This window comes from Phoenix dactylifera, chromosome 13 (assembly GCF_051530095.1).
Source record: "Phoenix dactylifera cultivar Ajwa chromosome 13, Ajwa_hap1_PhDact_Kaust_v1.1, whole genome shotgun sequence".
In the NCBI taxonomy this organism is placed as follows: Eukaryota; Viridiplantae; Streptophyta; class Magnoliopsida; order Arecales; family Arecaceae; genus Phoenix; species Phoenix dactylifera.
In genome coordinates this window covers 25,412,759-25,697,760 of record NC_143202.1, presented here as the reverse complement: position 1 = coordinate 25,697,760, position 285,002 = coordinate 25,412,759, and the positions used below count along the sequence as shown (strand labels likewise).

Genomic DNA, 285,002 nt, shown 5'->3' with positions numbered 1-285,002 from the left:
GAAAACTTAGGGGTGGGGACTCTTTGGTGAAAAACACCATCCGAGGCACCACATGAGCAAAGGAAGAGCCCTAGGTGCCCCGAGCTATCAAAGATCCATACGACGGGTCTACATGAGTAATCTTTGCTACCTATACCCGGGCACGCTCTACAACAAATCTTAATGAAGGGCTACTCTAGCCAAAGGTCCAGGCATTAATGGCCAACCAGATCTAGTAAGCAGTATAAGTTGCCTTAACAGCCACCTGTCACGTCTGGGGTGGCACCGGCCCATCGACGAATTGCCTGCAAGAAGGAACCGAGGTGGCTCCATATATCCGATGGGATCTTGATGAGCCTCCAGACCCTCCTAGCTCACTCACACTAGAGCAAAGCATGGTCCATGGTCTCATCCACTTGGCAGTTAGAGCACTGGGGTTGGATGCCCAGTCCCTTCCTACTCAGCACCAATCTCGTCGGCAACCGATCCTAGGCCACCTTCCACAAAAATAATGCCACCCTCGAGGGAAGACCAAACCGAGCAGCAATGCTCACTTTGGAAGATGTGGTAGATGCCTCCCACTTTAACATTGGGTCTACAGGACATACACCAAATCTTCACATATGGACTAGCACACCCTAGAGCCGAAAGCGACCAGACTCTCTCTGCGAGATGTTCTCCAAACAATTGACCGATCTTGTTCGTATACCACTTCATCCCCTCCAGCCGAAGTAGATCACAAACCCAAAGTTCGTTCATAACCTCGATATTGACCACGGTCGACCGGAGTCTCATTGGGAGAGAGTCAACCCATGGGTCTTTCACCATATTCATACTCCGCCCATCGTCGATCAGCCATATGGAGTTTACCAAGGCAGTGGACACATACTTGCAAATCTCCCACCACAGATAGGAGCACCTCCGGCTGCTTAGAGCCACCTCACCAGTCCACACCCGACCGTACCGAGCCGTCCTAACCTGAATCTAGAAGCATTGTGGCTCAAGCACAAGCCCTCACTGTATGCCGAGCAATCAATACCTCTAACAAATGCACCCCATGGCCGCCACCATACAAGCCCTAAAAAAAGTTCCAAAAGAGCCGCTCAATTCCCGTCAGTACAGTCTTTGCAACAACGATATTTGACATGAGGTAAACTGATATGGAGCTCAAGACCGACCTAAGTAGCGTCAGCCTGTCTATTATAGACAATAAGGACACCTTCCAGCCGGTTCTGGACACGCTGCACCAACGACATCTCTTTCGCTGCGATGGGGACACCGAGCAAGCGAATCTTATCCATCCCGAGACGCATCACGAGACTCACATGACAACTTGGGCACGATGGAAATGTACCATAGGCCCACTGGGCTCCCAAGTGACAGCGAGACTTGGGTGACAGCGTGAGTCTCACCCGTACTCCCTACATCGCCTGCGGCATCCGAGCCCATTACTGTAGCATCGCCAAACCGCACCCTCCTTGCACCGCCAGGTGAATCAACGGGGGAATCCGTGGGGGGAGCAGCAGCATCATTGGTGGGGGCAGCTGTGCCTCCAGCCATGACAGGCGACCGCTCTACATCATCCTTCCTTACTGTGATCGATCGGCAGATACATGTGATGATCCAGAACAAACCAAGGAATGATGGGAACCAGATGGGGATATCTCGTTCGTTCGCCGGGTGGGTATTGCAGAGTACAAGGAACGTTTCCATCTGTGAACAAGATGCAGGAGATGAGCCAGAAGCGTTCTCTGCTAATCTTTTCTTTCGATGAGTTCACCTTCTCACATCAATCTATATGGCCGTCGCCGCTTATTCTTCTCCTGCACTCTTTCCGGATATCGGTCTCTTGGAGTTTGTCGTCGCTTTCTTTGTTTCTGGGTGGTCAGGGTGGTGGAAGAAAGGAGTACTTCATGAGGGAGGGGGGTCAGTTGGGCTTCCTTGCGAGGAGGCATGCCAAGGATATGGGTGTGCTTTCAAAGGCATGCAAATGAGGCTTACGTAAAACTAATGGTTGTGAGGGTAGGAAGTAGGAACCTAGGTTTTGAGGGTTGGGCATAGAGGGAGAGAGAAAAGGTTAGGCCTCTAAATGTATCGGCCCCCCTGGAGACATGCATTTCCTTTTAGGGATAGAATAAGAAGACCCATCTAAGATAATTTATCTTTATTTAGAGAAGTGGTAAGCAGGACTCAAACCCAAAATGTCCTCTTAAGAAAAAGAAAGGTGTGACTGTTGCAAATATTACCCTGGTTGATAAGACTACATGTATTCTCAATACCTTATTTTTCAACTCGAAATCAAGGTGAGGACACGACTTGAACCTAAAAACTTACCAACTACGTTAACTAGCATTCTCGTTCTCAATACCTACTCATTGTTGAGAATTGGCTACTCACCATAATTTATGCCTTTTTCATTGTATAATACTTGCATTTGATATTTCTAGAATGAGCACCAGTTATAATATCATACGCACCATTTCATATATTTCTAGATATATGATACATATACATATGATACTTGTACATATGATATATATACGTATATTGAAACGCACGTCTCAGCATCAATCTACTTCATATATATATATATATATAATATTTTATTAACATTTAAGCAATCAACATATGTACATGGAACCCTATTGGTAAAACTAAAAGAAAAATATAAAGATGGATATATGGAAATATTCAAAGATACTTTTTCCAAGGAGAAAGTATTTGTATATACATTAAAATTGACGTGTAGTAACGTAGCATGGACAAATATATATGCAACAACTTTTTGCACCAAATTATATAGCTAAAACATGTTTATCTCCTAGTTATTAGCACTCATGTTTTTCTTATGGTTGATCTTCAATTTGTTTTATAACTCTCTAAATATGAGGACGCATAAATGATCTCAAACATTACTTTTCACATGATGAATGGAACGATGACAAGCTATATCCTGAATTAGAAAGATGCTAAAAGTCAAATAGCAAGTGATCTACCATGGCAGTCTTCAATTAATAGGAAAGAAAAGAAAAATCCCAACATAAAATTACCTGATACAAAATTACACAATTAATCTCACACTTGTGAAACGGAACTTGATCTCATTTCGAACCCGAACCCGAACCCAAACCCCATCGAGCCCTCATGAGTCCACCGGCCCTGGCTCCAAGGCCGTCGAGGCCTCCGCCCTCACTTCGATACTACCGAGGCCGTCGAGGCCTCCGCCCTCACTTCGATACTACCGAGGCGATCGTGGCTCCTGAGACTCCCCCCACCCCCTCCTTGAGGCCAAGAATCCATGGCGGGCGTCGGCCAGCTCCATCTCGGCACCCCCTTCCTCCCTTCCGCCTCCATCCGCGGGCGGTCCTCTGGCGGCGGGGGATCCCGAAGGCTGACCACGCGGATTCAGGCCAAGATCCGCGAGATCTTCATGCCGGCGCTGAGCTCGACGATGACCGAGGGAAAGATCGTTTCTTGGGTGAGGGCCGAGGGCGACAAGCTCTCCAAAGGTGAGAGCGTCGTCGTCGTCGAGTCTGATAAGGCCGACATGGACGTCGAGACATTCTACGATGGATATCTCGCGGCGATCATGGTCGAGGAGGGCGACGTCGCCGCAGTCGGCTCCGCTATCGCCCTCCTCGCCGAGACTGAGGACGAGATCCCCCTTGCCAAATCCCAGGCCTCCTCCTCCTCCTCCCCCGCCGCTTCTCCTCGGGCCGCCGAAACCCCAGTCCCACCATCTCCTTCAGAGACCGCCCCAGAAGCCGTATCCTCTCCTCCGCCTTCTCCGAAATCCTCCCAGGCCGCTGTTTCTTCTACCCATCCGGCATCTGAGAGCGGGCGCAGGATCGTGGCCACGCCCTATGCGAAGAAGCTCGCCAAGGATCTGAAGGTGGAGCTGGGATCCGTGGCCGGGAGTGGGCCGATGGGAAGAATTGTGGCCAAGGATGTGGAAGCTGCGGCTGCGGTGGCGGCTGCTGCTGCCCCTGTGTCGAGTGTTCCACCGAAATCCATCTCCGATTCTGCTGCGGTGAAGGCTCCAGCTTCTCCAGCCATCCAATTGGGCACTGTGGTTCCATTCACCACAATGCAGGGTGCCGTCAGCAAGAACATGGTGGAGAGCCTCTCGGTGCCTACGTTCCGGGTTGGTTATACCATCACCACGGATGCACTTGATAGCCTCTACAAGAAAGTGAGGATTCCCCCCCTTTGCTTTGATCAAAGGAGCAATTTTTATGTTAAAATTTGCAGTTTTTCAAGTTTCTGTGATGTGTTGTTGAGATCAGATAAAGTCGAAAGGAGTGACCATGACTGCACTGCTAGCAAAGGCGACTGCTTTGGCATTGACAAAGCACCCTGTTGTTAATTCCAGCTGTAGGGATGGTAAGAGCTTCACATACAACAGCAGCATCAACATTGCTGTTGCCGTGGCTATCGATGGAGGGTTGATTACTCCGGTTCTGCAGGATGCTGACAAGGTTATGTTGTTTCTACTGCTACTAATGTTTATTTATTCTGTGGCTGTTACTGGGAAATCTTTGAATTATGTGTTTCCATAACAAGTGTATATCATGGTTGGTATTTGTAGGTTGACATCTATTCATTGTCAAGGAAATGGAAGGAGTTGGTTGATAAGGCTCGAGCTAAGCAGCTGCAACCTCATGAGTACAACAATGGTACTCTTTACATCCCAAGATAATGCATCTAGCATTCAATCATTTTGTAATTGTAATTTCATAATTTTTTCATTGCATAAAGGATTTGTAATTGCGTAGATTTTTAGAAGTGGTCCTTTAGATTGTTAAATAACTGGAAAAATATCCTTACATATGCAACTTTTCATCCTCGATATTTCTTTTTACTAGAGGTTTAAAAGTATCATTATTGTGCTTGTGTTAGTCGAGGCATGTTCTATGCAGTTCTGTCTTCACAATGGGCATATATTGTCATAGAATGTTTTACAACTTTATTAATGTTTAATTAAAACATTAATAGATGATATGTCCATTGAATGATGAAAACAAACTAGCATTAAATGCTATTATTATTGGTAGAAATCTTGGAGGATAAGGTCCTAAAAATTAATCAGTAAAACAGAAATAGAATATCTGGAATATAGTTTTGGTGAGAATAGAATAGATGATGCTCCAATCAAGATTGATGGACAAGAGATATTACAAAATTTTTGGTGTATAGAATTTATAATAGAAAGTCATGGATAGGTAAATGAAAACGTATGTAATAGAAATAAAGCTGGCTAGATGAAATAGAGAGGTGCTTTTGAGGTGTTATGTGATCGATGCATAACATGGCAATGTAAAAGGAAACTTTATAGAATAATAATAAGGTTTGCTATGTTGTATGACTTAGAATATTGGGCCATAAAGAGGGTTCATGAAATAAGTTGGATGTAATGAGAATGTTGAGATGAATCTTCGGTAAAACTAGAAAAGATGGACTCTGGAACTTCTTTTCTTTTCTTGGGTATAGGAGCTATAGGAGTTGTACCCACACACACAAAGAAAATGTAACTGATTGAGATATGAAGGGAGTGCAGTAAGGAGGAGTATTTTTCATCTTTGTCAATGCTTTTTGAAGTAGACTGGGAGATTTAAAATAACATAAATGAAAGTTGTCAAAAAGGGTATAGATTAGCCTTGAGATAACTTTAGAAGTCGCCGTAAATGGGAATGCTTGGAGAATGTGAATCTTAAAGCTAGCCCCAAATAGTTGAGGCAAGGCTTGATGGTTGTGGTTATATGCATGTTTTGAATCCTTAGAATACATGTTTGATTCTTCTAAATATATCAAACACTATATATCCCCTTGGATGTTCTGATGTTTCTAGTAAGTATCACAAAATACAATGTACTATGTTATATTTGAAAACTTCAAGTCACCTGTTTGAATTGCATAAACATATACATATACCTAACTCACGCCAAAAATACATATTATATATGTGTGAAAAACACATACATATATATGTTTGTAAGCATACATGCGAGTACACATATGTATATGCACTCATATGAGGAACACAGATACATACACATTTTTCTGTGTTTGTACATAATATTTCAAACAACACACTGTAATGTAGAACAATAGAAAACCACATCAGGTCAATGCTTATTCCTTAAGATACAGAGAGTATGTCTTTTTTAGTAAGACAGTGAGGTGTGAATTGTCTTCAGGGGTCACTACCTTACTACTAAAATAAAGTAATAGGCTTTTTATTTGCTTGCCAAATAAAATACTAGTCAGTGTTTAGAAATAAGAACTCATGCGCATAACTATGAGACATAAATCTATTGAGAGAAAGAGAATATTTACTTAAATTTGTCGATCATGCACCCCTGATAGTAATCTATGAGACCTTTAGTTTTAAAGTATTAGGATGAGAAAGAAAACTAAGACAGCTGCCACTTCAAAGAGAAAGCAACATATTTCCATGTAAGATTTGAGGAAGCTTAGAAGATTCCTCATGTTTCCAGGTTCAGACTAGTTCAAAGAGAAAGCAACATACTTTTACAACTGATCTTGTTTTATATTGTCGCAGATCACCTTTTGCACTCTTGTAAGATGGTGAAGGAGAGGGGCAGGGGACAGTTAGATTAAGGAGACTAACATACCTTTTGTTTTCTCCATTGGGGACATGCAGGGTGGGGGAGAGGATGGTAGGGTATAACTATAACTAGTGTAGGAATTGAGAGAAGATGAATTTGACAGTAGCTGTACATTGGAGAGAGGAAAAACCAAAGAAGAAAACAAAAAATGGAGGGAAAGAGAGTATGAAGAAGAAATGAAAAAAGGGGCGGAAGAAGGTAACAGAGGAGCTAGGTGGTGTGTGATTGACATGATGTGGAATATGAAGTCTTGCTGAGTATGTTTTGCAGTATGAAACCTGGTTTAGAAGTAAAGGACTTTTTATACCTCAAATTACATTTTAATCTACTAATAGGGCAAGAATCAATTCCCTCTCCTGTCACAATACACTAAGTACATCATAGAAAAGAGTCATATTCAGGGATTATTCAGTCTTCTTGATTGAAATAGGTCTCCACTGCTGGGCTGAGGTCAATCCTTGACGTGCATTGCGATTTTTTATTTCTTTGTTGAAGTACTTGATGTGTACAGCCTATGTAACTCCTTGTAGAATTATCTCTCTCTCAAAATCATATCAAGTTGAAAAAAAAACATTCTTATTCCTCTTCACTAAAGATATCTAGTATACCTTTAAAAGCCATTTGTTAATTAGTTTCTACTTTCTTTAACCTTTAATTTTAATTTTCACAGTTGAGAAGTCTGTAGCTTGAATGTACGGTGGCCCATCTTCTGTTGGGTGGCATTCAAGCTATTATAGTTAACATTGGCAAAGTTGCTTTATCAAACTGGTAGATCTACTATTGTCATCAATTACTGGAAACTCATTTTTCTATCACTTTATCCTCTTCTTTTGTTCAATCTGCAGGTACATTCACTCTTTCGAACCTTGGAATGTTTGGTGTTGACCGTTTTGATGCAATTTTGCCTCCTGGAACTGTGAGTGCTAATACTGAATCAATTCCAACTCCGATATTCTTAAACAAGTGCAGTTAACAATTGATACTAATTCCATATGTCTCACTGTCAATTTTACTCTGAACTGTGATGCAGGGCGCAATCATGGCTGTTGGTGCCTCCCAGCCATCTGTTGTTGCCACAAAGGATGGTAGGATTGGTGTGAAGAGTCAGATGCAGGTAATTTCCTACTACTGCACTAACCTTTGCTCAGTGGATCCAGGATCCTGAAAGTTAGCTTTCAAGCGCCCTAGGTTGGCTTAATTTTCAACCATGGAACTGCAAATTCTTGCAGGTGAATGTAACTGCAGATCACCGGGTAATTTATGGAGCGGATCTTGCTGCCTTCTTGCAAACTCTGGCCAAAATTATTGAGGATCCCAAAGAGCTGACATTGTAGTTGCTGCAACAGACTAGATATTCCTTTACGGTCTGTTTCTTCTATTAACTGAATTTTGTAAACTTCGTCAGGGAAATAGTTTTACAAGTAGAGCTTCAGGATAGGTGCTTGTTGTAATATGAGCTAGCTATTTTATGTTCAACCCGGCTCATAGCCTCTTGTAGGTCTTGAGGGAACTGGATCTTCTTTTGATTTGTTGACTGCATAATTCACTCTTGAATCTGTCCCCTTGCTATTTTCAAATAAAGTTTTTTGCTTTTTGCGAGACAGATTTTGTAAGGTGTGACTGCTATTCTAATAGAAGCTGAGAATGTTTAAGTTCTCACCTAACTGCACTTATCCGCAACCAGATTCAAGTGGTGAAAGAAAAGAGAATAGTACATTGGCAGGTATAATTGCCATGTCTTCGTTCCATTCAGAACGTCATGCACTTAGAAAAAGTTTGATCACACATTCAGAATCCCCTCTTGGTGTAGAAGTTTCAGCAGGCTTTTAAGTAAATGCATAGCCTAGAAATCAGGTCACACGTCACGTCTTAAACAGATCAGTGATGCAGAGGATCCTATTCTGGATTAACAAAAATAAGCCTGGCATTGACCTAGAAACTATCCCTGCATGAACTGTTACGGTTAAGAGATATTTTAAGGAACCAATGCGCAAGTGTCACAAATACCGGTAGCTTTGGTTGCTCTCGGAAGAACAGCTTTCAATACAGGTCAGGGAAAATTCAGAAAGCAGTGGTGCTCTATTTTTTGTCTCAGTAATACTGAAAAGATTTGGCACCTGTGCTGTGGATGGTTCTGGAGCCTGAATAATAGCATTGATCCCTTAGCTACGTTAAAATTTTCCTAGCTTTAAGCAGAAGCAACTGTTCCCTATGCTTTGCGAACTTGATGCTTTCATCTTTTCTTTGGCATATCTTGTGTTCAAGGTTGGTATATGAATCAAATCTGCTATCAAGTGGGAGTATGGAGGTCTCGGTAAGGTAAAGAAGGATCGTGGGGGCTCTGATACTATGCTAACAAGCCTAACATCCTATTTAAAAATCCGAGCATTTAGATGGATGGGCCCAAGAGTTTTTTATAGACACTACAACAACCCATAACTTATCCCATATGGGATTGTTATTCCTCAGTAATGTGCATCTACAAATAAGATTGCATTGCATGAAGCAGTCCCGAAAATGAAATCTATTGTATAGAGAGGAGATAATTGCCCAAACATCACCTTACAACAACCCAGTCTGAGAATTTAATAGTAGCTATAAAGATACAGCATTTGGTTCAGGAATTAACCATGCATAAAGCTTGGAATATATTTTATATTTGCCGAGCAACTTCTAAAATTAGATACAAGTAAGAAAATATTATTCCTATCAAATTAGCTTGATATAAGTTATTTTAAAATGAAAACTATTATAAACTATTTTTATCATAAAGTTCTAATTTGCGTCTGCCTCCCTTTTCTTTTGTATATCGACAGAAATTTCTTAAGAGTTATTTTAGAAACAATAACCAAAGAAAACAGGAATAGTTTGAGAAAGAACTACTCCTACAGTTGCAACTACTCCTGCAGTCCTGCTCCCAAACCTTAGCTGCCCAATCCTCCCTTAGCCACTTTATATCTCTTTTTTAGTCATTCTTTACATATAATTAGCTTTCGATTGCAGCCTAAGTGGGGCACAAATATACGTTTAGCACACTGCTAACCTTTCTTCCGTGAGACCAGACGCCATGTTCCTGCATGAGATATGGGCCACTAAAGTGTTAATGCTTAGTTGTAATTCCACCAAACATTTAAAGCAAAGCTACCGAGGAATTAAAGTTCTTACTCCAAGTTTACAGTGCTGCCTGACCCCTGCTTTCTACTGGAATTCATAAGCACTGAGGTTTGGACCTCATTAAATTAATGGAGTAAACAAGCTTACAAGACCAAAACATTTAAGCACCCTTTTCCTCCACTACCGGCTGCTCCCTTTTGGGTTGGGTGGATTCACCGGCCAACGGTCACTTCCTTACCCACGGGTCCCGCCAAAACCAGACGCACTCAAGAAGAGAACAGAGAGAGAGAGAGACTCCAAGCTCCTCAGAGCCTACAAATCTCTCTTTATCAATCACGCGGTGGATGAGACGTCTCAACCTTGTGAAAAGGATCGCATCGACAACAAATAGACTTTTTGACGCCCACAAGTTAGAGCTAATGATACTCCTCAATAGAGATTCAGTGCAATTCCTGAGGAGAACACGGGCTTAGAAGGAGAAGAGAAACATGGATGAATTCAGCTTCCCTGCCGTTCCAGTAGAACAGGAGCCCCTCCGCCAGCTCCCTTTTCCTCTTTGGTTCATGTCCTCCGCCGCCAACCAAAAGAGCGACCATCATCATCACCGGAGAAGCTTCTCTTCATCTGAAGAGGCTGCAGAGATTGCCGACGCACTGGCGATGGCCTCGCCGGCGCTCAGCGAGGATGGCGGCGACCGGTTTCTCACTGATGAAGAGAGGATGGACATGCTCTGGGAGGATTTCAATGAAGAGCTACGCCGGATGTCATGCGATCGAAAGAGGGATGCAGCGAACGGGGAGGCGAGTTCTAACTCGTCATTGACGAATGGAAGCGAAACGGATTCGAGGAGTGGCCGCATAATTCACCATACAAGGCCAAGCTTGCTTTTGATGCTGAAGGTATTGAAGAAGCTGTTCTTGATTCAGAAGGCTGGTTCTTCCAAGAGGGAATCACTTCATTGAAGATGATAAGCTCTCATCCTCTAAGAATTCCACTATGGTTTGTAGCTTTCTCTCTCGTCCTTATTCGACGTCAAGCAAGCCATAGGAGCTGAATCCAGAGGTTAGAAGAAGCATGAGCCACCACAGATCGAGAAAAAATAAAAAATAAAAAAGTTTGTAATCTCTTTGTTCTGGAGGTAAATACTATAGAGAGGCAGTCATCATGTTTCCATATAGCTATATATCAATAGCAATAACAAATTTGTAATATAATACAAGCTTCCTCTTCTTTTGCTCCTCCTTGCTTTTGGTTTGCTAAAATTATAAATTTAGTTGATAATTTGATATCTAACTGCATATTGCCTGCCTTCATTAATGAAATATCCTCTCATCATAAATTAGACACACCAAGCATGCAAGAAACTCAGTCGATTTGATTTGTAACTGTTTATTGCTTGGCCTGCCTTCATCAATGGAATGACTTGTATCATGAACTAGACACAGCAAGCATGCTTGCATTTTAATTCCAGTTGTTGCAAACTTTGGCCTTTCTTCCTGCAACAAGGATGGGAAGAACACATTCAGCCATGGGGTGCTCGCAGTGCAGCCCTTTTTCTCTGTTCTTGATTCTAAGACAGAGGATTTCTTTGTGTACGACGCTATGAGGACACAGCCATGAGAAGGGCTTCCAACCACCTTACTGATAGCGGCAGCAAAAATTAGCTGTGTGGTGGTTCTAGATGCTAGGCTGGTCTTGTACCATTCTTGTCCATTTCGATAACATTCTTCATCCATAATAATAAAACTGGGGGAATTGATGTCTCTGTATATTTAATTGGCTTGTTTATTTGGTAAGCAACATTCGTGCTTACCAGTTGGATGATGAGATCACTCTCATGTAATGGTGAAATCATGTAAGATGGATGGAAGTAATAGATAGAACCTAGCCTTTAACTTTTTGAATCACTTTCTCCTCCTAAGGAGTGTGGTGATTTGAGGCTCGAGAGAGACAATATGTGGAGATTTAGGGTGGAAAAATTTGGTATTAGCCAAAGCGGTCCCTCTATGGGGCATGGTGTACCTTTCTTTGTTTGTATAGCTCAATAAGACTCAATAACAAAAACAAGGGGAAGAGAGAGGGAAAAAAAAAAAGTGTACCTCTTGGCAACAAGAAGTGGTATTTAGTTATAATTCTACTGCTCGTCGATCGTAAATCCATCTTCATTGAACCAACAAAATTAGACAGGTAAGTGCGATCCTAAATCATCCTTCATTAACCTGTGGAGCTCCTTTACAAGTCTAGATTGGTAGGGTCCTTGCTTCCTCCAGATTTAAGAAATAAAATATCTTCAAAAGCATCCCACATTCATCAAGATTGTCTTTGTTCCTCAGCTAACATGGAATTCAATCTTATTATTATGGTACCTATTTCACAACATCCAGCCATATATACTATGTACATTCGATCTCCAACTAAAACAATTGATCTCAATTAAATGAAATCTAATTACAGACACACTAGAAACCGAGGTGCCTGTTGTTATTGCCGTATTGCACTTCTATTCTACATGAAACATCACAATGACCACATGAGCCCTACTTGAACAGCTACCATCTTGTTTGGCCATTTTCATGGCGAGAGACCCGAAGATACCAAATAAACAATTTTTTGTGATAAAAGCATGTACAGAATATATACTTACTTACATCTCAAAGTAATCATGTACATAGCATTGATTAAAAATTTCCAGAAGGCAACCTGTGGTGTTGGTTGATCTTTGAAATGTGACAAAACCAATTCAGGGTATGGAAGATACAAAGATGGGCACGCTAGAAAAGCTAAAAGTTTCCACAGGACATTGTGGCTGCCCCAAAGGATGTGGAAATAAATGTCGTGCCATGTAGGATTTTGTGCACTGCACTTGACATAGTATTTTAGCTCATCAATTTCAAATGGCCAAGAAGTCATGGAACGCTGCCATTCACCACTTCCACATTTTACATCCTCAATATAATCCCTGCAGAAAGAAGGGTAATGTTATAATTTAGTTGTTTAAGAGACCGACCATAAGGTTCAGTATTGTATGAACAAAATCAGCAGCCAACTTGTCACATTTAAGTGTACCAAAGAAAGACACTGTATTAAAGAACAAAAAAATGGTTGGATAATTTAACAACTTCATCAGATATAATACTCAGTTGCAAATTAAGGTCTCCAGTTGGAAAAGAAGGAAAAGGTTTTCAAACTTCAAAATTGCAGAACAAATGTGATTGTAATAGATTCATATGATGTGGTTTGGTAAAATTACATAACATCAACAAACTTGCGCGTCAATATGAATTTACAAAGGCAAAACAAAAATTAGTTTTCACCATACTGAACAAGAATTGCAACAATGATAAGATGAACCACAGTACCTAGGCAAATTTACCATACAGCACTTTACTGAAGAAGATCACTTAAAGTCCAAAAGCCAGGTTGCTCTTTGAGATAAGAGCCTGGCAAGAGTTACTCTTATCATGATCCAATTAATACATATCTTAAAAACACATGCCCAGGCAGCACAGCAGGGCTACAGAGAATCCCTGTTAAGGTTTTTCCACTCCCAAGGGAGATTTAGATATTAATCCAGAAACAATCAGGAAGAACAAATTTTCTGCTGAGCTTATTTACCACCTCTTTGAAATGACCCAAATATTTACCACATTGACCATATGGACATCATGACACCTTTTAACCAAATTACATAGTAATTTCAAGGTATTGCCAATGCTAATTTCTTCTTCATCTATGATGGAATGATATTGTTGCTTGTCAGTTAATCATATCTGAACTACAATATGAAGCTCCATACAACTAGGATATTGAACAGAATAGTATTCAGACGGCCAAATCATCCAATCTTCTTAAACCCTTCCGAAACAAGATGAACTACCATACACTAGGATATTGAACAGAATAGTATTCAGACAGCCAACTCGTCCAATCTTCTTAAACCCTTCCAAAACATGAGCACTCATAGGTACTCTATATCCTGATTGCTTATAATTTGCAGTTAATATATCTACTAGTTTGATGTCAGAAGACAGTGGCTATACATATAACAATAGGAGAAAAAACATTCTGCATTGCCCGGTCAAGAATCAATCCACAACTGGGGTCAAAAAAAAAGGAAATTAATGAGAAGATCTAGAAAGATCCTACAGATTTAGGATATTTCTAGGGAAATATGTTGACCCAGGTCGGTGTCATTAGAAAACAAAATCCATGTTGTATCTACAAATGCATTCGCATGCAATGCTTGTTGTGCCTTACTATACCTGGAGAAAGAAATCTGATCCTCCCCACTTCCCACCCTCCTACACAAGCACTGACATATTAGTGGTGCTAAGGATCTCTCTCATGCTGACTAAACATGGATTTGTAAATATGGCCCTTTATACAAACATTGGGTGGTCATTTACTCCCTTAGAATACCCACAACTGCCAATTCCATGATCACTAGCATTCTAAATACATGCTTTTTAAAAAAATCTAAGACCAAACCAGATCAGTGTCCCAAACTACATTTCTCTGTGTCCTAGAGAGATGTGAACATGTCTGCACAGTTCCTCAAAAAAAGAAAAGAAAAATTCAGTCTCTCTTCCAGTGAATATATGGCAAATAAATGCCCAAACTAACATGCTTTTTAACTTATTTGACTCTGCAAAACTGCAAATCATGACATAAGCTTTATTAATATAATATTTCATCATGGCTTAAACTTTACTAATATAAGATTTATTTTACTTGCATGGAAAGTTGTTGCCAAGAGATGATCAACTTCTACAAGCATATACTTCCATGCTGTCACTTTGAATTTGTTTTCAGAAGTTATAGTTGCATTTCTCTCAGCATGCTTGCAACAATTCAATGACTTTGAGACATCTGAAACAGGAATGAAACATGTCAAACTCTAGTAATTTTAGAATAAATAATATTCTAATTTAAAGTTATATGATATGAAAGCCCATAAATTCACTGAGAGAATAAATAAGCGTACATTACAATCGTATTTAGTCAAAGGAGAAACTTATGTAGATGCCATTGTTCAGAATCTCATCATTAGCAAAATGAGCTTTTACATCATTAGTGCAGTGCAGTTCTCAATTTCTCCCTAGAGAAGATGATCTAAGCCCTGAATGTAGCAAAGACATAGTCTGAGGTTTCCTGCCTTAAGAAAATCCTATCCAACAATCATGGAGCAACCACTAAAACCAGATATGTCACTTTTGACAAACTTGTATTTGACTCTTGCTATATTCCCATTCCTATCTTGTCCGTCCAAGTCTCTGCTTAAAATTTCTTGACGAAATAAACTGTCTAGGGATTTGACCATTTGCAAGTTTCAGTCCATTTTGACCATAAAGTTTGAACAGATGAGTCAGGTGAGATGATATTTACAATAGCCACATCATTTTATGTAAACTCTTGGCAATTTTAGATAAAGTTGTCTACTGTACCAGTTCATCTAAGAAGCATCAATTGTGAGCCGCAGAACAAGTGATTCACCATGCCCCTATGATTACTTACAACTCACATGTAAAACCCATTTAAAGTGCTACAAACTCAGATTTTTTGAGTGTCAGAATATCTGACTCTTTTAACCACCTTGAAACTTAACCCATGTCATAAGGTAATTGATCTCATAAGGTACACACCCAAGACCCAAGAATAATCTTGCAATCCTTGTTTAAAATCATAACCATCAAGCTTTGTCCCAACTACTTTGTGCCAGCCTTTAAGAATCCTGCCCTAGCATTCATAATATCAAGTAGGGATACAACTTAAAATCGCTTTTTATGACTGGCTACCAACCTAACATCAGACTGGCATTGATGGGCTTCTTTTATTCACTGTTTAGTTGGAAAAACAAAAAAGAAACCCATAGGATGTGGTTTATACTTTACATTCTTCAACTCATCATTGAGAATAACAGTATAGCACCAGGGATATCTCAAAAAGGGCAATGTTGCTACTTTATGTTTTTTGTGAACATGCATGATGAAACCCTTTAGTCTTTTGTTTTTTGTTTTTGTTTTTTTGAATTTGTGTAAAATCTTTAGAGATTTTAGTAGCAAAGATCTATTGCTTCCAACAAAGAGTGAAACTAAAAGCAAGGAATACCAGATGTCTTCAACATCAATCTCCATTTGGCATTTGACTGATTTATAGGGCAACAAAAACACATGAACAACAACAATGCCAAACAGGCCCCAAGGTATCTCCAAATCATTCTCCTACACCAACCCAAAGGCCATTCCCAATGTCTACAGCTTCGTCTCCGCTAATCTCTACCGCAATGGCTGCATCGAGTGCAGATGAGAACGGGGACGGAGGGCACAGAATCCATACCACTGGGGGATGAAGTTGTTCTTGGTAAGGCAGGATTGGATGTCGCAGGCCTCTTTCTTGCACGGTTCTTTGCTCGACTGCAGCATATTTAGTTCTATATTGATTATTCGCTGAGTAGATCTTAGGTACTTATACAGATCAAGAAATCCAAATCATATCTTCTGGTTAGCCATTTTGGGTAAAATCTTAAATTGTTACAAATGTTATTAGAGCGGATCGGGTCCATAATCCATGTGAACTAGGGGACACTGTATGACGAGGACGTGTGTAATCAAACAAGCGAACAAAGTAGATTTAAAGCGAGTTTGACTTATGTTTAAGCTAGGACTAGACTAGACCCAGCTAACTTGCACCCATAGGTTTAGATGTGCTGTTCTGTTTCCTAATGGTACCATGCAAAAAGCTGTAGCTGAAATAGTAGTTAGGGCAGTTGGATGACTAAGCTGCATTATGGTGATCACTTTGTTCGGCAACCATTGAACATTTGAACATGACATTGTGGAGATTAGGTGAATTACCAACCAATAAAACAAATTGGCAATACTGGCTGATATTGGAGAAGAGACAATTACTGAAAGACCTGCCATTGGCCATCCACCACAGCATTGGCCGCAGAATAACACTTGAAATGAACAAAATTAGCAACATCAAGCAAACATTAACCCTGCATTATGGTTTGTTAACTAAAGCTCGATCAACTTGTATAAAAATTGTATACAAGTTTCGTATAGTCGAGTAATAAAATTGTAGGATATCATTTAATGAAAAATATAATTTTTGAATATTAGCCTCTGAGAGTGACTTTCCAAATTAATTGGACCTAAAATTGGATTACGCTTGCAAGGTAAGTAATATTTTTTTTTTCTAGATTTATCGGCAAATTTATAAATATTTTCTGAATCGAATTATTCTTGATTTATGAACTTGATGCATAGTATTTTATTAATATATACGCCTCTTTCTAAAATATTATATGATTCTTGATTGAACATATTGATTTTGATATAAATTTTGTTCGATTGATTTCGATGTCGTATGAATTTATACATGTTACGATTTGGAACACTGAATATGCTTGAAAAAATAAATTTTGCTTCGAAATAGATTTGGACTTGTAGTCAGACTATGTGTCAACACTCTGCTAGTAGAATTTATACGTTGGCATATTGATACCTTGCTAGTGGAGGTTATACGCTGGTATATTGACACTTTGCTAGTAGAAGTTATACGTTGGCATATCGATACCTTGCTAGTGGAGGTTATACGCCAGCATATTGACATCCTACTAGTGGGGGTTATACGCCGATACTTTGATGAAAACATATTCTGGCCCAGCCACAGAGTATAAATATGGTCATAGTTTATGGCTGCGAGATGAACTTGATAATTTGAAAGAATTTGATTTATAATAAAATTTAAAATTTAAAATGATTGTATTATTATTTTATTACTTGATTTATGTAGCTAAAGTGTTCATTACTTATTGGATTGTCTAGCTTATTATACGATTTCTTATTGTTTTTACAGATATGAAGAATTAGCTTAACTCGGAGATTTATCATGAGAGAGTGATTAAAAATAAGATTTTGACTTTTTTTATTTAGATTAGATTTTATTTTAGAGTTGATGCAAGATTTTAAAATATTATTAGTTTTGTAAGACTTTTACTTTTATTATATAATTAGAAATTAAATGTTATTATTTAAATTATCTATGCCGTCTGATTATGATATCATGATAAAATGCCTTGCATGCTCATGGGGAGAGTTTCTTATGAGTGTGCGGCGGTTGCCATAACCCTCGGCTCGCAATCTCGGGTCGGGTGCTGACAGATATATATTAATGCCAATATTTCTAATAAATAGAAGAACAAACTATTGACAGAAAATATAACAATAGGATTGCCTGATCCAACTAACTGGCCATGACAATTTCTTCTAAACTCTTTAACAGAATAGCATGTCCACATACCTGCATCGTAGTTTACTCCTGACAATATGATTAGTTCTATAATACTGATACTTTAGTTCCGAAAAACAAGCATATTTGGATAACAAAAAGTTTATAGCTTCAAGCACTAATGTTGAAGAAACAGTTCAAGCTTTCGGCAGATGAGGTAAGGCTCCTGGATTCAATCCAAGCAATTAGCAACATATATGGGTTATACAGCAACTTTAAAATTTACAGAAAATGCCTTCAAGTTTCAAGACCTTGAAGAATGCATTTGCGATCGATCCATGGACAAACTGCAAGAAAAGGTTCTCACAATTTGCTAGATACAGCAAGATACTTTGTATGACGTGCCTGAGCTATTATCTTTCCGGTCCCCTTTTTCCTGAACTCTACAGAGGAGACCCCAACTGCCTTTCCTGCATGCAAGAGCTTGGCCTCGATCTCAATTTCTTCCTAAATCATCAAGCAATAATAGATCGAATTAAACTTGCTCAAAGATACAGAGTGCAGAGTATCACAGCAAGAGATAAGATATCTCGGATAGTTATTTACTATGCAATTACTAAACAAAAGAAACAGGAAAGAGCTCCACACGTAGCTTTTACTGACTGAAACCATAAGTCACCCATGTCTACAAAAAGAATCAGTGAGTGAAGACTTATCTTTTAAGACAAATAAGAATTATATAGTTAAAACAAATGATAAGGCATTTATTTCTATTATTCAGCACACCAGACGGGAAGCCTAAAGATCACACAAGCTTAATCATAAATCACGTCTTTTAGTTTTATATTGATGAATAAGAAATTTAAGTAATTATTATTAATCTTATGGATGATAGTCTATAGAGTTGCATGGGGTACAATGCTAGAACTAATTTTTGTCACATTGGATCCTTTCACACACACAAAAAAAAAACATTAAGGAAGCCCTAAATACTGCTGGTAAAACTGAAACTCTGAAGTCACTAAACTCCTGCACAAATCAAATTATACACCATAACACTAAAAGTTTTAAATATATAGTACACTTCTGTCAACTTGTATCACAATTATGAGTTAGCCGATGATTTGAGACCTAAAAAGGTGCTAGGAGAAATCAGCTCCCTCATGGATAAGGTTGGCAGACCTAAAAAGGCCTCCAGCACATTTAGCTTAGTGTATGACATTGCTCATATCCACTAACTCATAGGTGGTAAAATTTCCTGGAAATTTTCTTTCTTTTCTTTGTAGGTCTTTCTAGCAACTTGCAAGGCAAAAGTAAGTGGGTTGAATTAATGATTTGTCTACCCAACAAGAATCACAAGCAAATAACAACTTACTACCTTATACTTTCAAATAACCTCCCAAGCCAAAGATCCATGTTTGCACTGAATCTAAAATAAAGTTCATCATAAATTTACCTATAAGGAGGAGGGACCAAAACAAGACTTGCTCATTCATTTTCGGATTGAGGTCTCAACGTAAGGCTGCAGAACCTTCTTTGCAAACTTGGATACCTTGCACAAGTCTGACCCTAAACAAATTCTGGTATTTTGCATTCTCAAGTTCAATATAAGTCGATAATTATATTATACAGATTTAGGTTGTTCAAAAACATGGGGTAACAATTGGTTACTGATTCCTATCTTCCTTAAAAACCCACCCCTCTCAATGCAACCGAAACTCGATAGTAAGAAGTATCCTTCTCTCCTCCTCCAACTTCTTATTTTTATTCTCTCTTCTTTGCAGATTGACATCATATCGACTAATGGCCTTTTACCTTACACTCCTCTTTTACCATACCTTCTGCATTGGCATACTGTCAACCCATATCTCTCAACCACTTCTCGAACAAAATAGTGCTAGGCAAATATCATCATCGTTCTTCTGTCCCTTTATTTTTTTGTCAATTTCAAGGTTCAAAAAGATTTGGAAATTTTGTCCCCATACCTTCCTTAGCAGTTTGATAAAGTTAGTTTGTCTTGTAAAAAAACTGGGCCAGATACATGACTTAAGTCATATCATTGTGATGGCAACATTATTGAATAAACGAAAGTCAGCTCCTACTACATGGGGCACTTCAGAAAGTCTTTGAATTGTCCTTTTGAAGTCAGAGAATCCCTTCCACATAGTATGATAATATTAAACTAGAGAATTCCGAAAAAAAAGGGATCTATGATGCATATAAATTTTGTGGTTTCAATTCCAGTCATAGCTTTCAAACAAGTAAATCATAGAATGCCTATAGAACATAGCTTTTTCATAGAAGCATGATTTTTATCTCTCTTACTACAAACAAAGTTTGGTTTTTCATGTTCATATACTTCAGTTTAGTTATTCATCAAGCACTTTAAGCTTCTAAACTTGATAACCACATATGACTCGCATGTCCTAAATATTTAATTTCAAACACATCAAAATAGCTTCTAAGTTGCAAATATTTTAATAATCAAATGAAAAACATCGCGCAAGAAAAGATGTAGTATCCCAAACTAGAAATCATGACCTTCACATTAGCATAGAAATCATGACCTTCGCACCAGCGTAATTATGATCCAGATTTCATCTTTCTCTCTTGAACTAAACGGTGGAAAATTTAACTTTCATATACATCAAATTAGTTAAACGGCGAGCAATCTAAGCTTCTAAACTTAACAACCACAAATGACCCACAAGCCTTATACAGTCAATTGGAGAACGCATCGAAGTAGCTCCAAAGTTTGTATTCTCAAAATAGCTTCAAAGTTGCATTCCTTTTGCCAATAATCAAATGAAAACGTAGCATTAAGAACCAAACTAGCACCCCAAATTAGAAATCATGATCTTCGCAGTAGCATAATTCGAACCAAGCAAGCAAAACAATTGTAATTCTGAAGAGGGTTACCCACTTTAATAAAAGCGGCATCCATGTAGGAGACAGTAATCTCAAGAGAGACGCCACAAGTCGGGAGTCCGATGCTATAAAACACCGCGGATCCGATCAAATCCACCAGCGTCGCCGTCACGCCGCCGTGTAGGAAGCTTCCGCCGCTCTATGAATAGAAAGGGAATGAGATCGATCAAATCGAGAGAGAGAGAGAGAGAGAGAGAGAGAGAGAGAGAGAAGGAGTTACGGTGAGGCGGGGAGGGACGGGCATGGAGCACAGGACGCGGCCGGGCTCGACGAGGTCGATGCGGAGGCCATGGAGGACGAATTCATCGAAGAATCTCGGCGGGAGGGCGTCGGTGTCGCCGCCGGACGCCTCCAAAGAACTCCGCACTGCCTCCAAATCCATGCGATCTCGCAACCACCCACTTGAAGCCGGCGACCGCGAGGGTGAACAAGAGAACCCCGCAGGATAAAAGAATCCATATTCCGGATGTGCGCATAGAAATTTTCATGCGGGAACTTTTTTTTTTAATCTGGAAAAAAGGAACGTCGTGGATTCTTTTCATTCCACTGCAGCCGTCGGAGCTTTTTTTTAATTTAAGAATAATATCTTTTAAGAAAAAAAATTATTAGCCAAATAATCCTACTCCAGAATTAATTAGAGCAGTAATTTTCTCTTACAAAAATAAAAATTTGAGATAATTCCGATCCTCTCCATCGCCACAACGGGTTGGTAGATGGACTTGGGTTTCCCTTTTTTTTTTGCTAGAAGTCCTCAGGCTGATTTGGTTCCTCTTCTTTTCAACAAATAGAAGCCAAAGAAATTGGACAGGAGAGACCATGAAGACATTTCCCAATTAACATGCTTCCCATCCACTTATTATATATGATCATATAAAAGAAAAATAGATAACATAAAAATATAAAACTACGCTGCTCCGAAAAGGTTGACTTTCAACTAATACGTCACAGACTTTTGGTAATCAAGGACAATAGAATCCCGACAGCAAAACAAACTTTAAAGGCCAAAAAATAAAAATACATATACGAAAATATGAATTTATAAAAATTAGTTTAACTTAATAAAAAATCTTAGTGTTTTCCTGTTTTCAGAAAAAAATTGTACCTCCATTTGAGTGGAAATTTTGAATTTATGTGAAAGAACATCTTAACTACTAATAGAAGATGCATGTGCATCGAATATGTCAAGCTAGATCTAATACACTGAAATGAAAATGATTGAAAGTTTAGAATGAATTGAGGAACCTTTTAATGAAAGGCATGATTTTTTTTTTTCTGAAGAAATCTGTAATTTTTATTCTCTACCATCCTTCATCATTTTTTTTGCTGTTTTTATGTTCTCATAAGCAACACCTGTGCATCTCCTTAAAATTTGTCATCACCCTTAGCATCGTGGGACATTGCATTAGTTGATTATGCAAGCAAGCATAATCTTAAGATGTTCTAATCATGGTATGCTGTAGTATACCAAACTAGATAGTACATAGCGTATTGTATCATATTGGTTCGATACTAGTATACAGCACGAGAGATGTACCGACAACTCGGGATGCCTTTCATTTCAGAAGTATCTTTAACATAGACTCGAGCTGACGAGAGGAAACGAAGAATGGTAGGAGCTTGTTGGACAAATGTGTCCCCAAGAAACCCAATAGTGAGACTGACAGAAATTTAGGATTCCTGCAGAATTTGATAGTTGTGCTGATGAGTCTTTGACATAGTTTAATTTCAATTTATTTCACTGGAAAAATCTGCAACTACATCTTACCTGCCTATATCGGTTATTGGTGTTTTAGGGTTTGGTAAAACCCATTACCTTTCCATAAAAAAAAAAGGGTAGTGATAGTCACTTGCCAATGGTAAGAGAACTAATTTAAGACTTGCTGCCGACTATGAGCCATGACATGAGCGTTTGGCACCCCATGAAATATAACATGCTGATATAACCCAAATGTGCTCATAGTAGAAATCAAGGCAATTATCCAGAAAAATAAGTCCAATTTGATATGAGAATAAATTCTGACCAGCTTGAAGGTTATTTTGTGATGCAAATCCAGCATATGAATTTTTTCCAATGACTTTAATTTGTAGATACAACTCCTATTTGGTGCAAACAGGTTGGAAAAAATTAAAAGACCAAATTTGTTGTTCCTTTAACGCGTAAGGATTGAAGCAATCTAAGATAAGTCTTTAAACAAGCTCTATATTTTACCTTGTTTCTTGATGCATGATATATCTTCTAGAAATACATGAGGGAAAAATTGTAATGCATCTTACAAAACCCAACTTTGCTTCAAAAAGCCTTAGATAAAAGTCCTTATCTTATGTTGTTTAGATGTGCTTTCATTTTTTATCCATATCAGAGTGTTCCTTCAGGCCATGCTTTGATTATAAGTAACCTCATTTTCCGAGGGTAGTCCAACCTTTGAGAATCTCTGATATGAATTTGAGATTTTTCCAATGACAAATTTTTCTTGTCCTTGGAAAAGCAATTAGCTTTTTCTGTAACATCTGCTTCTCATTTCTTTCCCTTCTCTATTTTTTTTTTTTTGAAAGAAAAAGATGAAAATTATGCTTTCTTGTCCTTCACCTACTCGTAGTAAAGAAACAAGATATGGATACCTCATCCATTCCTTAATCCACAATTTTTAGTTCAGTTTGTATTAAAGACCCACTTGCAGCCTTAAATTTCAAAAATCATAAAGCTACAAATTGAACAACATAAGATTTAGCACAATTTAACAAGTTCAACTTGTGCCCTAAGGGACGTCGACATTCAACTGACATTTCACATCCCAAACTTTGAGCAAAACCACAACAAATTAAAAGAATAAGACCACCTCCTCCATTAATGAAATCAAGCAGGTCTCACAACCCAGATTCAACCCAACTAAAAAATGCTGCTTTGAGGATGAAAAGGGCCTCAATTGCTTTACTTTTGCCATGGTTTACTTCTTGTTTCTTTTTGGCTCCGGCTTCTCAGTGGCCTTCTAATTGCACCAAGACTAGTACCAAAAACAAATTGCAATTTGCACACAAAATCAATATAAAATTCAACTACATATTTCATTACGTACACATTTTATGCAAACTATGAATTCTCTATTGCAGAAAGTTGAACGCCTTCTAATTACACTGCCCAGTTTTTAATACCTAAGATCTAGAATTTCGGTTTCCTTATCTATGTTTGATCGCTAAATTACTATTGAACTCAATCTAAAATTTATGTGACATTAACCAACTGAACTGAGGCCAGAACGTTTTTGTGTACTTATGTGATACGTTAAGTACATAGAGGATGTCAATTACATATCACAGAGGAAATTAGTTGATGATGTAGCCTCTGGGGCACGCACAAACACAACATAATGGTAGGAAAGTCATTGCTAAGATGTCGAATGGAAGTATAGTGATGATTTTCTTGTGATTACCAAAACAGACAGTATCATGTACTTGACTGGTTCAGATAAGTTTTGGGTGGATGGCAGCAGGATGAGGTTTACTAATGTTTAAGTAATGGTGGATTGGGAGGGATTGTGAATTTAAAATAGAAAATAAAAGAGAGTAGTTGAGAAATTTTAGCTTTAGGTTCACCATCTAATTAATTTTCTTTGTATTTCTCAGATCATTGATTGAGGAAAATTTCACAAACATTCTGAAAACTATTAGTTGGTGACTTGGTGTGAAGGTATTCAAACTATGGATTACACATTTCACCAGTTAGTAATAAAACATTGGAAGGAAAGAGTACTTTCAGGACTCTTTGGTCAAGCAGTTATTTGTTAGATTGAGTAAGTTCTAGAGTCACTAGGATTCTACCATCGTATTTATAATTTTTTATGAGTAGAGCTTGATAAAGGTCTAAATTTTGTAATGAAAGAACTTATTATTCAATAAAATATGGATTGAAAACTATATCCCCCTCTTTCTTTGTACATTTCTTTCTCTTCCCCTCTTCTTTTCATGCCTCTTCTTTTCACCTCCCCTATAAACTGATGTTCAGCCTCTGACGGCCCAAACTATCTCGTCTTCCTGGTTCTAACAGCAATCAGATGATATGAGGTTGAGGTACTTCAATGCATCCAATAGGGTGTGTTTCTTAACAGCTCAATCTTGCTTCCTGCACCTTTCTTTCTTCCTCATTGACAGACTCTTTAATTTAAGTTGTATCATTTTAGTAACAAAGAAAATTGGTGTCAAAGTACATTCTTAGCAATTCAGATAAATTTTGACCGTTAAATTTCCACAGACACAAGAAGCTTTGAGACTCATGACTACCAAAAACAAGCTTAAGGGACCCAAACCTACATAGAAGAAATTAAATTGCCATTTTAGACTTTCCGGTTTCTACCTTCATTTATATTTTATTTATTTCAAAAATTATAGGAACTGGGAAATTTATGAAGGTTAAGAAAAGTTGTAGGAGTACATGTCCACAATAAATGAACACTATTGACCTTTTGTGGAAATAGCATTAAAAAGTGCCAGTTTCGTTTCCTTTTAACTCAATCAAAATGTGTTGTAGTGATGCAGTGGATTCCATTATAGGATTCCCTATGACATCCCAGATTTAGTAATTTCTGAACATATAATTGATGAAATGTTGTTTGCAAAGATGCCCCCATGCACTAGCCCTTCCCTGTCCTCATCCTCTTTTCTTTTTTATCTCCTTGTTCTTCTTCATGCTTTTCTTTCCCTCTTAACTATATTAATAATCTATCTATTTCCCTTGTTAACATTAATCAATATAGAACAAAAGAAAATTGGAGGTATAGGGGCTCTAGGATGCCTTCTCATCACACCTCTTGGGCATGGACTTCTATGACCTCTTCCCCAACTTCTGCAAACTACTGCTTTCAGCTGTAAATAAGATCAAATAAATGAGAAAAGAGAAATAAATAATGAACTGCATACCATCTTTTTTTTCCATTCTATTTTGGAAGTGTCAAGTATTTGTGGTGAGAAAGTGGAGTTATCATTAGGGAATTAAAAGGAAGAAGATAGATTTTCATAATCCGAAAGATTGCACAAATAGAGCCGAATTCTTGGAGGAACATGGAGCTGAGGACACAAAAATTCCCTAGACGTAAAGGTTACCATTGATATGAACATGGATTCTTTTTCTTAAAAAATAAAGATTACAATTTGAATCTCTTTCAGAGTTTGATTCAAATGTCAACTCCAACACCAGGGGTTTCATATTCAAGAGCGTCAATGATTTAATCAAGCAATCTGTCATGGAGGCTTGCTTTTGACGGACTCTACAAGGATATTCAATTATTTAGTAGCATACATTCCTGTGCGCCTCTTGGAAATGCAATGCAGTTTATGGAATCTAATTCAAAGTTATTCATATAAGCAGGGAATGCATCATCAACATAACTTCTAAATAATTCTAAACCATAGATGTTACACTCAATCATTTGTTTCAGAAATGTCAGCAGAAAGTGGTGGGCTTATAAACTAGAAGCCAACAGTGCTGGATGAGAGTCCATCATGACAACCTTGAATGTAGCCCATTTTATGAGAAGGCTGATAATTATTTCCATACAACAGCTAGAAACTTCTTAAGCAGAGAAACTAAGGGCTAAAGATTCTGTGAAAATTGTATTAATGGAAGCTTCTATTAACAAATTGAAATACACAACAACAGGTAAATGATACAGGAAAGCAGGGGTAGAAATTGGGACCATGACATTGGAAGTCTTGAAAAGACTGTGGAATGAAATTAAAATATCTAGAGCTGCAAATAGGAGTGAACAAACTAATACATCAAAAATCTAAGATATATTTTAGTAAACAAAATAAGGGAGAGGCGACATCTCCTTCAAAACACAACAAAATGCTTAGCACCATGACTCTCGTTAACAGGAAATACACAGAAAAGAGAGAGAGAGAGAGAGAGAGAGAGAGAGAGAAATCGGGATTTGCACGAGAATAAAATTTGCAATATGGCTAGTATTAGAATAGTAAGTGGAAAGAAGCTCCATGTGATATATCTCATTTGGAAACAACCATATCTTTGAAATGATCTCAGGCAAAAGACTCAATTATTTGATGCTGATGAAGATGTACATATTGGATCTCTGGTAGATGTCTAGGTTATCTGTTCATTCGAAGTAAAAGGGATACTGTGGCTCCTAGGGCTGCTAGATACTATTTATTCCTCTCTCATTATTTTTTTTTCTTTTTTGGTTTGAGTTTTAGCTAAGTCTAGTTATAAAGCAGTTGAATGGCTTGCACACTTTCAAAAGTGCATCACTAACACCATCTGTCTACAGCTGACAGAATGCATAAGTATGTGATGCAGACCCTGATATGCCTCTAGATACTGCAGTAACATACTGGTTGCTTAACTGAGGAAGTAAATGATATCAAAGGAACAGATAAAATATAAGGAATGCTTGCCAGGGTAATATTACATCTAGATTATTAAGATATCAACACACGATTACATAATAACAGAATGAGATAATCAATTTTCTGGATGCCAAACACTGAATGCTGTTCCAATATTATGAGACTGTGGAAGAATGTTTGGGATGATTCATACTTTCAGAGCCCTTTTGTTTCTTAAATAAGCAAAAAGAATCAAATTAATGCAATGAAGGGTAAAACACTGGGGCAGATTAAAGTAGTATTCGCAGGTAAACCATGGTAATCAGCAAAAAAGAAACACATATTTAAGTTACCATAAGGTATGCAAGCATGAAAGGCTTCACTTTCAACAAGAAAATACAAAATAATTGTGCATCTGTCACTGCTCTCTTTCAAACAGAAGTCTCCAATAGAGTTTCTTCATCCTTAGAATATATGAATAAACAATAATTCCAAAAACTGTAGAAGTTCCATATTGAAATAATAATTATCCGGGATATACTGGAAAATCCATCTCTGAAGTTATCCTCAAGAAAAGACAGAAATGGTTTATTCTCCTGATCTAACTAGTAAGCCTAAGACTCACCAGGCCGCAGACTCCTGAAGATCGCGACAGCAATTGGAAGGATTCCAGCCAGCGCAATCTGAAGCTGTTCTGAGGTGCTTGTCTTGATTGTGATCTGCCCACTCAGCTTGTTGTTCAGACCAACACGAACTGCCATCTTTGAATTCCTTCCAATGGGGAATTGAGACTGCAAATTTGCTCCCAAAGCCAAGTCATGGTGCCATCTCATGAGGGACAATCCCAAGGTTGAAAGTGATTGGCCGATTGGATGATCCTTGTCACGGAGACGTGCCTCGAAATTGGCTCCGAATGCTGTATCACCTTGTGCTCGGATAGCACCAGTGCTTGCAACCAGACTCATCCTCTTTCCAATAGAAAATTGGTCCTCAATCTTCACTCCAGTTGCTACAGTTTCCCCCAAGAAAGTAACGGACATTCCTGCAGCAGTCTTATTCTTTTTCAAGTTCTTGAATTTGGTCTCACCACAAAGGATGTATGCAAGTTGCTTCCCAACGGTCTGGATGTCAAAGCCAGCAAGTGTCGAACCACTCTCCCCATGCTTGGCTGCAACTGAGGAATCCAAATGGATGCTGAATTCCTTTTTATCCTTGGTAACTTGAACAGATATGGCAGCAGGGAATTTGCCAGCAAACGCGAGGCTCTCTTCAAGGCTGACACCATCATAGCCACAGTCATGATCCCAACCATGTGTATCCAAAACAGGCCGAGCCAAAAGCTGTGATGTGGGCTCTAGGAAGCGATATCGATAAGTAGGACTATCGCAGTCAAATGAAGGTGGCAATGCCATGTCAGGAAGCGGGACAGGCACAGTTGCAGGAACATTATCCTGATCATAATCTTCGGTCAAGTCACCGTAACTAAAATTATTCTGACCATCCTTCCCTCTCTTCTTCAACTCCTTTAGTCTTCTAAGCTCCTCCTTCCACTGTTTCTTTTGAAGAAGTTTGACTCGGTAATCATATTCATCAAAATAGGCCCTCTTTTGCTCCTTAGTGAGCTTCGCAATCTGAGATTTCCTCAGAGGTTTAAAGGGTGGAAGCTGATCATATTCATCTTCTTCTTCATCTTGATCACCATCTGAGAAGTCTTCCAAGTCAATATCAGAATCTCCATTATCAGCACCCTGATCAGTGGATAGCTTTGGGTGTGCTCTAGACTGCAAGAGTGAAGATAACAAGTAGGGAAGTGGTGGTGAACGAAACCGGAATCCAAATAACTTTCCAGGAGAAGGATCTTGAAGCTTCAAAAGAGAATTAGCTTCAGATAATATCTTCGAAGAGTAACACAGCAGTAGCATCTGAGGTCTCCAACTTACGCCATTGGGAAGCACCCTTTGCCCCTCCCTATTTCTTCTGCAAGATGGGTGATTCTCTACAAGAGCCACTGGATTCATCAGACGCATATCCCCTGCTGCTTGCCGGATGGACTGCTGAACAACATGCGATCTCTGAGATATGAACACATCATAGCTCAAGGGAGAACCATTGGGCCCATCTGGAGGAGCAGAAGCTGCATGTGTGAGAGCTACAATTGCATTAAACCATATGGACGAGCCCAAAGTGCTGGTAATGGTTCTCAACAGGGGCAAATCATTAAGATCGCGTGTTTGGGTATCAAGGCGATCTATATATAAAACAATATCGGGTGGACATTTCTTTGTGTACTTCTTAATGGATGAAAGGATCCTCCTGTTTGATGATTGGTCCATGACACAAGCTCTGAGACCTGGAGTGTCTATAACACGAATTTTAACCCCATCAACAATTCCAACAATCTCCTTCACAAAAGATGTTGCTGGTTCAAATGCATTGGTTTGGGTTTTCTCTTCACCAAATATAGTATTTATGGTTGCACTCTTGCCCACTCCAGTCTTGCCGAGGACCAGAATGTTACAAGAGAAGTCCAGATCCTCTTTTCCCTCGGCTTCAAGCTGCAAGGCCCTCTTTCTTGCATTCTCATGGCTAAAGGCTTGATTTCTTTTCCTTCCATGTCTGATACCCTCAGCAAGGTCTAGACGATAAAGCACTTGGGCAGCCACTGTGTCCTCAGGTGAGTGTCCCAACCTATGCACGAGGCGGAGGAACTTCACCTTTATCAGCTCAACCTTCTCATGCAATTTCTTTTCTTCTTCAGTCATGTCATTCTCAGGCTGAGGTGCTACTGTCAGTTCAGAATTACTGAAAAGATTTGGTTGGGAATAGTGGGGAGGAGCAGGTCTGAGTGATGCAACTGAGGACCCCAAACCTGCTGGTCTGTCAACTGAGAAGATTCTACCAGCATCTTGAGAAGTAATGGTGATGCTTCCATCTGGTGAAGAACTAGTAGCTGCTTTGAGAAGTGCAGCTAAAGCAGCAGAGTCAAAAATTTCCTTCCCATCATCCTCCTCATCAGAATCTGAGGCAACCTGCCCATCTATGTTACCTTGGTAATTCCTTGAACCGTCAAAACCAGAGTAGCTACTACTGCTTGAAGAACCATCCTTCAATCCTTTTATAATTTGTTTGGCAGTTTCAGAGCTTTCCAGGATTGCAACCCTTGCAGGTCCACCGGAAACCATGCCTTCCTCTTCTTCCTCAGCTTCATTCTGTTCCACATCATCATTGTCCTCTGTCACTTGAAAGCCATCAGTGTTAGGTTTCACTTCTTGGTCCAAAACAGAACTTGGCAATAGACTTTCGCCAGTTATTTCATTGCCATTCCCATCTTCCATCACACCTAAAGTTTTCAGGATTTCTCCATCTGATCCCCTGCTGGTAGAACCCTCAGCAAGGATAGGCAATGATTTCACCTCCTGAGCTGATACCAAATCACCACTATCTGCAGCCAACTCTGGCCCAAGCTCATCGGGTTTTGATTCTGGATCATTTGCAGCTTGTTTTGATTCAGCAATCACCTTCTCCTCCCCAGTCTGTTCATTCAGATAAGAACTTCCATCAAAAAACCCACCATCATGCTCAGCTTTATGCGCAGCATCAGAGTCCTCAGCTACCTTAGGATCCACAAGTTCTGATCTTTTAACCAAAGCCTCACCTTTCTCAACCTCACCAAAAGCAGCAATAGCAATGCTACCATGTGCATCAGAGCCCTCAGCTACCTGAGGACCGACAATTTCAGAGTTTTTATTCAGAGCCACACCTTTTTCAACCTCTGGCCCAACCTTGTTGGGTTTCGACTCTGGATCATTTGCAGCTTGTCTTGATTCAACAATCGCCTTCTCCTCCAAAGTTTGCTGATTCAGATAAGAACTTTTATCAACAAACCCACTACCATGCTCAGCAGCATCAGAGTCCTCAGCTACCGTAGGATCCACAGGTCCAGAGCTTTTAATCAAAGCCTCACCTTTTTCAATCTCGCTAACATTAGCAGTAGCATCGCTACCATGCCCATCATCAAGCATCTCCACCGAACATTGAGCTATCTCAAAATTCACAGCAAAAGAGCCCCCATTGAGATTCTCAGTCTTCCCCTCCCCATCAACACTAACACTGGATTCAGATGACACATTCTCTAGGAGTTTGGCGGGAGCTACACTTACCAATTGAAGGTTCTGATCAGAATCAACACTACCAGGAATGCCAGGTTTGGCATCCTTGACAGCATCCAGTTCGGCTGCTTCATGCTTCAATTCCTCCGCCCCTACAAGGATTTCAGTCATACCGTCAGCAGCGATCGCTCCATCTTTCTCTACCACAGCAGCATCCGGTTCAGCCTCCACAGGCTTCAAGTCCACTACTTCCCCGATAGCTGGGATTGAGACTTGTCCCAACCCAGCAATCAAGTGTTCATCTTTTCCATCACGAACTCCATTCTCCTCGACTCCATCCACAGTGGATTCAGCTGCCACGTCTTCATCCTTCACAGGATTCTGCTCCACACCAAAAAACCCACCACCAGAACTCCCCTCTGGATTAGGGTTTTCAACAGAAACCTCCTTCACTCTCTCAGACTGAATCCCACCTTCCTCGACCCCCGAAACCTCAGTCTTCAACAACCGCACACCCCCGTCTCCATCCAAGGTCTCGCCTTGATCCACCAATCTAGGGTTTTGATCCGAAGCAAGAACCCTGGCGGCGCCGGCGGACTTATCCCCGCCTACCTCACCGCCGAACCCCTCCTCCAACGCCTCGCCCTCGTTGCTCGGCAAGGGCGCTCCTTTTTCCGCCCCCAGGGACGAATCCAAGCGCACATCGTCGGGTTCGGAGGCGGTCTCAAAGCCGTCATCCCCCATGGCATCGTCGGCGTTGTTCTCCTCAGAGGAGAGGGGGCCGCCGGCGCCGATGGGGAAGGTATCCAAGGGAAAGGTTTGCGCCGAAGGGGGCGGCGATGGAGTCCCCTGCGGGGTGGAAAGAGAAGGAGATGCCGTAGAGTCCATGGCGTAAAGCTTCTATGGATTCTTTCCTGGTATTAAAAGGGAAGAAGGGAATGAACTGTTCCTCCGGTAATGGAATTGCGAGAGGAATAAACTGTTGGGAATGGAAGAAGAGACTACTCAAGCATCAGAGTAGGATAATACGAAGGGGGAAGAAGGGGTTGGGAGATCAGGGAAGGGTGAGAGCACCACAAGACAACGGGGGTACAGGAAATGGAGATAAGGCATGGAGCTGGGTTTTATTCATTGAACACTGGGATTTATTTTCGGATATTATTAATTTATTACCACAGGAGACTCCTGCACGTGCTATGCACGTGGCATAAGATAGATTGGTTTAAAACAAAAAAGGGTTTTTTTTTTTTTTTTGATGAATACCCTCTTAAAATTTATATTTATTTCTATACTCTCATAAATCACTGCTTTTACACAAATACCCTTAATATAATAGTTCTCTAACACCGTGAATAAAAATCATTTTAATTTAATTGTGGGTACATATGCAAAAATAAAAATTAAAAAAAAGGATAAAATAATAAAATAAGTATTTTACGAAGATATATATGCAAATATCAATTTTGAAAAGATGTTCTTACAATTTTTGATATTTAGGAGGATATTCATATAAAAAATCCTAGAAAAATTTCAACGATTCACACAATATAGTTTAGTTTTTCAAGATAATGTTATCCATTAAAATATTCAGCTAAATAGGTTTATCTCAAATTTATTCTTACTCTCAAATTATATGAAAGCAGTCTAATTTTTCAATTTTTAACTCTAAGAACAACCCTAACTGGATTACTCCTTCAAAAATTAAAAATACCTCTACTACCATTTTGATTAAATTTCTCTTTTTTTATATATAGAAAAGGGGCTTCAGCATTGATTGACTTGAAAGAAAATCAGGTTAAGTAAAAAAGATAGAATTTAATTCTTTCAGAAAAAATATCTTAATATATCTAAATCCTTAAAATACTTTCAGAAGAAAAGGAGAAGGAATACTTTTAAATTTAGAAACAAAGGTATGGTACAATGTATTAGAAGAAAAATTCAATTATATTTTTTATATGTTTATTTTTCAATTCCAAGAATCATTTGAATTCGAATTCTACCAATGTCAAACAAGCTACAACCATACCATCATTGATCAACAGTTCGAATTCTACCAATGTCAAACTTGTTCTCTGCCTGGGGTTCAACAAGGTCGATCACTTCACTCCCTGTGACCAGCTGAGTTTTGCTTACACTTATCTGAAGTTGAGAAGGATGAATCCTGGGAAACCTTTTCACCTTAATATGTTCAAGGTTCATGGCAACCACTACACTGACTCAGAGAATATCAATTTTGTTCATTTTCAGTAAGCTTGTCATCTAATTTTTCTAATTCTAAGGATTTTCTGTCCTCTTTGAGGCCTTTTCTGCAGTGGGCCGGCTTAAAGCGAACTTATAGGAAAGCTTTTTTTCTTTCCATTTTATTTTTGAGGCATTTACTACAATGAGCCTTCTTTAGACCGGGGTTTTTAGGCGACTGCCTAAGTTGCCCAAGGGTTGGGCCGGCCTTGGTGCTGCTCAAGAGCTTGATGGTGAAGTAAGGAGGAGGGAAAGAAAAGAAGTCAAGCAAGAGGCCAGAGGCCAGAGGCCAGAGGCAGGAGGCAACCTGCTATTTTCTGTCTTTCTTGGGTGGTAACAGTATCCAGAATAAGTGGCTCTTAAACTTTAACCACCATGCTAAAGCAATCTCCAACCTATTTGAGTATAAAGAGTAGTACCTTCTAATTATTGACTGACCACACTTGGCAGGTGAGAAGGAAAACTAATGAGGTGATCAAGTAAACAGAGTTTGAAGTGATCTCAAATACGATATATGGCGGATTGATTCCTTTTGGGAATTTTATATCCACTCCCTCCTTTGTCATGTACCTTACTTTGGGTCAAGGAACCTTCTATTATCTGTGATTCAAAGTGTAGCCACAATCATAGCAATCAAGTCTTTGTCAAGATAAAGATTTGTGGAAATCTAGCGCCTAAGCACCAGAATGCAGATTAAACAGCACATGCTTTTACTCAAACCCGGATGACTTTGTAGAATTTGTAGTCATAATTTCCAAAGGCATCAAAGCAAGATTGCACGGCATGTATTTTGTTTAGAGCCTAGGCTTCATCGAAGACTTCTCTTTGTTTGCAAGGATAGGCTGAGTTCTTTATGCTTACCAGTCTGACCAGCTCTTTTTGAGATCAAAAAGCGAACAAATTAAAGAAACAAACAAAAGAAAACAAGTACTTTCATATAGTATGACAGCTCCACCTCCTTAAGAGAAGCAGAGCTAATGCGAAACTGATTACTAATAGATAAATTGGACCATTTGTTAATTTTTTATAAAAACTTGGATCATGTGTTTCTTCCATCGAGAAGGAACAAATGGAAACTGTAATGCCCCCTACCCAAGATCGCAGGCCAGGGATTGCATAAACTCCCACATACTCATAGTAGGAAACTCTCCCTACAAGCATGGAAGGCATCTCAATATGATATTATTAATATGCAGCCGAATAATTTAACTAATAATATATAAACTTTATTTTATTAACTAACTCAACTTACAATGTCTCACAATTCTAACATTATTCTGAGGTAACACATAAAGTTAAATAAATTTTAATCTAAAATAATCCGTGCTACAGTTCTGCTAGTCGTTCTCTTAAATTGAAAAACCTCGATCTGGCTAGTTCTCTAAATTTGAAAAAAAATAAGAAATCATATAATGAGTTAGACAACCCAGTAAGCAATGATCACTTTAGCTAAACCAATCAGACAATCAAATAGATAATAATTTGCAGAAAATAAGCATATATGTTGTACTAATATATGAATCAATTTTTTTAAAAAAATATTAAATTCTTTTCATGAATTTAATTTTTTTCAAATATTCAATTTATCTTATCGATCCTGACCACATCTTTCTAGTGGCAGGGTCATAATACCGACTAATCTTTTTGCAAGGAGCTGCGCATTATCTTGCAACAAAATCTTTCATGACCGTGTATCTGCTTGCAATAGTATGTCGCTCATTACCTTGGACACAACCTTTAGGATAAATCATGTGCCAACGTATTAGCTTCTATTGGCGGGGTCCTCAACATAGCCAAGTCTAAATTCACATAGATCTAGGTTTCATATTTCAGCTCTAAAATCATGTAGTGCCAAAATCAATCAATTATATCCATAATAAGATCATATATCGTCATAATATTCCAAAATAACATATTTTGTAATAATATACTATTCATCAAATTCATACATAATAAATGATACCACTCAAAAAGCATAAATATAATAATTTAATAATTGCTGATAAATTTAAGTTATAGATGGTTCAATTAAGGCACCTCGGTTGGTCTAATCAAGGCAAAACTCATCTAATCATATTCAAATTAGGTTACAGATGGTTCAATAGAGATTGGGGATAACCAAATCTAATAGTGTCTGAGAAAGGCCAAGATTGGGGCTGGCATGTCGCCCGTCAAACATGGATCAGAACTCTTCACCATGGTTGATCCAGAATCACGAAGAGAAGTATCTTACTAGATCTATCATCTCTAAAGAGAGTAGAGAGAAAAAAATAAAGAGAGAGAAAATCGAAACAGAAAGGAGAGAGAAAGAAGACGAGAGAAATTATCTTCTTCCCCAAAATAGGGGAGAGTCTGTCTCTCCCTTTCCACTTCAATCAGAGAGGTGGGCAACCCATGGTGGCTTAGCCTCCGGCGATGGTAGCTACGGTGGCTCTCAACTGCAGTCATCGCCGATAGCGGTGGTCGGCCGGTGTAAAGAAGAAGAAGAAAAGAAGGTCAATCCACACGAATCTCAGCCAAGATCACGGCCGATCACCTAGGCCAATAGCTACACAATCTCAGGGGTCCCAACAGGCGCCAAAACCTGGCCAAACTCGGTGGCCGGTGGCAGCAAAATCCAAAAGAAAAAGGGGCTGAAACAGGGCACCCTGTTTTGGATTAAAGTTCTGGGGACTCATCGGCCCAAATCCACAGCAAATCATGCTAAAATATCAAGAGAGGAAGAGAAGAAGAATACCTACCTCAATCCAGAAAGGTAGTTCGACGGCTCCTTTCGAAAATAAATCGAGAAAGAAGATAGGAGGAGGAGCTTGGAATCAATGGCTCGGTCTCGAGCGAACTTAAAGAAGAAAAAAAGGGGCCTTTAAATAAGCAATTCTGGCCTTATCTGACCGGTCTTCGGATTGCGATGGGATTTCGATCACCATCGCGATCAGAGAGGAAGAAGACTCCCAGCCGGAGTCTTCCTCCCGATCGGCCCTCTTGTGCGTCGCATGTGAAGCCCAAGGCCAAAAAATAGCTGGCCAGTCAAGTGGACCGAGCCCAACCCCTGGAGCAAAAACCAACAAGATCCTTCAACTCGTAGGCAAGAGAAAGAACACAACGTGGAAGGACTCAAGTTTGATGGCCATGCTTTATGGGAATTGCTAACGGAGTCAACCATGCCTTTTTTCCTTCTTTTAGGCAAATCCACAAAGGGAGAAAAAAAATAATAATAAAAAAAAGCAAAAGACAAAATACAAACCGAATCCATTTGAAGTAGAAGCACCAAATCATGAGGCACCGCAGCGCTGTCCATGAGTAGACTACCATGCCTTCAGAACCATCTTGATAGTCCAACAAAATCTTGACTTGCAATCACACGTTGAGACACATAGATGCGTGAGAAAGACGGCCATATGCATCTCATGTAGGCAAAGCGCCAAACAACTGCACCTACCATGCATCTCAATGCATAATCAATGGCTGGAGCTGCGTCCCACCACCAAATGGTCCTCATATCGAACACTGAATCAAAACTAGCTCATGGGCATTTTTTGCACAAGAATTATACCACAAACGATCAAAGAGCAACTGTCAACCACAGATGCTGACACAAAGAATTCACTTGTTCCCTCAGAAGTTTGGAATAACGTGTGCAAAAAGAGCTCATAATAGTGCTTCAGCGATATGGTATTTGCTGCGCGAAAATTTCTTTGTAGATAATGATCCCATGCAAAGTTGGATCAACCAATCACACTTCAATGGGTCAAGAAGTCTTCTAAGAGAATAGAGTTAATTTGACCATTAGCTAATACAATTGCACCTGCTATATTCTGTAGCTGAAATTAGAGCTATGCAGCCTGCATGTCGGATGCCACTGATTTATGAGATTTGACGAAGCTTTACAATAGACATTTGTGGATTAACTAGGAAAGGGAACATATTAATAGAGGCTTAATATAAGTAATAGGTTCCACGAAGGGCTCCCACCTAATATAAAGATAGATTTGAAGAACGAATATTTTCGACAACTAGCATAGCTCTGAATCAATAATGTTAGACCGTGGTGTTTATTTTCTTGCTAATGCAACTAATGAGATAATTTTTTGAGACAGAACCACTTACAGCATCAGAACAAGAGGCCATCTGGTCAGAGCAAACAGGAGGAGTACCAAGGTAAACTAAGATCATCAAATATGTGTGAGTAGATGATAGAAAATGCATTAACTATGACAAGTAGTGTTTCTAGCAGGCATGCCTAAATTAACGGTCAGACTGAAGACCTATCATTAAACGCTTCACATGAATGTGCTGATACACTGTTACAGGAAAATGTTTTGGTGTGTTTTTTGAGAAGTAATGCCTTTGCATCTTAGTTTCATATCATAGTGCCTATCAGCCAACATGTACTCTTTGAATTAAATTTGAATAACACAGGAAATTTGTATCAGAATACCGTCATAATGCTAGAAGAGATAAAGTGTGTAGTCCTGCAGACAACGGTTCAGATTGAAGAGAGAAAAACAATCGATAGCAGTCACTAAATTGAATTCAAAAACCTCATTAACGAATTCACCCTTGATAGGAAGAGCTCGCTAAGAATGAAGCATAACTGGCTGACAGATAAGTTAGCTTATAGCCAGCAAAACCAAGTCCGAACTCCAAGATTTAACCATAATGTATTAGTACCTGAATTGCTCATGCATACAATCTCACAGACATGTATATCCAGAATTTTAAATATTAGAAACAAGACATCTTCGTTGCAATATATATGCAAGTGATTTTTCCTTTTGTGCGATGGAGAAAGTTAAAAAAACAAAAGGAAAAATAAATGTCCACTAATGTTGGTTGACCTGCCAAACCTTTTATTTGAATTTGTCCCGGGGGGCCAAGGACACATGTATTAGATGGCCCAGTCAACATCATAGAGTATGAACAATGTTAAATAAAAGCGGTAAAGCTTAAAGCATCAAAATTTGAGACAAGATGGAAAAACAAAACTAAGGTTCGCAACTATTAGATTACCATCAGAAACTCAAGTCAGTTGTCAAGATAAAACAAGAACATGGAAGGAACATCTGATATCCAAACCCTAAATCTGAATTACAAGATGAAATCTTCCTTGTACCGGTAGACTCGAGAAAATTTGGATAGAAAGTTCTCAGCATAATTCATGATGTTTGTCTACCCCTTCACTAGGGCATCCACATTTTCTTCCCTCCATGTGATAGTCATATTTCTTCTGGAGAAAAAAAAAATTGGTCCAGTTTTAATATTTGAGTCCAGTATTCTGCATAAATTAAATGTCCTATGCAGGTATCAAATATCTGGCAAATCTATATCAACAGCAACCACATGATTTGCATGCCAGCAAAAGCCACCAGCTTGTGGAAATTCAGCATGCCAGTGTATTTCAAAGAAATGGTTCTGTGAACTGATATTCAGAAAGATTTTTTGAGATTTTTATTTTCAAAGAAAAACATTATCATCACATATTTTCTAACCTGAAATTGGAAGTTGGTAAATAAAAAAATCAGGATAAAACGAGGACAAAACAATCCAGTTATCGCCCCTTCAAATGACATAATTACTCCCCAGCTGTTTGTGCAATTTTACAGAATCAATAACTCAAGTAAAACCATGAAGGGGATTTGTGATATTGAATAAAAATAAGTCTAGTGGCAAAGATGGCTTTTGAAGGTGCATAGCTTCTTCAATTATTGAAAGTCTAGTGGCAAAGATTTCATCATGCAGACTGTATTGAATCTCATTCTATAGTTTTTTTATCTCAAATTTCTACTTCAATAAAGCAGGTAAGAAATGGTTAAAGCAAAAGATATAAAATGCATATACAAATCTTTTTTAATGAATCCAAATAAATGACATGCTGGCAGAATTATATAGCTAATGGGAAACTGCAAGAAGAAATATCCAGGAATTATGCACCAAACAATCTGATCACAGATCCCAAATACCCTTACAAAACAATCCAACCAAAAGTTTATGAAGACAATTTGGTGTTTATTTAAATTCTAATCTCAATGAACCCTAGCACGTTCAGGCAATAAAGACAAGAAGCCAGCTTACAAGTATCCAGATTACATTTCCTTCTTGACAGGGCAAATAATTTTTAGAAATTCAAATCAGATCTCTCCTGGGTGCCAAAGTGACCCTCCTCTGTCATGTTTCTTGATCTTTGTCTCTTGTGGAGATCTGTACCCAGCCACAACCCCCTTCAGGAGTGGAGTCACCCCCCTAGAATAGTGTAATAACAACAAAATTATCATGCCACTCTCAGTTATTAAAAACCATACGCCTCTTGATCTGGAATTGCAGGTTTCCAATAATTTTTGGAAGTTATGTGAAGAATTTAGCAACTGTCTGCACATATTACCAGTAAATTAAACTATTATAACATCTCAATGCAGTTCAACAGAGAGGATTATCACAAAATAAGAATGCCATTGAAAATTTGATAAATGATAAGTTGGAAAAAGAAGCATACTGAACTATAATATAGGTAGGAATGTGGCATACCCCCAGTAACTGAGGGAAAGTTCAAGTAAAAAATTATGGTACGCACATATAACCAATTAGTACAAAATATCATACGAAACGAACCTTGATCATAGCTCATCTTTTAGAGACTCAGATTGGACAGTTGTATCCTTTTGAATAGTCGCATCCTGAATAGTTGCATCCCTGTTTTTCTGTATGAAATCAATGATGTCCTCTTTTGTCCTACCCCCATCATACTGCACAAGCTTGCCACTTGCTGAAGAGAAATACATAGTTGGATACCCCTGAACATTAAACTCCTTCGGGACATCATTTGCAGTAGCATCCTAAAAAATAAAGATTAGGGAAACATGTCAGGATTTAGAAAACACTAAAAGGCCCCAATTTTACACCATTAAAGCACAAAAGCGAATGCAACATCATAACAGAAAAATAGAAGAAAAGGTATCCCTGTTAAAAATTAGGTAACTAAAGCAAGTAAAATAATGAAAAAATCGTCCCATTTTCTGAGAAATAGCAAAGGCACGACAAAGTGAATATTTTAAAGAAATAGTCTAATAATTCAAATTTCCCAGCTTGACTAAATTTAACTCAATTTTCCACATTAGTTGCTCATTTTAACATGCTCTCTCAAGTCTCAAGCTGGTGCAAAAAAGCTGCCGATGAAAAGACTTCTAGACAAGGGGCCTATCTTGTTACATCCTAAAGCCTATAGGTCTAGAGCATGCTTCATTTGACCAAGTTGAATCAAACAAAATGGGAAACAGGTTGATACAAAAGGTGGTGTCACTCATTATATATAAATACGAAACACACAGTTCAAACTTGACTGACGACCTGTATATTAGATCTATCCATATAAATAATCTCTCTCTCTGTGATAAAACAAACACAGACACTCAACCATTGACAACATATTAGCCGATTAACGAATAGGCGATTCATCAAAAAGGAAAAAAATCTCAAAAGTAATTAGTATAAATAGATTATATTCAATGTACCAAAGGCGCATGTCATGTCATGCTAATGCACAGTGTGTCCTGAAGACTTCAAAGAGCATTAAGATAAGGGACATTGCTTACATGCATAAGCTGTTTCATAGCACACCATATTTTTTAAAACTCAATTGCACAAAGTCAGGCCTTTGGCATTCAGCAATTCGTCTACCATATATCAACAATCATGTTCCTCAAGCAACATTTTAAAGCACAATATAAATCATTTTTCCAGATTTAAAGTCAATTTTGAACCAATAGAACACCACTCCACAGTGACAACCTCTTTCAAGAATAAAGTAATAGGAAACTTCTATCTGGGGTGCCGCACTTGCCTAAGAATCTCAAAAGAAACTCACGCCCACACCTTCCCACGCTACCTATCTAGACCACCCACTTCCCCACATGAGTGCCTGCTGTCACTTCAACTGTCCAGGGAATGAACGTCCCAACTTTATCACTTGAATCAAATCCAGCAACCAAAAAAACCATACTCATCAATCTATGATCATGCCTATCATCCTAACAAAAATTCCACGTCAAGATAACCTGTTTAGATTCTCACACTGATCATCCACGTAACCTCAGGCATGTTTTCTAACTTATCCACTTGAAACCATACCGAAAGATTCTTAATGAAGATTGATATGATCTTCAATGAACATAAGCTGACTAGTATGTCAATTTTGACCATATCGTACAAATAATGTCCATCAATGTGTGGTATTTTCCAACTAAAATGCTACAGGAAATATCCATTCAGATGCCACATATTGCAAGACATTTTTAGGTCAAGATTGGGTCAAGTTCAAAGCACTACCAGGTTATGTACAATAAGGTAAACCTTTGATTGGCCTATTCCAGCTCGTTAGAACTCCACTGGCAACATTGCAGGAGTGACAAGATGAAAACGGACAAGATGATCAGCTTTCCAATTGGCAGCTTCTTGTTTTGCAAGGTCATAAGAGAAAACCCATTAAGTGTCAAACACTTGGAAGCAAACCAGTGGATCGGTCTGAATTCATCATTCTGAAAGTCTTGGGATTAATGAATCGAAATATCAAGACAACAGATCCAGCTCAAATGCGTCAATGCATGCATGCATACACAAGCCCAGCATATCGTAAATATTGCTAAACTAAAACATAATAAGAAAAGAGTAGGGAAACAAAGTCCCTATTAAAACAGCCTATCATGGATGAAAGGAAGGTTACCATCTTTGCGATAACAACATCATCATCATTTTGGAATGAGACAGCAACTTCCTCTAATATAGGCGCTAGATTCTTGCAATGACCACACCAAGGAGCATAAAATTCAAGCAGAACTGCATCACAACACTTGTGAATATCAGACCAGTGGATTCGCAGAGGATAGCAGGAAGCAACTTCAAAAAGACAAAAAAAAAAAAGAAAAGCACAACCTGGATTAAAATTTCATATGAGTGGAACAATGCATGCTTTCTTTGGCTGTCTTAAAGTGGAATACAATACCATGAATGATCACTATTTATACTGTAATACTACATACAATAGATTGTCTCCATAAAAGTCCCACTCAACTCTTCAATGAAAATGCCACAATTGTAAAGCATTACATATGTATTCTAGCATGATGAAATTCTACTTTTAGATTGCTAATTAACTAGAAATTTGGAAGCCAATTTTAATTAGAAAATGAAAATTCAATTTTGATCAAAGCACTAAAAAAGACCACCTTGGGACAACACTAGTCTGAATAATGAGAAATGTTATGACAATTTAATTTGGTAGGGACTAGGATGGAAAATATAGAAGGGCATTCAAGAAAGTGTTTGTTATGGAAAGGCAGTTTGGGGCCTAGAGGTTCAGAACACCATGTATGAGGGTTCATAGTCTGGTTTCAGCATTCTAAGGGTTAATGTATCTTTTATCTCTTACACCTCTTTAAGTTTTTTACATAATTAAAATCTTTTATTTGGTTGTTTTCGGCTCCCTGCTGCATCACCAACTTGATGATGATATAAGGAGGCCAATTTCTTCCCCATAGAGTATGCAAGCCTAGGATGAGGGATTTTTTTTTTGAAGGGTGGTGGTGGGGAGGGGGAATACTGTGAGATGCAATTTCAAGAAGCAAAGAAACCAGATGAGAAGATTAAAAAACCAAAAAAAATCAGACCATAGAATACAACTAATCATACGTGCAACTGACAAAAGAACTGCTAGTTCAGATTTGACTAATAACCGAAGGATGTATATGAAAAAATGAAATAGAATTACACTTTCTACTATTCATCTTTGCTTAAATGATCGATTTCTTAAGAACACCAAAAGTTAAAATTAAGCAGCTCCAGAACTACGAATGAAAAAGAAACAAGAACAAGGATGTCTTCGGAAAATCAAATGGATGTAAAGAGCCAACCATTTTTCCTGGACTTGAAAACCACATCATGAAGGCTGTCAGCCACAACCACCTTGACAGGTTCATTGTTAACCTCGGGAATGGGTTCTGACTTCTTGAACGGCGTCAAGCTGCCACTCTGCATGCACACAGTCAACTGAGTAAATCCAGAAATTGATTGCATAAGTTCAAGTTCATCAATGTGTTCATAGTCCAAGCACAGAGGAAGAAATCATCGAGTAAGACATCATCACAGTTACAGAATGTCATGGACATTATTATAAGACAAGCAATGAAACAATTACCAGGTAATCCTCCACCCATGTTGCAATTTGATCAGGTTCTAAATTTGGTTTGAGATATTTCTGGCCGCCAGTCTCTTGTAAGATGATGAGGGGCACTTGTTCTTCTTTGAGCCCAAAGAACTAATAATCCAACCAAATTGCACATAAAATTATCAGAAAACAATCAAACTGCATTTGTGAAAGAAGGAAAAAGATGGGGATAACGAATATAACCTGGAAGGCACCCTGACTGGCATCAAGATCACCAATCAGAAAGCTTATGTTCTTTCCTTTGTGGTGCTCGGCAACCTCATAGTACTTGGACTTAAAAGCGTCAAAATACTCATTGCTGAAATTCAGAAAGAGCATAGCCTACCCACCACCAGATGCCAACAGAAAGAACATGTCACATGTGAGGGGGAAAAAAGGAAGCAACATGAAAGATTACAGCACTAGATCATATAGATTTGATGGAAGGTAACTATCAAGCATTTGCAGATGATTGGAGCCAAACATGCACCAGAGTGATAAGGTCTCTGAACTATATCGTCAATCAAACCTTCCAGATAATTAATAGCCTGCTGATCCCAATCACATTTCAACCAAACAGATACAGTGCAAAATCTAATATAACTATCTAAAATATCTGATTGAATCCAATGAAGAAGAAGAGATACACATGAAGTTAATTTTCCAAGCAATAAGAAACAGCGGTGGATAGTATGATAGTCTTTGAAATATGGCCGAATATTGATGAAATGATTCAAGCAGACCCATCCAGATAAAGACAAATACTGCCAACATTATTTACAGAATGTATTAATGTATAAAGAAAGAGGTCATGATGAGTAAAATCCCTCTCATAAGTAAGGAGAAAAGTAAGCATTCGGAACATCAAAGAGCAAAATAAACACAAAAAGAAAGTTTTACTTTAAATTCCCACAACAACAAGAGGAAATATTCACTAATTCAATGATTTAACATGATTCAGTACTAGGGAACAAAATATAAATGCCAAAAAGAAATACAAAGGCCACATACAGAAGCTGTGCTGCCTTTTGGAAATTTACCACAGAACCTAACCAAGAAAAATTATGTCTCAAGCTTGATAATGAAACATTTCCAGAGCATTCGGAAAACTTGAACTTTCCAACAGAATAATACAACATATGGGGACTCGTTTGAGGAAGGATATCTAACATACTAAATACTATCAGATGGACCTAGCTAACAAGTTTGAAGAATAAGAACTCTGTAATTTTGACATCTCATGGTGAAAGGATTTAGGAAATTCCAAGGTTATCTTTTAATATCTTAATAGAATAAAATCATAAAATTAAGACTACATCAATGCTATGTCTAAAATTTTCAACTATACCGAACAACATCAAATATGACCTTGTTCATATGGTTCTTGAAATGGGATGTTTTCTCTTGTATAGAACATCTATATTTTGTATAATGTCCATAATTAGATTTAGAATGTATAAAGCATAGAAGTTTCATATTACAGATGCCCACTGCTGCTATAATGCTTCAATGACCTTAAAAAGCAAGTAGCAATTTAACTTCCGAGTCAGTGTGCTTAGGCCAAAAATTATAAAGGAATATCAGAAATACTACAAAATCCTGGAATAGCTGGTTATTAGGGTGGATTATAAATAAAGAGTGGATATAGGATATGCCAACATTCATCCAGTACAAGAAGTTTGGTCGTGTCAATAAAAGTTCAACTTTTGGGGTATTGACTACAGTAGAGCTTCACAAAAAATGCACCAAATTTGTGGCTTACTTCAGGTTTCTACTAAACAAATTTTTCAGAGAAGAAAAAAAATTCTTACTTTGGTATTAGGATTGTTGAAGAATTTCATGAGAAATGGACGGTTGCTGGGATCTTTGTCAAATGTGGTGACTTTAGGCACACTGGCAGTTTCAATGAAATTCTCTAAAGCATCCCCATGAAAATCCTGCATAAGATAATGATCGGTAGTTTATCAGCAAAACGGTGAACAATAGAGAGATGCTTTGCTTTTAGCAATGAGATGAATCAAAATATAAACATGCATGCCTATGTACTCTTTGTGTCCATATGTTTAATTTTGTCCAATAATTATTCATGTATATGCCTGTCACCATATGCATAATAACTGAATATTAAAACTAAAATTAACAACAAATTGTCATAGATACCTGGAAGTCAACAAAAAGTTCATCGAATGGTTTGAATAGCCTAACTACAGGACCACTGACTGTCAAATCCCCACGTGGAAGGAGCTTAGCATCCAAAGTATGACCAAAATCATAGTCTGATCGCAGTTTCTCGGCTACTGCCATAAAGTTTTTAAATTCCTCGCAAGAATAATCAGGGAACACTGCCACCTATGATAAATTTTTAGGTAGATTGAGATTCAGCATGAAGCACCATGAACCATCAAAGAGGGTAGTGGGGGAAACTTCAACAAGGATGTGGAGAACTTACAATAAAGATTTTCTTGTCCTTGATGAGAGAGCTGACATCCTCTGAGGATTTTATCTCAACTGAAGCAGGACCTACTTGTTTCTTCAGATATTCAACTATACCTTCAGCCTCCCTTGGACCTTTGTACTCTTGGATGTTATTTCCTTGATTTCTTAGAATCTTAAGTGTGGGGTAACCCCTCACCTCATACTTAGAGGCAAGCTCTTTGTTCATCTCATCATTGGCATCAACTTTTGCGAGAACAACTGGAGGGTCATCCTTGCTCAGTATCGCAGCAGCCTTCTCATACTGCAAGTCAACACATCATTAAGGAATTAGGTTGCACAGTCCCAAATACAAATAGTTAGTTCACATGGGTGATTCTGATATAAGCCATTACCTCTGGAGCAAGTCTTTGGCAATGTCCGCACCTGTCAAGATAAGAGGGTTGAGTATATCACAGTGAGTAGCATCTATAGAGAATATCACCTTATTCTTACATATAAAAACCACATATCCTAACAAAATAGAGTGTAATTTACAACTTTGGAAAATCAGTTGAAGTTGTGATCACATCAGCATTAAATTTAACAATAACAAACTATACTCAGTGAAGATTGATTCCACTATAACATTTTTTTGATTATTTTCTCTATCAATATGCTACCTTAAGGCAATCCTTAAAATTGCACTAATTTCTCAAATAAAAGAGACAGAGGAGATTCTATAACATAAAATATTTGGTCTAAAAATTATGATGCACGGCCCAACCATAAATGATAGGAGCGTGAGAGTCTATCTCTACCATGCGATATGTGAAACTCATCCTCAATCTCCTCCTACAGACAAATTGGTGAATCAAAGATAACCATAATGAAGGTGGAAGTAGAATAGTTTGAACTGCATCATCTTTCAAGTTTGCAGTTATGACATTGATAGGGGTTGTTATGCGACACACGGCTCACAGAAGGTTCATGGACCAAAGAGTGACACTCTAAAGTGGAGAAAATGATATTTTTTAATAGAGGGAGATGCATCCATATCTAAGGCATAAATGAGCCAGTGGCCCAAAATGGAAGAAGGTCAATGCATGACAACCTTTATTTCAAGATCCAAATGAAATCTATTGCCACGAGCCAATAGCAAATTTGGTGCTTACAACAATGAACCCCCTCCCCCCCCCCCCCCCCCCCCCCCCCCCCCCCCCCACCCAAACAAAAAAAAAATCAAACAAAAAAAGAACAGTGCTTTAACTACTCATGAAATTGGCACCAAAAACTTATTCCCAAGGATCTATTCAAAGATCGAACACCAGTTTGAGCACAATAAAGTGTAATGGAGCATATGGAGACGTAGATCATTTTAGAAGTGGGTCTTGCTTTGGCACCTTTCATCTTTTCTCAGGCGTTCGTATATTCTGATTGGAAGGTTGGGATCCACTGGAAAAACCAGTTGCTACCTCGCATATTACCGGAGGTGCATATGTGAAAAAGGAAGTACTCAAACGTAAATACAAATATCAAGATGATGATGGCCCATTGTTCTTCCCTCCTGAAAGAAACGAGCTGTAACAGAGACGGGGAAGATGAGGTGACACAAGGTGCAATGAGGAAGCGGAGGAAGAGAGAAGAAGGGCTTATGTTGGTCGAAACAGGGAAATGGGAAGGTCTTCTTGACGGAGTAAAATTAAGTTACGATGAGAACGGCTCCCTCTCGGCATCCCCGCTAACCTGGGCTCCTCCCTGGCCTCCGGTTGCATCCCCCGATGTCAACCTCCTCCGTGAATGGACGAGGACGAGAGACAAGGAAGAGTTCGTGGAATTTAAAACATATTAAAATCATCAACGGCCCGAGCCGGTGCCTAAATAAATTCTAATTTCCAACTATATGATCAAAATAGACACCCAAAAAACACAAAATTTTGAGATGAGAGTTCGCCAGATATCCAAAAAAATCAAAAAAATAAAAAAGAAATTGGGAGGAAACGAGTAGAAAACGAAAGATTGTGAACTTCAGCAAGAAAAAAAAAAGACAATACATTCAAAAAAAAACTAAAAGAGAAACTTGAAATCAAAATCTACATGATAGAGGCGAAAAATATGTGCCAACAAAAGAGTATCCATTCCTATACTCCCAGAGGAAAAAAAATTTCTGCTCCGAGGCCAATCCATACAGAGATCTACCATCCCAAACCATAAGAATAGGCTAACCTGAGCACAAATTAGCAGATGAAACTAGAGAAAGAGAGGATCGCGTTACCATGGGGCATAGAACTCGACGACGATCAAGGGGTATTTGGCGACGGTCTCGGAGAAGTTCGAGGCGTCGAGGGTGAGCACCGCCGTCTCCTGCACGCCTTCGGCTCCGCCCTCCTCCGATCGCGCCGGCGAGAGGGACGAGAACACGAGGAGCGCCAAGAAGGCACTGCAGATTGGCACCCTGTAAATCGCCATGGGAGCAAGAAACGAACTCAGAGGAAGAGTACTTTCCTACTCTCTCCCCTTCTTCCTCTGACGCGATCGAATTGGGGAAGAGGCGCGAGCGACCAAAGATACAGTGCTTTTTTAACCGAATAAAAAGATATAGTGCTCCTATTTTTCGGTAAATAGATATAGCGCTTTCGGGAAGGCGATAAAAAAGAAAAAGAAAAGAAGGCGATAAAAGCGCCGTAACGCGAAACATATTTTTTGTCGAATAGCAAAATTACACGTGCCCATGTAGTTCTAAAGTTGCGATACGCGTCGGTTGCTGGTTTGGTGTACAGGGATTCTGTATTTTGCTCTTGCGACGGATGGTGTGGACTTTTATGGGCTGAGATTACGAAGTTAATTGGACCCACATAAAACGTAATCGCAACCGTACTCACAGTTAAACAAGTCAAACCATCGCTGCTTTGTCCACGTGGAAGGATGAAAAACGAGTTAGTTCGACCTCGGGTGTTTCTTTTGAGTCGTCCTAATTCCTCGTGACGTTTTCGGCAGTCTAGCTAAAGCGGTGGCGGCTCTTTGGTTTGGGATCCACTACGCGGCCCAAGAAAGTGTGCGCCCTTCTGACATGGCGCAATACGATTGGATTGATGACCTGGCCAAGGAATCACGGTTATGTTAAATTTGAATTGCCACGTTGTTTGAAACATGCAGGCGACTCCGTTGGGCCGCGTAGTGTACCATCATGTACGGGAGGGCCTTCGGTGTCTGGACCGCATGAGAGGAGGATTTCTCATGTGACGTGTGGATCCCGCGAGAAAAAGGCAGGAGTAATCCGGTGATCGGAGGTGTTCCCATATAAAATATTTTATATAATTAATAAATATATTTTTATGAAATATATCATAAATAATTTCAGCCTTATATGATGAATAACCTTGAAATTCTATAGAATATGTCACTATGCTCACCACTAAACATGGTAACCTTAAATCATCGAGGTCAAATTACCTAGGATAAGAAGTACATTCATATGAAGCAGTATTTTCAGGTTAACCATTCATCTAATTGTTTACAAATTAGTGATCAAAGATGATCTAAAATAAGTCATCATTTTGTTCCTCGTATGCAGTAATGCAAGAATCTTCAACCATAATTGTAAAATTTAGAGTCCAAGATCTACTCAGCGAATAACCGATGTGGGTGTGGGTACTCATATATTTCTCTGTTTAAGTCCTGACATTCTCATCAAGCTAAGAAGACCTTAGCTAAAATAGCTAGTCAGAAGATATTATTTAGATTCTTTGATCCTCTATAAATATTCAAGATCTATCCAGTAAATAACCGATGTATAACTAAACACACGTCCGTATGGATCTTCGCATTATCACTAGCCATCTGATCAAGAATTGATCCCCAGTAGTACTAAAAAAGTCACTCAAAAATTCGAGGCCGAGAGTCTAAACAAGATATCTGTTTAGCTTGATATAAAGGCGCCTACCGCCCGGTGTTCTGCTAGTAATAATAATGCCGGTAACTCGATCTGATATCAAATTGAAGCCTACAAATCTCTAGGGGAAGAATCGAGTCACTACGATTGCCTATTGATTAAACAGCCAGTTGCGAAGCTTGAATAGACCTCATCATCAACCACAACAATCATGACATCTAAAAGTCCTACCACTCGATCAGTGAACCAGTGAATGAATGCTGTACATCTTACTGACCTGAAGATGCTTCCTGTTGAAACAGTAACCCTAAGGCTTCTGCAGGAACCCACACTTAGAATGGTCCTCTAAGGCCTCTCATGGGTGATGGCGAGCGGGGCTATTGGTCCAGACTCCAGAGTAAGGATGGAGTCATTACGTACACCTCTTTCGCTGTCCCAAAAGGGTTTTGCTTGGTTGAGAGTCTGAGACCCAATAAAAGTTGGCTATAATAACTCATCTGTTTGTGTGCTTATGACACTTTCCTATGGGAATCTAAGCCCCTCATAAGTTTTCAGTGTCTCTGAGCTAAAAGTTCCCAAGGCTTCAAATATAGGAATCAAACCAGTTGTGAAAAACTGGAAGCCACATCTTGGATCTCCTCATGTTTGGCTTTCAATTCTTCCGAACTTTTGGTTGGTTATCGAGTCCAATTCTGTCATGCGATCATCATGGTGTTCCTCACCATTCTCAGTGACTGACACTATATGCATGCACTCATTCATCCCACTATCCTGCTGCAGAGATTTCCGCCTTCTATCATAATCTCTGAATGGATATTCCGCCATTAGTCTTAGGCGCTGTTCCTCATTTCGCCTCTCCCATAGTTCATGTGCAACCGCAGCAGAATCATACATTGCTTCAGTTGCTTTGTCTTCGGAAATCCTTTCAATCATTGGAGATGATAAATACAGCAGGAGCTGTAATTCGACCAGGGGAGAAAGGTGCAACGCCATCAGGTGTTTGTTCCTGCTCTTCTGGAAGCCATTTCATTAACCATTCATTCAATGCTTCAGTATAAGTTTTCTGGGTGCTGATCGATTCCTTAAAATAATGGCACCAGTGAAAGAGATCCAGCTCTAGTTCCTTGGCAGCCTCTGCAATTGATTGGCGTTGGCTTCCGATCTTTGCCATGAGATTATGGCTTTTACTATCAAACTTCCACGTTCTTATCAATCTGCAAACAAAAACAACGACCATGTCAGCTCGTTGTTCTATTTCTGTCCATATAGGATGAGGTAGACTTGTAAAAATTACAATCAATAAAAAAGATCATCGCAAGAAGCACTAAATTCACAATCCAATAAGTTGCACATACAAAAGATGAAGAAAGTTGAATCTTCATACCCTTGAATCAATCCAATAAGTTGGGGTGGCAACTCTTCATCTCTTATCTTGTGCATTCTGTTTTAAATGGCATCTATTGATTTAAATTACAATGAAGGTTTTAAATCCTGTGAGATGAGGATGTCCAGGTTTCTCCCTAAAATGGGACACCCCATTGTCCCACCCCATCTCGATGGTTGTCCCTGTCATGTGTCTCGATAGATATCCTCCATCTCTATTCCTTTTTTCTTCTTCCTTTTTTTTTTCTTCTTTCTTTCTTTTCTTTTTCTTTCTATTTCTTGCCCCTTCCTTTATTTCTTTTTTCCTTTTTTTATTCTTTCTCTTTCTTTTCTTCCTTCTTTCCTTTCTTTTTTTACTCCCTTTCTTTCTTTCCTTTTTCTTCCTATTCTTTCTTTTGACTTTTTCCTTTTCTTCATTTTTTTCTCTCTTTTTTTCTTCTTTCTTCTTCTCTCCCGCAAGGATAGGTTTCGGAGTCCCAACCCCATTCCCATTTTCTCACATAAACAGGATGGGACGACCCACATCTCATTGAGACTTAAAACCTGCTTATTTTGTTGCATAGCTTTCTTATTGATGATCAAGCATAGTCAATGTTAGAGAACTCTGCTCCTCCATTATCCAGAGCTTTCAAGTGTGTGTACTTAGTGGCAAAAATGATCTGCAGTTTTTGTTCAACCTAGCACATCTGTTTTGACCACAAAATAGATTTAATACTATGAACCATCAATGTTTTTTTACCGTTATCTGTTCTAAGAATTGCCATTGAGAAAGATCAAGCACTATCATGTTCACATTTTTTATTCTGCTTAACCTTTTTGCAAGGACTGCCACAGTTTCAAAGAACTAAGACCTCAACAATTTTTTTTTTCTCCACCAATGGATTCGAGCCAACCCACTACAAAGCTACTCCTAGGTATTTATGAATATAGATCTAACCTAGCTAATAATTGTATGATTTTGCTGGTTGTATTGGCCCAACCCATGAATATCTTAGGGATTTCAGCCAATCATCCAAACAGGCCTTTAATTGGTTTACACTGACAGGTTAAAATTATTAATTTCACAATTTTAAAGGAATTCTTATCAAAATTTACAGAATTTTTGAAATTCTAAATGTTACGGGTATAGAAAACCTCATCAGCATAGACACACTTAAGGTCACCATCTTGCTCAGGAAAGTAAATCATGTTGTTTTCAATATGTATTAAACTGAGCTCTTCAGCTGAGTAGGCCATAATAATGAATATTTCATATTAGCATTGCATATCGAAACCACAAGCATACAACAGTTATCTGCTTTAAAAGATTATGGTGACTTGACTGTAAATATCAAAGCATGCTCCTAGTCACTTTCATAAGTTTCTACTCTGACTATTATCTGAGTTAATTTTAGAAATTAAAGGACCATTTTGGATGCTCAAATGCAAAATCCATGGTTATAATCTGCTGTGGTGGAAAAGTCTCGAGGAATATTGAGGAGAAAGATCACTTGGAAGAGAGGTTTTCATGGATCCGGAGTGGCGACCCGACAACTGAGTCCTGAGAATTTAAATAACCAAAAGTGATAAAATGATGATTTATTTTATTCCTGAAAAATAGGGATAATGAAAAACCCGAAGATCGTCAGATTGTTCAACATGTTAGCTATTGTAATCTTTTTCTCGGAACCTGTTTTGCGTGGCAGATAGTATTCTTGGATTATGAATTTGACATCCAAATAGGCCCCTAATAATCCATACTTCTCGGATTAGAGATTATTAGACATTACTTGTTTAGTAATCCAATCTTTTGTAATATCAAATATAAGACAATATATAGAACTAATCAAATTATTGCTTGGGCCCTCATTCCATTTTTTATGACCCAGGCAGGTTCCTAAATCTTGGTCTAGAAGTCAATTTTTTTTTTCTCCCTACATCACATAATTGCCATGTTTGTTGGAGAAAATTTTGAAGTAACTCCTCTGTCCTAACCCCATTCCTCTCCTTGCTCTCCTTCTTCTGCTACCACACACAAATTGTACAAGTGTTCAGGGTGCAAATGACAATACTAGTACAAAGGACTGAGTTCTTGTTTTCTAAGCACCTAAAGTTGATTGCAATGTAAGTAGATAAGTCATTTTCTAATGTTAAAAGCTAAGGACTATCAGAACTGAAGATGCCTTCAATAACTTCACTTCAAAACAATCAATACGAAAAGTTTTGGGTCTTAGAATTGCTTGAAAATCAAATTCATTCTACTCAGAGAGAAAAGGATTTTCCCTAGTATTTTACAGGTTATCCAACATGGGTTATTCCATGTTTATTCAAGTGATGCTAACACCAGTGCATGTAGTTAAACTTTCATATAGGTTCTCCATTTCAATTAATAGTTCTGAGCCTTAATATCCAGGATATGCATCCACCTAACAACACAGTCATTCACTTGGACATCGATATGTTTCGAATTTTATGGTCATTCAGATTCACTATGTAATTTAAAAATATTTACCAAGTGAAAGTATATGAAATAATGTGATTTTCTTTCGTTTGAAAAATTTATTCCCCTTGAACTTTTGCAACAGCTCAAAATCTTCTAATGATGTACATTACCAAAATATAGTTGCTTACATTTCCAAGAGCCTGACATTATTGTTACAAATTTTAACAATATCATGGGGTTTTTTACAACTCAATTACCAATGGGATGTTTTTAACTATTTGAAGCTTCATGCTTGTAATCTTAAAACATTTAATATTACATTAATATCATATACAAAGGTCAAGAAAACTTCAACTTCTCTAAGATGTTTCATCCTTCAATGACAACAATATATTTGAGCATCAAAATTCAGTCAAACAAATGTTTCGTAGGTCATTACACTGTATTAATTATATCATGGGACTATTCATAAATGAAATATTATATGTCTATCTACATGATGTTGGTCATGTTCTGGTCATTGATCTTTTAAATGGTCTTGTAATTAAAAGACAGCTTGATGATGCTCATACTTTGTTGCTGAGATTGCCTTGACAACATATTCAAGCAATTGAGCTTTGGTATGGCTATAAATTATAATATTTTGTAGCCGTCGATCCTCACTATGTAATATAACATGTTAATCAAGCAAAAGCCAGCGAACTTTATGTTTTACATTGATAAGTTTAATGGAAAAATATTAAAAATGTACTTCTTTAAATTTCCCCTCATAATGTATCGACTGACAAGTCTGCAAATATTAGGTCTTACTTTGATAAGTCACATGAATGACGATGACATCGTATATATTTTGTTCTCTTATATGATAGAAAGCATTTGAGTCTGGCCTTGTGTGGTGTCCAACAGAGTCTTATTTTTTTAAATGTAATCTGATCTTTAAGGGAGACAAAATGTCTGCACATTCCCACCACCACAGCTATTCTAAATTTAAAAAAGAACCAAGTAACTTAGTTCAGCAGCTGTCCTGAGGTAGAGAAAAAAGGGAAATGCACCTCCCAGAAGTTCAACATATTTTTAAAATTACATAAATTATTTAATCAGATCAGGATTCACAGCCATCACATGTATTCCACATGCTAACCAAAATTCCTATTTTCTGCCCAGAAATTACAATTAAACTCTCATGACCGCAAAAGTTAAATATCCTTATTGATTGAATATCTTTAATGCAAGATAAGTACATAGATTCACTAATCCTATAGTAGTGTGGTAAATTTGTCAGCGTCTCCAAACGAGAGAACATAATAAAATCTATTGTTGTTCAATAAAGCTAAAGTAACAGAAATTCAAATTTATCGACTTTTTAATTTGATTATATAATAATACAAGAACACATGGAAAACAAGAAAAGATTATCAAGGCTGTTGCACACATGCCATAGAAAACATGATTGTATTACGAGCATATCATGATGAGATATAACTGAAGGAGCTAGTTTCATCATAGCATGGATGGCCTCATCCAAATTTCTAAGACATCGCTGACTTTGCTTCTCCAACAGCTCCCACCTACCAAAATTCGAATGTTTCCACCATTGGCTTGGCTTCGTCCGTCAAGCAACTGCTTCCGCCTTTCTAGGCTTCCCTATCGCTCATGACTGGTAGTTTTCTAGGCTTCACTATCGCTCATGACTGGTAGTTGCCTCTATGTAATGGTCGGCCTACCGACTAGTCGTTTTTCGAATGTCTCTTGTACTTTTGTGCATGGTGTGGCCTTTCCAATGCCTCCTTCCTTGCCAACGCACTTTAGACGGAGGTTGGGACGAATCGGACAGCCAATGAAAAGGACTTCTTTGACAATAAGGGGACTAAACGACTGGTCCAATGCTGCTTGTATGAGCTGTAGGTCACGTTTGGTAGGGAGCAAGGAATGGATCTAATATATGAAGTGATCGGCTCCTAAGAAATAGTACTGCCATTTAAGATTCGGATGGAATTTTCTGGCTTTCTTTCGCTTTTGCAGACTAATTGTCTCTGATCACTTTCAACACAGTTTGAGGCTGGTTGTATGAGAATTATTTCCATCTTGGAACGCGATGGATGTGACGACCGGCTAATATGGTGGGAACACTCCAACATCCAAACTGTTTCCTATTTCAAATAGCTGACCTGTTTTCCTTCGGAAAGGTACACTCAATTAAGCCTTGCTTAGAGATTTAAGGTCACGGGTTCCCTGCAACTGCAATCGAAGTAGCAACATGATTCAGGAGTGCGCCGGTAATGATCCTGCTGACCCTGGCGACAAATGAGGCAGATATATCATTTCATGCAGGGATAGATATCGAACAACTGAATGCCAGGTGACAATAAACCCTGCCAACCCTGCAGCCGTTGTCCATCAGAAACATATTGCTTATAATACCGCCATAAAGCTTGACATCAATATTAAACTCTGCATATTACATTTGGCCTCAACCCTGATACCCAAAATAGCTTCATCGATTGGGTACTACTCTTGTAAGTTGTCACAATATAACGGTGCCATTTGGCATAGTGGCATTTTTTTCAGTAATGATCCCTAAAATACCATAAAGAGCAACTGGCTCATTAAAAAGACTTCAGATGAGACCAGGCAACAAGAAGGGCGACACTCGAAACACAATCTTCAAAGTGACGGATGGGTAAAGGATGGTTACCAGAATCACCAATCCAAAAGCATAATCAACTGCATTCTCTTTTCAGAGAGAAATCACAAAGAAAGTAACTTGCTGAACTATACCAAACCATTATACTACGTGGGATTTTATACTTTCAAAAATTGAATCCAACAATTTATTGAGGCATGGATCCCTTGCATAATCTATAAACTTCCCAGAATTTTTCAACTTATCATACGTCCAAATCACATGACAGCTGGGCTGGAAAGAATGCTTAAGCATGTCAAAATTCAGTTCAGATCCTCCATCCAAATAACAGTGCTTACACAGCTCCAATATGTGCAGCTAAACTTAAAAGCTTGACACGAGATGTAATCAACAAGATGCCAAATAGTATGATATAAATTTTTTGTACAGCTACTGATCAAGAAAGAACATGGAGGCATGAAGCCCCTATTAACTCAGACAAGGATTTAAGAAACCATGACTCATCAGTCATCACACATTGTAACCAAAATGCATGACACCAACGCTATTCTGATCATGCTATACACAACTCACAGAATAACCAACTAGAACAATATTTAAACCATAGACAAAGTCCTGTCTTTATTTCACTAGCAACTTAGTCCTGTCCTCTCATTCTGCATGATAAACCCACTATGAATATTACACAAGCCACCACACATGCATGAAAAGATCATTTAACGCGTTCTACGGCTGTTGGGCGGCCTGGTGGAAGGAGATGATTTGGCTTTTGCAAAATCAACCAGTTCTTTGAATAGGGAATCCTCAGGTTGAGCCTGTCTGTTCTGTAGCAGAGAGTCCTGACCTTCAAAATTTTGTGGAACCTCCTGCTGGCTCAGGTCGTCATTTCGCTGATTAAGAGATAAGTTCTGGGTCTGAGCTACCAATCCGTCGTGTGCTCCTCCTGAATTCCCACCAGTGAAAGTTTGCTGGTGCTGCTCAAAGAACTGCTGCCTTTCACCATACTTTGACGGAGGTGGTGGTAAGAAACCAGCAGGTTGGACTTCCCAAGGAGCCTTTGGAAGATTCTCTGTAGTGGATTTCGTGGTTTGAGCAGGCTCATCGTATCTGGGTAGGCCAGAGAATACTGATGGTGGAGTTGAGTCCAATCCTGAAGTGGGAGGGGAAGACACAGATGAGTTGGGTGGTGAAGGCAGATTCACATGAGCATCTGATGGCGTTTCTGATCTGTAAGTTTCTCCACTAAGATAGTCAACCGGGCTTGCATCTGTGCTGACTGGCCTCTTTGATGATGGTGGTGGAGGAAGAAGTGGACTTGGGTTCTTGGCAATAGAAGACTTCCTACTCCGGCCTGATGCACCATCCCTTGAGCTCCTGAACCATCAGCAGACGATATGAGCTGGTTAAATATGGTTACAATGGATTATCATGAGCAATTTTGACTAACTTAAATTTCTACCAGCAAAGTCAGGCTAAAATTAGCTACTTTATAGCATGCAGTCCCTAAAGTGCCATGAGCTTGCTGCATGGTTCCAGAATACAAGTTGTATTATAGTTCCCAAACATTTCATTTATGCTACCAGGAGTAACTCAGCACCACTTGAGAGGCGCTCCTAACTTACCAAATGTGATGGTGTTAAACATCAATTCATGCATATGCAAAATTTGAATAGCATCCAAAAGAAGGAAAATTTCTTCATTGATCTAATGGTGAAGATTTATATTTCTTGCTCGCTGAGTAGGCTCAACTCCAAAGAAGGTAACTTTACATAACAGAACCAAAGGAGGGGGGGTACAATAGCATCTTGTATGTCAGGGTTACAAGCCAAATAACAGGAATTCACGGCTCCAGCAAATATCTGGTTAGACTATTAAAGGGTTCTTTTGGACGACAGTCAGGCAGATCATTAGATAGAAATTTACATGAGAAAGACTGACAAAATAAATGACCGAAGGCCTCTTTTTCTTTCTCTACTGCTGCTTCTCCCTATTCTTCTCTACTTGATTCTTCTTCCCATCTCTCTTTATCTTAGTCATCTTCTTCTTTGTTGTGTTAATTCTCTGATTTTGATGGCATCTTTCTGCTAATTACAAGTTCAGAATCAGGTCTGGAGTTATTATGCTGTCAAATCATTTCTATTATTCAGATACGATTCTCAGTTTTGAAATTGTTTTATCCTATCAATTGAAAGGGCTTGAAGAATGCTCATTATTCAGATCCAATTCAGATATGAATTTAAACTGGAGAGACCTATTCACAAGTAATCTCTAATTGACCAGAGATTACATCAGACGAAGCGCAATAGACCATGGATTGTTCCTTTCAGGGAAAGACAACAGGCTTCCAATATTGCATCCTTAAGAAAAGGAGCTCATGGCATATCAAGAGTACAATAAAGATGATATGCTTGTTAAAAAAATGAAACTAATTAATTTTTTATATAATGAAAATCATAGCCGCATAGACTTCTATTTCAAAGACCAAAGGAGAAATAAGTTCGAAAACACATACTATCCCCATATCAACATGACATTCCTATCACCTTTAAGATTATCTATGTGTGGTTGTACAAGCCATTCTCTATATTCAGAGCTCAAGCACCAAATGTTATCGAAACACAAAACAAGGCTTAATTCAAAAATATAGAAACCATGCATATTACCTGTGAGAAAGCTGAGAAAAATCATCCTCTAACTCATCATCCTCGTGATTTACATTGACAAGAGGTGCAGCTGAAGTTAGTGTAGTTGAGGCCACTGTTGTTCCACCAACAGGAGGAGTTCCCTTCAGAATGTCATCATGCCGTTGAAGCACACGCTGCAATTCGTCATTTAGTGCTAGACCCTGACATAGAAGTTCCTCATCTCTGTAAAGTTATGCAACAACAATGTCAGTATCAAATGATTCCAAATGATGATATTTTTTGCAACATGATAAACACCATACCCAGTATCATTCACAAGTTGCATGACACGCTTATGATTAGTACGGCATTGCTCGACAAGGTCAACAATAACTTCTTGCTTTACATCCTGTCATGAGAAGCATAATTCAGTGGCATGAAAAATTGGTCAGAGACAAATTAGTCGGAGAATTATCCAGTTAATAACAAAAGAGTTGGGTACAATTCTTGCTGTTGGATTTAACTAGTCCATGCAAAAGCATTTTGCTTACCATCATATCTCTCCATCCCAATAGCACACTAGTAGTGTTAGGCAAATGTTCCAGAGCAACCATTAAAATACACTAACAGATTAACTACACAGATGGCAGGAGCAGGAGCATTGACTAATTGACTAACATTAGTAGTTTTGAACATTATCTGATGCTTTGTTGTTTAAATATATAAATTATCAAGGAGAATAAGTTCATACTAAACTAATTAGGGTCATGCACACAATCTTTTAAAATTAATAATGTTCGCTTTCTTCAAAATAACAGAAGAACTTACATGGAATTTCATGTTCCAAGATTATACACATTTTTTTCTAAATATCTATGTTCTACCTATTATATCTAGACATCTATTTATATATCCATGCAATCACCCACTTGAAAGGAAGGAGAGCATAGTGATTAAGAATGGTTCTGCATATAAAATAACCATGCATACACACATGTATCAGCACAGAAGAATATGGAAACGAACCTCTAATGAGTTCAGAGAAAAATAATTAAAAAATCATCTTATATTCTTAACACTGATTTTATCTTGTATGCATGGAGACAGGAACAATGTAGTGAGCTAATCATTTATCAATGCCAACAATGGTCAACCAACTCAACAATTAATTTCCGTAAAGCCTTGAATTGAATATCATGCCTCTTTTTAACATGTCAGAATTAAAATCCTTAAAGCGCAATTATGTCTAGCGCCCAAACACCCATAATGAGACAAAAGAAGTTAACTATTTCTGACCTGGTCAATCCTAGTTTTACAGGCAGATACACAACCAGCAATCTCATTTTAGTCATGCATGTTTTCTGGGCATGCACTCCTTCTGAAGGAACTTAACCACGATATTTGGAACATCTCATCCATGTTTTATGTTTGAATGTCCGACATCTTCATCATTAACTTATTCATCCTAAAGCAGAATATATAGTCCAACTTTTTCTTATGATGGATTTTAAGTTATATCTGTGACTATAGTGTTAAGAACATGTTTGAATTATGTAAATTAGAATATTCAGTATAACTTTAGTAGATTTCAGTTGCTGTATCTTTCACTCGAGTGCTACTAACATTTTAACATTGACAGATACAGGTATAATATATGACACAATAAACTCCACAGAGTACATCAAAAGAAGTCAAAAGAATTTATTCAGTGCCTTAAACAACTATGAAATCAAAACACAATGTATTATGCTAGCAAAAGTAAAAGCTACTATTGTCACTCAGAATGAACTTGACTCATTTATTTAACATGAGTTCAGAATATTATGATGGCGAATAAAAAGTGCAATTCAATTTTTTGTATCTCTTGGGATTTTCGTTTAGGTAATTTTCAGAATTGGTTTTAGAGTACCATTTTAAGTGAAATTGGTGTAAAAGAGTCATATATTATGTATATGTTGGGTTGAACAAGTCATAAAATCATCAGGATTTGATTTTTGATTGTTTTAGGTGTCTTTCTACACAGGGTTATGTGCTATTCCGTATTTTATTTTTTCAGGATTTGGGAATCACTTGCTTGCTTATCAAGAGTCCTGATTTACTTGGAAAACAAGTCATGTGGAGTTTATAAAAGGGTCTATTAGGACTAAATGAAAATGCATTGCACATGATTTATTTTGAACGAATGAAATGATTTCTTTAGGCCATATTTGGACTTTCTTATCTTTCTCTGTTTCTATCCCTATTTGCTTCTCTATTTCTTTCTTCTTCTTTTATTACTTCACTTTATTTCTTCCCTACTTTCTAATACTTTCTACTATTCTCTCTTATTTCTGCTGCTATTCTTCTTCTTCACTGGATTGTTGGCACTGCAGATTGATTCTCTGCATGATATTAAATCTAATCTATGCTGGAATTAGCTTTAAACTGCTTTAGCCTCTTGCTGTTCTCAATCAAATATTATACCTTTTACAGGACAAGATGTTGTTATAGTTTTACTAGTGACTATCAAGACCCCATGCTTTAGGATGTGAAGAGACAAACCAAATAAAATGTAACATCATAACAAGAAGTTCTTCAAAAGTGAAAGATGAAATATCCAGAACTGTACAAAAATCATTGAAAACAGCAAAGTTTCCTGTATTTTGTTTTTTTCCTTAAGACTCCACAGGTGGTGACTTTAAAAAAAAAAAGTCTAGAAGACAATTCCACCTCGGAATTACGAGGATCCAATGCATTCAGCATCTCTGCCAACACATCTGCTATTCCTCGAGCATTTTGAATGTCATGCAAGCTGCATTACAACAATGAAACAGTATTAAAATGCATTTTTTTCCAAAATATTTCAAAAATAAAATGCATAAAAATGGAAGTAACATAAAATAGTGGCATTAACAATCAAAACAACCAATTCAACAATGTGTGCAATCATGTTCCATGCACAGAAGTGAAAATAATAGTATCACCCTAAATGTACATTCGCTTGCTAATTTGTAACAGACATATTTATCAACTCTAGTTTGTGCTGACCAGAAGTACTCTATCTACACATGCACAAACTCAACTTGTATGCTGAACAAAATCATTGCAAACATTCAACATATGCAGGCCCTATTATTACCTCCTCTCGTAACTGCTAATAAAATCACTATAACACGCATTCAACAAAGAGACTTCCATTACAATATAAGCAAATACATTAGAGTTAGAAGGAACAATACCTCTTGGAGGAATTGTTTAATATGAGAGCTTGCCACCTCATTGACAATGACCAAAAAACAAGTACACCATACCTAGACACCTTTTGGAGAACTTGTCCAACATGAATCATTTTAAATTGAATCTTGCAATCTGGACCAAAATGTCCCTAAAGAATTTGGATCTCATCCTTAAGTTGGAACCAATCAGGATCATGAGATAAAGATCATAGCAAGGATCATACAATTCTTGGATCATAAGATCCAAATTGGCCATGTTGTTTACATATCCAAACAAGTCATTTCCAACAATTAATTTGACTGTAGGCTTTTAGGATTACATATTTAACATAAGACCCTTCAAGCGCATAAAATTAGAAAGATGACTAGTGTTTCTAACTTCTAAAAGGAAGGAAAAAGAAACTTGGGAGTTCATGGAGTTTAAAAGAAGAGGTAAACATTTGTACTTTTCCAACCATTTGCTGAAACCTGATTTCTTTTTTCCCCTTAAAACTAAAAGACAACTGAGTTGATGGATAGTACATAAATATCTTGAATACTTGGCTATGGTATTTATCTCATTAAATATGGCATATATGGGCTCATGATGGTGAATATAGACTTTTTATGTGTATGGTCTTTTACCCTCCATTCATCTATTTTATCATTGACTCATTTTTCAATTTTCATGTTTTGTTTCTATTCTTAACTTTTTTAAAAAAAAATGGAAAAGAATATTAAGATTTGTGGTTTGATCCACCATCTGTTTCGAATTAAGCCCCAGATTGAATTACAACCCGATCCACTGTCATATCCTATTATACAATTTCATGCCACATCTTTTTTCTAGCTACTCAATCCTCAAAATTATTTGTATGCAATTTCTCATATATAAAGAGAACAGCATAAAATACTAAAGTAGAATAAGTACCTAAAAGCAGGACCATCGTCAGACTGAAGAGAAGCCTGTATAGCTGCATCCTCATATGCTGATGCAGCAGGTTGATACGTCACAGGGCGAGTTTGGGGAGGCGTAAACAATGGTGCACTGTTTTCTGTACGTGGTGGAAATTCTACTCCATAAGCCTGCCACAACAATAAGGGGGGAAAATCTTCCAATATCATTGTTGATGACCCATTACAAACCACAAGACAATTTTAGTCATCAAATAACGAAACTGCTGCAGCATATCCAAGATATGAAGTGGGGAAAAAATTATTGACATGAACCAAAACACAAGAATGGAAGATAAAAAAATGGAATTCTCAGAAAAATCACAGAACAGTCAAGTAATATGCTCCTCTATCCTAGTTTTAAGTTCAGTTTTCTTCAGTTTGATCTTAGTTCATATCACAGCTTCAAAATGAGTTGCCAAGAGAGAACTCAAAATTAATTCATGATTAAGCACAATTTAAGAGAAATTCAGATTCCTAACACATGCATACACAGAGAGAGAGAGAGAGAGAAAGATTTAGGAAATTTTTGGTTACTAGAAAATTTATCGGAGAAATAGTTTGGATTTTGGAGGCACTGAAGACATCTCAAAGGGTAGTCAGGATTCAAAAAAAATCAGAGCATCTCAGGCGTCCCCAGTGAAATATGTATTATTTGCAGGATTTTATAGAGTTTTATATAAGCATAGTTTTTTTTATTCAGCTAATAAAATCAGGAAAAACATTCAAGCATGAAGATGAGAATAGTAGTATATTTTTTTCAAAAAAAAAAAAAGAGTTTCTTGTCATCAGGAGTAAAAGTCATTAATACTATGGTAACATGCTCGTATGATCATAACCAACAAAAACCTTTGTAGCTGTCAAAGTTTATAGAATAAATGTAATTGGGGATGTTAAGGTTGCATATTCACCGGTAGGCTTTGAAGTGCCACTTTGCAAAATGACTCATGTCATCGTAGGAAGATGCTGAAGTAACTGAACTAACTATAGCATTGATGGAAAAGTTCTTGAAAACTATTCATAGATGAGGTTGTATAAAAGCTCACCTACGCTATATTTTAGGTTGTTTGAGATGATATGTAGATGCATAACTTTCAATAGATAGAAACAAATAGATAGCAAATTTTCCATACATACAAGTTTTTTACGCAAATAGCACCACTCTAATAACATCTCTATTGAAAAGCAATTACTAAATGTTGTCTTTTCATCTTGAGGATGGTTGGTTTAGGAAGTCAAGCTTCTTTTCTTTCCAATACCCTTTCTGCAATAACCCAGAATTTTGGGGCCCGTGGGCCGGCCCAGAGTGGCCAAGCCCAGCCCGATCCTGCACGCCTAGCCCAGCCTATGAGCTTGTGAGCCAGCCCGAATAGGCCTGGCCGAACTCATCACGTGCTTGGCACATGTGGCAGAGGAGGGAGACTCCTGATTGAAGTCTTCCTCTTCCCCTGTTCTGTTTACCTCCCTCCGATTCCACCGAAAGGGGGAGCCTAGAGCGACCGGATCTTACCTAATTTGAGTCGATCCTTGTCTATAAAAGAACCTCTCCCCCCTTCTTTGGCATCAACCTTGGGAGCTCTTTCATTAGAGGCTTTGATCGCTAGGTGTTCCATGGGGCGAGATTGGAGTGTTCGTCGCTGATCCGGCCAAAGGAGCTTGTTGGAGGCAAGGTGAGCTACCTCTTTTCCTTTCCGGTCTTTGGGCCACCGTTCTATCTTGAATCTAGGTTATCGGATACCTCGGATAATTTTTTATGTTGATTTGGTTCTATAGAAGAACAATCCTTCGGACAAGAGGACGTTAAGCAGGGTTCTGCGCACCCCAGTTCATATATCGCGGTATAGGCAAGTGATTAGTCTGTCTAGGTTGTCAGCAAAAAGATAAGAATTCTTGTACACCGACTTGCATGATATAGACATTTTTGTACCTATATATATATATATATATATATATATATATATATATATATATATATAATATGCCAATGATCTAGATAAGTAAGAAGCAAGAATAGTTTTATGATGGTTTCTTCATGTATGCTTGTGATTGATAGTATGATGGATGCCTATATGAGTATAACTTACACTTGCATAATCGGAATAATAGATGGGGTGCTCTACAATAACCAATGTTATATAGATCACCCCGTCACGAGAAGAAAACATGATCGTGGTTAGTCTAAAGCCGGAAATAAAAAGAAATTGATATGTGAATTTGAACTAGATTAAATAAACAAGAACTTTGGGCTTATCTCGTTATTATTAGTTGCCCCATCACAGGCTTGAAATATGATATTATTGATTACCCCATCACAGGTTGGACCCCTTTAGTGGATCAATAGAGGGTTCTGGGTTATCAGATACCTGAGGTAAGTTTTGATTTTGACTTAGTTATATAGGAGAACAACCTTTTGGACAAGAGGACATTAAGCAAGGTTCTATACACCCCAGTTCGTAGATCGCAGTGTAGACAGATAATTAGTCTATCTGGATTGTCAGCAAAGAAGTAAGAATTCTTGTACACCGACCTGCATGATATAAATATTTTTGTACCTGTATATGTATGATATGCTAATGATCTAGATAAGTCAGAAGCAAAAATAGTTTTATGATGGTTTCTTCATGTGAGCTTGTGATTGATGCTATGATTGATGCATATATGAGCATAACTTACACTTGCATAATTGGACTAATGGATGTGGTTCTCTAAACTAACGATGTTATATTGATTGCCCCCTCACGGGCGAAAAACATGACTGTGGTTAGTCTAAAGCCAGAAATAAAAAGAAATTGAGATCACAACTCCTTTTTTCTCTTTTTCAGAGTTGTAGGTTGCATAGTACATAGCTATGGTTGAGATCACAAGTAGAGGGGATTATTAAATTGAGCATCAATGATACTGCTTGGATTATCAAATTTTGTAATTAGACCAACTTTGTTGTTTGGTATGAATTGAGATCATTGTTGAATATGAATATTAAGGTTGTATTATATTTTTAGTCCTTGCATATTCTCTAGGGCTTTGCCCTAGGGAGTATGCGGCCGTGTTGCGTGCCGGACCCAGGTGATGGGTTCGTGGCGCGACACTTTCTCTATCCAAAAAGCAAAAAAATGCAAGATATTTATACAAGTATTCTCGGAAAGGCATCTTGTTATTTTTAGGCCTTACATATTCTCTAGGGCTTTGCCCTAGGGAGTATGCGGTCGTGTCGCGTGACGGACCCCGGTGCTGGATTCGTGGCGTGACACTTGCTCTATCCAAAAAGCAAAAAAATGCAAGATATTTATACAAGTATTCTCGGAAAGGCATCCTGTTATTTTCTTAACCAAATTAACTTGTATTAACATACAAGTAGCAATGTGACTGCTTAGATGAACACCAGAGAAGTGGACTTGGAATGAGATCCACACTCTCTCTCTCTTGAAGGCTAACGTCTAGGATCCCAAAACACAAATCGCCCTTTATAACATTCCCTGTCTCTAGACTTTAATTTTATTTCTCTCTATCAAATCCAACCTATTATCAAGTCCATGTGAATCTGGAATGCCAAGTTGATCTTTCTCTCCTATGTGATGATTTCTCTCCTATGTGTTGATTAGAACGAAACAAACTTCTAATGCACAACATCACTACTATGGCTGAGATAGTAAGTTCATAACGAGGCAGGTGAAGACTGAAACCAATATCTAATTGCACGGACAAGATCTAAGCACAGACTGATATAGCAAACTACAAATTAAATGTTCTATAAATGATGAAAGCAAAAACTATATGCACATATCACATGTTGATCATAATTTGTAGGTGTGAGTTTGTGTCAAAAAAGGAAGTGGTTATTGATAAATTCAAAGCTAAAACTCCTACCATTCATTGGTTAAATATAAAATAAACCAGAAAGCGGGTAGGGCTGGGCATGCAACATGAAACAGGAGACTTGGCAGAAAAGAAAAGACAAGGAAAAAAAAGGAGGTCAAAGGATAACAGTTTAAAAGGATACCCTGAGTTCTTGGTATGCAGCATGATATTGGGGATATCTTCCTCCTGCTCCTCCAAAAGCATCTTGCCATGTATCTATTAGAATCAATATTTTCTCCCTCACATTCAAGTCTGGCTGCAAACATAAATTGAAGAAGCCGCTATATCAAAATCACATTCCAATGTGCATGCAATGATGTAAACAAAGCATAAAAGGTGTTTGGTGAGATGCAATACTTACCTTTTTCTTCACTACCTTCACCATTTCATGCAAGATATCCCGCTCAGCAATTTGTTGGTGAATATAGTCACCACAATTTTTGCTTACAGTCTCTAACACCTGAATATACCACATGAGAAATTATCTATTACTAGAGAACAAATATCTATTACAAGGGAAACAGAATAAACCATATGAGAAAACCCTACTGAAGTAAACTTGTCAAGAAAACCCTAAAAGAACCTAAGTCATTATTCAACCTATTTGGAAAAGTTTACTTTTGAATTCATAAGTAGCAAGACTTGTTTCTATGAGATCAGTTTTTTGGATCTGTTTTCTCATTTGTTCGGACAAGGACTAAATTCTCAGCGAAAGCACATTGTTATCCTCTAAAGATGCCAAAGAAAGCAAAGCTATTGAATACTTATGTTTTACATTATGCACATATGTGGAGGTAATATTTAACCTTTCCCTCAGCTGCTTGATGAGATTTCGGCATAAAGACATACATGCATAACATGGATTGAAATTATTTGCTGTAAAAGAATTTTCATAATGCTATTTGCTGTCCCCAACAACTTCCAATTTTAAATGCACAGGATGCAATGGGTAAGTGATATATGGATGTAGGGCCTTTTGCATAAGAAAAATTAAAAACAAAAAAAGCTGAATTCAAGAAAACCATCCTACTGGAAAATTGTGTTCCCTGCCAATAGTATCGCTAGAAACAAAACTCAAAGAAACGTAGTAGGAAAAATTATGACAAGCAATTGTAATATTATATATTTCTAACAGTATTAGTTTGCAAAATGAAAATTTCTTAGTTGCAGGAGAACAGAGCTTCATGTACTCACAAAAAGTGCCAGAAGTTGTATTTTGGGGTTCTTGCTTCCTAGGCGCTTCTTAAGTATCTTAAGGGCATCCTTTGCCTGCCTGCACTTCATTAAAGAGATAAAAATAGATAAAAGCTGAGAATTCCAACAATAGATTGAAAGTGGTCTTACAATAGTATGATCCAATGGCATTATACAAGAACAAGCAGCATGAAACACAACTGAAATTAAATTCAAAATATAGAAACGAAATTTCTCTGGAATGCTGGTTTACCAATAATGAAACTGCCTTTCTGACGTGCAGGGCTCACTTCAAGGTTTAGTGTGAAAAGGTGAACTGTCGAGTACTATACAAAAAATCAGATGTTGGTGTTTACAGGCTAGACACATAGAGGAATGCATGTTCTGCATTGTCTCGTTGAAGAATCAACTTGATGTCAGCATATAGTCCAACCTAAATAACTAGCTTGCAGGCACATGAACCTCCCCTACTGACATAACATTTAGTATAATACTATATTCTAAATGAGGTCCGTACGCAACAATGGTGCCCCATGGAACTGATTCAAGATAATTGCTACAGCATCTAAATAACCTCCATTGGAGGGGAAAAAAAATCCAATTATGTTTTTGCAACATGAAATAGTGGAAAGTTGATATTCTTGACAACATATGTACAGGAAGTGAACAGAAGACATACTTGTCCTTTTCCCCTGATGTGATAAAGAAATAAGCCGACAAAATCTAGTTTTTGAAATACTTTAAAAAAGATTGCTACAGAAACAACAAAAATGGCTGTACCAACTGGAGAAAGGTTAGAATTAGTAACAGAATAACAAACTACCACTTGAGAGACTTCTCATGGTCTTTATTGCAGCCAAAGGCATTTCATAGTAATAGAATAACACATTACAGCAAATAGAAGAAATAGCAGATTCTATACTAGGATGGCCTTGCAACACCATGTCAAAAGAACAGGAAGCAAACCTAGCAAAGAAAGCAAGCCTCTACATTCACCAGTTCACCCCTCAGAAAAAGAAAGAAAAAAACACTCCTAGCAGACAACAAAAAAGTACGTAATCATTCAATAATAAGCTAAACATAGATAAATTTATGCGGGAAGAGAATTGGCAGATTAAACTATGATATATTGAGGTAGCATAACCAAGAAAAGGGACGCATCTCACTTTCTCGGCATATTGCTCGCTTATCCATAGGTAATACATCAGTTGTGGGCCAAAAAATCAGAATAATGCAGAACAATTTGGCATGAAATCAACTATCAACCTTTCTCAGAGATCAGTGTTTATAGTTTCACTAAGATCGCAATGCCTGTCTGTCACAACCAATTACACAAGCAGACAGCTCCATTAGAACAAGGCACCCGACTAGTATTATCTATGACATAGTCCAGCGAAGGCGAATCAAAGCTTTCATCAAATCAATCGCATAAAACATAGAGGCAAGAAACGAACAGAATCACAAACACAAGAAAAGGGCAAGAAGAGGCGAAGAACCATACCCAGGGTCCATGTTGAGAATGTCGCACAACTCGATGTTGACCGCCCAATCCGGACCAATCAACATGTCGCTCGTTGCCCTCTCAGCGCAAGCCGCCGCGTTCGCCATGGGAACCCACCTGCGCACCAAACTCTCCATGAATTCCCCACCCAAGAACCCCAATTCCCACGCAAAAACAAAACCCTAGAATTCCCGATTCTCGCTTTTTCTCGCTGCACCTCCTTCAACCAAAAACCCCAAAAATAGCAACAACAACAGATCTTTTCTCAGGGATAACAGAAAATAAAGATCCCCAACCGCAATCGCAACAAAAACCGTCAGAATTCACAGCCCAAAACAGCATCGCCTCAAAAGCATTCAGATCAGTGGGGGGAAAAAATTGAAAATCCAAGACCTCTGAGGCGAAATCAAGAGGGTTTCGAGATTTTCCAATTCCGAGGTCAAATTGAAGACCAGAATTAGCACGAGGATCTACCTGTCACCAACAAAAGCGAAGAATTCCAGATACTTTTCTTCAACGCTGGCACGCCTGGATTTGGGGGAAGAGAGTGAGAGAGAGAGAGAGAGAGAGAGAGAGACAGAGGTGGGGGGCAGCTGGGCGCCGACTTTATAGGGAAGGAAATCGTCTGGGTTCGAGACGGTTCAAAGATGAGGAACGCCGGAGGCTGGATCTTGGAAGGACGACAGCAAATGTGGACTTTTAATTCCTACTTTCCATTCCTTCCCACTGCTATTATTATAGTTTTTGTGTCCACAACAACCAGGTATACAAGGGTCTCTGGCCAACCAATTCAATGCACGGGTCGGTGACCTTAGGCCCTAAGGTTTCTCTCCTTCCATTAGGTGTGAAACTAAAACGAGTCTCCCTCTTTCGTCCAAGCTTTCCCTGTTTGACCTACATCCATGTGTATCATGTCATGATTGTGATTAGGGATGTACATGATTGTGATTAGGGATGTAAATGAATTGTTGGCCCTATTGAAAATTCTAAACATGCTAGCATCGGCATAGATAGCTTTATTAGATCATATCGAAGGAGAATGGAGTAATTTCCTTTGATCTATCTTAGCGGTACAGGTGGTGGATGTTTATTCTCTTAATTGCGAGATATATTAGTCATTTTCTCCATGTTTTCATCCTATTATGGTTGAATTTTTCATCCTATTGAAAATTCTAAACATGCTAGCACTAGCATAGATAGCTTTATTAGAATATATCAAAGGAGAACAGAGTAATTTTCTCTGATCTATCTTAGTGATATAGGTAGTGGATGTTTATTCTCTTAATTGTGAGATATATGTCTCATTTTCTCCAAATTTTCATTTTATTATGGTTGAATTTTTCATCCTATTGAAAATTATAAACATGCTAGCACTGGCATAGATAGCTTTATTAGAACATATCGAAGGAGAACGGAGTAATTTCCTCTGATCTATCTTAGTGATATAGGTGGTGGATATTTATTCTCTTAATTGCGAGATATATGAGTCATTTTCTCCATGTATTTATCCTATTATGTGTTGAATTGTTCATCCTATTATGCTTGAATCATGCTTCTTATCATTATTAGTTTTATCCTTGGTCAAAGATATGTGTAGAGAGGGCATCCTTAGACAAAGTAAATTGCCATAGGACATCAATAGCATATGTCATATTCCTAGCTATCTACAATTTATTTTAAACAAGAATGAGGACATTCATCTATGATCAAGATGGCTGCATTTGTCATGGGCGATATGAATGCATTAAATGTGAGATGTGATGGTTAGGTTCCATTGGATAACCCATCTTCTTGGCTTGTCTTTTTACATCAAAATCATAGAAAACAAAATAATGATAAAAAATAATCCACTTATTCATATTCATACTAAATCAGAATTTTTGCTTTGATGAGGGTCACATCATCTTGCATGCTGAGATGGGTGCACTATGATGAAAAAGGTTATTACAATCATGTCCTCAAGTTAAGTAATGGATTCATCACCAATTTATGTGATAGGATGGAATGTTTAGTTAGAAGAGAAAATGTTGGTGTTCTCATCATATGTTTACCTGACATTAGTAACATGTGAAGTGTAAAGTCTATGCAAAATGTAAAGACTCAATCTAAAGCAGTGCCTAATGGGATCATATTCATTATTTCTTGCTTATTTTATATGTAATAGTTCCAACTATTTGATCAATAATTTCTCCACATTCTCAAGCCAGTGACACTGGCATTTGTTATGATGGATGGCTAATGATTCACGGAGAACAGCTATTATGTTTTTATAGGTATTCTCTGTGAATCATTAGCCATCCATCACAACAAATTTATTTGATCGAATAAATGGGACTATTGCATATGAAATAAGTAACGAATATAATGAATATAAAATACCCAAGTTGGTATATGTTCCGAACGCTGTATCTTCTCGTGTTCCACCTTCCGTTGCACAACGCACGCTCTCGGTTCCACACCCAAACCGCACCCAATTAAAATATGAGGATATGGGCCAATGGGCCGCATGTTGACGTGAGCGTACGAGCGGGTGTTTTTGTCACATTTCCCACAGCACCACCGTCTCGTACGGACCTTCTCGGACCCGACATGCGTTTCCCTTCCGCTCAGCCAACAGCAATTTCTATATACATTTGCGTGGCACGTACCCATTTCAAGTGAAGCCTGTTAATTATAAATAATAACATGTTAATATTTAAAATCACAATAATACTATATTCAAATTTAAGAAATATATCTGCGAAAAACATATTGAATACGTTTTTCAATCACCTGAAATAATAGTAGCTGCAAAAGATATCCATCAATGGAGCAAGCTATCAACCATATGAAGATGAGAGAGGGACCTAGCCTTTATATAGAAAACATAAAGGAGCCTTTCCATTAAAAGCTCCAAAACTTGAATTAGTTTTCTGGCCAATATACCAAAATTACCACAATAAATAAGAATCGATCCTATACATCCACAGTGTACCAAAGCGTATAAAACAAAATGATCATACATCATACCATCATGAGCCATACGTCTAACCCATTTTATAAAACAAAAATATGCAATTCATGAAAGCCCATATTTTGAAAATATTCTAATAGAGCCCACACTATATTCTGGTTTCTCACGAACCGAAAAAACTCGCTACCCTCTTTCCAAATCCGTAACAAATCCAGCCACCGCGTCTCATCATCACCATCAAATGGCAGGGGTCGCCAGATCGTGAAACAGAAATAGAAAATCAAATCTGACTGCCCGATCACGATCAAACGGCAGCAGTCGCACGCCAGTTAGCATATCTTAGTGTTTTTATCTCTTAGCTCTTGTTTTTTCAATAAGGCAATGGCAAGTGCATAAAATACTGAACATATGCATTCAAGTTTAAAGCCAAACAGGATTCTGCTAAATAAACTTCATCTGTTCAGTTATGGGAATTCAGGTTACATTCGTTCAAAGTTAATAGCCTGTGAGTCCAAGGGAATGCCTTGCATTTCTCTCTCTCTTAATAGGCTCATCAGGTGTTCAGCTCTTGAGGCAATACCAAATTTTCTGTAACACTCATCAGAGCTTTCAAGAACAATCATGAAGATGTGGTCAAAGACTAGCATTTTTCGCTTACATATGTAACTTTTTCTTTTTTTATTTTTGGCTTACTATGTACTTCTTTATCATGAGCTTAGCTTCACCTGCAAGAGCTATGTACAATGTCCAGGATCAATGCTTCACCTTTACACAGAGTGCTTCTGTGATTTGAAATATTCTTATACACATGATCCTCATTCCCGTGTGCTGTACAAGATGGTATTTCCATCCAAAAAAACCTATGATGGATGCCTTTAAAACCTTTAGTTAAAAAATATGAAAAGATCAAAAATATGGAAAGAAATATTTAGCCTCGTATTATCAAGTTGACACAATTGATCAAGAAATATGGAAGCCTAATCACTTTCATTAAGATAATACTGGAAAAGGAGAACAGGTAAAGACAAGAGGAAAAAGAGAGTGAAAAAAAGAAAGGGAACAAGGTGGGAACAAGTGGGAGACACAAAAGGAGCAAAAAACCAAGAGCAGAAGGGCGTCTCTCCCCCAAGTCTCAGCACTGCGGTGAAGTTGTTAACCAGCTAAACACATTGAAGTAAGGTCATAGTCTATTGGCAGCTGCTAGAGAAACCAATTTTGTCCAATCTCTAAGAAGGAAGCAGACGGATTCAAGAACAACACTGGAACTCTGTTTTTCGGAAAAGATTCTTCTATTATTTTCTAACCATTATGACCAACACCCTCTAGCTTCAATGGTGGACCATGCAAAACTCCGATCGGCTTTTTATCTTAGAATCATTATGTGGACCATACAAGCATATATGTAGTCCCACATTAGTTATACATTGGATCAATTTTAGATACTTATACAAAGCCAATAATCCCAAATAATAACTTTTGACTAGCCTTTTTAGATGAGGCCGTAGGTTATTATAAATAGTATCAGAATGAACCCAGTCCATAGCCTATATACACTAAAGAATACTGTAGCATGGGTCCAGATTAGATTTATGGCACTTGTAATTAGATTTGAATGGATTTGGACTTTTAGCCTGGCGAGAATATTAGGGCTTAAATGAGGGGAGGCCAACGAACCTAGATAATACCATCCGACTAGTCTTTTTGGGTAAAACCGTAGATTGTTACAATACAGACCTAGCCCATGGCCTATGTGGAGTAGAAGACACTGCAACACGGCCCATTATAACTAACCACGGGCCAATCATGGTACTTGTGATTGGATTTATGGTACTTCTAAATAGATTTGCATGGATTGAGACCCTTAGCCTGGTGAGAATACCAGAATAAATGGAAGGAGTATATGAAAACCCATGCAGGCCTGTGTTTAGTCCCGCATCGGCTATATACCGAATAGATCTTGAGTATTTATACAAAACCGATAAATTCAAATAATACTTTTTGGCTAGCCTTTTGGGCGAGGTCCTAAATTATAACAATGCAGACCCGGCCCATGGTCTATGTAGATTTGGAGACATTGCAACACGGGCTCATTAGGGTTAACCATAGGCCTTTCATGATGTTTGTGATTGGATTTATGGTACTCATGAATAACTTTGTATAGATTTAGACTCTTAGTTTGTCAAGGACATTAGTGTTTAAATGGAAGGAGCATGTAAGGATCCATGGGGCATATGTATAGTTCCATATCGGCTATGCATTAGGTAGATTTTGAATATTTATACAAGACCAATGAACCTAAATAATACCTTCCAGCTAGCTTTTTTAGGTGACAGCCCGGATCGTTACAATCAGGTAAAGAAATAACATCAATTTATCCCAAAAAATTTCTGTTGATATATATAGAGTACAATGCTGGTGCAGGAAAAGAAATAACATCAATTTACCCCGAAAATTTTCTGTTGATATATATAGAGTACAATGCTGGTGCTTCCAAACCACATTACTTGATCAAAAGCATATTTTAATTACCGAACCAAGTTTGCATAACGAACCAAAAGAGCGAAGATAGGTACCCCTATACGAGTCATTCTGGCAACTTTCAGCTGATCTCATCATCAAACAATCCCAGAATTAAAACAGGGGCTGTCAAAGGTACATGTATTATGGTTTCCCTTACAGAACAGAGGCGCCTCAGTTTTCTCCGTCTTTGTGTTTATTTGTGCGGAAGAAGGAATAGCAGCCAATCACTTTCCTGCAACAACAAAGGAACGTGTGAAGTATTTATGCAGTAAGTGAAATTATTTAGTGGTTTCTTGATTAATTTTATCCTAACTAGTAGCCATTCCAATCTAATTTTATACTACTGTGATCTAACTTTTTACCTATCTAATTCCTGGGATATTTTTGTTGCATTACTTCCACTTATTGAACTATAAATTATAAGTTTATACTGATTTAAAGGAAATGGTTAACTGATCACAAGAAATTTCATTCTAGTAAAGGCTTGCCTGGTTCTGCTTCTGCTGCTGCTGCTACTGCTGCTGCTGCTTCCCTTTTCATCTGATGTGTTCTTCTTCCAACAATCTTGTGGTGAAACCTTTGCACAAGCAGAAGAGCCTCCAAAGCTCTTCTTCCTCCTCCCAGTGAGTGGATTTGGAAGGAACATCTTTAGAAGGAAGCCTCCAGGGTCCATGCTCTCACTCCTCGACATCCTTCTTATTCCCTTCTTCCTTTTCTCCTTCTCGGTCTTATCCTTCGAAAATTCTCCACCTTTCCCCAAGGTTTGCTGCACCGGTGGCTTCGCTATCCTTGGTGACTCCACAAGATCTCTTAAAGAGAGCTCGTAAGCTGTCTCCGGCATATCCCGGACTATCTCCAGCATCTCCTGCCGGTATCCGGCAATGGCCTGCGCTAATTGTTCGGCCATTGGCGACCCTGGCTTCTTCCACAACGGCGGGGATGGAACATCTGAGTCATAACCCTCTTGTTTTGCTTGCCGTCCGAATTCATCCTCGCCAACTTGGTCGCCATGATGATTCAGGGGAGCTCTTCGTTGCCATGCACCGAAGTTACGATCATCCGATTTGCCGAAGTATCCATACTTTCCTTTAATTCTCTCAGCCCACGTCCCATACTCGATTCCATCCGAAGCATTCCGATCGTTGCCCGCCCTGTGGATAGGATTGGAGAAGGTGAATTGGTTTCTGGCTTGGAATTCTCGCCCTCGGTACTGAGGGATCATAGTGGGGAGAGAGAGGAATGGTGTGGTTTGCAGAGAGGAAGGGCCAAAGTCTGCTTTTAATAGCTGGGGACGGTGTCATATTTTGCGTCTTTTTCCCTCCTCAAGTTGGCTTGCTTTTGTGTGGGCCTGAGAGGGTGAGTTGGAAAGTCTTCGTTTCTAGATGAATGCTCACGTAATCTTTTGTTTTCTCTCCCCAAAAGAGGCCATGCAAGGTAACCTTCTTGAAGTTTTGTTTCTAAGATTTGGTGATGATAACTTTACATCACCTGGGTTGCGTAATCTTAAAAGATGCAATGATGGTCAGCCTAGATCTAACCTGAACTTATGGGATGAGTTATCTTGGAGCGAAACTCGACCCAAATCACGAACCATTTCGGTTTTGATTCAGTCCTGGTCCGGTAGATTTTTTTACCAGCCAAGAAGACCCAAACCAAATTGGAGTAGGACCCAAGACACAATATGAGAAGTCTTGTATAGTTTTGGGTCAAGGTAGACGGCTCATGTACTGGACCCACTTATAGGGCGTGTAGAATGGGCTGATAGGTTATTTGTTAAATGACTACAAAACGAAGGAGAAGAAAGTGATGAATGGTATCATATGATCTCAATTTTCAGAATGATAAAGAATTAGATGCTTCGGATCCAAGTCTCCGACGCAGACTTATTGTATACAGTAGAAAAGGTCGGGTATGGAATCACAGGGAGTGAAACAAGGACGTTGCTCCCCACTTCAAATGGACGTAAAGAACACTTCTGTTAAATGTTTTGTCCCATGCAAATACCTAGAAGAATCCAGCATTAGATGTTGGACCTGGGTCCAGTCCTCACGGCGCATGCCGGTCCCACCACCTCGTGTTATGAATTAGTGCAATGAAAAAATGAGACCTAAGTTTGAGTGAAAATTAATCTGTCCACTTTGCGAACCGAACCGACTGATTAAAGGAAAGATCATATGAAGCCCCTAACTCCCTAGTTTAAGGTCAATGGATGAGCTGGTTTTGTAGTACTCATTCTATACTTAAGAAACCCTAACTATTATAATGGAATCCGACTGGTTCTGAACTTGATAAATAAGCGAAAATATGGATGGAGGAGTAGAACCGTGCGCAAGATATATTCTTGTTGTTATTGTTTTTCTCCTTTTCTTCTAAGAATTATGAGGGAGATGCTGTCATGAAGGTTATGGAAAGGAATGCCAATCAGCTAAACTAAGATCGATTAATCTAATCAATTAAATTCGTAAATTTTACATGAAATTTCTCCACCAATTACACAAATAGTCAACTTCATAGTCTACTTCTAGAAAATGGTAGACACCAGTAATAATACATGGAATTTTGGGTGTGCGTGTGCATGTACATATCAACTAATTGCTTGAATCATGATGGTTCCACATGTGCATTGCAAGATCGAGTCGGTCAGCAAGCCATGAGTTTTGCTTCGAGAAACAAGAATCTTCTTAGCCGTCCTTGAGATTAGTCTTCTATTTGCAGTGCACTTTGAGGAATGAATGGTTCACACCGGCGAGTAACGCGGCAAGAGAGAGAACATAAATCTGCTTTGATGATATATCTTAATCCAAACTCCTCTTAAAAAGGTGAATAAAATGGCTTCATTAGCCAAATGCAAAATCATTATCTACACTTGCACCATGGGTTTTTGTCAAACAATGGCTAATCATGTGAAAAACGAGATTATAAAATAAGATCTCAGAGTAGACTTGGCAGTTGGATTAGATTATAAATGTGAAACATGCGAAATGATGTTCCGTGTTGCATGCCAGTTTAATTTGGACAGTATATGGAGGCTGACAACAAGGAATTCTAAGCCAACTTATTCATAAAATTTGATTTCGATCACAGAAATTTCATATCAGAAGTGTCATCTGGTTGGATGCTGGATCCTCATCTAGGAATCAAAATCAGAATCTCGTTGAATTTGAACCCACTTGCTAAATATTATTCGATATTGTTCATGGTAATGCGAATTTTATAAAAGCTCATTCTGAAGAAGAGCAATTTAGCTGATTTTTATGAAAAAAGAGGCCAATAGCTTGCTCTTTATGTTTATTTATGAATAAAGAAATAAATAAATATGGCATATAATCAAGCATTAAATAAATCAAATAAAATGAGAAAACATCATTCTGGAGCCATTTTAAAACCTTAGTGCTTCTTATTTTCTCACTTTCTGATAATTTTGAGACATGGGATACAGAGTCAAGAATTGCTGTTCCATCTGGCTTCAATCTATTAAGGTTTTAATTCATATGTGAGCCTGCTATAATATTTAGCACTACCAGAGCTTGTTGAGGTAGAATACTAGTTCAGAGTTTATGAGTGACTTTCATTATACACTGGAAATGTTCTCAACCTCCCAATACAGTAGACAAGGCCTGAAGACCATGAAGCACTTCTAGGTAGTAATGGTTTAAAATGGAAGTTGAATGGGAGAGGTCCAATTCCACAATCATGGCCATCCGTATATTTTGCGACATCCCATATACTGCATGGGGTCTATGTAATCATATAATCATGGCCATCATGCAATACATGGATGACTGTGATTGCAGAGATGGACCTCTCCAATTTAACTTCAAATTGGAGAGGAATCCAACACTTGAAAGTGACCATGCTGCAGTTATATGTCAGGCCTGTCAAAAAACCTAAATATAAAAGAGGTGATTTGTACGCATGAGAACATCACTTCATGTAACATTAGCAGATTCTCAAATCATGTGTTTTTTTTTGACATTTTTCCTATCAAAAGTGATTGAAGATGACTTCATCAATCTTGAGAAAGTTAGAGCAGATGCATCTGCCAAAAAATTATTGGCTCAATGTATTTTCATGCCCATGATACAGTTTTACTTGTTTGTCGAAATGTACTAAGGAGAAAATAATAACCTTGAAAGAGATCAAAGCTAAGCATGATAGATGAAACCTTCCAACCATCCAAATGTAACATAATTTTCCAAGGCTGTCTCTGTCTAACAAATAATGTAGACCCATACAACGAAATGTTTTTTTTCTAATGTCAGTCAGAATCATCATGACTGGCGGAGTGTTTTGGTCCTCCACACATAACTTGGTAGAAAAGGTACGAATATCTGGTTTCATTTAAAATTCTATTTAGTATTTATAAATTTTTTTTTAAAAATAATTAACTACAGAAAAATAAATAGATAATTATTCAGTTCGTATTTGAATATCTGATTCTATTTATAACTCTATTTAATTTTATTTATCACTCATGAACTTCTAAAAAACAATAAATAACTATATTAATATACTATTAACTTAATTTATCATTCACTTAGTAATATTTATGATTCTGTAGTCGTAAAGTTTAATCATTCTATTTATATTTGTATTTATATTTATGCTTTTGGTATCCGATTTATATCCGTATCTCTATGAACATAAACTTTTGCATCTGACTAACATAAGTATTCATATTTGTATTCATTAAACAAAATAAATATAAAAATAGATATGTTAGTATCTTATCCGATTTCAACCTAGGAAAGAAGAGTTTATACACAGATCGTCCTTGATTTGAAATTAGATGGTGTCCTATTAGGTGGTGCCCATTAGCTTTGATTAGGTGGCACATTCAGTAACTGGATGAGATGTGAGATTCTTCTTTGGTAGGTGACAGCAAGGACTTAGAATACTAATAGAATTTAGAATTTGTCTAACTACAAATGGAAGGCTAGCTGAAGTTGAGAACAGGTCCTTTTCTGCCGCTAGTGGTCTTTTTCCAACATTAATATCAAGAGCTGGACTAGGTTTTGAACCTAGACCACAAAGCTTTCTTTCCTTCTAGATGTGAAGGGTTCTAGAAGAGAAAACTTTTATTCAGGAAAAGGGAATCTCTGTATTAGTAGGAAGATCTCAATATGCCGATAAATTCAGGACAATAACATGTTTTAGTTCTCAGGCCTCTTATTCTTAATGATCAGAGCTGGATTATAACATAGACAAGAGAACATAAAAGGAAACAAGACAAAAAAGAAGGAAAACTATGGAGAAAAAGAGAGGTCTCTGTTTTCTTGAAGCTTCAGGCAAAATATTTCATTTCAATGCTTTATAAGAACATGATAGTCAATATGGCCCAACTCTGATGATGTTCCAGCTCACCCGATTATTATTTTGTAAAAATATTCCGCAATATCTTACAGTGATATTATATTTGGCACAAGTAATACTAGTTGTGTCAATAATGTGGTGAAGTTTTCACATATTATTATCATCAGGAAATCCTATGAAAAGAACAGATGTGCATGGCATACTTAGAACCCAAGCTTCAGTTACTGAATTAAGCTACGAGAACTCAGTGGTGCCATATGTTTGGAGGTAGAATGATGACTTGATGACAGTAATAGTTGGAACAAGATAATGTGTGGTTCATTACTTAATGCATGTAAAGTAAGCTAATAACAAACCAAGGAAGTTGAAACTAAGGATTTTATGTCTCAATCAAAAATAAAAAAATACAGTTGTATTATGTTTACTCATCATATGCATGAAGAAATTTGTGGAGAAGGTTAAATAAGGATGAAGAAAAAAAATTGTGGTTTCTGCCTCTGTTTTTGTTCCCATTACCATCATAGATGGGTAGCATATCCTTTAACCATCAAATTTCTTCAAATTAACCTTAGTTTTTAATGACATACCTTAAATCTCTCCATTCAATTTAATTTTTGAATTTAAATTATTTTTGTAATCTTCTTATTATTTTTCTCCTACTTTCTTTTTATTCAAATTCAAATTTTGAATTCAAATTGCTGCTGTAATTTTCTCCTATAATCACTCTTGTATATGCTATATATATTCAATACAAACTTAAAAAAGATTCCGACCAATCTTTTTGTTTTTACGGATCCCTTCAAGTTTTTCGCTAGCTGATGGAATAATAATACAGCAAGCATCAGACAGTATTTCTATTCGTAACATGCCATTGTATTCTTATCTATGTAGTCTTGCATAACATCCTTGTTAAATTGGAGTATCACAAAAAGGAAAAAAGAAAATTGGAAACATTCAAAAACAATAAAACTTACCTCTTGTATGTAGCTTCCAAGACATTAAACTTCAATTCTACTCCTTGCTTGGCATGACCAATCTCCATCTGTACACAGTCAGCATTCACCAATGAGGTATAATGAGTGTACAAAGCTCAAATCTTTCTAAGGGTTTTGTTTTGTGCTATTAAAAGCTTTACATGCTGTGAGCTTTCTCTTGTTCTCCTTGAGAAGCTATAAGATATCCATTTATTGCGCTCCAAAATTCCTTCTTGTCGATAAATGGTGTGATGTGTGAGACATCAAAACCGAATCACCACGATGCTTCTTTGTTCCTCCGACCACCACCAGCATGTGCCTCAACACCACCACCTCCGCCGCCGCCGCCGCTGCTGCCACCACCGTCGCTCGCTTCCTCTCCTTAATAGAGAGATGCATCGCCGCCAAAGACCTCCGGCTCGGCCGCCACCTCCACTCCCACCTCCTCAAGACCGCCCTCAACCACCACACCGTCCTCGCCAACCGCCTCGTCCACCTCTACTCCCTCTCCGGCTCCCTCCCCTCTGCCGTCTCCGCCTTCACCGACCTCCCCTTCAAAAACCACCACTCCTACAACACCCTCCTCGCGGCCCTCTGCCGCTCCGGCCACCTCCCCGCCGCTCGCCAACTGTTCGACCAGATGTCCCACCGAGATCTTGTCTCCCATAACACCATGATCTCGACCCTCACCCACCATGGCCACCACAGAGAAGCGATGAACCTCTTCACCCGAATGCGGAAGGACCACTCCTTCGACAAATTCACCGTCGTTGGTGTTGCGACCGCATGTGCCAACCTTGGGGCCCTAAATTCTCTTCGCCAGCTCCATGGCGCTGCTATCGGCGCTGGGTTGGACTTTAATGTCATAATGTCGAATGTGATGATCGACGCTTACGGGAAGTGCGGTGATGCTGAGGTCTCCCGCGAGCTCTTCGATCGGATGGAGACGAGAGATGTCATTTCTTGGACATCGCTGGTTGCGACGTATGCCTCTGCTCACAGGCTCGAAGAGGCCTGGCTGGCGTTCGATCGGATGCCGGAGCGGAATGCAGTCTCATGGACGGCGCTTGTTTCCGGGTATGAGCAGAATGGGGAGGGGGAGGCAGCATTGGAGCTCTTCAGGCGGATGATAGAAGAGGGAGTTGGTCCAACACCATTTACTTTGGTCTCGGTTTTGAGTGCTTGCGCGGGCTTAGGACTTATTGCTCGGGGGAAGCAGGTGCATGGCTTCATGGTCAGGAAGTGCATTGGATTGGATTCTTTCAACATCTTCACCTCGAATGCTTTGATCGATATGTACGCTAAGTGTGGGGATATGGCCTCGGCCGCGAATGTGTTTGACGCAATGCCCGAGCGAGACGTTGTCTCTTGGAACTCGATGGTTACTGGCTTCGCTCGGAATGGGCATGGCAAGCGATCTCTTGCTGTCTTCGAACAAATGATGAAAGCCGGGGTTACACCAAACCATACCACATTCCTTGGCGTGCTCTCAGCTTGCAGCCATGCTGGCCTAGTCTCAGAGGGTCGTCAATTCCTTGACTCGATGGAGAGGAAGTATGGACTAAAGCCAAGGCCAGAGCACTATGCCGCTTTCGTCGATGCACTTGGGCGCAATTGCCAACTAGAGGAAGCCATGGAACTCAACAAGGATTTGCATTCCAAACATGAATTGAGCAGTGTTGGGACATGGGGAGCTCTCCTTGGGGCATGCCGAGTGCATGGAAATTTAGAGCTTGCGGAAAGAGCTTCTGAGTACCTCTTTGAGTTGGAGCCTGAGAATGGAGCAAGATATCTGATGTTGTCTAATATATATGCTGCAGCAGGTCAATGGGATGATGTTCGACAGGTTAGGCTGCTCATGAAGGGGAAGGGATTTAGAAAGGATCCAGGTTTCAGTTGGATAGATCTGAGGAGCGGCAAGCATATGTTTGTAGCTGATGATAAGTCTCATAAACGAACAGGGGAAATTTATGAGTTGCTTGCCACTTTGGTCGATCAGATGAAGGAAACAAGATGTCATCTAAATTATGAGCAGAGTCTGTTTGGTCATGAAGAAGGGGACTGCTTGTTGCAATGTGTTTAGTAAGATAGGCAGCTGCATCAAATCATTGGTTACATTGGTAGGCCAGTTGGTGATTCTGTTCCTATGGAGGAGAAGTGCTATATGAATTCAGCCTTAACCCTCTAAAGCTGTACTGAGAGTCTCTGAGGATTTAATCTTTGCAGATCAGATGCCTTGAGGAATTATAGGGGAAGCTCGGGCAGCAGGTCTTCATTATGGTCATTAAAAGAATGTGTGCATTTCGCTGGATGGAGGTTTACTTGACAAAACATAATTTTGTGGACTACCAGATGAAGTTGTTAACATTGTTTGAACAGACACAAGCAGCAAGAGTTTTAGGATGCCAAAGAGATGTGGCATCATCCTTTTGGAGGCTATGATACTACTTCCAAGTTTCAGCACTTCTTGTTTAACACATTATTTTGGGTGAATTATTCTTTGCTTCGTAACGTGGTGCTGGGCGTGTTGAGGTTTTCTTTTAATCTTGCATGGGACAGACCTCTTTGTGGCAGTGTTGTCTCTTTTTGCTTCATTTCCTCAATAAAATGCTGTTGGTGGTTCTCTGGACCTAGCATTTCTTAACGTTTCTCAGAGAGAGATCAAATGAATTTCTGATTTAGCTGTTGCTAGGAACTTGTACAGTTCTTTCCCCATAATCGTGCATTCTCTGTCCATGCATGATTCATCCTCGAGCAGATGTCTCTTGCTTCTTGTTGGTGGTGCAAATGCTTGCAAGGAGCTGAATGTTATGGGTTAATCTACGTAACCTTAATATCTATCTCAATTTGTATAACGAATCCAAGCTTGCTAAATTATCATACTCGGTGTGCCATTAACTGGTGCAGGATTGGTGAAAAACTTTCCACAACGAACACAAATATATAAACCCAAAAGACAGGTGTTGAAATGCAACAGTATTAGCCAGTATAATGTTTGGTAAATAACTCATGATCGAGAATTGCTACATATTTTTGAGAAAAAGAAGCATAAGGAAAAAAATACATATCCGGACCCAAGAGGGGCCAAAGAGTTTTACAAAACTCCATCAACTCCAGGACTGATTAGCCACTAAGAATTTAATGAGATCTCTTCTTCATATTTGAAATCTTGTCAGCAATTTATCATGATACATTTCATAGATGCTGCGTTGCTACAAATTTGACGCATCACCCATGTTTGTGGTGGTGTAATTCTTGTTTTCTTCACTAATTTGAGCTCCAACGGTCAAATGTAAAAGCACGAGTACCATAGTATGGATAGTGCTTATTCACACTAGCCTCCTCGTTGCAATTGTAAAGCAAGAACCAAAATTTCATGCTTTACCATTGATCACCTTTCTCCGAATAATAACGCAGAGCCTCCCCATGGGCAACACAAGCAGATAATGCTGCTTGCAATTGTATTTGCTCGATTTGTGAACCCCTTCCAACCTTGTGAAGCCACAGCTTGATTCATCAGTCACCAAACAGCCATTGCCATGCCGGGCTAGTTTGCAAAAGGATCCCTATGATCCCATCATTCATCCACATTTGAGACCTTTTGACGCCTACACTCTGTAATTGATGTAAACTAGCTTCATCACTTGTTAAGTGCAGTCAGAAGACTCTGGAGAAAGGACCTCAAACTGAACTGGATTCAAGGGGTTTGATTCATTGATGCATCTTGCAGCCCTTTCTCCTAGTTTTCTGTTCCCGTGTTCTCGGCAACAGTCAAAGATTCTTGTCCACATTGGGATGGTCGGCTCGAATGGCATGTGTTCGACGAAATCCTCGAGTTCAACCATGAAGCCATGCTTGCCTAATAGTTCAATCATACATTCGTAATGCTCAACCCGAGGTATGATACCATACTCTTCAGTCATCGAATCAAAATACCGTCGACCCAAATTGACGTAGCCCTCACTGATACAAGCAAGTAGAATGCCAATGAGAGTGACATTGTCTGCCCTAATCCCATCTTTCCGCATCGCTTCAAATAGTTCAAGACCATACTCACCCCTCCCATTATAAGCACATCCTAAAATCATCGAATTCCAGAGGACTATATCCCGTGAACTCTCCATTTCAAAAACTTTGATGCCATACTCTATCAACCGGCATTTGGAGTACATGTCAACCAATGCCCCTCTGATAATGACATCCATCTCGAAGCCATTTCTGATCATGTAGCCATGGATTTCCTTCCCGTGTTCGAGCATGAAGATATTCGCACAAGCAGCCAATATCGTGCTGAATGTGAACTCATCTGCACATGTCTCCCATTGCATCTCGCTGAAAGCATGCAAGGCCTCTTCACTTCGGCCGTGCCGCCCATACCCTGAGATCAATGAATTCCATGATATCCTATCCCTCTGAGATGCCATACTAAGAAACCAAAGCTCAGCGCTTCTCAGGCACCCGCATTTCGCGTACATATCTAGAAGAGCATTGCCGAAAAAGAGATTTGAGCAGAGGCCATGTCTGTAAGCAAACCCATGAATCTGTTTCCCCCAATCAAGATCCGAAAGCCCGGCGCACACATTCAGTACTAAACCAAGAGTGACAAGGTTGGTCTCTTCAGTTTCTCCTCTCATCCGGTGAAAGAAATCCATGGCCTTGTCCCAGTGAAGGGACCGCACGTAACCCACCAGCATTGCATTCCAGGAGACAACATTCCTTTCAGGCATCTCCTCAAAGAGTGCCTCTGCCTCACTGATTCTCCCACATGCTGCGTAACCCGACACCATGGAAGTCCATGAGACCACATCCTTTGAGGTGGACTGATCAAAGAGCCTACGAGCGTCCTCAAGAACACCACACTTTGCATATGTCTCCATGAGCGAATTCCTTACAACATTATCCCCTTCAAAACCAATCTTCAGGACCATTCCGTGGACCTGGCATCCCTCCTTGAGCGCTGAAATATCCGAACATGCCATAAGAGCATTCGAAACGGTAAAATTCAATGGCTTTATGCCGCGTTTAATCATGCGAAAGAACATAGCGACTGCATCCTTTCCTCTACCCACCTCCAAGTAGCGGCGGACAATGACATTCCAGGAAACAGCATTCGGGGTCGCAATGGAATCAAACATCCTCCTTGCATCATCGATCACCCAGCACTTCCCGTAGACGTCGACGAGTGAGGTGCCCAGAATCACGTTCAAACAGAACCCAAGCTTCAGAATTAGGCCGTGGATTTGCTTTGCAAGGAAGAGGGCCAAGAGGTCGGCGCAGCAACCGAGCACGGAGGCGAAGGTGACATCTTTCGGGCGAATGCCGGACCTATTCATGCGGGAGAACAAGGATAGCGCCTCCTCGGGCTGGTCGGCGCGGGAGCACGCGGCGATGATGGCGTTCCAGGTGCCCCCGTCCCGCTTGGGCATCTCGTCGAACAGCTCGCGGGCGTCCCTCAGGCTGCCGCAGTTGGCGTAAGTCTCGATGGCGCGGTTGAGGAGGAAGGTGGAGGGGGAAGGGGAGAAGGCGACGAGGTGGGACTCGATGCGGCGGGCCTCGACGAGGGCGCGGCGGGAGGAGCAAAGCTGGAGGAGGCGAGCGTAGACGGAGGCGGGGAAAGGGACGGCGGAGGCGGCGAGGGCGGCGATGGCGCGGGGGAGGTCGCCGGAGTCGAGGTGGGGCAGGATGGAGGCGGTGGGGGATTGGTTGGTGGGTTTGAAAGGCTTTCTGGGTCGGGCGGCGTTTTGGATCAGACGGTTGAGAACCGAGGCGGCGTTCGCCGCCATGTAAGCTGTTACGGGGACATGGGCTTTCAAGGAAACAGGGGGGGCGACGCTGAGGTTTTCAAGGAAACAGGGGGGGCGACGCTGAGGTTTTAGTAGGGAGGGCAAGTAGCTGCCCAAAGTGCCAAGCCAGTCTGCCTTTCAGTTTCATTTTAGCACTCGTTTGGTTAAAGAAGATATTTTTTTTCTAAAAATAATTTAAATTTTTAGATAGAATAAGGTAATTTTTTTAATTAAAAATTATATATGCTAAATTAAATATGAGCTTTTTTTGAAATGTGTTATTTTTCTATCGCCAATCAAATATGCAAAAAATTACTTTTTCAGGTATCATATACGTAGGCATCAGTTTCTTAGACAAATATTTATGAGGATCATGCGAGCGTGTCTTTAGTTCCACGTCAGTTATTCGCCGAAAAGCTTTTAAATATTTATACAGAACTAAAGAACCCCAAAAATACGTTTTGGCTAGCCATTTTGGATGAGTTTCTGGTTTGTTACAATGTTTCAGTAAAAAAAATTTCTTCTTGCGAACTACTTCAAAGAACCACTTCCCTAAACCCATGAAAAATTCACAAGTTATCTAATAATTTATTAAAATAAAAATTAATATTTTTTTTATGAAAGCCTAAGAATGTGGGGACGAAAATTTCTGTGCAAGCATCCTATAGGAAATTTTATATGCATGCACACACACATATATATTTATATACAAACATACATATATAGATAGATAAATAAGGGGCAGATGTCGCCAAATGGATTAAGTCGATGAAAAATAAAACTATCACTCTATTTTTTTCTACCAAAAAGTTATATATATATATATATATATATATATATATATATATATATATATATATATATATATATGCTAAATTAAATATGAGCTTTTTTTGAAATGTGTTATTTTTCTATCGCCAATCAAATATGTAAAAAATTACTTTTTCAGGTATCATATACGTAGGCATCAGTTTCTTAGACAAATATTTATGAGGATCATGCGAGCGTGTCTTTAGTTCCATATCAGTTATTCGCCAGAAAGGTCTTAAATTCTTATACAGAACTAAAGAACCCTAAAAGTACGTTTTGGCTAGCCATTTTGGGTGAGTTCCTGGTTTGCTACAATATTCCAGTAAAAAAAAAATTCTTCTTGCGAACTACTTCAAAGAACCACTCCCCTAAACCCACGAAAGATTCATAAGTTATCCAATAATTTATTAAAATAAAGAATTAATATTTTTTTAATGAATGCTTAAGAATGTGCATGCGAAAATTTCTGTACAAGCATTATATATATACATGCATACATACATACATATATAGATAGATAAATAAGGGGCAGATATTGCCAAATGGATTAAGCCGATGAAAAATAAAACTATCACTATATTTTTTATTTTTCCACCAAAAAGTTGTTAATATATATATGTATACACACATACACACACTAGCAGAAGTTCACTAAAAAAAAAAAAACCTAGTACCAGCGGAATGCCTTTGATGCCTCAAAATTATGCCACCTCCTATCATGCAGGATATATTTTTCCTGCAATCAGACAACACTATCACAAGCAGAAGAATATATAGTTGTGGGTTCAAATTAGCAAACAATTTGACAGTTGGAAGAAAATTTCATCAATGTACGAAATCAAGTGTGAATGCTATGCAAAAAATGACAGGGCTTCTATTTCTTATCCTGGTAGCCTTGAAAAGCATTCAAATGTAGCTTCCTGTAATATTTCACTTTATGATGCTCATGTCCTCCATTGGGGTAGCTCCAGCCAGGGGTTACAATATGATATCCATTTTACCTCCTTGTATTATGTTTATTTGATCTTGCTAGTGTTCTTCATTTCCAGCAACTTGGATGGATATATGCTTGATTTGTTGATAAAAAATGATCTCTGAGATATTGAATCCTTTTGTTTCTCTTTGTGCTTTTTTACTTCACTCTCTTGTTCTGGCATGTATCTTTACAGATACAGACTATATAAGAAGAATATATTACTTACCCTACGAAATAATGGCTTGCATCACTGTGCCCACTCTTTCTTGTCTTCAGAAATCTAGACTGGCTTTGATGAAAAAGTATGAAGTTAGTAGAATAAGAACCCCTTCAAAACCAAATAAATAATTCTCCCATAGCACTTGACACTGGTTTTTGCTAAAAAAACGTCACTTATCACCCTAATAGTCTATTTGCATGATCATCAGAAAAGAAAAAAAAAAATCTATTTGCATGGACATTCTGTGTTTACAAGGAGGGAAGCAGTGTCGCAGAAGTAGCATAAGTGGGCTCAGATGTTACACAATTTATTTCAGTATAAGCTCAAACAGTACGCTCGGAGTGCAACACCTCTCTCCAAGCTTCCACCATATGGTCCTAATGGGATGGCGCGCAGTTCCACCCATAGACTCTGCCATACTTGGGTGTGATAAACACCAGAAAATTAACGTCCCAAGAGAGCTTGAGCCTGGGAAAGTGGATGTCTCGCAAACCCCTCCAATGGGCGCACAACAACAGCACTTCTGCACCACAGCCTCTATCCCATCCTCCTCTCCCAGAAAGCAGTGTCTGGAAGTCCACAACGAAGCACGCTTCTCTCAAGAATTTTGTCACCATCCCACCATTAGGGCTCATGTACATGAGAGGTGGCACCTTGGGATGATAAGGTTGCATCACTTCTACGTCACAAGACAGCAGAAAAGCTCATGAAACTTCTCCCTAAGGGGTAGGGGTGCCCTGGGTTGGGATCTTGGTGATCCACGTGTATTGGCACCAGGTATCCCAAAGTGGTGGACTTGGCCTTTCTTTCTTAGGGGAATCCTTTGTTACTTGATGCCTAGTTACAACGGAACAATGTGATCACCTGTGGGAGTGAAGGAAGGGAAGAGGTGGGCTTGGCAATGATTGCTGTGTTTGAGACGCATAGCAGTGAAACACAAATATGGGCTCTATCTATATAATATAATGGTTTCTTCTCCAAGTGATGTTCTTGTACCTTGTCACCATGTCGACTGTGCTATTGGAGGCTTGGTATTATTGTTTGTTTTATTGAGGGGGAGGGGGGCAATAAGGTAGTGGAAAAGAGTGACGTACTTATTGGGATGGCATGACATGAGCATGGATGCGAGCATGATCAAAGGTTCTACATGAATGCTGGTTTTGGGTCCAGGTGGGATTGAGCCAATTTGTAAGCCTTAATGCATGGATGCATCTTCAATGGGAAGAGAGAGCAGTGTTTATGTGACTCAAAACTCAAGAGTGTCACTCATCCATGTGTCGCAATTTTAGTGGTTTTCTCCACCCTGTTGTGTACGGTTTTTTTCATTGGAGTTGTTTTGGATACACTAACATTCTAAGTAATGGGTGACTGCGATGGTTTAAGATTCAGTTTGCTATGTTATATTTCATGGTTTAGATGATTCTTACAAATATTTGAACTTCATAGTTAAGTATGCTTGGGCGAGAGCAGCATTTGATGGACAACCCTCTAAAGAGTCCTCTTACTGCACAAATTAAAAATCTTGCCATTATATTACTAATTATTTAATTTATATTTTCTTATTGTAGTCATCTTTGAGGCTTCTAGGCAGCGAGGATCTAGGGCAATTTTATCCAAAAGTAGCTCATCTCTAGGATCAACCAGGACTAGAGTTGGATCCTTTGAGCTTGTTAATACTATTTTTTGCTACCAAAAAAGCATGGCAAAAGAATACTTTGAGATATTGTATAACAATCTCCAAATAATCTAGAGAGAGAGGGAGAGAGAGAGAGAGAGAGCACCTATGTGAAAAAGGTGGAGGGTATTAATCAATTGCCAATTTGAAAGTTTCTACTTGGAATTCTTTTCTCCGGCCCATTAATCATAAGATGGGATGGTTCACGACAGAACGGCCCAACTTGATAAACTCTATGCTATGCTGTCATCTCCTTTTCTTTCCAATCATGACCAGGTTCCAATTATGTGCGATGAAGTCGTAATTTCAAATTGGTTAACGAAGGGTACACGGATTGCACCCTTACCAACCGGAAAACAAAGAAAGAAGAGATAAAATATTGACGAGACTAGTGACAAATGTCTTTGGCTTTATAGTATTGACTTGGGGGAAAGCACCTTTACATGACATTTATAAAGACGCAACATGCATCATCAACATCATTTTTTAATATACTTTTCGTTTCCTTCAATTTTTTTAATACCGACCTAGTAACCAAAGATGCTCAAAAATTTGGACTTAAAGACAATTATGGTATAGATACATTAAGCTCCCTTTCTCACAAAAAAAAAAAAGTACTTCGGACACAATATCTAAGTAACCTAGGACATTATTTTTGGATTATGCTTGAAAAAATTCTCCTTTCAAACAAGCAAAATTGAATAATTAATGATTAATCTATAAGTAGCAAGCAATCTTGGCATCTAGAGAAGAAATAAGGTTACTGAATTTTCGTCGCCAATCGATAGCATTTGACTTAGAAAGAAATGTCGATCTATTGTGAGCTGCCACAAAGAATTATACGAGAAATATACATGATATTACCGCTTTGGGTCGACCCTAATCGATACAATGCTGGTGACTGCCTTGTTCTAAGGAATTCTTACGTATTGTTACGCGAACAGTGTGCTCTTCTCTCGCTCTACTACCAGCTTCAGATAAAAAGAGTAACTTTCTATAGTATAAAAGGGAGCGTGTGTATCATCTCCTTGCATGTATACATCCTTTCATGTTTTCGAAGCACTTCCACTTTAAGTTGGCAGCCGCCTCAACTTTCTGTATACATCCTCTCTCTCTTTCTCTTACGCACATTCACACGCACACTCGCACACGCGCACACGCGCACACGCACACATACACATACCATTTAAACCACTAAAGGACCACCAACCACTCTAGTACTTTTTTTTTTTTGGGTAAACCACCCTATTGTCTTTAAAACCATTCCTCCATCTCTTTCTTTTCATCACTAGCTCTCATCTTCACCTCTTCTTCTCATCTTAGTTTCTACATCATTATGGGAGAAGGAACCACCAGCCTCCCACCTGGTTTCCACTTCTTCCCTTCCGAACAAGAGCTCGTCGTCCATTTCCTCCAACGCAAAGCGGCTCGCCTTCCATGCAGGCCTGACATCGTTCCTACCATTGATCTGCACTACTGTGATCCATGGGATCTCAACGGTTAGCATATTGCCCTACTCTTAAGTATATTTCGTTCCTTCAGCTTATCCTTTTCTCCTGTTTAGCAAAAGATAATAGGATTCCTATGGAATACATTGTATGAAGGTAAAGCTCTTCAAGGAGGCAGATATTGGTATTTCTTCACCCATAGGGCCCAAAACACGGAGACTGCCAATGGCTACTGGAAACCCATCGGCATCGAGGAGTCCATAACAAGCGGTGATATTAGTGTTGGCTTGAAAAGAACTCTCATATTTTACGTTGGAGAACCTCCCGAGGGGATGAAAACCAATTGGGTAATGCATGAATATCATTTACTGGATGGCGTTCTTAGTAGTTCCAGCAGTCGTGGTAGTAGCAGAAGGTCTCTCAAGAAGAGAAGCATCACAAGAATAGTAAGTCTTTTTGCCACCTTATATAGTCATTCTCTCTCATATTTCTGTAATTATTTTCTGGTAGTCGCTTCTTCCTCCATGGGTTTCTTTCAATTCTTCTAATGAGCCTGACAACTACTTGATTCTTTCCATGATCATTAGGAACCCAACAAGTGGGTCATATGTCGAGTCTACGAGTCGAGCTGTGCTTCACAGAACTTCCATGATGATGGGATGGAGCTTTCATGCTTGGATGAAGTTTTCTTATCATTGGATGATCTTGATGAAGTAAGCTTGCCAAACTAGACCGGAATGCCTGCTTGGGCAAAGGCTGATAGCTAGGAAACAAACCTCGCCAATGTATAATTGCAATCCTCTAGTTTGGCGTTAGCACTCTTTCATATTGTTGTCTCCAATAACACTGGTATTAATGTGAAAGTACTTGGTTTCTTGAGATCATTCTAAGCGATTCAAATGGGCTCCTCTCTTTTTTGGGCTATTGGGACTGTGTTTGGAGCACGTATTATAGGCTATTCGATGGGGAGGGCCCCTAAGAACTTGGTGGGCATTCCTCATAGCCTCTTTTCCTTGAATTCTTCTCCAATTCATCTCTTTTTCTATGCACGTTGTGATGGTTTGGTGGCTTTGTTGTGCCACAAAGCAAAAGACTTGCTTTTGTCTAATTTTTCTTGAGGGGATGGGTGGCGCTTACGCAAGCCTTTCGCTATCTCTGTCGTCAATGGGATAAGCTCATACATGCACGAAGGCACGCGCGGCGAGGGAGGATTTTGGTGCAAATGAGTGGAAGTGGAGCTCCCTTCCAAACCGGTGCTTGGACCCACCAAGACTTTGTAGGCTTTGAGTTAAAAGTAGTTAAACTGCCCAACCAATGACAAAGAACATTAAAGTTGAGACATTTTAGGCGATATCAATTTGAAGTCTCTGTACAATAGTTTTGATGGAAAAGCATTAATTCAGTGGCATATCTAGTTTGAGATGTATGATGTGGTTACCAAATTGCAGCATTTTCTGCTTAATGGGAAACCTTATAACATTTAAACATTCATTTACTACGGGTTTCAAGGTTGATCCAAACCTTTGTATTGAACTATGGTACTTTTTTCCATCATCTACCCTCTTAATTTTGTTGGAGCGTGCCTATCAACTATCAGACTTTTTGGATGTTTATAGATTTTCATAAAAGGAGTTGCAACAAATTAATATGTTCTTTTTTTATATAGAACATGTCTTATGGTACACATGAGGGAAAGTTGTTTTTCATAAAATTCATTTTTAGATTTTATAGCCTAATCATTTTGCAAACAAATTTTATGAGAAGCATCCAAACATGCATGCGCTCTCATAAAACTCAAATATCTTATGTTACTCAAATTCACCGGTCCGGATTCATATACAATATTTAGATACTAGATGTCGATTATAATACTTGGCTCCAACTATTCTTAATTGGACGCATCATTTATCAATATCTATAAAATTAATCATTGGATTGTGTATTAATTCTTGGATTCATTAAATGAGAAGAAGCATAAGCATTGCTAAGAAGAATCCGTGCAGGCATATGTTTAGTCCCCACATCGGTTATTCTCCAGATATATCTTGGGTAATTATATAGAATCAAGAAACCCAAATAATACCTTCCAGCTAGTTATTTTGGATAATATTTTAGGTTGTTATAAATAATATCAGAGTGGTCCTAGCCCATAACTTATCTGTACTAGAGGACACTGCAGCACAGATCCATTGGAGTTGACCACAGACTGATCGTGGTACTTGTGATTAGATTTGAATGGATTTGAACCATGAGTCTGACTAGGATGTCAAGGCTTAAATAAAAAGAGTATGTGAGGATCCATGCAGGCATTTAGTCCCGCATCGATTATTCTCTAAATAGATATAGAGTACTTATACAAGATTTAGAAACCCAATTGTTACATAATATGGATGATTGATGAAATTTTATTAATAGTAATAATTTTATATCTCTAAAAATTTTATTCATGAAGACATATCTGGTTGCTAGAAATGAAACCAAGTGTACACTCAAAGAGCGAGAGAGGTGGTTGACCAACTGCCTCGCGAGGTTACACCTATCAATTCCAAAACCTGACATCCCTCTCATGAACTGCCCATATAAAATAAAGCCACCATCTTTTGCTTAATGAGCTCGTAACCCCATTGAACTCCTAATCATCTCCACCTCCCCTAAACAAGGAATTAGTGCCAATAAACAAACATATAGTTCTTTAAAGTGTCAAGTTTTCTCATGCTCCAAATCGAATAAAGCATGCATAAGAAGGAATGCTCATGTAGCCATGTGCATGCTGTGGGTGAGGGCTCCATGTAAGCTTCCATCCAACCACTTAGGTTGGATGCCATGGCCTCGGGTTCTCTCGCCTCTATCACGGAAAAGCCCAAACAAGACCTTTTGGGGTGTGGTTAGGCTTTTGTTCTTTCCGACCAAACCCGGGTTCATGGCCGTGATGATTGCACAAAGAGGTGCCTTTGGGCTCAAATGCATAAGCTTTTTGATTGACATTGACACCAAAAGACGCCTACTTGAATAGATTAAGCATCTTATTTTTGTCTTGTGGCTAATCATGGTTATGATGTGGATTAAGTGGGAACTAAGAGCAATGTTCCAATGCAATTATGCTGATGGCATCAGAGCAACACATGGTTGACTCTAGGTTATTATATTTGGACTTCATACTCAAGGAAATTAAGACTTATTGGCTGGTTATGGTCCCCAGAGTAAGACATGAGCTCCAGTTGAGGTTAGTCATGCTTTTAAACAAATGTCTAATGGAGTAGGTTAAACTAAACATATATTATTTCATGAAGCACCTAAAACTTAATCTAAAAGGAAGGCAAATTGACTCAATTTGATAAGTGAATGGGGTTGCGTAGAATTGCACCAAGTCCGTAGTCCAAAACATCAAAAATAATTAGGTTGGATATGATTGGAAGCCAACTAAACTGGCCTAATTTGTATCCTTTCTCCAGGACCGGCCAAACAATGAGGATAGACTGGAGGAGAGCTTTAGAATTAGACAATTAAACCACTGATCATTCAGTGGGCATGGTTTGGTGTTTATCATACCAGATATGGCCAAATGTGCTGAGAGAAGGCTGCTCTCGTGAATCGTTGCCATGTCCATAAATCATGGCTCCTATACCTAACAGGTGAATCATGCAGCTCAACAAGATAAAATTTGGTAGCAAGCTTGCATCCAGACATGAAAATTTGGTAGTAAGCTTGCATCCAGACACATGGTCGTGCCATTTGCACCTCAAAATTTTGTACATTGTATGTTGTAAACCACGCCCAAAAGCTCTTAGAAATTAGACTTAGCTTAGACCAATGATACCTCCAATTGAGAATGTCTTGAGTTTATAAGTTCTAGAGACACCAATTCGAGTCTAAATCGACTTATTGGCGTAACCTGATTATTGGAGAAACATTAGTTCGAGTATAAATCGACTATATCATATACATCTCTTATAACCCCAAGAGAAGAGAGCAATCAAGCATTTTGTGAGGAAATCTTGTAGTTTATAATCTCTACCTGTAGATGTAGGTCAATAGATGAAACCATATAAATATTGTATGCACTTGTTCTTTTTCTGTTCTTCTTTTTCTTCTTGTTTCATTATTTTCTCTGCCTGCCGCAACACCCACTTATGCTATGGTTAATTTTTTTGATTGCATCTGATGTGGCAGGAGATTTCCATGCTGCAATGGAGGTGCTAGTTATTTTACGGTTGGGTCATCAGTAGTCCTACAACTAGCAATGGGAATGGTGCTCGTGCTGTCTACAGTGCAGTGCATGCAGCCACTGAGATGGACGTAAAGGAAAAAAAGTCCTATTTTAGTTGAGGTGCAGATTTTTCTTATCTAAGGCATCATGCGGACTAACAATATGAGCTCTAGGCGAAGCACATGTTTAGAGAGGCCAATGGAGCTGCAGATTAGATTGCCTCTTTTGTTGCCAACCATTCAGAAGACCACCTTTGGGTAGGAGAGGTGGAGTTGCCCTGACTTTTTTGGTTGTATCTGTATATATTATGTATGATGCTCTCGTTTTTAGTTAAAAAAAATAACAATACAAGCTAATCTCGGCATTTTGCTCATTTGAAATTAATGCCGAGGCACTTAAATACAGAGTAGGTCATCATCGCCCACCTATCTATGGATGAGATTGAACACTGGAGAACAGCACGATATCCTGTCTACATATATCGAAAATGGATCGAAAGACATGACTGATGCTGCAGAATCTGAATCTAGAAACAATGTTAGAAAAGGTGGTAGTTTTACAACATTTTTGTATTCAAACACATTTCAAGCATCTCCTTTCCTAGGATATTTTTTGCTTGCAATTCAGGTTGCAGAAACAGAGGAGAAACCACCTCTTACTGATCTATTCATAGATGTTTATGATCAACTTCCTTCCAACCTTTCGCAAGCAAGAAACGTCAATCAAGAAGCACCCTGGAAACTACCCACCTGAAGTACCTGTTTAGCCTAGCTACTGATCACCTGATAAACAACTCCTGTCACAATTACCTATTGCATCAATATAATTTGTACCGTATCCATACAAGTAGTCATATAAGATCCTTGCAATTAACTCAAGTCGTATTGATGAACCAAACTTGTGTCTCTGAATAGAGAATCAATCCCATGGAAGTGTAAATATGCCAGTCATAGCTTTATTTAGAAGGATTTTACGCACACAATACATGGACAGGTGGCTTCCTTGGACTATGGATGGAGGTTCAGAAACCATGGATAAAGGCTCAGGGTGGTTCACATCAATACTAGAGATGAGCCTTGATGATAATAAACCAAGACATAAGAGAACCAAATCCACCATTCACTTGGGAGTCCACATGCCCAGTTAGCCGGAGGGGAAAAACCGAGAACTCAGCATGTTTCAGATATCAAGGTTGTTGTGGCTAATGATATTACATCAAATTGTTGGAGTAAACTTCCATCCATGTGTTGTTGTTTCCGATTCACTGATGTGATAACACATATCAGCAAGCTTCAACGAAGGATAGCAATGCTTCATATGCTGGAAGTAAAGAATACATTTAAGCAAGGAATAGTTCTTGAAACACAATAAAGAGAGGAATGCTTTCGAATTTTCAAGTAACAAAACTAACAATATACAAATCCAACTTCTGCTGAGATGAAATTATTGTCGATACTGGTGGATATGCAGGTCAGTTGACTGCCGTGCCATGTCTGACCAAAGCTTTCAATCCAAATTTCAGAAAATTACAGGCATGAACTGACAGACATAACAGCTAGTCGAAACTACATGTATTAGTTATAAGAGGCAAGCAGATTGAGATCTCTCTCACAGCATCTTGTATGGCTTTCAACAGTGCTGGCATTAGCTTCTTATTTGTGACAATGATGCCACTGTCAAGATCAAGGTACCTCCCCTTGGAAAAATCCAAATTATTTCCTGCTGCGCCAGTCACTACGCCACCAGCTTCTGTAAACCACCAGGAAACACAGTCATGAGATCTGACAACATAATACGTAATTCATTTCCAAATATATATGGCCCTGTAGCATTAGGCCTCCAAAATTCCATATCAGTTGAATAAGCATGAGAACAAAAGGTCTGACCCCTAATTTAATCGACGCCCGCGCGTTTCGAACCCGGGCAACTTGGGCGGAATTATCGCCCCCTTACCACCAGGCTACTACCTTGGTGGCGCTGGGGTGACGTACCCACACGTGAGGCGGTGAACCCAGTGGGGTGAGCCCACGGGTCGGGGAAGGCACGCGAAACCTGCGACCTGTATCGAACATTCCCTAGTGGAAGGGGGGCCCAGTAATGGGGCTGCTACGCGGGTGGGCTGGTCCCTCCCCCTCCCCTCCTATCTTTTTACCAAAAAAAAAAAGGTCTGACAGTTTTTACCAATGACGACAATAGAACCAGCTGCATGGTCCCATATCTCCTCACGATAGCCTTTATGTGGGAAACGTAAATGTATAGCAGCATCTCCTCAGGCCAGAGCACCGTATTTTGCCTGGCTATCAATTCTAATTGGAAGGTTTTTGGACGCCAAGTTTCTACAAGGAACATCAGAATAAGATTGTACTAGATCTCTCTGAATTTGGATACAAAAGAGTCCTAGCCTGTAATACCTTTGCTATTACACTAGATAAATCATGCATGGAATGTGCTGCTTCAAATGACTCAAAGAATAACCCATCCTCTTAATTTTCAATGGCACTGACACGTATCTAAAGGGAAGTCAATAAAAGTCAGACAGCGATTAAATGCTCGCAGCAAGTGACAAAGTCAATACAGAGAATTTTAATCATTGTCGGTGAAGAGCCATCAAGTGACTGCACGAAAGCTCCATCCCCAATTTTAGAAGAGAGAAGACAACCAATTTGCTTTTGCAAAGAATAATTGTCTGGATTTAGAGGAAGATTTGGACATGCCAAAACACCCAACACTATTCTTCCTTCATCAAGCAGTGCCAAAGCAATTGCAAATTGATCTCCTCTTAGGAACCTGATTTAGAATTCATATGCATGAGAGTGGGAAAAGAAAATGTCAAATGGCATGAAAGAACTAGAACAGAAACTTCCAAGTCATCCTATGTATCCAAGACACATATTATAAAATAGCAGTCAACTTTGACAAGAATTAAGGTGGCTTTCAATTCCTCTTTTTGCTGAACAGACAGATACCAACAGAAATTGACATAGAATTTTGTATTTAGACTGTATATCACAAGAACATGATTCAATTGCATTATAGCTTGTATTAGTTCCATATTCTGTGGTCTGAGAATAAATATTTAGAATTACAATGTATTAGAACTTTCACGCCTACATGTACCTAATCAATTGTTGTTTGATCCTATCAGCATATTCTCATAGCAATATTCTAGCACCTCAAATGCCAGTTCACCAGCAATCTCTTAATCATTCAATATTGCTATTGCCGTAATGTGCAGGTTTTCTTATGTTACTTGGCATGATGTTTGTTTCAGAAACACAGAGAACATAATATCAGTTAAATTAAATGATAATTCAATAAACTCCTATGCTGCCATATTCACAAAGGCAATTGATGAGAATGAAGGCGGGAGCCTAAATAATTGATTTCACTTAAGTTTGAAGATAACATTTCCAGAAATTACAGTTTCATTCCCATTAAATTGGGGTCTGACTAAAGCCTTCTCCATATGTTTTGGTCTAAAGGATAAACCCTTTGTTGGTGCACATAATATTTCCAACCCTTTCAAGCTATTTGATCTATGACCTTTTGACAAATATTAAAACCTCTCTCACTGCTATGATATGAATATCTAAACTATCACTGCTGTTTTGTCAATTATTAAGCTTTCTCTTAGATCACCAATTAACAACTCCATCCTTCATGTTTTAATGCACATCCATCACAACAAGGAAGAGTCTTTTCTTTCTAATGTCTATAATTATATGTTTGAACCTTTTCCTCAGCCTCATTTGACCATGCAATGTTATATGATTCATTTACGTTTTTTTGACGCATTTCCTCAAGCGTCAAAAGCATTGGATAAGCACGTAATGCTCTGAAAATACCAATGCCTATTTTACTAATTTTATATCACATATAACAATCATTGTAGTGTATCTCTTAACCATTTTATCCAGTAGGATTAGCAATAATAGATTTATCTATAAGAAGTTTAAGAAATTGGACTCATCATATCCTAAGTCAAAATCTAGCCACAGCTGCTTGTCATACTAGTCACGGCTCCCTCATAATGTACATAATGATCTCTAAATAAAGCCTTAATACACTTTTTCCGTGCATGGCAAGTTTTTTTCATGCTCCCCTATCAAGCTGCGTTGTTGTTTCTCATGTACCCTCACAGCATATCACTTTGTATCGTTCTTTCCTTTTGGGATGGGGGAGAGAGAGAGAGAGAGGCGACCATCTATCAAGTCCTCACATTAGGGAGGAATTGAACTTACACTCAACCTCATATGGAAACATTTTTTTCATACTATTGAAAACTCCTCTTTTATATGTGTGTATTCTTCTTAACCTGTCAAAAAACAAAATAATCATGAAATCATAGTTTAACAATTAATTCATTGCCCATGCAGAATAATGTCGAAGCTAGGCTATTGTAATGTTCATTGGGAAGCTAGCACATTTGTATACATATAAAAGAAAGGATTAAGTAACAGCATTACAGAACAAGAAGCATAGAATGTGTTGTACATGCTAATGTGGTACTTAGCCCCCTAGGAGTGCATATATTGGTAACAGCACAACAATCAAATTAATACAACGTGCAGTTATTTTAAACTACATTCAATACTTCCATCTAATATATATAGATAATGATAACACATACAAATGTGTAGATTATTAAACCACTAATTCAAACATCAATACATCCAAATATGTGCTTGCAAGTGTGCAGGTACATTGTTAAACAACCAAGAAATTGTAAAGCCAAAGAGGAAAAATCATTAGCCATGTAGCAATACACAATGGAACCACAAATAGATGTATGCACAAAGCCAGTTCTAAAGTCAGCCCACATCAGAGCAATCATAACTCTAAAAGATTGACATACAAAGATTTGAATGTCAACTAAGGTCAAATTTTTACTGTCAAAATAATGTCACCATACCTTTAGTTATTCACAGCAGCCAGTCACAACTTTTTTATTAATTCTATAGAGGTATTAGATTAATCCTTATCAATCAATGCATCAACTCAAAAAAAGAAAAATAAATTGCATCTTCCTTTTGGAGTCAAACATTATTATATATGATCAGAACTCAAACTTTCAAGCTTAAATTACCATGCTCACCCTTCTGTGCCATTTATAGGGCCCAAAACCCAATGTTGGCCAATAGGGACCCCTTCAGATTGGCCACTATCAATGGCAGCAAGCACATCTTCCTCAGACAAAGTAATATTATATCTACCATCAGTAGAGTGTTGTTAACAAGCTTAGTGATGCGTCTTAGTGTTTCTTGAGCACCGTCCATACATAGGTCACCGGAATCCTACAGGAGAATATCATTATAGCTCTCAGGTAACTGTCATAATTAATTCACAACAAACTTTGGAATCTAAAGTCAAGTTCATGCACCTCCTCAGCCACTAAAGAAAAGGATTCAGATGGAAGTTCCATCTTCAAAACAAGGCTGACTAATGCTTGTGAACCTGCAAATTAGGAGAAGTATGTTGCTAGAGAATTGTAGTAAGTTGAACATTTCATGTGCTAAGAAGCTATAGAGTTACTAAAGCAACTCTTGATCCTCCACTTCCCAGCTCATCTACCTAGTGGACATACCCATTTCTGTCATATCATAAATAAATACAAGACTCACATGCCAAAAGAGAAGAAAGAAAGTAAAGGAAAAGGAAAAAGATAGAGGCCATAGTTACACTATTATCATAAGATCATTTGTGGGCATTATAGGATCTCTAGTCTCTTGATTGCGACATATTTTTTTACAAAATCAACATCATTTTATTGTTTACCGACTTTACCAAGAACAGAAAAGCTTACTTAATGACTAACAAGCATTAATCCATCATATATTTTTAATTAGTATTTTCTGGACATCTTAAAATAATACCAGATTGTACTACATCTATGCTATATATCTAGAATTCCTTTGTTAGGCATGCTATGCTCCTCTTTCATAGATACACCCTGCTGTGATCTATCTCCCTCTAACACATGGTCTGGAGAGCATGCCCACATTGTGAATTTTTTCCTTATTCTACCTTTGTTTACGTTATTTAATGAAAATGAGAACCATATTTAAGTAAGGAAATGAAGAAGATGCATTCAATTTATTTGAAAGAGCTTCCTGGAAATTTCAAATGAAGAAATGGATCAACTTAATTAATTTGCTCCAACTTGTAAATGATTTATCATTTGTAGAACAACTGTCCTACTATTTGAATGGATATGGAAGTAAACTTTTTAAGCTATGCATATTGAAGACCATTAATCAGAAGCAACAAACGATTATGTGGTGTCAGAAATAAAACATAAGCAACAGAATAATTAAAATGTGGTAATATACCATAATCTGCTACCGTACCAGGACTCTTATCAGATTTTGATAGGACATCTGAATGCACAAGTGCCCGTTGTACCGTCTGCAAAAGAAACAAAAGCAAACATCCATAATTTTGAACTATAATGAAGGAAAAGGAAAGAGCAAAAAGGAAAAAAAAGACGTGTTTACATGTGTTAACTAGGGTTGAAAATGGATCGGATACGGATTGCGTATTGGTATATCCATATTTGTATCCATATTTTTCAACGAATATGAATACAGATACGGATATTAAATGGATATCAAAATTAATATCCATATTTGTTCTAAACAAATACAGATACGAATCGGATATTAAGCATATCTATATTTGTCATAAATGGATACAGATATGAATCACATATTAAACATATCCAATTTTTTTATCCAAATATGGATATAAATGGGATACTTTTTTGGATATTAATCAAATTTTGAGCAAAATTCAATGATGAAAACTAGCAATAGAGACATAATCATAAAGGAAAGATTCGATTAAAAAATATAATTTTAACAATAATTCATCAATAATAAAACTAATAATTTTATAAAGGATATACCACTCAAGATTACTTATCACTGAAGTAGACAAAATCTATGGCGCCTCCAAGGCATCTCACAACTGTTGCCAGTTGCAAATGGCAACCTAGAAAAGTTCTCAAAGGGCCGTCTTGCTATCCTAGACATACCCAGTTCCCTTCAAAAGCTCAGATACAATAACTAAAGCTAGGCATAAAGTATCAAAAGACATATCAGAAAAATAAAAAATGGCAACCTAGAAAAGTCACAGGAGACGAATTAAAGAACAAATCAACAAAAACCATATCCCAGTTCAGAAAAAATGCGATTTTTAACAGATAAAACAGTCCAAACAAGAGCAATTGAAAGACAGGAAAAGAATCTCAACAGAAAAAAAAAGACACGAAAAAAAGGCACATATTTATTCCAGATCTCGATACCAGAATCAAAAGAACCGCTTTCCAGTGCAAACCTCTCCAAATCACCATAGAAAAGAGACCAGAGAACTCTCATTCGCCACAGTACGTGGCAGAGGCGAGCGGCGAGAGAGGAGACCTCCTTCGCAGCGGCGAGCTCCTTCTCGTAGCAGGCGGAGGAGGCCACGGAAGCCACGAGAGATCGAGGTCGAGCTCTCCTCCGGAAATGGAGATTAACGGAGAGACGGGGAGACAAGAAGCGAGGAGGAGGGAAGAAGAGGAGGCGATCAGTGGGGTTGGGGACCGAAGAAGAGGTGGGGGAGAGACAAGGAACGAAGGAGGAGTTTATCGAGGACAGAGGCTATGCCATCTTCTTCATTTATTTTTATTTTTATTTATTATTATTATTATTATTTTTTTCCAACTACAACTTACACACGCCGAACGTGATACAACCAACAAAATTAGAAAAAAAAATAACAAAAAAAAGGGGCACTGATGCACCATCGCCCAACCAACAAAATTATAAAAAAAATAACAAAAAAATGGGGCACTGATGCACCATCGCCCCAGGTGAACCTTTCCGAGTGGTAGACCGCAAATGAGGCCACCCAATCAGTCACACTATTCGCCTTCTTGTAGATGTGATTAGCCTATGAGAGGCCATCCTCGTCTAAGAGTCTACGAACATCACAAAGTAGCATACTCGAACTCTCATCGCGACCCCGGCCTCATATCCACTCTATCACCATGGCCGAGTCTCCCTCAAGCAAAATGCGGTCCGCACCCAGCACCCGCCTCGCATAGGTGACTCCTTCCCATGCAGCCCTAAGCTCCGTGCAGACCACAGACGTGTCAAAAATCCACCGACCTCCCGCCGCAATCAGTCGAGCCTCGTGGTCCCTGATAATGAAGCTGTTGCCTCCGGTACACCCTTCCTCTCCGACATTTCCGTCAAAATTAACCTTGAGGAAACAAGAGGGTGGGGGCTCCCCAGAGACCTGTATGGTTCTCGACGCTATCGGAGCAAGAGAGGAACCCCATATTTCCCCAGCCGTCCCAAGGGACGACAGTGTGCTGGCGCAGGAGATCTCCTTCGCATGACGAAGGGTCCTGTCCGTAACCACCCTCGGTTGAACTCTGTTGTCGTCGAAAATCTGGGCATTCCTATCCAGCCGACAGTGGTAGGCTAGATAGGCAGCTCTGGTCCCCAGTCCCTCCAGACCCGACCTCCTCACTGAAGTCTCCAAGAAGAGCAGGAAGCCCTCCGTCGATGACCACCCCAGGTGTGGATCATGGGGGACCCAAGCATATCCCCAGATTTAGGTGGCCCTCGGGCATCCAAAGATAGCATGGAAGATGGACTCCTCCATCTCCAGACACGTCGGACACTCGGAGGGGACATGCACACCACGCCAAACCAGTGTACCTCTGGTGGGTAAGCATCCTCAAGCCACCTAGCAGACAAACATGGCCGATTGTGGATGGGCATGCAGCCTCCAGATCCAGCTCTCCTCAATCTGCCTGCTCGGAACCCTCTCAACCATCCGGGCTAAGTCTCGGGCGCTCACCTCCGACCTCCCTGTCATGCTCCACACCCTCCTATCCGCCGCCCCATAGATGGAATCGATATAGAGAGGATGCACTCGGCTAGCTGCTCCCCAAAGGCCTGTCGAACAAGATCTGTGTCCCATGCCTGCCCCCCCGGGGTAAGTAAATCATGAACTTTGCGCCCCTCAAGACAGTCTACATCAATCATAGTAGGCTAGTTTCGGAGTGGGACCTCAGAGAACCAGCTATCCTCCAAAATGTCAATACCCCAGCCATCTTCAATCTCCCATCTGATCTCTGGTAGGACCATCGGGGCATGGGCACAAATCTTCCTCCAGACAAAAGAGCTACGACAGCTAGTACGGAATACAGATATGTCAGCTGGATCCCCATACTTCGCCCACATCAAGGCACCCCAGATGCTACTCAGCTCCAAAAGAAATCTGGTTGCTACTTTGGTCGGGAGAAGCTCCCGTTTCTCAATTAGGGAGTGAATTTCCAAACCTCCACCTCCACTCCTGATCGGCTGATAGACCGTCTCCTAAGCCAAAAGATGAACTCCACTCCTGCCCCTCTAAGAAGCTCTGGAACTGCCTCTCCATACCCCGCAATGCAGCCAACAACCCCATGGTATGGGACTACAAATAAACATGGATCGACCTCAGGGCTAACCGTACTAAGATGACTCTCCCCATCATGGAGAGAGCGTTGGTCTGCCATCCCTCTAGTCTATGCCTGATGCCTTGCTCCATCTGAATGCACTCCGCCCTACGCAGGCGTCTGCCCGTGATCGAGACCCCCAAATAGCTCAGAGTGCCATCCTGCTCCCCAATCCCTAGAATGCCCATGATCTCCATCTTCACCCCAGGGTTAGCTTTCAAGCTATGCCATCCTTCGGTGTTGTTGGTTTGATAGGTTTTTTTTCTGGTCCATCTGCTGCTCATACTGCTTTCATACGAGTACAACCAGCTACATCGCTAACAAAAAGGCTACGCAAAGTAAAAAAAATAGAAGACTGCTGGGTCCACTAAAATTTTCCCAAATGATGAGCCACAAATGAAGTGCCCAGTCAGACTTATAGGTCTTTTAACTCTCGTTTCATTTGTCTTTAACTTTGCACCACACTTTTTTGGGCCACGAAAATTGATGCTGCTATGGGGACTATCGCACGACCACAATTAGCTCGTGGGCTCCACCATAGCTGGGGAAGAACAAGCAGCATTTTTTTTAGACTTATATATATATATATATATATAAACATATAAAATTATATAAATATTTTTATAAAATTAATATTTGTTCGTACCATCTAATAATGTTAAAAAATAAATAGCTTAAAACTAAAATAACTGAAATACCTTTATGGATAGTATGCAAAAAAAAAAGTTATAAGAGTATACACGCAAATAGCAACTTTACAAGAATATTCAAGCAATTTTTTATATTTAGAAGTATATACAGTCGAAAAATCTATTAAGAAAAAGATCAAAACTCTGCTGGAATTTACCCTTTTTTTATGATTCAAATGGGTCTACAAGTCAAAAAAAAGATTGTGCCACATTGTCGAAATTTTTTTTAGATCATAACTTGATCAAGTTGAAATATTAGATGATTATTTTGGTAATGCTATTTTTCATTTGATTTTGATATAATTATTATTATTGAATCTATGACATCTATATATTCTTCATTATTTTTTAAAAAATAAATCATATCAAATTTAAATTAATTATAGATGCTTAGATTAGTAAAATATTTTTTAGTGATTTGTAAATGTTGAGTTATTATTTATTTTTTAGGCGAGCATGTTGTAAAAGCAACATGTTTTTATAAAAGAATGTTTACATGTTGCCTTCATCTTGATTCATCTTTTTTGGGACATTATTACCCAATCCTTGTATTTTTTTGACAAAAACGAGGTAGAATTTCCTACCTGATAGGTGACCCCTAGCTACAAACCCAGCATTTTTTGTGTCACAATAGCTCCCTTTACGCTGTTTCCTCTCCCCCACCCCCTCCCCCTCCCCATCCAAAAGTGTCATATGCCATATTTCTAAAACGTATAGTTGTAGTTTCTTTCCATATTTATCTTATTAATTTGTTTTATGATAAATGCAGATCCAATATCATACAAGATAGGATTCTTTGAAGATAAAGATCAGTGTGTGTGTTTTTTTTTTTTTTTTGAGGATAAAGATCAGTGTACCCAAGGATGAGTTCATCCGGTAATTGGATATCTATTGAGCACATTTCAAGCTGAGCCTTGTTTACGGCACTATTGCTGATTCTGCTAATTATGATAAATATAATGAAATTTGGTAATTCACAAGCATATCTCAAGGTTTTGCAACAACGGTTTATTTCAATCATCCATTTGCTTAGCAACCTGAGATTCGAATTCAATTAAGTGTGCATAATTATAGTGCATGCGTGTCCCCCTACCTTTTTTAAAAAGGGATTTGGTCATTACAAAGGTTGAAAATTAGAAAGTTCCACTTTTGCTAGTTTTGGTGGAATTATTGCAAATCTTATCCACATACAAAATAGAGATGGATATTGACCCGTCATACCAAGTGCATGTATATAAGCAGAAGGCCATGATAGGGAAGCAAGCTCAAAATAAGGATCCATTAGAGTTATATTCGGGAGATCATTACTAGATTTAGTGAAATAATAGCAAATATTAAACTATTTCAAAAACAAAAAGGGATATTGGTGCATGTATATAAGCAGGAGGATGTAATGGGGTCGGCAAGTGGGATAATTGGAGGTAAAAGTCCTTTAGGGTGACATTCGCGATACCATACTTGTAGCCAATTTGAAGCCTTTGATCTCATCAAGGTTACAATGAAGAAGGAGGTGCTGATCGTGGGAGCTGGTCCATCAGGCCTTGCCACTGCTGCATGTCTAAACATGTTCTCCATTCCAAACATCATACTAGAGAAAGAGGATTGCAGTGCTTCTCTTTGGAGAAAGAGGGCATATGATCGTCTGAAGCTTCACCTTGCCAAGCAATTTTGTGAGCTGCCGCACATGCCTTACCCTAGCACGTTCCCAACCTTCATACCCAAGGATCAATTCATCCAGTACCTAGATAACTATCAAGCACGTTTCAAGCCGAATATTGTATATTGCACTGTTGTTGATTCTGCTAATTATGACAAATACAAAGGAACATGGAGCATAATGGCTTGTGACAAGGTCACAGGGGAGGTCAAAGAGTACACGGCAAAGTTCCTGGTCGTGGCCACCGGAGAGAATGATGAAGGGATGATACCGGATATCCCGGGTTTGAAGACCTTCTCTGGGGAGGTCGTCCACTCTTCTTTTTACAAGTCGGGGGCTGCTTACACTGGCAAGAATGTTCTAGTTGTTGGAAGCGGTAACTCAGGCATGGAGATTGCTTATGATCTCTCAAACTTTGGAGCAAAAACCGCCATCACCATCCAAAGCCCGGTAACTAGATTTATCTTGAAACATGCTCTACATTAGTATTACAATTAGCTTTATAGGGGTTTGTATGTTTTATAAAAGTAGTTGTATCCAATATTTCATACTTGCAAATATAATCAATATCATGCTAGAAATACACAACAGGTTGGATTTGCTGTATTTTTAAACACCATATGCCCCTTATAAAAGTACGGTGCAACTAAGGATAATCCATAGGTGTTGTATTTTATTAGTTAGAACATATTTGTCTAGTAGATGTAATTTTGCTTTTGGGCTCTTGTAACAGTTCCATGTGATGACCAAGGAGTTGATATACATGGGGATGGTTTTAGTAAAATACCTCAATGTTCGTTTGGTGGACACCTTACTTCTTATGCTTAGCAATCTTAAATATGGAGATTTGTCTAAATATGGGATTACAAGGCCAAAACTAGGCCCTCTCTCTCTTAAGATTGCGACCGGTAGATCATCAGTTATTGATGTTGGTACTGTAGCAAAGATCAAAAGTGGTGAGATTCAGGTAACTATTTTATTTTTCTTGACTAGCCAAAATCCCAAATTATTTATGCTATTTTACTTTCAATTAATTTCTTCATAATATCATGCAAGGGATAGGCCAAGTAATTTGCATGTGTCTGATTTTGATAACGTTTGTTTTGCATGTGTTTATTGAATAGGTTGTCAAAGGGCTATCAAGCATACAAGGCAATGAGGTACTTTTTACCGATGACAAGTCATATCAGTTCGATGCAATAGTTTTTGCAACCGGCTATCAAAGCAAAGTAAAAAGTTGGTTAAAGGTATAAGGAAATTATCAATTGATTTTTAATCCTTGGATGTAATTCTTTTCATTTAACTTACTTGGGCTGTAGTTCACAAAACTAATATATGGATGTAGGATGATTTTGGTCTCCTTGGCCAAGATGGGTTTCCTGTAGCAAAATTTCCAAACCATTGGAAAGGAGAAAATGGGCTATACTTTGCAGGGTTTGCCAGAAGCGGATTGGCCGGAATCTCCATGGATGCAGAAAACATTGCCGATGATATAAAGATGGCTCATGATTGCTGTGAATCAGCTTAGTCCCTTCAACATAGAACCGAATTGACGTACCCACAACTTGTGTCTCATATGATGATGATGATTATCAGTATCGCCATAATCATTATTATCATCATCATTGTTATTATTGTTGCTATTGTTTCAATTCTTACTGCTATCATATATAGCTTGAAGAACCTATATAAAAATAATTTGGGATTTGCTTCGATGCACTTTTTTTGTTTCAAATTCCTTCATTCATATAAAGAGGGGTAAAGAAGAGAATTTATACGTTAATTGGTTTAGTAGGTTACCAATTAAGAATTTTTCAAACCAAAAAATCCTTCAATATATGATCTACCCATTGTTCTAGAGCTATAGGATGTTGTTGATGATTGAGCACTATCATCATCGTCGTTGTTTTAGTTGTTGTTGCTGCTATAGCTGTTGTATATAGCTTGAATGGCATCTATAAATATAAATTAGAATTTGCTTCATTTTTTATTTCAATTTCCCCATTCATTTAAAGAAGGGTAAAAAAGAGAATTTATATTAACCCATCTAATAGGTTACCAATTTTAAGAATTTTTAAATAAAAAAACCTTAGATATCAGAGAAAGAGAGGAGAGAGAGAAAGAGATTAATATGTGTTTTTATGTAAGAAAGATAATGAGAGAGAGAGAGAGATTGTGTACATAGAAAGGGGGTAATGGAGACAGAGAGGAGGTGAATCAGGCAAACATATGCTAGAGTGCTATGAGAAGTTCTAATCAGTACTTATAGGGACAAAAAGAGTTTAATCGACCACATTATATAAGAGTTAGAATTTGAATCCTACATATATATATATATATTGATCCGGGGAGATAGAAAATTAGTTAGAAAGAATGACTTGATGTGGATAAACCCTTTGTTGGTGCACATAATATTTCCAACCCTTTCATGCTATTTGATCTATGACCTTTTGACAAATATTAAAGCCTCTCTCACTGCTATGATATGAATATCTAAACTATCACTGCTGTTTTGTCAATTGTTAAGCTTTCTCTTAGATCACCAATTAACAACTCCATCCTTCATGTTTTAATGCACATCCATCACAACAAGGAAGAGTCTTTTCTTTCAAATGTCTATAATTATATGTTTGAACCTCTTCCTCAGCCTCATTTGACCACGCAATGTTATATGATTCATTTACATTTTTTTGAGGCATTTCCTCGAGCGTCAACAGCATTGGATAAGCACGTAACGCTCTGAAAATACCAATGCCTATTAAACTAATTTTATATCACATATAATAATCATTGTGTATCTCTTAACCATTTTATCAAGTAGGATTAGCAATAATAGATTTATCCATAAGAAGTTTAAAAAATTGGACTCATCATAACCTAAGTCAAAATCTAGCCACAGCTGCTTGTCATGCTAGTCACGGCTCCCTCACAATGTACATAATGATCTCTAAATAAAGCCTTAATAAACTTTTTCCGTGCATGGCAAGTTTTTTTCATGCTCCCCTATTAAGCTGCGTTGTTGTTTCTTGTGTACCCTCACAGCATATCACTTTGTATCGTTCTTTCCTTTTGGGATGGGGAGGAGAGAGAGAGAGAGAGAGAAGACCATCTATCAAGTCTGCACATTAGGCAGGAATTGAACTTACACTCAACCTCATATGGAAACATTTTTTTTCATACTATTGAAAACTCCTCTTTTATGTGTGTGTATTCTTCTTAACCTGTCAAAAAACAAAATAATCATGAAATCATAGTTTAACAATTAATTCATATATTGTACATGCTAATGTGGTACTTAGCCCCCTAGGAGTGCATATATTGGTAACAGCACAAGTGAACAATCAAATTAATACAACGTGCAGTTATTTTAAACTACATTCAATACTTCCATCTAATATATATAGATGATGATAACACATACAAATGTGTAGATTATTAAACCACCATTTCAAACATCAATACATCCAAATATGTGCTTGCAAGTGTGCAGGTACATTGTTAAACAACCAAGAAATTGTAAAGCCAAAGAGGAAAAATCATTAGCCATGTAGCAATACACAATGCAACCACAAATAGATGTATGCACAAAGCCAGTTCTAAAGTCAGCCCACATCAGAGCAATCATAACTCTAAAAGATTGACATACAAAGATTTGAATGTCAACTAAGGTCAAATTTTTACTGTCAAAATAATGTCACCATACCTTTAGTTATTCACAGCAGCCAGTCACAACTTTTTTATTAATTCTATAGAGGTATTAGATTAATCCTTATCAATCAATGCATCAACTCAAAAAAAGAAAAATAATTAATTGCATCTTCCTTTTGAAGTCAAACATTATTATATATGATCAGAACTCAAACTTTCAAGCTTAAATTACCATGCTCACCCTTCTGTGCCATTTATAGGGCCCAAAACCCAATGTTGGCCAATAGGGACCCCTTCAGATTGGCCACTATCAATGGCAGCAAGCACATCTTCCTCAGACAAAGTAATATTATATCTACCATCAGTAGAGTGTTGTTAACAAGCTTAGTGATGCGTCTTAGTGTTTCTTGAGCACCGTCCATACATAGGTCACCGGAATCCTACAGGAGAATATCATTATAGCTCTCAGGTAACTGTCATAATTAATTCACAACAAACTTTGGAATCTAAAGTCAAGTTCATGCACCTCCTCAGCCACTAAAGAAAAGGATTCAGATGGAAGTTCCATCTTCAAAACAAGGCTGACTAATGCTTGTGAACCTGCAAATTAGGAGAAGTATGTTGCTAGAGAATTGTAGTAAGTTGAACATTTCATGTGCTAAGAAGCTATAGAGTTACTAAAGCAACTCTTGATCCTCCACTTCCCAGCTCATCTACCTAGTGGACATACCCATTTCTGTCATATCATAAATAAATACAAGACTCACATGCCCAAAGAGAAGAAAGAAAGTAAAGGAAAAGGAAAAAGATAGAGGCCATAGTTACACTATTATCATAAGATCATTTGTGGGCATTATAGGATCTCTAGTCTCTTGATTGCGACATATTTTTTTACAAAATCAACATCATTTTATTGTTTACCGACTTTACCAAGAACAGAAAAGCTTACTTAATGACTAACAAGCATTAATCCATCATATATTTTTAATTAGTATTTTCTGGACATCTTAATATAATACCAGATTGTACTACATCTATGCTATATATCTAGAATTCCTTTGTTAGGCATGCTATGCTCCTCTTTCATAGATACACCCTGCTGTGATCTATCTCCCTCTAACACATGGTCTGGAGATCATGCCCACATTGTGAATTTTTTCCTTATTCTACCTTTGTTTACTTTATTTAATGAAAATGAGAACCATATTTAAGTGAGGAAATGAAGAAGATGCATTCAATTTATTTGAAAGAGCTTCCTGGAAATTTCAAATGAAGAAATGGATCAACTTAATTAATTTGCTCCAACTTGTAAATGATTTATCATTTGTAGAACAACTGTCCTACTATTTGAATGGATATGGAAGTAAACTTTTTAAGCTATGCATATTGAAGACCATTAATCAGAAGCAACAAACGATTATGTGGTGTCAGAAATAAAACATAAGCAACAGAAATAATTAAAATGTGGTAATATACCATAATCTGCTACTGTACCAGGACTCTTATCAGATTTTGATTGGACATCTGAATGCACAAGTGCCCGTTGTACCGTCTGCAAAAGAAACAAAAGCAAACATCCATAATTTTGAACTATAATGAAGGAAAAGAAAAGAGCAAAAAGGAAAAAAAAGACGTGTTTACATGTGTTAACTAGGGTTGAAAATGGATCGGATACGGATTGCGTATTGGTATATCCATATTTGTATCCATATTTTTCAACGAATATGAAAACAGATACGGATATTAAATGGATATCAAAATTAATATCCATATTTGTTCTAAACAAATACAGATACGAATCGGATATTAAGCATATCTATATTTGTCATAAATGGATACAGATATGAATCACATATTAAACATATCCAATTTTTTTTATCCAAATATGGATATAAATGGGATACTTTTTTTGGATATGAATCAAATTTTGAGCAAAATTCAATGATAAAAACTAGCAATAGAGACATAATCATAAAGGAAAGATTCGATTAAAAAATATAATTTTAACAATAATTCATCAATAATAAAACTAATAATTTTATAAAGGATATACCACTCAAGATTACTTATCACTGAAGTAGACAAAATCTATGGCGCCTCCAAGGCATCTCACAACTGTTGCCAGTTGCAAATGGCAACCTAGAAAAGTTCTCAAAGGGCCGTCTTGCTATCCTAGACATACCCAGTTCCCTTCAAAAGCTCAGATACAATAACTAAAGCTAGGCATAAAGTATCAAAAGACATATCAGAAAAATAAAAAATGGCAACCTAGAAAAGTCACAGGAGACGAATTAAAGAACAAATCAACAAAAACCATATCCCAGTTCAGAAAAAATGCGATTTTTAACAGATAAAACAGTCCAAACAAGAGCAATTGAAAGACAGGAAAAGAATCTCAACAGAAAAAAAAAGACACGAAAAAAAGGCACATATTTATTCCAGATCTCGATACCAGAATCAAAAGAACCGCTTTCCAGTGCAAACCTCTCCAAATCACCATAGAAAAGAGACCAGAGAACTCTCATTCGCCACAGTACGTGGCAGAGGCGAGCGGCGAGAGAGGAGACCTCCTTCGCAGCGGCGAGCTCCTTCTCGTAGCAGGCGGAGGAGGCCACGGAAGCCACGAGAGATCGAGGTCGAGCTCTCCTCCGGAAATGGAGATTAAAGGAGAGACGGGGAGACAAGAAGCGAGGAGGAGGGAAGAAGAGGAGGCGATCAGTGGGGTTGGGGACCGAAGAAGAGGTGGGGGAGAGACAAGGAACGAAGGAGGAGTTTATCGAGGACAGAGGCTATGCCATCTTCTTCATTTATTTTTATTTTATTTATTATTATTATTATTTTTTTTTGCAACTACAACTTACACACGCCGAACGTGATACAACCAACTAAATTAGAAAAAAAAATAACAAAAAAAAGGGGCACTGATGCACCATCGCCCAACCAACAAAATTATAAAAAAAAATAACAAAAAAATGGGGCACTGATGCACCATCGCCCCAGGTGAACCTTTTCGAGTGGTAGACCGCAAATGAGGCCACCCAATCAGTCACACTATTCGCCTTCTTGTAGATGTGATTAGCCTATGAGAGATCATCCTCGTCTAAGAGTCTACGAACATCACAAAGTAGCATACTCGAACTCTCATCGCGACCTCGGCCTCATATCCACTCTATCACCATGGCCGAGTCTCCCTCAAGCAAAATGCGGTCCGCACCCAGCACCTGTCTCGCATAGGTGACTCCTTCCCATGCAGCCCTAAGCTCCGTGCAGACCACAGACGTGTCAAAAATCCACCGACCTCCCGCCGCAATTAGTCGAGCCTCGTGGTCCCTGATAATGAAGCTGTTGCCTCCGGTACACCCTTCCTCTCCGACATTTCCGTCAAAATTAACCTTGAGGAAACAAGAGGGTGGGGGCTCCCCAGAGACCTGTATGGTCCTGGACGCTATCGGAGCAAGAGAGGAACCCCATATTTCCCCAGCCGTCCCAAGGGACGACAGTGTGCTGGCGCAGGAGATCTCCTTCGCATGACGAAGGGTCCTGTCCGTAACCACCCTCGGTTGAACTCTGTTGTCGTCGAAAACCCGGGCATTCCTATCCAGCCGACAGTGGTAGGCTAGATAGGCAGCTCTGGTCCCCAGTCCCTCCAGACCCGACCTCCTCACTGAAGTCTCCAAGAAGAGCAGGAAGCCCTCCGTCGATGACCACCCCAGGTGTGGATCATGGGGGACCCAAGCATATCCCCAGATTTAGGTGGCCCTCGGGCATCCAAAGATAGCATGGAAGATGGACTCCTCCATCTCCGGACATGTCGGACACTCGGAGGGGACATGCACACCACGCCAAACCAGTGTACCTCTGGTGGGTAAGCATCCTCAAGCCACCTAGCAGACAAACATGGCCGATTGTGGATGGGCGTGCAGCCTCCAGATCCAGCTCTCCTCAATCTGCCTGCTCGGAACCCTCTCAACCATCCGGGCTAAGTCTCGGGCGCTCACCTCCGACCTCCCTGTCATGCTCCACACCCTCCTATCCGCCGCCCCCATAGATGGAATCGATATAGAGAGGATGCACTCGGCTAGCTGCTCCCCAAAGGCCTGTCGAACAAGATCTGTGTCCCATGCCTGCCCCCCCGGGGTAAGTAAATCATGAACTTTGCGCCCCTCAAGACAGTCTACATCAATCATAGTAGGCTAGTTTCGGAGTGGGACCTCAGAGAACCAGCTATCCTCCAAAATGTCAATACCCCAGCCATCTTCAATCTCCCATCTGATCTCTGGTAGGACCATCGGGGCATGGGCACAAATCTTCCTCCAGACAAAAGAGCTACGACGGCTAGTACGGAATACAGATATGTCAGCTGGATCCCCATACTTCGCCCACATCAAGGCACCCCAGATGCTACTCAGCTCCAAAAGAAATATGGTTGCTACTTTGGTCGGGAGAAGCTCCCGTTTCTCAATTAGGGAGTGAATTTCCAAACCTCCACCTCCACTCCTGATCGGCTGATAGACAGTCTCCTAAGCCAAAAGATGAACTCCACTCCTGCTCCTCTAACGCCCCGTAAGAAGCTCTGAAACTGCCTCTCCATACCCCACAACGTAGCCAACAACACTATGGTATGGGATTACAAATAAACATGGATCGAACTCAAGGCTAACTATACCAAGATGACTCTCCCCATCATGGAGAGAGCGCTGGTCTGCCATTCCTCTAGTCTGCGCCTGATGCCCTGCTCCATTTGAATGCACTCCGCCCTACGTAGGCGTTTGCCTGTGATCGGGACCCCCAAATAGCTCAGTGTGCCATCCTGCTCCCCAATCCCTAGAATGCCCATGATCTCCATCTTCACCCCAGGGTTAGCTTTCAGGCTATGCCATCCTTCGGTGTTGTTGGTTTGATAGGTTTTTTTTTTGGTCCATCTGCTGCTCATACTGCTTTCATACAAGTACAGCCAGCTACATCGTTAACAAAAAGGCTACACAAAGTAAAAAAAATAGAAGACTACTAGGTCCATTAAAATTTTCCTAAATGATGAGCCACAAATAAAGTGCCCAGTCAGACTTATAGGTCTTTTAACTCTCGTTTCATTTGTCTTAACTTTGCACCACACTTTTTTGGGCCACGACAATTGATGCTGCTATGGGGACTATCGCATGACCACAATTAGCTCATGGGCTCCACCATAGCTGGGGAAGAACAAGCAGCATTTTTTTAGACTTATATATATATATATATATATATATATATATATATATATATATATATATATATATCTATCTAAACATATAAAATTATATAAATATTTTTATAAAATTAATATTTGTTCGTACCATCTAATGATGTTAAAAAATAAATGGCTTAAAACTAAAATAACTGAAATACCTTTATGGGTAGTATGCAAAAAAAAAAAGTTATAAAAGTATACATGCAAATAGCAACTTTATAAGGATATTCAAACAATTTCTTATTTAGAAGTGTAGACATTCGAAAAATCTATTAAGAAAAAGATCAAACCTCTACTGGAACTTACTATTTTTTTATGATTCAAATGGGTCTACAAGTCAAAAAAAGATTGAGCCACATTGTTGAATTTTTTTTTTTAGATCATAACTTGGTCAAGTTGAAATATTAGATAATTATTTTGGTAATGCTATTTTTCATTTGATTTTGATATAATTATTATTATTAAATCTATAACATCTATATATTCTTCATTATTTTTTAAAAAAATAAATCATATCAAATTTAAATTAATTATAGATTGTTAGATTAGTAAAATATTTTTTAGTGATTTGTAAATGTTGAGTAAGTGTTTGTTTTTTAGGCGATAATGTTGTAAAAGCAATATGTTTTTATAAAAGAATGTTTACATGTTGCCTTCATCTTGATTCATCTTTTTTGGGACATCATTACCCAATCCTTGTGTTTTTTGACAAAACGAGGTAGAATTTCCTACCGGATAGGTGATCCCTAGCTACAAACCCAGCATTTTTTGTGTCACAATAGCTCCCTTTACGCTGTTTCCTCTCCCCCACCCCCTCCCCCTCCAAAAAGTGTCATATGCCATATTTCTAAAACGTATAGTTGTAGTTTCTTTCCATATTTATCTTATTAATTTGTTTTATGATAAATGCAGATCCAATATCATACAAGATAGGATTCTTTGAAGATAAAGATCAGTGTGTGTGTGTTTTTTTTTTTTTTGAGGATAAAGATCAGTGTACCCAAGGATGAGTTCATCCGGTAATTGGATATCTATTGAGCACATTTCAAGCTGAGCCTTGTTTACGGCACTATTGCTAATTCTGCTAATTATGATAAATATAATGAAATTTGGTAATTCACAAGCATATCTCAAGGTTTTGCAACAACGGTTTATTTCAATCATCCATTTGCTTAGCAACCTGAGATTCGAATTCAATTAAGTATGCATAATTATAGTGCATGCGTGTCCCCCTACCTTTTTTAAAAAGGGATTTGGTCATTACAAAGGTTGAAAATTAGAAAGTTCCACTTTTGCTAGTTTTGGTGGAATTATTGCAAATCTTATCCACATACAAAATAGAGATGGATATTGACCCGTCATACCAAGTGCATGTATATAAGCAGAAGGCCATGATAGGGAAGCAAGCTCAAAATAAGGATCCATTAGAGTTATATTCGGGAGATCATTACTAGATTTAGTGAAATAATAGCAAATATTAAACTATTTCAAAAACAAAAAGGGATATTGGTGCATGTATATAAGCAGGAGGATGTAATGGGGTCGGCAAGTGGGATAATTGGAGGTAAAAGTCCTTTAGGGTGACATTCGCGATACCATACTTGTAGCCAATTTGAAGCCTTTGATCTCATCAAGGTTACAATGAAGAAGGAGGTGCTGATCGTGGGAGCTGGTCCATCAGGCCTTGCCACTGCTGCATGTCTAAACATGTTCTCCATTCCAAACATCATACTAGAGAAAGAGGATTGCAGTGCTTCTCTTTGGAGAAAGAGGGCATATGATCGTCTGAAGCTTCACCTTGCCAAGCAATTTTGTGAGCTGCCGCACATGCCTTACCCTAGCACGTTCCCAACCTTCATACCCAAGGATCAATTCATCCAGTACCTAGATAACTATCAAGCACGTTTCAAGCCGAATATTGTATATTGCACTGTTGTTGATTCTGCTAATTATGACAAATACAAAGGAACATGGAGCATAATGGCTTGTGACAAGGTCACAGGGGAGGTCAAAGAGTACACGGCAAAGTTCCTGGTCGTGGCCACCGGAGAGAATGATGAAGGGATGATACCGGATATCCCGGGTTTGAAGACCTTCTCTGGGGAGGTCGTCCACTCTTCTTTTTACAAGTCGGGGGCTGCTTACACTGGCAAGAATGTTCTAGTTGTTGGAAGCGGTAACTCAGGCATGGAGATTGCTTATGATCTCTCAAACTTTGGAGCAAAAACCGCCATCACCATCCAAAGCCCGGTAACTAGATTTACCTTGAAACATGCTCTACATTAGTATTACAATTAGCTTTATAGGGGTTTGTATGTTTTATAAAAGTAGTTGTATCCAATATTTCATACTTGCAAATATAATCAATATCATGCTAGAAATACACAACAGGTTGGATTTGTTGTATTTTTAAACACCATATGCCTCTTATAAAAGTACGGTGCAACTAAGGATAATCCATAGGTGTTGTATTTTATTAGTTAGAACATATTTGTCTAGTAGATGTAATTTTGCTTTTGGGCTCTTGTAACAGTTCCATGTGATGACCAAGGAGTTGATATACATGGGGATGGTTTTAGTAAAATACCTCAATGTTCGTTTGGTGGACACCTTACTTCTTATGCTTAGCAATCTTAAATACGGAGATTTGTCTAAATATGGGATTACAAGGCCAAAACTAGGCCCTCTCTCTCTTAAGATTGCGACCGGTAGATCATCAGTTATTGATGTTGGTACTGTAGCAAAGATCAAAAGTGGTGAGATTCAGGTAACTATTTTATTTTTCTTGACTAGCCAAAATCCCAAATTATTTATGCTATTTTACTTTCAATTAATTTCTTCATAATATCATGCAAGGGATAGGCCAAGTAATTTGTATGTGTCTGATTTTGATAACGTTTGTTTTGCATGTGTTTATTGAATAGGTTGTCAAAGGGCTATCAAGCATACAAGGCAATGAGGTACTTTTTACCGATGACAAGTCATATCAGTTCGATGCAATAGTTTTTGCAACCGGCTATCAAAGCAAAGTAAAAAGTTGGTTAAAGGTATAAGGAAGTTTTCAATTGATTTTTAATCCTTGGATGTAATTCTTTTCATTTAACTTACTTGGGCTATAGTTCACAAAACTAATATATGGATGTAGGATGATTTTGGTCTCCTTGGCCAAGATGGGTTTCCTGTAGCAAAATTTCCAAACCATTGGAAGGGAGAAAATGGGCTATACTTTGCAGGGTTTGCCAGAAGCGGATTGGCCGGAATCTCCATGGATGCAGAAAACATTGCTAATGATATAAAGATGGCTTACGATTGTTGTGAATCAGCTTAGTCCCTTCAACATAGAAGCGAAATGACGTACCCACAACTTGTGTCTCATATGATGATGATGATTATCAGTATCTCCATAATTATTATTATCATCATCATTGTTATTATTGTTGCTGTTGTTTCAATTGTTACTGCTATCATATATAGCTTGAAGGACCTATATAAAAATAATTTGGGATTTGCTTCGATGCACTTTTTTTGTTTCAAATTCCTTCATTCATATAAAGAGGGGTAAAGAAGAGAATTTATACGTTAATTGGTTTAGTAGGTTACCAATTAAGAATTTTTCAAACCAAAAAATCCTTCAATATATGATCTACCCATTGTTCTAGAGCTATAGGATGATGTTGATGATTGAGCACTATCATCATCATCATTGTTTTAGTTGTTGTTGCTGCTATTGCTGTTGTATATAGCTTGAATGGCATCTATAAATATAAATTAGAATTTGCTTCATTTTTTATTTCAATTTCCCCATTCATTTAAAGAAGGGTAAAAAAGAAAATTTATATTAACCCATTTAATAGGTTACCAATTTTAAGAATTTTTAAATAAAAAAACTTTAGATATCAGAGAACGAGAGGAGAGAGAGAGATTAATATTTGTTTTTATGTAAGAAAGAGAAAGAGAGAGATTGTGTACATAGAAATGGGGTAATGGAGACAGAGAGGCGGTGAATCAGGCAAATGTATGCCAGAGTGCTATGAGGAGTTCTAACCAGTACTTATAGGGACAAAAAGAGTTTAATCGACCACATTATATAAGATTTAGAATTTGAATCCTACATATATATATATATATATATATATATATATATATATTGATCCAGGGAGATAGAAAATTAATTAGAAAGAATGACTTGATGTGTTTTATTGTATTTATGCTGTATATATATAATGTATAATCTAATATAATTCAAATTTCATAATTTTTGGGATAGCAAGATATACAAGTTTCTTGATATTGAGAATATTCATATAGTATGTATAATAATGAAAGTCAATAATAAGGAATTTTATGATTATATTGAGTATAATATGGAATTGGATTCCAATAATAGTCCAGATAGTCTAAAAATAAAAATGTATCTCAATGATTGTCCATGACTGTCGGGTGCATTGACATGGTAATTGATCCTGCATTGACATGGCTTTGCCAAAGGCCAATACAATTTACTTAGGCTTGGGCACAAAACCTGAAAAGACATACTAGAAAAATAAAAAAGGGCAACCGAGAAAAGTCACACAAGACGAATTAAAGAACAAATCGACAAAAACCATATCCCAGTTAAAAAAAAAGGCGATTTTTAACAGATATAACAGTCCAAAGAAGAACAATTGAAAGACAGGAAAAGAATCTCAACAGACAAAAAAGACACAAAAAAGGCACATTTTTATTCCAGATCTCGATACCAGAATCAAAAGAACCGCTTTCCCAGTGCAAACCTCTCCAAATCACCATAAAAAAGAGACCAGAGAACTCCCATTCTCCACAGTACATGGCAGAGGCGAGCGGCGAGAGAGGCGACCTTCTCCGCAGTGGCGAGCTCCTTCTCGTAGCAGGCGGAGGAGGCCACGGAAGCCACGAGAGATCGAGGTCGAGCTCTCCTCCGGAAATGGAGATTAAAGGAGAGGAGGAGAGAAGAAGCGAAGAGCAGGAGGGAAGAAGATGAGGTGATCAGTGGGGTTGGGGACCGAAGGGGAGGTGGGGGAGAGACAAGGAGCGGAGGAGGGGTTTATCGAGGACAGAGGCTATGCCATCCTCTGGTATTGTTGGTTTCATAGGTCTTTTAACTCTTGTTTTTTTTTTTTTTTTTAGGCTAGACTCTGCAAAAACTCTTGTTCCATTTATCTTAATTTTGCATGACACTTTTTTAGGCCACGACGATTGATGCTGCTGTGGGGACTGTCGCACGGACACAATTAGCTCGTGGCTCTGCCATAGTTTCGGACGGACAAGTAGTATTTTTTTTACTTTATATATATATATTTGTAAATATATAAAGTTATATAAATATTTTTATAAAATTAATATTTGTACATTTGTTAAAAAAATAAATGGTTTAAAACTAAAAGGACTGAAATATCCTTATGGATAGATATGCAATAAAACGTTATAAGAGTATATACGGAAATAGCAACTTTACAAAGATATTCATATAATTTCTTATATATAGAAGGGTATATATTTGAAAAATCTATTAAGAAAAGATTAAAATTTTGCTGGAACTTACTAATTTTTTTATGATTCAGTTGAATCAACAAATTAAAAAAGAAGATTGAGCCACATTATCGATTTTTTTTATAGATCATAACTCGGTCAAGTTGAAATATTAGATGATTATTTTGGTAATACTATTTTTCATTTAATTTTGATATAATTATCATTATTAAATTTACGACATCTATATATTCTTTTTTTTTAAAATTAAATCATATTAAATTTAAATTAATTATAAATGCTTAGATTAGTAAATATTTTTTAGTGATTTATAAATGTTGAATTATTATTATTTTTAGGCGAAAATTTCATCAAAGCAATATGATTCATTCCATAAGAGTTGAAATTAATATGAGATCATGTGACACGAGAATATTAATCTTTTCTTGCCATCTTTTTTTATTAAGAAAAACTAAATTATCTTTACTGAATTTTGATCATTTTTATTGAGTTTTTTAAATGTATACCCTTCTAAATATGCGTAATTACATGAATATCCTTCTAAAGTTGCTATTTGCACATATATCATTTTAAAGCTTTTTTTTGCGCCTCTATGTGTAAAGGTATTTCATTTTTTCAAATTTAAATTGGTTATTTTTTAACGATGTTAGATGATATGCGTACGCGGCCAATCATGCAGGAAGTATGCTGTGGATAATTGAGAGAGAGTTGTAGAGAGCATTTCGGAACATTTTATTTTTTGATTTTATTAAATGTGTTCGTACATGTGTAATATGAACTGTTCGCTTAAAAAAAAAAAAAAAAAAAAAAACCAGTAGGCAGCATGAACCACCACCGGATCATTATCCTTCTCCCCATCCGTAAATTATGCCACGTTACGTTCGCCACACTGTACCCCAATTCCTTAAAATTTCTGATCCGCACACCCTCCGTATCCCACGTTAAGAGAGCTCATGATGAAGGCACACCACATGGACGGTGATCCCTAAGGGCTTACACAAGTCCTACAGCCTATATCAAACTCACACGCTAGCGAGTCTTTTATTGCCCCTCGCAAGCTCGCCCCGCCCATTCGCCGCGTATCATATAAATCATCCCACCCCCCTTCCCCACTCCGTTCAAATCTTCTCTCGTATGTATCCCCTCCGAAACCCCTCATTCCCCTCCCACTCCATTCAAATCTTCTCTCCTCCTTTATTTCTATATATAAATCCTCTCCGCTCTCCCTTCTCTTCTCCGTCGGGAGCTCCCTCTAGAGAAAGATAAGGAGAAGGCAAAGAGGAGGAGGCCAAGAAGCGGAGGAGAAAGAAGTAGGCCTCTCCCTTTCTTTCTATTTTCGGTATGAAAGCTTGGATTTCAAGAACTTTCCTTTTTTTTCTTCTTCTAAGTTCGAGTCCGATAATTTCTCACCTGGTTGATGGTTAATTTCGGAATCAAGAGTCTTTTTTTGCTTAGTGGTTTAATCCGAATCGAAGTTTTGTTATGATTGATGGTTTTCTTGAGATAAGGAGTTTTCTTGGTGTATTTCATGCATTCTAGTCTCTTTCTTGAAAGAATTCTCCATATCCACTGTTTCATGATGGATATTCTTGTTTTTTATAGAAAATTACAGATATTTTTTTCTTCGCCGGACCGCCCTACTTCTCTTTCTTTCTCGGATTCTATTTCCTTTTTTCTCTTATTTTTTTCGGTTTTTGACATTGATAGCCGTCGTCTTCTGGGTGATTGGAGAGACGATCATGGCCGCTAGATTAGATCGCCGTTATATCTCGTTCGTCCGATCTTGATCGGATGGCTGTCGTTAGTCAGTCCATAGCTCTCGCCCTGTTATTATCTCGTTCTGTTTTTTTTTTTTTTTGATCTTTTTGCTCTTCGGGAACAGAATAATCTAACGTGGGGCCCGTCCCCTCGACGTCAAACGCATAAAAATTTCTATACGGACTCGCCTCTACCGTCCATGGCGTCCGACGTGGAAAACAGAACGGCGGATCGGAGACCGCACGGAAATTTAATACGCGCATTTAGAAATTGTTTATCGGCGAGCGCCTCAGGTTAATCCCTCAACAATTACAACTTTTTCCTGTTTAGGGATTAAGAAAGAATTCTGGTGTTATCCATCTGCTTGTTTTGGTGTTAAATCGGGTTAAATTTTACAGAGCAGGCCCATTCCACTGTCTGCATGGCCCACTACCACCTCAACCATTTTTTTTTTTAAAAAAAAGAAACTTGAAAATGAACCAATTCTTTGTTGTTTTAAAAGCCATTTGAAAATCTTGATTGTAGGTGCATCCATGATTAATGTGATAATTGATTATGTGGAATATAGAATTATCTATGATTCAATATAAACAGAGATTTAGAATATGACTTGATTGGTCATATAATGGATACTACGTGTCTTCTTAGTTAGAAATTTCATATTCGGTATTCAAATAAAAAAGCCATGCTGTTGATCATGATATTTCCACCTTAAATGCACATGAACCAAAATTTAGTAGCTATTGATTCTTCTTAACTACAAATCATGTGCAATTACTATACATGTCCTTAAATTTTTGTTTATTACCAGTTGATGCATAAGTGAAGTAACATCATTTTACCTTTTTTGACAATCTAGTATGATGTATATTGTGATCAATTGTATGAACTCTCAATTTTGAATGGCCCATAGTGTTATGCACATTGATAGGTCTCAAGGTCATTATAGGATTTAACTCATCTATTTGCCAAGATTATTGAGTTATAGACAATAGATACAAAAATTTATATGTCGAAGAGATTCATAACACTTTATTAAATTAAACACTTTGAGCTATTTCTTTCAAAAACCTTGATGATATATATATATAGCTAATTTATCTTTCTTCTATGCTTGATGGAGAATGGCAGGTATTTATATTCATTCTCCATGACTTCCTTGCGTGGTACTTTCATTGTATATCTCACATCCCATTTTTCATCCAGAAACACTTATTTAAAAATAGCAGTTTTTATGCTACACTTTACGTGATTGACAGCATATGCAGTTTATATTCTTTTTCGTGACATGCTATTAGCCGGTATAAAAAGTTGGTGTAAACTTAAAATCTCCCCCATCTCAGCATCTCTTTGATGTTTTATTATCTAGTTTCTTAAAAGAGATATTTTACTTGGCATTTTAATTTGTTTTTTTTCCCTGTTTGTTTCCATTAAGGCTGTACAGAGAGAAAGAGAAGAAAAAATTGCCAAGTTTTCGAGAGATTTCCTTAACCTATATGTTCATGGTGACAAGGAGGGATTCTTTCATCGTGCAGAAGCTGAAGCAAAGCGACTTTCTAACACTGGTTGTTGTCCCAACCTTTATAACAGACATAAAATGGTAATGATTTTCTGTTTGATTGGATTTATGTTCTTGTTATCTTGCTATATATACTACTATCTGGAGCTCTTTACCAAATCAAGACCACAGATTCAGCCTTTCTTTTTTAAACCAACAACCTTTCATCTACTCTTAACCATTTTCATCTGGGCTCGGTACTGTCATTAGATGGATCTGTTCAGAAGAAAATTGATGTCAACATGTCTAATTGTATATTTCAGTCTTGGTCTCGATTTTGTGCTTATTTGAGTAGAATTTTAGAAGGCTGAGCCTTTTTCCCCAATAGTATTAACCATGACCCAATGCAAGCCCTAGTTCTAAGTTCTATGTTGCTCCTTCATATTTTAAATAATTCATACTCATGTCACCCATATTGCATGTGGACAAGTGATATGTATATAGTCTGAAATGATGGACATATGCTTCAATTTTTTTCTTCCTTGTGTTGCAAATACAGCTTTTGGAGTAAATATTCTACACACCATTGGCTATGTGTATGCAAGACAAGCCGCAAAAGAGCTTGGGAAGAATGTCTTGTATCTAGGGGTGCCATTTTTGACAGAATGGGTGCGAACCAAATGCCATTTTTGGAAATCACAAATTACTGCAGCAAAAGTTTTACTTTGAAGTGTTTTGTCTTGGAAAGCTGTTATAACTTTGGACCGTATTCCTACTTATTTGACTGGTATGCTGGAAAAAAAATGGCCCAGGTGCTTTGCAATTGTTGCAACTGCAAGAAGACATCTGCTGCCAAATCAACAAAGTTGGTTCTGGTACTGAAAAGGATGTTGAGTTACATGTCCGGATGAACAAGGGCTTGCTGATGAACTCGCTATGGAAACTGAATGCAGTAGATATTGAAGTAACACTTTTACATGTATGCCAAATGGTATGTTGTAGGGATTTGTTGACTTATGTATGCCTTATAATATAGTCATGAAATAGAATTATACAGCTGGCATATGAATTTAAAGTTTCCTACTTTTATGCCGAGTTAATGTATGGCCAGAAATTCATCAACTTAACAGCTTGGCTTATAAACTGAGTGATAGGTAGCATGAAAATCACTAATCTCAAAATATATCCTTAGTGGAGCATGCACTTAGATGCCATCTAATATCAAAAAAATCTTCTTGAATTTATTTTTATTCTTTAAAGATTGAAAATTTCTCTCACTTTTCATGCTGCTACAATCATCAGCTCATACCTACCAACATCATTATCAAAAATATTGGAGAAGCAATCATCGTAACATTGGCCTTGGTATTGAAAAACAAGCCTGCATGTCAGGCCACTGTTCACCTTAAGTTTATATTGTTAATATACGTGTATAGCTTCCACTTAATCATTTATATATTGTTGCTAATGATGCGCCGGAAAGCTACTAGTTGTGTTTGGCTTGGTCCACATGTGGCCTTATTTTGATCCCGAGTATGAAAGTCTTGCCCAACTTATGAATCTTGCAAGGCCTTCTCTCTCTCAACACCATGGCGCTGGGCACTCACACCCCAGAATGAGACAAAGACCGAAGAGGCTAAGACTGCAGCTAAGTGAAACTTTTCTTTCAAATCTAATTGGTATGTGGAGAGTACTTGTATTAGCCAAAGAAGAAGGGATATATGTCTTGATTACAGAATATGTTGAGGGTTGTCCATGATACTGGATCAGCCTTGCCCCAAATGATCTAAGCCAGCCTTGTGCGGTACCACAGACATATCTTATAGTATGATACCAATATAAGTCAATGATTAGCAAATGGCTTCACAGGGGCAAGGTGGATAACATATATCACTTCCACATATAATGGCATGGTCCACTTTGTCAACGTTCATAGTTTTATTATTTCTCTCGTTTTTTTTTGTGTGTGTGCATGTATGCGCGCATGCATGTTTGCGAGTATTGCATTTGCATATCTAGTAATCTCGTTTTATTACTTGGTTCTTGTAGAGCATGTATAGACAATACTGCCTGCAGTGACTGCACACTGGTTAAGGTAAGCATTATTTAATATTTCCATTCTTTATGAAACAAAGCTAATGCAAAGATGTCTCTGATGCTCATCTATTGAAGTCTGCCACCCATGTTGGCATCATCCTTTCGATGGATCACCTGAATTCCATGAAAGTGGCTTCTAGGCGCTAATTTTCCTATAAATGTAAGTTTACATGGCGAATACTTATCTGTTGGCTCAAATTCTCAAATCTTTTCCTTTTGGAAGTGGTGCAGGTACCGAGCGACCTGGACCCTAGTGAATGTTAGGAGAGAAATGTGGAATTCCCACCATAATATACTGTTTCAATTATGGAACATTTTAGGAGAGAAACAGAAACCTCTTGAAAAATATGCTGGAGAAAGGACCATTGCCTGGCTTGATAAAGTAAGAAACTCAAATGACTCACTGTCAACTTCAAAAATTCATCTCAACATGCAACGGGTAATGCAAAACAATGCTGCTGTTTTTCGAACTCAAGAAACACTAGGAGAAGGTAAGCTGAAGTAAAATTAAGTTTTTGTTTCCTTTCAGGTTTTGCTGTGTAATTTTCCTCATTGTTTATGGGATCTCTGTCATTATGATGATGATATATTTCTACCCATATGAGCATTAGTAGTTACTAGAGGAGTGACTGACATTTTCTTCTGGTGAATTTGGTGGGCTGCTTACAGTTTTCTGAATTTCATTTTAGGTTGTCAGTTAATTGACAAAGCATGGGAGAGTTTTGATGATGTCAAAAATTTGTGATCGGAGTTTGATATGGTAGTTTTTTAATTCATGCTGTCAGTGATGTCTTTTCATTGTTTCCAATTACTTAGGTATCTAATTACTTGGTATGGTTGCAGGAATTCTGAATTAATATAAACAGTAGAGCTGGAAAATCTTCTAATAAATGCATGTATAACTACGCACTCAGCTGAGGCAAGGAAGGAGAGTAGAGGAGCTCATGCTCGTGAAGATTTTACGGTCAGATTTACTTTCTGCAGGGAATAAAAACTTATCACTTCTTTCCCTTCCTGATTAATTTCTTTGACATGGTGCTTCTACATTCCTTTTCTGCAGAAAAGAGATGATGAGAACTGGTTGAAACATTCACTAGGGTCAGTATCTATTATCTCCTATCTGACATTAGCATCTCCAAAGCTTACATTGCTTCCGATGGCAGATGGTTGGTGCACCGTAGGCTCAAAAAGGCACTCTGGTCGCTATATCGAAAACATCCCTTTCCTCGAATATTCAGGCCTCTCCCTATGGCCCCAGCCTGCCCCACCCCGCCGCCACTTCTTTGGACCCTAATATCAATGGGTAATAGATTCTAGGGGCATGGCGGCGGCGGTAGAACAGTCCATGCAGAGCCATTTGCAGAAATGGTTCTGACAACTGATTGGATTGCATAATTTGCTTTTTCTTTGCTTTTGGTTGTGGGCTGAATGCAGCGTTCCATGTGACGGATCGGCTAGAAAGAAAAACAAATGGATTGAAGACCATGGAGTACATTCAGAAGGTATGGCACTGCCCTCATTTTTCTTTTCTTTTGTTTTCTTTTTTCCTATCAATTGATATTACCACAGTTGACGGCATAAGATATATGTTTCTTTTAGCTGCTGTAGCGGATAGAGAGCCTAGATTGATATACTTATTGAAGTAATTAAGTGGGTTCCTTGGAGATCTTGAGGGCCTTTAGGACATAAGTGACCAAGGTAATAACAGTTTTGTTTTTATCACATGGTATTTGGTTTTAGTGATTGTCTTGGTGAATTTTGTCATCAAATATATGGAAAGGAACATGAGGTGCGCGGCCTTAACAGAGTAGTAGCCTTGTGGCCTCTCACTTTGTGTCGAGGATTGGCAGAAAATACATATTCTTGCTTAGAGAACTTTTCTGTTAGAAACTTTGATGTCTTGATTATTTCAGTAAATTATATATAGCTTTTTTAGCAGTCTGTCATGACTAATTTAATGAACCAAAGAGATAGCAACTCAATGGCCGACTCCTGATACAGTTGGGTCACTTCTCAGTGGTAATTATTGAATAGATGGTTATAGCACTTATCCGGTAGAACAAAATCTCCAAATGGCCCCAGAATGCCAGAATCACCATCTCACACCTTACCTATAAGTTCATTTCCTATTAAGTATTTAAGCTCTAGATGCAATTTTGAAGCGGTAGTCCTAATACTAATAAAGCAGAGGACCTAACTAAAAAGAAACAAGCTGTCTGTCTTGATGCAATACATTCAGTTGGAATTTAGCTTCCACCTTGATGTTGTGTCAGTGGATATTGTATAATCAATCAACATTGAAGGATAAAAGGTTCTTGATATTAACATATAACATTTGGAACATAAAAAAAAAAGGAGAAAAGAGGATAACCACAATATGATATGTAACCCAGTAAACTAAAGCTAAAACTATACCTATTAAATCTTGAACTACATACCCAGTTAAATTTAATATGTTGATCTGCTATACTATTTTATTGATCTCGTTCTCTCTTTGCTGTGTTCCCTTTAAAATTGTAATAAATTTATTAATACTCATTTTTAAGTCGAGGTATATTAAATAGACCAAAAGGTGATGTGGCACTAATTATGTTGGGAATGATACTTTGAATTGTTTACCGTGCCAGCCCAAACCGATTGATAGGAGACATACCATCCATATTGATTCGGTATTAGTTCTCTGAAAACATCCAAGCTCTTTATAAGTCTACTGTAAACAACTGGTCATAAGTTTGGAGTTAATTCTGCTTGTTTGGATATCTCTTGCTTCACGTCATCACATCTGTGCCAATATTATGATTGTTTTCTTTGGCATGAAAAAACATGCAAGGACCGCCAAACAGACATTTTCATTAAATTAACTGGCTTCAGATGTTATATCTGAGATAAAAATTGATAGGTAGACCTTTTTTCAACTATACATACTGCTGATACATTGGCATCTTTAAATCTAATAGAAATGTTACAAAACAAAAGAAACAGGCTTCAATCAGAGAATGAAAACAATTGGCAGTCGACTGAAATTGACTTGTGTCAAAACTGTACGGTGTTGAAGTTAAAAGATAATTACTCTTCCATATCCAAGCATGTACATAGTAGATTTATCACTTCTTACTCATCGCTGGCTTTGGCATTCAAAGTCATCATCCATATCATAAGCTAGATTATATTTTTGTCTCTGAGATTCCTGGATTCAGTGACAAACTGAGAGAGAGGGGGAGAGAGGGAGAGGGGGGGGGGGGGAGAGGGAGAGAGAAAGGTTGAAGGCCATTGACGGGGTCCTTGGAGAGCCCCAGATCTTATGACGGACTAAGAGAGAGTTGGGGAGAGAGAGGGGGAGAGACTTACCTGGGGGAGCTCATCGTCGTCGTTGTACAATGGTGGCATCGACTCACGAGGATGGAGGCGGCCAGGGTTAGGATTTCGAAATCATTCAAGCTTCGATCAGAGGAGGGGCATTGTTTATATCCTGAACTGAATCAATGAATCATGCCAGTAATCGACCAATCCGATTTGGTATGCCGTGAATTAGCTAGTTCGGCATGGTGTAGCTAACCATGGTCTAATTTGCGAAGATCAAAAAATGCAAAATTTAAACTATTAAATATGAAGAAAATAGAATCTTCTAGGGCTCCTGTATTTTTATCACATTTTAGATATTCAGATTTGTTAATTCTCTGCTTTTGTGCTAGTTAAATACATACAGATTTTTATGTTTTGAATTTCCAAAAGTATGATATATTGACATGCCACAATATAGGGATATATATTGGCCCATCTTTTTAGGATAGTTGCAACTTGCAATAGTTCTTGAAACACTACTCCAAGTAAATGGTAAAGAACATTTTAGTGCTTCAATTAATCATTTACCCTTTTTAAGAGAGTAAACCCAAACATGTTAACAATCTTTATTTCAATTCAAGTGGATACATAAGAAATCATAACAATGATGAAAGCAAGCAAACCTTATTCCAACAACATGCGTTGTGTTACACTGAAGTTTTAACTATTGATGCTGATGGAGGTGCTAATTACCAACCATCATGGTACGTGTTGTCCAAATTGTCACGTCTTGCATCATGCACGAAAAAAAATTCAAAAACTCTTTTAAAGTACAAGTTTAAAAAAAGTATTAAATTATTGTCGGGTCGAGTACTAATATGGGGTACTAGTTTTAGGCCAACATAATAGTATGTGCCAACTGACTGTATATTGCCGACACTTAAAACCATAGTTTCACCATCTAGTACTATAGTGATTATGTCCCCTCGAACCCTTTTAATGAATCTTATTCCAATAACTCGATTTCACTCACATGTTATAGTCTCGCAATTCTCCTCCCCCCTCCCCCCTCCCGATGCAATGCAAAGAATAGAGTGTTTCTATCCTTTCTTGCAAAAGAAAAAATCAAAATAGCAAAATCATTAGCTCTTTAAAACCTAGGATTTCTAGTACTATTTCAACTCCATGAATCTGCTGGACTCCCTTATCTCCACTAGGTGCATGCAGCCTAATTGCTGTATAGCATTTTGATCAATAAAGCACAACATGATCTCATTTGTAAATATGTTATCTTCCTTTATGCCTTTGCTCCAAATTTGCATTTGCACATCGTTAACCTGCTCATTTTGTTGGAAACATATGTTTCAATTTTACCCAATCATTATGTGGCTGGGGTGTCGTTTGCACATTTTTAAATTTTTTAAATTTCCTCTCGTGGTTTGACCATGAATTGGGTCAGTTAGAGGATTACCTGGCTCTTTTTCACGCCTCACTTAAGAGGACTTAACAAATATGCAAGTGATTATAAGGACAAGAATAATAGCTGAAGCAAATCAAAGACAAAAATTAAAGGAAAGAAAGCAAATACACTGACTTAATTCGATTAAAACTCATACATCCTTGATGACATAATTGATTGAGAGCACCAATCTTGCTCTTCCTCAAAACTGTTGGCATGTATTTGTTATATTTTAGCCTTTAAGGCTTCTCCATGATTTATAGTTAAACAGCTTTGACTATCAAAGCATTCTTAAGGTTATTTTCGTATTTTATCCTACCTTGGTTTTCACTTCTTTAATACTTTGGGGGATGGCCTGATCTTGAACCTTTTTCACTTTCCTTTAAATTCTGACTTAGCTGTACATGTTAGGTGAATAGTATAAGAACCCTATATGCATACAAATTGCTAAAGTAGCTTTAGAGAAAAGGGGGTTTTTGACAGTAATCCCAATATATTTGAATATGACCGTGTGCCATGATAAATATGAATAATGATAGTTCTATTCCAGTTTTCCTTTATGCATCATTAAAGCTTGGTTATTTTTCAATAAGAATTCCAAATAGGATTCTTAGGCACTTGAATATCGGATATTTTAGCTAAAGCTTCATGCATGAATTCTTGCATGCCCGTTGGAGATTCATACCCATGCACATTTTGAATCAAGATATTTAATTTAGTTTAAAGGGTACATGTGAGGCCACCCTTGACTACATATTGCAGATCTATTGATTTTGTGATACATATTAGAAATGTTGTTATCATAAAAAATTATCTTTGAGATAATTAAGGTACTTGACCAAAAACCCATTAACTCCTGAAGAATTGCCGTGTACTGGAAATTACAAGTGATTGAAGTATTCGGAAATATTATGCAATCAAAATATATGAACAATTACTGTCAGTCCTTAATGATATATTTTCTTTTCAACTTTATCTTTTAAATGATTGCAGTTTTGAAGTATTAACTAGTAGGGCAAAAGCAAGTGGTTTTGTGTCTGTATTCTTTCAATCAAAATGTAAATTAACCCAACCACTCTAGCATGTAGATGGTCTCTTAAGTATGGTTGCTGATCAGTCTGACATTGAAAGACATAAAGGAGATATGATGTTTATACCTATTGATACATGATCCTCTCATAGACAGGGATCCATGCCATATTGTTGTATATCAAATAGCATGTATTTAAGTAGTTATAGTTAAAAGCTCGTAGTTGGATCTTGGGCCAGATCGGCCGGTCCGCCCCACGATGTGCACCGACCTTCTCATCCCTTCTGCCGGCGATGCTCTCATGTCCTTAACTGGATGGGTCGTGCCTCTAGCACTGTTACTTTGAGAAATTAGAGTGCTCAAAGCAAGCCCATGCTCAGAAAATCCATTAATTTATGGTACTGATAATGGTGTTATCATCGGAATGGAACTTGCACATTTTATGTGATAGATTAATGAATTTTCTGAGTGTATACCCTTCAAATATGTAAAATTGCATGAATACCCTTGCAAAGTTGCTATATATATATATATATATTCTTTTAAATATTTTTTTTGCATATATAACTATTAAAACTATTTCAATCATTTCAATTTTAAACCTCTCATTTCATAACAACACTAGATGGCGTAGGTACATATGATGAAAAAATAAAAAAATATATGCGCAAAAATGTATTTATGAGGGTATACAAACAAATAGCAACTTTGTAAAGGTATTCACTCAAATTCGAATATTAAAAAGCATATACTTATAGGGGTGCAAATGGGTCGGGTCGGGTGTGACCCTGAGTGACCCCGACCTGATCTGGTTTTTTATTCGGGTCCTAATTTTGGACCCAGACCCGACCTGGTTGAAGATCGGATCGGGTCGGGTCCGGGTCGGGTCCGATTCGGGTCCGGGTCGGATCGGGTTCGGGTCCGAATCAGGTCCAATTTTTTGTGCTTTTGGAAAAAGATTTGGGCAAACCTAATTTGGTCATATCATAATTATGAGGTGCTGGGTGACCCATGACTCCAAAGACTTGCTAAGTCATGGGTGACCTTGAGTCAGAACAGGTGACCCATGATTAACTAAGGCCCTGTTTGGGGGAGCTGTTGGCAGTATAGCTGTTGGAAGTAGAGCTGTTAGAAGTAGAGCTGTTGGAAGTAGAGCTTTTATAAAAAGCTGTTTGCTGTTTGGTAACTACATTTCTAAAGTGCTGTGGCACTTTAACATTTGTTTAGTAAACAAACTGAGAAAGTACTTTTGTATGACAAAATGACCATAAAGGACATTACTAGTATTATACAATAGTGCATAATAAAATATAATATATATTAATACATAAATATATGATATAGTATAATATTAATGTAATGTAACATAATATTATTATAATATAGTACTATAATATTGTATACTATAGGATAATAATTTAATATAATATTAAATTATTTAACATAACATAATATTATATTATATTATATTTATAGTATAATACAATAATAAATATATAAAATATTATAATTATTAATATAAATTAGTTTTTTACTCTTTTGATGACCATTTATTTCTCTAACAAATTTTCTAACTTGGTGAAAAAATTGGTTAAATAATTACTAATATTTTTATTTATTTATTTATTTATTATTTTATTTCATTGAAATATATTTATTTATTATTTTATTTATTTATTTATTTGTTCATTTATATACATATTTATTTATTTATTTATTTTTCTTTTTTTTTCTTTTTCTTTCCTTTTCTTTTTTTTCTTCTCTTTTTTTTTCTTTCCTTTTCTTCTTCTTTTTTTCTTTTCTTTTTTCTTCTCTTCTTCTCCTTCCTTCCTCTCTTTCCTTCTTCTCCTTTCTTCTTCTCCCGCGAAGCCGGCGGCGCCGGAAGGGGGGCCGGGCCGCGGCGGCCGCGGGAGGGGGGCCGGGATGCCGGGCCGCGGCGGCCACGGGAGGAGGGGGCTCGGGAGGGGGCTCGGGAGGGCGGGCCCCGACGGCCGCGGGGGGAGGGGGGGCTCGGGAGGGGGCCGGGACGGCGAGCCCCGACGACCGCGGGGGGAGGGGGGGCTCGGGAGGGGGCCGGGACGGCGTGCCGCGGCGACCGCGGGGGAGGGGGGGCTCGGGAGGGGGCCGGGACGGCGAGCCCCGACGACCGCGGAGGGAGGGGGGCTCGGGAGGGGGCCGGGACGGCGTGCTGCGGCGACCGCGGGAGAGGAAGGGCTCGGAGGGGGCCGGGACGGCGTGCCGCGGCGATCGCGGGGGAGGGGGGCCTCGGGAGGGGGCCGAGACGGCGGGCCAGCCGGGGAGGCAGCGGCCATGGCGGCCCCTTCCTCCCCTTTTTTTTTTTCCTGTGTGGTGGGTCGCAGCGGCGGGGGGCTCGGGTGGGGGCTGGGGGGCGCGGCCACAGGTGGCCGGCGTGGTGGCTGCCTCCCAAAAAAAAAAAAAAAAAAAGGAGGGCCGGCGGCATTGAGGAGAAGGAGATAGAGAGGGAGAGAGAGGGGGGGATGGTGAGAGAGAAAGAGGCGGTGCGATTGAGATTTTTGGGAGGAAAAAGAAACTTTTAAATGGGGGTATTTTGGTCAAAAATACAGCTTCCCGACAAAGCTGAAAACAGCGTTTTCGGAAAGCTCCAGAATTGAGCTTCTGCCAAAAAGCTGTTTTCAGCTTCCCGCAAAAGCTGAAACAGCTTCTTGGAAATTTTACCAAACACACTTTTTTACCTAAAAGTACTTTTGGAGGGCCAGAAAGTGCTTTTTGGCCCTCCAAAAGCTTCCCCAAACAGGGCCTAAGTCGGTCTACAAGCCAAATGTCATACCACGCTATTTTTTATCTATATGACTGATTGGACGGAACTTGGTGTCTCCCAGCTCCACTCTTACGAGGACAAAAAAAAATCCCAGACCGTCTTCCAAAATCCAATTCCATTGCAGAAAACTGGCACATGACCCATATTCAGTTTAGTGTTCCCTCACTTTCGCCCTTCAAATGTTAAAAGAAACAAAAGCCCAAAAACAGAAGGAAAAAAAAAAGCCAGCTACCGAGACACCAGAGGTATCAACAGTGTAATAGATCGAGAGAGAATCCTGACGGGCCGAGTGTTCCCTCACTTTTCCTTCTTTTTTTTTTTTCCTCTCTCTTTCTCTTCAGATCCATTTGGGTCGGGTCGGGTCCGTTCGATAAACCCAGACCCGACCTAGAAAATGAGTCGGGTCCAATTTTAGGACCCAACCCGGACTCGCGGATCCTAAAATTCGGGTCGGATCGGGTCTACGTGGGTCGGGTCGGGTTGGGTCACGGGTTGACCCGACCCATTTGCAGCCTTACATATACATGACAAAAACCCTAAATTGATTGTTATGCAAGAAGAAAAGACCACTGGAAACTCAAGAATTTGCTCAATATAACAGCCCGTACAAGTTTCTTTAGATATTCCAAGAGTTCTAAGGAACATAGGATGATACTAAAGAAGGGCAGGATCAATCTGTTTATAACTGTCCTCTTCCTCTTAGATGTAGCTTCGATATTCAGCAAACATATATTGTAGATTACACTTCAAATCTGCCATACATGCTTCAGATAACATCAGAAAAGGATCATTGAAAAGGTGCTTTACATCCGCGTCTAATAACTCATTGTTTCCCAGCACTACTACCCCAGATGACAAGCTATCTGAAAGTTAAGCTCCAGAATGTTGCTGGCTAAAAATGATCAAAGAGAGGGCACTGCATCAGAAATTGTGTGTAAAATTAAGCTTATCGGGTAAAACAAAAACTAATGTAAGTTTCAAGTCAGGATTAAAAATTTTCAAGCATTAAGCAAGATGTTTAGGAAGAGTCCATGGAGATTAAAGTCATCCTGCTGCAGGTAGCAGCTGTGGTGAAAGAACTATATCCAAATTCTAGGAATCTAATAGATTTCAGAAATGTTCTTGTGAAGTCTTGGTCTATTTGATACACAACAATATGGCATAGATCCCTGTCTAGGGGAGGACCATGTATCAATAGATATCTCCTTTATGTCTTTCAATGTCAGACTGATCAGCAACCATACTATAAGAGATCATCGTTACATGCCAGAGCGGTTGGGTTAGTTTACATTTTGATTGAAAGAATATCGACACAAAACCACTGCTTTAGTCCTACTAGTTAATACTTCAAAACTGTAATCATTTAAAAGATAAAGTTGAAATATATATATATATATATATATATATATCATTAAGGACCGACAACAATTGTTAATATATTTTGATTCATAATATTTCTGAATATTTCAATCACTTGTAATTTCCAGTCCACGGCAATTCTTCAAGAGTTAATGGGTTTTTGGTCAAGTGCCTTACTTATCTAAAACTCAATTTTTTGTGATCACAACATTTCTAATATGTATCACAAAATCAATAGATCTGCCGGATGTAGTCAAGGGTGGCCTCACATGTACTCTTTAAACTAAATGAAATATCTTGATTCAAGATGTGCATGGGTATTAATCTCCAATGGGCATGCAAGAATTCATGCATGATGCTTCAGCTAAAATATCCGATATTCAAGGGCCTAAGAATCCTATTTGGAATTCTTCTTGAAAAATACCAAGCTTTAATGATGCATAAAGGAAAACTGGAATAGAACTATCATTCTTCATATTTATCATGGCACACAGTCATATTCAATTATGTTGGGATTACTGTCAAAAACCCGCTTTTCTCCAGAACTATAGCAATTTGTATGCATATAGGGTTTTTACCCTGTTCACCTAAAATGTACATCTAAGACAGAATTCAAATGAAAGTGGAAAAGAATCAAGATCAGGCCGTCCCCCAAAGTATCAAAGAAGTGAAAACCAAGGTAGGATAAAATATGGGAATAATCTTAAGAATGCTTTGATGGTCAAAGCTGTTTAACTATAAATCATGGAGAAGCCTTAAAAGGCTAAAATATAACAAATACATGCCAATGGTTTTGAGGAAGAGAAAGATTGGTGCTCTCAATCAATTATGCCATCAAGGATGTATGAGTTATGATCGAATGAAGGCAGAGCATTTGCTTTCTTTTGTTTAATTTTTGTCTTTGATTTGCTTCAGCTATTATTCTTGTCCTTACAATCACTCGGCATATTTGTTAAATCCTCTTAAGTGAGGCATGAAAAAGAGCCCGGTAATTCTCTAATTGATCCAATTCATGGTCAAACCACGAGAGGAAATTTAAAAATGTGCAAACGACACCCCAGCCACATAATGATTGGGTAAAATTGAAACATATATTTCCAACAAAATGAGCAGGTTAATGATATGCAAGTGCAAATTTGGAGCAAGGGCATAAAGGAGGATAATATATTAACAAATGAGATCATGTTGTGCTTTATTGATCAAAATGCTATACAACAATTAGGTTGCATGCACCTAGTGGAGATAAGGAAGTCCAAAAGATTCATGGAGTTGAAATAGTACTAGGAAACCTAGGTTTTAAAGAGCTAATGTTTTTGCTCTTAGGATTTTTTTCTTTTGCAAGGAAGGATGGAAAACGCTCTATTCTTTGCATTGCATCAGGAGGTGGGAGGGGGATTTGCGAGACTATAACATGTGAGTGAAATCGAGGTAGTGGAATAAGATTCATTAAAAGGGTTTGAGGGGATATAATCGATATAGTACTAGATGGTGAAACTATGGATTTAAGTGTTGGCAACATGCAGTCAGTTGGCACATACTATTATGTTAGCCTAAAACTAGTACCCAATACTAGTCAGCATGACAATAATTTAACACTTTTTTAAAACTTTTACTTTGAAAAGAGTTGTTGATTTTTTTTTTGTGCATGATGCAAGACTTGACAATTTGGATAACATGTACCATGATGGCTAATGATTAGCACCCCCATCAGCATCAATAGTTAAAACTTCAGTGAAACACAATGCATGTTGTTGGAATAAGGTTTGCTTGCTTTCATCATTGTTATGATTTCCTTTGTATCCACTTGAATTGAAATGAAGATTGTTAACATGTTTGGGTTTACTCTCTTAATAAAGGTAAATGAATAATTGGAGCACTAAAATGTTCTTTACCATTTACTAGGAGAAGTGTTTCATGAACTCTTGCAAGTTGCAACCATCCTAAAAAGATGAGCCAATATACATCCCTATGTTGTGACATGTCAACATGTCATACTTTTGGAAATTCAAGACATAAAAATTTGTATATATTTAACTAGCACAAAAGCATAGAATTAACAAATCTAAACATTTAAAACGTGCTAAAAACACAGGAGGAGCCATGGAAGATTCTATTTTCTTCATATTTAATAGTTTAAACTTTGCATTTTTTGATCTTCGCAAGTTAGACCATGGTTAGCTACACCATGCTGAACCAGCTAGTTTAGGGCATACCAAATCGGATTGGTTGGTTACTGGCATGATTCATTGATTCGGTTTAGGATAAAAACGATGCCTCTCCTTTGATCGAAGCTCGAATGATTTCAAAATCCTAACCCCAGCTGCTTCCATCCTCATGAGTCGATGCCACCATTGTACAACGACGACGATGAAGTCCCCAGGTAAGTCTCTCCCCCTCTCTCTCCCTCACTCTCTCTTAGTCCGTCACTGGATCTGGGGCTCTCCAAGGACCCTGTCAATGGCCTCCGACCTTTTTCTCTCCCTCTGTCTCCCCCCTCTACCTCTATCCCCCTCTCTCTCGGTCCGTCATTGAATCTAGGGATCTTGGAGACAAAAATATAATCCAACTTATGATGTGGATGATGACTTTGAATGCCAAAGCCAACGATGAGTAAGAAGTGATCAATTTGCTGTAGACATGCTTGGATATGGAAGAGTAATTGTCTTTCAACTTCAACATTGTACAGTATTGACAAAGGTCAATTTCAGTCGACTGCCAATTGTTTTCCTTCTTTGATTGAAGTCTTCTTCTTTTGTTTTGTAACATTTCTATCAGATTTAAAGAAGCCAATGTATTGGCAGTATGTATAGTTGAAGAAGGGTCTACCTGTCAATCTTTATCTCGACAGTTGATATAACATCTAAAGCTAATTAATTTAATGAAAAATATCTGTTTGGCGGTCCTTGCATGTTTTTTCATGCCAAAGAAAAATCATAATATTGACACACACAGGTGATGATGTGAAGCTAGAGACATCCAAACCAGCAGGATTAACTCCAAAATTATGATTAGTTGTTTACAGTAGACTTCTGAGGAGCCTGGTTATTTTTAGAGAACTAATACTGAACTAGTACAGATGGTATGTCTTCTATCATTCGGTTCGGGCTGGTACGGCAGACTATGATTCGAAGTATCATTCGCAACATAATCAGTGCTACATCATCTTTTGGTCTATTTACTATACCTCGACTTGAAAATGAGTGTGGATAAATTTATTACAATTTTAAAGGGAATACAACAAAGAGAGGGCGAGATCAGTAAAATAGTATAACAGATCAGCATATTAAATTTAACTGGGTATTTAGTTCAAGATTTAATAGGTATAGTTTTAGCTTTAGTTTACTGGGTTACATATCATATTGTGGTTATCCTCTTTTCTCCTTTTCTTTTTATTTTCTAAATGTTATATGTTAATATTGTACTTGTCACGCCCTAAATCCGGATCATGACACGACCGTGCTATTGCAATCTTATGCACACAATAACACGAAGCCACTTAAAATTTCATAACAAAAATAAATAGTTTCATTTACTAATGTCATAACATTATTCATGAAGTTGGAACAATACAGAACTTCTAAAATTTGATTATTACATAATATTTTCAATTACCCCGACCTTGAATAATACCAAGCTCCCAGCTCCTAGTAGTCTTATTTATCTGTAGGAAAAAGATAGGAAAAAGATATGAGCTACACAGCTCAGTAAGTAACCAAGTACTATCTTATTGGATCAAGTATAATTATGCCAATGCAGTATTTAAGAAGCTAACAGTTAGGCAAAATAAAGCATTTTATAGATGATATACACAAATCAGGTCATAAAGCAATGCATGTTCCATCAATGAAAGTTCATAAATATGAATATGCATCATATAAAATTCTTGCCATATTCATGCTTTGAAAATCGTGCTCTCAGATGGTAGTGCAGCTATGGTCACTATTATTACCCGTGACAGGGCCGTAATATTTGCCAACTACTATTACCCGTTGGCGGGGCCATATGCCGAGCTATTATAACCCGCTGGCGAGGGCCATAATCTTTGCCAACTATTATTCCCCATTGGCAGGGTCTACACCAAGCTATTATAACCCACTGGCGAGGGCCGTATGCTGAGCTATTATAAGCCGCTGACGAGGGCCGTATATAGCAATCTGGGAGTTTATAAATCATTATTCTTTTTCTTTCATAAATCATAATAATCATAAACAGGTTGGAAAATGATAAATGGCATTATATAATTTAAAATGCATAAACATGCCTCAAATATCATTATTCATACAGTTTAATATAATCATAATTCATAATTCGTACACCATCAAATATTCATAAAGGATGCTCTTTAATCAAATTCATGAATCACATGCAATCATATACCTGATCCTAATTTTGAAAAAAATATATCATAACCAATACATTTTCATAATTTTAAATAAACAGTAATTTAAAAACTTTAAGATCAGTGCCAAGGTTACTTACAGCAATTTGCTTTTCAATTCCTAGGTTTAGGTGCCAATTCTTCAATTACCTATCATCATCATCAATTTACCTGTTAATTGCATGTTCAATTTCATTTATTTATATTCTTTCTTAATTAATCCGTTTACAACCCAACTATAGAACTTAATTTCATTTTTAGGTCCCTAACCTAGTTCAGGTCTAGGTCAGCTACTGGTTCAGACCTGATTCAATATTTGATTCAGGTCTGATTTAGTTTCTGGTACAAGTCTGAGCCAATTTCATCTTCTGGTTTGGACCCAAGAGCCTTCTATTAAGGTTTGTGCCCTTCAACCCAATTAGTTTCTAGTTCATAACTACTTGGCTCGGACCGAGCCCGGTCTGATTACAGGTCTACTTCAATAATTCAGCCCATGGCCATTGAGGTCCTTTCTTCCTCGGGTTTTCTAGTTTGAAATTGGATTATTGGGCTTTGACTACAATAACCCAATTTCACATTTAAGTTCAACTATGGCCCACCATTTTTTTTTCTTTTCTTTTCTTTTCTTTTTCTTTTCCTTCTCTACTCTTTTCTTCTTCCTTCCCGAAGCTTCTCCCTTTCTTCTGCCATTTCCACCGCGATCTCCTCCCCCTCTTCTTCTCCTCTCCTCCCATGAGGCAAGAAGGCTCGGGAGGGATGGCTACGGCCGACGGCGCTCGGCGGCCGGCCTGCGGCGGCCGCGGGCGTGTGTGCTTGCAGTCGTGCCCGTGGCCGTGCCCGGGGCCGTTTCGGCAGTTCGTGGCCGCGTCGGCGTCCCGCATCCCACGGCCCGCGGCCGAGCCGGGCGGTGCCTGTGGCCGAGGGTTGGACGCCGACGACCATAGGTACGTCTCTCCTTCTCTATCTCTTATTCTTCTTTTCTTTAGTCTTGTTAACATGGGATAAAAATAAAACAGGGGTTAGAGTTACCTCGCTTCGGAGAGAAGCTGCGGCTACTTTCTCCGACGGCACCGGTTGGGGGTTCGGGAAAGCCTATCCTCAGGAGAAACAAGAAGAAAGAGGCTTTGTGAGGGAGGAGATGAGATCTGGAGTCCCCTTTTCTTCTCTCTGTTGTTTTATAAGGCAATGCACCACGGTCGTGGCCCGCTCACCACCGCGATGCTCGTGGCGGTTGAGCGGAATCCGCGGCCACTCAAGAGACCGCGGAGTTGCTGCGACGTCTCCGCCCTCATAACGCACACTGGAGTCGGCTGGGCCTGCCGGTTTCAGCCCTTTTTGGGAGCCTATTCTTATAGTACTATAGAAGTATGGAACAAATATAATAGTTAAAAACTTTTTATCCTTCAATGTTGATTGATTTTTCAATATCCACTGACACAACATCAAGGTGGAAGCTAAATTACAACTGAATGTATTGCATCAAGACAGACAGCTTGTTTCTCTTTAGTTAGGTCCTCTGTTTTATGGTATTAGGACTATAGCTTCAAAATTGCATCTAGAGCTTAAGGGCTCGTTTGGTTCGCAGGAAAAGGAGGGGGGAAAGTGTGGTCAACGGGAAAGTAATGAAATGCTTCTTGTTTGGTTGGAGTTTTCAAAGGAGAGAGATGGGAAAGTTGTATTCCCATGGGAATATGATTCCCACATTTCATGGAAAAGTCTTTCCCATGAGAAACATGGAAAAGTTACTTTCCCATGAGGTGGGAATCACTCCTTTTTTATTTTTTTCCAAAAAGACCCTTCAGCATTAAAGAAGCATTAAAGAGGCATTAAAGACCTAATTTTTATTAAGGGCATAATAGAAATTATACTTAACTTTCCTAGGAAAGTGGATGGTCAACCAAACATAAGCACTTTGGAAATTTGTCACTTTCCCATGGTTTACCAAACATGCCAAAAGTACTTTCCTAGGTATCCTCTTCCTGGGAATATGATTCCTAGGAATCATATTCCTAGGAGGGAAAATACTTCCCGCGAACCAAACGAGCCCCAAGTTCTTGATGGGAGATGAGTTTATAGGTAAGGTGCGAGATGGTGATTCCTGCATTCTAGGACCATATGGAAATTGCATCCAAGCTCTCTATCCGCTACAGCAGCTAAAAGAAACATATATCTTATGCAGTCAACTGTGGTAATATCAATTGATAGGAAAAGAGAAAACAAAAGAAAAGAAAAAAAGAGGGCTGTGCCATACCTGCTGAATGTACTCCATGGTCTTCAATCCGTTGTCTTTTTTCCTAGTCGTCTTCAATCCGGTGGGATCGGCTCAGGAAAAAGGAGTTGGAGAAGAAGAGACAGGCGCCCGGGAGGGCTGTCGTGTGGGTTGCGGGGCCCAAACCCGGAAACGTGGATTTACCACAGTGGAAGAAAACGAGGCTCTTTTCCAGCTCTTTAATTTATGGTCCCTTTCCCATACCAGATACCATGTTACCATGCATCGTGTATTTTAGAGAGGGACTGAGAATTAAAAAGGTTTTTTTTTTTTTTGGCGAGAGTCCGGTCCACGTGTAATATCATATCACTTGTCCATCATTTCAGACTATATACATATCACTTGTCCAATTTTAAAATTTTCTAAATCGAAAAAAATCCCTAGATAATAGAAGAAAAAGAAGAGAGAGAGAGAAATTAATATTTGTTTTTATGTAAGAGGGAGAGAGAGATTGCACACATAGAAAGGGGGTAATGGAGAAAGAGAAGAGGTGAATCAGGCAAGCGTATGCCAGGGTGCAATGAGGAGTTCTAATCAGCCCTTGTAGGGAGAAAACGCGTTTAATCGACCATATTATATACGATTTAGAATTTGAATCCTGCACATATAATGATTTGAGGAGATAGACAATTAGTTAGAAAGAATGACTTGATGTGCTTTATTGTATTTGCAGAGAGTGTGTGTGTGTCTATATATATATAAGTATAATCTAATTTAATTGAAATTCCATAAATTTTTGGAAAGCTAGATATACATGTTCCTTGATATTAGATATATCTGTATAGTATGTACAATAATGGAAGTCAATAATAAGAAATTTTATGATTGTATGGAGTATAATATGGAATTGGATTCCAATATTTGTCCATGATTATAGATGGTAGGAACATAAAAATGTATCCCAATGACCGTCTATTATTGCAGGGCTTATTGACTTGGTAATTAATCCTTTTTTTGGAGAGATGAGAGTGTGCATATTCGACTCAGTTGCCTAATACAAATATAGAAAAAATAATTCAACAAGTATAGAAATGAATTCAAATGATTGTGGAGAGACAAGAGCTAATAGAGATATGTGAGAATGTTTGTCAAAGACAACTGCTAGTAGGCCTATCATAGGCTAGGCTAGGTTTTGCCCAAAGATCAATACAATTTACTTAGACTTGGGCCCTTAGCCTGGCCCAGCTTTCAATCCTATATTTCGGCTCAACCCCAGGTGGGTTTTGGGCTTAGGATTAGATCTCAGACTTTCTTACCATTTTTTTTTAGATATCAAAATATTTAAAATATTTTAAATACAAAAAAAATAGTCTGTTCTGGTACTTTTTAGAGCTTGTACCGATGCTTATATGCGTCAAAAAATTTGGCGCTGATGCTTTCAAAAGCATTGTGTAGGTGGGAGTAGAAACGTTTTTTGCCAACGCTTTTAAAAAGCATCGGTAAAAATTGAAGCTTTGCTGACGGTTATAGGGATCGGCATATTTTGGAGTCCATCGGCACTAGTAAGCATCGGCGAAAACCGAAGATAGGCCGATGCTTATAAGCGTCGTTAGAGTTAATTTTTTTGCAAAAAAAGTATTTAAAAAAATTAAAACTCTATTTCTGTTTCAAGAAGCATCCTTTGTTTCCATTCCAGAACTAAAACTTGGTACTGACAGAGAACCAGAAAAAAAAAAAAGAAACAAAGAAAGAATTCATTACAATTTATCCAAAGAACATGACAGTTAAATATTGTAGAAGGAATTTCACAATGAAACCCAATGTAATCCAAAGAAGAATCTCAAGTAGAGTCACACCAGTGCCGTTCACCAACCCAGAGGTCCCCCGTTGCTCATCAGCCTCTTCCTCAAATCTAAATATATCATTCAAGACATTACCACCTTTATCCTGGGTGGCAAGGAAGAAAGACTGAATGAAGCTTCTCCTGATGTTTTCCTTCCCTATGAGGTACCCAGTTATGAGGACGAGCACCCCACTATCAAGCGGTTCCTGAGCATCCACCACCTTTATCTCCGCCCCGAACTCTCTATAGTCCATAGACAGTATCTTCTCGTTGATCGCCTTCCCATCAATCCAACCATGCAACAGAAAAACCAATTAAATCAGAAAAGAAAAACCCGAAGCAAGAATTGCCATCAAGCACGATCAATCTTCATTTTTTTCTTATTTTTCTCTACTTTCTCTCATCAATGAAATTCAAAGATGTTAAATTCCTGCAAGAAACAAGGACAAGCTTACTTGCATGGTGGTGATCGAACTCATGAACCCTGAGCCTTTGGCTGGCCGAGCTTACTGTTCCCCAGGTAGAAGCGGTAGATGAGCTCCGGAGACTGGTGAAGGATATGGTTGTGAGGACCTGTGCGGGCGTGTGTTTAGTCCCACATCGGTTATTCGCTGGGTAGATCTTGGGTATTTATACAGGATCAAGGAACCCAAATAGTAACTTCCGGCTAGCCATTTTGGGTGAGGTCCTGGGTTGTTACAAATGGTATCAGAGCGGACCCGGCCCATAACCTATGTGGACTAGGGGACACTGCAGCACGGATCTATTGGGGCTGACTACGGGCCAATCGTGGTGTTTGTGATTAGATTTGAATAGATATGAACCCTTAGCCTGACGAGGACGTCAGGGCTTGAACGGGGGGAGTATGTGAGGATCCGTGCGGGCGTGTGTTTAGTCCCACATCGGTTATTCGCTGGGTAGATCTTGGGTACTTATACAGGATCAAGGAACCCAAATAATACCTTCCGGCTAGCCATTTTGGGTGAGATCCTGGGTTGTTACAATGGTGGTATTGGTGAACAAGGACGTTCCCAAGCTGCCAACAATCCAATAAATCAGACAGCAACGAACCTTTCTTCGCATTCTTAAATCAAGAAGAAGAAAAATAGAGCCCAATCGGATTGAGACGCTTACCCCTTGAGCAGAGGGGGGAGATCCGCTAGGAGCCGACTGCTTGGAGGTCGTGCCGTGAGTCGAAGGTCAACAAGAGCTGGAATAACCCTAGTTCGCTGGGAAATGGAGCCAGTGCCATGCATCAATGGAAAGAGTCACGGATTGATCCATCTAGCCCCTAGTATCGGATCCAAGGAGGGATTGGAGTTAAAAGTCGCGAAAATATGGTTTTTCTCCTTCGATCCGTCGAGCGCTCCCAAGGGCTTGAGGTGAGAGAGGAGAGCCATCTCTTCAGCGACACAATCCGCTTCGGGGGAAAAGGGGGAGGAGGAGAACGAGGCCGTCGAAGAGGGGGACGAGAAGGAGGATGAAGCGGGGGAGGACGAGAAGGAGGCCATCGTTATTGTTGTTGGCTATCATTGTTGTTGTAGTTCTTAATACCATCATAAATAGCTTGAATGACCTATATAAATATAAATTGAGATTCATTTTGATGCATTTTTTTTTGTTTCAAATTGCTCCATTCATACAAACAGGGTAAAGAAGAGAATTTATGCATTAATTGGTTTAATAGGTTGCAGATTAAGAATTTTTCAAATCAAAAAATCGTTCAATGATCTACCCATCGTTCACGAGCTATAGGATGATGTCGATGATTTACCACTATCATCATCGTCATTGTTTCAGTTGTTGTTGCTGCTCTTGTTGTTGTATATAGCTTGTATGGCATCTATAAATATAAATTAGAATTTGCTTCTTTTTTTAATTTCAAGTTTCCCATTCATTTAAAGAGGGGTAAAGCAGAGAAATTATATTAAACCGTTTAATAGGTTACCAATTTTAAGATTTTCTAAATCAAAAAAAAATCCTAAGATAGTAGAAGAAAAATAAGAGAGAGAGAGAGATTAATATGTATTTTTATGTAAGAGAGAGAGAGAGATTGCAAACATAGAAAGAGGGTAATGTAGAAAGAGAGGAGGTGAATCCGGCAAACATATGCCAGGGTGCTATGAGGAGTTCTAATCAGCACTTGTAGGAAGAAAAGGCATTTAATCGATGATATTATATAAGTTTTAGAATTTAAATCATGCACTTATAATGATTTGAGGAGATAGAAAATTAGTTAGGAAGAATGACTTGATGTGCTTTACTGTATTTATGGAGTATATATATGAATATATAGGTATAATCTAATATAATTCAAATTCCATAATTTTTGGGATAGCTAGATTTAAACTAATGTCCTCCTGTGGGTATGTGTTCCTTTTTACCGTCAGAAAATCCACTATAAAAGAGGGAGATGGTGACACCTTCGTTTGCATTTTTTTTTAAGGATATAAAAATGGTTGAAAACCATGATGGGCCATGGATTGGATCAAATTCAATATTCCCTTGTGCAGTCATAATAATTAAAAAAAATGAAATTGTAATATTTCCATCTCTTACTAATATTATGCCGAAAGATTATCAGCAATATGTACCCAAGTCTAAATCAACTCTATGAAACATAACAACATGTGTTATCTGTTTTTTTTTGTCAAGAAGACACCAACTAGATAAGCTCATATGCCGATGTCATGTCGATGAAAATTGTTAGCCATATGAGATGTCAACTAATTTTAAACCCTTTTTTCATTTTATTACCATTGCTTATGGTCAATATCTGCTTCCTTTTATTTGTTGTAGATTGTTTCTAGTTCTAAATCCAAAATCCCTTCTTTTTTAAGATTACTTGGGCAGGTATCATGGTAGAATGAAGCCCTCTATATTTGATGAATATGCAAACAGCCAAGTTCATCAGCCTTTGCAAGATCTCAAATCTTCCCCCAGGTACGGTCCAATATTTTAAAGTTCAAAACTCGGTAAACAACAATCTTGATGGAGAAGGCAAAGAGAGTGACAACCAACGTTTAATCTTTCATATTCACATGAATCTTGATGTAGTGAACTTTGCTGTGCGATGACTCGAGTTGTGTGACCCTCATCATCCAATGGCCATACAATAACCACATGATGCGACCTCAGAGTGCAGCGCATGAATTTGTTGAATGATTGGTGGACTGGTAAACTATCGAATATAGAAAGGATATCATAGTTTTCCATCAAAAAAAAAAAGGAAGAGGAAAGCATAACATAGTTATATATGCTTTCAAATTCTACCGCAAAACCTTGTCTACTAGAGGGACAGACAATAAAAAAGAAGCACAGTTGCAACTTGAGTGAACAAAAAAATTCAAAAACAAAAATTATAAGCAACATATAATAGAATTTGGTAATTATCAAGCATATTTCAAGGTTTTGCATCTACGGTTTATTTTAATCATCTATTTGCTTAGCAACCCGAGTTTCTTATTCAATCAAGTATTTATAGTGCAGGTGTGTCTCCCTTCCTTTTTTTAAAAGGAATATGGCCATTTCGAAGATTAAAAAATAGAAAGTTCTGCTTTTACTAATTTTGGTGAAATTATTGCAAATCTTATCCATATACAAGATAGAGATTGATATTGACCATGGTCATTACTAGATTTAGTGAAATAATAGCAAATATTAAACCATTTCAAAAACAAAAAGGGATATTGGTGCATGTATATAAGCAGGAGGATGCAATGGGGTCGGCAAGTGGGATAATTTAGGGTGACATTCGCGACACCATCCTTCTAGCCAATTTGAAGCCTTTGATCTCATCAAGGTTACAATGAAGAAGGAGGTGCTAGCTGATCGTGGGAGCTGGTCCATCAGGCCTTGCCACTGCTGCATGCCTAAACATGTTTTCCATTCCAAACATCATACTAGAGAAAGAGGATTGCAGTGCTTCTCTTTGGAGGAGGAGGGCATATGATCGTCTGAAGCTTCACCTTGCCAAGCAATTTTGTGAGCTGCCGCACATGCCTTACCCTAGCACGTTCCCAACCTTCATACCCAAGGATCAATTCATCCAGTACTTGGATAACTATCAAGCACGTTTCAAGCCGAATATTGTTTATTGCACTGTTGTTGATTCTGCTAATTATGACAAATACAAAGGAACATGGAGCATAATGGCTTGTGACAAGGTCACGGGGGAGGTCAAAGAGTACACGGCAAAGTTTCTGGTCGTGGCCACCGGAGAGAACGATGAAGGGATGATACCAGATATCCCGGGTTTGAAGACCTTCTCTGGGGAGGTCGTCCACTCTTCTTTTTACAAGTCGGGGGCTGCTTACGCTGGCAAAAATGTTCTGGTTGTTGGAAGCGGTAACTCAGGCATGGAGATTGCTTATGATCTCTCAAACTTTGGAGCAAAAACCGCCATCACCATCCAAAGCCCGGTAACTAGATTTACCTTGAAACATGCTCGACATTAGTATTACAATTAGTTTTATAGGGGTTTGTATGTTTTATATAAGTAGTTGTATCCAATATTTCATACTTGCAAATATAATCAATATCATGCTAGAAATACACAACAGGTTGGATTTGCTATATTTTTTAACACCATATGCCCCTTATAAAAGTACGGTGCAACTAAGAATAATCCATAGGTGTTGTATTTTATTAGTTAGAACATATTTGTCTAGTAGATGTAATTTTGCTTTTGGGCTCTTGTAACAGTTCCATGTGATGACCAAGGAGTTGATACACATGGGGATGGTTTTAGTAAAATACCTCAATGTTCGTTTGGTGGACACCTTACTTCTTATGCTTAGCAATCTCAAATACGGAGATTTGTCCAAGTATGGGATTACAAGGCCAAAACTAGGCCCTCTCTCTCTTAAGATTGCGACCGGTAGATCATCAGTTATTGATGTTGGTACTATAGCAAAGATCAAAAGCGGTGAGATTCAGGTAACTATTTTATTTTTTTTGACGAGCCAAAATTCCAAATTATTTATGCTATTTTACTTTCAATTAATTTCTTCATAATATCATGCAAGAGATAGGCCAAGTAATTCGCATGTGTCTGATTTTGATGACGTTTATTTTGCATGTGTTTATTGAATAGGTTGTCAAAGGGCCATCAAGCATACAAGGCAATGAGGTACTTTTTACCGATGACAAGTCATATCAGTTCGATGCAATAGTTTTTGCAACCGGCTATCAAAGCAAAGTTCAAAAATGGTTAAAGGTATAAGGAAATTGTCAATTGATTTTTTATCATTGGATGTAATTCTTTTCATTTAACTTACTTGGGCTATAGTTCACAAAACTAATATATGGATGTAGGATGATTTTGGTCTCGTTGGCCTAGATGGGTTTCCCATAGCAAAATTTCCAAACCACTGGAAGGGAGAAAATGGACTATACTTTGCTGGGTTTGCTAGAAGCGGATTGGCCGGAATCTCCATGGATGCAAAAAACATTGCTGATGATATAAACATGGCTTATTGTTGATGTACCCACAACTTGTGTTTCATATGATGATGATGATAATCAGTATCGCCTTAATTATTTTTATCATCACCGTCGTTATTGTTGTTGGCTATTATTGTTGTTGTTGTTGCAATTTTTACTGCTATCTTAAATAGCTTGAATGACTTTTATAAATATAAATTGGGATTATTTTTGATGCACTTTTTTTGTTTCAAATTCGTCCATTCATATAAACAGGGGTAAAGAATAGAATTTGCGCATTAATTAGTTTAATAGGTTATCGATTAAGAATTTTTCAAATCAGAAAATCCTTTAATGATCTGCCCATTGTTCATGAGCAATGGGATGGTGTCGATGATTTATCGCTATCATCATCGTCATTGTTTCAGTTGATGTTGCTGCTCTTGTTGCTGTATATGGCTTGTATGGTATCTATAAATATAAATTGGAATTTGCTTCATTTTTTTATTTCAAGTTCCCCCTTCATTTAAAGAGGGATAAAGCAGAAAATTTATATTAAACCGTATAATAGGTTGCCAATTTTAAGATTTTCTAAATCAAAAAAAATCCGTAGATAATAGAAGAAAAGAAGAGAGAGAGAGAGAAATTAATATGTGTTTTTATGTAAGAGGGAGAGAGAGAGAGATTGCACACATAGAAAGGGGGTAATGGGGAAAGAGAAGAGGTGAATCAGGCAAACATATGCCAGGGTGCAATGAGGAGTTCTAATCAGCACTCGTAGGGAGAAAAAGCGTTTAATCGACCATATTATATAGGATTTAGAATTTGAATCCTGCGAATATAATGATTTGAGGAGATGGACAATTAGTTAGAAAGAATGACTTGATGTGCTTTATTGTATTTGCAGAGTGTGTGTGTATATATGTATATATATATATATTTATATATATAAGTATAATCTAATTTAATTGAAATTCCATAATTTTTTGGAAAGCTAGATTTACATGTTCCTTGATATTAGATATATCTGTATAGTATGTACAATAATGGAAGTCAATAGTAAGAGATTTTATGATTACATGGAGTATAATATGGATTTGGATTCCAATATTTGTCCATGATTATAGATGGTACAAACATAAAAATGTATCCCAATGATCGTCTATTATTGCAGGGCTTATTGATTTGGTAATTAATCCCTTTTTTGGAGAGATGAGAGTGTGCATATTCGACTCGGTTGCCTAATACAAATATAGAAAAAATAATTCAACAAGTATAGAAATGAATTCAAATGATTGTGGAGAGATAAGAGCTAATAGAAATATGTGAGAATGTTTGTCAGACACAACAGCTAGTATACCTATCATAGGCTAGGCTAGGTTTTGCCCAAAGATCAATACAATTTACTTAGACTCGGGCCCTTAGCCCGGCCCAGATTTCAATCCTATATTTCGGCTCAACCCCAGGTGGGTTTTGGGCTTAGGATTAGATCTCAGACTTTCTTACCATTTTTTTTTAGATATCAAAATATTTAAAATATTTTAAATACAAAAAAAATAGTCTGTTCTGGTACTTTTTAGAGCTTGTACCGATGCTTATATGCGTCAAAAAATTTGGCGCTGATGCTTTCAAAAGCATTGTGTAGGTGGGAGTAGAAACGTTTTTTGCCAACGCTTTTAAAAAGCATCGGTAAAAATTGAAGCTTTGCTGACGGTTATAGGGATCGGCATATTTTGGAGTCCATCGGCACTAGTAAGCATCGGCGAAAACCGAAGATAGGCCGATGCTTATAAGCGTCGTTAGAGTTAATTTTTTTGCAAAAAAAGTATTTAAAAAAATTAAAACTCTATTTCTGTTTCAAGAAGCATCCTTTGTTTCCATTCCAGAACTAAAACTTGGTACTGACAGAGAACCAGAAAAAAAAAAAAGAAACAAAGAAAGAATTCATTACAATTTATCCAAAGAACATGACAGTTAAATATTGTAGAAGGAATTTCACAATGAAACCCAATGTAATCCAAAGAAGAATCTCAAGTAGAGTCACACCAGTGCCGTTCACCAACCCAGAGGTCCCCCGTTGCTCATCAGCCTCTTCCTCAAATCTAAATATATCATTCAAGACATTACCACCTTTATCCTGGGTGGCAAGGAAGAAAGACTGAATGAAGCTTCTCCTGATGTTTTCCTTCCCTATGAGGTACCCAGTTATGAGGACGAGCACCCCACTATCAAGCGGTTCCTGAGCATCCACCACCTTTATCTCCGCCCCGAACTCTCTATAGTCCATAGACAGTATCTTCTCGTTGATCGCCTTCCCATCAATCCAACCATGCAACAGAAAAACCAATTAAATCAGAAAAGAAAAACCCGAAGCAAGAATTGCCATCAAGCACGATCAATCTTCATTTTTTTCTTATTTTTCTCTACTTTCTCTCATCAATGAAATTCAAAGATGTTAAATTCCTGCAAGAAACAAGGACAAGCTTACTTGCATGGTGGTGATCGAACTCATGAACCCTGAGCCTTTGGCTGGCCGAGCTTACTGTTCCCCAGGTAGAAGCGGTAGATGAGCTCCGGAGACTGGTGAAGGATATGGTTGTGAGGACCTGTGCGGGCGTGTGTTTAGTCCCACATCGGTTATTCGCTGGGTAGATCTTGGGTATTTATACAGGATCAAGGAACCCAAATAGTAACTTCCGGCTAGCCATTTTGGGTGAGGTCCTGGGTTGTTACAAATGGTATCAGAGCGGACCCGGCCCATAACCTATGTGGACTAGGGGACACTGCAGCACGGATCTATTGGGGCTGACTACGGGCCAATCGTGGTGTTTGTGATTAGATTTGAATAGATATGAACCCTTAGCCTGACGAGGACGTCAGGGCTTGAACGGGGGGAGTATGTGAGGATCCGTGCGGGCGTGTGTTTAGTCCCACATCGGTTATTCGCTGGGTAGATCTTGGGTACTTATACAGGATCAAGGAACCCAAATAATACCTTCCGGCTAGCCATTTTGGGTGAGATCCTGGGTTGTTACAATGGTGGTATTGGTGAACAAGGACGTTCTCAAGCTGCCAACAATCCAATAAATCAGACAGCAACGAACCTTTCTTCGCATTCTTAAATCAAGAAGAAGAAAAATAGAGCCCAATCGGATTGAGACGCTTACCCCTTGAGCAGAGGGGGGAGATCCGCTAGGAGCCGACTGCTTGGAGGTCGTGCCGTGAGTCGAAGGTCAACAAGAGCTGGAATAACCCTAGTTCGCTGGGAAATGGAGCCAGTGCCATGCATCAATGGAAAGAGTCACGGATTGATCCATCTAGCCCCTAGTATCGGATCCAAGGAGGGATTGGAGTTAAAAGTCGCGAAAATATGGTTTTTCTCCTTCGATCCGTCGAGCGCTCCCAAGGGCTTGAGGTGAGAGAGGAGAGCCATCTCTTCAGCGACACAATCCGCTTCGGGGGAAAAGGGGGAGGAGGAGAACGAGGCCGTCGAAGAGGGGGACGAGAAGGAGGATGAAGCGGGGGAGGACGAGAAGGAGGCCATCGTTATTGTTGTTGGCTATCATTGTTGTTGTAGTTCTTAATACCATCATAAATAGCTTGAATGACCTATATAAATATAAATTGAGATTCATTTTGATGCATTTTTTTTTGTTTCAAATTGCTCCATTCATACAAACAGGGTAAAGAAGAGAATTTATGCATTAATTGGTTTAATAGGTTGCAGATTAAGAATTTTTCAAATCAAAAAATCGTTCAATGATCTACCCATCGTTCACGAGCTATAGGATGATGTCGATGATTTACCACTATCATCATCGTCATTGTTTCAGTTGTTGTTGCTGCTCTTGTTGTTGTATATAGCTTGTATGGCATCTATAAATATAAATTAGAATTTGCTTCTTTTTTTAATTTCAAGTTTCCCATTCATTTAAAGAGGGGTAAAGCAGAGAAATTATATTAAACCGTTTAATAGGTTACCAATTTTAAGATTTTCTAAATCAAAAAAAAATCCTAAGATAGTAGAAGAAAAATAAGAGAGAGAGAGAGATTAATATGTATTTTTATGTAAGAGAGAGAGAGAGATTGCAAACATAGAAAGAGGGTAATGTAGAAAGAGAGGAGGTGAATCCGGCAAACATATGCCAGGGTGCTATGAGGAGTTCTAATCAGCACTTGTAGGAAGAAAAGGCATTTAATCGATGATATTATATAAGTTTTAGAATTTAAATCATGCACTTATAATGATTTGAGGAGATAGAAAATTAGTTAGGAAGAATGACTTGATGTGCTTTACTGTATTTATGGAGTATATATATGAATATATAGGTATAATCTAATATAATTCAAATTCCATAATTTTTGGGATAGCTAGATTTAAACTAATGTCCTCCTGTGGGTATGTGTTCCTTTTTACCGTCAGAAAATCCACTATAAAAGAGGGAGATGGTGACACCTTCGTTTGCATTTTTTTTTAAGGATATAAAAATGGTTGAAAACCATGATGGGCCATGGATTGGATCAAATTCAATATTCCCTTGTGCAGTCATAATAATTAAAAAAAATGAAATTGTAATATTTCCATCTCTTACTAATATTATGCCGAAAGATTATCAGCAATATGTACCCAAGTCTAAATCAACTCTATGAAACATAACAACATGTGTTATCTGTTTTTTTTTGTCAAGAAGACACCAACTAGATAAGCTCATATGCCGATGTCATGTCGATGAAAATTGTTAGCCATATGAGATGTCAACTAATTTTAAACCCTTTTTTCATTTTATTACCATTGCTTATGGTCAATATCTGCTTCCTTTTATTTGTTGTAGATTGTTTCTAGTTCTAAATCCAAAATCCCTTCTTTTTTAAGATTACTTGGGCAGGTATCATGGTAGAATGAAGCCCTCTATATTTGATGAATATGCAAACAGCCAAGTTCATCAGCCTTTGCAAGATCTCAAATCTTCCCCCAGGTACGGTCCAATATTTTAAAGTTCAAAACTCGGTAAACAACAATCTTGATGGAGAAGGCAAAGAGAGTGACAACCAACGTTTAATCTTTCATATTCACATGAATCTTGATGTAGTGAACTTTGCTGTGCGATGACTCGAGTTGTGTGACCCTCATCATCCAATGGCCATACAATAACCACATGATGCGACCTCAGAGTGCAGCGCATGAATTTGTTGAATGATTGGTGGACTGGTAAACTATCGAATATAGAAAGGATATCATAGTTTTCCATCAAAAAAAAAAAGGAAGAGGAAAGCATAACATAGTTATATATGCTTTCAAATTCTACCGCAAAACCTTGTCTACTAGAGGGACAGACAATAAAAAAGAAGCACAGTTGCAACTTGAGTGAACAAAAAAATTCAAAAACAAAAATTATAAGCAACATATAATAGAATTTGGTAATTATCAAGCATATTTCAAGGTTTTGCATCTACGGTTTATTTTAATCATCTATTTGCTTAGCAACCCGAGTTTCTTATTCAATCAAGTATTTATAGTGCAGGTGTGTCTCCCTTCCTTTTTTTAAAAGGAATATGGCCATTTCGAAGATTAAAAAATAGAAAGTTCTGCTTTTACTAATTTTGGTGAAATTATTGCAAATCTTATCCATATACAAGATAGAGATTGATATTGACCATGGTCATTACTAGATTTAGTGAAATAATAGCAAATATTAAACCATTTCAAAAACAAAAAGGGATATTGGTGCATGTATATAAGCAGGAGGATGCAATGGGGTCGGCAAGTGGGATAATTTAGGGTGACATTCGCGACACCATCCTTCTAGCCAATTTGAAGCCTTTGATCTCATCAAGGTTACAATGAAGAAGGAGGTGCTAGCTGATCGTGGGAGCTGGTCCATCAGGCCTTGCCACTGCTGCATGCCTAAACATGTTTTCCATTCCAAACATCATACTAGAGAAAGAGGATTGCAGTGCTTCTCTTTGGAGGAGGAGGGCATATGATCGTCTGAAGCTTCACCTTGCCAAGCAATTTTGTGAGCTGCCGCACATGCCTTACCCTAGCACGTTCCCAACCTTCATACCCAAGGATCAATTCATCCAGTACTTGGATAACTATCAAGCACGTTTCAAGCCGAATATTGTTTATTGCACTGTTGTTGATTCTGCTAATTATGACAAATACAAAGGAACATGGAGCATAATGGCTTGTGACAAGGTCACGGGGGAGGTCAAAGAGTACACGGCAAAGTTTCTGGTCGTGGCCACCGGAGAGAACGATGAAGGGATGATACCAGATATCCCGGGTTTGAAGACCTTCTCTGGGGAGGTCGTCCACTCTTCTTTTTACAAGTCGGGGGCTGCTTACGCTGGCAAAAATGTTCTGGTTGTTGGAAGCGGTAACTCAGGCATGGAGATTGCTTATGATCTCTCAAACTTTGGAGCAAAAACCGCCATCACCATCCAAAGCCCGGTAACTAGATTTACCTTGAAACATGCTCGACATTAGTATTACAATTAGTTTTATAGGGGTTTGTATGTTTTATATAAGTAGTTGTATCCAATATTTCATACTTGCAAATATAATCAATATCATGCTAGAAATACACAACAGGTTGGATTTGCTATATTTTTTAACACCATATGCCCCTTATAAAAGTACGGTGCAACTAAGAATAATCCATAGGTGTTGTATTTTATTAGTTAGAACATATTTGTCTAGTAGATGTAATTTTGCTTTTGGGCTCTTGTAACAGTTCCATGTGATGACCAAGGAGTTGATACACATGGGGATGGTTTTAGTAAAATACCTCAATGTTCGTTTGGTGGACACCTTACTTCTTATGCTTAGCAATCTCAAATACGGAGATTTGTCCAAGTATGGGATTACAAGGCCAAAACTAGGCCCTCTCTCTCTTAAGATTGCGACCGGTAGATCATCAGTTATTGATGTTGGTACTATAGCAAAGATCAAAAGCGGTGAGATTCAGGTAACTATTTTATTTTTTTTGACGAGCCAAAATTCCAAATTATTTATGCTATTTTACTTTCAATTAATTTCTTCATAATATCATGCAAGAGATAGGCCAAGTAATTCGCATGTGTCTGATTTTGATGACGTTTATTTTGCATGTGTTTATTGAATAGGTTGTCAAAGGGCCATCAAGCATACAAGGCAATGAGGTACTTTTTACCGATGACAAGTCATATCAGTTCGATGCAATAGTTTTTGCAACCGGCTATCAAAGCAAAGTTCAAAAATGGTTAAAGGTATAAGGAAATTGTCAATTGATTTTTTATCATTGGATGTAATTCTTTTCATTTAACTTACTTGGGCTATAGTTCACAAAACTAATATATGGATGTAGGATGATTTTGGTCTCGTTGGCCTAGATGGGTTTCCCATAGCAAAATTTCCAAACCACTGGAAGGGAGAAAATGGACTATACTTTGCTGGGTTTGCTAGAAGCGGATTGGCCGGAATCTCCATGGATGCAAAAAACATTGCTGATGATATAAACATGGCTTATTGTTGATGTACCCACAACTTGTGTTTCATATGATGATGATGATAATCAGTATCGCCTTAATTATTTTTATCATCACCGTCGTTATTGTTGTTGGCTATTATTGTTGTTGTTGTTGCAATTTTTACTGCTATCTTAAATAGCTTGAATGACTTTTATAAATATAAATTGGGATTATTTTTGATGCACTTTTTTTGTTTCAAATTCGTCCATTCATATAAACAGGGGTAAAGAATAGAATTTGCGCATTAATTAGTTTAATAGGTTATCGATTAAGAATTTTTCAAATCAGAAAATCCTTTAATGATCTGCCCATTGTTCATGAGCAATGGGATGGTGTCGATGATTTATCGCTATCATCATCGTCATTGTTTCAGTTGATGTTGCTGCTCTTGTTGCTGTATATGGCTTGTATGGTATCTATAAATATAAATTGGAATTTGCTTCATTTTTTTATTTCAAGTTCCCCCTTCATTTAAAGAGGGATAAAGCAGAAAATTTATATTAAACCGTATAATAGGTTGCCAATTTTAAGATTTTCTAAATCAAAAAAAATCCGTAGATAATAGAAGAAAAGAAGAGAGAGAGAGAGAAATTAATATGTGTTTTTATGTAAGAGGGAGACAGAAAGAGATTGCACACATAGAAAGGGGGTAATGGGAAAAGAGAAGAGGTGAATCAGGCAAACATATGCCAGGGTGCAATGAGGAGTTCTAATCAGCACTCGTAGGGAGAAAAAGCGTTTAATCGACCATATTATATAGGATTTAGAATTTGAATCCTGCGAATATAATGATTTGAGGAGATGGACAATTAGTTAGAAAGAATGACTTGATGTGCTTTATTGTATTTGCAGAGTGTGTGTGTATATATGTATATATATATATATTTATATATATAAGTATAATCTAATTTAATTGAAATTCCATAATTTTTTGGAAAGCTAGATTTACATGTTCCTTGATATTAGATATATCTGTATAGTATGTACAATAATGGAAGTCAATAGTAAGAGATTTTATGATTACATGGAGTATAATATGGATTTGGATTCCAATATTTGTCCATGATTATAGATGGTACAAACATAAAAATGTATCCCAATGATCGTCTATTATTGCAGGGCTTATTGATTTGGTAATTAATCCCTTTTTTGGAGAGATGAGAGTGTGCATATTCGACTCGGTTGCCTAATACAAATATAGAAAAAATAATTCAACAAGTATAGAAATGAATTCAAATGATTGTGGAGAGATAAGAGCTAATAGAAATATGTGAGAATGTTTGTCAGACACAACAGCTAGTATACCTATCATAGGCTAGGCTAGGTTTTGCCCAAAGATCAATACAATTTACTTAGACTCGGGCCCTTAGCCCGGCCCAGATTTCAATCCTATATTTCGGCTCAACCCCAGGTGGGTTTTGGGCTTAGGATTAGATCTCAGACTTTCTTACCATTTTTTTTTAGATATCAAAATATTTAAAATATTTTAAATACAAAAAAAATAGTCTGTTCTGGTACTTTTTAGAGCTTGTACCGATGCTTATATGCGTCAAAAAATTTGGCGCTGATGCTTTCAAAAGCATTGTGTAGGTGGGAGTAGAAACGTTTTTTGCCAACGCTTTTAAAAAGCATCGGTAAAAATTGAAGCTTTGCTGACGGTTATAGGGATCGGCATATTTTGGAGTCCATCGGCACTAGTAAGCATCGGCGAAAACCGAAGATAGGCCGATGCTTATAAGCGTCGTTAGAGTTAATTTTTTTGCAAAAAAAGTATTTAAAAAAATTAAAACTCTATTTCTGTTTCAAGAAGCATCCTTTGTTTCCATTCCAGAACTAAAACTTGGTACTGACAGAGAACCAGAAAAAAAAAAAAGAAACAAAGAAAGAATTCATTACAATTTATCCAAAGAACATGACAGTTAAATATTGTAGAAGGAATTTCACAATGAAACCCAATGTAATCCAAAGAAGAATCTCAAGTAGAGTCACACCAGTGCCGTTCACCAACCCAGAGGTCCCCCGTTGCTCATCAGCCTCTTCCTCAAATCTAAATATATCATTCAAGACATTACCACCTTTATCCTGGGTGGCAAGGAAGAAAGACTGAATGAAGCTTCTCCTGATGTTTTCCTTCCCTATGAGGTACCCAGTTATGAGGACGAGCACCCCACTATCAAGCGGTTCCTGAGCATCCACCACCTTTATCTCCGCCCCGAACTCTCTATAGTCCATAGACAGTATCTTCTCGTTGATCGCCTTCCCATCAATCCAACCATGCAACAGAAAAACCAATTAAATCAGAAAAGAAAAACCCGAAGCAAGAATTGCCATCAAGCACGATCAATCTTCATTTTTTTCTTATTTTTCTCTACTTTCTCTCATCAATGAAATTCAAAGATGTTAAATTCCTGCAAGAAACAAGGACAAGCTTACTTGCATGGTGGTGATCGAACTCATGAACCCTGAGCCTTTGGCTGGCCGAGCTTACTGTTCCCCAGGTAGAAGCGGTAGATGAGCTCCGGAGACTGGTGAAGGATATGGTTGTGAGGACCTGTGCGGGCGTGTGTTTAGTCCCACATCGGTTATTCGCTGGGTAGATCTTGGGTATTTATACAGGATCAAGGAACCCAAATAGTAACTTCCGGCTAGCCATTTTGGGTGAGGTCCTGGGTTGTTACAAATGGTATCAGAGCGGACCCGGCCCATAACCTATGTGGACTAGGGGACACTGCAGCACGGATCTATTGGGGCTGACTACGGGCCAATCGTGGTGTTTGTGATTAGATTTGAATAGATATGAACCCTTAGCCTGACGAGGACGTCAGGGCTTGAACGGGGGGAGTATGTGAGGATCCGTGCGGGCGTGTGTTTAGTCCCACATCGGTTATTCGCTGGGTAGATCTTGGGTACTTATACAGGATCAAGGAACCCAAATAATACCTTCCGGCTAGCCATTTTGGGTGAGATCCTGGGTTGTTACAATGGTGGTATTGGTGAACAAGGACGTTCCCAAGCTGCCAACAATCCAATAAATCAGACAGCAACGAACCTTTCTTCGCATTCTTAAATCAAGAAGAAGAAAAATAGAGCCCAATCGGATTGAGACGCTTACCCCTTGAGCAGAGGGGGGAGATCCGCTAGGAGCCGACTGCTTGGAGGTCGTGCCGTGAGTCGAAGGTCAACAAGAGCTGGAATAACCCTAGTTCGCTGGGAAATGGAGCCAGTGCCATGCATCAATGGAAAGAGTCACGGATTGATCCATCTAGCCCCTAGTATCGGATCCAAGGAGGGATTGGAGTTAAAAGTCGCGAAAATATGGTTTTTCTCCTTCGATCCGTCGAGCGCTCCCAAGGGCTTGAGGTGAGAGAGGAGAGCCATCTCTTCAGCGACACAATCCGCTTCGGGGGAAAAGGGGGAGGAGGAGAACGAGGCCGTCGAAGAGGGGGACGAGAAGGAGGATGAAGCGGGGGAGGACGAGAAGGAGGCCATCGTTATTGTTGTTGGCTATCATTGTTGTTGTAGTTCTTAATACCATCATAAATAGCTTGAATGACCTATATAAATATAAATTGAGATTCATTTTGATGCATTTTTTTGTTTCAAATTGCTCCATTCATACAAACAGGGTAAAGAAGAGAATTTATGCATTAATTGGTTTAATAGGTTATAGATTAAGAATTTTTCAAATCAAAAAATCGTTCAATGATCTACCCATCGTTCACGAGCTATAGGATGATGTCGATGATTTACCACTATCATCATCGTCATTGTTTCAGTTGTTGTTGCTGCTCTTGTTGTTGTATATAGCTTGTATGGCATCTATAAATATAAATTGGAATTTGCTTCATTTTTTTTATTTCAAGTTTCCCATTCATTTAAAGAGGGGTAAAGCAGAGAAATTATATTAAACCTTTAATAGGTTACCAATTTTAAAATTTTCTAAATCAAAAAAAAATCCTTAGATAATAGAAGAAAAAGAAGAGAGAGAGAGATTAATATATATTTTTACGTAAGAGAGAGAGAGAGAGAGATTGCACACATAGAAAGAGGGTAATGTAGAAAGAGAGGTGGTGAATCAGGCAAACATATGCCAGGTTGCTATGAGGAGTTCTAATCAGCACTTGTAGGGAGAAAAGGCATTTAATCGATGATATTATATAGGATTTAGAATTTAAATCATGCACTTATAATGATTTGAGGAGATAGAAAATTAGTTAGGAAGAATGACTTGATGTGCTTTACTGTATTTATGGAGTATATATATGAATATATAAGTATAATCCAATATAATTCAAATTCCATAATTTTTGGGATAGCTAGATATACACGTTCCTTGATATTAGGAATATCCAATATTTGATTATATAAAGGATTTTATGATTATATGGACTATAATATGGAATTGGATTCCAATATTTATATTTTTTCTATAGTATATCAACAACTGACAATATTCTTGTCCCATTATGTTCTCATATCAACAACAATTGCAAATTAAATATACAAATATGTCAAACATAAATGAACAACACATGAAAAATGAAAGAACTTAGGTCGAGCTTTAATCCCTGGCCCAAGCCCGGCCCATTTACAAAACGTGCCAATTTTCTCATCCTTGCCCAACTTGCCGTGCCTAAAATATTGGTCCAAGCTTGCCCAAACAGCTAAGCGAAGCAGCCTTGATGCGAGGTGTTGTGCGATTCCTGTTTAACTAAAAATATGCTAAACAGATCGTTGTTAGAACCGACAAACAAAGTTTAAATTTAATTTACTCTTACCTGTTCTACTCGAAGAATAGTGGTCGTAAGAGATCGATCCACAGGGAGGCGATTGGATTTGCTTAAAAATAAAAACGTTCATTCGGATTCGAAATCGATTTTTAAATGATAAAAGAAAACATTACTTCGGGGATGTGGAATGATTCTCTAGTCTATCAGAGAATGTTTTCTATTTGAAAATAAACAAAGGAGAGAAAGAAAACTTGCAATTGAATTCTAATGCAGAGTAGGGATTGATTCCTGAAGACATAATATAAATGAAAATTGCAGATCGAATAGCAAAGAAAAATTTTAGAGTTATCTTAAAACTAATAATTCCAAAGTGCATAAAATAAATTGCAGAAATTAAACTGAATCTTAGACATGGATTTCATAAAATAAAAATTAAAAATTTCATAACAAGAAATGATTACAGAAGTAAAAAATATTGAAGATGAAGCCTAATGCTTCTTTTCTTCTGCAAATAAAAAAAAAGAAAACAAGGACTAAAAGAAAATCAAATAGAAATCTCCCCTTTCTTTTTTTTTCCTAATTTTTTATTCTTCCTTTTAAACGAAACAGAGCCATGCTCTGTTTCTTCCCTTTTCTTTTGACAACAGAGCCTTTCTTCTTCCTCCAACCGAGCCGAGAACCCCTGTCTCCTTGGCCTCCCCTTGGACGTGAGCTCCTCCCCCCTTTTATAGATCCATCCTTGAAGCATCGAGAGGGAGAGGATGCGTGATTGCTGGGGATCCGGAAGCTCGGGCGCTGGGATTTGGGGGAGAATCACGGGCGGAAGGGATGCTGCAAATGGGATTCGCTGGCTGAAGAAGAAACGGAAGGCTGGCCGCGGGATCGACGGAAGGACGCCGTGGAAGATGGACGGATGCAGGATCACTTGGAGGAGGCGGTCACGGCTTGGATCCGGGCGTGGGATCCTTTCTTCTCCCTTGTTTCCGCACGGGATGAAGCTGTGGATCTTTGAAACGGGCGGCCGGAATCGGTGCTGGGAGGAGCGGATCCGTGGATGGCGCCGTGGGACCGCTGGGAGGTTGGCTGGCCGCGGGATCTCTTGGAGAAGCTGGGAGGCGGACGAACGGCTGGACTGCATTCAAACGGGCGCCTGGGAGGAGGCGTGGATCACGGACGCGGTGTCGGAGGCTGGAGATGTGGACGGCTTGGTGCTGGGATCATGGATTAAAATCGGGAATGGAAGATTGGCTTCGGTTCCTTGACGATGCATCGCGGGATCACTGGAGGAGACGGTCGTCCGGGTCCACACGGAAGAGGGAGGAGCTGCAGACGCGTGATTTTTGGGAGGAATGAATGCACGGAACGGCTGGGAGCGTGGAGATGGACGCGGACTGCTTATGGGTCATGTGCCAGTTTCTGCAATGGAATTGGAATTTGGAAGAAGGTTTGGGATTTTATTTGCCCTCCTGAGAGGGGAGCTGGGAGACACCCAGTTTCATCCAATTAGTCATGTAGATAAAAAATAGTGTGATATGAAATTTGGCTTGTAGATGGATGGACTTGGTTCGTCACGGGTCATTTGTTCTGACTGAAGATCAATTGCAAGTCTTTCAAGTCATGGGTCACCCAGCACCTCATAGTTATGATATGGCCAAATTAGATTTGCCCCAAAATTCTTTCCCAAAAAAAACACAAACAAAATAGACCCGATTCGGACCCGAACCTGACTCGGACCCGACCCGATCTTCAACCAGGTCGGATCTGGGACGGGATCCTTCTGAAGTCAAATTTGTACTCAATGTGCATTTTATCTCTAATTTATGATAATCTGTGTCAAACCCAAATATAATATTAATCCAGTGAATTTATCATTATCGGTTAGCAACAACACTAATTTTAGTGACATGTAGGTCGCACTTTTGTGCTCTCATCACACCCCCCAACTAGCTTATTGCTAGTCTCTAGCAATCAACAAGCAAACGATAAAATGAGGGCACAAAAAGACGTAGTCTAACTTATGACTCTATTTTTTTTAATTTTTTTTTAAACTAAATATACAAAACTAAGATAATACCCATTTTCGTAGGGAATCACGATTGCACTTAGCACGTGCAACAAGCCTTTAAACCCTAGGTTACCCTAGTGGACGAGTGTTGTCTCGTGAGGGTTTGCAGTGAAGTTACCCACAAACTTCATCAGTCAGGAATTTCCAATTTTTAACTCGAAATTTAAACAGGTATTACTGTATGAAACTAGAATTGCAAGGACAATAGAGACTTGTTGCTATCATATTTAAACAGACTCTAACTCAAGTTTCATTACACCCCATCTATCTGCTAACAAGTCAAGAATGTAGTGAGGTACAAGATAGTATCATATAAATGAGTGGCTTTCACTTACTTCCAACATGATCACTCCAATTTTCAAGACTTTCTAGAGTTAAATGGTAATAAACACCCCGAATTTATTTATTTATTTATATTTTTTTTATCAGACTGAATGCTAAGAAGAATGACTTGTGCAATATCTAGCCTTATTAAGCTTTCTAGCTAACCCATGTAGCGAGTGTTAGGCCCATGACTCCCGATCCAGATGGCTCAGGGCACTAGGTGTAGAGACACCCTAACAGGCTTAATAACTCAAGTTAACTAGGCTTCAAGGCCAAATTAGTCACTCAGAGTTTAATCTCAATTATCCTCACATTTTTACGCGAACACTCGCTGCTTGCCAAGCAAGAGGCCCGGTTACTCAGTGAGAAGACTTAAATTAAACTCATTATTTTATTTTATTTTATCTTTTTTTTTGATTAGGGTGTTCATCACATATATAACTTTGAATTATCCCAAAGATTAAAAGTATTCATATTAGTTGCAAGTTTGCATACCCCACTATTCATGTGCTTACGTGTAGGTGCTAAATCATCTTGTATCATGTTAGTAGAAGATAGGTGGGACGAAAACTCAAGCTATAACTGTTATCATATTCCTTAACTCAAAGCTATTGTCAAAACAATTCCTAGTTTGTACAGCCAAAAAGATTAAAGTTTGAGTTAAAAATTTGAAATCCTTTTTTTTTAATTTTTTTTAATTGCATAAAAAAATCAAAAATATTCTCACCCCCATACCTAAATCTAACATTGTCCTCAATGTTAAAGAAGATTTAAAGCAGTGATAGGACATAGGAGAAGTTATCTGATATGGGTGGATAAAGTGATAATTGGGGCCAAAAACCCCCAAACCTGCATGTTAGTAATGTATTAATTTTTTTTTTTGGAAATTACATGTTGGGTTGCCTCCCAAGAGCGCAAAGTTTTATGTCTTCAGCCGGACAAAATGTAAATCCTCCTTTTTTTTCAACCATTATCTAAGAATGGTTTTGGAAGAGTCTGATGAAGAATAGTCGGCTGATGACGATCTATACTCATCAGGGGAACAGAACTAAGGGGCGCATGCTTGACCCCTTCCTCGGAATGGGCAAGGTAAGCTTCTAAAGGGTCCTTATTATAAGTTTGTATGAAAGTCTCCTGAACCAGACTTTCAATCATGTCAACTTCATTGATTTTTTTGTCGTCTGGTGGTTGTTTACTTATGTTGAAGACATTAAGCTCGACTTTCATGTTGCCAAAAGATAACTTCAGCATCCCATTTCGACAGTTGATCACAGCATTTGCTGTGGCTAAGAAAGGTCTACCTAAAATTATAGGTGTGTGACTATCTGGATGTATTGCAGGTTCAGTCTCAAGGATAACGAAGTCCACAGGATAGTAAAACTCATTTACTTTCACTATTACATCCTCTACAATCCCCTTGGGGTACTTTACTGTCCTATCTGCTAAGGAAAGGGTAATATTTGTAGGCTTTAATTCTCCCAAACCTAATTTTTGGTACACATAGTAGGAAAGTAGGTTTACACTGGCTCCTAAATCTAATAGAGCTCTCTGGATGATCGTCTCTCCTATTTTTATTTCAATGGTTGGGCAACCAGGGTCTTTGAATTTCGGGGCAATCTATTGTTGAATGAGAGATTAGGCTTGTGCAGCCATAATAGCTTGCCTAGGAATGCTGGTTTTTCTTTTGACCGTGGTGAGGTCTTTCAAGAATTTTATATAGGAGGGAATTTGTCGTATGGCATCGAGGAAAGGTATATTTATTTGAACAGTTTTAAAGACTTCCATTATTTCATCAAAGTTCTTGGAGTCCCGAAGTCTACTGGGAAAGAGAACCTTAGGTTTGTATGTTTCTATGGGTTCTTCCTTTTTTTCTGATTTATCCTGTTCTTTACCTCTCTTCTGAATAGGATTCTTATCGGATTCATTTTTATTTTCTTTTTCATGTTCAGGAAGTTGGACTTTATTGTCCACTTGCTTGCCAGACCTTAAAGTGGTAATTGCCTAGACTTCATAGGTCGGATTTTCATTAGAATCGGTTTGATACTGACCTCTCTGACTTTGATTTTGTTGTCTACTAGGGTTAGGCACTGGTTGACCAGGTAGTTCACCTTTCTTTCTATCCCCTGGAGAGTTTGCTATTTGGCTTAGACTAACCTCAAGTTTTGCAATCGCTTGCGCATGAAATTGGTTAGTCTGGGCTTGGGCTGTATTGGTCTGTTGTTGTTGCTTGATAAAATCTTGTTGTTGTTTCATCATATTAGCCATCATGGTTTCGAATTGTGAAGGTTGCTGTGGGATAGGGGCATTATAAGGAGGTACAGATGGAACCAATGGTTGGTTCATTTGTGATGGACCTATCCTGGGAAAGTTATTCTGAAAACCTGATGGACCACCTTGATGCTGAATAGGTTCATTCTGCTTATATGAGAAATTTGGGTGGAACCTATTATCAGGGTGGTAAACTGGGCTGAACGAGTTGGGAGTGGGCTTCTTAAAGGCACTATATGAATTTAGAGCATTTGCTTGCTCGGCCTTTATGGTGGGCAGATTAGGGTAGCACTCCACTAGATGCTCCAGACTGTTACACAAGACACACAAACTATATGACTCGTGATCCACTTTCATGACGGGATTTGACTCTTTGTATTAACTCGAACTAGTGGAAACAGTAAAAGCATCAAACTTTTTACTTAAGTTGTTCATTCCAGTCACCAGATTGGACATGACATTTTTGAGTTCTAAATCTGTTTTCATTCCGTAGGTACTTGGTTCTCTAGACCCGAACTCATCTCTATTTACTTCTTCACGATAGCTACTCCAATTTTGGGTATTTTCAGCTAAGTCAACAAGAAATTCATAGGCTTGATCTGGGGTTTGGTTCATGAACCTACCCTTGTGCATGGACTCAATCATATTTCTATGTGCCGGAGTTAGTCCTTTATAAAAGAAGTGGACCAGATCAGCCTTATCAAGCCCATGGTGCGGGCACTTGACCAAAAGATCATGGAATCTTTTCCAAAGTTGGAAAAATTCCTCTTCAGATTTTTTTCTAAAAGTTCTGATGGCATCCTTAATTTTTTCAGTTTTTACCATGGGATAGAACTTAGCCATGAACTTTCTAGATAGTTGTTCCCATGATGTGATGGAATTAGAAGCAAGAGAATACAGTCATGCAGCGGCACGATCCTCTAAAGTCATGGGAAACAACCTTAATTTAATACCCTCTTCATCTAAGTTTTGATTTCTAAATGTTTGACAGATTGTCAAAAATTTGTTTAGATGAATGTAGGATTGTTCACTCTCGAACCCATGAAACTTAGATAACATGTTTATTGTTGCAGCCCGAATCTCGAATTGGGCTGCATTATTAATTGGTAATACTATGCAAGTAGGGGGACTAGCAGATGCGGGTGCAAACAACTCATTCAAAGTTCTGATATGTTCACCCATTGTAGAGATTGACAGTTGGTTTACAGTTCACAGGTTGTGATGAAAAGTTCTGTCAATCTCAGGATCAAATGGGGTTAACTTATCCCTTAATGACCTTCTACCATGCATACATTATCAACAATTCATTAGATTTGATTCCTAAAATAAACAAAATCATAAGAGAAGAGAAGGGCTAGACACAGATGACCACAACCAACACCACACAACAATTTGACCCTATTAGACTTAGAATTAAGTGAGATTTAGTAGCTTCTTAAATCTAATTGCACAGAGATTTATCAGGTTAAAAAAATTTCTGAAATTCTCTCCTAGATTAGACAGCTTCTAATCTTCCTTTCAGATTAAACAAAAATTATAAGCAACATATAATGGAATTTGGTAATTATCAAGCATATTTCAAGGTTTTGCATCTACGGTTTATTTCAATCATCTATTTACTTAGCAACCAGAGTTTCTTATTCGATTAAGTATTTATAGTGCAGGTGTGTCTCCCTTCCTTTTTTTTAAAAGGGATATGGCCATTTTGAAGATTAAAAAATAGAAAGTTCTGCTTTTGCTAATTTTGGTGAATTTATTGCAAATCTTATCCATATACAAGATAGAGATGGATATTGACCATGGTCATTACTAGATTTAGTGAAATAATAGCAAATATTAAACTATTTCAAAAACAAAAAGGGATATTGGTGCATGTATATAAGCAGGAGGATGCAATGGGGTCGGCAAGTGGGATAATTTAGGGTGACATTCGCGATACCATCCTTATAGCCAATTTGAAGCCTTTGATCTCATCAAGGTTACAATGAAGAAGGAGGTGCTGATCGTGGGAGCTGGTCCATCAGGCCTTGCCACTGCTGCATGCCTAAACATGTTCTCCATTCCAAACATCATACTAGAGAAAGAGGATTGCAGTGCTTCTCTTTGGAGGAGGAGGGCATATGATCGTCTGAAGCTTCACCTTGCCAAGCAATTTTGTGAGCTGCCGCACATGCCTTACCCTTGCACGTTCCCAACCTTCATACCCAAGGATCAATTCATCCAGTACTTGGATAACTATCAAGCACGTTTCAAGCCGAATATTGTTTATTGCACTGTTGTTGATTCTGCTAATTATGACAAATACAAAGGAACATGGAGCATAATGGCTTGTGACAAGGTCACGGGGGAGGTCAAAGAGTACACGGCAAAGTTTCTAGTCGTGGCCACCGGAGAGAATGATGAAGGGATGATACCAGATATCCCGGGTTTGAAGACCTTCTCTGGGGAGGTCGTCCACTCTTCTTTTTACAAGTCGGGGGCTGCTTACGCTGGCAAGAATGTTCTGGTTGTTGGAAGCGGTAACTCAGGCATGGAGATTGCTTATGATCTCTCAAACTTTGGAGCAAAAACCGCCATCACCATCCAAAGCCCGGTAACTAGATTTACCTTGAATCATGCTCGACATTAGTATTACAATTAGTTTTATAGGGGTTTGTATGTTTTATATAAGTAGTTGTATCCAATATTTCATACTTGCAAATATAATCAATATCATGCTAGAAATACACAACAGGTTGGATTTGCTATATTTTTAAACACCATATGCCCCTTATAAAAGTATGGTGCAACTAAGGATAATCCATAGGTGTTGTATTTTATTAGTTAGAACATATTTGTCTAGTAGATGTAATTTTGCTTTTGGGCTCTTGTAACAGTTCCATGTGATGACCAAGGAGTTGATATACATGGGGATGGTTTTAGTAAAATACCTCAATGTTCGTTTGGTGGACACCTTACTTCTTATGCTTAGCAATCTCAAATATGGAGATTTGTCCAAGTATGGGATTACAAGGCCAAAACTAGGCCCTCTCTCTCTTAAGATTGCGACCGGTAGATCATCAGTTATTGATGTTGGTACTATAGCAAAGATCAAGAGCGGTGAGATTCAGGTAACTATTTTACTTTTTTTGACGAGCCAAAATCCCAAATTATTTATGCTATTTTACTTTCAATTAATTTCTTCATAATATCACGCAAGAGATAGGCCAAGTAATTCGCATGTGCCTGATTTTGATGACGTTTGTTTTGCATGTGTTTATTGAATAGGTTGTCAAAGGGCCATCGAGAATACAAGGCAATGAGGTACTTTTTACCGATGACAAGTCATATCAGTTCGATGCAATAGTTTTTGCAACCGGCTATCAAAGCAAAGTAAAAAAATGGTTAAAGGTATAAGGAAATTGTCAATTGATTTTTTATCATTGGATGTAATTCTTTTCATTTAACTTACTTGGGCTATAGTTCACAAAACTAATATATGGATGTAGGATGATTTTGGTCTCGTTGGCCTAGATGGGTTTCCCATAGCAAAATTTCCAAACCACTGGAAGGGAGAAAATGGGCTATACTTTGCTGGGTTTGCTAGAAGCGGATTGGCCGGAATCTCCATGGATGCAAAAAACATTGCTGATGATATAAACATGGCTTATTATTGATGTACCCACAACTTGTGTTTCATATGATGATGATGATAATCAGTATCGCCTTAATTATTATCATCATCACCGTCGTTATTGTTGTTGGCTATTATTGTTGTTGTTGTTGCAATTTTTACTGCTATCTTAAATAGCTTGAATGACTTTTATAAATATAAATTGGGATTATTTTTGATGCACTTTTTTTGTTTCAAATTCGTCCATTCATATAAACAGGGGTAAAGAATAGAATTTGCACATTAATTAGTTTAATAGGTTATCGATTAAGAATTTTTCAAATCAGAAAATCCTTTAATGATCTGCCCGTTGTTCATGAGCAATAGGATGGTGTCGACGATTTATTGCTATCATCATTGTCATTGTTTTAGTTGATGTTGCTGATCTTGTTGCTGTATATAGCTTGTATGGTATCTATAAATATAAATTGGAATTTGCTTCATTTTTTTATTTCAAGTTCCCCCTTCATTTAAAGAGGGATAAAGCAGAAAATTTATATTAAACCGTATAATAGGTTGCCAATTTTAAGATTTTCTAAATCAAAAAAAATCCGTAGATAATAGAAGAAAAAGAAGAGAGAGAGAAATTAATATGTGTTTTTATGTAAGAGGGAGAGAGAGATTGCGCACATAGAAAGGGGGTAATGGGGAAAGAGAAGAGGTGAATCAGGCAAACGTATGCCAGGGTGCCATGAGGAGTTCTAATCAGCACTCGTAGGGAGAAAAAGCGTTTAATCGACCATATTATATAGGATTTAGAATTTGAATCCTGCACATATAATGATTTGAGGAGATGGACAATTAGTTAGAAAGAATGACTTGATGTGCTTTGTTGTATTTGCAGAGTGTGTGTGTGTGTATATATATATATATATATATATATATATATATATATATATATATATATATATATATATATATATATATATATATATATATATATAAGTATAATCTAATTTAATTGAAATTCCATAATTTTTTGGAAAGCTAGATTTACATGTTCCTTGATATTAGATATATCTGTATAGTATGTACAATAATGGATGTCAATAGTAAGAGATTTTATGATTATATGGAGTATAATATGGATTTGGATTCCAATATTTGTCCATGATTATAGATGGTACAAACATAAAAATGTATCCCAATGATCGTCTATTATTGCAAGGCTTATTGATTTGGTAATTAATCCTTTTTTTGGAGAGATGAGAGTGTGCATATTCGACTCGGTTGCCTAATACAAATATAGAAAAAATAATTCAACAAGTATAGAAATGAATTCAAATGATTGTGGAGAGATAAGAGCTAATAGAGATATGTGAGAATGTTTGTCAGACACAACAGCTAGTATACCTATCATAGGCTAGGCTAGGTTTTGCCCAAAGATCAATACAATTTACTTAGACTCGGGCCCTTAGCCCAGCCCAGCTTTCAATCCTATATTTCGGCTCAACCCCAGGTGGGTTTTGGGCTTAGGATTAGATCTCAGACTTTCTTACCATTTTTTTTTTAGATATCAAAATATTTAAAATATTTTAAATACAAAAAAAATAGTCTGTTCTGGTGCTTTTTAGAGCTTGTACCGATGCTTATATGCGTCAAAAAAATTGGCGCTGATGCTTTCAAAAGCATTGTGTAGGTGGGAGTAGAAACGTTTTTTGCCAACGCTTTTAAAAAGCATCGGTAAAAACTGAAGCTTTGCCGACGGTTATAGGGATCAGGGGCGGCCCAAAACATTTGGGGGCCTAAGGCGAACTCACAAAGGGAGGCCTTTTTTTTTAAATGATGAAAAAAATTTAATAAGTGTAAAATAATTTAAAATTTTATTTAAAAATAACTCGTCTAGCTTTTTGAGATGCAAAATTACTAATCAAATTTTTATACTCAAGATTCATTAAAATATTATTTTCAATCGATAATATAGCTAATCCATTTAATCTTTCTTGTGACATAGTTGACCGCAAATAAGATCCAAAAAAATCACAACCAACCGACAATTAGACCCAAAAAAATAATTATAGTGTCTCTAACTTGAATAAATCAAAATTAATTGGATCAAAAAATTAATCAGTTGGCCATATATTCTCTTGGCTTTTTTCATTATTGTATAACATTAAATGCAATAAGCCAATAACAATAATATGGCATATGAAAGAAATCCTCTTTATAGACAATTGTTCGGTGATCACAGAACTATTAGATAATAAAATAACAATCAACATATACTTCCATGTGATGATGTGAAATAGTTAGTAAATACTGAATAGTGATTAGTCAATATAAAAGTGGCACCGTATAAAACTCACCACTGCGGTCTATGGCACTGCCTGGGATTTGATTTTGCCTTTGCCCTTTGGCCTGGGAATTGGGATTTGGGAATGGATGCTCATGGAGGAGCCGACGAGGCCGGAGCGGCGGAGCCCGGAGGTCGGAGGCTCAGAGCTAGAGAGGAGATCCGGCCGGTGGCTCGCCACTCGCCGCCGTGACGCCGTCGCCGGGTTCTTGCCTTCTTAGAGTTGGAGCCGAAGGAGGAGGACGGTGGCCTTTAGAAGTTTAGAGGCTACAGCGGAGCCGAGGAGCCGGAGGCCGGAGCCCGGAGGCTGGAGGTCGGAGGAGCCGAGCAGAGCTGGAGAGCATATCCGAACTCCGGAGTCCGAAGGCCGAAGCAGGGGCGGTCGAGCCTCAAGCCGTCGACGGTCGAGCCTCCCGGCTGCCGGCAAAGAAGGGAACTAGGGAAGGGCCGAAGAACTGAAGTGAAGAAGCACTGAGGGCCGAGGGGAGAGCCGGAGAGGAGAACGGAAGGTACGCTCTGTTTTTTTTTTTTTTTTTGCTTTGAAGGGTTCTGCCGTTTAGCAAAAAAAAAAAAGCACTCGCGGGTGGAGAAGGGGGGAGAGTCGGAGAGAAGGGGAAGGACCGTTGCCTGTCTCAGCTGTCGTAGGCTCGTAGCCATGCCGTCGCCCAGCCGTAGCCTGTCTCAGCAGCTGAGCAGCGTAGCCGTTGCCTCGTCGGGAAGATGGCAGATGGGGATTGCGATCTGCGGACGCACTGTAGCGGGGGCCAGCAGCATAGCCGTCGCCCGTCACCCACTCACCCTGCTACTCTGGCTCTACCAGCTTTCGGATGTGAAAGCTCACAAAAAAAAAAAAAAGACTCTCCACGAGTCCACGGGGGCGGGGGCCTTCCATGAGCCGGGGGCCTTAGGCGACCGCCTCGGTCGCCTAAGGCTTGAGCCGGCACTGATAGGGATCGGCATATTTTGGAGTCCATCGGCACTAGTAAGCATCGGCGAAAACCAAAGATAGGCCGATGCTTATAAGCGTCGTTAGAGTTAATTTTTTTTGCAAAAAAAGTATTTAAAAAAATTAAAACTCTATTTCTGTTTCAAGAAGCATCCTTTGTTTCCATTCCAGAACTAAAACTTGATACTGACAGAGAACCAGAAAAAAAAAGAAACAAAGAAAGAATTCATTACAATTTATCCAAAGAACATGATAGTTAAATATTGTAGAAGAAATTTCACAATGAAACCCAATGTAATCCAAAGAAGAATCTCAAGTAGAGTCACACCAGTGCCGTTCACCAACCCAGAGGTCCCCCGTTGCTCATCAGCCTCTTCCACAAATCTAAATATATCATTCAATACATTACCACCTTTATCCTGGGTGGCAAGGAAGAAAGACTGAATGAAGCTTCTCCTGATGTTTTCCTTCCCTATGAGTTACCCAGTTATGGGGACGAGCACCCCACTATCAAGCAGTTCCTGAGCATCCACCATCTTTATCTCCGCCCCGAACTCTCTATAGTCCATAGACAGTATCTTCTTGTTGATCGCCTTCCCATCAATCCAACCATGCAACAGAAAAACCAATTAAATCAGAAAAGAAAAACCTGAAACAAGAATTGCCATCAAGCACGACCAGTCTTCATTTTTTTCTTATTTTTCTCTACTTTCTCTCATCAATGAAATTCAAAGATGTTAAATTCCTGCAAGAAACAAGGACAAGCTTACTTGCATGGTGGTGATCGAACTCATGAACCCTGAGCCTTTGGTTGGCCGAGCTTACTGTTCCCCAGGTAGAAGCGGTAGATGAGCTCTGGAGACTGGTGAAGGATATGGTGGTATTGGTGAACAAAGACGTTCCCAAGCTACCAACAATCCAATAAATCAGACAGCAACGAACCTTTCTTCGCATTCTTAAATCAAGAAGAAGAAAAATAGAGCCCAATCGGATTGAGACGCTTACCCCTTGAGCAGAGGGGGGAGATCCGCTAGGAGCCGACTGCTTGGAGGTCGTGCCGTGAGTCGAAGGTCAACAAGAGCTGGAATAACCCTAGTTCGCTGGGAAATGGAGCCAGTGCCATGCATCAATGGAAAGAGTCACGGATTGATCCATCTAGCCCCTAGTATCGGATCCAAGGAGGGATTGGAGTTAAAAGTCGCGAAAATATGGTTTTTCTCCTTCGATCCGTCGAGCGCTCCCAAGGGCTTGAGGTGAGAGAGGAGAGCCATCTCTTCAGCGACACAATCCGCTTCGGGGGAAAAGGGGGAGGAGGAGAACGAGGCCGTCGAAGAGGGGGAGGAGAAGGAGGATGAAGCGGGGGAGGACGAGAAGGAGGCCATCGTCATTGTTGTTGGCTATCATTGTTGTTGTAGTTCTTAATACCATCATAAATAGCTTGAATGACCTATATAAATATAAATTGAGATTCATTTTGATGCATTTTTTTGTTTCAAATTGCTCCATTCATACAAACAGGGTAAAGAAGAGAATTTATGCATTAATTGGTTTAATAGGTTATAGATTAAGAATTTTTCAAATCAAAAAATCGTTCAATGATCTACCCATCGTTCACGAGCTATAGGATGATGTCGATGATTTACCACTATCATCATCGTTATTGTTTCAGTTATTGTTGCTGCTCTTGTTGTTGTATATAGCTTGTATGGCATCTATAAATATAAATTGGAATTTGCTTCATTTTTTTTATTTCAAGTTTCCCATTCATTTAAAGAGGGGTAAAGCAGAGAAATTATATTAAACCGTTTAATAGGTTACCGATTTTAAAATTTTCTAAATCAAAAAAAAAATCCTTAGATAATAGAAGAAAAAGAAGAGAGAGAGAGAGAGAGAGAGATTAATATGTATTTTTCTGTAAGAGAGAGAGAGAGAGAGAGAGAGAGAGAGATTGCACACATAGAAAGAGGGTAATGTAGAAAGAGAGGAGGTGAATCAGACAAACATATGCCAGGGTGGTACGAGGAGTTCTAATCAGCACTTGTAGGGAGAAAAGGCATTTAATCGATGATACTATATAAGATTTAGAATTTATATCATGCACTTATAATGATTTGAGGAGATAGAAAATTAGTTAGGAAGAATGACTTGATGTGCTTTACTGTATTTATGGAGTATATATATGAATATATAAGCATAATCCAATATAATTCAAATTCCATAACTTTTGGGATAGCTAGATATACAAGTTCCTTGATATTAGGAATATCCAATATTTGATTATATAAGGGATTTTATGATTATATGGACTATAATATGGAATTGGATTCCAATATTTATATTTTTTCTATGGTATATCAACAACTGACAATATTCTTTTCTCATTATGTTCTCATATCAACAACAATTGCAAATTAAATATACAAATATGTCAAACATAAATGAACAACACATGAAAAATGAAGGAACATAGGTCGGGCTTTAATCCCTGGCCCAAGCCCGGCCCATTTACAAAACGTGCCTATTTTCTCGTCCTTGCCCAACTTGCCGTGCCTAAAATATTGGTCCAAGCTTGCCCAAACAGCTAAGCGAAGCAGCCTTGATGCGACGGAAGGTCCTTCTTCTATCTACATTAAAAAGAATTTAAAAAAAAAAGGCGAAGCAAACTTCATCACCTCTCCCTCATCCCTTTTGTTGGGCCTCTCCTCTAATTCCTCCTCATTTTTATTAAAGCAATCCTCTAGCCACTTTGCTTTTCAATCGTCCATCACACGTCCCAGCCACGCCTAATTCTTTTAGGGAACAGCCCATACGCCCTTGCTGGCCCATTAGCCAAGTCGGCCCACTCACCAACCCAAGATGCAGCATGTTATACGGGCCAATTCTTTTTCTTTTTTTTTCGAGCTTGGACGAGACAATCTCAAACTGGCTAGGAAATTGATGAGTCGAGGTCGAACTAGATTCTCTTTGCCCAACTCCGGCTCGAGCCGGAATGTTCGTTGCTTCCAAGCCAAGAATATTGAAGCCTAGCTCGCTCATGTTCAACTTGTTTATATCCTTACCGAGATGCAAACTAATGTCCTCCTACGGGTATGTGTGCCTTTTTACCGTCAGAAAATCCACTATAAAAGAGGGAGATGGTGACACTTTTGTTTGCATTTTTTTTAAGGATCTAAAAATGGTTGAAAACCAAGATGGGCCATGGATTGGATCAAATCCAATATTCCCTTGTGCAGTCATAATAATTAAAAAAAATGAAATTGTAATATTTCCATCTCTTGCTAATAATATGCGCGAAAGATTATTAGTTATATGCACCCAAGTCTAAATCAGCTCTATGAAACATAACAACATATGTCATCTGTTTTTTTTGTCAAGAAGACACCAACTAGATAAGCTCATATGCCGATGTCATGTCGATGAAAATTGGTAGCCATATGAGATGTCAACTAAATTTAAACCCTTTTTTCATTTTATTACCATTGCTTATAGTCATTATATCTGCTTCCTTTTATTTGATGTAGATTGTTCCTAGTTCTTAATCCAAAATCCCTTCATTTTTAACATTACTTTGGTAGGTATCATGGTCAACTTCTTATTTCTTTCTATTTTCTGACGATCAGAAGGAATGAAGCCCTCTATATTTGATGAATATGCAAACAGCCAAGTTCATCAGCCTTTGCAAGATCTCAAATCTTCCCCCAGGTACGGTCCAATATTTTAAAGTTCAAAACTCGGTAAACAACAATCTTGATGGAGAAGGCAAAGAGAGTGACAACCAACGTTTAATCTTTCATATTCACATGAATCTTGATGTAGTGAACTTTGCTGTGCGATGACTCGAGTTGTGTGACCCTCATCATCCAATGGCCATACAATAACCACATGATGCGACCTCAGAGTGCAGCGAATGAATTTGTTGAATGATTGGTGGACTGGTAAACTATCGAATACAAAAAGGATATCATAGTTTTCCATCAAAAAAAAAAGGAAGAGGAAAGCATAACATAGTTATATATGCTTTCAAATTCTACAGCAAAACCTTGTCTGCTAAAGGGACAGACAAAAAAAAAAAAGCACAGTTGCAACTTGAGTGAACAAAAAAATTCAAAAACAAAAATTATAAGCAACATATAATGGAATTTGGTAATTATCAAGCATATTTCAAGGTTTTGCATCTACGATTTATTTCAATCATCTATTTGCTTAGCAACCAGAGTTTCTTATTCGATTAAGTATTTATAGTGCAGGTGTGTCCCTTCCTTTTTTTAAAAGGGATATGGCCATTTCGAAGATTAAAAAATAGAAAGTTCTGCTTTTACTAATTTTGGTGAAATTATTGCAAATCTTATCCATATACAAGATAGAGATGGATATTGACCATGGTCATTACTAGATTTAGTGAAATAATAGCAAATATTAAACCATTTCAAAAACAAAAAGGGATATTGGTGCATGTATATAAGCAGGAGGATGCAATGGGGTCGGCAAGTGGGATAATTTAGGGTGACATTTGCGATACCATCCTTATAGCCAATTTGAAGCCTTTGATCTCATCAAGGTTACAATGAAGAAGGAGGTGCTGATTGTGGGAGCTGGTCCATCAGGCCTTGCCACTGCTGCATGCCTAAACATGTTGTCCATTCCAAACATCATACTAGAGAAAGAGGATTGTAGTGCTTCTCTTTGGAGGAGGAGGGCATATGATCGTCTGAAGCTTCACCTTGCCAAGCAATTTTGTGAGCTGCCGCACATGCCTTACCCTAGCACGTTCCCAACCTTCATACCCAAGGATCAATTCATCCAGTACTTGGATAACTATCAAGCACGTTTCAAGCCGAATATTGTTTATTGCACTGTTGTTGATTCTGCTAATTATGACAAATTCAAAGGAACATGGAGCATAATGGCTTGTGACAAGGTCACGGGGGAGGTCAAAGAGTACACGGCAAAGTTTTTGGTCGTGGCCACCGGAGAGAATGATGAAGGGATGATACCAGATATCCCGGGTTTGAAGACCTTCTCTGGGGAGGTCGTCCACTCTTCTTTTTACAAGTCGGGGGCTGCTTACGCTGGCAAGAATGTTCTGGTTGTTGGAAGCGGTAACTCAGGCATGGAGATTGCTTATGATCTCTCAAACTTTGGAGCAAAAACCGCCATCACCATCCAAAGCCCGGTAACTAGATTTACCTTGAAACATGCTCGACATTAGTATTACAATTAGTTTTATAGGGGTTTGTATGTTTTATATAAGTAGTTTTATCCAATATTTCATACTTGCAAATATAATCAATATCATGCTAGAAATACACAACAGGTTGGATTTGCTATATTTTTTAACACCATATGCCCCTTATAAAAGTACGGTGCAACTAAGGATAATCCATAGGTGTTGTATTTTATTAGTTAGAACATATTTGTCTAGTAGATGTAATTTTGCTTTTGGGCTCTTGTAACAGTTCCATGTGATGACCAAGGAGTTGATATACATGGGGATGGTTTTAGTAAAATACCTCAATGTTCGTTGGGTGGACACCTTACTTCTTATGCTTAGCAATCTCAAATACGGAGATTTGTCCAAGTATGGGATTACAAAGCCAAAACTAGGCCCTCTCTCTCTTAAGATTGCGACCGGTAGATCATCAGTTATTGATGTTGGTACTATAGCAAAGATCAAAAGCGGTGAGATTCAGGTAACTATTTTACTTTTTTTGACAAGCCAAAATCCCAAATTATTTATGCTATTTTACTTTCAATTAATTTCTTCATAATATCATGCAAGCGCATGTGTCTGATTTTGATGACGTTTGTTTTGCATGTGTTTATTGAATAGGTTGTCAAAGGGCCATCGAGCATACAAGGCAATGAGGTACTTTTTACCGATGACAAGTCATATCAGTTCGATGCAATAGTTTTTGCAACCGGCTATCAAAGCAAAGTAAAAAAATGGTTAAAGGTATAAGGAAATTGTCAATTGATTTTTAATCATTGGATGTAATTCTTTTCATTTAACTTACTTGGGCTATAGTTCACAAAACTAATATATGGATGTAGGATGATTTTGGTCTCGTTGGCCAAGATGGGTTTCCCATAGCAAAATTTCCAAACCACTGGAAAGGAGAAAATGGGCTATACTTTGCTGGGTTTGCTAGAAGCGGATTGGCCGGAATCTCCATGGATGCAAAAAACATTGCTGATGATATAAACATGGCTTATTATTGATGTACCCACAACTTGTGTTTCATATGATGATGAGGATAATCAGTATCGCCTTAAATATAATTATCATCACCGTTGTTATTGTTGTTGGCTATTATTGTTGTTGTAGTTGCAATTCTTACTGCTATCATAAATAGCTTGAATGACTTTTATAAATATAAATTGGGATTAGCTTCGATGCACTTTTTTTGTTTCAAATTCGTCCATTCATATAAACAGGGGTAAAGAATAGAATTTGCGCATTAATTAGTTTAATAGGTTATCGATTAAGAATTTTTCAAATCAGAAAATCCTTTAATGATCTGCCCGTTGTTCATGAGCAATAGGATGGTGTCGATGATTTATCACTATCATCATCGTCATTGTTTCAGTTGTTGTTGCTGCTCTTGTTGATGTATATAACTTGTATGGCATCTATAAATATAAATTGGAATTTGCTTCATTTTTTTATTTCAAGTTCCCCCTTCATTTAAAGAGGGATAAAGCAGAAAATTTATATTAAACCGTATAATAGGTTACCAATTTTAAGATTTTCTAAATCGAAAAAAATCCTTAGATAATAGAAGAAAAGGAAGAGAGAGAGAGAAATTAATGTGTTTTTATGTAAGAGGGAGAGAGAGATTGCACACATAGAAAGGGGGTAATGGAGAAAGAGAAGAGGTGAATCAGGCAAACGTATGCCAGGGTGTTATGAGGAGTTCTAATCCGCACTTGTAGGGAGAAAAAGCGTTTAATCGACCATATTATATAGGATTTAGAATTTGAATCCTGCACATATAATGATTTGAGGAGATAGAAAATTAGTTAGGAAGAATGACTTGATGTGCTTTATTGTATTTATGGAGTATATATATGAATATATAACTATAATCTAATATAATTCAAATTTCACAATTTTTGGGATAGCTAGATATACAAGTTCCTTGATATTAGGAATATCCAATATTTGATTATATAAGGAATTTTATGATTATATGGACTATAATATGGTATTGGATTCCAATATTTGTCCTGATTATAGACAGTACAAACATAAAAATGTATCCCAGTGATTGTCCATGATTGTAGGGTGCATTGACATGGTAATTAATCATGTTTATGGAGAGATGAGAGTATGCATATTTAACTAGGTTGCCTAATACAGATATAGAAAAAAGAATTCTACAAGTATGGAAATAAATTCCAATGATTGTGGAAAGATAAGGGCAGACAGAGATATGTGAGGATGTTTGTTAGAGACAACAGCTAGTAGACCTATCATAGGCCAAGCTAAGCTTTGCCCACAGGTCAATACGATTAACTTAGATTAGGACCCTTAGCCAGGCCCAGCTTTCAATCCTACATTTTGGCTAAACCCTAGGTGTTACTTGGATTTTGGGCTTCAGATTGGATCTCAAACTTCCCTGCCATTTTTTATTTTTTTAAATATCAAAATATTTAAAATATTTTAAATATACTAAACATTAATGATAAAATATTATCACTATAGAAAAATACTTTTTTGGCATTTTTAGAGCCTATACTGATGCTTATAAACGTCGGTAATTTTGGCGCAGACGCTTTCACAAGCGTCGGATAGGTGGAAGTAGAAACTTTTTTTGCCAATACTTTTAAAAAACGTCGGTAAAAACCGAAAGTAGGCCAACGCTTATAAGCATCAGGCTTATCCAGGCTTTGCCGCCGCTAACAAGCGTCGGCCTTTGCCAATGCTTATCAGCATCATTAGAGTTAATTTTTCTGCAAAAAAAAATATTTAAAAAAAAAATTAAAATGTTGTTTCCATTCCAAGAAGCATCCTACGTTTCCATTCCTGAACTAAAAACTTGATGCTGAGGGAGAACCAGAAAAAAAATAAAGAAACAAAGAAAGAATTCATTACAATTTGTCCAAAGAACATGATAGTTAAATATTATAGAAGAAATTCCACAATGAAACCCAATGTCATCCAAAGAAGAATATCAAGTAGAGTCACACCAGTGCCATTCACCAACCCAGAGGTCCCCTACTCCTCATCAGCCTCTTCCACAAATCTAAATATATCATTCAAGACATTACTACCTTTATCCTAGGTGGCAAGGAAGAAAGACTGAGTGAAGCTTCTCTTGATGTTATCCTTCCCTGTGAGCACTGCCGGCTCGAGCCTTAGGCGACTGAGGCGGTCGCCTAAGGCCCCGGGCACAGGGAAGGCCCCCAACCCAGCCACGTTTTTTTTTTTTTATTATTCCTCCATAAAGGTCTGCAGACGGGGAGTGGGTTTGGGCGGCGACGTGAAAGGCTGCAGACGGGGAGTGGGCGGTGGCGTCTGTGGTCTGGCAGACGGGGTCACGGGGACTAGCGACGGGCGACGGGCGACGTCTACCGGCAACGTCGAGCCGTTGAGTCGTCGACAAGCAACGGGCAACGCAACGGCCAAGTCCAACGGGCATTTCCTCCTCGGCTCCCCCCTTCTCTGCCTTTTTAATGCCGGAACCTTCTCCGGTTCCCGGCAGAATCAGCTTGCAGAGTGAGAGCGACGAGCGCAAAACCCTCTCTAGCTCTCCTCGCCGACGTCGCCGTCCTCGGCTCCGAGCTCCGGTCCACCGTGCGTCCGTGACTCCGTGCAGTCCATGCTGCTTCCTCCTTGGCTCCGAGCTCCGGCCTCAGCTCCGGGCCTCCGGCCTCCCGTCCTCTCCTCGCCGACTCCGAGTCGCCGTCCTCGGCTCCTCCGACCTCCGGGCTCCACGGCGACCGAGGCGGCGAGGCCTTCCGAGTTCCGAGTCCCGACTTCCGAGTTCCGACTTCCGACTTCCTCCTCAGGCTCCTCGGCTCTTCCGACTTCCGAGTCTCCGACCTCCTACCGAGTCCCGACTCCAGAGTCCCGGCCCAGGGAAGCCCCCACCCACGGTCCTCCGTCGCTCCGACCTCCTCCCGTGACCCCGTCCTCTACTCCTCTCCTCAGCTCCTCCGCCGCTCCGGCCTCCTCGGCTCCTTGGGATCCCGGTTCCCGAGTCCCGACCTCCTCCCACGGTCCCACCTCCCGACCTCCTCCCCTGTTCTCACTTCCCAAATCCCACTGGCCACTGATCGCAGCTCCCACTGATCCCGGACCCCGGTTCGAATCGGCGGTTCACCGTGAGTGTGACTGTGTGAGGCAGGTGAGTTAGTAAGTAACGGTAGTTACTTAGTTTATTAACAAAAAAAATTATTATTTAAATAATAATAAAAAAAGGCCTCTTCTAATGAGTTCGCCTAGGGCCTCCAAATGTATTGGGCCGCCCCTGCCTGTGAGGTACCCAGTAACGAGGAGGAACACCCCACCATCAAGCGATTCCTGAGCATCCACCGTCTTCTTCTCTGCCTCGAACTCTCTGTAGTCCATAGACAGTATCTTCTCGTTGATCGCCTTCCCATCAATCCAACCAAGCAATAGAAAAACCAATTAAATCAGAAAAGAAAAACCTAAAGCAAGAATTGCCATCAAGCAAGATCGATCTTCATTTGTTCCTTATTTTTCTCTACTTTCTCTCATCAATCAAACTCAAAGATGTTAAATTCCTACAAGAAACAAGGATAAGCTTACTTGCATGGTGGTGATCAAACTCATCATGCCCTGGTCCTCTGGGCGAACGAGCTTGCTGTTCTCTAGGCAGAAGTAGTAGACGAGCTCCGGAGACTGGTGAAGGATATGGTAGTATTGGTGAACAAAGGCATTCCCAACCTACCAACAATCCAATAAATCAACATAGCAACGAACCTTTCTTCGCATTCTGAAATCAAGAAGAAGGAAAACAAAGCCCAATCGGATCGAGACGCTTACCACTTGAGCAGAGGGGGGAGATCTGCCAGGAGCCGACTGCTTGGAGGCCATGCCGCGAGTCGAAGGTCGACAAGAACCGGAACAAACCCTAGTTTGCTGAGAAATGGAGCGAGCGTCGTGGATCAACAAAAAGAGTCACGGATCGATCCATCCAGCCTCGAGGGTCGGATCAAAGGAGGGATTGGAGTGAAAAGGCGAGGAAATTTGGTTTTCCTCCTTCGATCCGTCGAGCACTCCCAAGGGCTTAGGATGAGAGAGGAGAGCCATCTCTTCGGCGGCACCGTCCGCTTTGAAGGAAAAGGGGGAGGAGGAGAACGAGGCCGCCGGAGAGGGGGAGGAGAAGGAGGACGAAGAAGGGGAGGACAAGAAGGAGGCTGCCAAGGGGCAGGAGGAGAGGGGGAGGCGGAGGCTCCTTTGGATCGAGTGCTTAAATTGATGGATATGAAAAGGGTCAGAGGGTACTTGAGGGAAGAAATGGGTCCCAACTAGAGCTGATCACGGCCTTCTGGCCCGCCCAGCCCGCCCAGCCCGGTCCGAATTTTTTCGGGCTTGGGCATTAAAAAAAGGCCCATGGGTCGGGCCTGGGCAAGAAAAGTGGCCCGACCAAAAAAATCGGGCCATTCTGGCCCATTTCCAGATTCCAAACAAAGAAAAAATCGGGCTTGTCGGGTCGGGCCTATCGGGTCGGGCCTGGACAAAAATTTAAGCCCGACAGTCGGGCCGGGCCAGGCCTGGGCATAGCCATCGGGCCTAATTTCTGCTGTAGAGCCCGGCCCGAGCCCGGCCCGGCCCGAGTTTTGATCAGCTCTAATCCCAACGAAGCTTTTTTTTTTTTAAGCGTAGGAAGGCTCCCGCCTATGCTTTATATAAAGCGTCGGTACCTTCTATTGTCTTTGGTTTCCTACGATACTTTTTAAACTTCTATCGTATTTTCTAACGCTATTTAAAAACATCGATAAATTTTGGCGCACCAGCCAAATTGCTGATGCGCCTCCCTAGCATCGGCAATTGGGTGTCCACTGCCTAGGGATCAAAGGAGGGATTGGAGTGAAAAGGCGAGGAAATTTGGTTTTCCTCCTTCGATCCGTCGAGCACTCCCAAGGGCTTGGGGTGAGAGAGGAGAGCCATCTCTTCGGCGGCACCGTCCGCTTTGAAGGAAAAGAGGGAGGAGGAGAACGAGGCCGCCGGAGAGGGGGAGGAGAAGGAGGACGAAGAAGGGGAGGACAAGAAGGAGGCTGCCGAGGGGGAGGAGGAGAGGGGGAGGCGGAGGCTCCTTTGGATCTAGTGCTTAAATTGATGGATATGGAAAGGGTCAGGAGGTATTGAGGGAAGAAATGGATCCCAACGAAGCTTTTTTTTTTTTTTTATAAGCGTATGTTTCTATTTTAGTTTCCGACAAAGCTTTTAAGCCTCTTTTAAGAAAAGCTCCTGCCCATACTTTTTATGAAGCGTAGGTATTGCTTTATTGTTTTTGGTTTCCGATGATGCTTTTTAGCATTGTCTGAGTTAGGCTTCCACCGATGCTTTAGAAAAAATATCAGTATTTTCCAATGCTATTTAGAAACGTCGATAAATTTTGGGGCACCAGCCAAATTGCCGATGCTCCTCCCTAGCGTCGGCAATTGGGTGTCATGAATTTGCGTTTTTCCTATAGTGTATCAACAACATACAATATTCTTGTTGTCCCATTATATTCTCATATCAACAACAATTGCAAATTAAATATGCAAATATATCAAACATAGATGAACAACACATGAAAAATGAAAAAACTTAGGTTGGGTTTTAATCCCTGGCCCAAGCCCGGCCCATTTACTAAACGTGCCTATTTTCTTGTCCTAGCCAGACTTGTCGTGCCTAAAATATTGGTCCAAGCTTGCCCAAAACTCTCTAGGTTTGAGCGGGCCGGGCTGGCCTCTCGGCCCGTGAACAAGTCTAACAGCTAAGCAAAGCAGCCTTGATGCGAGGAAAGGTCCTTACTCTATCAACAATAAAAGGAATTAGAAAAGAAAAAAAAAGGCGAAGCAATCTTCATCACCTCTCCCTCACCCCTTTTGTTGAGCCTCTCCTCTGATTCCTCCTCATTTTTATTAAAGCAATCTTCTAGCCACTTCACTTTTCAGTCATCCATCACATGTCCTAGCCACACCTAATTCTTCCAGGGAACAGCCCATATGCCCTTCCTGTTCCATTAACCAAGTCGGCCCACTCACCAACCCAAGGTGCAACATGGTTGAGCTTGGACCAATTCTTTTTTTTTTTCGAGCTTGGTCGAGACTATCTCAAACTGGTTAGGCAATTGATGAGTCGAGGTTAAACAGGATTCTCTTTGCTCAACTTGAAACTTGCTCAAACTAGCTAGGCAATTGATGAGTCGAGGTCGAACTAGATTCTCTTTGCCCAACTCAGGCTCGAGTAGGGATGTTTGTTGCCTCTAAGTCGAGAATGTTTAAGCCTAGCTCGCTCATGTTCAACTTGTTTATATCCTTACCGAGTTGCAAACTAATGTCCTCCTGTGGGTATGTGTGCCTTTTTACCATCAAAAAATACGCTCTAAAAGAGGGAGATGGTGACACTTTCGTTTGCCTTTTAATTAAGGATCTAAAAATGGTTGAAAACCATGATGGGCCATGGATTGGATCAAATCCAATATTCTCTTGTGCAGTTATAATAATTAAAAAAATTAAAATTGTTATATTTTCATCTCTTACTAATAATATGGGCGAAAGTTTATCGACAATATGTACCCAAGTCTTAATCAGCTTTACAAAACATAACAAAATGTGTTATCAGCTATTTTTGTCAAGAAGACACCAATTAGATAAGCTCATATGTTGATGTCATGTCGATGAAAATTGTTAGCCATATGAGACGTCAACTAAACTTAAACCTTTTTTGGGTTTAATTAGCGTTGCTTATAGTCATTATATCCGGTTCCTTTTATTTGACATAGATTGTGTCTAGTTATTAATCCAAAATCCCTTCTTTTTAAACACTACCTAGGCAGGTATCATGGTCAACTTCTTGTTTCTTTCTATTTGTTGATGATCAATAGGAATGAAGCCCCTCTACATTTGATGAATATGCAAACAGCCAAGTTCATCAGCCTTTGCAAGATCTCAAATCTTCCCCCACGTACGGTCCAATATTTTAAAGTTCAAAACTCGGTAAACAACAATCTTGATGGAGAAGGCAAAGAGAGTGACAACCAACGTTTAATCTTTCATATTCACATGAATCTTGATGTAGTGAACTTTGCTGTGGGATGACTCGAGTAGGGTGACCCTCATCATCCAATGGCCATAAAATAACCACATGATGCGACCTCAGAGTGCATCGCGTCAATTTGTTGAATGTGCGACGGACAGGTAAACTATGGAATACAGAAAGGATAGCATAGTTTTCCATCACAAAAAAAGAAAAGAAAGGACAACATAGTTATATATGCTTTCAAATTCTACAGCCAAACCTAGTCTACTAAAGGGGCAAAAAAAAAAAAAGCACAGTTACAACTTGAGAGAACAAAAAAATTCAAAAACAAAAATTATAAACAACATATAACGGAATTTGGTAATTATCAAGTATATTTCAAGGTTTTGCAACTATGGATCATCCATTTGCTTAGCAACCAGATATTCGAATTCGATTAAGTATTTATAGTGCAGGTGTGTCTCCCTACTTTTTTTTAAAAGGGATATGGCCATTTCAAAGATTAAAAAAATAGAAAGTTCTACTTTTACTAATTTTGGTGAAATTATTGCAAATCTTATCAATATACAAAATAGAGATGGATATTGAATGCATATAAGCAGAAGGTCATTGAAGTTATATTTGGGAGGTCATTACTAGATTTAGTGTTATAATAGCAAATATTAGACCCATTCCAAAACAAAAAAGGAATATTGGTGCATGTATATAAGCAGGAGGATATAATGGGTCAGCAAGTGGGATAATTGCATGTAATGGTCCTTTAGGGTGACATTCGTGATACCGTCCTTATAGCCAATTTGAAGGCCTTGATCTCATCAAGGTTACAATGAAGAAGGAGGTGCTGATCGTGGGAGCTGGTCCGTCAGGCCTTGCTACTGTTGCATGCCTAAACATATTATTCATCCCAAACATCATATTAGAGAAGGAGGATTGTAGTGCTTCTCTTTGGAGGAGGAGAACATATGATCATCTGAGCTTTACCTTGCCAAGCAATTTTGTGAGCTGCCACACATGCCTTACCATAGCATGACCCCAACCTTCATACCCAAGGATGAATTCATCTAGTACTTGGATAACTATCAAGCACATTTCAAGCTTAATATTCTTTATTGCACCATTGTTGATTCTGCTAATTATGACAAATACAGAGGAACATGGAGCATAACGGCTCATGACAAGGTCACAAGGGAGGTCAAAGAGTACAAGGCAAAGTTTTTGGTCGTGGCCACCGGAGAGAATAGTAAAGGGATGATACCGAATATCCCAAGTTTGAAGACCTTCTCTGGGGAGGTCATCCTCGATCTCTTCTTTTTACAAGTCGGGGGGCTGCTTACACTGGCAAAAATGTTCTAGTTGTTGGAAGCGGTAACTTTGGCATGGAGGTTGCGGAAGCGGTAAATATTGCTTATGATCTCTCAAACTTTGGAGCAAAAACCGCCATTGGAATCCAAAACCCGGTAACTTGATAGACCCTGTAACATGGTCTACATTAGTTTTACAATTTGCTTTATAGGATTTTGTATGTTTTATTCAATGTAGTTATATCCAATATTTCATACTTGCAAATATAATCAATATCATGCTAGAAAAACACAAATAGGTTGGATTCGCTACATTTTTAAACATCATATGTCCCTTGTGAATGCACAGTGCAACTAAGGATAATCCATAGGTGTGGTATTTTATTAACCAGAACATATTTGTGAAGTAGATGTAATTTTACTTTTGGGCTCTTGTAACAGTTCCATGTGATGAGCAAGAAGTTGATGTACATGGGGATGGTTTTAGCAAAATAGCTCAATGTCAGTTTGGTGGGCACCTTGCTTCTTATGCTTAGCAATCTCAAGTACAAGGATTTGTCCAAATATGCAATTACAGGGCCAAAACTAGGCCCTCACTCTCTTAAGATTGCGACCGGTAGATCTGCGGTTATGGGGATATTTAATATCTAAATGTTGGTCTATATTCAATATTTCCAATATTTGGATTTTCAAAAAACTTGTTCAAAAGCACTATGTCCCTTTAAAAATTTGATTAAAGATCTATGTTATTGCTTTTCTTATAAACTATGAATCTGGAATAGAGATTTTACTTACAATTCTTCCTATAGGAAGTTGTTAAGAAATGATAACAAATTGCTTATTTTGAATTATATATATATATATATATATATATATATATATATATACACACGTATTGGCATGTCTCTAATCCCACATTGATTTTGTGTTGGGAAGATCTTGGATACCTATATAGGGCTAAAGAACTCAAGTAATACCTTCCTTGCCTTTTTAGATGAAATCCTATTTTGTTACAAATGGCATCAGAGCAAACTCGATGATGGCCTATGTGGATTAGGGGATAATGTACCATAAACCTATTTTGGACTTTATTGGATTTGGATTCTAAGCCTAGTGAGAATGCTAGAGCTTAAATGGAGAGAGTGTGTAAGATCCCATACTGGTATATATTTAGTTCTATAATAGTTGTATGCTGGGAAGATCTTGGATATTTATATAGGATCAAGAAACTCAAATAATATCTTTCAGCATCTATTGGGATGAAGGTATAGATTGTTACACTTTTGTTTTAAAGGAAGGCCTAAACTTGTTAACAACCATATGGCATTAGTTTTTCACTTGCAAACCCTAGCATACTGACTAATTGGTATGTCAACTAGCAAGCAGTTATTGAAAGGACACTAATGGTTATAGATGCATCTATTATATGTGTGTGTGTGTGAAATGAAGGTTTAGTATATGCAAAATTCTAAAATCGCTATATGGATGTCTATATGAATGATGTCGATATTAATGTGCTAGGCCTTTATTAAAGTTTATTACTTAATCTACAATAATTATTAATGTTGTCAGTATTAATCTGCTTGGCTATTGAAATCTTCTATTTATTATAATTCTTTATATTGTTATATATTTGTGTGTGCGTATATGTGAAACGAAGGTTCGGTTTATGTAGAATTCCCAAATCGCAATGTGGATGTCTATACGAATGATGTCGATATTAATGTGCTTGGCCTTCGTTATAGTTTATTGCTTAATATACAATAATTATTAATTTTGTCAAAAATATTGTCCTTGACTATTCAAACCTTTTATTTATTATAATTTTTATATTGCTATATTTCATTTCATCAATACTTGACAAAAGGAGAAAAAAATCATACTTAAGACTAGTATTAGTGATGCCGGTATTAATTATGGGAGTTATTGCATGGAGACTCTTTTGTAAAGCTTTTTTGTTCACCATGTAAATGCCGGCATTAGTAGCGGAATTTTTTACTTGACTGTCGTTAACCAAGGAACCATTACATGCCAAGAACCCTCCTATCATCCTACAACAAACAGGCTGACAAGTAGTTTATAAGTTTGTCACTCTCCAACAAATTTTGGCTCTTTCTTATCTCTTCATTAATTATGCGCACGAACTTCTTCTATGGTATCCACCTTTTTAGAAGGTTTGGAGGGTTGGGAAATCCCATAAGCAAAACCTTAGAGATCATAGAGAGGCAGAGAGTGGGATAAGCACCATCCATCCCTTAGGAACCATGGAAGATCTTGTTTTGATTATTGGTTGTGGCCCTTCGGGACTTGCCATGGCCACTTGCCTTGCAGTCCTCTCCATTCCCTTCATTATACTGGAGAAGGAGGATTGTATTGCTTCATTATGGAAGAAGAGAACTTATGATTGCGTGAAGCTACATTTAGCTAAACAATTTTGTGCGTTGCCTCACATGCCTTTCTCCTCGACAACCCCAACATTCATTCCCAAAGCTAAGTTCATCCAATATTTGGATGAATATGCTGAGCGTTTCAATATAAACCCTATGTACAACATGAATGTGGAGTCAGCTACGTATAATCGGGGCACCAAAAATTGGATTGTCACAGCCTGCAACACTATATCCGGGGAGGTCAAAAGATACACAGGAAAGTTTCTTATTGTGGCGACCGGGGAGAACAGCAAGAGCTTTATTCCAAACTTTCCTGGGCTAAATAGCTTCACTGGTGTGGTCATCCATTCATCAAACTACAAATCGGGGGCCCCATATGCAGGACAAAATGTCTTGGTGGTCGGCAGTGGCAACTCGGGGATGGAGATCGCTTATGATCTCGCCAAGTTTGGTGCAAAAACTTGGATTTGTGTTCGAAGCGCGGTATATAAATTTTGCATCACAATATATTGTTTATGATTCACAATGCAATTTTATTTTAGTTAGTGTTTGCATGCCTAGGATTTTTCCGTTATCTAATGTTGTTCAATTACTTCTAAATTTTATCAATAAATAGCACAACATAGATCATTACTTCTTGTTAAATTCTTATTATGACGTCTGTCGTTGCTTTCTTTTCTTGTTCATGCGAGAGAGTTGTCCAATAATGGATTTGTTCTCCTTTTTAACATTGTTTGCTTTGGCTATTCAAGCACATATGCATGCAAGTGATGCTATTAGATCACTAATTATGTTTGTTTTGGGGTGTCAACTAGTCTAATTTTTGTGCACGACAAACACCATTATAAGGCATCCAAGATGCGCACTTGTGGAATACTTCTTTTTAAAGTATTGGAAACCTAAATCAAAATTTAGTAGGTCAAGTTCAATGACAGACTAGACTCGAGAACTATAAAAAATAAATTCTACGCGCGTCTGTGAACTATAAAAGAAAAAAAAAAAGGGGTTCGTACCGGACTGGTTCCGGTTCGAACCGGTCTGGTAGGCGGTCGGTATGTCTACCGATACCGGTTCAGTATATCTTGGATTCTGGTGTGATAATCATCAAGGAACTAATAATTTGGAATGGAGCATGGGTGGTAGTTCCCAATAGGTAAAATCTTCATTGGAAGAGTGCAGATTTGTCCTCATGATGAACCCATTCTATTTTGAGTCTCTAGCCCCACATGGATTGGAACATATCCAGTGCTCTTACCTCTTATTCTCTGGCATGTAAGCTGGGGCATACAATAGATGATTATGATCATTAATGGGGATTTGTATTGCTTTTGTAAATCCTTAGCTATAAAAGCTATAAAACAACAAAGAATTAAACTTTTGGTGCTATGCATTGTAAATTACAGATTAAGATATAATGCAAAAGAAGTAAATTTATATTAACAATTAGCATCTAATTAATTTCCTATTAATTAGCAATGTTATTTTGTCATTTTACATTCCAGTATATCAATGCACTTATCAAATGTAGATCATGAATGTGATGGTGATTATGTGATAAAAATTTTGCAGTTCCATGTTGTTACAAAAGAAATGATATATTTGGGAATGAAACTCTTGAAGTACCTTCCAGTGTTCCTGGTCGATGCCCTTGTTGTCCTGCTTGCTAACTTTAGATTTGGAGATCTGTCCAAGTATGGCATCGTTAGGCCCAAGAAGGGTCCATTTCTCCTTAAGGCTACAAGCCGCAGGTCTCCCGTCATAGACGTTGGAACAGTTGACAAAATCAAAGCTGGGGAGATTCAGGTACCAGTGACCATCTCAAGTTTCCAAACTATTTTCATATCATATTATGTTCTTAAAATAATTTTCGAAACAAGGAGATATTATGGAGTAAGGCCTGATGAGTGTATGTCTTGTATTATATACTTTTTTCATAGTACTAGTATTATGTCTGGTAACAGGTCCTACCAGCAATGACAAGTATCAATGGCAATGAAATTGTATTCTCGGATGGAAAATCACATTATTTTGATGCTATCGTTTTTGCTACTGGATATAAAAGTTCAGCAAACTGTTGGCTCCAGGTAGGAAATTTATTTATTTATTTGGCTTGAAGAAAGAAATATCATACGGGTCTCCTTCTTGATTTTTGACTGCTAATTTTTTTTTTTCTGTTGGATGAGGATGACCTTTTAAATGAGCAAGGATTCCCGAAACAAAAATTTCCCCACCATTGGAAGGGGAAGAATGGTGTTTATTTTGCCGGGCTATCAGGAATGGGACTTGCAGGCGTTTCAAGGGATGCTCAAAATATAGCAAACGACATCCATATGATCCTAAAAGCAAACGGAGCTATGTAAGTTGTTGATCAGTGCTGTTTGACTGTAATAAATTTTGGAAGATCTGGTATGAATGGCTTTGAATAGAGACTTGTCAAACATTATGTAATATAGCAAAGTATGGATGGTTCTGTTTGTATTGCTTATCAGAGACGTCTGGTTCAATAATTTTTGAGATGGTCATGGTATGTTGGATGTTGATTAAATCATATCACAGTTTCAGACTGCCTGGTCTAGGTTAAAAGATGGTATCGGAGGTCGGGCTTCGCCGCACTCAGCCAGACCCGATCCGCTGAAAACTGACTGGAATTGTGTGGAATTAGGGGAATGGAGAGTGTGGAACTGTGGGTACTTAGGGAAAGATCAAGCTTTCAAAGGTAAAGATTGAGTCAATATTATCGGCAGGGAAAGATGGAGCTTTTAAAGGTAAAGTTTGAATACATCCAAATGATGCTAAGAACAAAGAGAGCCATGTAAATTGAACAGCACTGTTTTGATCAATATGGTTGGAGTGCATGCCTTAGAATACGACATTTTTCAAACATAATGAAAATAGCAAAATATGGATAGTTTGGTTTGTATTGCTTTTCAACAATGGGTACCTTTTACCAGAAAAATAGGTATTGATATGGTCATCAAATGTCCAAGTTGATTAAATGGTATCATGATTTCACATTTGCGAACAAATGGTGCAGATTAAAATTGGTACGATGCAAATGGGTTGGTTCAGACTGGTTCAGGCTAGGTCAGCATTAGTCCTCTACCTGATCCTAGATGGTTGATAATTCCTGTGGCACTACCAACATGTCCTTAATGCAACGTCAAACTAGAAATTAGAAACTGGGTTGTTTTGGGGGCTTCAAATAATTGAATGATAGGGTGTAGAATAATGGGTACGGCCAAAATGTGAAAGAAAAGGATACATTTCATCCCCCAAAAGATGGAATGGGGGTGATATCGATCTTTTAACAGCAAGATGGGGTCAGTGTTACCCATTCATCGAGTAATTAGCTGCAAAACTACGGAATCTTATCCCATAAACCGGCTCCATCAACTAATAACTGAGATTCTAAGGGAATTAAATTCAAACTCTAAAATATGGAGTTGATTTAGGGAAGTTTTGATAAGAAGAGATGCACCTTTCATGAGCATATATGTGGTTGCATGAATAGGAAGTGTATGAAATGGCAAGTAGACACAAATCGTGAGCAGAATCCATGGAAGGAAGTACTCCAGAGGGACACAATTATTCTTGCTGCAAGAAGAACCCGTGAGTCGCGGCGAAAATTTCCATGCATGCAAAGTGCCGCCGAACTAAACGGATCACGAGCTCCTCGTCCGGCCGCATTATCGTACATCTCGGAGCACGTTAAGCCACAGCTCCCTCCCACTACGAACCCACCGCTTCCTTGGAGTCGGTTCGAAAATTGCCAGCCATGGAGTACTAAATTTACTCCGCGGATTACCATAATCCCGTGAGCTATCTTATTATATTAGTGCTATTCCAGAGGCTGGCTCCTGACGTGGGAAATGAGACATGGAACTCCCGCAGAAGCCATGGCTCGCTTGCAAGGCATGGTGGTGGGGTGGTCTGAGGCGGCCTTCATGTGCCATCCTCCTCGGAACCATGGCCCTTTTGGGCCTTTCATGGCTCCAGACCACCCCTTCCCGGGTGGCGGTGGTGCCGGCGATAACACCGCCGGCCCCTGATGATGTCGGTGCCGGGCCGGTGAGAAGCTGCTCCAGCTTCTACCGGCCCGGCCGGTCAAGAGGGGTGGTCTTTTCTATAGAAAGATTTGGCGGGGTGGGAGACGGCAAGGCTTCAAACACCGAGGCGTTTCGGAGGGCTATGGATCATCTCAGGAAGTTTGGAGACAAGGGTGGGTCTCAACTCAATGTTCCAAAGGGGAGATGGGTCACCGGAAGCTTTAATCTCACCAGCAACTTCACTTTGTTTTTGGAGAAGGGAGCAGTTATCTTGGGGTCACAGGTATTCTCATGGAGTCCTATATATTGAATATTAAGTAATAAAGCTGTTCTTGATTTTTATTGGACCAATAGTATAATTTAGCTTGAGGTTTTGATTACTAGAACAGGGGGGGTTATAGTTTGTAGGCAATGAAAGGGACTATGATGAGGCCGGAAATTAGTTTATATTTTCGTTTTGTTCTTTTGATATAAAACGAGAGTGGTTATTGAAAGCTTTGATGTTATTGCTAGTGAGAAACTGTCATGGTTTTCTGAATTATACCTTTGGATTGGAAACAATAAAAGATGATGCCGCACAAAATATAGTAATTTTAAGAAACTTTATTGTGAAAAATTGAGATAATCTTGGAGCCCTGTTTTTCTAAATTCGTGATAATCTATATCGATTTATAAAGCAATTCTCATTTATACTTTTCTTATTTTTTATCCATCTTCTTGATATAAGGAAATGGAATTTGGATTGCTCTGTTTAGGATCCCAAGGAGTGGCCTGTTATAGAGGCCTTGCCGTCGTATGGACGTGGGAGGGAGAGATCGGGAGGGCGCCATATCAGCCTCATCCATGGGGATGGACTCACTGATGTTGTTATTACCGGTACACCTACTTCTGCCATGTATGAATTTTCCTCTCTGCTATGAAGCTGTGATTCTATTTGACTCACTTCCAATGCTTCACCATGGTTTACCATGAGTAGTTGTCTCTTCTCTAAAGCAAAGTATTAAGGTACCATCAACAATACCAACTTCAGATAATTGGATCGAATCCTAGCGTAGTCGCAATTAAGGTTGTTTGCGTCGGACTTGTAGTAAGATGGCTGGCCTCTTGTTGCATGAGGACATAAATTTACTAAGGATTCAATCACATATACAGGGCACATGCAATGATTCTACTAGTAGATGAATTTAGTTTGGATACCTAAGAAGGAAAATTTGAAAACTATCATAGAATATGTGAGAATATAGAAGAAAAAAAAAATTGTACTGATAGAGGATATGTAAGACCATGTTGGAGTTGCTCCAAAGGGCATAGTGCTTGTTGAATTAGATAAGGGTTACACTATAGTTAGTGGATGTGCAAGCTCTGAGTTGGTATATATAGCCCATTCCCCACTTCCACATGATTCATGTTAATAGTCCCCATTCTCAACTTGGCTTCTTTCTCTCACCTTGTCTAGTTAATCACAGCCTTCAAAGGTGCTAAACCAAATTGATGCACTGGTATGTCATAGCAGTGAACTACTACTTTTGCAAAGACATCAATGGTGCACATCCAATAGCCATTGCAGACAGGATGATAACATGGAAGAGACTCACCAGCCTATGCTTTTCAAATATTCCCGACAAACTTTACAAGTGATGTACAGAACTTATATATCTCAAGATAAAAGAACTTTCTTCGAGACAGACAAACAATTATGGTTCTTTTTCTCCCTCAGATGCATCCCGAACTTTAACCCATAAACCAATTACCTGGTGTCATGAATTTTCACAAACTGCCACTGACAGTAATATGCACTTTGTCAGACAACCACCTATCTTCATTTGCAAAACTGTTGCCCAAAATTAGGAGATTGACACAATGTTGAAGACATGAATTCATGAAAAATAATTCAAAGATTATGTAGGTACTAATTAGCTTATCCTTCATTAGATAATTTCATCGTATATAGTCACCACACATCTGATCTTCATCTAAGGAATCCTAGATGAGTACATTCACTTATGTCCATTTGTTTTTCTTTTTGCTCTTTGAAATATGCTGATGTACTGTGTAAAGTCTTTCTTTCACAGCGTCCTCCTCGTATTTTTCTTTTTTTCCCTTATTTTTTTGTTTCTTAGTTCCTTGTAGATGTTCTTTATTATTATAAATACTGAAAGCTACCCTTGGTTTACAGGACAGAATGGGAGCATCGATGGGCAAGGAAGGATGTGGTGGGATATGTGGTGGAATAGAACACTGGAACGCACTAGGGGCCATCTCCTTGAATTGGTTAATTCAAACAACATTTTAATCTCCAACCTCACCTTCCTCAATTCTCCTTTTTGGACAATTCATCCAGTTTACTGCAGGTAAAATCTTCCCGAACTTAAGCTTTCATGGTCGCTTCAGATTACTTCTCCATTATCCTCTAAACTAACAGACAGCTTTTATGTCCCCTCAGTGATGTGGTAATAAAAAATTTAACAGTTTTGGCACCTCTTCATTCTCCAAACACTGACGGGATCGATCCAGGTAGGTTAATTTTTTCTGTATTAATCTTACTCAGTTGGTTCATTTAAACAAAATTTCAACAGATTCTAGGAATGATCTTTTACCAGATAGTCTGGAATTGTTGTTCTAAAACTATATTTCCTCAAGCTTTTGCATACAACAGTTTACCGTTTCCATAATTATAGCAACATATTAACTTCAGAGTTGTTTTTGGATATATAAGAAGGCAAATTATGACCTCAAATCCATTAGAATGTTGAAATGGAAAATGGCGCTTTTACTAGAATTTTCAATGTCCACGATATTTTCCTTTTTCTGGCTATATGCTTTATCAAATAAAAGCATTGAAACATAAAAATAACCTCAACTTTTAGTTCAAAATTTCTACCAAATCCAATTGCTAATTCTTCTAGCATATATTTCAGACTCGAGTACAAATGTGTGTATCGAAGACTGTTACATCGAGAGTGGGGATGATCTAGTTGCTGTAAAGAGTGGATGGGATCAGTATGGTATTTCCATGGCTCGTCCTAGCTCAAACATTGTTATCAGAAGGGTTTCAGGCACCACTCCCACCTGCTCAGGTGTCGGAATTGGAAGCGAAATGTCTGGTGGGATATCCAATGTGGTGGTGGAAGATCTGCATGTCTGGGATTCTGCTGCTGCAGTTCGAGTGAAGACGGATATGGGCAGAGGGGGATATGTTAGCAACATTACAATAACTAATGTGAAAATGGAGAGGGTTAAAATACCTATAAGATTCAGCAGGGGTTCCAACGACCACCCTGATGAGGGCTGGGACAGAAAGGCACTTCCTAGAATCAATGGTGTTTACATCAGCAATGTTTTTGGTCTCAGCATAGAGAAAGCACCAGTTTTAGAGGGCATCAAGGGTGCAAAGTTTGAAGGTCTCTGTTTGAGAAATGTTAGTTTGGGTGGTTTAGGCCCTGAGGCTAAATGGCGTTGTGAATTTGTTGCTGGAGAAGCCTATGATGTGTCCCCAGTACCATGCCTCCAGCTTAGGAGCAATGGATCTAAATCTTGGTGCAAGCACACCTAAGTCTCAAATTGCCTATGAATGTGACCATCCTCACATCAGCTTTTGGAAGAGTAATAGCCTGAATTTTATCATTTTTTGTACTTTTCTTTTCTTTTGATAGGTAAAGTCGGATACACACAAATTCTAATGTACAAAGAAATTTTCAGAAAAGAGTAGTGTCTATCAATTTTCAATAGCAAGGAAGCTCATAAGTTCTATGCAATTCCTTCATACAATGAAACCGAAATACTGTTCTAGGTATCTTGTCTGCTTGTTCTACTACAGAGAAGCCTCTTCTCAATGTCATTATTTTTTCATTTATACCTCTGTAATCATTTCCCTAAATGCTCTGTTATTTTTTCTGAAACAGTATACTATCATTTTATCCATTTGGCCCGGATATATTTTTGATGATATACATACATATATACATATATCCAACTTGAAATCTGGTCAACTGGATTCTGCTCTCTCCGGATATATATAGTATGTGAGGATCCGTGCGGCCATGTGTTTAGTTCTGCATCGGTTATTCGCCGGAAAGATCTTGGATACTTCTAATACCATGAAAACCATAAAATAACTTCTGGCTAGTCTTTTTAGATGAAGTTTTGGATTGTTACAAATGGTATCAGAGCGAACCTGGTCTATAGCTTATATGGACTATAGGACACTATGGCAAGGGCTCATTGAGGCTGACTTTATGATTAGATTTGAATGGATTTGGACTTTAGCCTGACGAAGATGCTAGAGCATAAACGGAGGGAGTATGTGAGAATCCGTGTGGGTGTGTATTTAGTCCCACATTAGTTATTTACCAGAGAGATCTTGGATACTTATATAGGACTAAGAAATTCAAAACAATAACTTTCAACTAGTCTTTTTGGATGAAGTTCTGAGTTGTTACATAGCAAACAATAAGAACAAATACACCGAAACAATTTCGAAAAGGCATATGAGGCATATACCTTTCTCACTGTTTGCGTCATGTTTTTGCTTCTTTTTTTATTTCCCTTTTTTTTTGAGAAAGTTTTTGCTTCTCTTATTGTTTTCTATACTCCTTTCTTAGCCAAAGGACATAATAATGGCCACCTGAACACGTTACATACTTTCTCTTAGATACTGAAATTTGGTCAGGTGTCTGTTGTCGAAAGCTGCATCTTAAAATGGATATTGGCTTGGAACATCCATAGACTTGGACCTGTATTTGGCTTGGAATAACTCTATGATGCATACTAGAAGATATACTGCTATTAAGTATACTATCACACATTATTTCTTGCTTCATGTTTCTAAAACTTTGTTTCTCATTGTGGTGATTGTGTATGTAACATCAGATGCAAGACATGCAGATGTATTTCGGGATGCTACAATTAGCTAGCTAATTACCAGGACAGCTTATGCAACTCTGGTCATGTACTTCAAATTTGATTCTGTTTTTGGTGCAAAAAAGAAGCACTAAAATACAATCAGGGGAGAGGGAGAGAGAGAGCGCAAAGATTGATGGAAATAAAAGTTGGTTCGGTGGACTAGTTGAACAAAGGAAGATTGACTTCACTGTGCGAGTTTAACTCTATTGATTTACAAGCAAGAACACAGGAGGCTCTCTAATTGCCGATGGTCATAAAGGGAAGAAAATCTTCAGTAAAGGTCATTATAGGTTTACTTCAGCATGATGAAAGCCTTCGCTACGACTTAGAATATCCAAACATTATAATACAATTAAACATTTTTAGCGATAACAGTGAATACTTTGGCAAATTCTGTCAACAGAGTAACATTGTCTTCATAGAAAATCCTATTATTACATAAGTATTCATCAATTTTCTCGGTTGTTTTTCATTGGCTCATGCAAAAAATTTTGCATGCACACATGCATTGACATACAACTAAGGCATGCATTGTATATGTTGAAATGAATAGTTGCAAGAAAAGAAAACCTTAGTAATGAACATTAAAGATAACATCTCTAAAACCAATATTTCTCCAAAAATAAAAAGTAAATTCAATTTATTAGATACTTAAGATTAAATATTATGTTTATAAATTCGTATTATTGATCCCATCGCTTTGCTATGCCCAAGATCCAATTAGGGGATTAGCATTTTGCAATAATCTTGATCAGAAATTGGCTACCAACGTATTTCATCTTTTTTTCATTTCATCTATAAGTATAAGCTTATCTTTGCCGAATAAGATCAAAGAAGAATTGACAAACTTGTTCAGTTATTTCTTACTAATAATATTAAATTATTGATTAAACTCTACCGATCCATTATGGATTTCTGAAAAGATATAGAACCAATGTAACTAATCATTCTCTGCATTTATTTTATCCTATCTCTCTAATCTTAGAGTAGAAAGAAAACAATATAAGCAGCAGCAGCAACAATGTACCTTGTTGGCTTTGCTTTTCTCAAGATACTCCTCGATGATGCCGGCAATTAACTGACGAGGCGGTGGCTGCTGTGGTGAAGAGAGCGGCAGCCAGGCCAAGAAGTGCAGGCCTTCTTCCTTCAATTCCTCTTCCTTCTTTTGGTTCTGCTGCCCAATTATGGGCAAGAAGACAATCGACGTGGTCGATGCTATAGGTATGAGCTTCAAGCTGGATTCTGGTGCTCCTGAGCGCATAGTACCAAGCCAAGGCACCGGAGTTCATGGCAGCCATTTATTCTTATTGGAAGGAAAAGGAAACCCACTTGCATGAAGAGATGTGGGTGTTCTTGGCTATGAATGGGCTGGGAAAGAATGGTGGTGAGAGAAAGAACGGGTGCTGGGATTTTTTTTGTTTTTTTTGTGGAAGCGGTCAGGTGGGGTGGGATATAGCACAATTTTTATAAAAAAAAAAAAAATCGAGTACACGAAAAAAGTCAGACATATGCAGCCTTAACCTCGCGCATAAAGGGATTCTACCATGTTTTTAAACTCTGACATCTAATGGAGTAGCATTTTCATTGGGCAAAGCCCTCACAGCATGATTAAAAAAAATAAATCTCAAAATGCCTATTTTCAATCTCTCTTAGCTTAATAAGAAATCTGCCAAACAGTTCCCAAGCCCATATATCCATGGCCATATAATTTTAAAAAGCAGTAATCTTTTGGTAGCTGAAAAGAGAAAAAGCAAACAGCCTGAATAAATCACATCCATCCACAGGATATTTGTCATGCAGCCATGCTTGATGATACTTGATCTGGAACTCATCATTATACTTCTGGTACCCAAGTGCCTCCTGTACAGGGGTTTCTATGCACCATTACTCCCGTCATATTCATAGTTCAAATTCATCAGAAAGAGAAACCACACAGCTCCTGTCACAATTGATGATAAAACAAAAATAATTGAACCCATGCACTAATGCACAGATCTTGGATTTATTCTGAACCCTCTTGCATTAGGATTACCTCCATGGCTGTCTGTTATATTCCCCAAAGAAATTCTATGGTATCATCTAAAATAATACCAGAATTCTAACTAACATAGAAAGAGTATCATGCTAATTTATCTTCAAGAATATGAATAAACTCCTCACGTGCCTTAGTAATAGAGAAAATAAGAACAAACTTCTTTTCAAAAATTTGATCAGTGGATTGGAGATGGTGACTGCCAAAGCTTTTAGATCAAAATCTAATGAACAGCATATGAAGCATTCCTGTTCCGCAAAAATTCCGGACATTGTTACAGTTCTTCAGACTTCAACAGAACTTTTGAGTTTAGAATATCGAGATTCAAGTTCAAACCAGGATTCCAATCCAATCAACTTGTTGAACTCCTCAAATGTAGCAAGCTTGTAGAGCTGATCTCTGGTGGTACCTGCCTCCTTCAAAACCTTGAGAATGTCAATCAATGCGCGCGCAGATGCATAGAGAGTTGTAAGAGGATGCACAATGAGATGGAAACCCATTGCTTTGAGTTCCTGTGGCGTGTGCAAGGGTGTAACTCCACCTTCAAGCATGTTGCAGACCCTGTAACCTTCTGTCCTCCTACCAATTTCCCTGAGCTCATCATCATCCCTTGGTGCCTCTACAAAGCAGGCATCTGCTCCTGCCTGCATAAGGTAAAAATACCACTTTTTAAGTCATCAAAAGTTTCTCTACAATATAGAATCAATTCATCCACATCTGGGAGCTCCTAGGCTCTTTAGCTTAGCCTAAATGAGATAAACTTAATTATATAGATGTTGCATTAAAAAAAATAAGATATCACTGCAACCGCGTCTTAATATAATTATGAGAAACAGTTGTAGTAAGTCATCAAATCATGATGGTCCATACTTTGTGTCACAAGGTCGACACTAGCAGAATTTCTACAGTCTGTCTTATTTGAGGGCTTACCGACATCAGATCCCTACAAAAGTCCATTAATATATGTTGTAATCCAAAGAAGGGTGGAGATTGTTAAACTATCCCATGAGTTACAATAAAACCATGGGAAGGTATTTCTATCATCTGAGTGCTGCGGAAACACTAGGAATTTAAAAAGAGTAAAATGAATGTCAGGCTATATAAAAAAACTTTTGACAATACCATTAAAGCATATGAACAAAATTGGCATTGGACATATGGTAACCGGAATATAAAAGGTTAAAGATCAGTCCCTTTCGTACCAAGGTATGCTGCATACTGTACCGTACCATACCGGTTCGGTATCCGGTACCGTACCGATACTCGATATGCCAAAAAAATTCCATACCGTACCATATTGATACTATACTAGTATGGCACTGGTACGGGGTCCGGTACCAAGACGGCAGACCATATTTTGTACACCATAAAATATTAACAGATACCCAACCATAGAGTTCATTTCTTGAGGAGATCACAGATTCTGTTAGTAGAGAACAAAGTGACACACACTATAAGTCTAATAGAACGCAGAATAGTTTTTCATTTGCATTTCCCATGGTAATATTAAAGGGGGCATATCAAGCATAAGTTATCTCAGTATAAATCCATTTTTAATTGGATAAATAATAAGAATATCATAGCGTAGCAAATATAAGCAGAAACATGCACAGCAGAAAAATGGTTGGAACAGAAAATTGCAGATTGTACTTGAAAACGTTTAGTTTAAGAAATTACTTCTTGGAGAGGTTTATATAGATAGACATTGTTTGAGAATAGCCAAATTGTTAGAGAAGTTTGGTTTGTTAAAAAAAATTGAATTTATACTCTCTGTCAATGTCCAAAACATTATCATGCAATTGTTAAAAAATATATCTACATGAATAAGAATGTTAGAGATACTTGTTTGTTGTACAGGTGTCAATACTCATTGCAACTCTTCCAGCTTTATCTCTCATATCATGATATTTTTCCTAGCTCATTATGCAGACAGGCATGCACTCTTTAAAGGAAAAAATAAATGCCATATATATTGGTAAAAGCATATGCCAATACAAGAGTATAAAGTTAGGTAGCAATTTTGGGTATTGACAAAAATTCCAAATAAACTGCTAATAAAAATGCAAATAGTTAGAATTTTTAATAGAATACCTCCATGTAGAGGTTAGCTCGTGAAATTGCATCAGACAAGCCCGACTTAGCAGAGGTTGCACGAGCATCAGTTCGAGCAACAAGAAAAAAGTCACTATCGCCAATAACATCTCTTGCAGATGCTATTTTTGCTGCATGTTCCTCTGCCGATATCACCTACAATTAGGAATTGACAAATAGCCATATTTAAGGGTCAATTGTCAAAGCAGAAAACATTTTATAAAGATAATATTCACTTAAGGCACAAGCACACATAAATTTTGTCTATGTAGAGAAAATGGAAATGCATGTAATTTCTACCAAGTAAAACGTTTGCATGCATGCATAGATAAACATCAGTGAGTAAATTTTTGTACAGATTATCAGAACCAGTCTTTGATATACAAATAAGATTTTGTTTGTAACATCTAAGAGAAGTTGCAGGGAGAGAAGAATTTAATATCACCCATAATAAAATTACCTGTTTGCCTCGCATATGTCCTTGTCACCCACATACCAGACGAACAATAACAATTGTTAGAATCATTGCAAGAATAATGTCAAAATATAACTGAAAAAAGACAATGTGCTGCATATATCAGACAATAACATAGAATAAAACAAAAGTAAAAGAGGAAGGGAAGATGGTTCTCTCACCACATCTCTTTGGCCATGCTTGATCCTGGAACAAATGTGAAAATTTGAGAAGTGATACTAAAAGGTGCCGACATAGTAAACCTATAATTTTTAGTATAGTGGTTGTTCATACCTCAAGAAAGCAACCAGCAGCACCGGCTGCAATTAGATCTTTAACAGTCCTTTGAACATTGAGAGCATTGCCACCTCCCGTATCTAGAATATTTTTAACAAAGAAAATATCTCAGATGCACCTTACAAGATGTAACAACACAGTCAAATAAGCAATGAAATTGATTGAAAGGAGACAATGTTTAGTAGCTAGAGAGCGGCAATGCTTGTTCTAGAAATAAGAGTTCAAGATAGAAAAGAATGGAAAAAGTGAAAAATTTCTGTAGAAATATGTCTCAGGAAACTACACTGACAGATGCAAACAATCAAACTTCCCCATAAGTTCACAATTATACCAACTTTTTTGGACCATAAAATTCTGGCTTCTGATAAATGTTGTCTTGAACAGAATTCAGTAGCTCCATTTGGTTCATATTAATTTTATGTTGCATTGAATCCTGGTCTATTATTAACTTGCACATTGAAACCAAAAGAATGAATAGCTGGCTTGGGTCTCATTTGTGATCTATCCAAAAACAACATAAAATATTTTGAAAGTTGGAATTGTAATGCATGATAAGCTAGAGCCTTACGACAAGTAACAGGTAGATAGTTTGACTACTCCGTAATTGGTAGTCCTTCCAAAATTAAATGGATTTTGTATATTAATTATGTCTTTGTTCTCATTGGAGGTTGAATTTGAGCTATGAGAGTACCAATTCATTTGATGATGAGCAATAAAAAAATTGGGTTATTTGTGGAAATGAATTTAGGTCAGCAACAAACTGGATCCTGCAAATGATAATAGAATGTTATCGTTCTTAAAGGATCTTCATAACCAGAGAACCAATTGAACCATTTGTACTTCCTCTAAAACACAAACCTTTTTCATAGTTTCAAATGAAATAACATTTGAACCATGATTCTGATTGTCACAAGCAAGAAGCAAAACTTCTGTAAAATATTTGAGCTTCTTTTATCTAATTCCTTCATGAAAACCAGAGGTTATTAATGATGAGTTTGTTAGTCCTTAAGAAGTCAAGAACCAACAAACAAGTAATTTTCCAATCTTAATTTTTAACAAACATTATCAGAGGCATAACTTTGCCAAAGTTTGTAGTAACATCAGGCATTATCTCATTATCATTATCCAATCTTATTATTAAATTGTAGGAAACATGAAATTTTAGCAAATACTCTAACGTCATCGCTATTGTTATATGAATGTGTTTCTTTTGTACCTAACTAGTGGTTTGTCAAATTAAAACACTTAAAAGCATACACTTGATCATACAGGAACATCTGACAATTAAAATAGAACTTAAAAGCGCTAGAATGGGTGAAAAATGTTAAGGTGCAAGATATGATTGCCAAAAACTATGATTTTCATCATAGCTCATATTATAATTAGTAGATATGTCTTTTCAATAAATCTTCTTTTTGCTTTGCACAAAAATCCAAAAAACAATTTCATAAGCAACAAGATACAACTGACAAGCTCAAGCCACAAGATGATGGAGTCATCAGTCCATGATTTTCTTTTCCTTCTTAGGCAATGATCAGAATTTAAGGCACATCTGTATTGGAGTATTCTTTTATATATTTCTTTTACATGTTATAAGCTTTTTTGAAGTAATTTTTTGGCATAATGTTTGCTGAAGTTGGGACATAACTTTGACCAAAAAGGGTAATATCACAATTATGTAAGGTCATCCAACATGAATTGATGAATTGTTAATTTGACAAGTTAATTGATTTCCTAGTAACATGATTTAACTGAACAAAGGTTTCATCCAGCTCCAGCCTGAATAAGAACTATAAAGAATCCATTTAGGTTGCTATACGATGTTTTCTTAATGAAACAATAGGTTGAACAGGTTCTCTTTAAATTTAAAGCAAAGTCAAAAAAAGAAACCAGTAAGAAAGGGAGGGGTTTGGAACAAAAGTCCTTTCAATAATTTTTTATCAATTAGAGTAATTAGAAAGAGAACTCTTTGGCGGAAAGTGAACCTCACCAAATCCACTGTCTACTTCAGCCCCAAGATCAAGCCTCAACTCAAATCCAGCATAAAGCAGATATTGAGGGTGGGTGAGCAGGATGGGGTCCGGCGATACCTGAGAAAACCTGTCCCTAGCAGACGGCCTCGGAGGACTGATTGCAACAGTATGGAGCATAGCATCCGACAGAGATTAGAGGGGTGGTAGGCTAAGGCACTGTCGATGATGGGCAGAGCCATCTTGCTAAGAGTTGTCTTAAGTTCGATGCCAGTCTGCTTGATGATCGACACCCTCATGCCTCAAGCCCTGCTGATGAGACTAAAGCAGATATTCAAGACCTTCCTTTGGGGAAGGAAGGAAGGCAGAGGCGGTGTGCACCTGATTGCCTGAGATATTGTCTGCCAGCCAATGCATAGTGGGGGTCTGGGTATCCAGTCACTTCAGATGAGGAGGCCCTAGCTGCTAGACATGTGGCGAGGTTCTTACTTGAACCGGATGGCTTGTGGTGCACCAAGATGAGGGCCAGATATGCGACATGTTCCACAGTATCTGATTTCCAAGTGACTCGGCACAGCTCCCTCATATGGCGAGACATGTGTGCTCGTGCTCTGCTGGTGCTGGCTAGCATTAGATGGTCAGTTGGTGATAGGCGATTGATTGAAGTCATGGATGATGCCTTGGTGTTCGATCAGTCGTTGCATACCTGGCCCACCTTGGTCGATGTTGAGTACCAAGGGGCTCAAGGTATGCAACTTGTTCATGCTTGGGGAAAGGAGATGGGATGTTGCGACTATCCAACGCATCTTTGGGGACCAGTTGGCTGAGAGAGTTCTGGCCTTGCCAATTCCTTTGGAGATACTCTGGATAGAAGGGTCTGAAAGACATCGTGCAAATCAAGGGTGAAGGCCAGTGACCTTTGTGATCTTTATAAGGTGGAGCCCACATAGAGAATGAGCGGTGGCTAGATTTGGAAGCTCCGTGTTCACCCCCGAGTTGCCTTGTTCTTCTAGAAGGTGGCATGAGAATGCCTACCAACCAGGGGCATATTGCATGGTAGAGGGCTGAGTCTTCTATCGGCTTGCGACAGATGTCTAGAGGAAGAGACGGTAGTACTGCTCGGGGTCAGGCAGACCTAGATGTTGGCTGACACCAGGCTCAATTTAGCTGCCACCTAGTCGCTAACAATAAAATGAGTAGACGACTTTTGTTGTTGATTGGAGGTTTTGGCAATCCACGACCCCCATCACTGCCTTCCTGGATTACTTGGAAGGAACTATAAGGACTTCTGCTTTGGGACCGTGGGGGGTGAGGGCTGCTTACCTTGCCTACCATATCTAGCCAGACAAAAATGTTCCGGTCTTCGAGAATAGGAGACAACACCCAAGGCCGGTGGTCGATAAAGCCTTACTTCAGGTGGCCTGGTTCTCTCAGTCGTCTTTTGTTGGAGATGCCATGATTGCGAGGGACATCTAGGACTCCTGTTCAGCTCTTGCAGCAACCCAGGCGGTATTTATCCGATGGGAGCCCTCACCCTCGAGCTTTCTCAAGGTTAATTTTGATGGCAATGTATCTGCAGATGATTGCAGAGTTAGAGCCGGATTTATGACCAGAGGTTCAGACTTTAGATTGCTTAACTAGGCTAGGCTCACCCTGAGAGCGGATCACATTCAGATTGAAGGCAACTCTACTGTGGTGATTCAGTGGATCCAAAGATGTCATGTGGGCACCCACTGCTACAGGACATTCTTAGGCTAACTAGAGATTGTAGTGCTTGCTTCTCATGTCTACAGAGAGACGAACGGCGAACTGGGTTGCCTCTTTCTTTTCTCAACATTCGGGTGGCACTCTTTGGCGCAACTATGAAACCATACCTCCTTTAAATTCTCTTTTGCTTTCTAATCTTATGGGATGTATTCATATTAGACATGCATGATCTCTCTGACTTACCAATATATATATATATATATATATATATATATATTCCTTGATATTTTTGCATATTTACTAAAATCTTCTACTACGAAATAGCCAGAATTTTTTTATAACTAAATTACGAATGTGCCATTTAGAGAGCAAAAACCCTAGTGGAAGTGATCGACGTTATCGAACCGGCATCAACGATAATGGGGATGAGCGGCGCCGCCGCGCACACAAATCGTGCCGTCTCCGCCATCTCCGGCGCCCTGAATCACCAGAAAGCAATACAAGAAACCTTTTTTTCTTGAGAAATCAATAAAATAATCAGGAATTCACTTTTCTTGAAAAAAAAGAAAATAAAAATAAAGAAAGAGAGAACAAAGGAGGGGAAGAGGGAGAGACGTGAGGAGGCCGAAGTCCGGCTTGCCGAGGAGGGAGGCAGAGACGGCGTAACCGGAGATGAAGCCGACGCTGAAGCCCGACTTTTGGACGATGGCCGCCGATAGGGCGTCGTAGCAGCCCGGCATCAGCACCACCCCCTCCTCCTCGATCAGCCGGTGGATGCGCGTCCTCCCCACCGCCTTCACGACGGCGGTCCTCCGCCGGAGAGATCCCGGCGGGCAATGCGCCCTGCCGGTAGGAGAGGCGGCGGAGGAGGGCGGCCTCATCGCGATCGCCAGCGCCGTCGCCGACATTTCCGACTGTAGACTGTGGAGTGACTTGGGGGAAGAGGAGCGGGGAAGCGATAGGGGTTTAGTTTTATTGGGTTAATTAAGATTAAAAGAGTTCAGTTATTAAATAGGGGTTGTTTTACATGCATACCCTTTTAAATATCGAATTTTTCATAATTACATTTTCAAAATTTATATTTACATATATATCCTCATAAAACTCTATTATTATACAAATACCAATAATATAACGATTGTTCTGTTAAAAAAAATCATATTTATATTAATTAAAAATAAACTAAAATTTTAAAATTATGCTATTGTTTTTGTTTTCTTCTCCTGTTATCGGGATCGCGATCTATTTGCATGTCTACCTATTAAAAGTATTTTAATTATTTTAATTTGAAACCGTTAACTTTTTAGTGTCACTAGATAGCATGGATACATATGCAAAAATAAAAATAAAAAAGAATAGAATGGTAAAACAAGTGTTTTACGAGAGTATACATGCAAATATCAATTTTGGAAGGGCATTCATGCAAAATCTGATATGTGGAAGGATATTCATGAAAAAAAAATCCTATTAAATAGAAGCTAGGTCTTTGTTCTGCTCACCCGTTGAGGAACATGGACTTGGTAGGGCTATTTTCATGATGGAGATCATATCTTGACAGTTAGATGAGAATTTGGCAGGAGATGGACAAACAAAACTTTTGCAGGAGATGGATACAAGCATTCTGGACCGTTGAGTCAGTGAGATTTAATGGCATTCAATGACATTCAGCCTTCATTTAGAGGTAGGTTCCATGTTTGTAATTTAAAAATATTTTCTTTGATCTGAATAAATTTTTTATTTCTTTCTTTTAACAAGAAATAAGTTGGGTTTAATTATCAAGACTATTTGATGATCCAATACATGCAGCCCAAGCCATCTATAAGACTATATCAAGATGAGAAAAAAAAAATGTTCACATTTGTGCTAACATGCATCCCATATGATCTCATTTATTTTGCCATGCATCTTGTTGATGTTTGATAATTGCCTTGTTACTCTCAACTAATTGTTGAATACGATTTGCTCCTCTGAAGATAATATTAATGTGAAATAACAAATGATTCTTATGAATCAAACCACGCCAATTGTTAATTTCACATGCATAGGATGAAATGTGAATTTATGTGGGTCTTGAATGGCAATGTGAATAACAATCGCCTAGCATTGAAAGCTAAATACTAAACTAGTCCAATATGGATATGAAAGAATTGTGCAATGCAAACAACCCTTTGATAGCTAATGCAATGGTGAATAATTTTGCTATGAGAATCCATGCAGGCGTATATTTAGTCTCACATTGGCTATCCTCCAGAAAGATTTTGGGTACTTGTACAAAACTTAGAAATCCAAATAATACCTTCCGACTAGCCTTTTTGGGTGAGGTCTTAGGTTATTGCATTTGTGGCTTTAAAAATCACCCAGCAAGTAGCTTCTTTATGTTGGTATTCCTGAGTTAAATAGTCGAGTGTAATCGATATACTAAAGTTTTGGGGATGACTAATCATCTATCAAATAACAATTGCATGTGTGAATGCATTCATAGATGTGTAGACGTTTTACTCAGAAATCGAGGGGAAAAGGAAGATAGGTAGATACTAAAATTCTCCAACTGTAATCTTGTTGCCGATTTCCTGTTTACCTTTTAATGCACTAAACAGATCATTGTTAGAGCCGACAAACAAAGTTTTAGATTAATTATACTCTTATCTTTTCTACTCGAAAAATAGTGGTCGTAAGAGGTCGATCCACAGGGAGGCGATTGGAGTTGCATAAAAATCAAAACGTTCACTCCGATTCAAAGCCGATTTTTGAATAATAAGAAAAAAATATTACTTCGGGGATGTTGAATGATTCTCTAGTCTACCAGAGAATGTTTTCTATTTGAAAATAACGAAAAGACAGATACTTGGAATCGAAGAGCATTTCTAAATTTAATGAAATATTTAACTATTCAAAGGAAAACTTTGGCATGGATGAAAACAGTGCTTAAGAAAACTGAAACTTAGAATATAGATTGCATAAAAATAAATTTATGGATTGCATAAAAGGACAATTACAAAAATAAAATGAAGATTGGAAGCCTAATGCTTCCTCCTTCTACAAAATAAAACATAAAAACAAAGGAAGAAAGAAAAAGAAAACTCCTCCTGTGGCACGCTCGGTGGGCTTTTTTTTAATATTTCCCTTTCTTTCAAAAACAAAGCATGGCTCTGTTTCTTGGCTTTCCTTCCCCCTCTTCTCCCCTATTTCTTGCCGCTGGGAGCTGATCGTGGGTGAAGATCCGGCGCAGATGCAGCGATCACGGAGAGGGGGTCACAGGATGCGGAAGGGAGCTGAAATGCGGCTGGAGCGGCTCCTTGATGGCGAGAAACGGAAGTATCCGAATGCGGGGCTGCAAGCATCGTGGGAAGATTTTTGAAATGGGGGAAAGAGGTGGACGCGGGGGAGGCGATGATGCGCATCCCGGCTGGGACGCTTTCCGGATGAAGAGGACGGCCGTGATGCGGACGCTAATCCGGAGAGGACACCGCGGGATCGTTGGGAGGATCGCATGTGAATGGCTGCTAATCCGAAAGCTGAGATGCGTTGTGGAACGGGCGCTGGAAATGGAAGAAGTTGCACGAATGCTGGGATGGATCGTGGAGGAGGCTGGAGCCTGCTTTGACGCGGAAGAGGCGGACGGGCGTGGGAGCTAATCTGGAAGGTGATCCGTGGAAGATGGACGGCCGTGATGCACTACGGGAGGAAGAAGAAGAACAGTGAACAGAGCATATTTTTCGTAACACTGTTCATATGAACCGTGTTTTCACGTAACACTGTTCATATGAACAATGTCATCTCAAACACTGTTCATATGAACAGTGTTTTCAAGCCATGAACAGGGATAAATGTCATTATTAATTTCATAGCTGTTGGGAATAGGCGAAATGAATATGAAAACAATTTGATTGGGTCATCGCAATTGGTTGAGATGAAACTTCTGTCCATAACAATAAGGATGAATCGTGATGATGCAGTAGAAAGATAGGGAGTGACCCAAGTTTCAGGTGGGCTTGGCTCGGAAGGACCTTCAATTACAATATGAAAACCAAAATAAAAAATTACATCTTTTTAAGAGTTATATGCAGAAGAACTTTAGAAAATTAGGTACAAAAGAGTGCTAAAATGTGCATGTGCACTTAACAAATCTCATGCATCCAAACATCACTCTCATACTTGGGAAGGTGACTTCTTTTTTTTTTCTTTTTCTTGCTGTAATGGATAATTCATACAATCCTAGTATAGATACGTCCAAAAAAATCAAGAAATAACAAGTCTCGAAGTGCTTTAGGCACCTCCCTCATCTCTCCAACTCACAGGGCTCTTCTGGAGTAGTCAGCCACATACGAGGCTCAAACAATCTACGACTCCATTAGCCAAAGGTGACTTCTTCTTGGTCTACTATAATATACCATTTAGGAGAAGCCATTGCTATAAATGATTTCTTTTGGATTGACATGTGTTGCTCATATGGATGTGGAGATTTCCACTTTTTTTTCCGATGGTAAAGATTTCCACCTTATCAACCACGACTAATTCTTCATTCTTAATTAGTTCCTAAGTGAGGAGTTCTAGAATATAATAAATTTGCACAAGGTCCAACATAACATCTAGCGCAATCAGTGAGGTTACAAAGCTCGTAACTTAGAGTGTAAGAAGCATACATTCTTGGTAGATGTTGTTAAGTTACAGCTACAAGTAGCCTAAACCATTTCCAGGCGAAATCTGACTTTCTTTTTATATATGCCTTCATTGTGTATCAAACTTCTATATTAGAAAGATTTTATCAACAAAGAAACATAACCATTATTAGTCCGATTGCATCTGCCCAAAATTTTAATAGAGGACTAGATTAAGATGAAGAGAGGTGTTAGCTACAAAGAATCAAGACATTATTGCTTTCCTCCAGTGATATGCTGATATAACTTCATTTTTTTTCCCTTTTGCTGCACAAAAGTTCCGGCTAATGTCAAGTTTGGAAGCAAAATTAATCTCATGTTGTGACATGAAGAAATATGAAGCAGCCAGTATTTTTTCTATGTTTGGTGGTACAAGTTTAGACAATATTCTTGAATTGATGGAGGATATAAGCCCAATAATAATCATTGCATAAGACGTATTTGCTTAACACAACAATGAAAAGTACTTGACGCATCATCTTATGTGAGGATTCTTCTACATAAAGTTTTCTTATTGTATAGACATTTTCAAATTAATTTAATGACATGACATGTTTGAAGATGACAACTAAGACTTCTAGCTATTTGGCCTTGGCAACATCATTAGATATATAAATCTTTTGCCCAAGAAACTTCAAGGCATTTGTTCCTTTATTTTAGTTTCGTAGGGCAAATTTGGCACTTCTGTGAAGACTTCTGCGGTATGAGAAGGAGACCGACCTTCACTTCTTTCTGTGGACAAAGCATCAGAGAAAAAGATTTCCTGATAGATCAGGAAAAAAAAAAGGCATGGAGTTGAATCTCTCTTTCAGAAGATCTGGCTTGAAGAAATTGCAAAACATTCACAAATATATTAATTCTGTGGTGCATGTTTTTTCTTCAGCCAGAAAACTGATGAAAGGCTCGTGTTTCCTGCTGCGGGGATCCTCTCTTTCCAATGATGGATTCAGCTCCAGATCCAGTCATTTTTCTGTTGGACATTCCTGATGCTTTATATATTTGCTGCTTTTAAGACTATTTATTGAAATTTTGTGGTTTGTTAATGGATCTGTATCTCCATGTTTCTTGGGCTGCACCATTTCTGATGGTCTTTGTCATTAAATTTTGTTAATTTTGTTTGTCATATCTTCGTTGATATAATAGATCTTCTTTTGGGTTTGCTAATGGCATTTCTTGTAACATTTTCCTTTGATCTATGAACAGGTAGGCGTCTTTGCAAACTCGAATCCCTTAGGGATGGTTTTCTAAAGAAAAAAAAAAGTATATATATCGCCAACTTAACAATAAAAAGATACAGGTTGATGGTTTGAATGAAGAACATTCGGCTAAACTGAACAACAAACCAAAGAAGGTATACCTTAATTTCACCCACAACATACGTTTACTTGTAGTGAACCCTATCTTGACCTATTCTTTCAAAGTTGCAACATCAAGATTCAAGAAAGGAGGCTGGAAGAAGTCTCGATCAACTTACCCACTTGCTTCATCAGCTATGCTAATGATATCCAAGAGGGGAAATGCCATCTTGTGAGAACTTCATTTTATCAAGAACTTATGTTCTCTTCTATACGGAATAGATTAAAAAGGGTGAGAACCAATCAAAACATATCTTCAGACAAGCGAAATAAAAAGAAAAAGGAATGACAGTAGGTACCTTTTTGCATGCTTTTTGACAATGTCTTGGTGTCACCATCGGACCCTTCCCACCATCGGACAAGAGCCGTCCTCGGCTCTGATACCAAATGTCACGCCCCCGCCTCTGCGAGGCACGTGAGGCACCTAGTGCCCACGTGGGGGCCACATGAGGGGGGAACACGGGGCTCCCCTGCCAGATATTGTCCGGTTCTGGGGCTTCACGCAAGCGTCCTTCACCCCTCCCCGGTTTTGTTTTCCACCCAAAACGCGTCTGCAGGATTAGGAGATACCCGCCTCATATGCCCAGGCTCTGGAACGAGTCTTTCCAATGTGGGACTATTGGGCCTCACACTTGGAACTAAAACTAAAAGGGTATTACCCTTGCTTGTGTTGACAACTTAAGACTCAGAGGCTGCATTTATATTTCAAGAACATGTACATACATGGGGATCAAATTTTATAAACTAGGTCCATGTTATAGGATGGAATATATCCACTACAAGGGATTCATAAGGAGACTTAACTCTGCCATCGACCAAATACTTCAACAGCATATATATTTTAGTCCATCAAAATAAGGAAATGATCAAATCAACAAGATCAAAAGCATCGATAAATTAATGAACTGGAAGTTTTGATAGTTCAGAATAAATATTAGCTTGTGATAGAACCATGAAAATTTCATGATACCAACACACTGCAAACAAAAACCATTGCCAACATGGTTCTCTCTCCTAATTTAGCTATCTAACCTAACTCCAAGTATGCAGATCTGCGATAATTTTTGAATTCAAGAGGAGATCCCAACACCCAAGAAATCGATAAAGGGAATATGCTTGCGTTTCAAGGACTCGTCGCCATCATCTTGCTGGTTATTATCAGTTCTACGGTTCATTGCTCTAGCTGAAGAATCCCCAATTCTAATTAATTCACTTGCACTCACTACCTCACTTCCACAACCATCGCTTGTGCCGGAGAATCTGATAGAATGAGGAACCACCCGGGTGTAGCCTGCGTCGCACAATGCATTGAAACTCCTGTAAGTATGATGAGAAGGGCGAAGGGACTGGTCATGGAAATGGGATCTCTGGAGAACATCATAATTATATTTAGGACTATAGAAGTTCCTTCTCTGAGCGCCAAAAATTTGACGTGATGAGGAGATATTCGAACCAGAGAAGGCCCAAGGAAGTGATAAGCTTGAAGGTGACGCAGGGAACCTATCACTGGTGGAGCTTCCAAACTCAAAGAGCCTACAAGCATTAAACTGGATGTGATTTGAGTTGCTTCCCTCTTGAGGAGCTGAGCATGAAGCAAAAAGGCCATTCGCAGTACGATCGGAGCTGCTGAGGATGTGATCCTGACAACTTCTCTTGCCAAAGAGCCTCGATCGCTCTCTGTGCCGTCGAGCCATGATCACATGCCAATGGTTCTTCACAGCATTATCGGTCCTCCCAGGGAAAAGTCGGGATATCAACGCCCACTTATTTCCATGAATGCGATGAGCTGTGAGGAGCCTCTCTTCCTCTTCCTCCGTGAATGGTCTCTTGTTAATTCTCGGGTCTAGTTGGTTAAACCACCTCAACCTACAGCTCTTTCCTGAAAAGAGCGAGCCATAAGAACTCATATCTTAGAAAATAAGATAAAGGAATTTGCCATAGCTTCACAAGCTTGAATTTGGAGACTTGTTTATGAGATAATAGGGATTACTATTGTGAGAAGAAAGATGGTAGAGATGTTGTAGTAGCATCTCTTCTTCTCTTGTGAATATAAACATACCGATATCGGAGAAGACTATTGAAAGTGAGGAGTTGATCTTAACTATTGGAACACACCTGATCTTCCTTGCAGCTTCTCAGCGATTGAGTTCCAGTTCTGAGGACCGTACTGCTCGACAAGCTGCCTCAGCTTCTCGTCTTCGCCAGGTCTCCAGTGCCCGCGAGGGCAAACCTTGGTGTCATCGGATTCAATGGCTCCAGCTGACGATCCCATCACTCAGGAAGGTGCTTTGCTGCTGTTCAGATTTCCTCGATTGGAGATGATCAGAGGCAGCAGGATGCGAAGAGGATAAGGGGGTGGAAAAGAAGGAATGGGGAGGATAAATAGAAGAAATGAGAGACTTGGGTTGGTTTAGGGTTTGGATGGGAAGTCGTTTTTGTTAGTATAACACGACAGCGAGGGATGACATCATATATGCCCATGTAGCATCCTCACAACTTGGCGTGTTGGGCCATTGGCACATAACCATCCCTATCAATTGCACCTATCCTTGTAACTTAATAATGTTCTCAACTTCCTTAACAATATTCCTTACAAAACTATCTCTCTCTCTCTCTAGACACACATTAAAATACATGATTGTTTGATCATTGGAGTTTAGAGCTCATGCATTAGAAATGTCTAAGGTGCGAGCGAGTGATCTTGATCGTCCATGAGTGCAGAATTGTGGTTTGATATAAATTGGAAGATGGATAGCTTCTAGTGTTTTGATCAAGTATATATTTGGTGGACCTAGAAATTAGCAAGGTTATAAAAAAATTAGACCATTAAAAAAGTATTACAAGCCATATGTGCAGTTTTTAGTGCTCTTTCTATTTTCTAAACCTACCAAACTACTTTGGTAAACGGTTTAGCTGGCAGCTGGACTGCCCACATTAGAATTTCTAAGTTTAGAGGAAGGTGGGTAAATTAAAACCTTAAAACCCCAAATTTGGAGCATGAACTCGTATACATATATAGAGAGAAGTTTTTAATGCATCCACACGGTTCGCACCCTTGGGAACTTTAATTGAAATTGCACTATAAATTGCATTTTAGAAAGACTCTGCTGAAGATAAAGTTGAATAGCTGGATGATTTTATCTTACGCAATAATTGGACTTAAATCCATTACATTGCCATTGTTAATCCCAAACACAAGTCATTTTGCTCAGAGAAAATGCATGGATGTGACTACGCGGAAATATTGTTTAAGAGGGCTGGCATAAGAAGAGGACTAAGAAGAGCTAAAGAAATAGTTGGGTTAAGGAATGATTGGGATTATGGATATCTTATGTGGATATCATTTGGATTCATTTATGTTACAATAATTAGTGATGTTGGGTTTAATACATTAACTTATCATCTTGCTCACTATATCATTTTTTATTTTATTTTTTTTGTTGCTAAAGCGGGTTGATCATACCTGACAAGTACGGATGCACCCAATAAAGTCAGAAAACAAAATGCCTCGGACTGCCTAGGGCAACTCCATATCTCCAGCCCACAAGGTACTACCAGAATAACTAGCCACATAAGCAGCTCACTACATCATTCTTGGAGAGTGCAAAATGATACTTGCTTTTAAGTTTCCAAATAACAAGAGCAATAAGAGTTCGTGCCCTTAACTCACTAGTGTGTTTCATATTAAATGGCTATAGCTTTATATATGCACAGATCATCATCTAATGTTCAAAAAATATCTGAAAGTATACAAATGTAATTTATCAATGAAATGGGCCTTTTACTTTATTCCCTTCTTACCTTTTGTGAAATTGATGAAACTTATGGCGTGTAAGTATGGCATCAACAGAAAAATGGGTGGCCTATCTCCTTTTCTTCACCTTCATGTAGATGGCAAGTCCAGTGTTATTGATAGACAATTAGGAGGTGATATTTTTCTGTTGATGGAGGATTTTAACTGTACTAAATTGGACTGTTCTCCTTCACATTTCTTTCACATATATGTACCTGCAAACAAGCAATGGAATCATTCGATCCTTCGATGTCGATGCCATGCAATTAATTACTGTAGATGGTTTCTTGATGAATGTGATGGCCATGCACCAACTAATAATACTTTTCAATTTCTTTTAGTCAAAGTAGTTTCACCAGTCAGCATGCGGGCGCAGTGAGAAATCTATGCTATCCAATGACATGGGTTATCTACTACAATTGATATGGCCATCCTCTATGCAATATGATATTCCATGGCAACGGCCAGTATTAATTAAATGAAACTGTAATACTTAATCTTGTTTGAAACCACCTTCATAGTATACCTGTGGATATATATATATATATATACACACACACACACACACACACATATATGTTATAAATCAGTAAGCTTTTCTTATAGAACATAGTCAAAGCAAATGTTATGCATTCCAACAAGGGCTCCTAAAACCTTAAGAACATAAAATATTTCTATTAACAAGGAAAAACTGGACAAACCCAGGTGGCATGTACCAAACGAATTCCTTCAAAATTTCCCAAAATGGGGCAAGGCAGAATGGCCCCATGCATGTGTGAATGATGTGGAAATAAGACAGGTGGGGCCTCTTTAGTCCACAAGTGATCCAAGATTTTGCTAGAATTAAAAGGGACATCACCCAATGACCACAGGAGGAAGGAATAACAAGAAAATTGTCGGCACCATTAAAGTACACCATACTCAACCATATTCCCATTCCTCATCAAAAGCGACCTCTTTAGATATAGTTAGTATGCAACAACTTGGATTCATGGAAAATCAAGAACCAACTTCTATGTAATAGTGCCTGGGCACGTGCAACACACCGCCATCCTCGATGTATATGTTAAAATTACTACACTTATCCCAAAAACTTAAGCCGGTAGGATGAGGTAGATTTATTTATATATTTTATATTTTCTTACAGTATACAAAGTTGAATAGAGATGAGGCATTATAAAGATGGTATTTCTTGAAAAACTTTTTCTTGTTCTCTAATTGATGGAAGAGATGCACGCACGATGCCTGCCATCAAATTTTATCACCTTTGGGTATCAAAATCAATTTAAAGCATGCATGCAAGAAATGTACGCCTTTGTGCCTCGTAGTCACGTTTACAAATTAAAGGTGTGAATGTCGACGTAGGATATGCCTAATGGATGATTAACTATGGATACATAACTATGCATACAAGTTCTCATGTTTGCTAAATACGTGTGCTTGCTTTGGCTTGAAAATGACCGCTGGAGAAAAAATAATTGCAATGAAGTGTCTTACTTCTCTTCTCTTTAGTCTATTATTATTTTGGTAGTGCATGTGTGGTGTCGTAAGTCATATGTTACATACGCATTGGTTGAGAACTGGAGAGGAAGTAGGGTCACCTACTTACATTGGATAGTTGGGCACGCATTAAACACCACAGGGTGTAGGTTTCATCTCCTTACTTAGACTTCTCTTTGCTATTTTTTCTTTTTTTACTTTCCTTTTAAATTTTGTAGGTGGACCTTTTTCTGAACATCTAGAAGGGCTTTAGACCTACAAGTTTGCATCATCTACGCCGATGCAAGATTTTCACCGTAGAGAACGGTATAGCTCTAGATGCATGACTGCCGCATCATTCGATCATGGATGTGGATGGCTATCAAATAAGATGGACATTACGTGCCATATATGATATGTTTTGGATGCTATACACCGGATCTTGTTTGATAACTATTTGTCTCTATGATCGAATGATGTGGCGGCCATCTAAGGTTGTGCCTCTCTTTGCAGTGCAAAATGCGCATCGCAGAGGATCCTGAGACTTAGTTCCAGTGTCCCGTGAGCAATTACCTTGATGGACTCCTTTACGAGGATAGCTAGCTCGCGTATAAATCACATATACATATGTATCATTACATTGAAGGATTCAGCTAAGCAAAACTGTCCAAGAGCACCACCACATCAACTTACTCTTGGAAACGAATATCGTAAGGACAGCAGACCACTCATCTCTCTCTCTCTCTCTGTGATGTTTGGACATGAATTGGGAGAGGTTTGGAGTAGCTATCAGCAAGTAAATGCAGAAGCTTTTCGTTACTTTGGACAGGCATCGATCCATTGCCTCCTACTATAAGGCTATTTCCGTTGGGAATACTTCAACAAAAGGCCAACATGAAGTTAACACCTAAGCACACAATGCAACAACCGGTCATCTCCCCTCTATCACTATTTCAAGCTAAAGCATATTTTCCCAACTACACTTGTTTTTGACATCAAAAACACATTGAAAACAACAAGAAACCAATTCAAGCAACCCTTCTTCCCTTCTAATTCCCGAGCCATGCATTTGACCATAAGAAAAGTTTAGGCAACACCCTCAACGGCCATCCAAATATGAAGCATTCCCACATGAAACCATGCTCCATATATATGTATGTATGTATTTAGAACCCTAGCTTATCAAAGTGCACTGCTTGCAACCTAGCTTTCATTTATTAGATGGTGCCTGTGGGTGGTTATAAACCGACCTGTATTAAATATTTGGATGCTAACCATCACTTCAACGCTGTTAAGATCTTGACTAGTACCTAATGGAACCTCTTCTTTTCCTTCTTTTTTTTTTTTCTTTTGATGATGATGATAGTTTCTAATGAAACCTTACCTAGTAGAACCGATCAAACTAGAGGTTAGTGTTTGCAGGATTTGACCGTCCATTTTTTTCCTTATCGATACATGGGTTTGATACCATCCAACTTTTTTTTTAAAAAATCGTTCTCTGAATCAAACCATCCACCTATCTAAAACAAACTTGAATGAAGTAAATATTAGAGGGAATCGGTGTATGCTAGGTCATGGGTCCTCAAGTGACAGCCACATATATCAAAAATATGATACAATAGCTCTCTCTCTCTGGATGGCGGCTTAAGTTGCCATGGCGTGTTTTGCTACTTCATGAGGACCTATGGAGACCATTTCCTTTTCCTTCTTCAACTTCATGTTTATGATCACAAGCTAACCATAAAAATATAGGTCAGAAAATATGGAGGACAGCAATAATTAATGCTGATTATATGTTAAAGATCAAGATGTCCTTATTGAAATTTTGCTTCAAAACATTAGCTTGTGAGCCTAAGATGAAGACGTTTCAGCTACTCTTAGTTTTTGGGAAGGACAAGAAATCTAGGAGATCATGCGAAGCTTCCAACATCCATTTCAAGGCTTACATGTTCTTGATAGTAGTCATACATGAAGAAACTATATTAATGAATTATAGATGTGGCATAAGAATGATAGCAATGCTAAATCACCAGTCTGTCATCCCATTACTACAATCCATATGCCCTTCCTGCTACGTTATGTTCGCTAAAATTAAGTGAGATTGGTTCCATAATCACTTTGACATAGGAACAAATACTCATAATTTTGCTATGAACATCTGAACTAATTGTGTTGCAATGCAAAGCTCCGTAGCTTATCGTCAGGCACTTTTTGCTCCTAGGTGGTTCTACCAGAGCCAAATCCGTGTAACAATATACTCGAGGCTCGAAATGAGTAGTATTAGCTTAGTAATTCGATGAGTAATCTTACCCCTATGGTCATAGATAGTGTTATATGAAGTTCATGAAGTGTGGTGGTTGGATGAAACATCTTTCTCTGGTGCAGTGAAAACTGCTAATCAGTCATGTAACTTATAGGGAATAAGTTGCAAGCCATGGTTCAGATCCTTTTATTTGTTTCTAGCCTGCAGCAAAAATACTTGCAAGAGTCTAAGATATTGTGGTGTAAAGTAATATTGCAATTATATATAACATGTATAGTTAATCTAAAGTTTTTAGGTAGTTGAGGGGATAGCTCAGTTGGGAGAGTGTTCGGATGTGATGCACATATTTCAGTTTTCTACAATTTTACATTTAAAGCGCTCTATTTAAACATATCTCTACAAAATCCTTCACACATATTTCAGTTTTCTACAATTTTTACATTTAAAGCGCTCTGTTTAAACATATCTCTACAAAATCCTTCCCTTTTCCCCCGCTTTCTGTTAATTTACATTTTAATTTTCTTTCATTTTCAACCCCCTATTCATCAATATTTCCAAAAGATACTATTTAACCAAATCTCTATAAACATCCTCCTCTCCTTTTTCAGTTTTCTGCTATTTTTATATTTTAAACTCTCTATGTAAACATACCTCTCAAAAAATCCTCCCCCTTCTTCCCCAACTTTCTATTAGTTTAAATATTTAAATTAGTTTACATCTGATACCCCTTTTGACCATATTTCCAAAAAAAACCTATTTAACCATATTTTTAAAAGCATCCTATCTCCAAGAAAGCCTTCATCTTTGACAATATGCATTATTCATGTTAAACTCCTATTTTGGATAATCTAAACTAGAGCTCAGCCCAAGCTTATTTTGGAGAGCATTGATTGCTTAAAGCCAAGCTGTTTGTGGCATAATGCCCAAGAGGCTTGCCTAGTTAATACAGATCTTAACTATGTATAACAATGATCTAAAACCATAGGAACAGTCAAGCTTAGCAAAAGCACTCACGGGCATCTGTTTTTTTGTCAAGAACATAATACAGATCTCAATTTATCATCGAGTTTTCGAGTTTTCTCGACCTTGCTAAATAACTATACTTCTTTATTAACTCGATGAATCAGAGGAGTTCCTTTTTTTCTTTTTTTTTGCTGAAAAGGAGTTCCTTTTTTCCTCAAAATACGTAAATAAATATTAAAAACAAAGTGTTATTTGCGCAAGTTTCAAGGACATGATTGATTCACTCCAAGCTATATGTTAAACCTCTCTCACATCCATTTGAGACCCCTTCCTCCACATTCAAGCTAGAAGTATCACCGTCAGGGAACTGCTCTTCCAGACAGCAAAGCTCGTCCGGTGCGGTCACAACCATCATCAATTCGTCTTACCAGTTCAACAAGCCATTAAAATGGCGGAGCCAATCGGCATGGCTCACCCAGGGAGTTACCTGAATAAAAATATCAATTATATATGCACAATCAGATAATGGTGCCATCGTTCTTAAGCATGTAATTGTGGGCAAGCTCTGATAGCATTTACACTGGCCTTGGCCAGGTTAAATGACTGAGTAGACCCTGTTTTTGATTGAACTTATGCGAGATCATCAAAGCATGGATGAATAAGCCTTTAAAGGGTTTCAGCTGTTCTTGATTTGTAGCATCTTTAAGACCTTAACTCTGTTGAATACATGCTGCACGCTTATGTTTACTTGTTAATTAACCCTCAATGACTGGAAGCTTGCAAATTATAGAAATACGCTAAGAAATTAGGGAATGACTCTTAGGGACGAGTAAATTCCACATTCCAGAGTATAAAAATTACAACACTTCAACCGCTGATGGCTACAATTTTTCTCAGGTGTGTTTCACAAAAAACAAGTTTTGCAACAATGGATTTTCACTGTACTGAGCTTGCAGCAGCGCAAGGTTCCTTCTCTCTTTCCATCATTATGGAGCTTCAATCCCCCCAAATATTTGCGGCAGGTCAGCTGGATGGTTATGCTCAAGGTCCATTGCAGCAATAGCATCCTCGAAGATAATTTTTTACTTTAGCGAGCTTGCAGTAACACATAGTTCCATTTCTCTTTCCATCATTATGCAGCTTCAATCCCCCCCAAACATTTGGGGCAAGGCCGGACGATTATGTTTATGGTACATGAAGCTTTAACAATTCCTGGCAAGAAAGTAACAGTATCAGTGATGCCTTTTGTTATATGAGTAGAACACAATGAATGGACACCGGTGAAAGCAAGCTACCATATCTACATAATCAATGTTTTACGCTAACAAAACATAGGGCAACTTCAGCTTGGGCTTGGAGCTCTTCCAAGGCTTGTACAAGTTTCTGCCTGCTGATTGATGGTTCAAAGCCTTCCTCAAGCATTTTCCTCAACCTTCAGACATTATTTATGAAGCACCAAGAAAGGAACACTTGTCAGAATAATTAACATAACTCAAAATATAGCAAATGAATCATAGCAAGAAATAAAACAACCACTTTGAGAATTAAAAGCATGACAAGCACGACTCAAACAGATGGGAAGGGGACGATGCATATACAGGATCATTTCAACGAACCATGTTTTTGTACTTAGAAGAACAGCATGGCATGGCCATCCAAAAATTTCGTACAGGTTGGATATATTAATACGTTGACAGACAGGTGAAACTTAAGAAAAGTATAGCACGGCATGACATTTTACAGTAATATGTCAGGTGCACTGCATATAGCAGGGTGTTGGAAATAGCTATGACATGAAGTTTGGGATGCCCTAATCTACAAAATACATATGCTGGTATTTGGCAAGAACTCAGTGACGACAGATTGTATACTAGTAAGTTGAGACCTCCATTAAATACTGTCTACAACTAGAGTTTAGCCTGAATCTGAGGCCCTCTCTTCCAAGAGCATCTTTAGCTTACTGGAATTGTTTGAACCACTGAAAACATTTCCAAATTTAATGCCACACGTAAAGATCATACGTCTCATTCATCTGCCCCTGTCACAACCAATGTTATGACCAATGCAGTCAACTCACAGATAGAATGGTTATTAGTTTTCCTCATCTTCAGAAAATTACAATTGCATAAACACTCTAGTGGCACATACCAGTTCATCCATGTAGATCCCTTAGATATCTCTCTCCCTCTCTATCCTAATAAAAATCAATGTTAAAGAGGAAAAATGGAAAGCCTTTGTTAAGTCTTCTGTAAACTAATTCTCACTGCATCTCCACGTATAACCTCGCCAAACTTGAGCTCCAACTACTTGGTACTGGTTTTACAAAATTTCAGCCTTTAGCTTCTAGAAACTTCCACTGGTCTAATTTGAGCTTTAATCCCACCTTACTTTCATATATCAACTCTATTATATAATAAAAACAGCAAATGTGACCTTTTAGATATTAACAGGCCATGCATATGTAACAGGTGAATAAAGACAAGGGCTTACAGCTGAGTTCTACAACGCCACTACCACTAGATATTCCATCTTCATATGCCTTTCTTAACATTGTCAATATACATATCAATACAGCTGACATCACAAGGTCCAGGTCCAACAATTAGGTATAGTTTTACCAACAACATATCTGGATGCAATTCAATCTAGAACACAGAACACAGACCCAACTAGATAATTTACACGGTACAAAGCTAGACCTTTTGAATAATGTCTGAGTCAAAAGTCCAGTCCTGATATGTCAGTGACTTAGGGACCAACGTCTATAATATTGGACTTGACTTGATCAACTTATTCAGCTAAAATATACCAACATACTTGTTCAACAAAATTTCAGTGGCCTAAAACTTTTTTGAGTCAAATTGTGTGCATGGACCGGCCATTAGTGCCATAAAGAAACAAAAGAAAAGGAGATCACATAGAAGAAGAAGGTAAAATATGATGATGATGATGATGATGATGAATAGAAGAAGGTAAAATAAGATGATGATGATGATGATGATGATGATACTCACCTTTGAACCATGGCAGTATCTCCATGACCAGAAGAAACTATAAGCATAGCATTATCAGGTAATGCTTGGTAGAGTTTTCTGATTTTAATATCTATGCCAGTTAGAATATCCTTCAATTCAGAACTTATTCTACCGTGCTTTGTTTCTTTCCTGGATGATTTCTTCTTACATGTCAGTAATGATAACACCTCTGCAACTTGAGATTTCAACTTCTCTGCATCTTGTGCTTGAGCCTTCAAATAAGAAATCAACCCTGAAAATCGGGTCCAGATAAAGTTCACTTTTTCATTCTTTACCTACAATAACAGATCACTTTTTCATTCTTTACCTACAATAACAGATAAATTATATACAAAGCAACTGATGAGACATCCAACTATCACTGAAGCAAATTATTCAGAGAGTTATATTATCAACCTCTTTTATAGCCCTGGAAAGAGCTTCATCATCTGAAAAAATTGGAATTGTATTGCATGAATCATCAGAATATCTCTTGAGGATGGATATATCATCAATGAGAGAGCAGGTTTTGCCACTTTGATGCAAAACTGAGACCAGCTTGCTTCGCATAAATTTTGGAGGTGAGCCAAATTCTGGTCCTGGTGCAGCAGAAGTTTTTTGAAGTCAAGTACTAATAAATTGTCTCGTACTTTTAAAGCAAAACAAGAGAAGATGTCCAAATTGCATTCAAGATTCATAAGAAAAGGGTATTCCATTTCCAAAAGAACAGAAGCTTTCTATACCCACATAAGAATAAGCATATCAGACAGCATATATAAGAACAGTTGCTGCAATAATGATTTCTTATTTTCAACTTTGTTTTAGTTGTGAGGATGGTCAACCTTAATATGTTTCAGATGTTAGAACATGTAAAAGCTAATGATGCATTTACATGACCAGTGAATGGTAGAACATTTCCATTGATAGGTGGCTTCAATGTCGTACAATCATTTTTCCTTCGATAAAAAAGAGATTCCATATGTTTCTTGAAATGTTGAAACCTATGCTCATTTATACTGGGGCTATATCTTGAACCCCATCAAAGATTATCTCAAATAACAGTGCTAGAACAGGTCATTTAAAGGATATATGACAAGCCGACAATGGAATGCATTTGCACCAAAACATGGGCCACTTTGAAGTTAAATCGGACACAAATTCTACACTATTATCTTGCATAAAAACATTAAAATATCATTAAGGTTGTTTGGAACAGGTAATGGGGGCAAAAATTTTGGAGTTCAGTCCCTTGATCAATGTACTGGGAACAACATTAAATGCAAGGTTCCACGTAGCAATTAGTAGTCACGAGCATTGAATATCTATGCCATTAATTGTCCTGAAGGTGTAACAAAGGATCCTCTTCTGTAGTGGAATTTGAAACGTGATCATTACTTTATGCTATCCCATGAAGTTCTCAAAATATACCCCTTAATCTCGAGCAATCCATGTAACATTGTCTATATTTAAGGCAACAGAAATCGGAGATTAACAATTATTATTAACAAAAATAAGGATAATTTAGTTAGGGTTAAAGTTGTGTTCAATTATGTGCTCTGGCTGCCAAAGAGGTGGAAATGTGATACTTACATATGAAAAATAAAAAAGCTTTACAAAGTTCCAACCAATTCTAGGCATCTCATAATTATTTAAGCAATGCTACCAATCTAAGACATCAAACTACTTGTAGTCAATGTTTTTACCACACGCAAAAGATAAAATTATATGAAAATAACAAATAAGTGAAAACCTCGCATCTACTCTAAGCATTGTCAACCTTCTCATGTGCTGAGTTCAAAAGGTAAGCTGTGACAGACTTGCCTAGGCCCTTCCTGGTAAATCATATGCCACTTATTGCATATTACTCTTACACATGCAAACAACTGCTGCATACTTAATGAAGACACAGACACTACTTAAATAGTATATGAGAAAATGTACTACAACTCTTCATTTGTATAATATGATGTATGGCCACTAACAAGCAGATTTCCTGTTCATGGAAATTGCAAAATTGAAACATATACAACTTCAGAAGAAGCTGAGATACAATAACTTTGATAAAATCTCCAACAGAGTCTTTTTACATTTGTGCAGCTATTACATAATCCTGCAATATCCCTATATGGGTAGGGACATACATTGAAGAATTTGAATCAATTAATTCCAGGAGGCGGAGAAAGATAGGAGGAATCATAAACACAAGCCAGTTGACACTGAAGTCTCAAAAATTTATATACTGCCATCACCTTTAATGTGGTAACCCACAAAAAATGTACATGACTAGAGACCCCCGACTCATTGATTATAAAAGGGCCCAACATCGCCCTCTCATAAAATAAATAAATAAATAATTAAAATCATATCTGTGTCAACTTATGGTGTATCCCATGGAAATCACAACCAAGAATCAAGAAAACAGTCAAATAATTGGGTAATGAACGACACAAACATCAGAATATAGTGCAAACTTAGGGCCCAACCTCACCCCCTCCCAAATAAATTAATTAAATAAATAAAATCATAACTATGTCAACCTATGGTGTGTCCCATGGATATCACAACCAAGAATCTAGAAAAGTGACAAAATTGTTGTGTCAATGTAGGACACAAACATCAGAATATAGTGCAAAGTTTACCATGTCTAATCTTCAGCAGTGCTAGTTCCATAGCAGCTCTTGCATCTTCAATACTGTCATGTCCATTTCCTGACACCTGGATCTGTCGGGATAGAAATTTCCTTGACAGGACCCGTAAAGCTGTCTTGTGACCACGGGGGTGCTTGTACAAAACAGCAGTATCAATCACCAAAGCATGAGATATTTTCAATGCTAAAAGGTCATTCTCCAGGGAATGACCTACAAGAATCGTTTCTTTGCGAACAAGCTCAAGAAATTCTTCCTGAAAACATAAATCAGGACTACCATCAGATAAACCTGTTTAAAACTTATAATTATATTTTTGTCTAGAAGAAGAATACAAGCATGCATGCATACATAATACTTAACTAGACAAGACATACATATAAGAAACAATTTACCATTTAATATATAACAGTAAAAGGTCACCTCCAAAATATTAAACAAGAACAAAAGACAAACTCTTGTACCTGAATATCCTTGAGTGTTGTTGTGACACCATTTAGCATTTCACAGGTAATTCCACTATACCTGCATATCCCAAAATATTGACTTTTACAAGAAACAGATTGATATAAGCCATTAGCAAGATATGTTATAACTATAACTATAAAGATCGCAAGCACGAATTCTCATGGTCTTATTGACCATATTTACCACAAATATTAAACCATATGTAAAAGGCAGCCACAAACTATAAGGTTTTCCATGTGGCATGGGATCAAAAGCACATAGACTCAGATGTCCCTTTATAAAGGCATGAGCAGCCCCTAAATTTTACATAATTAATATGGATAACCTCAGAATGAAAGGTGGTAAATACAATGCTGTAATATCTAATAATTCCTAAATATCATTTTTATCTATTAATTCAATCATTAAAATAACAATCCATAAGTTGAAAATGCATCAATCTTCTAGTCCTGTCACTTTCAAACGCATTGTTCAGACCATGGTCTGCCGGACCAGTCCGTACCAGCCGGTACGAGCCGGTACATACCGGTTCGGCCTGGGACCGGTACCGGATCAGCGTGGAATCCGGTACCGGTAGCTTATCGTTGGCGAACCAGTATGAAACCGGTACGGACTAGTATAGGACCGGTACGTACCGGTCCGGACCGCCATCGGTACGCCGATCAGTACCGGTACGACGGACCTTGGTTTAGACTATATGATTAAAAGACATTAAGATAAAAAAAAATATATGGAGTATATAGTTTGCCCTCATAAATCCTATGACATACAGGATGTGGAGTGATTGATTAAAACCCCATTTGATTTTGATGAGCTCAAAACATTTGAGTATATCTTGTGATTACTAATGAATTCAATTGAGTGTTTCAGTAAAAATCCTGTCCAAGTGTCTCTAGATTTGGTTCATAGTATTTTGGATAAGTTAAGAAGTCTGCTGAACCAAAGTCTGAGACTCGAGTCGACTCCCGAGTATCACGAGTCGACTCCAAGCGTATCAAGTTCACTGGCACGAGCTCGAGTCGACTCCAGACTAGTACGAGTCGACTCCGACTGAGAACAGACAGAAGGACAGAAAGCTCCAACTCAGAACCTGTCAGCGAGTCGACTCCTGAAGTGCGCGAGTCGACTCCAATGTTCAACGAGTCGACTCCAGGGTAGTAAGAGTCGACTCCAAGAGGTACACAAAGAAAAGTCAGAGCAGTTTTTCGGGTCTGAGATTCGAGTCGACTCCAGTGGAACGCGAGTCGACTCCAATGGTTGGCAGGTCGACTCCAAAGAAAGCATGAGTCGACTCTCAGCGGAACACAAGGAAAAAGTCAGAGAGCATTTTTGGGACTCTGAGATTCGAGTCGACTCCCGCATTGCACGAGTCGACTCCGAGACTGTGCGACCATCGACAGACAGAAAACCATGTTACTGCCTCTGAGATTCGAGTCGACTCCCAGACAGCTCGAGTCGACTCCAAGACAAGCTTCACGTCAAAAGGCAGAAGACCAACTTTCGAAAACTGAGAGCCGAGTCGACTCCAAGGAAGTTCGAGTCGACTCCAAGACTGGATGAGCCAAAAGACAGAATCGGGAGTTCGGGCTCTGAGATTCGAGTCGACTCCAAGGACAGTCGAGTCGACTCGAGTGGACAAAATTCAAAATTGGATCCACGGACTTCAGTGGATGAGCCGACTCCAAAATTGCCAGGTCAGCTCCAGAAGTTGGCGAGTCGACTCCGGGTCAAGACGAGTCGACTCCCAGTCGTGACGGCAACTTTAATTCAAATTTGGAACAGTTGCCGAGTCGACTCCGAAAAGCTTGAGTCGACTCCCGCTACAGCCGAGTCGACTCCTGATCGCGCGAGTCGACTCCAACCCACCAACGGTCATATTGTCAGGCTGCGCAGAGTGTGCAGAACGGGCAGAAAAAGCAGTGTAACGGCTAGTTTCCGTGGGGGTTGGCTTAAATAGCCACAGAAGACTGTAGCAAGGCAGAGAACAACCATTCCACTCCAAGCATTCAAGCTTTCAACTCTGCAACTTGTTCTTCAACGAAAAAGAGGGAAGATCTGCAATAACTGCATCCAACTACATCTTCTCAACATTAAAAGCTTCCTCCTCCTGCATTCAAGTCGACCACTCTTTCAAGAGGAGACCAGAAGTTCAAGAAGCCATTCCTCATCTCCGATCTAAAAGCGTTTGAGGCTTCTTAACTTCATTTATTGTTCATATTATTTTTATCTGCTTTTTTGAGAAGCTGTTTTCTGTTTTCTTTTACACACTGTATTTACTTGGTTCAATCGGGGGATTGAATCAAGGGGATTAAGGTTGGTTGGTGAGCCAAGTTAAAACCAACGTGTGTAAGGGTTTGATTGTGAGCCCGGAAAAACAATCGGGGTTGGTTCTAGTCGGTGAGCCTGGGAAAACCGACCGAGTTCGTTGTGAGCTCGTAAAACAACAAGTTTGGTTGTGAGCTTGCAAAACAACCGGCTGTAATCCAAGGGGGTTATAGTGAATTCCCAAGAGAGACTTGGGGAGTGGACGTAGGAGCAAGGGGTAGCTCCGAACCACTATAAAACTCTGTGTTTGCATTGGATTGTCTCTTCTCTTCTTCCTCTCACATCACTCACAGCACTTAGCATTAATTAAATAACTTGCAATAGTTTTTAATTAATCATCCACAACGTTTTAATTATCCAAATTAATTTAAAACCCAATTCACCCCCCCTCTTGGGTTGTCTATCTGGGCAACAAGTGGTATCAGAGCCAAAAACTCTTCCACTCAAGAGTTAAAAGATCAAAATGACAACCCCATTTGGATCTTCTCACATTGAGGGTCAGTCCACCCAAAGACCCCCTTTCTTCAATGGATCCGACTACTCATACTGGAAGGCTAGGATGAGAATATTCATCCAAGCCCAAGACTATGAGATGTGGACCATTGTAGTGAATGGCCCATACATCCCATCCACATATGTAGAGGGTGTTAAGGTACCCAAATTAGAAAAGGATTGGGATGAACATGACATGAGGAAGGCACAATTAAACTCTAAAGCTATGAATGTGTTTTATTGTGCCTTAGACCGTAATGAATTCAATAGGGTTTCAACTTGTAATTCTGCAAAAGAAATTTGGGACAGACTTGAAGTGACCCATGAGGGCACGAATCAAGTCAAGGAATCCAAAATAAACATCTTGGTTCATAAATATGAACTATTTAAAATGGATTCAAATGAAACAATCACATGCATGTTCACTAGGTTTACTGATATTGTCAATGCCCTAAAAAGCCTTGGCAAGAACTATACTAACAGTGAGCTTGTCAGGAAAATCCTTCGGTGTCTACTAAGGTCGTGGGAAGCTAAAGTGACGGCAATCCAAGAAGCCAAAGACTTGAACAAGCTACCACTTGAGGAGCTTCTTGGATCCCTTATGACGCACGAGCTCACCATGAAACAACACAACGAGGAAGAGTCCTCCCATAAGAAAAAGGTAATAGCTTTAAAATCTACTTCATCTAACAAAGACTTATCTTGCAGTAGCAGTAGTGAAGAAGAAGAAGATGAGGAAGATGGTGGTGAGGCACTTCTTGTGCGCAAGTTCAAGAAATTTATCAACCACAAGAAGTCCTATCATCAAAGGAGAGGCCCCTCAAATTCCTACCGCAAGGACAAAGGTAAGGAAAGAGAAAATGAGAGGATTGGGTGCTATGAGTGCAAAAAGCCGGGACACATCAGAGCTGAGTGTCCCTTACTAAAGAAGGGCAGCAAGTACAAGAAGAAGAAGAAAGCCCTTGTCACCACCCTATCGGACTCCGACGCATCATCTTCATCATCGGATGAAGAACAAGAAGAGAAGGCCAATTTCTGCTTCATGGCCAACGAAAACGAGGTAACTTCCGATACGCATTTTGATTTTACATTTGATGAACTTTATGATGCGTTTAATGAATTAATGATTGAATATAAGAATATAAATGTTAAAAACAGAGAACTAAAAGTAACTAACCAAACTTACATTCATAAGCATGATTCATTAATTAAGGATAAAGATAATCTTACCAAAGAAAATCTAGAACTTAAGACAAGCAACCAATTCTTAATTAAGAAGACTAACAACTCAACGAAAGATAATGAAAAACTAACTAAGGAACTTTCAGAACTTAAAAACCATAAACAAATCTTAAACAAGGATCTCACAAAAGAACTAAATGATTTAAAAGCAGAAAATCAAACATTAACTAAAAAACTTGGAAAATACAAACCTTTAGTTGAAAAGTTTACGTATAGTTCTGAAAAGTTAAATATGATACTTAATAATCAACGAGCCGTATTTAATAAAGCAGGTTTAGGATATAAACCAAGAAATAAACAAAAACTTCTTAGTAACTTCTTTGTTAAAGCTGGAGAAACTAAAATTAAGAAAATAACTTGCTTTTGTTGTGGTACAGTAGGTCATAAAGCAAATGTGTGTAATTTTAGGAAAAGTAAAACTAAAAGAAAAATTAAAAAGGTATGGGTTCCAAAAGGAACCAACTTGACTAACCATGAAGGACCCAAGAAAACTTGGGTACCTAAGATGACATGATTTGCTTGTGTAGGAGTGTCTTGCAGCCAAAGTCAACAAAAACTGCTGGTATTTGGATAGTGGCTGCTCAAGGCACATGACGGGTGATAAAGATCAATTTTTCACCCTTGAAGCTAAGAAGGGAGGTGCTGTGACGTTTGGAGACAACAACCAAGGTCACATCATTGGTATTGGTAAAGTTCAAATCACCCCTTCTACTTTTATAGATAATGTTAGATATGTTGATGGTCTTAAGCATAACTTGTTAAGCATTAGTCAATTATGTGATAAAGGATATGATGTTATGTTTAAACCATCACTATGCATTATAACAAATCCTAATGATAATAGTTTAGTTTTTAAAGGAATTAGACGTGGAAATGTATATGTTGTAGACCTAGAAGATCTTGCAAAACATAATCAATGTCTAGTTGTAAATGAAACTAAAGATAATGATGCTAGTTGGTTATGGCACCGTAAGTTAGGTCATGCAAGCATGGACACAATAACTAAACTAGTTAAAAGAGACTCCGTGATAGGTTTGCCAAAATTAAAATTTGAAAAGAACAAAATATGTGAAGCATGTCAATTTGGCAAACAATCTAGGAACTCTTTTAAATCCATAAAATGTGTCTCTACTTCTAGGCCTCTAGAATTACTACACATGGACCTATTTGGTCCAACTAGAACAACAAGCCTAGGTGGAAATAAATATGGTCTAGTTATAGTAGATGATTACTCTAGGTACACATGGGTCATGTTTCTAGCGCATAAGGATCAAGCATTTTCTATGTTTAAGAAGTTCCATAAGGAAGTAACAAATGCTAGAGAGTCTTCAGTCATAGCCATTAGAAGTGACCATGGTACCGAATTCGAAAATCAATTATTTGACGAATTTTGTAGTAAAAAGGGGATAACCCATAATTTTTCTGCACCTAGGACACCACAACAAAATGGAGTTGTGGAAAGGAAGAATAGAACACTAGAGGAAATGGCTAGGACTATGTTATGTGAAAGTAACCTCCCTAAGTACTTTTGGGGAGAAGCCATTAATACCTCTTGTCACATATTAAATAGAGTTTTATTAAGACCCATTATAAAGAAAACACCTTATGAACTTTGGAAAAACAGAAAACCAAAAGTTAATTACTTTCATGTCTTTGGATGTAGGTGTTTTGTACATAATAATGAGAAAGATAATCTAGGAAAATTTGATCCTAAATCTGATGAAGGAATATTCTTAGGTTATTCTACAACTAGTAAAGCCTATAGAGTCTTTAATAAAAGAACCCTAGTTATAGAAGAATCTATACATGTTGTTTTTGATGACTCTAGTGACATCTCATCTAGTAAGAAGGTTAATTTTGATGATGATGTTGAAATACTTGAAGAAAAGATAGATGAGATGTGATTACAAGATGATAATCAAAAATTGATTGAAGAAGCATCATCAAGCCAAGAGCCTATTGTGGATCATGGGCTAACAAAAGCTTGGAGGTATGCTCACGGGCATCCTAAGGAACTCATTCTAGATGATCCATCTCAACCGGTTAGGACTAGAGCTTCACTTAGAAATTTGAATAACCATCTAGCCTTTGTTACACACTTTGAGCCCAAACATATAGAAGAAGCCGAAAATGATGTAAATTGGATAAATGCAATGCAAGAAGAACTAAACCAATTTACTAGAAACAAAGTGTGGGATCTAGTAGAGAGGCCTTCTGAATATCCAATTATAGGTACAAAATGGATATATAAAAATAAGCTAGATGAAAATGGAATTGTTATAAGGAATAAGGCTAGACTAGTGGCAAAGGGTTATAATCAAGAAGAAGGCATAGATTTTGATGAAACCTTTGCTCCCGTAGCTAGACTTGAGGCTATTAGACTATTATTAGCATATGCATGCTCTAAGAATTTCAAACTATTTCAAATGAATGTAAAAAGTGTATTTTTAAATGGGTATATTAATGAGGAAGTGTATGTAGAACAACCTCCTGGTTTTGAAAATCATCAATACCCTAATCATGTGTATAAACTGAACAAAGCACTTTATGGATTAAAACAAGCACCTAGAGCATGGTATGAAAGACTTAGTAAATTCCTATTAGAACATGAATTCTCTAGGGGAAATGTAGACACAACATTATTTCTGAAAAAGCAAAATAAGGATATGCTATTAGTACAGATTTATGTTGATGATATTATTTTCGGTGCTACTAACAATCGCCTCTGCGAAGAGTTTGCTGATTTGATGCAGAGTGAGTTTGAGATGAGCATGATGGGAGAGCTGAACTACTTCCTCGGGCTTCAAATCAAACAATCTGAAGGAGGCATCTTCATCAATCAAGCAAAATATGTCAAGAAGATGCTCAAGAAGTTTGATATGGAAGGAAACAAATCAATCAGCACCCCCATGAGCTCATCATGCAAATTAGATCAAGATGAATCAGGTAAATCTATAGATCAAAAACTTTATAGAGGTATGATAGGATCTTTACTATATCTTACTGCAAGTAGACCTGATATTATGTTTAGTGTTTGCATGTGTGCTAGATATCAGGCTAATCCTAAAGAATCACACCTAGCTGTAGTTAAGAGAATTTTTAAATACTTAATAGGAACTAAGAACATAGGACGATGGTACTCTAAAGAATCTAGCCTAAACTTAATAGGGTACACAGATTCAGACTTCGCTGGATGTAAGCTTGATAGAAAAAGTACCAGCGGGTCGTGTCAGTTTCTAGGAGAAAACCTAATCTCATGGTTTAGCAAGAAACAAAACTCGGTTGCATTATCCACTGCAGAAGCTGAATATGTGGCAGCCGGGAGTTGTTGTGCTCAAATCTTATGGATTAAACAACAATTAGAAGATTATGGCATTAAACAAGATAAAATCCCCATTAATTGTGATAATACAAGTGCCATAAATCTAACTAAAAATCCAATTCAACATTCAAGAACTAAACACATTGAGATAAGACATCACTTCATAAGAGATCATGTATTGAATGGTGATGTGTCACTCCAATTTGTTTGTACTGATAATCAATTAGCAGATATTTTTACAAAACCCCTAAGTGAAGAGAGGTTTAGCGCGCTTAGGAGGGGATTAGGAGTGATTGATCCATCCTAGTGGGAGTTTCCACTAGATTAATTGATTTTGATGATTAGAATGCGGTTAAAATAGAGTTTCTATTCAATGATCATCAAATCAGATCCCAATTAGGTGATTTTCCCTCATTTGGCACGGTTATAGCATGACTTTTAGGTGCGTGCCAAGGTTAGAGACGACTCGAGTAAGTTTCAGAGCCGGCTCCTAAGGGGGAGTCGACTCGCGCATTTGCGGGAGTCGACTCGCAAAGATGGCAGCTGAGGGGGAGTCGACTCGCACATTGTCGGGAGTCGACTCGAAGTCTACAGGCGCATAAGGAGAGTCGACTCGCGCATATTCTGGAGTCGACTCGAGGTCGAGTCGACTCGCGACTCAGGGGAGTCGACTCGCAGTCGGGATCCGACTTTTTAACCCTAGGTTTGTCGTTTCGCAAACACTTTTCTTTCAAGCCGCCACTGTTCAAAAAGCCCTAGAGCCGACTCCTAGGTCGTCCCCGATCGTCTCCAACCTCTGTTCGATCGATTTTTCACCGGTTCTTAGGGTTTTCGTCCGTTCCTAGGGCGTCTCCGGTCCGTCCCGAGTCTCCTCCGTCGACCTTTCTCCGTCCTTTAGGTGTTTCTTCCCGTTTAGGTCAAGATGCCTCGTAAGACCGTGGTTAGGAAGAGGTCCCGTCCCGAGGCCGGTCCCGAGCGGCGCTCCAAGGCGCGGCACGATCCCGCGAGGCAACCACCTCCGGCTCGTTCCCCGCCTAGGGCGGTTCCCGCGAGGCCATTGGCCGGGAAGGTCGTCTCCACCGGGAGGTATGTCGATTTCGACTTCCTCTCCGGGGAAGGGTTCACCATAGGTGAAAGACTTAGGGTCCAGGGCTTAGAGTTCTTCCTTACATTGGACCTCCCCACATATCCAGGGCTCGTTAGAGAGTTTTACGGTACCGTCCATCGGGGAGATGGGGGTATCGAGGGCACAGTAGCCGGTGTCCCTGTGTTTGTCACGGAGGATCTTATTGGCCACATCCTCCACCTTCCACTAGTAGGGGTGGCTCCCACACATCCCGAGGACAGAGTTGAGGCCCTTACGGCCGTTCTCGGGCATCCACCCCAGTCACCCGTAGACGAGGTATCCGCCAGCTCCCTACCGATTGAGATGCGGATCCTCTTGAGTATACTGTCTAGGTCCATCTTCCCTAAGACAGGGAGATTTGATTTTGTAAATGAGAGGGACCTAGCTCTTATGTTCTATATGCTTCATGACACCCCAATCAACTTCCCTAAACTCATATATCGATACATGTGTGAGCCCCTAGATAGACCTAGGCTCACCCTCCCATATGGTATGATATTCACTCTTCTCTTTAGGGAGTACGAGATTCCCATTCCTGAGGGAGAACCCTCTCGCACATTGCGATGGACTGATCGCATGGGTACGGGGACCATGCACAGGATGGGGTTTCGGAAGAGAGAAGGGATCTGGGTTAGGAAGTCGTCCCTCACCTCACAGACCACCAGACCTTCACCCAGTCCTGAGCCCGATTCCGACTATCCAGATCATCCAGACCTTCCATCCACTCCTCCTGCTCCTACCACCTCCGCCGGACCTTCCTCCTCGGCACCACCCTCTATGGCGGTCCGGATTGATCCAGAGCAGCTCCGGGAGCTGCGGCAGGAGATCGTCCGAGATGTGAGGGATGAGCTGCTTCAGGAGCTCCGAGGTGCGGTGCCTGCTCCCACTCCTGCACCCGTATCTTCTCAGTTGGTCCCTTCCTTGACAGCCGTGACTGACATGACGGCTCATGTACGGGAAGAGATCTACAATGTCCGGAGTTTGGTCCAGGCCCAGTTCCACAGCATGAGTGAGGTCACGAGCTCCACTCGACAGATGCGAGAGGAGATAGGTCGTGACATGCACACCACCACCGAGGGGGCCGAGCGCTTGTCGAATGTACTCATCGACAAGCTGGACGCACTTCAGACATCGGTGACTGGGCTTCAGGCGTCGGTGACAGAGCTCTCCACTACACATAGCAGAGCCACCACGTCTATCATCACACAGCTTGGCCATGTCACAGATGCAGTCACTCTCCTCATGGAGCAGAGCCGATTGAGAGGAGGAGCACCATCCTCGAGAGGAGGAGCCACATCCTCGAGAGGAGGAGCCACATCCTCCAGAGGAGGAGATGCATCCTCGAGAGGGGGATCTTCATCCTCGAGGAGACCATAGATGTTCTTTTTGTTTTGTTTTGTATTGTTTTGCTTTACGTATTGTATGCTCAAATGTATTCACATTCATATCAATACAATGAGTAGACATCTTATCTTCATTTCTGTGCCATTTGATGATTGGTTGTGCCATTTGTGCCATTGATTGTGTGTGATTACCTCCTTTTTGATATGATGACAAAAAGGGGGAGAAATATGTATAAAATATGTAAAAGGGGAGAAACATGGATAAAATATGTAAAAGAAATCAATAAAAAGATAAACTCTTAAAAACACACACAAATTTGTTCTAAGTGGATTCGGTACCTCGAAGCTCATTATCTCTCTTTTGGGGCTCCTAATGGAGTAATCTCCAGAATCTATTCAAGGGATATTCGGAGATTAGCTGAATCCTACTCATGAACAAATTGACAGATTTTCCCTCTAAAAACAAAAAATTCAGTTCAAAAACTTCAAAGCATTAAAAGGAAATTCAGAGAATCAAAACATAGTTGAATGCATATGTTGAGGGGGAGAATCTGAATTTTAATCAAGCTAAATCAGTAATGACATATAAGCCAAACAATTGATTGCATAATATGAAGGCTTATATAATTCCAAATGAAAGGGGGAGCTTGAACTCCGAAATTTATTGTTTCACTCCTTTCAAACTTGGATAAATTAAATTATCAGACATTTGAATTCATTTATGGATTTTATTTCATTATTTATTGAGCAAGTCATTTTACATATACTCAAAGTTTTGTCATCATCAAAAAGGGGGAGATTGTGGAGTGATTGATTAAAACCCCATTTGATTTTGATGAGCTCAAAGCATTTGAGTATATCTTGTGATTACTAATGAATTCAATTGAGTGTTTCAGTGAAAATCCTGTCCAAGTGTCTCTAGATTTGGTTCATAGTATTTTGGATAAGTTAAGAAGTCTGCTGAACCAAAGTCTGAGACTCGAGTCGACTCCCGAGTATCACGAGTCGACTCCAAGCGTATCAAGTTCACTGGCACGAGCTCGAGTCGACTCCAGACTAGTACGAATCGACTCCGACTGAGAACAGACAGAAGGACAGAAAGCTCCAACTCAGAACCTGTCAGCGAGTCGACTCCTGAAGTGCGCGAGTCGACTCCAATGTTCAACGAGTCGACTCCAGGGTAGTAAGAGTCGACTCCAAGAGGTACACAAAGAAAAGTCAGAGAGCAGTTTTTCGGGTCTGAGATTCGAGTCGACTCCAGTGGAACGCGAGTCGACTCCGATGGTTGGCAGGTCGACTCCAAAGAAAGCATGAGTCGACTCTCAGCGGAACACAAGGAAAAAGTCAGAGAGCATTTTTGGGACTCTGAGATTCGAGTCGACTCCCGCATTGCACGAGTCGACTCCGAGACTGTGCGACCATCGACAGATAGAAAACCATGTTACTGCCTCTGAGATTCGAGTCGACTCCCAGACAGCTCGAGTCGACTCCAAGACAAGCTTCACGTCAAAAGGCAGAAGACCAACTTTCGGAAACTGAGAGCCGAGTCGACTCCAAGGAAGTTCGAGTCGACTCCAAGACTGGATGAGTCAAAAGACAGAATCGGGAGTTCGGGCTCTGAGATTCGAGTCGACTCCAAGGACAGTCGAGTCGACTCGAGTGGACAAAATTCAAAATTGGATCCACGGACTTCAGTGGATGAGCCGACTCCAAAATTGCCAGGTCAGCTCCAGAAGTTGGCGAGTCGACTCCGGGTCAAGACGAGTCGACTCCCAGTCGTGACGGCAACTTTAATTCAAATTTGGAACAGTTGCCGAGTCGACTCCGAAAAGCTTGAGTCGACTCCCGCTACAGCCGAGTCGACTCCTGATCGCGCGAGTCGACTCCAACCCACCAACGGTCATATTGTCAGGCTGCGCAGAGTGTGCAGAACGGGCAGAAAAAGCAGTGTAACGGCTAGTTTCCGTGGGGGTTGGCTTAAATAGCCACAGAAGACTGTAGCAAGGCAGAGAACAACCATTCCACTCCAAGCATTCAAGCTTTCAACTCTGCAACTTGTTCTTCAACGAAAAAGAGGGAAGATCTGCAATAACTGCATCCAACTACATCTTCTCAACATTAAAAGCTTCCTCCTCCTGCATTCAAGTCGACCACTCTTTCAAGAGGAGACCAGAAGTTCAAGAAGCCATTCCTCATCTCCGATCTAAAAGCGTTTGAGGCTTCTTAACTTCATTTATTGTTCATATTGTTTTTATCTGCTTTTTTGAGAAGCTGTTTTCTGTTTTCTTTTACACACTGTATTTACTTGGTTCAATCGGGGGATTGAATCAAGGGGATTAAGGTTGGTTGGTGAGCCAAGTTAAAACCAACGTGTGTAAGGGTTTGATTGTGAGCCCGGAAAAACAATCGGGGTTGGTTCTAGTCGGTGAGCCTGGGAAAACCGACCGAGTTCGTTGTGAGCTCGTAAAACAACAAGTTTGGTTGTGAGCTTGCAAAACAACCGGCTGTAATCTAAAGGGGTTATAGTGAATTCCCAAGAGAGACTTGGGGAGTGGACGTAGGAGCAAGGGGTAGCTCCGAACCACTATAAAACTCTGTGTTTGCATTGGATTGTCTCTTCTCTTCTTCCTCTCACATCACTCACAGCACTTAGCATTAATTAAATAACTTGCAATAGTTTTTAATTAATCATCCACAACGTTTTAATTATCCAAATTAATTTAAAACCCAATTCACCCCCCCCTCTTGGGTTGTCTATCTGGGCAACACAGGATTCTTCCTCTCTTTTTTCAACGAAATGACAACAGACACACTATGTAGCTTGCCCTCATAAATCCTATGATATGAACAGTCCACATGCATAATTTATTACAAATTGATATTCAAAGCAAGCAATTAAGCCAGCATGGATAAATATACAGATTAACACAGAGAAAATAAATTTAACTTAGAAAGTGTAAATTCTTCATTTCTAGAGCATGTGAAAGCAACTTTATTGACATAATTCATTGTAATCATGAACTATTCTTCTATCATGACAGAATAATTCAGGCAGTTCACAGGTTAGCTAAGGAATATATCTATTGGTAGCTGATATGTTCCATTTATAAACTTCATCATCTCAAAATAAATGTAATACGCACCTAGTATTATAGTCAAGGATAGCATTGGAAGGCTTAACTAATTTGTCTAGCACAACCTGGAGTGAGAAAAGTATAATCAGATTCAATCAGTAAACAGTAAACATTTGGAGAAATTGCTTAAATTCAAAGAATACAGCCAGTCAGAGAAATAACACAAGCAATATACTATGTTAAAGGAGAAAAATACAAGGCCCAATAACACTTGATCATTCACAGACAATTATATTCATCCAGGGTGAAAATCATTTGCTGATGAACAGACATCCAGAGTGGAAGGATCCAGACCATTTAAAAATAAAGAACACCAAGCATACAATACTTATGAATAAACTGCATTGTTATCAACCAGCAAAAAAGTACCAATATTTTGTACTTCAAAACTTTCTTATAGTGCTGGTGCCCTTAGGTTATATGCTATCATTCATCCATCATAATTCTACTTGCTACCAGTCACCAGCTAATTCAATTTTTTTTTTTTTACTTTCTTCATAATCCATGAAGTTGGGTATAACTGCGGCTAAAAGACATGCCCATTTTTAACAGCTTGGAGAATCAACACATATACTTTGGAAGAAAAAGATCAGTGGGAATCTGACCTTAAGGAAAATGTTTGATATCCACATCATATTCACTTAACATAGTCATAAATATGCATGAGTTGATAATGTGCATGAGGATTTCATATATTATAGTAGAAATCTTTGATTCCATGTGCTGGCTTGCAAACATTGAGCACCGACCACACTTAAAAGATTCAGATATTTTCCATTTATATAACAGATCAAATGGCTCATTAAAAGGACAGCAACCTGGATAGTCACTCTGGTATATTAGAATTTCGTTTTCTCATTATTTCAGACGATTAAAATAATTCTCATAGAAGATGAGTTATTCTATAGCAAAGGGCTACTGCAATTAGAGGGCAGCCTTGGTGCAACGGTAAAGTAGCTCCATTGTGACTTGGGTATCATAGGCTTGAAATACAGAAACAACTTCTCCATATGCAGGGGCAAGTCCATATACATTTGACCCTCCCCAAATACTACAATGGTGGAAGCCTCGTGCATTGGGACGCTCCTTTTAATGAGTTACTGCTATTAAACCATTCAACTGCATTTACGTCCATAAGTGCATTTGAAGTGCATAGACCCTCTAGACATGTGATTCAAAGAAGAAATTGCAAATTAGAAGCCAACAGATTGAAAAGGGAATGGTTTGGGTTCTTCTCTTTATTCTCTCAAGGACCATTTTACACTTAGAAGCTAAGCTGATCATGGTGGATAAAAGCTTCAATGTTAAAGCAATTGTTGGTAAAAACATGGGAGTAACATGGGAGTAAAAAATGGACAGTGCTTAAGAAACAAATGCAACTGGGAGGGGAGGATGACCATGAAAAATAAAAGCAATATTATTTTGTAGTTAAAGCAGCCTAGAAACATCCTGATGCCTACATGGAAAGCACCCCAGATGTATCAGAAGAAGATGAATTTAGATTGGAATTCTTTCAGAAAGTTGGTACGTACTGGAAGAGGAGATGCATTTGTTTAACTCATCTAGGAGAAATAATGGAGTAACTTTATGACGAGGAACCATTCTTGTTGAGGATCACGTTGATGAAAATATTGTGATTCAGTGGAACTATTGAGGTAGAACCATGGAATCAGGCTTTCTTAACCAGTTAATGTAAAGCGGACAGGAGGAGGGAATCCTTCATGAAAACTCACATCTGCTGATGAAAACTAAGATTTCACCCATTTGAGATGAAGGGTCACATTCTACTCATGCCCAAGTTCAAGCTGCCAAATTTTCTTCCTAAAAGAGAATCCTTATCTCATTTTTTTCTTCTATGCTGTTATACCCATAGAAAATGACTTAGCCATATTTGATTAACAAGCCAACAGGGCCCTTGAAAAAGTAATAAATTAATCTTCTCATAGAAGTTTTGAGCAAATAGTTTCTAGGAAGCATATATAGTATACACGACTATAACAGTTTTTAGGATATTTTCTTGATGACATAAAGAAAATGGGATTACCTCTCCTGCAACATCAACCAACGTCACCCTTGTAAGTTCAAGCCCCTCAACAGTCACACACTGATAAAATTTAGCAAAAAACATCAGGAAACAAAAATGAGGCATCTAAAAAAACTTGCTAGGGCTCAAGCATTCCAAGAATTATATCAAGAGAGGCCAACAAATAGTGATTTCAACAACACTCACAAAAATCTCCAATGGTATACACTGCTGAGATGTGGTTCTCAGTTGCATGGTCATTTTTCTGTTTTCAATGTGAGTTGCAAACATAACATATGCAAAAATATATTCAAGGATATGTTCAGTTCACAAAATTTGGTAAACATGGCATTCCCTCCATTGATATCAATAGTAAAACAGCAGAATAGTCGGTAGCAATTTTTAAATCTTATCAAATTCAAGCTCCAGAATAATACCTAGTTACCTACACTTGGTGACAAGTATTAATTTATGCATAAGATAACCACATTTATAAAGGATTTAAAGAAAACATGAACCCATGTGTTCGAGCCATCTACAATGACAATGCCCACTCCGAAATATTTAAAAATCTTAAACTCAACCGACTTAGAATAAAACGGTGTTTTCATTTGGTTTTGCACTTCATTATACCAGTGCTTTAACAAATGAATAAACGACTTAGAATATACAGATGTCACTTGGTAATATGTCATGACTCGAAATCTAGCCAGTATCCTTAACCTAGCCAATGCAAATCCGAGAACCTGAGGGGCTTGTCATAATGCATAAAACATCAATTTATGATTACTAAACCTACTCTAATGGCTGTCAAATTCAATTCCACATATTTTGTGGGTGTTTTTTTTTGTTGTTGTTTTGTGGGGGGGTGAAAGTTGAAGCCTCCATGCTTATTACATAGTAGCTGCATGTAGCAATAAAATTTTGATGCCTATTAGTGAAGCAATAATTGCTAAATGTATGCTGCTTGAAGAATACTCCATTTTCTATGTTATTTCTTTTTATACACTACTTCCTATTATCCTTTTTCGATTTGGGATTTATATAAAGCTAATCAAACTTCTTCATCCTTCTTATTTCCAACAACATTGTTAGCAATAGTTTGATATATAAGTCAAAGATGTTAGTCAGTGTCTCAAGGTATGCAGTACTGACCGAACCGACGTACCGGTACCGAACCGGTTTAGGAAAAAAAACGCGCGGACGCATTATACTAAATGCCACTCTGTGGCATTAACAGCCCACGAGAGGCAGCCCGCATGGGCGCGTGGGCTCGCTGCCCAGCGCGCGCGATTCCCAGCGTGTGGACGCGCAGTTTGCACCGTGTGGAACGCACGCAGGCGCGAATCGGGGACATATTTCTCCACTCGCGCCCACGCCCCCGCGCGTGAGCACTATTCCCCCGGCCTCTCTCTCTTTTTTTTCCTTTTTTTCCTTCTCCTCTTCTTCTTCCCGAGCCGTTCTCTTTTCTTTCCCTCTCTCCTCCTCTCTTTTTCCCTTCTCCCACGAGCAAGGAAGGTCTTCTTCCCCGCGAGGTGCTTGGGAGAAAGAAAAAGGCCCGGTAGTCTTCTTCCTCGCAAGTGAGGTCTTCTTTCCCCCTTCGACAGAAAGTCTTCTCCTCTTTCTCTTCTTCTTCCTCTTCTTCTTCCTCTTCTTTCTTCCTCTTTCTTCCTCTTCTTTCCTCTTCTTCCTCTTCTTCTTCCCCGCGAGTACCGGTGTGAACCGCCGCCTTCCTCTTCTTCCTCTTCTTCTTCCTCTTCTTTCTTCCTCTTCTTTCCTCTTCTTCTTCTCCGCGAGTACCGGTGCGAACCGGTGCGGTTCCCACCGATATCGGGCTTGTACTGGTGCGAACCATTCAGTTCCAACCCCTTTGGGTCGGAATCGAATTCTATGGTTGTACCGTACCGATGCTGGCCGGCACCGGTACGATACAGGCTGAACCGGTCGGTTCCGAGCGGTTCAGCAGACCTTGGTGTGTCTATCATATGCAAGACGATTTAATCTACATTACATGTAACTGAACCATTGCCCTTGTCAGCGTAGTATTGCACTTATTCTATCATTTTATCTTTAGGGTTACATTTTATCGAATTAATTCAAAGTAGGCTTTGATTCAAATGCTCTGGCTTGATAATTGAGAGTTTATCTGTGGTTGGCACCATATATTTAACTCATGAAAAGGTGTTAACCGCACTGATGACATCTGTTCATTGACCGACATTAATAGCTACATCATAGAAAAAATTTATCTCTCTTCATATTTTTAAGAGATTAAGCAATTTTGTTAATTGGATTATAACAATATGACCAGCATGGATGATTCTTCTCCCTTATTACCCTTTCATGTTAGTCATAAAAGAGAGAGGATGAATATATTAAATGACATTCAATTAACAAATTGCACTGCAATTATATGAGACAAAATGCAACTCTAAAGAACGCTATCAGTAGGCATCAGAGATAACTTTCTGAATTCAACACTCAATGTTTTTATCTGCAGTTTTATCACCTCATGCTCCAAAATCTGAGGAGTTGTAATAATTGTGATATCTCTCCATGAAAGTCAAAAGAGTTTCAGTGCATTGAAGCCTTACCATCTCACAGTCAAGTGCAAGAATTTCATAGGGAGAACACCCTAAAGGAGCAGGAACAGTGGAGACAAAACCTGCAGCAAAGGGTAAGCATAAAACTTTCGAACTCAAGAACTGAAACAACGGGGAGGGGGAAAACAAGCTATTATGCAAAGCAGAAAGCCACCTGGTTGACTGAAACAATAGCCATTATCCTCTAGCTCCTTGTTGGAAAGCGTGTAATATGAAATAGGGAATGGTAGTTCCTTTCGATTTTTCAAAGAAAATGGTTTTTCTAAACCAGAATTACAAATCATGAATGATATTAGATTGTATATGAATTTTCAAATCAGCATGAAATGGAGATAAGAGGCAAATACAAATAAGTGAATCTTCTTTTGCACTATCACTGACCTCGTTTTGAAGATTGATCGAGCATCTGGGAATCCGAATCAATCTCCTCGTGTTTTCTTTTCATTCTGCATGTTAGAAGTGCATCGATTGTGTGCATCTCATCTGACACACAACTAGCAATAACACATACAAAAACGCATTAACAAGAAATTGCCATAGTAGATGCATGATATAAGTTGAACTATCCAGCAAACTTCCTGAAGCATCAATGCTTTAAGAAACAACATACCGTAATGCTCAATACTTATTGTTTTGCAACAATGATAACAAAAACTACTATTTCATTACAAACCTCAGAGCTAAAACTGGCTTAGGAGTACCACAACTTTCCCTTAAACCAGCAAGTGTGCTGCACTCTGACATATACAAGGCTGCATCCAAGCCTGGAACATAGAGCAGGACGACTTTTCGTATAAGTGGCTTGTTCTGAGAATCACAAAGACACTAATCAGTGTTGAAATAAACATTCTTGTAAATAGAAAGTGATCTCAGACAGCTGTGTGCAACTACATAGAGCTGTACAATCTTTGAAATATAAAAAAATTAAGTGTACCATAAGTTTTTCTACAGTGCTATCCTGCATATAAGGAAAAAGTTTAATCCAGATTAAGGCAAACAGAATAAAAAGCAAAAAAGCAAAATCAAACAGTAGTAAGCTTCTGATTCTAGTTTTGTTTAATACTTAGCTATTTCATGTCATCTTGACTTTCTAGATTCCTTTTTAGTGTCATTCTCTACATATGAAAAGAATAAAAAAATTTAGCATAAAATTTGAGTCATGGTTGTATTAATGTGCCTAATTAAGGAAAGATCTCATTGGACTTACAAATGGTAAGTCAAACGGGACATAGGAAGATGTATTAAGAAGATATTCATGCAGTCATGAGGATATTGATAGTGTCGAAGCAATACTTGAATGTTGCCTCTGCTTTTCATGATTCTAAATATGTTCTACCACCACTTCAAACTGTGAACCTCATATAGCCCATAATTCTTCCATTCCCACAACTTGCTCCTAAAGTCCAGTCCACAAACTGGTACTTGATGCATGTCAATAGAAGCCACTGCAGAATGACAAGGTCTACATTTCATGCTCTATGTGATGATTTTGGTTAAAAGAGCTGCTTAGCTGAATCAACCATGACATACTTGCCTTCACCATGCATCACCTTCTCCATTCAAATTGAAGATTAAAGCAGGACAGGACCTTACACATGAACTCAACCTAAGGTTAGAACAGAAACTGGCATATTCACTGTGTAATATCCGACTACTTTATCGACTGCAAAATGTTCATGTTCATCGATCAAGGATGCACATGGAGAAAAACAACAAAGTCAAAACAGGTAACACAAAACAAGAGTGCATTGATGAATCATATATCACTAAAGTGTGAGTCTCAAGTCCACCAAAATTCTTCATATTTAGAATAGATATTTTGGAACATACGTACTAGATTCAAGAGAAGAAAAAGAAAGGAACACTCATACTTTGACAAAAACCCAAGATGGCATGAGACCATCACCAATGACCCATGTGACAAGTCCTTGAATATCCTGCTTCACAGAGTAAACACCAATCAAATGTTCAATATAAGCAGAAAACTCAATAAAATTGAATATTGCAAAATGGACCTGCAGATTTAATACTGAATCAGCTCCAGGAGTTTTAAAAATAACATCTGCTTTTCCCTGCATAGAACATGAAGTTTTTAGCAAGATAACCACTCTCAGAAGTCAAAAATAATCTACTATAAGGAAGACACCATAAAATGATACATAACAGAGTGCAGTTTTTTGTAGAGAGAGACTACTAACTCAGATAGTCCATGCCTTTCCCCCCATCAAAATGGGATCAGATGCAGCTGAACTCAAAGTCATAAAGACCTTATGGAAGGACCGAGTAAACTTTTATGATCAGCTATCAATATGACGCCGACCTCTTTAAAATTAAAGTTATTAATCAAGGCAACTTTGGACATGAATGTGGCCTATCATTGAACCAAGAAAGCCAGTTGGAGGATAGACAGACCCCTTTCACTAGTTGTAAACTCATGCAGCTAGGAAGCGACCCACCAGGGTCCATAATCCCCTGGACAAAGGGGAAGGGTCTAGGTGAAGAGGGAAGATGACAACTTTTTATATATTTGAACTTTAATCATCTCCGGGGCAACACTTCAATGGAACCCAAACCACAATCCTTCCTGTAGATTTACAAAAACATACACTCTCTGGCACACAGTTTACGGCTCATAATATACCAAAACCTTTTGAGAGACAGATATGGGGCACCTGTTCCCTAAGGGCTTTCCCTTGAAGGAGGTCTAGGGTTCGAATCCAGAATATTGCTCAAAAAAAAAAACCCTTGTTCCAACTCTATGAACCCTCTTCCTTAGTAAGTTAGTATACACTTTTCATAATTTAACAAGAATCCAGAAGAATGCATATCCATGGCAAGAGCATCGATTCTTTCACATCAAACCTTGAATCTAGAATCTAAAATGTTGGCTATTCTTGCCGATATACAATATGGATTCTACTTCGTTTCATAAATGCTATCCCTGCCATTGTTTCCTTATGAAACCATGATGAAGAAAGTTAGCTGCGATCTCTCTGTTGACTTAGCCGCAACTTCCATCAGTTAGTTAATCATGATTTAGCTAATTGTGAACCATTTCCACGGATGCCTCAAGAAAACTCCAAAGAAGCATTTTTATTGATTTAATTTCTTAAAGTTGGATGACTGATAGCATCCAAGAATCTTTTAGAAGTTAACATCAAAAGAAACATCCAAGAGGGCTTGAAAGCGCTCTCTGGCGCTCATCCCACGAACTTGTTTCTATCTCACAGCATTGTTCTACCAACTAAACAAAGGAAACAACTGCAAACCCTTTTACCACCAAGAAAAGGAAATAGAAAAGAGCACGAACGAAACCCTTATTTTTCCAAGAAAAACTAGGGTAAAGCTAGCGGCCAGAGCAGGGCAGGTACGAGAACAAGAAGAAGGAAAGAAAGGAAAGAGAGGGAGAATGGGGGAGGGGGCGTACGTCCGGGCCGTAGACATCGAAGTAAGGGGAGGCGTTATCTTCCAGCCGGTCTCCGCTAGGGTTTTCAGGGCTTTTGCGGGAGGACGAGCCCATCTGGGGCGCCGAGAGTTCGAACGCCCGATTTCCGACGAACCGAGAGCGGCGGAAGAAAGAATCGAAGAAAGGAGCGGAGAGAGCTTCGAGACGAAATTTATAGTAGAAAGATGAAGGGCAGAAGCAATTGGTTTTGAGGGAACCGCCTCGAATTGGGCCAGCTATCCGTTCCTGAACTCTTGGGTTCGCTCTTGGGTTAATCCTGGCTAAGAGTCCAAGAGAGGCACCTTGGAGTCCAGGTACCAGAGTTAGTATTCATTTTTCTTTTCTTTGTGTTTATGGTAGTAGAATAGACTCATGAGCTACATAACATAAAGTAGCACCTTCCCGAGTACCCTTGATTCCCAAACAACTGCAAAAGTAAGTGACTTTACCAGGTTCATAAGTCCTTTTTTTTTTCAAAAAGAATACCAGTTTTTTAAGCTAGCATCTTGTGGTGATCTTTTCTACCAAACCCAGCTGACATGAGAATAAATAGCAATTTTGAGCTAAGCTAGAGTGAGTCTATTAACATTTAGAGCATGTTGATTGGAGAAAGTTGGGCTCTGAAATGAAAATAAGTGACTTCTATTCCTCCTATTTGGTTGGAGAGAATTATGTTTCTATTTTGATTTTAGGAAATAATGGAGACTCTCACTTAGTATTTAAATCTCATCCCAATTTCGATTCCAATCGTGAACTAAATGCGTCAGAGAATAAATCCATTCCGATTTTCATTTTAATCTATTTAATTCTGATTCTGATCGCGAAATAAACACACCCTCAGAATGGCCTTTGGCTAATTAGCAAGTCAACATTTAGAAATCTTGTTCGGGCATGGTATGATCTTAGCTCAAAGGTTGACAGGGACAATGAAAGGGACAAATCTTAACCCCAAGCAAACATGAACCAAGCTCAGCTGATGGATACCTTCAAGCTCTTTGCATGAGTGCCATGTCCTAGTAGTTTCCCTGAAACTGCTTCCAAAAAGGCTTCCCGCCCGCCCTCTCTCACAAACATCCACTTTGGTTTGTCACAAGCAATCAAATAGGAGCCTATCTGAAATTTATTTATTTTAGCTATTTGTAAACTGGTATTAACAAAAATAATCATTTAAAGAACCAAACAACCTGGTTTGAAGGGAATTTTCTTTTTCCTATTAAGACAAATTTAGAAACTCGAAAACTTAAAATGAAAAGATTCTTCAAAACTCAATGTTTCATTACCTTGTAATACTAATTTTAGACAATTTTGAAAAAATAATTCTCAAGCTGACTCCATCATAACCCAAGCAACTTTCTTTTAACTCTGCAATTTTTTGCACGCAATAAATCAATTTTTTCTATGTTCCCCTTCATTTTATCACTCTTCTATTCTCACTGCGACCAACACAGCATCAAGGAGAAAATTCAAGATTACGAGGGTGTCCCAATCTTGTGTGATGCATATCAGTAAATAAGTTTGAACGGCCTGAACCAGACATTTCAGATATGCTGGGTAAAGATGCACTTTCTGAAATTCTCAGCTTCCAGTACCAATCAATTCTTCTGCTTTTAGTCGTGAAATTAGTTTACAGAACAACAGTTCAGTTAAGCATTTCAAACAGCCAACAAATGCCATTAAATTATAGACAATAACAAACCATGCAAATTCTAATCGTCTGAAAGAGGTGTAGAAATGTCCCCCAACAAAAATATTATCATGTGGTGCATAGATCAAAACAGGGTTACAAAGCTACAATGTGTGAGCACCACCTTGTGCTCCCTGCTACGATTTGCAGATACAAGTTGGGTTGAAAACAGAAAGGTAAAACCACTTTGCTGAAACAATTACACCCAGCCTGCCAGACCTAACCTGTCTGCAAGATTGTACATGACAAGATCCTGCCAGACCGGGCCGAAGAGGTGCTCACCTCCTATCAAAAATATGAGGACCCACGAAGAAAGGAGCACGGCAAAGACCAGAAAACCTATTGCTGAACGCAGAACATCTGCACAAAATTCTACGATCAGATTAGCATGACACAAAAAAGTGAATTATCAAGGAAGAAATTCTTCGAAGAAAAGTAAGAAGAAGGCATGTAACCAGTTGCCACACAAACCAAACAGAAAAAGGAAAAAAAAATGGAAAGCATGCACCCTTTTTCTGTTCTTCAATCTAAAATACATGTCAAAGAATATTTTGCTCTTCAATCATCAACAGGAACATAAAACTTAAGTTTTGTCATAACACAAATGGATGTAATCTTGAAGATCCCCATGTTTTCCCGTCTCTTACTTATGTATCCAAAATTTATCAAGTGAAACAATCAATCATTGCACAATTACTTTGTTAGTCAGACCAACCACAAGAAAATGAAGCATGTCAGTCGTGCAGGTAGATGCATTCAAAGCTATCAGATACATAAATTTCAAATGGAGCAATGCTTACACCTCTAAGCTGATCTTAATTATAAATGAGATAAAACTAGCAGCTTCTGAATGCACTAGGAGAGTTGATCATTTAACTTGAATATCAAAGAAAGACTATAGGCAGGAAAATAGATTCATCATAGCCATAAAGCTTCTTACATGCTTTTCCCTCTGTTCTATGAGAAGGTTTTACCAAAATCAGAACAACATAGAGTCTACATATGAAGGAGGCTGAGCTGCTAATGCAGAAACAAAATTGTAATCCACAACAATAAACTTCATTAAACAGGCTGTCAACAGAAAATCTGAATGAGAGCATATATGCAGAGTAAATAATGAATCCCAGGACTTCAACATGTTCTAATAGTTAAAGATGCATGCAACTGAAACCATGTATATAACTAATAATCCACTAGGCTTAAGAAATTGAAAGGAGGCATGTTATGAAAATAATATTGACCATGGCAGCTCCATCTGGGCATGTATATAACTAATAATCCACTAGGCCTAACCCTAGTTGCCAGAATTAGGAGCAGGTGCAGGAGTAGGTTTGGGTGTGGATGTAGGCACAGGTAGCGGATCTTTTAAAAACACCTTGAGGAAGTGCTACAAAGCAGGTGCAGCTTCGAGTTTTCAATTTCTTGAGTGTGTACACTATCCTAGATAGAATAGGAACACTAGTAGCTTGTTATAAATGTATCAGGATAGGACCCACAATTTTTCCAGCTCTAGAATGATCACAACAACCATGGATGATTACCTAGGCATGAAAATGAATTATATATAATTTAAAAAGCAAATTCCAGTAATCTATTACAATTGGCTATGCACAGTGAATTGGAGTTACTTAAGTAGATTAATCAGGCAACCATTTTTCTTCAACATACTAAACTAACAAAAGTCAAGTACCTTTGCTGATTAAATCAATTATTGGTGTGAATAATCTGAAAACCTATAGTTTTCTTTTTCTAATATTTCTTCCTAGGTTTATCATTGTCTCTGCAAATCAAGATTGAAGAGCTACTGTATGAAATTATGCATTGTAAACGGTGACCACAAAGCCACAATTGTGGATTCCTGCATACAACAATTTAGTAAGTTGTTGAAAAGGTTTGATTTTTGGCAAGTTTACAGAGCCATGTCGTAGCGGCTTCAATTGTGAAACTCCAGATCTTCAAACCTCAGATTAGCAAGAAATCTTTCAACAGTCATTTTAGAGGTTCCCCGCTAACTGTTGCCTATTTATGATTAGGGGTTCTCTAAATATAAATTATCCATGGCCCATTGCTAAGGATACATATGCACAAGTCTCCCAGATCATCATCAAAAAAGCATGGGAGTGCCTATGGCTTACCTAGTACCAACAGAATTTTCTTTCTTTCTTTGTCCAGCCACTTCAAAACTAGAGTTTTCGAGAATGATTTACTCCTTATTTCATCCATACACATAATAATACCAATAAATATCCTCTGAAAAAAACAAAGCTCTTCATTTATGGGAGAAAGTACTATTGATATCAAGACAACCATTAAAACTATCAAAGACCCCTTTCCCTCCAACCATCTGGATGTGACTCAATAAATCTGTTTCTCATCATGGATGTTTTCTATTTGACGATCCAAGCATCAAGGAGGAACCATGCAGTCATAGTAATTATCTATTGCAGTGTTCTCATGAGGTTGTGATATAAGAAAGTTGCATCAGAAATTATTCAATGCATAAGGAAGTTAGGTGGACCTATCTTTGTGTTATTCTTGACACATAGGCAACAAGAGTGCTATACAATACAAATGCATGAAGTGGTCCTAGTCATCGAATTTGATCATTGAAAAAAAAGTATATCAATCAGCAATTGTGGCAATTAGTAATCTGAGAAGGTTGACAAAGTTAATATAAAGCTGAAAAGATGTGCATGAGTTCTCTTTCAACAAGTGGCATTCATGCAGCGAAACTCTAGATGTATCCAAAGAAGGCCTTCAAGCTGAAGCAAAAGGGTTTGGAACCTCAAGGGATTCCTTCCTAGCCAAGTTGAGACCTATAGTAAAATTCAATACATGCCCAAAAATTTTCAGTTTTATGGACAATTGTGAGTATCTTATATGGTTTTCCTAAAAGGTATTAACCATTTCTACGAGTTAAATCAGGATAACCAATTTGTATAAGTCATAAAAGGTGTAGGATTAGCTAGTTATGCAGGGATGAGGCCGGTAATTACACTAATTGTTTGGCAATCTTGGGTTGGCTGCCTTATTCTTGGCTAGCAAGGATGGGTCCACATTTTCATTTTTAAAAGTGGGAAAGGATATGCACACAAACACCATCCTTTTCTTATGAGTCACAATTTCATAGCAGGGGACGCACTAGGTATCAGGCCACTAATGCCATTTTTCATAGTCCCGCATCAACTAATAAAAGGGGTGCCACATAGGTTTATTAGTCTAGGGCAGTCCTCCAACCAACAGCTTAAACTGCAAGTCCGTAATAGGTGACATCAGAGCCAAGCCCAATGTGTGTCACAACCTAATCAGTCATGAGAGACCCTCATTAGAGGATACAGCCCAGGCCATTGGTGGGTCCTTCCTCTCAAGTAGGGGACAATCCATGATAAGGATGTCACGAGGTTGGTTGGGGAGAGAATATCATAGTCCCACATCGACTAATAAAAAGGGTGTCATATGAGTTTATTAGCCTTGGTCAAAGAATGTTGTACCGGCCTAAACTGCCCAATTCAAGATGTACAAAGCCGAACCTGGGGCAGACCGGCATGGTTCCATCCCTTGGTTCAAGAAACTAGGGAAGGGGGGAAGAGGGAGAAGGCAAGAGAGGACAAGAGAGAGAGGGAGGGAGGAAGGGAGCGATGGAGGAAGGGAGGGGGGGAGAGAGAGACTGAGAGAAGGAAAGAGAAGGGGCTTTTAAGCCCCCATCTCCTCCAGCACACGAGAACAAGGGCTCCCCCTCCCTCCCTCCCCCTCCCTCTCTCTCCCTCTCCCTCTATCTTTTCCTCTCTTGCCCTCTCACTCTCCCCCTTCCTTGCCAGCTCTATTGTGTTAGTACGGACACAAAACGAAACAGCACAGTATCACACCATACTGATACAAGCACAGCAAGCCTTGGCCTCGGTAGTCCTCCACCCAGCAGCATAAGCTTTTGGGTTGTGAGTCTATGAGACATTGCTATATTCCAATTCAGAGCTATATCTATTGCCATAAAAGTAGTCTAAGATCATTCTGAACTACCAACATCCATGTCATATTTCTATATATGTGTGTGGTTTGATTAATTAAGCTCTTTTGGATCAGCCCTAATTCCACTAATCCCCTTTCCCATCAAGTTTTGACGTGGCCCTTTCTTACCACCTACCAAACCATTTCAGCCTGCTCTCATCATCAGTTCCTACTCTCATTTTGCTAATCACGGATGCCTTTGTCAAGCTTAACCATTTATTTGCAACAAATTTTTCATTCATCTAAATATTTTTTTAACAACATATTGTAAAAATCACTAGAAAAACAATGATACGCCAAGCAGAAGTATCTCACACGCCAAAAAATCACAATTGGATGATGGCACTAAAAATCTCTAGCTTATCTGTCAATAAGTTCGCAATTTTCTCCCTTTATGGATAAATTAGCAGAAACCATCATAAGAATTCACTTTTCTAAAGCGATCCCACTTCAAAGAGATACCAAGAAGAAAATGAGTAAAATCACATTCTGATTCGAATTTAACCCAAAAGAAGGTAAAGAAATGAGAAATTAAAGAGAAAAACCCCTAAAAAGAAAGAAAGAGTTTGCTTACAAGGGCGAATGCGAGAGAAGGAAGACGGCGATGAGGAGGGACGGCTCCGGAGGACGGGCCAGAAGTAGAAGCAGTTGACCGCCCAAAGGAGGGGAAGGAGGGCGAAGCCCCACAGGAAGAATCTACGGGCGTAGGCGACCGATTCCTCCTCCGAGAGGCCCAGGGGGCCGTCCACCGTCGGCCATTGGTGCGAGCTGGGGTCGCTATCCCCCCCTCCACCTCCTCCACCGCCACTTCCGGCGGCGTCGCGCCGGAGGATGAGACCCGATCCCCCGAGGTGGCGCCGCTCCTCGTCCTCCTCGTGCTGTCCTCGCCCCTCCATCAATCCCTTGATCTCTCTCTCTCTCTCTCCCCCTCTCCCTCTCTCCTTTATCGAGCCGTTGGGTCTTCTCTGCCCTCGTACCTACATTTTATCTTCTATGACAAGGGTGCAGGGCACGCAACGCTTTGATTTTAGCATGAACGGTGAGGATTTGAGGTACGAGTGTTGTACAGCGGACGCTGACAACGCAATAACGTACTTTTTTTTTATTTTTACAATGGCTTTGAGATAAAAGATCAGAATCAGATTCCTTGCTAATCTCAGTTATGAAAAGAAACACAAATACAATCAACATTATATATCTTTTTTACAAGAAAATCATGTACTTTGTACAAATCAAAATCTAATGATAATAAAGCAAAAAATTGCAAACTTTATTCATGATAGAGCAACAGCAGTTATAATTGCAAGATTTTACAACAGTGTAGTAACATTAACCATATATTTGGCCATACAAAGAATGTTCGTAGCTGAAAATTGGCATTGGGTTAGCATCCAAACACGGCTCGAAGACCCGTCTAAACTAGAATTAGGGCAGATCCCTGGTTGAACATGGAGACTAAAAAATTCTAGTCTCCACTCTATATAAGCTCCTTTCCATTTTTTCCATCCTCTTTCATCAGAAAGCTGACCTTAATTGGAGCTTTGTCCGTCTTGCGGTATACATGGCTTGCTTTAAAGATGGTGCCCGGCATGTTCTTTATAAAAAAAGCAACCGGCAAACCTTCTAGCAAATTAAAGGCATTTCAGTTGTACCCAAAAAAAAAAAGAAAAAAAAATTAAGGTGTTTCAGCTGACCAGTCACATGAATCTACGACTACCTTGTCGAGTTCATGTACTTCATAAATGCTGATATTCGGGTTATCTTCTTCTGTAGTTTGCAAAGGTATTCCTTGCCTCTCTCTGCAAAGAAGAAAAAGAAAAGGTCATTTTTGGCTGTTACTCTGGTTGGATAGTAATTAGTTGAAGGTTCGTACATAGTGCATATCTGCATGCATAGAAATTATAACACAGTGCTACATTTGTTTACATAGAGCAACATTTTCTTCATAAAATGAATGAATGACAAGGCAATCCTTCAGGTGTTCTTATTTTTTTCATGAACCAAGGGCCTCTGTCCAGAAGAGTGCATTAGAGAAATGGAGGCTGGTTCCATTGGTCATCGAGAAGAATTTTCAGAGACTGAAAGAAGCCAATTCATCCAGATGTATCCTAAATGCCTTGAGTTGCATGCTAACATTCAAGGACCGGCTCATCTTCTACCTTGGCTGTGAAACCAACTCTCTTTCGACAGAATAGTCTAATCTAGAAATGATTACACTCATTCAATACCTCTAATTCATGTTCTCGGCATTAAGAGGGGAGTATACGGCGAATAGGTGTTGATACGCCTCCAAATTGGTTACAGCTCACCAGAAGGACCAATCAATCAAAACATGCCATAGCTCCAATATGTGGCGGATCGAAAGTGATCACCGGGCAGGCCCAGTGCCATACCACCGGGCTTTTCTATTGAAAGCTCTTTACAATTGGTTACATCTTTACTAGGGAATCTAGTAATCATCACGATCCCACCAATGTGATAGACAGGACATCATTCACATGCGAAGCATTTATGCCCGATTTTCAAGCTGTACTTAAACTGTCACTTCTGGTCGACCCACGTGCCCACGTCCTCTGGTGGCAGGTAAACTCCTTCGTCCAATATACACCAAAAAGAAAATGTAAGCAAACAAGAAAAACACTGACAAACTGAGAGACAACCTACTTCTATTTTCTTATGAATACACCGACTTAGATATCGGAGGGTCTCTCGTCAAAAACATTCCGCCCAGTGGACTTCTTTACTCGATGTTGTTTTAGGTTGTGGTGCTGTCATCTGACGAAGATCCAACAACAGCGACCGAGCACCGCTCGTCTTTCTTAAATTTGACCAAAGTAACTGGCCACCAAGCTCTCTAGTATTATTACATCTTTTGCTGCAGTGCTTAAGGCTAATCGGTTCTTGGCGACAATAGGTATCATCTCATAAAGCTATGAATTGTTTGAGAAGAAAATTAAGAGACAATGTGCGCATGGCCATACAAGCAAATGAAGATGTAATTGCTGATTTGACACCATCCGGCAAATCTCGCATTACCTCAAAAAAGGGTATTAGATATTGTTATTTTCTATTGATTTCCTCTCTCTCAATGGCAATGCATATAAGCTCAAAATGAAATAATAGAAAACTTCACATCAGGTGTCGAAACTCTTTTTTTTTAGATATTCTGCACATGATAGTACTGCTGAAATATATTATCACTTCGGCGATAGTTCCATGTTGTTAATTGGATTATTTTATGCTTTTAGTTCATTGTCATTGATCACAATAAATTGAATATTTCTGAATAGGATCAGCTTTAGTTCCTGACTTTTATATTTTAATATCAAAATCATTTATATGGAATTTAATGATGTTCCATGGTTCGGGTTTTGGAAAGAACTTTGAGATGCATGTCAAAGAAACATATATATATATATATATATATATATATATATATATATATATATATATATATATATATATAAAGAGAGGCTGCAGAGGCAGATGATAAAACACTTTGCATTTCACAAACCAATCCAATAATCCTCCTAAAGAATTCCTTTTCTTTCTCAGGCAAAGAGATTTTAGTTCACCGTGTACCAAAAAAACAGAGAGAGAGAGAGAGAGAGAGAGAGAGAGAGATTTTAATTCATCTACGATCACAATAGAACAAATCTTACAGCAAGTCAATTTGTCTACAAACATGTAGATATGATCTGGCTTGAAAGCAATACTGGTTAAGCGCAGCACCTGAGTATGATACAAAATATAGAGATATCAAGATTTAAGTGCTATAGCTGAATCACACATGTAAATTTTAACCAAATAGCATTTTTATTTCACAGGGATAATGTCTGATATTTCACAACAAGACAGCCCATGCCCTGTGTTCGAGCAACCAATGACGATCATAATCACAAATCTTGACCTAGCTCGCCACAGGAATTCAGCTAGACAAGAAAAACAGCTAAGAATGCCCAATCAGAGGACCATATTGAATGCACCCACCTTGCATCAACAACCAACAGGAATTCTCAGAAAAAATGTCTTAATGCCTGCACATCAAGAACAAAATGCACCCAAGAAGGGTGATCAATTAACAATTGGCACGAAAATATTTGCAACCAAACAAACAAGATTTACAGTAAGCAAAATTTCGCTGCAATATGAACAAGCGAGGAACAAAAATGCATATCATTGAGCTCTTGGAAGTTGGAATTACTCCTTGTGGGCTGCGAGAGTAAGGAGAGCAAAGAGCACCATTTGACATTGCCAGATACTGCAGTAGGGGTTCCAAGGTCATATTCTCTCATAGTTAAGCTTTTCTGACTGCCAATGATCAGAAAAAATATAAAAAGTGAGTATACCATGAATTAGCACTCGCTCTAGCTTCTGCTTGATACATTCAGGAAAATAAACCAAGTCTACGTTCTAGTCTGCATACAGTGTTCCTTTATTCAGATTTAATAAGATGATAACTGATCAACCATAGATATTAACACAAATCTATATATGACTCTCCCATGGATAGGCTACTCCCCACAACTTGAAAAGAAAACATCCATATGTGCACTATTTATAAGTACAAGAAAAAATGAAGATCACTGGTAAAACAGAACACGGAGATCCTTAATTTAGAAACCATGACAAGCTTACCAAGGAACATCTGTAAATTAAAGAGATCAGCTCTAAGCCATAACTGAAAGAATTTTGTGTATTATCCCTAACCATTTAACATGCATCTTGCAAGTAAAATACTTACTGTTATACAATTAATTAATTAATTTGATAACTTGGCTTTTTACCCTTGACTAGGGGCACCAACCATATCAGGTTGGGTCGTCAGAAAATCCCAAACCTGAACCTGACATGTTTATTAAACAGGTCCAGATTTGAAACCTGAACCCATCATCTTTAATAGTTAATCTGACCGACCTGTTTAACCTGTTTAATAAATAGGTCAGGTCGAACCGTAAACCTGTACCTGTTTAACATACACAAGTATAACCTAATTAACACTTAGCAAACTTGTAAATAGCACAAAGTTAGCAGCAACTTATAATTTATAAATAAGTTTAAACTTTACATCAAGCAATATAACAAACGGTTATCTCTAAATAGCCACAAAATGACCGATAAACTAAGACTCAACGAGCTTGAAATAAAAGATGTGAGAGAGAGGGAGACAACAATGCTGCTACAAATAACATCACATTAAAAAGTAGTTATGTTAGCAGTATGTTTTCCATCCAACCTGCAAATTTCTAAAGAAACATTACAGAAACCAGTAAAAACAAATATTTAGAAAAGCGAAGAGGGGAAGAGGAAGAGGAGGCTCAGATTCACAATTAAATCAGAATGACTGCATTGTTTGCAGAATGGAAACAGACCATCCAAGATTTCTTGTCATCCGAATCATCTCCGAGTTTGCTTCACAATGCAGCAAACTCTCGTCCAAGAATCATCCCAGCCTCTTCATACAAACCTAAAAGCAGGCTCCTAGGTGAAATCTAGTGAGGCTTTAGCCGTCGCAGAGCCTCCCATCTATCCGGATGACAACCTTGTAGAGGATAGAGACACAGAGAAAGGAGGGAACAGGGTTTGCAAAAATGGAGCCACACACACACACAGAGAGACACAGAGAGAGAGAGAGAGAGAGAGAAGCAGGGTTTGCAAAGGATGGACTAGGTCAGAGAGAAAGGGCAAACAAGGTTTGAGGATGGAACCATAGATAGAGAGAGGGACAAAGACAAGATTGATTCTCCACGGGAGATTGAACATTGAGGAGGGGCTCTTCCTCCTCTCAGTTAGAGCCTCAAAAAAAGGGCAATCAAAGCCACAGAGTTATGGGAAAAACACTCTTCCTCTTCTCCAAGAAACCCTAACGCTGACCACTTAAAGAGTCGAGGTGGACCAGTCTTCATTCTAGACAGAACCTTGATTTGAGGCAGCAAATTAGAGATCAAGGAGGGGCTCTTCCTCTTCTTGGTCAGAGCCTCAGAGAAAGAGGCGATCCGAGCCATAGAGTGACGCGGGTAGCGCTCTACCACTCTCCGAGAAACCCTAACCTTAACTACTAAAAGAGCTGAAGATGGAAGCAAAGATAAGATGGAAAGAGAAAAAAAGGGCCAAACCAGCATTCTCCGGCCACCGCTGACAATGGTGATGAACCTAGCCACCGCCGAACCAATCTCCTCCACAGACTTACGATTTGAGGGCAAGAAATTGGAGATCCAGGAGGGGATCTTCCTCTTCTCCCTTAGAGCCTCATAGAAAGAACAATTGGAGGCCGAAGCCGGAGCCACAAAGTGACAAGGAGCCGGGGAGAGTTGAAATGCGCTCTTCCAAACCCTAACCCTTGAAGTCGAAGATGACTCAAGAGAAGGAAAAACTGGAGAACTCTCCAGAAGCCCAACTGCCTAAGCCATTTTTAAGTATTACGGGTTTGGAATTTGGATGGGAAGTTGGGTTCGGGCATAGGATCCGTTATATAGGTTAGAGACTTAAATAGGGGAATAAATGGGTTAAACGGGTTAAACAAGTCGCGGGCCTGGAACCCGAACCCGATCCGATTATTAAACAGATAAAATGGGTTGACTTGTTTAAGACCTGAAGCCATTTAGCCCAAACCCAAACCTGCTTATGGCAAGTGAAATTTTGACTGGTTGAGTCAAATTTTGCTAGCCCTACCATTAACCATCCTCTTAGTGCTAGTTTTTCATTATTGCATAAAGCCCTTTCAAGTAAATCAATGCAGAACAGAATACTCTACTGCAAAACTATATAGTCATTTTAAGATAATGAAAGATAAAAATCCCTTTCAAGAGCAAAACAAAATGACAGCTATGTGCAATAGATCCCATGTCCTACGTCAAGGCTGATTGGGCCTTTCTCACTAAGCACAAGGCAAGACTAGATTACCTGAGCATGAGGACATCCTAATGGCAGCCACACACTGACCTGACTTCTGAGGCAGCATGTGAAGTGAACATTATAATTGGCTTAGGATACCCCTCTCCCTCTCCTATACCCCATCTCAACCCTTCTCTTCTCCCATCATCTTCCTCAATTCAACAGATTGCAAAATAGGATCATCTTCCTCAATTCATCTTCCTCAATTCAACAGATTGCAAAATAGGAGCACACTTGGAAAAGGTTGAGAAGGAGGCGACTGAAGCAGCTGAAAAAGGAATCTAGGGATTCTGTTGGCTTGTGAGAAAGAAAAGGAGACCTAAAATTAGTGATTGAATAGGTACAATTACCAAATCTTTTCCTTCTTATTCACCAAAACTTTTTCAATTTGAACTCGGAATTGCAGGTAGAACTTCAGATCTTACAGAAGAAATCTGGGAGAAGAGCAATATTAACTAATGAAGCTCTAGATTACAACCTATATAACAGGTTGACCTGGTGGACAGGAACCTTGCAAAATGTTAGCAGGAGGTTGCCACCAAATATCTTTGATTTTACACGGTACCATCAGCTGTCTTCATGAATCAGTTAGTTCCTTTAAACAGTCGATAGCATATCACATAAATTTACCATAGGCAGAAAAACTAACAACTTTTACTTGAGCTATCATCATCAATGGAATGTGCATAACTCCTCAAGTCGGATGATACAATATCATAATTATGCTGCAAAAACTTTTCAGGATGGTAATCATACCTTGATAAGCATATAAGTAGGCAGCCATGCTGGTGGGGTTGGTATCCCAACCCAAGCAACCTGTCATGCAAATAATGGGAAGCATGATTAGAATGCACGCCTATCTGATTTTGCCTTAAGCTGGCAGAATTTAAATAATAGAAATTTGTGCAACAGTACAGCTCTACTTTCAAACAAAAACATCTTAAAATAGACTCTACCAATTGAAAAAAAAAAGATCAAATAAGAACACTAGAGGAAACTTAGATAAACAAGCAGCAGATAGAAGATGCAAAGGCAAGAATGTCACAGTAGTTGGAAAATAATTATTTGCTAATATTTCCTTTAATTGCTATCCAACTGTTCCCGAAGAATTGAGCCTTTTAAATGATATATTTATCCTCAAGACTTTGTGTTCCAAGGAAAACACCTATTGATCCATTCTTGGCTCTTGCAACTTTTGAATTCTTACTGACACCACAGTACCATAACTTAGCAAACATTCCAGATTTTTAAGTTCCATAACCTCAACTTCGATGTCAAGACTGTAGATCCCCCAACCATTCCAAGGTGCCATAAAATATCACTGGATACACACATAGACAAACATATATATACATGTATACAAATATATATTAGAGTGCACTAACTGAAAGTGCTTTGGATGGAGTGGTAGCAATAGCTTATGGTCGAAATAACAAAAAGATTTTAAGAGGGAAATCCATGGAGTGAAAATCGGAGCAAGTATGACTTCCTAAATCAGATGCAACACCTGTGGCAAAAATAAAAGTCATTATATCTACGTTCCTGCTAGCCGTTTGAACTGACAATCAGTCAAAACCTCTTATGACTCCCACATACCAAATATCCAATAGATCAACAAACAACTCTCAAGTTCCACTACTACCGCTAACCGTTTGAACTGACAATGAGTCAAAACCTCTTATGACTCCCACATACTAAATATCCAATAGATCAACAAACAACTCTCAAGTTCCACTACTACCACCTTATTGGCTAGTGTTCGAACCCCCAAACAGACCTAGCTTTATCCGCCAAAACACTACCTTGTCATAAACTGCCAGGGACACCTACCACATGTTCAAACCAACATACTTGGTAACAAAACCGACAATTTTCCAATAAAAGTACTAGCATTTCTAATTTTAAAAAACACTGCTTTTAGAAGTTGAATAGGTGAGTGGAGCCCATCTAGGGCAATAGAGGTGCATGGCCCCCTTATTGAGAAGGCGTCCATTAAGTGTTGGTCACTATATGAATTTAGAGAAGGGTGCCAAAACAATGCCTTAAAATGGATAGACAAAATTGCTTTATTAGCCACTCCTATGTCAACTAGTGAATGACCCAACCACTCAGCAATCTCAACTAGACTAGATACTAGATGTAGATGAGCCCCCAGCTGCATGGTCCATAGGTCCACTTGGTTTGGGTTTAAATTCAATTTCAGCTCCATAATTCACAATTTGTTATTTAAAAATATTGAGGCCCACTTTAGCAATGATACAAGAGCAATGGTTCATATAATCTATTTTCAAATATTATTTGGTTTATAGAAAGTTTGTCAAACGGTCTGGCCTCTGGATTAATCATGTATACAAGACAATATGGAAAATTCAGAGTTTCAAAGAGAAGATGAGGAGACATTACCAATTTAGTATTTAATTTAAATAAACTTCCATTTAGAATTCTTTCGCTCATCTTTTCATATTAGATGGAACGACAAGGGAACTGATTACTTTTGTACCAATTCGCAATACACCAAATCAAGCAAATTAGAAGGTATCTATGCATATAAACTGGGACACATCAGAGCCTCATGTACACACTACGAGTGATTTATTCCAACGCCTTGCTCCCTACTATAAGATATCAAAATATTGACTTCCTCCAAACCATCACACACATCTCCCAAATAAACCTTCTCATGCAGAATTTCATTCTTTCAAACAAAATCCACCTCCCAACCTTTTTGATGCCACTTAGCCTTGTCCATTATGTGAATCTTCTAAACCATCCCCTCACAAAAAACAGTGTAAGAAACACCAGAAAGATGAGCACATCAACCAATCCTCAATTTTTCATTTTCTGTACCCTAAAAGACGTAGATTTCTTCCCAAAAGGCCAAATGCTAGTGAAACCGCCAGCCTAATAAATTTCCTCGGCTTAAAAATAGAACAAACCTCATTTAGTCGACCTCATTTCCATCTATGTTTTCCTTTTCTTTAGTTTATAACATATCAATTCAACAATTACCCAATGCTAAAACCCACTTTCACCATAGAATAGCTTATTTTTCACATTCCAAAGAATCCCTTCATAATTGATACCTCCACATCTTCATCCATAGCCTCCACCCCTGACATACCACAGATTTCTAACCTTCCCATCCACTGCTTCTCGTAAGTCCAATTTCTACCATTTCCGAAGAAAGATTCCTCCTATCAAAGACTCAAAATCACTTCTACCTATGTTGAAGTATCAAAGTACATTATCCCCCCACCCCACCCTTCAACCCAGCCCATCATAACTTTGATCCCCAGCATGACCTCTACCAAAAGGAGGTTCCCACTTCACCAATCATCTCCATCAATTCCTTTTTCTGATTATGCCAAGTCCTTTTCTTAATGCTAGTCTCCTCATTATATTATGATGTACTGTGTCGATCAGCCTACTCAACCTGTCAGCATTTTTTGCCAATCACGCCATCACAAAAGCAGCATAATATCTACCCTGTAGCTCACCCTTATTCTTCATTGTAGATGTCTGATTTGGCCCCATGGTTGCTTATGCTACTCTCATCTTAAGAAGAGAATGCAAAATATGTAAACCCATTGTGCTGAAAGAAATTCTACTATGCACTAAAATTTATTTCCAAGAGAGAGCATGCAGCTTTATTCTTCATGTGATTTTGGGCATATCTCGTGCATTCAGATATCAAATTTTGGTCAGCAGATCTGTCACTACTTCATATGGAATAAATCATGTGATAGTGTGGCGCAGAAGCAAAGCAGATTGTAAACGTACAATCCAGGTCATTGTAACTGTTTTGCATGCTCATGCATAGCTGAACAATGCAGCGAGAGATCAATGAATACCAGTTAAGATCCAAAGTCCAACCCTCCCCCAATTACCCCACTCAAAAAAAGAAAAAGAAAAAGATTTTTGTTGCTCCATTTTCTCCAAAAAAAAAGGAAAGAAAAATAAAAATTGTATGTCTATAACAACAGAAAATAATATGCTAATTTTTGCTCAAAAAAATGATAATCCAACAATAATTATTCTTTCAAGGAACATATTGTCTTTAATCACTTGATGATGGTAACAAAATATGTAGAAAGAGAGAACAGAAGAAAAGTTACTTACAAGAGCATGCTCCCCAGTTTCAAAGATCCGTACGTCCAAGACCTAAGAGATCAAGCAACAAAGATAGAAGATAGAGGACAAAAGATACAAAGAGAGGTAATTATAAAGATAGAAAAAGGACACTGCAAGAAATTCAAGAAAGAGGGAGGATTTATAGATTTTAAATTTGGTAAATGCATACAAACAGACTATGTAAACAAAATACAAGTAGAACAAAAAAATCTTTTAAAACCAATTCAATAGGTGTCACAGATTGGAGATTACCTCACCACGGTCTTCATATATGTAGTCCAACCCTTTATAGTGAGGTGGATGGCCAACAGATAAATACTGAAACAGATCAACAGGTGCATTCAGCATATGCACAGAAACAGAAAAATGAAAGCAGAAAATGTTAAGGAAGTTGCCCATTGCATGTGCTGTTAATTACGTCAAACAAAGTTTATAGGCAGAGTTCATGTGTGCAATAAGAATGGTTTATGGAGCTCACCGGTATGTTATTGAACAACATGTAATATTTTATGAAAATTAAGAAAGTTTAGATCACGTAATGCAGCTTTACTGCATTCTGCAATTAAACAGGACATGACATGAGCACATACTCAAAATTTCATGTGAATAAGATAGAAACAGACTGATACTTTAGACTTTCTGTTAATGGGCACAAAAAGTGTCCAAAGAGGCAGGTAAGCATGTATAAGGCCAAGATGAGCAGAAAACCATAGCTCTCAGTAACAGAACTCATTCGTCAATAAAATTTAGGGAGATTAAACTTCTTAATCAGCCAACAAGCACAGATTGTCATTTGGATATCCTAGAATTCAGCTTGGTATGCTAGAAAACAAAGGCCAAGGAAATAACTGGACAAAGTCAAGCAATGGGATAGACATAATGTGTATGAGGAGAGGGGGGGGGGGGGGGGGGGGGGGGGGGGGGGGGGGATGTGAGGCAGGGAGAGAGAGAGAGAGAGGCTTACATTGATGCTATTTAGGTACTTCTCTTTGTCCACGCGTACAATTTGCCCTTTCTTCACTGGAAAGAACAACAAGAAAAAACATATGACATTTCTTTTCTAAAAGACACATCGGAAGTAGATAATAGGGATATAAATACAGTTTTCTACATGAGACATTTCATAACTATAACACAAACATAACCAAGAAGCTTTGTCTGAAATATCTGAGCCTAGATTTATCAATCTCTTAGCCATTCATTTCAACAAAAGGCTACATAATCTACCAAAATGCAAGCTCCAGCTCATCAAATAACAAAACCAACAGAAATATAAGGAATCAATAATCGTCTTAAGCACCAATTTACATCACCGCCCCACTACATAATAACAAGAGATCAATTATCCTTTCTATCAAAATATAGTCATGAACAATCAGTTATATATCAAAATTAGTTTTTCCTCCATAAAATCTAAATTCTGGCATCAATAAATACAAAAATCAAAAGGTGCCAGTCATCCTCCAATCATTTCAAACCCATTGAAAAAAATTCAAAATTAAGAAACATGCTATGTTTCAACTCATCAGTTTTGAGCATGGAAATCTTACGGAATAACGGCAGATGCATGGAAATCTTCACCATTGTGAAAAGCAAGCTTGTAATAATCCTCACGTATGCAAGAAATTATTAGAAACACTAATATAAGCTACTCCCAAGATTACTATCCAGCAAAAGGCGAAAAAATATTACCTTTTTATGGTAAATAAGTAAGGTAGCGTCTATAAAGAAAGAGAATGGAAATTTTCTGGCATAACACGTGGTGCATGAAAAGCAAGGTTCTAATAGTCCTTACACATACAACATATAATTAGGAACACTAATATAAGCTACTCCCAAGATTATTGCTTAAGAAAAAGAAAAAAAGATAAAAAGATATAAAAAAAAAAAAACATCTTGTTACGATGAATAAGTAATGTAATATCTATAAAGAAATACGCATCGATCCAAGGGACAAAAAAGCTTGCCATGATTCCAGAGATAAGGTTTGTCAAGATTCAAGATTTCATCGAGAAAGACGAGCGGGAAGAAGGCGGAGCCTACTTGAGTACTCGGGCTTCTTTGGCTTGGGAGAGGAGACGGGGGACGGCGGCACTTCAGTGGGAGTCTGGACAAGCTTCTCCTTCTCCGGCTCGGCGGAGCTCGCGGCCCTGATCCATGGGGCGCTTCGGGTCGGAGGCTTTCTCACTAGGGTTTTGGCGGCGAGGGGAAAGAAGTCAGCAGAGGAACGGGAGAAGAGAGAGCTGGAGGACGAGAGGAGAGACGCCATGGAAGCCATGGTCGAAAGCGGCGATGGCTCGAGACAGCGGCGCCCAGGTCGAGTGGATTTGAGGTTTAGATTCCGCCATTCGTTTCCGTTTCGTTCGTTTGTGTTCCTCCAGATAAGAGAGAGGGCGCGAACTCCCAGCCCATCGCAGCGTGCGGTCGGTTGTTCCCGTCACCGCTGCCGTCATCGTCTAATGACCCCCATTACAATATTTTTTTCTTTTTATTATTTAATTTATATAAAATTATATTATGCTAGAATTGGATTTTTTTTTTTAATTTCAAAATATTCAATCTTGCAATCATGTACAAACTCAAAGATATTTCTCTCTTTTTGGAAAAAAAAATTACCTATCTTAAGTTTTCCTAGATCATGGTACATTTAGATTTTATATTGTTTATCCATTATTAAGTATGTGTATAAAATAAAATAATTATGTGCATTCATTATAGAGATATAACAGTCCAATAAGATCCAAAGAGGATTTTATGACATGAAAATAAATAGAAATTTAGTGTTGCATAAATGAAAAATAAAAAATTATCTGGCATGTGAATTTGATTGCCAAACAATGCTGCTTTTTTGTCCCTTGCTTGACCGCTTGCTTTAAACTAATTAAACATGACTTTTCCTGAGCAGTCTCGCTTTGAAAAAGAAGGTTCTAATGAAATTTATAGCAACCTGATGATATTCCATGCTAACTATGTCTACCGTATGGAGCCAACTGTCGCAGTACATCGCGTGCCAAACGAGTCTCCCACCACATCCTGAACCAAATCCGATCCTAGAGGCATCTCGAAAGAAAATATCTATTTTGTGAATTTGACGTTGAGATCGATGGCTGCCTTCTTGCAAATCATGACGGCGCCTTGTATAAATCCTACTTGTATTATATATAGGTCTGAATTAAGTTCACCTGAGTGAGGATTGGTTTCTAGTTTATTTTCGTTTTCCCTGTCCAGCACCAGCACTTTGCATATATTTCATTTCTTGTGTCTTTCTTGAAGGCCAAACTGATCATATAAACGACCACCATTAAATTATATTATTTTTTATAGAGAAAATATTCTTGGAATATTTCCCTCTTAGGATTGGGTATGGTTTTACACCGACAGCAAAGGTAATTACATGTGTAAATATTTTGTGGGGAACTACTTCAGATTTCAGAGGTTTGGGTGAAAATTCCATTACTGGATTTGGTTTCAGCGTGCCGGTTGTCAATATGCAATTGCCTGACTCTGGCTTGTAGAAGTACTGATTGCAGGCTCTCTTGCACACGAGCAGCTTGCACCGAAGCAAATTGCAGAATTAAGCACTTGCGTCATTTCTTTGATGCATTGTTGGAGTCAGAAATGTTACTTATAAAAGCTTGTTGCAGAATTGAACCTTCATCTGCTAAGAAATCTCTCATCTAACATAAATTCCACATGGTCAAAAACACCGTGATCCAATATGGATTCTGCCAATCTTTTAGATGTATGGTAGCTGCCTATAGATTACACAAGGAGATGCATTGAACCTGTAGCAACTAGAAAAACCATGGCGGGCGTCTGGACTCTGGAGGAGGCAGTGTTTCCCAGTAGCAGGGTTTTTCTGTTGTGCAATCATAGTTAGAGAACTTTGCAGCATTCCAGTAACATCACTGCTGCCGAACTGTGCTCTCAAAAAACGAAAATGCTGCTGAATGGGTGTTTTAAAGCCTCCATAATTTTACAACCATGATTGCTTTGCCATGGAAAATTTCTGCTCAATCTATCTACAGGAATAAATCACCAATTTACATTCCGCAACTCAATTATTGTTATTAAGCTCCTGATGATGAAACACTGATACTTCGGAGAGGGAATAAAAGAGCCCATGATGCCATAAATGAAACAAAAAAAGGCTATCAACTCTTTTACATCTAATGAAACAACCTTTGCTCTGTACAGAATGTGGGATGTGATCTTACAATTACATCGATCATGTTGAAGTAGTACATATTTTATGAACAGAACCAATAAAATCAGACCACCCCTGCAACATCCCAGCAAGATCAGTTACATGTGTAGCCATCTCATCAATACTCCTTTCAGACTCTTCAAATGCATTTGCATTTGGATGAACTTTCAATGTTTATCCTGATCTTCCACCAGCAGTAACCCTGACTGCAATGATTTTTTTTCACTATTAGTATTTGTCTACAAATTCCTCCTATAGTCTTCTTGGAGAGTCAAAAGGTGTGGAAGCTTTCGGCTGGGCAATGTCTGGCCAACGATCTGCAAAATTGTTGCTTGGTCTCATTGGATAGAGTGCCCGATTGATTGGACTACAGTTAATTGCTCCAGCAGAAAAAGCTGGACGAGGGGGAGAAGGCAAGCAACTTCTATTACTCTGTTTGAATTGCCGTAGTGGACTTGAACAGGGTGAAACGGGCAAAGACATATTCGTTCTTATGCTCATTGCATCACTGCAAAAGAACAGAATTTGTGCTAGTCCGATAAGAAGCAGGCATTTGATTTATCAATGAAGGATTCAGATGATGATACCTTGGGTTTCTATATCCTGAAGAAAATGCTGAGGGATATTCAGTTACATGTCTTATCCCATAATCTCTAACACGTAGAGGAGAAATACTTCTCTTGGAGGAAAATTTTGCGGTGATCTGCATGTGATTCACAAGTTAATGGTCGTAATGCTAAAAATCAATCGCTCCAATATAAATTAGCTATTCAGATCAGGTAGATCAGTCGCATAAATTAATTCCTTTGCAGTAGAATTTTCTACCTAGAAAATAAGTTGAATTAACAAATATCCATGTTTGGGCAAAAAATACTAGTGGAAGTCATATTTTTATTTCAATATCTTAGGGGCAAACTTCGATTCTTTTGAGTTTGAAGAGAGAGAGAGATAAACAGGGAGAAGGAAAATGGAAGTGACACCCTCAAATCTTTCTCCATTAAATTTATTTAACAAGTCATTAGCTAAAAGAACATATGCAAAACTAATCCCCCCTTAAATAGTTACATCTGTTAAAGCATAATATACCTTGTTGACCCTTTACCTATCTGCTTATGCTTTTGGAGTAAATTGGTTGGTTAACATGGTATCAGAGCTCTGGTTTGGTGGAGGTCATTAGTTGGAATCCCCTTCATGTCAATAGTTTATCTAATTATCAACAGTTATCAGTTGTTCTAATTCCCCTTTCCTTATCAACTTAGCCTTTTGTGGCCAATAGGTCAGTTAACAACATCTAAATATACAAAGCTATGCACCAATTCCTCTAATTCTTTCTCCATGAATTTACATTGACGGGGATACCAGATACATTTTACGAAAAAGACTCCTGCAAACAATTTTTGTGAGAAAAGTCACTATTTCACAAAAAGAATTATAAGATGGCACTTTGCAAAGAAACCTGATTACCTAACCAATTAACAGATGTCCCATTTGTTTTGGAATTTGGATCGAGTAGAGCATCACATTTCATGTCACTCTTCTAATGCAGCGCAATACCCCCTTCCAACTGAGCTTTGTCAATATTTTTTCCTCATCACCTTCCCCCCCCCCCCCCCCAAACACACACAGACACACTTTCAGAGACATGGCAAGTCAAACAACAAAGTGTCCCTCCAGCCCTCCATGAGAAGGGGGAAATATGTAAATATATTGATCCAGGAGCCTGTGGCATGCATAGTTATTGTGCTCTTATAATTATGTTAACGTTATATTTTTATGCAGCAGTTTGTCTATATTGAAGCAAATATATATACTGATTAAGATTCTTCCATGTATTGATTGTCGATACTTCTGAGTGTGGGATTGTAAATATTTTTTGCAAGAAGCGGAGAACTGATTAAGACTATAGAATCTATGATTTGACTGCTTGACAGAATGACAGTTCATAAACTGAGGAGAAAAAACATATAAATAGAACGTATGTAATTGGAGGCCGTGAAAAGAAATATTGTGTGACTCTATATTAATTCAAGACATGGGTTCATAGGTTTTGAAAACTATACCTTAGTATGACTTCCATCAGAAGAAGGCAACATGTCACTAATCATATTGAATTTTGCAGCTTTTATGGTTGGTTGATCTCGAACAAAAGGGTGATCCATCAGCTGAGCTGCTGTAGGACGAGCTGATGGGTCACGCTGCAAGCATAGCTTTAGAAAACATTTTGCATCCGAAGAAAGGTTCTCTGGGATTTCTGGTATATCTTTGCTATTTGCAATTTTAAATATTGCAGCTACCTGTGAAGTGCAACATAACTTTAACACACAGGAAAACAACTAATATAGCCCTAAAACCTCACGCATCCATATCAGATGAGATCATGTTGTCAAAAGGAAAAAGAGAGAAAATAATAAGTAGCTCACCCCTTCATACTGGCTCCAAGGAGGTTTTGAAGTTGCCATCTCAAGAATTGTACATCCAAGGCTCCATATATCCACTGAAAGGTTGTAGCCATTGCCATTCATGATAACCTGCAAAAGTTCAAGTGCTTGGTAATCCAGGCATGAAAAGGAAGAAACAGGTCAAGTAAATGTCATCTGAAATAACTAACCTCGGGAGCCATCCAGTAAGGGCTTCCTTTGAAAGAACGTATTGAAGTGTAAGATGAAATCTGTTTCAAGAAAAATGAGCATAACAGAATCAGAAACCAACTCTTATATATATAATTTTCAAGATATCACACATACATTACATAAGAGGAGAATGAGGATTATTTGTACAGACATCAGACAAGAGCTTAGATGATGATTGGACTTCAAGCTCTAAGTTAATATTTGTTCATCCTGGTAAATATTATATTTTTAAACTCTAATTTTGCGTAACCTTTTCAAATATAGGCTTATATAGATGGCCTCTATTTAGTGCAAAAACATTCAACAGGCATTAATTACTTCCTTGGATCTGCCTATCTAAATGTTTTAATTTTGAATAAGCATGAATCATGGCTTTTTGCTAGAAGGAGGACCTAATAACATAAAGTCACACATCAAGGTTGTTGTCAAAAGGTTTTATTTTTTCCTCCTTCAAATTTCAGATTTAGTCTAGAAATAACTGTATTTGCAAATGCACTGCAATCTTTGGCAACACAGACAGCTATCAGGACTTGCTTACTTTATTGCCACAAAGCGAGTTAGCTTTCCACTTCATAATGTCCACTGCAGTCTTTTGGGCATTAATGTAATTATAAAGAAAGTTACAAGGCACTTGAGCCGTAAAAGTGGACCTTACTGCTTTGCTTTTCTCTCATCCTTCTTTCTCCTACTCTGTGGTATCATATTATACCATCACCAAAAATTCATCTCAAATTCAATGTGTCTTCTTGTCATTCAGACCTTTTCCTTTGTTTCCTTCCTTTGTGTAACCTACTTCTATTTGCATCAGCAATTCCTCCAGTGAGCACTTGCTCTGACAAATCTGTCACCAGGTCAAAGCTACAGGTAACAACAGATCATGAAGACGAGATCAGGTTGCCCAAGTTCTTCCTATCAGTGGCAAGAAAATTGAGTCACGAATATCAAAGTTCATATTAAGGAAGAAACTGAAGCCCTTAGGAAATTCAAGAAAGTTTCTGAGATAGCTGGAATGTTGGGCCTCTTTTGCATCACTCAGAATTGCCTTTTCACCTGCCTGTCCTAGACTTTCTTTCAGATCATCTGATGTAACTTCCTCCAGTCTGCTAAGTTCTAACAGATGAACTGAAGACCAACATATCAGCTGCTAGAAAACATAATTTCCATAAGGCCAACTTTCACACCTTATCCATGCTTGTATGCTTCTGCAAATGTGCCTCTTAATAAGAAGAAATATAACTGCAATAATGGCTGGTCTCCAACACACCTAAAAATATATCAAATAAGACAATGACTATTCAATTCTACTCTTGCCATATCTTGGCCATTGATGCAATGAAATATCTTAGTATAATTCTATCCTTCTCATCCAATCCTTCTTCACATGTAGTCACTCTCTTTTGACATCATTTTGTCCCATCCAGGCAGTCAGTCACCACTATCTTTTATTACTGTGCATCTTATCAGTTGAGTAAGCAGCAGGGTTCAATGAGCCTCAGCACACAAGTCATTTTCCATAATTCAACTAACACCCTAATCTTCAAAGAGCCAGAACCAAACAAATCACCATTATGGCATTTAAATGCCTCTTAAAAATGCTACTATGATCAATATGCAACAGAAGGGAGCACAAAATCTCTGAAACCATATCAGTATATACTTAAGATATCCTTCCTCCAAAGAATGCAAACCTTTCGCAGGACATCTCTAGATCCAATTTGCCAAGAAACCCTAACAACTGGCTTTTACATGTCCTACCTAAATTAACAACTTCCTTCGCGATAACACTAGTCTAGCAATTTCAATTTTGTACTGAACTGGTTAATGGGGCCTCTCATCTTTACAATAAAAGGATTAATTACTTGACAAATAAAAGGATTCCCATCAGTCTTATTGTATTCAAAAAGCTTAATTACTTGACAAATAAAACTTTAAATCAAGTATGCCTGCCAGCAAAACAAAGACCATAGACATTACATTTGGATACCAGAAAACCACTTGGGAATTACTTTTCGAGGGGAGAAAAAGAAGCTCATCCACCACCAACTTTATTTTCAAACACATCAGAATTTGATTCCTGGTTCTCATTTCTGTCCTGTCAAATTCATTTTGACCACATTGTGATCATGAATATCCACAACTGCAATAGTACTCTTAGAAAACTTTATCCTACAAAAGAAACTGTATTATGAATAAATTTAAGCTACAGATGCTGACATTGTCCTCCACATAAACAATTAGGTGTTCTCAGCAACTCAAGTGGCTTTTTCAGCCAACCTGCTTGCCTCTGAATCAGAGAAGCTACATATATTATAAGTTTTCTCACAAGTGAGAAGGATTCCCATGGCAATGACAAGCTAGGGTACGAAAAAGTTTGTTTGATGCTTCCATGAACAAAAGGCCAAGGAACACTGCTTCATGATGCATTTGATGACCTGAATGTTCCAGTTATAAATTACTTCAACAGTTCAACTATCAGAAATATATTTCAAGTTTATCCAAATTTACTAGCAAATTGTAACTTTCATAAGTCAAGGGAGCTTACATGTTTGGCCATGCCAAAATCAGCAAGCTTGATTTCACCATTAGAGCCTACAAGTATGTTCGCCCCTTTAATATCCCTGCCAGGTAAACAGTCAACCTTCAGTCATCGCCGCACTAACCAACTACGAAAATATATCCTTTGCAAGTGTATATAACTAAAAATGTTTGGCAGCCAAGTACCTATGCACAGTATTCCTCCCATGTAAGTAGGCAAGCCCGAAAAGAATCTGTCCAGTATAACTACGAATTACAGGTTCTCTGAAAGGACCGTACTCCTGAAGTAACTTATGTATAGAACCACCAGATACATACTCAAGATAAACTGAAAGTGCGTCTTCAGCCTGTATTAAGAAAAAATGAAAAAGAATATTATTTCAACTCAATCCAAGTCATTTTCACATGGTTTTTAATTTAAAGAAAGAAATTTCCTAAATAACTTCCGAAAAGAAGTTGAATTGCTAGAGAATGGAATCATTTATGCCAAAATATCTTGGTTTCATATTCCAGGTTTCCTTGATCCACTTTGGTGAATGTTCAATTATGCAAGATGGCACCCCTGCATTAAGCATATCAATTGTGGGAATGAAAGGGGGACCGCATTTGTGGACCTATTCATCCTTGCATTGATTGTGCTGCACCCTCAGTCCTACATTTATTGGACTTATTCATCCTTGCTTTGGTCTTTATTGATCCTGTTTTAAGACTAATTGACCTGACAATAGAAGTTAAGAGAGGCCATCCCCATTACTAAGATTGAAGAATTATGGCCCAATTAGTTTTCATGTGGGGTCTAGGTCATCAGTTTCTTTTTTCTCTTACCTCCTTTACAACCTCTTTTTCCATTATGATAGGCCCATTAGTGCACAATCCACCTTGATGGACTGCATTATCATTCCATTATCTCTCTACCCTTGTCATTGCATATTGTTTACTTTTTTTCCTAAAGTGCAGCATATAGAGTAGCACTGAAAAAGAGATAATATGAACAACCAAATACATATAAATCACCAGGTCATTGCTACAGAGAAATTACTGAACAGATTCAAATTACCAGTTCACTGCCGTAGTACTGCACAATATTTGGATGTGAGAGCTGACTAAGCAAAGTAATTTCCTGCATTCATGAGAATAAAAGTCAACTTAAATCCTATGATTTGATTTGGTCATGCAAATCATAATTTCATATTAACCTATGACAGTAAAGAATCTAAAGTAATACAGAAATGGGAATATATATGTGTGTATCTGTGTGTGTTCCCTGATAAATTGATTAAGATTAGAAAATACCTGGTTTAGTTGCCTGAGGCACTCTTTTGAATTTGAGTCATCAGAAATAACTGTGACCTCCTTAATTGCACACATCTGCCCACTCTCACTGCAGAATACGCACCACAAATATCAGCTCTATAGAAATTTTATAATTTGAGACAAAAGTTTAGATCTCAAATGCACATGTTGAACATGAATGAAGAGATATTTTATAATTTCAGCGTAATAAAACAATTAACATATCTAGAATGTAATGGTTTGAAGAATTTTGCCTCCCAAAAAATAAAAATAAAGAAATTTTACAAAGGCTTTTAAGTTCATTTTCAAAAGATTTCTTTAGTATAATTTAATGCATCCAAGAATTTTTTCTTAAGCTTTCAAAAACATTCATAGCACAAAATGTTGCATCTCTTTAGAGGAGAAAAGAGACCAGGTACCTGTTAAATCCGAGATAGACATGGCCAAATGTTCCCCTTCCCAATAACTTTCCCTTCTTCCAGTGTGACTGAAGAGAATGTGTAGAGGAAGATCTGGGAGAACTTGGAGGAAGAGGTAATGGATGAGGTGGGCTTCTCAGGTCATCCTGCTTTTGAGTTGGTGATCCTGGGCATAAACTGAACGCTCTGGGATGTCGCGGGGATGTAGGGCATCTTGGACCAGGGGGAGAACTAAGCGTTCTTGTATGGAAGACAGTCTCAATGGGAGTCTGGAAATGAATATAAGCATTTCCATTGGAAGAACCATCAAAACCATGTCTTTGAAACTCTTTTCCCGGAGAAACAGGGAGCTCGGTGCATCTAGGATGCTCCAAAACTGGACTGCATGAGAAGAGATGTCTGTCATGGGTCCCATGATGATGCCTCTGTGAATCAGTTGTTGTATTTCTGCCCCTTGGCATGTTGATCGGGTCCGAATATCTAATCATTCCAGCATAGAGATAAAATAATTAATATAAATCAAACAAACCTGCATTTGAAATGAAATGATGAAATGTTTTAGACTTTCACAAAGCATGCCCAAAGTACAAAAAAAAAATTACACAGACTTGAACAATTTCAAGAGGCAATAAGCCTAAGAATCTCAGTATCATAAACTATCGAACAAGTTATGGTGCCTAACTACCTGACAAACGTTCCCATCATACCAGACATCCAGATTGGTCTGAAAACCATAGTGACCAGACTCAGAAACATTCCACCGAACAAGCCAAATCCTAAAGTACTGATACATAAACAAACAAGAGAACGAAATAAAGAGTTCGAATGCGGAAATAATGAGCCCCATCCCCTTAATTTCATTTAGCTCTATGAACTATCAGAAAATAGAGAAACAAAAGAAAAAACTTACATCAGACCATTAGATCATATGACAAGTTCATCAACAATTTCAAGATAATATATTTCCATCAATAGCGACAAACACTAGGATAAAACCCGTGCATCACAAACTTCAGCCCTGATCAATAATCCTTGGCAAAAGAATGTGAAAATTTGGATCTCATTAGAAACCCTGAGAGTAAAAAAACAGCACTCCCCGAGCACACAATTCCGGTAAAGCAACCAAACACCCGATGAAAACCCAATCTTTTAAAGACAGATAGGTCTCACAACGGAATCAAGCACCAATTTCTGATGCCGAAGCAGAAATGAATACAGGCTCGATCTAATCGCGACAAATCCATGAAGCAAACATCAAGAAAGACCCAAATAACAACAAAAACTCAATCCAAGAGACGAAACCCCGATACCTATAGAACCCCAGATCCGGGGTCTCCTCCGAAGACCCCGAGGAGCTGGAACTGGACGCCGACGCCGACGCCGACGCCACCCCAGGGTCGTGGGGCGACGTCGGCAGCGGCGACGAGATGGACGACGGGCGGGGGAGAGGATGCCCAAGGACAAACCCTGCCCCCGGCCCACGACCACGGGCACAACCGACGGGCGACAGATCTCTGCTCTTCCTGGCGAGAAGAACCTCATCAAAACTGTTAGCTTTCTCCTTCTTGTTGCTTCCCCTTTGAACCCGCTCCCCTTCCTCCACCACTACCACCTCCGCTGCCGCCGCCGCCGCCGCCTCTGCGTCCTTTTTCCTTGGACTCGAAGTAGACCTCGATTTCCATTTCGATTTCGACTTTCTCCACCACGGCAGCATCTTCGCAAGAAATCTCGGCACAAACGAAGGAGAATTCGAGAGAGCACGAATCGAGAGGAAGTGTCTGAGAGGAGAAAAGGAGATATTTTTAGGTTAGCGAGAAGCTGCGGGTTTGGAGGGGGAGGCGACGGGTTTTGAGCTACAGTGGATCACAGCTCAGCAGCCTGCCGGCGGAGTGGGGTTGGGGTTAGTTTGTAAATAAGGAGAAAACCGATAGTGACACGTGAGACGGGATAGAATCTTCCTCGATATACACCCCCGTATCGATGATTTATCCAAGACGGAATAAGATATCCCCCATGTCCAATTTTCTGTGCTTGCTTAATGATAATATATACACACCATGGCCATATAACCCAAGCATGCCCATGTCACATAGAAATCATTCTCTAAAGATAGAGAAAGTAAGTTATTATTATTATTATTATAATTCTTTTATCTTATGCTAGTACAATTATTAGATTCATTGTAAGAGCCATGTTCATCTCGAATTAGTAAGAGGTACTGTCATCCGAACTAGAGTTCGCTGGTGTTGATTTTGGTTGGAATCGGCAGTATTATTCTCGACATCTTCTTCTTTTTTTTATGTAATTTCATTATATTTTATAAGTTTGTTAACGCATTTAAGTGTTCCTAGCTTTGATGAATGTTCAGTATGGGTTGGATATTTTCCTGATGTCTGAATTGTGATTTCTATACGGCATGGGATCTGTTGTTCGTGTTGCTCTTAGGCAACATCAAGACTATCTTCTAGATGTCCATTGCCGTCTTCCATGTCTATTTTGATATGACGCCAGGTGAAGCGTCACCTTTTTTTATTGTAGGAGGAGGTGTGGTGACTCTGTGCAAATGATAGCGATGCCAAATGCAATAGCTGCATTAAAGCTTCTATGGTCATTTTCATATGGAAAAGTCGGTATTGTCCACATAACAGATTTTTATAGGTGTACTGATCTGATTTTGTTGGCCGTATTCATACCTGCGGTGTATGAGCCGCATTCACACCTGCAATGTATAAGTCACCATTGCACTTAAAATAAAAAAAATACAGTGATCACCTTTTAAGAAGATGGATGCATTCTTCTTTTTCAATGTGGGAGGTGGATTCATAAGGTTGAGGTGGATTGATATTAGAATTTAAAATTTACATACATACATACATACATACATATATATGTTATATTAAATTTTTTAACCTCATAGCATGGTAATGCTTTATCTTTTGTTATTCGTGTTCCATAGTAAAACCAAATAATTAATTTAATTTGAAGTTCGATAGATAATGTCCAAAATTTTAATTTAATTAGAATCTTTTGAATTTTGTTGCTTGTGCAGTGTACAAGAAATTGCAAAACAAAAAATGCGTCAGTTGGGAAAACAATTTGGTATCTGATTTATAATTGCTTCGACATTTACTTTTCTGATACGAGCTTAGATCTTGGCTAAAGTCTAGCTAAGCTCTTAAGATTTGTGTGGAAGGCAACTCAAAATATTCCGAACCAATTATCAATCAAGTTTGTGAAGATAATTTTTCTTATCTTGTAATGCTACCTATACTCAATTCCTCAATTGATTCTGTGGCCGTGATTTTGGGTGCAAGTGTACGCAAATCAAGTGCCAAATTTGGGTTAGAGTGACTCATGCCTGTTATAGATTCTAGATGCACGTAAATAGGCATGTTTGCATGGAGCATGCATGGTTTCACGTATGATGAAGCCATATATATGTATATATATATCACTTTGATGACTTTTCACTACATTCCAAAAGCCATTTTTTTCCAAAATGAGTCAAAGATATATGTGGAGCTTAAATTCTTCCTTCTTAAAAGTCTGTGCTTAACATCAAATTAGTTGCACCAACTCCCGTGATTGAACAATCTCATTGGTTTTATTTTCTCATGTATGGAGAGAGGGCGATGTGAGGATCCATGTGGGCGTGCGTTTAGTCCCACATCGGTTTTTCGTTAGGTAGATCTTGGGTACTTATATATATTCAAGAAATCCAAATAACACCTTCCGACTAGCCATTTTAAGTAAGGTTCTGAGTTGTTACAAATGGTATCAGAGTAGACCTGGGCCATAACCTATGTAGACTAGGGGACACTGCAGCACGGATCTATTGGAGCTAACCACAAATCGATTATAGTATTTGTGATTAGATTTGAATCCTTAGCCTGACGAGGATATCAGGACTTGAACGGAGAAGTATGTGAGGACTCGTGCGGGCGTGTGTTTAGTCCCACATCGATTTTTCACTGGGTAGAACTTGGGTACTTATACAGGATCAAGAAACCCAAATAATACCTTCCGGCTAGCTATTTAAATAAGGTCGCTATTAGCAAGCAAAATAATTAGTTAAGGAAACCGAGAGGATAAAGAACTAAACCTGCCTCTAGAATTTTCGTTGAACTTAATTGTAAGAGCTCTCGTTAAGGTTTGCTTAACATTATCCGATCTAGGCTAATAAATTAAGGGCCACGCTTTTTTGATTTCTTAGCAGAGCCATTCCAATATTTTCGTGGTGAGAGGTGGTTGTCTCGTGCGTGGTCCTATAAGCACAATGTGGCTGCTTTTCTTTCTTTCGATTTTTGCTCATAAATAGTGTCATCCAACGAGTACATGTCTTAATGACATCACCAGGCCCATAGTGACGTTAGCTAGATCTTCTTTCTGAAAAAAATTATATCCTGCACCAGATGTACCAATATAACAGCTATAATATGTAGCCTTTTTTACCACCTCAGTGTAAGGCTAAATAAAAAAAAAAAAAGAGTGGATTTGGCTAAGCCTCTGCCCCTTCTTATGAAAGAATAGAATCCTAACCAAGCGCTCGAGGGAATGAAACATAGAAATAGAGTGCATGGATAGCTTCTAGAGTTGTTGTGACGGTTTGGAGCACTCCGATTCCGAATTGAAGAAGAAAAATATTATTTAGCTCTTTAATCTACCTTGAGAAAACTTTACATTTTTTTGGTATAAAAAAAAACTCATCGTTTCATGCACATGTCCAGTGTGTTAGGCATTGCTCTTTATGAATCATTCTAATTATTCATAAGTGGATTAATAATTTCGAACTGTTTTGATCTCAAAATAGGCTAAGATGCAATCAATAATTGTGTCTATCGTTTGGATATTGCCTACTGATATAAATTGTTGTGCATCAGACGTAGAGTGTCACCTAAGAGTGGCAATCAGATAGGATCGAATCAAGTACTAATCAAATCAGATGTAGAAAGTTTATTAAATAGGTCAAAATTTCATATCTAAATCCGACCTATTTATTAAACGGATAATCTGATCCGACTCGTATAACTTATTTATTAAATAGATCAAAATAGGCTTAAACAAGTGAAGCAGATCGAATTAAATAGATTTGAAACAGCACGTTTTAAACAGGTCAGATGAATTGAATTATGTCCAAACTTAATTATTAAATAGATAAAAACAGATTAAACGAAATTAAGTCTAAACTTAAATCTAATTTATATAATAAATACGTCTACAAAGGGTTGACCTAATTATA

General features: G+C 38.6%; 21 protein-coding genes, 4 long non-coding RNA genes and 7 pseudogenes across 49 annotated transcripts; 14 read left to right on the top strand and 18 right to left on the bottom strand.

The window, feature by feature from the left end:
- The first annotated feature begins 3,134 nt into the window (after positions 1-3,134).
- LOC120109123 (dihydrolipoyllysine-residue acetyltransferase component 5 of pyruvate dehydrogenase complex, chloroplastic-like) lies at positions 3,135-8,207 on the top strand. Its single transcript, XM_039122869.3, has 6 exons — positions 3,135-4,171; positions 4,266-4,457; positions 4,568-4,655; positions 7,454-7,524; positions 7,639-7,722; positions 7,838-8,207. The coding sequence occupies exons 1-6, from the start codon at positions 3,278-3,280 to the stop codon at positions 7,940-7,942; spliced, it is 1,434 nt and encodes a 477-aa protein (XP_038978797.3). The 5' UTR covers positions 3,135-3,277; the 3' UTR covers positions 7,943-8,207.
- A 9,896-nt stretch (positions 8,208-18,103) lies between these two features.
- Positions 18,104-21,324, bottom strand: LOC120112133 (uncharacterized). Its single transcript, XM_039130779.3, has 3 exons — positions 21,106-21,324; positions 20,881-21,024; positions 18,104-18,464 (listed from the first exon to the last, which is right to left on the bottom strand). The coding sequence occupies exons 1-3, from the start codon at positions 21,265-21,267 to the stop codon at positions 18,321-18,323; spliced, it is 450 nt and encodes a 149-aa protein (XP_038986707.1). The 5' UTR covers positions 21,268-21,324; the 3' UTR covers positions 18,104-18,320.
- A 6,240-nt stretch (positions 21,325-27,564) lies between these two features.
- LOC120112134 (translocase of chloroplast 159, chloroplastic pseudogene) lies at positions 27,565-32,464 on the bottom strand (annotated as a pseudogene). The gene has a single exon (XR_015972804.1). The product of XR_015972804.1 is annotated as a translocase of chloroplast 159, chloroplastic pseudogene (transcript).
- Positions 32,465-38,542: 6,078 nt separating this feature from the next.
- LOC103713816 (protein disulfide-isomerase-like) lies at positions 38,543-48,794 on the bottom strand. Its single transcript, XM_008800843.6, has 11 exons — positions 48,448-48,794; positions 46,589-46,619; positions 46,210-46,497; positions 45,921-46,109; positions 45,572-45,697; positions 43,965-44,102; positions 43,752-43,871; positions 43,468-43,585; positions 42,282-42,394; positions 40,175-40,398; positions 38,543-38,795 (listed from the first exon to the last, which is right to left on the bottom strand). Exons 1-10 carry the CDS (start codon positions 48,639-48,641, stop codon positions 40,180-40,182), a joined length of 1,536 nt encoding a protein of 511 aa, XP_008799065.1. The 5' UTR covers positions 48,642-48,794; the 3' UTR covers positions 38,543-38,795; positions 40,175-40,179.
- An 8,103-nt stretch (positions 48,795-56,897) lies between these two features.
- On the bottom strand, positions 56,898-70,713 carry LOC103713818 (Target of Myb protein 1). Of its 3 annotated transcripts, XM_088710055.2 has the most exons (11): positions 70,310-70,707; positions 69,836-69,952; positions 69,501-69,649; positions 68,335-68,413; positions 67,502-67,600; positions 67,283-67,396; positions 63,263-63,417; positions 61,847-61,928; positions 59,461-59,546; positions 59,177-59,380; positions 56,898-57,887 (listed from the first exon to the last, which is right to left on the bottom strand). In XM_088710055.2, exons 3-11 carry the CDS (start codon positions 69,509-69,511, stop codon positions 57,230-57,232), a joined length of 1,488 nt encoding a protein of 495 aa, XP_088566181.2. In that variant the 5' UTR covers positions 69,512-69,649; positions 69,836-69,952; positions 70,310-70,707; the 3' UTR covers positions 56,898-57,229. The 3 variants fall into 3 exon arrangements, with proteins under 3 accessions (XP_088566181.2, XP_038986710.3, XP_088566180.2); XM_039130782.3 differs by lacking the exon at positions 69,501-69,649 and having other exon boundaries at positions 70,310-70,713; XM_088710054.2 differs by lacking the exon at positions 69,501-69,649 and having other exon boundaries at positions 69,836-70,055; positions 70,310-70,618.
- A 4,428-nt stretch (positions 70,714-75,141) lies between these two features.
- LOC120112135 (uncharacterized) lies at positions 75,142-76,602 on the bottom strand. The gene is made up of 2 exons (XM_039130783.3): positions 75,797-76,602; positions 75,142-75,540 (listed from the first exon to the last, which is right to left on the bottom strand). The coding sequence occupies exons 1-2, from the start codon at positions 76,528-76,530 to the stop codon at positions 75,480-75,482; spliced, it is 795 nt and encodes a 264-aa protein (XP_038986711.2). The 5' UTR covers positions 76,531-76,602; the 3' UTR covers positions 75,142-75,479.
- Positions 76,603-81,517: 4,915 nt separating this feature from the next.
- Positions 81,518-84,239, top strand: LOC120112136 (pentatricopeptide repeat-containing protein At2g21090 pseudogene; annotated as a pseudogene). The gene has a single exon (XR_015972727.2). The product of XR_015972727.2 is annotated as a pentatricopeptide repeat-containing protein At2g21090 pseudogene (transcript).
- A 350-nt stretch (positions 84,240-84,589) lies between these two features.
- On the bottom strand, positions 84,590-87,470 carry LOC103713823 (Tetratricopeptide repeat (TPR)-like superfamily protein). Its single transcript, XM_008800849.6, has one exon. It carries the CDS (start codon positions 87,376-87,378, stop codon positions 85,243-85,245), a length of 2,136 nt encoding a protein of 711 aa, XP_008799071.4. The 5' UTR covers positions 87,379-87,470; the 3' UTR covers positions 84,590-85,242.
- A 4,879-nt stretch (positions 87,471-92,349) lies between these two features.
- Positions 92,350-93,934, top strand: LOC120112252 (NAC domain-containing protein 104-like). The gene is made up of 3 exons (XM_008800848.5): positions 92,350-92,558; positions 92,664-92,953; positions 93,095-93,934. Exons 1-3 carry the CDS (start codon positions 92,396-92,398, stop codon positions 93,236-93,238), a joined length of 597 nt encoding a protein of 198 aa, XP_008799070.4. The 5' UTR covers positions 92,350-92,395; the 3' UTR covers positions 93,239-93,934.
- A 4,137-nt stretch (positions 93,935-98,071) lies between these two features.
- LOC103713848 (3'(2'),5'-bisphosphate nucleotidase 1-like) lies at positions 98,072-115,074 on the bottom strand (annotated as a pseudogene). The gene is made up of 7 exons (XR_015972595.2): positions 114,683-115,074; positions 113,693-113,750; positions 103,044-103,119; positions 102,095-102,168; positions 101,810-102,008; positions 98,896-99,501; positions 98,072-98,463 (listed from the first exon to the last, which is right to left on the bottom strand). The product of XR_015972595.2 is annotated as a 3'(2'),5'-bisphosphate nucleotidase 1-like (transcript).
- On the top strand, positions 107,989-110,078 carry LOC103699475 (putative indole-3-pyruvate monooxygenase YUCCA10). The gene is made up of 4 exons (XM_008781494.5): positions 107,989-109,000; positions 109,284-109,517; positions 109,675-109,797; positions 109,896-110,078. The coding sequence occupies exons 1-4, from the start codon at positions 108,392-108,394 to the stop codon at positions 110,076-110,078; spliced, it is 1,149 nt and encodes a 382-aa protein (XP_008779716.2). The 5' UTR covers positions 107,989-108,391.
- Positions 115,075-118,543: 3,469 nt separating the features above from the next.
- LOC120112221 (putative indole-3-pyruvate monooxygenase YUCCA10) lies at positions 118,544-120,753 on the top strand. The gene is made up of 4 exons (XM_039131083.3): positions 118,544-119,675; positions 119,959-120,192; positions 120,350-120,472; positions 120,571-120,753. Exons 1-4 carry the CDS (start codon positions 119,067-119,069, stop codon positions 120,751-120,753), a joined length of 1,149 nt encoding a protein of 382 aa, XP_038987011.3. The 5' UTR covers positions 118,544-119,066.
- Positions 120,754-124,005: 3,252 nt separating this feature from the next.
- On the top strand, positions 124,006-130,224 carry LOC113461300 (uncharacterized). 15 transcript variants are annotated; one of them, XR_016398222.1, is made up of 10 exons: positions 124,020-124,243; positions 124,816-124,984; positions 126,127-126,291; positions 127,002-128,284; positions 128,362-128,777; positions 128,976-129,046; positions 129,130-129,250; positions 129,347-129,384; positions 129,450-129,788; positions 129,886-130,224. XR_016398222.1 is itself a non-coding variant. In XM_089926965.1 (10 exons), the coding sequence occupies exons 3-6, from the start codon at positions 126,188-126,190 to the stop codon at positions 128,266-128,268; spliced, it is 423 nt and encodes a 140-aa protein (XP_089783091.1). In that variant the 5' UTR covers positions 124,020-124,243; positions 124,816-124,984; positions 126,127-126,187; the 3' UTR covers positions 128,269-128,284; positions 128,362-128,446; positions 128,518-128,777; positions 128,976-129,046; positions 129,130-129,250. The 15 variants fall into 15 exon arrangements, 4 of the variants coding, with proteins under 4 accessions (XP_089783091.1, XP_089783090.1, XP_089783089.1 ...); XM_089926965.1 differs by lacking the exons at positions 129,347-129,384; positions 129,450-129,788; positions 129,886-130,224 and adding an exon at positions 126,749-126,858 and having other exon boundaries at positions 127,002-127,180; positions 128,239-128,284; positions 128,362-128,446; positions 128,518-128,777; XR_016398223.1 differs by lacking the exon at positions 124,816-124,984 and adding an exon at positions 126,749-126,858 and having other exon boundaries at positions 124,006-124,243; positions 129,450-130,224.
- Positions 130,225-144,648: 14,424 nt separating this feature from the next.
- On the top strand, positions 144,649-152,130 carry LOC103711092 (putative indole-3-pyruvate monooxygenase YUCCA10). Its single transcript, XM_008797096.5, has 5 exons — positions 144,649-144,782; positions 150,474-151,067; positions 151,351-151,584; positions 151,742-151,864; positions 151,963-152,130. Exons 1-5 carry the CDS (start codon positions 144,768-144,770, stop codon positions 152,128-152,130), a joined length of 1,134 nt encoding a protein of 377 aa, XP_008795318.4. The 5' UTR covers positions 144,649-144,767.
- On the bottom strand, positions 146,539-148,182 carry LOC149751476 (uncharacterized). Its single transcript, XR_016398260.1, has 2 exons — positions 147,781-148,182; positions 146,539-147,193 (listed from the first exon to the last, which is right to left on the bottom strand). It is a non-coding gene; the product is annotated as an uncharacterized LOC149751476 (long non-coding RNA).
- Positions 152,131-153,995: 1,865 nt separating the features above from the next.
- On the bottom strand, positions 153,996-155,639 carry LOC148700292 (uncharacterized). The gene is made up of 2 exons (XR_016398258.1): positions 155,238-155,639; positions 153,996-154,650 (listed from the first exon to the last, which is right to left on the bottom strand). It is a non-coding gene; the product is annotated as an uncharacterized LOC148700292 (long non-coding RNA).
- A 2,297-nt stretch (positions 155,640-157,936) lies between these two features.
- LOC120112224 (putative indole-3-pyruvate monooxygenase YUCCA10) lies at positions 157,937-159,587 on the top strand. The gene is made up of 4 exons (XM_039131086.3): positions 157,937-158,524; positions 158,808-159,041; positions 159,199-159,321; positions 159,420-159,587. Exons 1-4 carry the CDS (start codon positions 157,982-157,984, stop codon positions 159,585-159,587), a joined length of 1,068 nt encoding a protein of 355 aa, XP_038987014.3. The 5' UTR covers positions 157,937-157,981.
- Positions 159,588-161,452: 1,865 nt separating this feature from the next.
- LOC148700291 (uncharacterized) lies at positions 161,453-163,159 on the bottom strand. Its single transcript, XR_016398259.1, has 2 exons — positions 162,695-163,159; positions 161,453-162,107 (listed from the first exon to the last, which is right to left on the bottom strand). It is a non-coding gene; the product is annotated as an uncharacterized LOC148700291 (long non-coding RNA).
- Positions 163,160-170,953: 7,794 nt separating this feature from the next.
- On the top strand, positions 170,954-171,666 carry LOC103711091 (putative indole-3-pyruvate monooxygenase YUCCA10 pseudogene; annotated as a pseudogene).
- A 209-nt stretch (positions 171,667-171,875) lies between these two features.
- Positions 171,876-172,625, top strand: LOC103697198 (putative indole-3-pyruvate monooxygenase YUCCA10 pseudogene; annotated as a pseudogene).
- Positions 172,626-176,061: 3,436 nt separating this feature from the next.
- LOC149751475 (uncharacterized) lies at positions 176,062-177,282 on the bottom strand. Its single transcript, XR_016398243.1, has 2 exons — positions 176,631-177,282; positions 176,062-176,453 (listed from the first exon to the last, which is right to left on the bottom strand). It is a non-coding gene; the product is annotated as an uncharacterized LOC149751475 (long non-coding RNA).
- A 3,042-nt stretch (positions 177,283-180,324) lies between these two features.
- Positions 180,325-181,141, top strand: LOC149751474 (putative indole-3-pyruvate monooxygenase YUCCA10 pseudogene; annotated as a pseudogene).
- Positions 181,142-181,346: 205 nt separating this feature from the next.
- LOC149751473 (putative indole-3-pyruvate monooxygenase YUCCA10 pseudogene) lies at positions 181,347-182,079 on the top strand (annotated as a pseudogene).
- Positions 182,080-183,928: 1,849 nt separating this feature from the next.
- LOC103711033 (nuclear transport factor 2-like) lies at positions 183,929-186,310 on the bottom strand. The gene is made up of 4 exons (XM_089927005.1): positions 185,873-186,310; positions 185,636-185,773; positions 185,338-185,458; positions 183,929-184,194 (listed from the first exon to the last, which is right to left on the bottom strand). The coding sequence occupies exons 1-4, from the start codon at positions 185,921-185,923 to the stop codon at positions 184,142-184,144; spliced, it is 363 nt and encodes a 120-aa protein (XP_089783131.1). The 5' UTR covers positions 185,924-186,310; the 3' UTR covers positions 183,929-184,141.
- Positions 186,311-192,647: 6,337 nt separating this feature from the next.
- Positions 192,648-195,249, top strand: LOC103711094 (putative indole-3-pyruvate monooxygenase YUCCA11). Its single transcript, XM_008797097.4, has 4 exons — positions 192,648-193,256; positions 194,343-194,576; positions 194,735-194,857; positions 194,957-195,249. Exons 1-4 carry the CDS (start codon positions 192,648-192,650, stop codon positions 195,131-195,133), a joined length of 1,143 nt encoding a protein of 380 aa, XP_008795319.4. The 3' UTR covers positions 195,134-195,249.
- Positions 195,250-196,609: 1,360 nt separating this feature from the next.
- LOC103711095 (putative polygalacturonase) lies at positions 196,610-202,427 on the top strand. The gene is made up of 5 exons (XM_008797098.5): positions 196,610-197,102; positions 197,575-197,695; positions 198,996-199,170; positions 199,263-199,333; positions 199,738-202,427. Exons 1-5 carry the CDS (start codon positions 196,650-196,652, stop codon positions 200,370-200,372), a joined length of 1,455 nt encoding a protein of 484 aa, XP_008795320.4. The 5' UTR covers positions 196,610-196,649; the 3' UTR covers positions 200,373-202,427.
- Positions 202,428-203,865: 1,438 nt separating this feature from the next.
- On the bottom strand, positions 203,866-211,253 carry LOC103711034 (carboxyvinyl-carboxyphosphonate phosphorylmutase, chloroplastic-like). Its single transcript, XM_008797003.5, has 7 exons — positions 210,888-211,253; positions 210,678-210,751; positions 206,593-206,675; positions 206,481-206,505; positions 206,305-206,324; positions 205,845-206,000; positions 203,866-204,397 (listed from the first exon to the last, which is right to left on the bottom strand). The coding sequence occupies exons 1-7, from the start codon at positions 211,178-211,180 to the stop codon at positions 204,038-204,040; spliced, it is 1,011 nt and encodes a 336-aa protein (XP_008795225.2). The 5' UTR covers positions 211,181-211,253; the 3' UTR covers positions 203,866-204,037.
- A 5,925-nt stretch (positions 211,254-217,178) lies between these two features.
- Positions 217,179-218,686, bottom strand: LOC103711097 (transcription factor MYB73-like). Its single transcript, XM_008797099.5, has 2 exons — positions 218,401-218,686; positions 217,179-218,164 (listed from the first exon to the last, which is right to left on the bottom strand). The coding sequence occupies exons 1-2, from the start codon at positions 218,555-218,557 to the stop codon at positions 217,356-217,358; spliced, it is 966 nt and encodes a 321-aa protein (XP_008795321.2). The 5' UTR covers positions 218,558-218,686; the 3' UTR covers positions 217,179-217,355.
- A 6,902-nt stretch (positions 218,687-225,588) lies between these two features.
- LOC103711035 (Polynucleotidyl transferase, ribonuclease H-like superfamily protein) lies at positions 225,589-252,320 on the bottom strand. Of its 4 annotated transcripts, none has more exons than XM_088709559.2 (15): positions 251,948-252,320; positions 250,536-250,592; positions 250,392-250,457; positions 249,194-249,327; positions 248,902-249,014; positions 248,675-248,782; positions 248,512-248,582; positions 245,939-246,007; positions 243,904-243,959; positions 230,907-230,988; positions 230,437-230,698; positions 228,215-228,396; positions 227,798-228,093; positions 226,079-226,215; positions 225,589-225,995 (listed from the first exon to the last, which is right to left on the bottom strand). In XM_088709559.2, exons 1-14 carry the CDS (start codon positions 252,038-252,040, stop codon positions 226,092-226,094), a joined length of 1,713 nt encoding a protein of 570 aa, XP_088565685.2. In that variant the 5' UTR covers positions 252,041-252,320; the 3' UTR covers positions 225,589-225,995; positions 226,079-226,091. The 4 variants fall into 4 exon arrangements, with proteins under 4 accessions (XP_088565685.2, XP_038986717.3, XP_088565686.2 ...); XM_039130789.3 differs by having other exon boundaries at positions 230,907-230,967; XM_088709560.2 differs by having other exon boundaries at positions 245,939-245,998.
- Positions 252,321-253,608: 1,288 nt separating this feature from the next.
- Positions 253,609-258,641, bottom strand: LOC103711037 (gamma-secretase subunit). Its single transcript, XM_008797007.6, has 2 exons — positions 258,229-258,641; positions 253,609-254,009 (listed from the first exon to the last, which is right to left on the bottom strand). The coding sequence occupies exons 1-2, from the start codon at positions 258,548-258,550 to the stop codon at positions 253,849-253,851; spliced, it is 483 nt and encodes a 160-aa protein (XP_008795229.1). The 5' UTR covers positions 258,551-258,641; the 3' UTR covers positions 253,609-253,848.
- Positions 258,642-261,275: 2,634 nt separating this feature from the next.
- On the bottom strand, positions 261,276-271,110 carry NDHO (NAD(P)H:plastoquinone dehydrogenase complex subunit O). Of its 3 annotated transcripts, XM_088710216.1 has the most exons (8): positions 270,723-271,099; positions 269,644-269,699; positions 268,932-268,997; positions 268,668-268,709; positions 265,305-265,364; positions 261,859-261,965; positions 261,645-261,691; positions 261,276-261,386 (listed from the first exon to the last, which is right to left on the bottom strand). In XM_088710216.1, the coding sequence occupies exons 1-6, from the start codon at positions 270,955-270,957 to the stop codon at positions 261,936-261,938; spliced, it is 489 nt and encodes a 162-aa protein (XP_088566342.1). In that variant the 5' UTR covers positions 270,958-271,099; the 3' UTR covers positions 261,276-261,386; positions 261,645-261,691; positions 261,859-261,935. The 3 variants fall into 3 exon arrangements, with proteins under 3 accessions (XP_088566342.1, XP_038986719.1, XP_088566343.1); XM_039130791.2 differs by lacking the exon at positions 261,276-261,386 and having other exon boundaries at positions 261,452-261,691; positions 270,723-271,110; XM_088710217.1 differs by lacking the exons at positions 261,276-261,386; positions 261,645-261,691; positions 261,859-261,965 and adding an exon at positions 262,009-262,072.
- A 1,611-nt stretch (positions 271,111-272,721) lies between these two features.
- On the bottom strand, positions 272,722-281,649 carry LOC103711039 (mitogen-activated protein kinase kinase kinase 3-like). Its single transcript, XM_008797010.6, has 11 exons — positions 281,074-281,649; positions 279,764-280,243; positions 279,345-279,432; positions 279,109-279,171; positions 278,238-278,398; positions 278,059-278,134; positions 275,495-275,554; positions 275,307-275,414; positions 274,947-275,180; positions 273,474-273,589; positions 272,722-273,394 (listed from the first exon to the last, which is right to left on the bottom strand). The coding sequence occupies exons 1-11, from the start codon at positions 281,475-281,477 to the stop codon at positions 273,139-273,141; spliced, it is 2,046 nt and encodes a 681-aa protein (XP_008795232.2). The 5' UTR covers positions 281,478-281,649; the 3' UTR covers positions 272,722-273,138.
- Positions 281,650-285,002: the final 3,353 nt, after the last annotated feature.

Excerpts from the sequence above, each read along its gene's own strand:
- LOC103711033 (XM_089927005.1), bottom strand. The coding sequence starts at position 185,923 with ATGGCCTCCAAGCAGTCGGCTCCTGGCAGATCTCCCCCCTCTGCTCAA. Across the intron at positions 185,774-185,872 it reads CTCCCCCCTCTGCTCAAGTG|GTTGGGAATGCCTTTGTTCA; the intron begins GTAAGCGTCTCG and ends GATTGTTGGTAG. Across the intron at positions 184,195-185,337 it reads CGTTACTGGGTACCTCACAG|GGAAGGATAACATCAAGAGA; the intron begins GCAGGGGCGGCC and ends CAGTGCTCACAG.
- LOC103711097 (XM_008797099.5), bottom strand. The coding sequence starts at position 218,557 with ATGGGATCGTCAGCTGGAGCCATTGAATCCGATGACACCAAGGTTTGC. Across the intron at positions 218,165-218,400 it reads GAAGCTGCAAGGAAGATCAG|GAAAGAGCTGTAGGTTGAGG; the intron begins GTGTGTTCCAAT and ends CGCTCTTTTCAG.
- LOC120112133 (XM_039130779.3), bottom strand. The coding sequence starts at position 21,267 with ATGGATTTGGAGGCAGTGCGGAGTTCTTTGGAGGCGTCCGGCGGCGAC. Across the intron at positions 21,025-21,105 it reads CCGTCCCTCCCCGCCTCACC|AGCGGCGGAAGCTTCCTACA; the intron begins GTAACTCCTTCT and ends TTCTATTCATAG. Across the intron at positions 18,465-20,880 it reads TGGATGCCGCTTTTATTAAA|GAAGAAATTGAGATCGAGGC; the intron begins GTGGGTAACCCT and ends TTGATGATTTAG.
- LOC103711037 (XM_008797007.6), bottom strand. The coding sequence starts at position 258,550 with ATGGAGGGGCGAGGACAGCACGAGGAGGACGAGGAGCGGCGCCACCTC. Across the intron at positions 254,010-258,228 it reads CTTCTCTCGCATTCGCCCTT|ATGTTCTGCGTTCAGCAATA; the intron begins GTAAGCAAACTC and ends AATTTTGTGCAG.
- LOC113461300 (XM_089926964.1), top strand. The coding sequence starts at position 126,188 with ATGTTCATGGTGACAAGGAGGGATTCTTTCATCGTGCAGAAGCTGAAG. Across the intron at positions 126,292-126,748 it reads TTTATAACAGACATAAAATG|CTTTTGGAGTAAATATTCTA; the intron begins GTAATGATTTTC and ends TTGCAAATACAG. Across the intron at positions 127,181-128,238 it reads TTTTACATGTATGCCAAATG|AGCATGTATAGACAATACTG; the intron begins GTATGTTGTAGG and ends TGGTTCTTGTAG.
- LOC103711035 (XM_088709559.2), bottom strand. The coding sequence starts at position 252,040 with ATGGGCTCGTCCTCCCGCAAAAGCCCTGAAAACCCTAGCGGAGACCGG. Across the intron at positions 250,593-251,947 it reads TCGATGTCTACGGCCCGGAC|GGAAAAGCAGATGTTATTTT; the intron begins GTACGCCCCCTC and ends TGTTCTATGCAG. Across the intron at positions 249,015-249,193 it reads AAGCCAGTTTTAGCTCTGAG|TTGTGTGTCAGATGAGATGC; the intron begins GTTTGTAATGAA and ends TGTTATTGCTAG.
- LOC120112135 (XM_039130783.3), bottom strand. The coding sequence starts at position 76,530 with ATGATCCCTCAGTACCGAGGGCGAGAATTCCAAGCCAGAAACCAATTC. Across the intron at positions 75,541-75,796 it reads AGCAGCAGAAGCAGAACCAG|GAAAGTGATTGGCTGCTATT; the intron begins GCAAGCCTTTAC and ends TTGTTGTTGCAG.
- LOC103713818 (XM_088710054.2), bottom strand. The coding sequence starts at position 69,972 with ATGGAGAGTTTGGTGCGCAGGTGGGTTCCCATGGCGAACGCGGCGGCT. Across the intron at positions 67,601-68,334 it reads TACAACTTCTGGCACTTTTT|GTGTTAGAGACTGTAAGCAA; the intron begins GTGAGTACATGA and ends TGGTATATTCAG. Across the intron at positions 57,888-59,176 it reads TTTTCTCAGCTTTCTCACAG|GAGCTCAAGGGATGGTGCAT; the intron begins GTAATATGCATG and ends CTGATGGTTCAG.
- LOC103713816 (XM_008800843.6), bottom strand. The coding sequence starts at position 48,641 with ATGGCGATTTACAGGGTGCCAATCTGCAGTGCCTTCTTGGCGCTCCTC. Across the intron at positions 45,698-45,920 it reads AACTTTTTGTTGACTTCCAG|GATTTTCATGGGGATGCTTT; the intron begins GTATCTATGACA and ends TATCTTATGCAG. Across the intron at positions 42,395-43,467 it reads TTTCAAGTCCAGGAAAAATG|TTCTGCTTGAATTTTATGCT; the intron begins GTTGGCTCTTTA and ends GTTGTGATGCAG.
- LOC120112252 (XM_008800848.5), top strand. The coding sequence starts at position 92,396 with ATGGGAGAAGGAACCACCAGCCTCCCACCTGGTTTCCACTTCTTCCCT. Across the intron at positions 92,559-92,663 it reads TGATCCATGGGATCTCAACG|GTAAAGCTCTTCAAGGAGGC; the intron begins GTTAGCATATTG and ends CATTGTATGAAG. Across the intron at positions 92,954-93,094 it reads AGAGAAGCATCACAAGAATA|GAACCCAACAAGTGGGTCAT; the intron begins GTAAGTCTTTTT and ends CATGATCATTAG.
- LOC103713823 (XM_008800849.6), bottom strand. The coding sequence starts at position 87,378 with ATGGCGGCGAACGCCGCCTCGGTTCTCAACCGTCTGATCCAAAACGCC.
- LOC103711039 (XM_008797010.6), bottom strand. The coding sequence starts at position 281,477 with ATGCTGCCGTGGTGGAGAAAGTCGAAATCGAAATGGAAATCGAGGTCT. Across the intron at positions 279,433-279,763 it reads GTCTATCTCGGATTTAACAG|TGAGAGTGGGCAGATGTGTG; the intron begins GTACCTGGTCTC and ends CGTATTCTGCAG. Across the intron at positions 278,399-279,108 it reads AGTACTACGGCAGTGAACTG|GCTGAAGACGCACTTTCAGT; the intron begins GTAATTTGAATC and ends TTCTTAATACAG.
- LOC103711034 (XM_008797003.5), bottom strand. The coding sequence starts at position 211,180 with ATGTCGGCGACGGCGCTGGCGATCGCGATGAGGCCGCCCTCCTCCGCC. Across the intron at positions 206,506-206,592 it reads CTGCTGGTTGCTTTCTTGAG|GATCAAGCATGGCCAAAGAG; the intron begins GTATGAACAACC and ends CATTTGTTCCAG. Across the intron at positions 204,398-205,844 it reads GAGCTAACCTCTACATGGAG|GCAGGAGCAGATGCCTGCTT; the intron begins GTATTCTATTAA and ends TACCTTATGCAG.
- LOC103711092 (XM_008797096.5), top strand. Across the intron at positions 151,585-151,741 it reads TCAAAAGCGGTGAGATTCAG|GTTGTCAAAGGGCCATCAAG; the intron begins GTAACTATTTTA and ends TTTATTGAATAG. Across the intron at positions 151,865-151,962 it reads AAGTTCAAAAATGGTTAAAG|GATGATTTTGGTCTCGTTGG; the intron begins GTATAAGGAAAT and ends ATATGGATGTAG.
- LOC120109123 (XM_039122869.3), top strand. The coding sequence starts at position 3,278 with ATGGCGGGCGTCGGCCAGCTCCATCTCGGCACCCCCTTCCTCCCTTCC. Across the intron at positions 4,172-4,265 it reads TTGATAGCCTCTACAAGAAA|ATAAAGTCGAAAGGAGTGAC; the intron begins GTGAGGATTCCC and ends TGTTGAGATCAG. Across the intron at positions 4,656-7,453 it reads ACCTCATGAGTACAACAATG|GTACATTCACTCTTTCGAAC; the intron begins GTACTCTTTACA and ends TTCAATCTGCAG.
- NDHO (XM_039130791.2), bottom strand. The coding sequence starts at position 270,957 with ATGGCTTCCATGGCGTCTCTCCTCTCGTCCTCCAGCTCTCTCTTCTCC. Across the intron at positions 268,710-268,931 it reads TATATGAAGACCGTGGTGAG|GTCTTGGACGTACGGATCTT; the intron begins GTAATCTCCAAT and ends TTGATCTCTTAG. Across the intron at positions 261,966-265,304 it reads CTACTTATATGCTTATCAAG|TCAGAAAAGCTTAACTATGA; the intron begins GTATGATTACCA and ends GATCATTGGCAG.
- LOC103699475 (XM_008781494.5), top strand. The coding sequence starts at position 108,392 with ATGAAGAAGGAGGTGCTGATCGTGGGAGCTGGTCCATCAGGCCTTGCC. Across the intron at positions 109,001-109,283 it reads CCATCACCATCCAAAGCCCG|TTCCATGTGATGACCAAGGA; the intron begins GTAACTAGATTT and ends CTCTTGTAACAG. Across the intron at positions 109,518-109,674 it reads TCAAAAGTGGTGAGATTCAG|GTTGTCAAAGGGCTATCAAG; the intron begins GTAACTATTTTA and ends TTTATTGAATAG.
- LOC120112221 (XM_039131083.3), top strand. The coding sequence starts at position 119,067 with ATGAAGAAGGAGGTGCTGATCGTGGGAGCTGGTCCATCAGGCCTTGCC. Across the intron at positions 120,193-120,349 it reads TCAAAAGTGGTGAGATTCAG|GTTGTCAAAGGGCTATCAAG; the intron begins GTAACTATTTTA and ends TTTATTGAATAG. Across the intron at positions 120,473-120,570 it reads AAGTAAAAAGTTGGTTAAAG|GATGATTTTGGTCTCCTTGG; the intron begins GTATAAGGAAGT and ends ATATGGATGTAG.
- LOC103711094 (XM_008797097.4), top strand. The coding sequence starts at position 192,648 with ATGGAAGATCTTGTTTTGATTATTGGTTGTGGCCCTTCGGGACTTGCC. Across the intron at positions 194,577-194,734 it reads TCAAAGCTGGGGAGATTCAG|GTCCTACCAGCAATGACAAG; the intron begins GTACCAGTGACC and ends GTCTGGTAACAG. Across the intron at positions 194,858-194,956 it reads CAGCAAACTGTTGGCTCCAG|GATGACCTTTTAAATGAGCA; the intron begins GTAGGAAATTTA and ends CTGTTGGATGAG.
- LOC120112224 (XM_039131086.3), top strand. The coding sequence starts at position 157,982 with ATGTTTTCCATTCCAAACATCATACTAGAGAAAGAGGATTGCAGTGCT. Across the intron at positions 158,525-158,807 it reads CCATCACCATCCAAAGCCCG|TTCCATGTGATGACCAAGGA; the intron begins GTAACTAGATTT and ends CTCTTGTAACAG. Across the intron at positions 159,042-159,198 it reads TCAAAAGCGGTGAGATTCAG|GTTGTCAAAGGGCCATCAAG; the intron begins GTAACTATTTTA and ends TTTATTGAATAG.
- LOC103711095 (XM_008797098.5), top strand. The coding sequence starts at position 196,650 with ATGGAACTCCCGCAGAAGCCATGGCTCGCTTGCAAGGCATGGTGGTGG. Across the intron at positions 197,103-197,574 it reads CAGTTATCTTGGGGTCACAG|GATCCCAAGGAGTGGCCTGT; the intron begins GTATTCTCATGG and ends TGCTCTGTTTAG. Across the intron at positions 199,334-199,737 it reads CACTGACGGGATCGATCCAG|ACTCGAGTACAAATGTGTGT; the intron begins GTAGGTTAATTT and ends CATATATTTCAG.